The sequence below is a fragment of the Homo sapiens genome, chromosome 13 (assembly GCF_000001405.40).
Source record: "Homo sapiens chromosome 13, GRCh38.p14 Primary Assembly".
NCBI lineage: Eukaryota > Metazoa > Chordata > Mammalia > Primates > Hominidae > Homo > Homo sapiens.
Genome location: NC_000013.11, coordinates 36,835,884 through 37,124,241, shown reverse-complemented (window position 1 = coordinate 37,124,241; position 288,358 = coordinate 36,835,884). Strand labels below are relative to the sequence as shown.

At 39.3% G+C, this 288,358-nt stretch overlaps 5 protein-coding genes and 3 pseudogenes across 78 annotated transcripts, besides 11 other annotated features; 6 read left to right on the top strand and 2 right to left on the bottom strand.

The window, feature by feature from the left end:
* Positions 1 to 18,577: 18,577 nt before the first annotated feature.
* CSNK1A1L (casein kinase 1 alpha 1 like) lies at positions 18,578 to 20,983 on the top strand. Its single transcript, NM_145203.6, has one exon. It carries the CDS (start codon positions 18,986 to 18,988, stop codon positions 19,997 to 19,999), a length of 1,014 nt encoding a protein of 337 aa, NP_660204.2. The 5' UTR covers positions 18,578 to 18,985; the 3' UTR covers positions 20,000 to 20,983.
* Positions 64,383 to 64,642: a silencer, noted in NCBI's record as "silent region_5271". NCBI's record gives its function as "represses an Ori minimal core promoter by ATAC-STARR-seq in GM12878 lymphoblastoid cells {active_cell/tissue: GM12878}" and the evidence as "EXISTENCE:reporter gene assay evidence [ECO:0000049][PMID:35858748]".
* On the top strand, positions 64,554 to 114,930 carry SUPT20H (SPT20 homolog, SAGA complex component). Of its 52 annotated transcripts, none has more exons than XM_017020657.3 (26): positions 64,554 to 64,683; positions 72,659 to 72,754; positions 75,643 to 75,678; positions 76,306 to 76,364; positions 76,641 to 76,707; positions 78,869 to 78,995; positions 80,061 to 80,164; positions 83,550 to 83,666; positions 83,784 to 83,837; positions 90,654 to 90,793; positions 92,347 to 92,503; positions 92,619 to 92,675; positions 94,406 to 94,477; positions 95,937 to 96,094; positions 97,426 to 97,452; positions 98,006 to 98,038; positions 98,805 to 98,922; positions 99,800 to 99,902; positions 100,049 to 100,207; positions 102,162 to 102,231; positions 102,640 to 102,794; positions 104,845 to 104,900; positions 106,914 to 106,997; positions 111,945 to 112,050; positions 113,587 to 113,690; positions 114,433 to 114,930. In XM_017020657.3, exons 2-26 carry the CDS (start codon positions 72,752 to 72,754, stop codon positions 114,568 to 114,570), a joined length of 2,304 nt encoding a protein of 767 aa, XP_016876146.1. In that variant the 5' UTR covers positions 64,554 to 64,683; positions 72,659 to 72,751; the 3' UTR covers positions 114,571 to 114,930. The 52 variants fall into 52 exon arrangements, with proteins under 52 accessions (XP_016876146.1, NP_001014308.2, XP_016876142.1 ...); NM_001014286.3 differs by having other exon boundaries at positions 106,878 to 106,997; XM_017020653.3 differs by having other exon boundaries at positions 101,925 to 102,231.
* EXOSC8 (exosome component 8) lies at positions 114,628 to 123,456 on the bottom strand. The gene is made up of 11 exons (NM_181503.3): positions 123,420 to 123,456; positions 121,933 to 121,969; positions 121,691 to 121,754; positions 121,235 to 121,308; positions 119,681 to 119,726; positions 118,217 to 118,322; positions 118,082 to 118,127; positions 117,171 to 117,267; positions 116,065 to 116,185; positions 115,407 to 115,513; positions 114,628 to 115,058 (listed from the first exon to the last, which is right to left on the bottom strand). The coding sequence occupies exons 1-11, from the start codon at positions 123,434 to 123,436 to the stop codon at positions 114,943 to 114,945; spliced, it is 831 nt and encodes a 276-aa protein (NP_852480.1). The 5' UTR covers positions 123,437 to 123,456; the 3' UTR covers positions 114,628 to 114,942.
* Positions 122,887 to 122,946: an enhancer, noted in NCBI's record as "active region_7594". NCBI's record gives its function as "activates an Ori minimal core promoter by ATAC-STARR-seq in GM12878 lymphoblastoid cells {active_cell/tissue: GM12878}" and the evidence as "EXISTENCE:reporter gene assay evidence [ECO:0000049][PMID:35858748]".
* Positions 123,167 to 123,426: an enhancer, noted in NCBI's record as "active region_7593". NCBI's record gives its function as "activates an Ori minimal core promoter by ATAC-STARR-seq in GM12878 lymphoblastoid cells {active_cell/tissue: GM12878}" and the evidence as "EXISTENCE:reporter gene assay evidence [ECO:0000049][PMID:35858748]".
* Positions 123,627 to 123,716: an enhancer, noted in NCBI's record as "active region_7592". NCBI's record gives its function as "activates an Ori minimal core promoter by ATAC-STARR-seq in GM12878 lymphoblastoid cells {active_cell/tissue: GM12878}" and the evidence as "EXISTENCE:reporter gene assay evidence [ECO:0000049][PMID:35858748]".
* Positions 124,177 to 124,226: an enhancer, noted in NCBI's record as "active region_7591". NCBI's record gives its function as "activates an Ori minimal core promoter by ATAC-STARR-seq in GM12878 lymphoblastoid cells {active_cell/tissue: GM12878}" and the evidence as "EXISTENCE:reporter gene assay evidence [ECO:0000049][PMID:35858748]".
* Positions 124,687 to 124,986: a silencer, noted in NCBI's record as "silent region_5270". NCBI's record gives its function as "represses an Ori minimal core promoter by ATAC-STARR-seq in GM12878 lymphoblastoid cells {active_cell/tissue: GM12878}" and the evidence as "EXISTENCE:reporter gene assay evidence [ECO:0000049][PMID:35858748]".
* Positions 124,875 to 174,504, top strand: ALG5 (ALG5 dolichyl-phosphate beta-glucosyltransferase). 4 transcript variants are annotated; one of them, NM_013338.5, is made up of 10 exons: positions 124,902 to 125,007; positions 128,646 to 128,817; positions 129,207 to 129,253; positions 130,570 to 130,638; positions 134,666 to 134,758; positions 138,502 to 138,615; positions 152,206 to 152,265; positions 158,516 to 158,667; positions 171,643 to 171,728; positions 174,185 to 174,504. In NM_013338.5, exons 1-10 carry the CDS (start codon positions 124,942 to 124,944, stop codon positions 174,298 to 174,300), a joined length of 975 nt encoding a protein of 324 aa, NP_037470.1. In that variant the 5' UTR covers positions 124,902 to 124,941; the 3' UTR covers positions 174,301 to 174,504. The 4 variants fall into 4 exon arrangements, 3 of the variants coding, with proteins under 3 accessions (NP_001135836.1, NP_037470.1, XP_047286239.1); NM_001142364.1 differs by lacking the exon at positions 130,570 to 130,638 and having other exon boundaries at positions 124,875 to 125,007; positions 134,687 to 134,758; positions 174,185 to 174,472; XR_007063678.1 differs by lacking the exons at positions 171,643 to 171,728; positions 174,185 to 174,504 and adding an exon at positions 156,435 to 156,570.
* EIF4A1P5 (eukaryotic translation initiation factor 4A1 pseudogene 5) lies at positions 184,696 to 186,127 on the top strand (annotated as a pseudogene).
* Positions 197,412 to 197,923, top strand: RPL29P28 (ribosomal protein L29 pseudogene 28; annotated as a pseudogene).
* Positions 197,589 to 198,090: an enhancer, noted in NCBI's record as "H3K4me1 hESC enhancer chr13:37500289-37500790 (GRCh37/hg19 assembly coordinates)". NCBI's record gives its function as "activates a minimal SCP1, AML or CMV promoter by ChIP-STARR-seq in naive H9 embryonic stem cells {active_cell/tissue: H9 hESC(naive)}" and the evidence as "EXISTENCE:reporter gene assay evidence [ECO:0000049][PMID:30033119]".
* LAMTOR3P1 (late endosomal/lysosomal adaptor, MAPK and MTOR activator 3 pseudogene 1) lies at positions 200,552 to 201,799 on the bottom strand (annotated as a pseudogene).
* On the top strand, positions 203,388 to 279,411 carry SMAD9 (SMAD family member 9). Of its 20 annotated transcripts, XM_047430358.1 has the most exons (8): positions 204,206 to 207,463; positions 216,571 to 216,692; positions 244,367 to 244,964; positions 251,327 to 251,584; positions 256,859 to 256,969; positions 258,484 to 258,705; positions 270,567 to 270,823; positions 275,423 to 279,411. In XM_047430358.1, the coding sequence occupies exons 3-8, from the start codon at positions 244,553 to 244,555 to the stop codon at positions 275,564 to 275,566; spliced, it is 1,404 nt and encodes a 467-aa protein (XP_047286314.1). In that variant the 5' UTR covers positions 204,206 to 207,463; positions 216,571 to 216,692; positions 244,367 to 244,552; the 3' UTR covers positions 275,567 to 279,411. The 20 variants fall into 20 exon arrangements, with proteins under 20 accessions (XP_006719890.1, NP_001120689.1, XP_047286310.1 ...); XM_006719827.4 differs by lacking the exons at positions 204,206 to 207,463; positions 216,571 to 216,692 and adding an exon at positions 203,388 to 203,607 and having other exon boundaries at positions 271,725 to 279,411; NM_001127217.3 differs by lacking the exons at positions 204,206 to 207,463; positions 216,571 to 216,692 and adding an exon at positions 204,004 to 204,126.
* Positions 203,864 to 203,913: a silencer, noted in NCBI's record as "silent region_5269". NCBI's record gives its function as "represses an Ori minimal core promoter by ATAC-STARR-seq in GM12878 lymphoblastoid cells {active_cell/tissue: GM12878}" and the evidence as "EXISTENCE:reporter gene assay evidence [ECO:0000049][PMID:35858748]".
* Positions 204,024 to 204,093: a silencer, noted in NCBI's record as "silent region_5268". NCBI's record gives its function as "represses an Ori minimal core promoter by ATAC-STARR-seq in GM12878 lymphoblastoid cells {active_cell/tissue: GM12878}" and the evidence as "EXISTENCE:reporter gene assay evidence [ECO:0000049][PMID:35858748]".
* Positions 244,639 to 245,139: an enhancer, noted in NCBI's record as "H3K4me1 hESC enhancer chr13:37453240-37453740 (GRCh37/hg19 assembly coordinates)". NCBI's record gives its function as "activates a minimal SCP1, AML or CMV promoter by ChIP-STARR-seq in primed H9 embryonic stem cells {active_cell/tissue: H9 hESC(primed)}" and the evidence as "EXISTENCE:reporter gene assay evidence [ECO:0000049][PMID:30033119]".
* Positions 283,388 to 284,122: an enhancer, noted in NCBI's record as "H3K4me1 hESC enhancer chr13:37414257-37414991 (GRCh37/hg19 assembly coordinates)". NCBI's record gives its function as "activates a minimal SCP1, AML or CMV promoter by ChIP-STARR-seq in naive and primed H9 embryonic stem cells {active_cell/tissue: H9 hESC(naive and primed)}" and the evidence as "EXISTENCE:reporter gene assay evidence [ECO:0000049][PMID:30033119]".

The window sequence follows — 288,358 nt, the reverse complement described above, 5'->3', positions numbered from 1 at the left end:
ATATGCTGCTTTTCTTTTTCAGAATTCTTCTGGCCATTCTTTGTTTATTCATCTCAACAAACTTTAAAATCAAATTGGTTAGCTCATTTAAAAAAACGATATTTTTATTGGCACAGCATTGCATTTATAAACTAACTTAAAAATATTTGAATACGTGGCCAGGTGCGGTGGCTCATGCCTGTAATCCTAACACTTCGGGAGGCCGAGGTGGGCAGACTGCCTGAGCTCAGGAGTTGCACACCAGCCTGGGCAACACAGTGAAACCCTGTCTCTACTAAAATACAAAAAATTAGCCAGGCCTGGTAGCAGAGACCTGTAGTCCCAGCTACTCAGGAGGCTGAGGTGGAAGAATCGCTTGAACGTGGGAGGCAGAGGTTGCAGTGAGCTGAGATCGTGCCACTACACTCCAGAGTGGGCAACACAGCAAGACTCCAACTCAAAAAATATGTATATATATTTGAATATGTAACCTTTCTGAAATGATTATTTGAAAATGTGTGTCAAGAACCTAAATATTGGTACTTTTGACCTAGTAATTCCTCTTCTAGGAGTCTCTCACATAAGGCAGCAATGTGCAATTACAGACAAAAATATTATGTCCATTTCAAGTCATTTAAAGTCACATTTATGAAACATTCTTAACGGTTTGAGAAAATGGGTCTTGTGTAAACAAGATAAGGATGCCCACTCTCACCACTCCTATTCAACATAGTAGTGAAAGTCCTTGTCAGAGCAGTCATGCAAGAGAAAGAAATAAAAAGCATCCAAATAGGCTTAGAAGTCAAATGATCTCTCCTCACTGACAATATGATTCTATACCTAGGAAACCCTAAAGTCTCCACTAAGGCTCCTGCAACTGATAGATAGCTTCAGTAAAGTTCAAGATACAAAAATTAGTAGAATTTCTATACACCAATAATGTTCAAGCTGAGAGCCAAATCAAGAATGCCATCCCATTTAAAATAGTCACACACAAAAAAACAAAATACCTAGGAATACATCTAACCAAGGAAGTGAAAGATCTTTACAAGGAGAACTACAAAACACTGCTGAAAGAAATCGTAGATGAAATAAACAAATGGAAAAACATTCCACGTTCATGGACGGAAGAGTCAATATCGTTAAAATGGCCCTACTGCCCTAAACAATCTATAGATTCAAAACTATTTCTATCAAACTGCCAATGTCATTTTTCATAGAACTAAAAAAACTATTCTAAAATTCACATGGAATCAAAAAAGAGCCCAAAGAGCCTCAGCAAACCTAAGCAAAAAGAACAAAGCCAGAAGCATCACATTCCCCAACTTCAAACAATACTGTAAGGCTACAGTAACAAAAACACCACAGAACTGGTACAAAAACAGATACACAGACCAATGGAACAGAATAGAGAACGCAAAAATAAAAACACACACCCACAGCCATCTGATCTTCAACCAAGTCGACAAAAGTAAGCAATGGGGAAAGGACACCCTAGTAAATAAATGGTGCTGGGATAGCTGGCTAGCCAAATGCAGAAGAATAAAACTGGACCCCTACCTTTCACCATATATAAACATTAACTCAAGATGGATTAAAGATTTAAATATAAGACCTCAAACTACAAGAATCCTAGAAGAAAACCTAAGAAACGCCATTCTGAACATCAACCTTGAGAAAGGATTTATGACTAAGTCTTCAAAAGCAATTGCAACAAAAAATATTGACAAGTGGAACCTAATTAAACTAAAGAGCTTCTGAACAAAAAAAGAAACTGTCAACAGAGTAAACAGACAACCTACCAAATGAGAGAACACATTCACAAACCATGCATCCAACAAAGGTCTAATGTCCAGAATCTGTAAGGAACTTAAAAATTCAACAAGCAAAAACAAATAACTCCATTAAAAAGTGGGCAAAAGACAGACGCTTCTCAAAAGAGGACGTACGAGTGACCAACAAACATACGAAAAAATGCTCCACATCACTAATCATCAGAGACATGCAAATCAAAACCACAATGAGATACCATCTCACACCAGCCAGAATGGCTATTATTAAAAAGTCAAAAAATAGCAGATGCTGGTGAGGCTGTGGAGAAAAAGGGATGCTTATACACTGTTGGTGGGAATGTAAATTAGTTTAGCCAATGTAGAAAGCAGTTTGGAGATTTCTCAAAGAACTTAAAACAGAACTCACTCAACCCAGCAATCCTATTATTGGGTATATATGCAAAAGAAAAATAATCATTCTACCAAAGACACATGCACTCCTATATTCATTGAAGTACTTACTATTCACAATTTCAAAGACATGCTATCAATATAGGTGCCCATCAACCATGGATTGGATAAATAAAATACAGTACATATATATACCATGGATTACTACACAGCCATAAAAAGGAATGAAATCATATCATTTGCAGCCACATGGATGCAGCTAGAGGCCATAATCTAAGTAAATTAACACAGAAACAGAAAATCAAAGACATCATGTTCTCACTTACGAGAGCTAAACATTGGGTACTAGTGGACATAAAGATAGCAATAATAAACACTAAGGACTAATGGAGTGGGCAGAGAGGATAAGGAGAAAGGGTTGAAAAACTCACTATTGGGTACTATGCTCACCATCTGGGTGATGGGATTGTTCATATCCTAAACCTTACCATCACACAATATATCCATGTCACAAACCTGCTCATGTACCCCCAAATCTAAAATAAAAGTTGAAATTATTAAAAATAAATAAATGGGATTTAAAAATCATAGTTATCAGCATTATGTTAAGTGCACAGAGAAAAGATTAGAAGGAAATGTGATAAAATAGCTAAAGTTGGAAAAATGCATAGATGGCAGGGATCCCCAACCTACACCGGGAACAGGGTATTAGAGCTCAATTAGGGTGGGAAGCATGTGACAGCCAATATTGAGTGTTGGAGCCCATGAAGGCTGAGGAGGATGTCTCCGCATAAATGCTGGCTGTCCACACCTCCTCCACAGCTCCTCCACAAACAGGAGGTGTGAACAGCTGGTAAAGGATGTCGGATTCTGAGCAGAGAGGGAAAGAGGGCATCCACGTTGAGTAGCAGCCCAGCTCAGGGTGTTGGTGGCCTGAGATGGCAGAGGAGGGCATCCGAGAGGGGGAGGGGCAGCCATGGTACCAATGGGACACAGAAGCCAGCCAAATATGAGATAATTTGAGCATCAAATTAAATAATAATAGTAATGGATTGTAACCGATTGCATAAAAGAGGAAAACAAGAAGTCCAATCTGATATAAATATCAAAAAGGATAAATTGAAAGTTTTATAAAGAATGGGATATTTTAAGCTTCCAAATATTTATTAAATTCAAAAGGAAAAAGTAACTTTTCAGGAGAGAATTCTGCAGATACCATTTTAATCAGGTGAACAACTTGAGCATCATCAGTAATGGGACAAATTGAAACCTTGTGCCACCTAATAGAATGTAATGAGAAGAACACGCTTCTGTGATATTCCTGTCAAATTTGCATCACCTGAACCTAATCATGAAGAAACATCAGGAAATTCAACTGCAAGAACATTCTACAAAATAACTAGACAGTGATCTTCAAGAGTCAAAGTCCTCAAAGTCAACAAAAGACTGAGGAAATGTTCAAGACTGAAGCCAACTCAAGAGACCCGACAAGATGCAACACTTGATTCTGAACTGGATCTTTTGTTGCAAAAGATATCACTTGGGAAAACTGGCAAGACTCAAATGAGGTCTAAGGATTAGAAAGTACTAATAATTCAACGGTAATTCCCAGAATTTTAATATCATATTGTGCTTATATAAGAGAACGTCCTTGTTTGAAGGCTATTCGCATAAATTATTTGGGGGTTTGGGGGCATCATAGTGGAAACTGGTAAATAGTTCAAGGCAAAAAAAAAGGTCCTTACACTATATTTGCAACTGCTCTGTAAGTTTAAATCACATAAAAATAATTTTAAATGAATTTAAAATTTAAAGAAAAAAATTATAATTAAAAACATTTAAATGATTTTTAAAAGTCATGTACTTTGACCCAGAAATTTTGCTTCTGATAGTCTACTCAAGGAAATGATTCAAAATACATGCCCACCTCCAATACCCTGGCACATCTATTCACCCTTCAGGTTTTAGCTCAAGGTAATTTCCTCAGCAGAATCTTCCCTGACTTCACCAGCCCAGATCTGAAGCTTTTGTCAAACAATCTCACATCAACCTTTGTGGCCTTTATCATGGTTTGTAATTACCTATTTGTGCAAACATTAATTATTCCTCCCCCTCGAAGTCAAGGACCAGGTTTGCCATGCTCACCTTTATATCCTCAGTACCCAGCACACAGCAAGTACTCAATAAATATAAACAAACCTGTCATTAATGGATGAATAAATTAAGATAGATCAATGGACAGATGGATAAGTAGCAAGATGCATAGACATATAATAAGAAATGTTAAGAGCTCTCAGTTAATGGCTATAGCTGTCATTCAGATCTATCCCAGGGACCTAACATTAAAAAGGTCCTGTTAATCAGAAGAGATAAAGGACTGAGAAGAGCTGAGCAAAGAAACACATTTAATAATTAGTATAGAACCTACCTGGAATTACTGGAGCATGTGCATTCCAGCCAAAGGGGGATGTATTTTTTTATTTTTGTAGCCATAGTGTCTTATTTTCCTATTTTATGACCACCGAAGTATTCCCAGGCCCTCTCTTAAACCTAAGAATTCACATATTGGTGAGAATAGCTGGACATTCAAGATATTTTTGTGATTCCTTTTTTTAATCCTCTTTTGTACATGTAATAATGTTGAACAAACAATGAAATGTTGTTCCAACGATTTAATGAGGAAGGAGAAAGACCCTAACTTCTGGGCAGAGTTTTTCCCCTCTTTGTGGAAGGCCCTTATTGAAATGTAGATCAAGATTGTTACCCAAAATTTTGTCTCTGTTATTGCATCTGACTTTAGGATCAAAAAAAAAAAAAAATTTTCCAACTGATGCCTTTCCTTCTGGAATTGTAAGTGAACAAAATAATAGTACCTGTTTAAACATGAAGTGGATATTGTTACAGAGAACATACCAGTGGCTTTCTCAATGTTAAGCTAATAATGCCTCATGAATGTATGATCTATGGAGAAACCCCTGTAGTTGTACTTGCCAATGCTGTTTGTTGGAGAAAAAATTTTGAATGTTTTTTCCTCACAAACAAACAAAAAAAAAGCCATCTAAAGAGAGGGTGATACCTGTCTTTATTCTGGAGAGTTGGGGAGCAAAGTTAAGAATACATAGGGCAATGTTTTTAACTAAGGGTATATATTACAACCCTCTTTGGAACTTGTTAAAAATGCAGATGCTTGGAACAAACTTATGAAAATAGGGATTCAGTGAGTGAATCTGAAAATTCATATTTTATAATTCTGGAGGTGATCCTGATGACCTGCTGATTGAAGATTAATATAGGGATGGCTGGAGACAGTGCTGCGTGCTTATAGTTCCAGCTACTTGGGAGGCTGAGGCAGGAGGATCGCTTGAACTCAGGAACTGAAGACCAGCCTGGGTGATACAATGAGACCCCCTCTCACACACAACACACACAAAAAAATACTAAATAGAAAATGAAAATTTTTCTACTTGAATTATTTAATTCAACACTTCATGTCCTCATTTTGCTTTTAACTAAAAAAATCTTACCTGGCATGATATTTATTTATTATTTGAAAAGGAAGTCTGATATATAAGCATATCAGAGATAGAGTAAAAACTCTATCTCTGTTCTAGCCCCTAAACAGATATAGCTGACTCTAAGGAAAAAAGAACCATAAGCAATAAGAAAAAGCCACTTCTCTCAGAACACATGGGGACCTTAGATAATTAAGATCCCTCTAAAAGAAATTAACACAAAAGAGAGAGGCCGTCACTCTCTTCCCCGTCTCCACCCTAAATTATCACACCCTGGGGGAACTGGGCTGTGGAAAAAATTTAACTCTAGAGCACCTTCTGCCAAGAGTGAGATAAATTATCAGCAAGCCAGTAGGGTTTGGGCAGCAGCCCCAGAAGCTACCATAGCATGCCAAGGATAGAACAAAGCACCCGGTGGCATGGCACAAAGCAGTGAAATGTTGCTGAGCACTTGGCAAGCACTCTCTGGGGGCTATAGGAACACTGAGGAAAACTGTTGCTTTCCCTGAGCTGAGGGGTGCTAGAGTCAGAGTGATCCATGATATAGGTGTTCAACGAAAGAATCTGTGAAATGTTTCCAGGAAGAAAATCCATAATGTTTTTCCTATCACATATATAGGAAAACATTTTTTAAATCGTGTATTAGTGTCACATAATCTCTGTTTGCACTAGAATCATACAAAAATGCTTCATTTCGTTTTTGTCAAAGACGTTATTTATCTGAAAAATAAGTCAGACTTAAGACTTTACTTTTCAAATAATATGAAATTTCTCTCTCATGCCATGTGAGATTTTCTTCGTTAAAAGCAAAATGAGGTCATGAAGTGTTGGACTAAATAATTCAAGTAGAAAATTTTCAATCTTTTATTTAGTTACCCATTTCAATTTGAGCTGTACAATCTAAGTTTTCTACTACCCAAGTACTTTGGTCACGGTTGTTTTCAACAAAGCACTAACATCCTTGAATTTTCACTTCTCTTAACATTTCAGAAATAGTTCAAACCACTTAAAAGTGAGAGGGGATATTTAAAGCAATGTTATGTGAAAAATACCTCTATTTCTCTTCTTCCTATTGCCCTTCAACCCCCTCCCCCACCCCATTTCAACACAACCTAACTTCCCTCCAGCTAATCCCTATTTCTGTACTTACCTTCAAAGCTACACTTCTCATTGTGCACATTCTTTTCCTCATTTCCCCACCCCTCATTCACTCATCCCACTTCAATCTGGCTTCCATCCCCTTTGCTACACCGAAACCACTCTCCCTAAAGTCAATGAGCTCCATCTCCCAAAGGTATTACTTCTCTGAAGAATTTTATAGTGCTGGCCCGGAGCAGTGGCTCAGGCCTATAATCCCAGCACTTTGGGAGGCCGAAGCGGGTGGATCGCCTGAGGCCAGGAATTCGAAACCAGCCTGGCCAACATGGTGAAACCCTGTCTCTCTAAAAAAAAAAGTACAAAAAATTAGCTGGGCGTGGTGGTGGGCACCAGTAATCCCAGCTACTCGGGAGGCTGAGGCAGGAGAATTGCTTGAATCCAGAAGGCAGAGGTTGCAGTGAACCGAGATCGCGCCATTGCATTCCAGCCTGGGCAACAAGAGCAAAACTCTGCCTAAAAAAAAAAAAAATTGTATACTTCTAACCACTTCTCTCTCCCCTTGTACCTATGGGCTGCAGCCTCTTACATCTCTGGCCACGTCTCAGTGCCAGACTTCTCACCCACCAGTCTTTAAATATTGATGCTCTTTCAAACTATCGCAAGGACAGAAAACCAAACACCGCATGTTCTCACTCATACGTGGGAACTGAACAATGAGAACACTTGGACACAGGATGAGGAACATCACACACCGGGGCCTGTTGTGGGGTGGAGGGAGGGGGCAGGGATAGCATTAGGAGATATACCTAATGTAAATGAAGAGTTAATGGGTGCAGCACACCAACATGGCACATGTATACATATGTAACAAACTTGCGCGTTGTACACATGTACCCTAGAACTTAAAGTATAATAAAAAATAAAATAAAATAAAATAAATAAATATTGATGTTGTTTGTGTCTCAGCCACGGGTCCTCTCTCTCCCGACACTAAACTAGTGATTGCACACACCTCAGGGGGTGAAGCCCTCCACTGAAGGGAAAATCCAGTATCTAAAGGGGAAACCCAGCTCTGGGTCATTACTGGCATGCAGAAATAAAAAAATAAATGTTGCCTGATTTTTTAGTTTTTCAAGAGTAGCTTCAATCTGGATCATGTGGAACCTCCTGATTTTTAAATACTGGCAAATAAATGATTTTCTAATAATTGTAAAAGCCAATTTGCTAATCAAAGTAAACCCAACATGCCTACTAGAATGTTTCTTCTCTCTCTGCTCTACTCTTTATTCTCTTTTCATAATATCACCCATGACCCATAGTTCAATTACTATATAAACACCAACTTGTAATTACTTATCTGTACAGTAGACCCTTTTTGAAGCTCCAGGTAAATTCAAATGCCTGCCCAACATTTTTACTTGGATGTCTTAAAAGTGCTTCATATTCAATATGTCCAAAACAGAATCTCCTAATCTGATTCTCTTAGAAGAGCAGACTTATTTTATTATCTCCAATAAATGACATAATTATGGTCACTAACAGCTATGTGTCAGGTGTAGTTGGGCATATGTATATGCAAAGGTGTATAAATATATATTTGAGCCTTATATATGTGTGTGTAATATACGTTTGAGTATATGATATCTATGTGAGATATATATCTTATATATGTGATATAGATACATATATGTGTATCAGTATTACAGCACTAGTGTTGCCAGAATATAGTAAAGAATTATCTGTTAGAAAATAATGATAAGACTTGGAATTGACTCAGAAGAGAATAGCTTACATGAAAGTCACAGTGAGGAAGGTGTCAACTCAATATAAGGCAGAATGTCTTATCTGTAGGGCCTGCTGTGGTGGATGCCATAATTCACAGGGTCTCCTTGAGGAAGGAAGGACTTATTCCACTAGCTGCAGGAGGACTGCCAGAAGATGTGCCTCAGTTTTTAACCTTCCTTGGGGATGGCCTCAGCTGAAGAGAATTGCCTTGCCAAGATGGCACCTCCTTTTGTGGAAGCCAGCCTGCAATGACTGGTCATGATGGAGGTATAAAGGCCCGGCCCTCCAGCCCAAATTCATGATAACTCTGAGGGGCCACTGAAGGCCCAAGCTCACCATGGGTTCAGCTAAAGCCTTTGTCCTCTGCCCTATAGTATCTCCTTCTCTCCTTTCTCAGGGGTGATGCCAAGCCAACTCCCTAATAAATGCCCCGCACCTTAATTTTCCTAAGTCTGCTTCCTAAAGAGCCCAATTTAAGAAACTTGCCCAATGGCAAGTGGAATGCTTGCATCCTAAGTAGTCTGAATGCATTGCTGGTAATGACCAAACAGAGATAGCGTTGTTATTTTTGAATGTTATATTTTGAATGTTACATTTTGAATTTCAACAATGTTATTTTTGAAAGATGCATACATTGGATGTCTTCTAATGTTCATTTCAAATGTAAGATTTTATCACTCTCAGTTTTGAACATCGGAAATCATATGATTAACGTATTTTATTTACAGAGTACTTTACAGATTATACATATTATCTTACTCAAGCCTCCCCAAAACCAAACGAAGTAGGTAGATTATTAACCCCATCTTACAGAGGAGAAAACCAAGGCTCAGAACATTATTTGGTCCAAGATTACATATTTATTAAATAATGGATCTTGTGGTTAAACCAAGCTCTTCTCACATTTGAGCATATAACCAAAATTTCTTTCACCATATCAATTATGCGAAAGGACTAAGACTTTTTATAAAAATACTATATAATCAAAATGATATTAAACTTTTAATTTGCTTTGCTGTCACCAGTATTTTCAATGAGATTTTTTTAAATCATTGAAAATGCTGCTGTATTTCTATTCGCCAGGTCTAAGTAATTCCATCCAAGAATTTTGATGGGATCTTTGAGATTTACAGGATTTTTTTATTATTTCATTTGATTCTACATGAGAGTCTGCCTTTCTGCTCAGTTGTATGGAAATGTTCTATGATACATACCTGGCAGTACGTATTTCATTGCCTCCAGACTGCCAGGACCAAAGCCAGAGATCCCTTAGCAAACTGTTGCATGTTAACAAGAACATTACAATAGCAGATGAAGGAAGCTTTGTACAAAATATTTCTGAAATAAAACGTTAGCAGGTAGACTCTATTCTAGCAACCACCAAACCAGACAAAGGAAAGACTAGCCCTTCAGGTTACCGGAACTTGAGATTTTGTGGTAGAAAAACTTAAACAAAAACCAGACAAGTGCCCTGCTATCATCTTCAGAGTTACATTAGATTCTCAGAATGGGTGGAAGACAGAACTATACTCTGAAGAGAGACAAAAGCATCTTCCCCTGGCTCCCAATTATGTCCTTCAACACAATAGTATAATCCAAATTAACCTTACAAGAGCAACAAGAATCCAGAAGTCTTCATGGACTCTAACCAGACCATATTAGCCCTTCCATTAAAGACTATTTCATACTTGATTTTATGGAACCCCCTTGGAGGATCCTAGAAGGGAAGAGACTTTGTAGTTATGAAATCCAAGTGTACTTTGTTACCACTTTTCTTCTTTCAGGTAACAATGAGGGTTTAGTGTGCACCAGACCAAGTCAAGGGCTTTGTGTGCATTATTTCAATGAATCCTAGCTACAGTTTTGAGATTGCTAGTAATATGTCCTTTATGCAAATAAAAAAAGTGAAGCGCACTTTTCCTAGGACCGCTTGGCTTGTAAGTGGCAGAGCTAGTGTTTGGCTTTCTCTAGCATCTGAGCTCTTAACAGCTCCACACTGCCTTTTCTAAGTCCTTCAAAATGAAAAACATTTAGTCATCTAAATTTTCCACAAAATGTAGCACAAAATTGTAGATTGTGCTATGCAATCTGCAGATTATGTTAAAACTGAGTAAAATCCACCTAGTTCAGCAGCAAGAACTCTAGCTGAACAGAAAACAGGATCTTTACAACTCCACTGTGTATATGGCAACCTGGGCTATAGTGTAGACAGGGGATATTGTCAGGAATCCTACTCTGACCAGTGGGCTTGCCCACTCCAGATTTAAGGAGTCAAAGGAAATAGCTCTCATTTACATGATTTTGAGTTTTCTTGAAAAGCAAAAGACAATTAGTATTTTAAAGGGCCACAAATTACAGGAATAACCAAAATGCAGTTTCTAGCATTCTAGAGGCCAAAGAAAAGCAGAAAAATAGAGTAGTTTCTCTCAGGAGCCAGAGTTATTGGAAATACATTTGACAACAAGAATTTAAAGACTATTACAGAAACATATGGCATAAAACATCATATCCCATTCAAGGGATCTAAGGTTTCAAATAAAGAAGTTAAATCCTCTCTATAACACAAAATATTTCTGTAGGTGGCCTAAAAGAACAAAATATGATCATATTACTATTTCCTTCCAGTCCTGCAAACTACCATAGCTCTGTTGAATACTACTATGCCAAGTAATTGTGGACAAGATTCGGAGAACTGGTTCTCAGTTTCTCCACAAGTCACTGAAAACCATGACATGATTATTAGAAATCCAGGAAAGAACAATACTGATGCTTATAAAAGAGAAAATGTAATGAATAAAAGACCAAGCCAGATTATTAAGGCAGTGAAACTACTGTTTATGGTATTTTAATGGTAAGTACACATCACTGTACATTTGTCCAAACTCACAGAATGTATGACAAACACCAAGAGTGAACCCTAATGTAAACCATGGACTTTGAGTGATAATGAGGTATGAATGGTTCATCAATTGTAATAAACGTACCACTCTGGTGCCAAATGTTGATGGTGAGGGTGGCTATGCATGGCTGGCAGGGGGTAGGGAGGATATGGGAACTCTGTATTGTCTGCTTAATTTTGCTGTGAACCTAAAACTTCTCAGAAAAAAAAAAAAAAGTCTTTAAAAGAAGATGACTAGCCCGGGGTCACATGACAGAGGCTGGGAGACCCGTAGAGGTCCATAGGCAGCATCTTAAAGAAACAGAGGATGAGTAAACCAAATTCCACAGCTCTACCCTGCTACGTTCCAGTCATTTGCTCCATTATGCCAAATAGCCACAGAATATTTACAACCCTCTCCTCCTTGTACTCTTCATGTTGTTTGCACAGAGTTGTCTACTTTTAAAAACGTATTGTATCTATTTTATTCAATTTACTTATTTTTTAATTAATTTATTTTTGTAGAGATAGGGTCTCACTCTATTGCCCAGACTGGAGTGCACTGGTGCCATCATAGCTTACTGCAGTCTCAAACTCAAGCTCAAGTGATCCTCCTGCCTCAGCCTCTCAAAGTGTTAGGATTACAGGCATGAGCCACAGGGTCTGGCCTTAGTGTGCCTATTTTAAAAGGAAATACTCACAAAGTAATGAGTTAGTAAAATCCATTATTGAACATTTTAGTTGCAAAATTAACAGTTACTGATGCTCACTGTACAAAAAATTGGTCTATAATATTTCCTTTTTGCAGCAAAGTTTAGCATAGATAGCAGTAATTTTAGCACTTATAAAAAGTATTCAAAGCTGTGTGAAGGGTACATGAAGGATCATTACATTATTATCTACTTCTGTACCTGTTTGAAATTCTCTTTGATATGAAGGTTTTCTTTTAAAAAAACTGAAATATAAAACCTGCTTAATGTACCAATAACTCTACATAAGGTAATTTAATTGCTATCAGATTATGTTATTATAGTCATAGAAAAATATTCTGTATTCTATAGCACCATCATCTGAAAACATAGCATAGTATTTAAGGATCTGAGTTCAGGAATCAGACTGCCAAGGTGCATTCCACATACTTCACTTCTTAGCTGTTATAACCTTGGAAAAGTTATTTTGCTTAAGCTCCAATTTCCGCACCCAGAAAGGGAATAACATCACCATAAAGCCAGTATGAGAATTAAATGACATAAAATGTGTGTAAAGTCACAGCACAATGTCTGCCTTATAATAGGTGTTCAATAAATGTAAGCTACTATTAATATTGCAAGGTTCTCATAGATATTATTCCTCTAAAATTAAAAAAAGTAGTAAAGCCAATAAAGAGCTCTAATCTATAGATGGGGAATGAGCTCAGAGAGTCACAATTCAGAAATTAAAAAACATTTCCCCATTCTAGTGTATTCCTAAATTATTCCTAATTATTATGAAGGAATATATGTATTCCTTCATATTAGAATATATTCCAATAAATTAGAATATATTCCAATAAATTAGAATTTAAAATTTATGAAGAATTTACAAAAATAAAAGAAACTGTAAAATCCTTGCATAGTCTTTTAATACCAGTTAAATAATCCAAAGAAAGTTTTGCCATTGACTCACTCAATCAGTTGTCAAGTTGACTTTGGCTATTACTTCTCACCAGGCCTTCTGGTGGCACCTCCTCTGTGGCCTGTCTCACACTTAGCCAAAGATATGTGGCTTATTTGGATTCTCTCATAGTCTCCCCTGCATAGATACATGGAGAACTTAGCAAGGCCCTCCAAGGCTATCATTTCTCAGATCTCCCTGTTAACTTCCAGGCTTGTCTACGAGTCCATTGTTTGCCGCAACCAAGACTGTAACTTCAGACTACCTGAACAGCTAGTCTTTTCCTTTCATTTGCCACAAAGATCACTATTTCTACTGACAACACCACTGGGTGTGAAGTTTTTCCACACTGTGCGCCAAACCGAATGATCCCCCTTTGGCAGGGAAGCTGCTGGTTTTCATATTCAGCAGTGCTCTCATAAACTTCTCAACAGATCCACCTTGGGAATGGGGTACAGAAGACATGGATAGGAGAAGCCCCAGATAAGAATACCATAGACTCCCACTGCTCCTACTAACTTACATTCAGCATTTTTTTGTGAATAATTGCTTCTCAATTTGTTGTATGCCTTTGGTGAATTTCAAGAGCCCTGAAATGGTTGTTTTTCACAATATTGTCCAGTTTTGTTATTGTATAATATTTTATTAGAAAAAAATTAAAACATGCAATGTTTTACCACAAAGGTAAATAGTAAGACATGTTCTAAATTGTCTAACTGGTAGCCATTATTATTAGTATTTTGTTTTATAGACAACAATTATATGCAAAATAAAATGTTCATCCAATCTCAATGCAATATTGGCCCTTGTCTAGACACTGTTTTTATGAGGAGTTACATTATCTAATATTTAAATTATTCAAGTTCCTTAAAATGTAAGGATTCCAAAAGCTGGTACTAAACAATAATTCATTATTTAGAAACTCCTTTATCTCAAAAATATGTCTTTTCTGACAGATCATTAGGACTACTGTTTTTAAAAAAACAGGATGCTAGACATGTACTGTTAGAGTGTATGATGATTGGATAAAATTAAATATCTCTGTGAACATAATTATAAGGAACCAGGTTGAGACTTGAAAAATAAATATATTTGACTGCAGAACCCAGAGTTATAAAAAATATTTGTACTCTGCTGGAGATGCTCTCTCTTAGACAAAATTGTCAAAAAGGAACTTCACTGGGATTAAGTGCAAGCCTGTGTATGCACATTCAGGATGCACTAAACTGTAGTTCAGCCAATCCTTTTATTTTCCAATCCATTGTTCACCCTAATCACAGTCAAACTAATCACAAGATGAATCCATAAAATAATTAAAACAACCTAAATTAATGAATCATTTATACTTAGTCTCATTCATTTTGAACATCTGACATAATTACAACTTACAGCTTTTTCTTTGTATTAGAGTAGATAGCTGTTAGAACTTAAGCAAAATTCACTGAAAGGAACTGGAAGATGCAATAAGTGTGATGTCATGAACTGTTTTCATGTAATTTTTCTGATCTTTGAATAAAGTAACATAATTAATGAATGTGTTCACATAATGATCTGCCAACAATTTGAATGGTCTTAATAAGGTGACAACCTGCAAGAAAAAGTAAAAGAGGTTACACAACTCCTCACTGCTCTGGAAGGAAGTCCAGAAAGGTGCCAGAATTGCAATAACTTCATGGGAACCAAACAAAATAAGTAATGATTTTTAAGGCTGAAATTGAACCCTACATTCTCAATATAGTAAAATTGGTATTTAAGTGTTTTCTTTTTTTCAGATAAACATATTGCAAGTTTCAAAATGAGTGAACAGAAAGATGCAGAGCCATGGAGAAAATATTCTTTCATGAAGAAAGAAAAATCCAGCACATTACAATGACGCCCTCTGCTGTGATTTTTGATACTACACCAAATAACCTCATTTCCAATAGTGTCTCACTGTCTTTGCAGTGCCAATACTTCCAAAAAGCTTTGAGGAAAAAATGACTTAAATCCTTCTATAAAGTTAGTCATCTCCAGGATCTTTTAAAATTGAAGTGATTGATTCTGGGTAATGTTATTCTGAACATAGTGTTTGAGCCACATAAATGTCAGTAAATCCCTTAGTGACAGCATTATTTATTTAAGAACATATTTTGATTTATTTTGTATTCTATTTAAATAGTTCCAAAAGGAGATTATATTCATGCCAAATGGTTTCTGTAATGACAACTGCCGACCCAATTTGATAGCCAAAAATTTTTTTTTTTAACTAAGAAATTTTTGTGTCTCAAATGACCATTCTACTAAAGTGTCTCCATTTCCTGGGAAAAGATACCAAGAAGCCCAGAAAATTAACCCCAAAATTCATATGAGACTAAAACCAATGCCATTTGAGTATCATTTCTTAATTGCCAAAAGCAGACACGGACTTACAGGGAAGTGAATAAAGCCTCCTTTGCAAGGTCCCTTCTAAGTGTTAGGAGTGGACAGGAGTTGTGAAGTATTTCAGGTGGGGAGGAGAAGTCAGATTGCAATGTGGAAGCATTTCTATGTAAGAATTTCTGGTCAATTGCATCAAGATAGCTTAGGGGATAAAAAAAAAGACTTGACCCTCTAACACTCAGGTAAATTGCAATGATTTCTTTTCCTAAGTTAAATATTTCATGCCTGTTTGTTGTTGTTCTTGTTGTTGTTGTTGTTGTTGTTTTCTTAAAGAGGGCCACAAAAAAAATTGTATAAAGTTCAGGACTGACAAAACCCGAATTGGCTGTTAAACAGTACAATACTACCCAGTACAATCCTGCCCAGAATACGTTATTTTACTTTTACTGGGGTCATCTTATATTAATAGAAATTATTTTAGAGGCAATTTTGAAATCAAGGCTAAATCATAGCTTTAAAATGCATTGGTAAAATACTTTATACAATTAAAGAAAAGAAACAGAACTAATATATTCCCAACAGTGAAGCCACCCAGCGTTCAGGAGCCTCTGGCTGTTGATGTCTATGTAGGGGTTAAAAGTACTGGCTTTGGAGGCAGGCTATCCTGGATTTCCATTCTGAATCCATCATTACCTACCTATGCCACCTTTGGTGAGTCACTCATGCCTGCAAATAGGAGGCATTCAATAACTATTTGTTGAATGAATGAATAAATAAAGAATGCATCAACCCCACACACTGTCCACAAAACTTTATGAAATACAGTAGTTCAATTTACTTCCATTTTAAAAACTATTTGTTGCACATCTTTTATGGAAAAATTTTGGACAAAAGGGTAGGAGGGGATGCAAGAGTTTAAGCAAAGTGTTGTTTGGGTTTAAAAAGAGTATTTATATTTGGTTGAGGAGATTGGAAAAGGTTTCATGGAGCAAACAGCATTTAAGGAAGAGCCCTGAGATTATTAGGATTAGACCTGGGCGATGGGAAAGATAAAGCAGGCTGGAAGCATTTCAGGCTGAGGAAACAACACCATAAGCCAAGACCCAAAGATGAAAAAATGCAGGGAGTATGTGTTCGGGGAAAAATCCGCAGTCCCACCGGCTTGTGGTAAGAGAATTCATGGGAGACTGGATTGGAAGCTATTCAGGGTCATATCATCACTTCAGTTACTGATCCTCCCCATTCTGGAGATGCTCACAACTTCCCTGTAAGTGAAGGTTCACCCAACCACCATTATAAGTTACACTTGACCTTCTTTATAGACAGTGCCTTTATTTAACTGGTACAAAAAAGTATGGGACTTAGTAAACAATAAATAAACTATAATTAAACTATTCTAGTTCCAGAATTGAAAGGGGATTTTTTGATTCAAGCTTTTGTCCATGTATGGGTTATCTGTAACTTTTTTGAATAGTGACTTCTCTCACATAGAGATTATTTGAATTTCAAGGTTCGTGTTGAAGCCATTGACTGGAAGACTGAACGGGAAGGAAGCATAATGGGCAGTGGGTTAACAACATAAATTTTATTCTTGGTTATTAGAAAGGAAATTGTTCTCCAGGCAAATTTCAACAAAGTTGGATGAGTAAATGAAAGAAATGCCATTCTAGTTGGTACGGTATAAAAAGTAACTACCTTGGGTCAGAATTCAGTTTCAAATTGGCCTCTGACACTTGTCTGTAGTGTGGTCTTGGGCAATTCATCTAACCTCTCTATGCCTTGATTTCCACTTGTATAAAATGAGAAGTACAATCATAATAATAAAATATGCCAGCAGTATACTGTATTACTATCCACCTGAGGTAGGAGTATGTATTTTCACCCCACTGTCTTTGGACCTGGCCATGTGATGTGTTTTGCCCAGTGGAATGTAACATTTGCCACTCCTTTTATTATGAGAACAGCATGCTCCTAAGGAGGCTGCTCTTTCAGCCTGCATTCTAGAACAAAGAGGACACAGGAAGCAGAGATGCAGCTGATCTACAGCTTACATAAAACCTGAATGATAAATAAACTTTGTCATTGTAAGCCACTGAGATTTGCGAGTTGTTCCTGCTGCAAAGCCAAGTAATATACTGCGCTACCCACCTCACATATTTGTCTGAAGTGGACTTTAAAAATGTTTTAAAGCACTTTATAATGTTCTATGCCCGTCTATGTCTCAAACCAGCTCCTTCTCTCGCCATAGATTGATGCAGGTCAGAAAAGTTAACAGCACTAACTTATGTGAGACAGTAAAGTGAGAATACCTGCTTTCAAAGCTGCACCTCTCTCTCCTGCCTTTCTGCCATTGGCCCCCAAATTCGTTGCTACTGCCCCGTTAGGATTATACTCAGTTCCTATCCCATCTCCTCATAAAACAAAATAATCGCACGGGTTTTGTTATTTGTGATGTGAACTTTCATAAAAATATTGAAATGGTACCGCTTTTTCTGCTAGTGCTGGCCCCAGTTCTTCTGAGAAAATGCTCAGAACTGCCGGCTTCTGTTTCTTCTCCATATTTTGGTTAAATTTTACTTGAATCCTTCATTTAGTCAGTTTTGCCAGAACGTCTCTGTGGAATCCTATTTAAATTCAAAGCACTCTATGAAAAAATTTCAAAAGGATCGCTTTAAAAAAAAAAAAAAAGACATTTCAATTTAACTAGCAGTAAGTAACTCTTGTTGACTAAACTCATTAAAGAAGCAACCACTGAGATCACACAGAAAAACCTCAAGAGGTGGCACCCCGACTCGCATTAACCCAGGGAGACATGATGGCTAAGGAAGTAGATGGGACAATGACTGGGCCCGAAAACAAGAAAATCTTTGTTATAAAAGCCTCCCATTTCTGCACGATTAAGTTGAAAGAAGGTGAGCTTCGAGTTAAGCCTAGGCAGTTTTGAATTCCAGCTCGCCCACAATCTCTTGCAACCTTAGGCCGCTTACCTGAGACTCAGCCTTTCTTACCCAACAAATCAGGGAAAATAATAGCTACCTTACAAGACTAGCAAGTTTGTCTTAAATGGAGTGAGATGAGTGGAACACCTAACAGAGGTCTCAGACAATAACAGCTTCTCCAAAAATTCTCGATTTGTGGTTGGCTGAGGTGGAGGAACAAAATGGCGGCGCCGGCGGCGTGACCGGGCCCTCTGGCCCACAGCCGTTGGTAGCGGTGGCAGCAGTACTGCTGCCCCAACTCGCTGTGCCCCCTTTCTCAGCCCACGACATCGCCACGACAGCGAGGCAGCGACCGCCACCGAGAAAGAGGTGGTGGCCCAGCCTGGAACCTTGAGAAACCCTCGCAAACTGTGGCCTGGCGGAAATCCTGGTGTGCTGCAGGGATCAGGCTGACTCCACGCCCTGTAACACCGGGAAACGCCTCGGTGGCCATTTCCAGCAGCCCTCATCCTCAGCCTTGCGGGCCGGTGGGCCCCGGAGGCCTCCATCCTCCCCTAGAGGGGTCAGGGCTGAGCCCAGCCTCCATCTTTGCCTCTCAGGATGACAAACAACAGCGGCTCCAAAGCCGAACTCGTTGTGGGAGGGAAATACAAACTGGTGCGGAAGATCGGGTCTGGCTCCTTTGGAGACGTTTATCTGGGCATCACCACCACCAACGGCGAGGACGTAGCAGTGAAGCTGGAATCTCAGAAGGTCAAGCACCCCCAGTTGCTGTATGAGAGCAAACTCTACACGATTCTTCAAGGTGGGGTTGGCATCCCCCACATGCACTGGTATGGTCAGGAAAAAGACAACAATGTGCTAGTCATGGACCTTCTGGGACCCAGCCTCGAAGACCTCTTTAATTTCTGTTCAAGAAGGTTCACCATGAAAACTGTACTTATGTTAGCCGACCAGATGATCAGCAGAATTGAATACGTGCATACAAAGAATTTTCTACACCGAGACATTAAACCAGATAACTTCCTGATGGGTACTGGGCGTCACTGTAATAAGTTGTTCCTTATTGATTTTGGTTTGGCCAAAAAGTACAGAGACAACAGGACCAGGCAACACATACCGTACAGAGAAGATAAACACCTCATTGGCACTGTCCGATATGCCAGCATCAATGCACATCTTGGTATTGAGCAGAGCCGCCGAGATGACATGGAATCCTTAGGCTACGTTTTCATGTATTTTAATAGAACCAGCCTGCCGTGGCAAGGACTAAGGGCTATGACAAAAAAACAAAAATATGAAAAGATTAGTGAGAAGAAGATGTCCACCCCTGTTGAAGTTTTATGTAAGGGGTTTCCTGCAGAATTCGCCATGTACTTGAACTACTGTCGTGGGCTGCGCTTTGAGGAAGTCCCAGATTACATGTATCTGAGGCAGCTATTCCGCATTCTTTTCAGGACCCTGAACCACCAATATGACTACACATTTGATTGGACGATGTTAAAGCAGAAAGCAGCACAGCAGGCAGCCTCTTCCAGTGGGCAGGGTCAGCAGGCCCAAACCCAGACAGGCAAGCAAACTGAAAAAAACAAGAATAATGTGAAAGATAACTAAGCGTGAATGAGGAACAGAAGAAGCAGAGCAGATGATTCGAGCAGCATTTGTTTCTCCCCACATCTAGAAATTGTAGTTCATATGTACACCAGCTAGTGGCTGTGAACAACCATTTAGTTGGTGTAAAAAACTTTATTTCAATATAAACTGACTCTGGGGAGCGTTGGTGATGCTGTATCCCAAAGTGTAGCCTCTGTAATTGTGAATATTAACTGAGGTAGTGAAACGTGGTGTCTGGTTTTCTATTGCATTTATTCAAGTAGAAAAGTTAACTAAATGGTTGACACACACGAATTGGTGGAGACATTGTCCATATGCCAATTTTTTGTTAAAACCTTTTATTTTGAACTAGACTGCTTTGAGATATCATTTCAGAAGGACAGTATTCAGCCACAGCTGCAAAGGTTGTAAATGCTTATGATTGAGCATTTTTAGGGTTTCTCCATCCCTGGGGTTTGCAAATTGTTCACATAAAGAGCATTCTTAAAATGGTTGGCTTCTTGTCTGTAAGCCAGCTGATCTAGTAGTAACCAAAAATTCCAGTTTTGAGAATAGGAAAGATTCCGCCTGCTTACCTGTGAAGACATAAGAAAATCTTAGTAACTACCAGATTATCTTTAGAATTCCACATTAACTATATCATGTTCTCGGTATTTTAAAAACAACAACAACCATATTTGTCACAGAAATTTAGTTAACATCTTACAACTGAACATGTATGTACATGGCTTAGATAAATGTAATCACCGTAAACACCCATATGATCTGGGATTTTGTTCATATTTTGAAATGGGAGCTTTTATGTTTTACAAGTTCACTAAAATCTGAAAACTGTTTCTATAAGGAAATAATACTTTTTTAAACAACAACCAAAAAATGCCTTGCTGATTCACTAGGAAATAAAAATCTCCCCAATTTTTTGATAGTCAACTTCGAGCCATTTGTTACATGATATTCCCTTGCAAGTAAATTTTATTTCATTATATAACTTTTTTCAATGTTTTTATTCTAAAATAATCGTTTTGTATGAAGGGGAAATGTATTCTTTCATTTTTCTTTTTCTAATGACTTGTGGTAAAATATCTAGTACTGCACCTGCCAAAACTTGGTATTGTTACTTCTTCCACTGACTAATAGCTGGGCTGATTTCAAATAAGAATGCAAGCATTGAAGGGTTTGACTACAAAACATTGTTGTTTAAAATACTTGTGAAATGGCTATAAGCAGTTGACTTTTACCCTTGGAGAGCACACTGTGAGGTTCTGTGATCATTGACCCTCCCTAACCCCCGTCTGCTTCTCTGAATTATCTGTGTGTGCGTGCTCTTCCTCTCAATCTTTTTGCACGTTCTTTTCTTTTTCTCTGATGCAAGATAAAGGAAAACTCATTTTCCTTTTAATTCTTTAAATCGTGTAATTTATTCACTTATAGCATGTCAGGATAAATTAAAAGAACATTTGTCTGAAAATGCTGCCAGGAGCCTATTGTGTAAATGTAGGCATTTTGTAAAATAACCTTGAAATTGTAAATTGCCACGTTTGGTCAGATTGTGTCAGGTTTCATTTATTTTTTTCTCTTTTTCATTTGAAAACTACTTCAGCAATAATTAATTCCATGATTACCACATTCTGCCATTAAGGGATATATTAGTACTATAATGCTGAAGAAATCTTAACAAATCCAAATGTTGGGGGTAGGAAGCTTCTTTGTTTCTTTCTATCCACCCTTGTTAGTTAAGGTATTCGTTTCTTAGCTATTAAGCCCTTTCCAGAAATCAGTCTCATAAAGCTATTTTTGAGTATAGTTTATGTAAAAGAAAAATATTTAGCTTTGGTAGTAACTTTTCCAACCTGACCTCCCTCTAGCAAGATATTTTTCAGTGTTTTTATTCAGTATGCACTTATTCTGAAATATTTTTGCATTCTTGCCATTTGAAAAGGTTGTGGCATAGTTGGTCTATAATGAAGTTGCAGATTTAAAACTACTGTTAGCTTTGTAAAACAAAATATAGGTGTTTTTGTCCTAGTATATCATTATTCCATTTTTCTTCTAGATACCATTCATTGTCTTCACAGTTCACAAAAGAAGAATGTGAAATTCAGTGAATGCTGTTACTAGTCATGCCAAGAGATGAATCTCATTTCACAAAAATTAAATTATGTTTTTCCACTAAAAGGTGATATAAGTTGAAGACACGTCACTGTGATATTGGGAGACCTCACCACTTAAGGCTCCACAGTGGCTTACTCAGCTGAATTCTGAGTTACTGCTCTTTACTTTGTTCACCCATTGGAGAGTGCAGTTTTTTTAAATGTTGGGAGATGGCCATTCTAACTACTGTTCAATGTCTCTGTTTTGGGGAGGGTAAAACAAGAAAATAAAAAAAAAAAAAGAGTATACGTGTCCGGGCACAGTGGCTCATGCCTGTAATCCCAGCACTTTGGGAGGCTGAGGCGGATGGATCAACTGAAGTCAGGAGTTTGAGACAAGCCTGGGCAACATGGTGAAACCTCATCTCTACTAAAAAATACAAAAAGTAGCCAGGCATGGTGGTGGACACCTTGTAGTCCCAGCTACCCAGGAGGCTGAGGCAGGAGAATCGCTTGAACCCGGGAGACAAAGGTTGCAGTGAGCCGAGATTGCACAACTGCACTCCAGCCTGAGTGACAGAGCAAGACTGTCTGAAAAAAAAAAAAGAGTAGACGTGAAGGGAGACACTAGTTATCTCCTACCATATGGATGTGCTTATGCTTTGATGGTCTACAAATAGATATTTAGAGGTTTACCTTTACTATGATTTTTCCACCAACAAATATTTTTATTAAGAAATTTTCCTACTTCTGCTAATACTCACAAAGATTTATTAATGTTTCAAGCAGAGCACACTGAAATAATTATAAATTTAATTCCATTATAATAAAAATATCAAAAGAATTTTTTAAAAAATCTTCTTGGATTCTTTGTCATTAACCTTCTTACATTGGGAACTTACTGTAGAGTAACAAAAGGAACTATATTCTGCCACATGAAGACAATAACATTTTATATTTTAAAGCCAAAAGCTTAAAAGAAACAGCATGCACACATTTATATGTATGTACTTTTTTCCTTAACATATTTATAGCTCCTCATAGGTCACACACATTAAAAAGTAGCACACATCTGAAATGTGCAGAAGTAAGATCACACATTTTCCAAATAAAGTACATCATCAGTTCTGTATTTCTCTGTCCTCCAACTTTAAAATCCCTAGGAACTACAAAAAGAGGGAGAGAGAAAGAGAGCCCCCCACCTATCAAGAGGTCATATTGAATGATTCCAAGCAATAGTAGAAACCTGTACTGAATCCAAGTTTTTAACTGCCAAGTTTTAACTCCTGGCTGCAGTTCCCAACATATGACATAATTTAGAAACTTGGTTTAGGCACAGGAGAATCATAGGACTTAAAAACACTATGTCCCTCAGCATGTAAAATATTTATGGAAAATCCAGGCAAGTAATAAGTTGTAAAGAAACTAAAAGGAAAAAATTTTGAAAAATGGCAGCTATAGCTTTTTAAATCAAAAAGGGAAAAGAAGAAAGGATGGCCATTTTATTAATGTGTAAGTTGAGTGGATCCTCTTCGGGTCCTTCACAGCCTTTCTATTTTTCCTCCATCTTCTAACATCCATGATTCCTTAGGGCCATTATGAGACCCACCAGGAGGATGGAGCAGCTGAGGATGGTGCTACTTTTCCAATCAGAGATGATCACAGAAGTTTAGAAATAAGCGTTTTCACCCCAATCCAGCAATACCAGCACCACCACCCACAATGCATACAGACTTGCTCACATATACCCTGAAAAAAACTTCCAAGGCTTCCCACTGCATCTATTTGAATCTATCTTAATGGTCTAAGGTTTGACTCAGAAATTATAGATGAAATTAAGTTTTACCTACAAATCTCATCTTTACCTCTAAAATCTCATCTGGTCAATGTTTGTTATCCCTGTTACAGAAACAGAAGAGTGATAAACACAGAAAAAAAGTCACCAAATTATACAAAATGATTTTCATCTGTTCATATTGATGTTTAACCTTAGACATATTCTGATACCCAAGCACCCATCTGTGCATGGCTGTTGTTCTCCATGCTTAAGAGGCCATAGTTATGTTTCAGTACAGTTCATTCACATCTTCAGTTATTCATTTGTTTAGCACCTACTATAGGCCAAATATTGTTCTAGTTGCTGGGGCTGTATCACTGAATAAAATAGGTGAAAATCCCTACTGTCATGAAATTTACATTCTAGTGGGGGCAACCAATAAATGAAATAACTAAAATTACTCAGAAGATAACTGCTATGAAGAAAAATAACAGTGGAGGGAATAAGGAGTGTTGTGCCCAGCTAAAAACAAGGCAGTCAAAGAATCCCTCACTTAGAAAATGCCACTGAAGGAGCTTCTATAGCTGAACATGTGGAGGCTCCTGGAGGGTGGAAGCTCCATGCCCCTTCTCCCACACATCACCCTATGCATCTTTTCATGTGTATCCTTTGTGATAAGCCAGTATAAAGGTTTCATTGGGTATGCCTGCTATAATCTCTGTAATCTCATTGTCATACAATTAATTATTATTGTGGAATAAATTTTCCTTAAATGGAAACATTTGCACCACCTAGAGCTAATGACGCTGGAAAAGATGAAACTGACATATCTGTAGGGCCGGGCCTCACTTTCAGATCCCTGTTTACTCCCGCAAAGCCTCTGTCTTTGAGTCTGTAATGAGCATGTTCATTTCTGCCACTTTGAGAGATGTGCGGCTATAGGAAGCTGTGTTAGGTGTAGTCACGAGATCTGCTAGTCTGCAACACAGTGCCAGTGTATGACAGCCAGTGCACCATCATCTACCCCTGGGTATGGCTGCAAATGAGAAGAGGTCTTTTAAGGTGACCTCCCACACGCACAAACAACTACTCTTTGCCACCACCTTCCAACAGCGGGTTCAACTGGTTGTACAAGCACACTGACAACAAGATTGTTTTTTAGACTGTGTCACCTACTCAGGAGGTTTATAACCGCCTCTGAGTTGTTTAATGAGAGCTGATAACTGAAGGGAATAAGAATGTTGAACTTTATTAGAGGCCTGTCCTCCTGGAAAGCAGTAGTGGTTGAGAAATTCCCCACCCTTTATGTTCTGGGACATGACTAACTGCAAAGGACCACCGTGTGCTTGTAGATAGGACTCACTTCTACCCTTTGTCCTGACTCCCATATTCCTCTACCTCTGTAAAGTTGTAGGCCCCTTTCTCTTTTTTGAGATGTTCCTTATTTATGAACCTTCTCCCTATTGCAGTAATCTGAATAAAGTCATCTCCTTTAAAATAAAATGCTATTTGAGCAAAGACATGGAGTTGAGAGAGCACTTCAGCAAGGGCAAAGGCTCTGAAACAGGAACACACCTGGAGTATTTGAAAAATGGCAAGAGGACCAGCAAGGCTAAAGGAGGGAGAAGTAGGAGATGAAGTCAGAGGTGAAGGAGAGGAGACTTGGATTTTACCATAAATGACATGAATGAGATGATGGAAGCAGAAATGATGGAAACAGAGGTGATGGAAACTCTACCTCAATCATCTAGGTTCCCAGGTGCTTGTGGTTAGGACCAAGCTGGGGAAGGACAAGAAGTTGTTGAATTCTAGGTATATTTGAAAGGGAGAGTTAATAGGTTTTGTAAATATATATATGAAAAAACAAAAGGAGCCAAAGACGACTTCTTGATGTTTGGGCTGATTAACTGGAAGGAAGAAGTTACCATAAACTGAGATGGGGTAACAGTCTGTTTTGAGCAAGACAAAATGAGGAGTTCAGTTTTGCTCACGTTGAATTTCAGATGCTTATGAGATGTAGATGCCTCAATGAGGGATTGGGGGTATGCCTAACAGGCAGTGGCTGGAATTTGGCTGGCTTCTCCACCTTATCTACCTCCAACAGGTCCTTTCACGGTCCCCTTAGCCCTTCAGCCTACACTAAATTATTCCCCTTTCCTCGCTTGGGGGATTGAAATATCACAGATCCTTTCATTGCGGATTCCACCTCTGATTCAAGATGTCCCCCTGCTTTGCTTGGGTAGCTACTCAGCAATACTGTGAAAGCTAAAGTAAAAGGGGCAAGCAGAAAATTTTTAAAGGGACCGAAGTATCCTGGAAATAAGTTGGAATTCTTAAATTACATACAAAGAAGTTCTTGAAGTAAGTAAATTGGAAAAGCATCTGGGACTGAAACCTTGCCATCATTAAGACCACTATTTACTGTGAGAAATTTGCATAATTACTGTTTTATAACATCAGCCTGTTCCCTGTGTTTATGTTTATTATTAAACTAATACATTTCAGCTGCTATATCTTGTGGTTTACAAATCATCAGGAGCTTGGGACATTCGTGGTCATGTGAAGAACAAAAAAGATGTCATTCTCCGAATTACAAAACAGTCTTATCGGGAACAAACATAAACATGATGGGCAAAAAAGCAAGGCACTAAATGACCTTGCTTACAGACCTGTGAAGTTTCTACTAGGGCCCAATAAGGAGCAAAGGAAGAACACTCTGTTCTAAATTAGACAACAGTTCTAGTATATGTGTAGGTAAAGATGTGTTCTAATGTTCTGCACTTAAAGACACACTGTGAATCCTGCCTGCCAGTAGTGTACATTCAAAAAAAAGAGGAGCAAAAATACGTATGTGTTGGTGGAATTCTCGACCATTATCATTTCATTTCAAGATGAGCGGAAAAACTACCTGCCCCCATACCTTTCAACGCTCCTTGATAAGTGATAGGGAGCTACTTCTTTTCAGTTTCATGTAGGTTCCTGCAAGTCATTTGCTCCATTATTTGAAGAAACTTTCATTTGAACAAGATTACCCACTCTTTCCGTTGTGCAGTTACACCACTTAAGGCAGAACTAGTCACAGAATAATGCATGCAGTTTTTATAAGTCTTATGTCTGAAAATGCAAATTTTGGAATCTGGACAATTTGTTGCAGATTCCCAGACGATTATTATCTTCAGACAAACTGACTATTTGTGGTCAATGAGTTCATGTTTTATGTCCTTCAAAACGAATGAAAATTACTATCACTCTTTGAATGGCCCTAGAGTAGGGGAGAGGGGCTAAGTTCAGTCTCTGAGGTCAGAGCTCCATTCCAGGCCCAACTCTGCTTCTTTGAGCAGGGTTGACTTTGGCCACAGTTTCATTTCTGTAAACTGAGGTCAGCAATAGGACCTACCAATTATCTGTTGTGTAGATCAAATGATAAATGACACTCTGCATTGTGAATGGCAAACAATAAATGCTCATTAAAAAGTTTCACCCCAGGCCATGCAGGGTGGCTCACGCCTGTAACCCCAGCACTTTGGGAAGCCAAGGTGGACAGATCACTTGAGGTCAGGAGTTCAAATCCAGCCTGGACAACATGGCGAAACCGCATCTGTACTAAAAATACAAAAATTAGCCAGGCATGGTGGGGCATGCCTGTAATCCCAGTTACTCGAGAGGCTGAGGCAGGAGAATTGCTTGAACCCAGGAGGTGGAGGCTGCAGTAAGCTGAGATGGTGCCACTGCACTCCAGCCTGGGCTACAGAGCGAGACTCCATCTCAAAAAAATAAAAAGTTCACTCCTGATATGTGTGGAGCCTGGAGCAAGAATACAAATGAAGACTCATACAGCATAGATTTAAATATTTGAAAGGTAAAAAATCAAGTCAAACCATCAACTAAAATAGGTTCTATTTATTATTGTATCTATTATATAGCCTCATAATTACCTAGGATCCCTTGCAGTTCCACACCAGAATATGGTAGTTAGGAGGGAAGCAGAACTCTTCTTCTTAAGCAACAATTGCCTGTGCTACACTACCAGTGGTACAGACCATACTCAGGAGGATGGAGACTCAAAGGAGGCCCAAAGAGGTCCCAGATACAGCTTGAGAATGTTTGAGCAGAAATCCCAGAGATCTAGGCACCCACATGTCCTTTTGGCCTATGGACTCCTAACCCCACAGAATAAAGGGGTCTAGCAGGCCTCTGAAGCATGGTACCCTGACAAGGACTTCTCTTGACAAGGTCTAGAAGTTGTATGGTTTCTTATTTTTTTGTTTTGTTTTGTTTTGTTTTGTTTTGTTTTTTATTTTATTTTGAGATGAAGTCTCACTCTGTCGCCCAGGCTGGAGTGCAGTGGCCGATTTTGACTCACTGCAACCTCTGCCTCCCCAGTTCAAGTGATACTCCTGCCTCAGCCTCCCAAGTAACTGGGATTACAGGGGCCCACCACCACACCCAGCTAATTTTTTGTATTTTTAGTAGAGACGAGGTTCTGCCACAACTATGGCCTCTTAAGCATGGAGAACAACAGCCATGCACAGTCCTGGCCTCAAATGATCCACCCACCTCAGCCTCCCAAAGTGCTGGGATTACAGGTGTGAGGCACTGTGCCCAGCCTAGAAGTTGTATGTATTATTTTAAATGAATAAATTATTATTATCTGTTATAGAGTAATAAATTTGTTTTTAAAGCTCAAACAAAATAATCTGATAATATGAGATTGAATAAAAAGGGTCGGGCCTAGTGGCTCATGCCTGCAATCCCAGCACTTTGGGAGGCCAAGGAAGGCAGATCACTTGAAGTCAGGAGTTCAAGACCAACCTGGCCAACATGGTGAAACCCCATCTCCATGAAAAATACAAAAATTAACCAGGCGTGGTGGCACGTGCCTGTAATCCCAGGTACTTGGAAGGCTGAGGCAGGAGAATCACTTGAACCCAGAAGGTGGAGGTTGCAGTGAGCCAAGATCATGCCAGTGCACTCCAGCCTGGGCGACAGAGCGAGACTGCATCTCAAAAAAAAACTCTTCTACCACCCATTTATATTATTCTGTCCAAAACAGAAAGGTCCTCATCATGTTATTTTCAAAATGACTTTTTATATATGGGTTGGTAGGTGTGGATATTAAAATTCACACACCATATATTTATACATGCATATTATGGACTGAATTGTGTTCCCCAAAATTGTATGTTGACTTCTCAACCCCCAATGTGACTGTATTTGGAGATAAGGGACTTTAAAGGAGGTAATGAAGGTTCAATGAGGTTATAAGAGCAGGACTTTAATTAAGTATAACTAGTGTCTTTACAAAAAGAGGAAGAGACACCACGATGTGCACACAGAGAAAAGGCCATGTGAGGACGTAGCAAGAAGGCAGCCATCTGCGAGCCTCCAGAGAGGCCTCGAAAAACCAAACCTGCAGACAACTTGATCTTGGACTTCCAGCCTACAGAACTGTGAGAAAATAAAGCCTGTTGTTTAAACAACACAGACTGTGGTATTTTGTTGTGGCAGCCATAGTGAACTAATACACTTATTCTCACAGAAATCTGTGAAACCATTAGCTAGTTTCATTTTGTAGGTAAGAAAATTATCATTGAGATATTTTTGTTATTATAATTTATAAGAATCATTGTCTCTGCTTTCCAGAAAATCTGAGAACATTATCCTCTTAGAGGCAAAAAAAAAAAAAAAAAAGCAATTCAGTTCTATATCTCCCCCAAGATTCCTTATGAAGAAGGTGACCTAGAATTTATCCTCCAAACTGGAACACTTTTGAGAGTGAAAGGGGGTACTGTTAATAATTATGTTAGTATAAAGTTAAAAGTTGGTACTAGTCCACAGCTAGAACAATTGGTCACTATACTTAACAGAGTTTGTTTATTTTATTTATTTTTAGTAAACATTCATTGACAGGATACTAAGCACTAAAGTTACATAAATGAAAACCATGATCTCTGCACCCAAGGAACTCATAATCTATTTAGCAAAAACAGAAAGAATCTGTGTATGTTTTAATGACAACACTGTCATGAGCTCCATAGATACATATCCCAGGAGAAACAAGCTCAGATGAAGCACTAAATCAAGCTTTGAAATGCAGGGGAGAGGAAGGGTCAGGAAACGAAGCCTCGAGGAGCCAGCATTTGAGCAGAAAATACTGAGCCATGGGCTACGTGGCATTTAAGAGCTGAGTATTATAAACAGAGAAAAGTGCAAGTGTAACAGCAAAGTGGTGTATGAGAAAATATGATCCCCAAGTTCACAATCTCAATATAGTAAGCAATCAAGGGTTTAACAGGACCAAAATTACAAGCATTAATAAGGCTACATAGACTGATAAGGCTAAAGCCAATTCAGCCCTTTGAGAAACGCAGGGTCTTTTCGGAAATGTCATTAGCTGCCTGTGCTAGAATTAAGTGGCGTTATCTCCTCCCTTCTCGAAAAGCTGACCACCAAGTGGCATGTTACAATGAAAGCAAATCCCCAGTGAATACCTGGCTTTTATTACGGTTCAAAAGGACCGGTTTGTTATATCCTTCCTCTCTAGATTCAGAATCAATCAAGAAATATGAAAAAAGTCAAATAAGAATCTGAATATATCCCTTATTGTTGGAAAGAGTAGACTGGGACCTCATTTGGAAGTGTAAAAATGTGAGACTTGGTATTTTATTTTAAGTATACAATCAGCAAGAAGAAAAATCTAAACTAAGGGCTTGAGATAGTTTCCTATCTAAAGAGAATGCGCAGAGTTTAAATGTAGGTAAGGTCAATTTTAGTAAGATCAATGAAGTCATAGTCATGGGTTAATTATCAAAAGGTTGGTGCGTAAATTCAATTTCCTATGACAAATAAAATGTATAACTTTAGTGAGCTGACACAATTTCCTACAACAAACACTTGAATAAGACTTAAGGTTAACATAGTCTTAATATTATAGGTTATAACCTTGGGAGATTAAAAATAAAACTGTATTTAATCTTCCTTACCTGAAATGAAATAGTAAATACCAGCCTTACACTTTGAATTCTTAAAGCATTTGTGTCAACAATGTTTATTCAGACTCTATAGTTCTTTAATTTTAAACAACTTTGAACTTATCTGCTCAATTCAACAAAATAGCTGGATAATGCCCAGCTGAGAGAGAGAGAGAAAGAACTCTAGCAAACCATAGGCTAGGGTTATATAGTGAACCCTTTGTTCCAATCTCACCAAAAAGTTAAGTCACTCCCCCTCCTGGATATAAGATAGGTTAGAGATGTGGAGAAGGATGAAATATTACTCCTCCCAAATGGGTGCTTCTAAATGGGTGAAAGTGTTGGGGGTGTATGTTCCCATTTTATGACCAGCAGGGACTTGGGAGAGGGAAAAAAATGATTCCCCCAGAGATAAGATTGCTCAGGAAGCATATGAAGAGGAAGAAAAGGAGCCCCATTATGGATTCTTGAAGAAAACAAACAATAAAAGTGTAGTTAGGAAAAATAAAAGCCACCAAAAGAAAAAGGGGTAGCCAGAAAGATAGGAGAAGAAAAAAGGGTGTTGTCTCAGAAGCATCAAGTCAAGTAAATGTCTATTGGAAAGAGTTTCAGCAAGATAAATTGTTCAAGCTTACCAAAGACGACAATCTACAATCATCAAAATAAAGACCACGTGTTATAAGCCCCTGTATGTCAGGAGTATTGCTACATGTGTAGCTCAACCAATCCTCTAAATAGGAGGTATTATTCCCACTTCACGGAGAAGAAAACTGAGATTCAAATGATTCAAATAGTTTAAGCAACTTGACCCGATCACCTCAGACAGAGCTAAACTCATTTCTTTCTGACCACAGAGTATATTATCTTTCTACCATGCTGTGAGGCCTCTGAGAATGTGGGACTTGGCTGATACAGCACACAGGTCTTATGCACCTTGTCAGAGACTCTCAGGGCCAGCAGTAGGCTCTCAGGTGTTCGCCCCTTCCCCTGCAGCCACTCCTGCCACCACAGCCTTCCAACTCCACCGGGATCTCCTATTATCCTGTGCCTGCAGTTGATGAGTTGCTTGTATTAGTACAAACACAGGTAATATTAGTATTTGTATTAGTACTGCACAGATAGTAGCTTTTTTATCTCAGAGTATCTGTGGTCAGCAATCTGGGCTGTTTTCTCTGGCTTTGGGTCACTCATCAGGCTGCATTTAATGTGTCAGTTGGAACTACGTCATACAAGGCTAAACTGAGGAAGAGAGAAAGCTTATGCATATCACTGTTAACAGTATTCAGTTCCTCAGAGCTGTTAGCCAGAGGCCTCTCTTAGCTTCCTGCCACATGGGCTTCCCTGTAGAGCATCCCACAATGTGGCAGGTGGCTTCATCAGAGAAGCCAAAGGAGTATGTGTGCCAATGAGATGAAGTCACAGTCTTTTAAACCTAATCTCAGAAGGGACAGCCCATCACTTTTTCAGTATTGTCTTCATTAGTAGTATATCACTAGAACTAGCCCACACTGAAGAAGGGATCACACAAGGACATAAAGAACAGGAGATGAGGGCTGGGCTTGGTGGCTCATGCCTGTAATCCCAGCACTTTGGGAGGCCGGGGCAGGCAGATCACTTGAAGTCAGGAGTTCCAGACCAGCCTGGCCAACATGGTGAAACCCCGTCTCTACTAAAAATATGAAAATTAGCCTGTCACGGTGACACATGCCTGCAATCCCAGCTGCTCAGGGGGCTGAGGCAGGAGAATTCATTGAATCTGGGAGGCGGAGGTTGCAGTGAGCCGAGACAACAGAGTGAGACTCCATCTCAACAACAACAACAAAAACCCAGGAGGTGGGGACCACTGTGAACCATTTCAGATTTCAGAAGCTGCCTACTCCACCCAGAATCTTGCTTGGCTGTCTCTTCCCACCTTGAAGTTCTGGCTCCTTCTACCATTTCCAGACTTGGAAGAACCACCACAAAGCAAAGCGTAGCATTTTGCTTCCCTGGTAGCTCCTAAAAGTGCTGGCTGATGTTCCTCTGAAGTGAGCAGAGGTTAACTCCCAAGGGGCCAACTCTCACCAGTGGAATGTAAGAGAAAAGAAGGTAAGTTCCCTCTTCTTCCTTTTTCCCATGGTAAGCACAGTGTCTCTGTTCTGCTGCTACAGAGCAAATCAGCCACAAATACAGAGACTGGGATGACTGCCTGGCCCTGCCCCTGCTCAGAGCCCCAACCCTGCCTCCCCACCGCCTTCCCACCTCCACCTGTCTTACCTTGAGCTGACACATCAACACTTCTCCAGCACCTTCACTGGCTCCCTGTCCTTGACGTGGCAGGGGTGCATTTTGCAACTGGGTGCTGAAGTAATGTCCAGGAAGTAATGTGCCCTTTGATGAAGCAACCAATGTTAGCTGCTGCTCATTCCATTTGGCATCTGCAGGGACCATAGGTCATCCTTCACTTGCTTAGATGGGTCCTGAAGGAACTCTGGCCAGTGTTGCCTGGCTGGTGGTCACCACCAGAGGTGCTAGCAGTGCAGGTCCCACTCAACCACCCTGAGGACTGTGGGATTCACTATCTGGGAACACACCTGCTTCTCCTTCACAGCCCACCAGGATACCACAGTACATCAAGAAGAACAGGTGTTGGGGACCAGCCTCATCACCACCCATAGGGTATCCAAAGTCTGGTGGCAATGGAGGAATGAGAAGAGACAGGTTAAGAGTGCATAAAGAGTGGGGACCAGGGGGCCAATTGCAAAATGGAGGCTGTAAAAGGCCCCAAGCTCTGGTCTCCACGCTATTTATTGAATACAGTCACTTAGATCTAAGAAGCAGACATTCAGGGAACGGTGAAAGGGAGACAGTGCATCATACACATAATCTATAACAGTGGTGGTTTAAATTAATCTCCTTTGTGCTCAAACAGCATATCTTTAATTTATCGGAGAGTAGCTAGTGGGAGCAGGCTTAACTAGGATCCTGCACGTCTGGCCACATTCCAATGTTCAAAGGAGTGTCTTTCTCCTTGAACACAGTGTTTATGGATAAGAGAGCAAGTCTCGCTCAGAGCATGGGAACATAATGGCGATAAGAAGGCTTTCCTCCTCAGAGGCCTCTTGTGGCTTTCCACAACTTATTGTCCCATATTTTTATGGCCAGTTTATACAGGCACCCTGTAAGCCTTTCCCCCAACAAACAGGTGCCAGGGTGACATGACACATATACTACAGATCATTGGGTTTGGTCCTCAATTAAGTGGAGTTTCAGTAGAGCTGGGGACAGGCAGAGAATTAAGGACCTGAGGTTTAATCTTGATGCTGCAAAGCCTAATATTCAATCAGAATCGGAAATAATTAGTACATCAATAAATGCATTATTCAGGGTTTCCAGAGAAACAGAACTAACAGGAGATGTATATATATATATATATATATATATATATATATATAGAGAGAGAGAGAGAGAGAGAGAGAGAGAGAGAGAGAGAGAGAGAGAGAGACAGAGAGAGAGACAGAGAGACAGAGAGACAGAGAGAGATTGATTTAATTTTAAGGAATTGGCTCACATAATTGCAGAAGCTTTGCAAGTCCAAAATCTGGAGGGTAAACTTGCAGGCTGGAGACCCAAGGAAGAGCAGCAGTCTGATTCCAGAAGCCATCTGCTGGCAGAATTCCGTCTTGCTGAGGGGTGGGCATCTCTGTTCTGTTTAGGCCTTCAACTGATTGGATGAGGCCCGCCCACATTATGGAGGGTTATCTGCTTTACTCAAAGTTCAACAGTTAAAATGTTAATCTCATCCAAAAAACACCTTCACGGAAAGATCCAGAATAAATTTTGACCAACTGTATAGGCACCATGGCCCATACAAACTGACTCATAAAATTAACCATCACAATAGGATATCAAATATTCCTTTGTGTTGAAAGCCCAGATCCACCATTTTCTCCTTAAGGAGGAATAGCTTCAAATTGGCCCAGAATTTCACCAAACGGTTTCTCTTTGGTGCTTTGAGTCCCAAGATGAGAGTATTTTTTCTCTTGCGTTTTCGACTCCACATACTTTTTGTCCAGTAGCTGTATATAGCCTTCTTGTAAGAATCCAGCCCTCCAATTTATAAAACTAAAATAGGAAGTAATCTTTAGAAGCACTCTGCTAAACTTAATGCTGGAAATTCTGGAACTGTATTGGGATCTAGGGACTCAGAGAATAAATTACATAACTTTCCCTCCTGCCTTTGTATTTAATGAAATGTTTGTTCTCATGTGACAGAGGGGACAAAACTGGAAGGTGACCAGGGAATATATTGTAATAGCAGAGCTTATACAAAAATTAATACAAAAATTAGCCAGTCATGGTGGTGCACTTCTGTAATCCCAGCTACTCGGGAGGCTGAGGCAGGAGAATCCCTTGAACCAGGAGGCAGAGATTGCAATGAGCCGAAATCATGCTACTGTACTCCAGCCTGGGCCACAGAACAAGACTCAGTCTCAAAAAAAAAAAACTAAAAATTCAGATTTCTCATGTCCCTCCCCAGGTAGCTTGACTTGGTAAGTGGTTCTGGGAAGGGACCTGGAATCTGTTTGTGAAACTGTTGAGCAAGTTCAGAAACTCTGTGGCAATAAAGAACCGGCAGAGAGGGAGGAAGCAAATGACCCCTGCCTTGGGGCCAGGACTCACCCATATTCTTACTCTCTGACCCCTCAAAGCCATGGTACCTGTGACTGCAAGTTCTTTCCTCTCCTTCTAGAACTAAATGTGTGTCTACTAAAACATCTGCGGCATCACTATTACTTATTTGAACTGTCTCTTTACCTGCCTGTGCTACCCATACGTAACAAAGACAAAGTCCTCCTTGAAGATTAGCCAGATGCCTGTTTCTCTGAGGTAGGCTTAGGTCTTTTGGCTACAGATCAAAACTGTCAATAACTTTACTGTCACTCTGAACTGTTGGTCTATCGTGAGATTCCTGGGAATTGTCTAGAGAAATGATTGAAATAGACTTTTGCTTTCCTTCAGCTTTGGCTCAGTCCTTACAGATTTCCCAAATCCCTCTTGACTTGATGAACATTGATTAGATTCCTCTTCTTCCTCATCTCCCAGTTATCAATGTTATTTTGTTACTTTTGCTTTTCATGTTTCTACACTACCAATAACTTTAAGTACGCCAGTGCTTGATTTCAGCCTCACATCCTTCCTTTCAGGAGTCCTATTTTCTCTGTTCCATGCAATTCCAACCATCAGACCTCCCTACATTCACTGCTAAAGATTCAGCCTTGCCAGTCAGACCTCCCATTTCCCAGGTTTCAATGAGTGCTTGATTGGTTCAGAGTAAACTCATATCTCACGCAAGACTAATCAGAGTTATTTTTGTTTTTTGAGAGACTGATGCGGATGCAGAAATTGTAGAGAATACTTAAGAGTTAGAAGAAAAATTTAGGTCTGAATATACTTGGGACCCTCTTCCCTATCATTTGAAAAGACAGAGACATGAAGCCAGCAAAAACGCAAAGAGAGCCAAGAATAGAAAAAAAGAAGCAGATATTTGACAGCATTATCTGAGCACCTGGAGATAAACATGCTTAATGCTGTAAATCTTGGACTTGCCACTCATGTGAACTGATCATTTCTTTTCTTTTGCCTAAACTGGTTCAAGGTATGCTTCTGTCATTTGTAAAGAAAAGAGACCTGACCAATTTGCCTCCATTTCCACATAGCAACTCCTCAGTCACTTTTGGGGAAGGAAAAATATTTCGCCATCATTATATACTTTACACTTGCACAGAAACTGTGCTTCTCCTTTTTCCCTTTCTTTTCTTAACCTTGACTAACTAAATAACTGTGAAAGCATTCTCAACATTTAATGAGTCTATTTTTTTTTTAGTTACTTTAAATACTATACTGCCTACGAGTAATTTGTGGAGACACATGTGGCCACATAGGTGGGCAGAGTGACCAGCCTGGCCGCAATACAGTTAAGGCCACCTTGTGTTTGTCAACATCACTCATCTTGCTCTTTCATGGCTATGCTGCCCCAAAATCATTGCATTATTGTCAGCAGCCTGAAAATTATAAGAAGACAACATATCCTCTATCTCAACCAATAATTATTATTTGCAAATTCTCCTTTTCTATCAAAAAAAGTTTCTTTTTCTCTTTTGCCAGCTACTTTTGATCCATTTTCATGACCTCTTGCTTCTTTTTTACTGGCCCTTTTGGATCTGATGCTGTCTTTCTGTTTTCACAGTGTGATGGTTAATACTGAGTGTCAACTTGATTGGATTGAAGGATGCAAAGTATTGATCCTGGGTGTGTCTGTGAGGGTGTTGCCAAAAGAGATTAACATTTGAGTCAGTGGACGAGGAAAGGCAGACCCACCCTTAACCTGGGTGGGCACAGTCTAATCAGCTGCCAGCATAGCTAGAAAATAAGCAAGCAGAAAAACATGAAAAGAGAGACTGACCTAGCCTCCCAGCCTACATCTTTCTCCCATGATGGATGCTTCCTGACCTCGAATATCGGACTCCAAGTTCTTCAGTTTTGGAACTCGGACTGGCTCTCCTTGCTCCTCAGCCTGCAGACGGCCTATTGTGGGACCTTGGGATCCTACGAGTTAATACTTAATAAACTCCCCTTTACATATATGTATTCCATTAGTTCTGTCCCTGTAGAGAACCCTAATACACACAGTCATGGCCTTTTTCAGATCTGATTTAAGACAGCTCTCAGCTGCTCTTCGTTGTGTGGCTCGTGATAATGTGTTAAAATATGCTCACAAATCCACTGTCTACTGTATTCAATCCAGGCTCCTCCACCTTCTCACTTTATGCTATGGTCTTAATATCAGTGTCTTTCCAAAGTTCATATGTTGGAACCTGATACCCAATGTGAGAGTATTAAGAAGTGAGACCTTTAGGAGGTAATTAAGTCATGAAGCTTCATACTCATGAATGAGATTATTGCCCTTATAGAAGAGGGCTAGGAGAGCCCATTTGCCCCTTTTTCCCTGTGAGGACACATAGAAGTTGCCATCTACAAAGAATGAGCCCTCATCAGACACTGAATCTGCTACCACCTTGATCTTGGACTACCCAGCCTCCAGAACTATAGGCAACAAATTCCTGTTGTTTAAAAGTACCCAGTCTAAGCTATTTCGTTATAACAGCAAGAACAGACTAAGCCACCTTACCACTCAGTACTCCCTCCTCTTTCTCCTTCTCACCTACCACCTCCAATTTCTCTTCTCAATTCTCTCAGTTGATCTTCTTTTAAGCTGTTTTTTAAAAGTCCAGCTAGGTCACTATCCTTTTTGGGGTTCACTCCATCAAAGTTTATTTTTTTAAGTTAAAAAGAAAAATCATATTAAAAAAAAACTGATTTTCACAGCACAATTCCTGGGAGCAATTTTATGATAAAAGTGAAAAGGAGAAAACTGTGTGATTTGAAATTTTAACTTGATAAAAATGCTTTCTAGGTTTTATTGTTCCAATTGATTAGTTAAGTAACACACTAAATGTTTCCATATGTCAGTGACTTCATTATTATGAACAAATAAACTGACCTAAATACAAGCCAAAAGAGATTACTCAACGAAATCTGTGATTGTTGGATGAAAAAATATAATTAAACTCTAGCCAAGAAGAGTAAAGGGTTATAATAAAAAAAAAAATACTGCATACAGTTCTGGTCACATAGAAACACAGTCAATTTCTAAATCCTCTTTAAACACTTTTTAAAAAGAACAGCAACAGTGTGCTTCTAAGAGAGTCAATCGACTAAAAAGGTTTTTCTACATTTAGAAGCTTATTGTCATTTAAGCCTACTCTGTCTGAAGAGGTGGTTCGTATTGAACAGGAAGTCTTAAAAACTCTTGGCCGGGCGAGGTGGCTCATGCCTGTAATCGCAGGACTGTGGGAGGCCGAGGCGGGCAGATTACCTGAGGTCAGGAGTTCCAGACCAGCCTGGCCAACGTGGTGAAACCCAATCTCAACTAAAAATACAAAAATTAGCCAGGCATGGTGGCACACGCCTGCAATGCCAGCTACTCAGGAGGCTGAGGCAGGAGAATTGCTTGAGCCTGGGAGACGGAGGTTGCAGTGAGCGGAGATCGTGCCACTCCAGCCTGGCTGACAGGGCAAGACTCTGTCTCAAAAAAAAAAAAAAAAAACTGTTGCCAAAATTCTCACCAAAAATATCTAAGATATATTAATACAAACTACCCAATGTGCGTTAGTCAGACAAACTCTAAAAATTATGATTTTTTTTTTTTGAGATGGAGTCTCCCTCTGTCGCCCAGGCTGGAGTGCAGCGGCGCCATCTCAGCTCACTGCAACCTCCGCCTACGGAGTTCAAGCAATTCTCCTGCCTCAGCCTCCCGAGTAGCTGGGACTACAGGCACACGCCGCTACGCCCGGCTAATTTTTGTATTTTTAGTAGAGACAGGGTTTGACTATGTTGGCCAGGCTTGTCTCGAGCTCCTGACCTCGTGATCCACTCACCTCGGCCTCCCAAAGCGCTGGGATTAGAGGCCTGAGCCACCATGCCTGGCCTAAAAACTATGATTTTTAGCAGAATACTGAAATTATGATTTACAGTCTTCTTGCGACATTTGTATTAATACAGCATCTCTCCATAGAAACTAATTGAACGGCAAAGGCTAAATCTCATACTATGGCCAATTTACAAGGCCAACAATATGACATGTAGATTGATCATCAGGCAAATAATTTTATTTCATACTCTATGAAAGTCAAACTATCAAAATTCACTATCAATTAAAGCCTGATTTGAACTGACATTAGGGTATTTACAGTCTTTATTTATCCACTTACTGTGAAATATTAACAGGAAGTGCTACCCCAGGTCTTGTAGTGAATAGGAAAAATTCTGAATTCCAAAACAATTTGGCTCCCAGAGTTCTGGATAAGAGATGGGGATTATATCATTATTTTATAATATTAGAAATATTGATCCTGTCTCTCCATCATGTGCAGATTTTACATATCTGAGTTAACATTAGTTTCCTGAACAGAAGTTTCCATAAGTGGTCAGATTTGCCATTTTCTCATCGCTTTTATCACCAACTATTATTTATTAACGACCAGGTACTCTGAATAGAACACCGTGCTACATATCAGGCAATAAAGAGGGATAAGACATGGCCCCTCTCTTTGAGATGCTCACAAACTAGTTGGGTAGGCATGGGATATGCATGTTTTTTCAAAATATACCGACTCTGTAAATAAATGCTTTAGAATTTCCAACGAAAGAATGATCACTCAAGCCTTTAACCTCCTGGGGGCTCTATGAAGGAAGAGGAGCTTGCACTGGACCTGGAAACATGCACAAGACTTACACAAACACAGAAAAGTGTGCTCCAAAATAAGAGAAATGACATAAACATAAAAAATAGGAAGGCTTATGGTGAGTTCCTAGAAGAAAGGTGACCAATTTAGCTAGTATCAAAGAGGTAGGGGGGTTATTTATATTGATTGTCTACTTTTTGCAGGTGCTGAACTGGAAACTTGAAAAGCAACTGATTAATAAAAAATAGTTCTTGCCCATAGAGAACTGTAATCCGGTAAAGGGAAACAGGTACAGAAATAAAGAATTGTCCTAAAATGTATGTGCTGTGATAGTATGACATAAAGGAGATAGTGAAGACACAAAGGAAGAAATGGTCAAATCTTCTTCATGGATGAATAAGGAAAGACTTCTTAGAGAAAGTAATGATTGAGTTGGGTCATAGAAAGTAAATTAGGCAGCCCAGCGTGGTGGCTCATGCCTGTAATCCCAGCAATTTGGAAGGCCGAGGCAGGTGGATCACCTGAGGTCAGAAATTCAAGACCAGCCTAGCCAACATGGTGAAACCCCGTCTCTACTAAAAACACAAAAATTACCTGGGCATGGTGGGGGGCACCTGTAATCCCAGCTACTTGGGAGGCTGATGTAGGATAATCCCTTGAACCCAGGAGACAGAGGTTGCAGTGAGCTGAGATCGTGCCACTGCACTCCACAGCCTGGCGACAGAGTGAGACTCCATCTCAAAAAAAAAGTAAATTAGACTAATCACATGTGCAAAGCCAGAGGTTGTTATGAAATGTTATCTTAAGTGTATCTATATTGTAAGTTTAAAGCTCTTAAACCAAGAAAATCCTACAACCCCTTTTGATAAAACATTCTGGCATCCAACAACTTTTTACTCTTACAAAGTTCTTTTGTTGTTGTTGTTTGGGGTTTGGGTTTGGTTTTTGCTTTTTTTTTGAGACAGAGTTTTGCTCTTGTGGCCCAAGCTGGAGTGCAATGGCACAAACTTGGCTCACTGCAACCTCTGCCTCCCAGGTTCAAGCGATTCTCCTGCCTCAGCCTCCTGAGTAGCTAGGATTACAGGCGCCCGCCACCATGCCTGGCTATTTTTTGTATTTTTAGTATAGATGGGGTTTCACCACGTAGACCAGGCTGGTCTCGAACTCCTGACCTCAGGTGATGCCCCCTTCCTCGGCCTCTCAAAGTGCAGAGATTACAGGCATGAGCCACGAAGTTCTTTTTATTCGCCACATTAACTCCTCTCTTGTTACAAAATTCATCATACAGTATTTTATAACTTCCAATTTAGGTGTATCATATTCATATTAACAGTCTCTATGTATGAGACGATTAAAGGGGAAAGATATGTTGCTTAAATTCCAATACAGACAACTTTAGCTCTGTGTCTCTGATGCAAAAGAAGACTCGATTCAGGCTCAGTGTTGGCAGTCTGTCTTTGTTTGGCTTTCTTGGTTTCTGTGCTAATAAGGCGATCGTTACTGCTTTGGGAAACAGGATTAACTAAATTCCAGGTGCTCAATATATTCCCCATTTCAAATACAAACACGCCAGGGTGTTTATCCATCAGTCACTGCAAGGACTCCTTGCAGGCTATTTTACTTCCCACTTTGGTTTACTCTTTTTAATCCCTTCCCTCTAACATACTCAGGGACCCTATTAAATGATAGCAAAGATTTTCTTTTCTGGTATATGGAATCTCTTTTGCTCCTGGCAGAATACAAACATGCTCAAATCTCTTTCAATTTTAAGATAATCTTGTTATCTAGCAGCTAATCTCCCCTAACCTTCTTCTTAACAGACTTTGTATATATTTTTAATGCATGACCCATGAAAGACCCATGAGTCCCCATCTTTCCTAAGGCACGTTTCTGATTTTCATGTGCTCAGAGAGACGACCTTCTCATACTTTCCAAGGTAAATGTCTTCTCCTTTGTTCACATTACCCTTTATAGAGAGACCCATTCTATCAAATGTGGAATTATATCATAGTTGATCCATCAAGACAGAAGCCCCACTTTTCATCCTTGGGCTACAACATAATTGCTGGTTCAAAATAGTGCGTCTAAGTAGTTGTCGGGTGAATAAATTATAAAAAATAAAATTAATAGACATGATATTTAATACTACTTTAAACTAATTATGCAAATATTAAAATTTAAAACTCCATTGTTTTGTAAATTTCATATAGCCACTAACAATATGAACTATCTCTAAAATTTTGAGTTTTTCTGTGAAAAAGTTACCTGAAAGATAAAATATCTATCGACTTTTGCTTTCTGGTAACTAAGAATATGGCAGAATGGGAAAAAAAAAAAACCTTATCAAATGAGCACACACTGAAGTGTCATTGATTTGGTATCTCCCAACCTTAAATATTCCAGAAGCTGTTTTTATTTTAAAACAAAATTGTTTTTTCAACCAAAAAATTACTTACTATTGGGCCATCTGCCCATTATCAAGATATAGCAAAGAAGATATTGGGAGCAGAGCTGCTTTCCTAAGTTAGGACATCTAGCAACCTGTATCACTCCAGCTCCAGAAACCATGATATTTAAAGGAAACTTGGGGCAGCTTTGTGCCCTCCCTGGTCCTTTATAGCAGTAGAAATCAGCTCCAGAAATGTTATTTTCTTCCCAGCCTTTACAACTCCTGTACTGTCTCCACACCTCCTGCCTCAGGCTCATTTCATTATTTTCCCAAGAGTTAGATACACTTGGGTAGCTTTGGTCCTATCCTGGCCTCCTGAATTACTGCCTAGGATTAGTCAGTCACACCTGTTTCCCAGGTCCTGATCTGGGAGAACCATCTTAGATCTTGCCCTGGCTGAAACTCACCTGTGGGAATAGAATGTGAATTTAAGTCAGAGAAGAGAAGATCTCAGAACGATGGATTCCTTACAGAACCAACAACCAACAACAACAACATATTTCCTGAGAATTTCACTATTTACAAAGTACCATCCCATACATTATCTTATTTGCTCTTTCTAATCACCCTGTGAGGAAACTGATGGTGATGATGACGACAATGACGATGACAATTTCTCTTTCACAAGTGACAAAAGACAGACTGAAAATAAGCAAGGCCAAACAGCTGGCAAATACTGAAGATGAAATTCAAATCCAAGTCATATGGTTGGAAGTTCTGCATTTTTTTCCTACCCCATTGTAAATGTTCATAGATTGTTGCTCTAGGGACCTAGAAATCTGCTCATGTAGCATGGTATTTACTCCCTACTTCAAAAAATGTAAAGGAAATATTGTTTACCATAAGCTAAAATGAATCTACTTTATCTCAAAGTATCAATTTATTGTCTTTTCGTTTCCTACTATGAGGAGGTCAGCATTTCCAGTTTCTGTCAGTTCTTATTCCATATTTCTTTATTAACTCTGGTGTATCCTAACTCAGATCATAATTTTAAAAGTTCAGATAATTTTCTTCTCGAAGCACTCTTCTTGTGAACCATGTACTTGCATACTGTAAGAAATCTCTAAATCTCTCTATTCAGAATCACTAACATTTTCCTTTGTGAGCATTTGAACAAGGCATGTCACTGAGCTGGACTGATAATATGAAAAGAAATAAAATATATCAGTGACCTCAAAGAACTTGCTACCTACTAAGGATATTCAAATTTTAAATTTAAAAATTAATTTGAAAGTAAGATAGATCATTTCTATCATACCTTTTTTGGTTGCGGAAGAAGAGGGACCTAGTTCACCTGCCAGAAACACTTGAATGGCGAATTTAGTTAAGAAAATATAGGCCAGGTGCATTGGCTCACTCCTGTAATCCCAGCACTTTGGGAGGCTGAGGCAGGCGGATCACTTGAGGTCAGGAGTTCGAGAAAAGCCTGACTAACATGGTGAAACCCCGTCTCTACTAAAAATACAAAAATTAGCCAGGCATGGTGGTACATGCCTGTAATCCCAGCTACTCGGGAGGCTAAGGCAGGAGAATCACTTGAACCCAGCAGGCGGAGGTTGAAGTGAGCCGAGATCGCACCACTGCACTGTAGCCTGGGTGACAGAGTGAGACTCCATCTAAAAAAAAGAAGAAAAAAATATGAATCAGAATGGCTTCCATTGTACTTGGATACAGGTTTAACCAAATATGTGTTTGTTTGATTTTGTTTTTATTTGTCTGAATATTTAGCAGAACTGCCTTACCCCTCAGGCATGTCTGCTAAGCTTTTTAGAGTTTGGTCGTCCCTTGGTGTCCATTGGTTCCAGGAACCCCAAGGATACCAAAATCCATGGATGCTCAAGTCCCTTGTATAAAATAGCATAGTATTCGCATATAACCCTTGTACATCCTCTCAAATGCTTTAATCCATCACTAGAGTACTGATAATACCTAATACAATGTAAATGCCTTGTAAATAGTTGTTATACTGTACATATTATTTTATTTGTATTATTTTTATTGTTTTATTGTTATTTGGGGTGAGTTTTTTTCCAAATATTTTCAATCCATGGTTGATTGAATTCGCACATGTGGAACCCACAGATACGGAGGGCCAACTACACTGCATCTTCAAGCCTCCCACTCGCATATATTTAATTTCTTCTCATTAAAATAACCTTCAATCATTTTTCCTACAGTTAACACCATATGGCCTTAAGAATCAAAGTTAAGTATCGCCTCTCTGAGTTCTCCCTTACCCTCCCTACCTCTCTGTCTGATTTAGATTCTCTCTACACTGCTGACATAGCTTCTACACACAATATAATCATACTGAACTGGGACCATTAATTTGTTTTCTACTTCCTCACTAGACTGGAAGCTTCTTGAAAACATGGGCCATGTTTTATTTTAATTTTATTCATTCAACACAGATAGATGGATAGATGGACGGATAGGTAGATAGATAGACAGATAGAAGATAAAAACATAAATATCATTTGATATTTACAAGCAGGGATTTGAATTAAATTGAATGTGACTCCATGACTCCAAGAGCCATACTTTTTAAAATGTAATATGGTTTTTATCATATTCAATAAGTGAATAAATTCATGGATTGAATGGAATTAGTTATCCAATTAATTTATAAACTCTGTAATTGATTTTTTTCTACTTATTGAACATTAGAATCTCTTAATCTGATGCTGCTTTCTCAAAGCATAAAAACCACCTGTGTCGGCATCTTATAAATTTCTGGGCTTCTTACAAATTTCTTCCCCCAATCTATGTCTATACAATGAGAGTTTTGAAATATGAGCCCTAAGAATCTGCATTTTAGTGAAATCTCTGATGCTTTGTAGTAGTGATAAAGTATGAGAACACTGCCATAGCCTATGGATAGCCAATAAATACTGAAGGTGGAAACAGAAATTACTGGTAAGGCTTATATTTTCTCTACCCTCTTTAAGATTCTTAGAGGCTGAGATAGACCCAGAAGCAGAGGTATCCACACAAAGGCCCCAAAACACAGATGATACAACACCAAAACAGGTAACATCAAATGCAAAAATCTTTTCTACATCATTTGTTATCAAGATGGGCATGGTATATTTAGGGCAGGAGGAGGCGGCGAATTAGTGGTGTGCTGGAATTGGCTTTTATAGGCTTTTGAGAGCTTGCTGCTATTAATAAATTTTCAGGCCTGGCACGGTGGCTCACACCTTTAATCCCAGCACTTTGGGAGGCTGAAGGGGGCAGATTACTTGAGGTCAGGAGTTCGAGACCAGCCCGGCCAACACAGTGAAACCCCGTCTCTACTAAAATACAAAAATTGGCTGGCCGTCGTGGCGGGCATCTATAATCCCAGCTACTTGGGAGGCTAAGGCAGGAGAATTACCTGAACCTAGGAGGCAGAGGTTGCAGTGAGCCGAGATCATGACATTGCACTCCAGCCTAGGCGACAGAGTGAGACTCTCTCTCAAAAATAAATAAATAAATAAATAAATAAATTTTCAAAAATTTTACAATGCAGTTGTTAAACATAGCCATTATCAAAAATTAAATTATACAAACTTATAATTCATTAAATTATGTTAAAATAAAGGCAACAAATATTTAAAACTCATCACTGGCCGGGCACCATGGCTCATGCCTGTAATCCCAGAGCCTTGGGAGGCCGAGGCGGGCAGATAACTTGAGGCCAGGAGTTCGAGACAAGCCTGGCCAACATCGTAAAACCCTGTCTCTACTAAAATTTTAAAAAGTTAGTCGTGTTGGTGCATGCCTGTAATCCCAGCTACTTGGGAGACTGAGGCAGGAGAATCGCTCGAACCCAGGAGGTGGAGGTTGCAGTGAACCGAGATCACGCCACTGCTCTCCAGACTGGGTGACAGAGTGAGACTCCGTCTCAAAAAATAAATAACATCACTACCTAAATGTGGTAAGCTCTCTCTGTCTGTGAGTTCTGCATCCATGGACTCAACCAACCAAAGATTCAAAATATTAGAAAGAAAAAATCATTAAAAATATCAATACAACAATAGGAAATAATATAAATAAAAATAATATAGTATAACTATTTACATAACATTTACATTATACTAGGTATTATAAGTACTCTAGAGATGATTTAAAGTACACAACAGGATGTGTGTAGGTTACATGCAAATACCATGCTATTTTATATAAGGGACTTGAGCATCTACAGATTTTGACACCATCACGTTCCTGAAACCAATCCCCCACAAACACCAAGGGATACCATGGATACCAAGGGTTTACTGTGTTACATAATTTCTTACATTTTTCTTACTTTATTGCTATATTACTTTATTACATTTTCTATTATCTTTGCTTTTGAGGTTATTTATTTCTATTGTATCTTTATGGTGCAAATACTATATACTGGGGTGCCACTGTGCATTTCTTCCCAGTTCTGTGTTCAGCAATGTCATGCTAATAGCTTGAAATCAATCACGATGAGAGTATTTATACCATGGAAATTGGCAAACACTATAAATCAGAAATTGAAAAATATTTCAATTTAATAAATATAATTTATATAGGGTGAGAAATCATTTAACAGTAGATCATATATTGAATTTAGTGACAATAAGTTTGTTGGGAGAAAGACTAATTGGATTGGGATGTAACTCAATTTGTCAAGTCATGGTTGAATGGCAACTATAGGTTGGCTATGGATACAAGAATTTAGCAAAAATCAATGAAAGCATTTGCGATAAGTGACATATGATACTTGCAATTCAGAGTACATTTTATTATTATTTGTAAATTGCATGCTACACTTCCTTTTAAGCAGTAAAATCTGTAATAACTTATGTACACCCAGACACACATACACTTTTTTTCAGAAAATTGGTTGTTAAACATTTATCTGCACACCAAGAGGTTGTGGGAGTCATGTGATAGTTCACCTAAATCTGAAGATCTTATCAGTACTTTCCAAGACAAAAGCTGGAGGTGCCAGCTTTAAAACTCTTAGAAAAAAATTAAATGTACATCTTCATGACCTTGTATTAGGCAACAGTTTCTTAGGTATGACACTGAAAGTACAAGTAACAAAAGAAAAAAATAAATGAACTCAACATCATCAAAATTAAACATTTTTATGTTTCAAATGACTATTAAGAAAATAAAAACGCAACCCTCAAAATGAGTGAAAATATTTACAAATCACATATCTGATAAGGGATGGTATCCAGAAGAGAAAACTCTTACAACTCAACACTAGAAAGACAAATTATCCAGTTTTAAAATGGGCAATAGATCTGAATAGATAATTCTGCAAAGATATACAAGTGGCCAATAAGCACATGAAAAGATGCTCAACATCATTAGCTGTCAAGGAAATGTGAACCAAAACCACAATGAGATAGCACTTCACAACTACTAGGATGGCTATAATACAAAAAGATACATAACAACAAATATTGGCAGGATATGAAGGAATTGAAACCACTTCATTCATTGCTAGTGGGAATATAAAATGGTGCAGCCTCTTTGGAAAACGGCCTGCCATTTCTTCCAAAGGCTAAACATAGGGTTATCATGTGATCTAGCAATCTCACTCCCAGGTATATACCCAAGACAAGTGAAAACCTGTGCACACAAAAACTTGTACATAAATGTTCATAAAAGCATTAATTAAAATAACCAAAAAAATGAAAACAAACCAAAGTCTGTCCACTGATGAGTATATAAAATACGATATATCTGTACAATGGAATATTATTCAGCAATAAAAGCAAAATGAGGTTGGGACTATGCACAGGACCCAGCAAGGGAGACTAAATAGAAGCAGCCGATGAGATAAGGAGAAAACCCAATCCTTGCAACCTCCCTGGAAGCTCTAGGTTTTGTTGGTCCCATTTTACATGCATCTAAACAGAAGCTCAAAGTGGTCATGTTACAAGATGCCTCAGTAAGACAGGGTCAGAATCTAAACCACCGATTATCTGAGTTTAGTTCAGGTTTTTCTACACTTCTAAGATTATAACTGAAGAAAAGATAAGATTCTAAAAATGTGTGTATTGTCACTATAATTGTACTCATCTATAGTTTTAGCATTAGGTTTTTGGCCAGTAATTTACCATAAGAGTTACATCACTAAGTTAAATTTGTCCCACTTCTGCAAAACAAGAAAAACACACATCTACCTTGACTATCATCCCTACTCAAACTTCTCAATATGGTTAAATTGAAGAACACCTTTGGACTCACAGCGCTGATCAGCCAAGACCGAGGTATGTTTCACACAAAGCTCTGGATACAGCTGTGGGAGATGGGCCTGAAGACAGTCCCAGATAAGAAGCATTGCTTGCCTCCTGCTGCAACTACAGTTTTGTGAATTCACCTGACTTCCTCCTCTCCTTGGCTGCTCAGTCCTTTTTTCCATGTTTGGTTTAACCAGTATTTTTCTCACTGTCCTAGCTTTCCTATTTTACCATTTTAACTAGGGTATTGTATATAGTTAAAGCAGCTTATAAACTGACTTAAATGCCTGGGATACAGTAGTATTTAAATCTAGGAAACAGAAATTTAGAGTATTGATAATGGCTAACGATGGAAAAACTATTTTGGAAAAACTGTATTTGACCTTTAAAGCAATGAACATTTGTATATTTAAGAACCAAAAAAGTTTTAGGCAGAAATTCCTAGTAATGACATCTCATTAATAATAAAGAATTTTCTACTCCTTTACAGATCAAAAGTTGTCTAGATCTTTCATCAAGTTTAGTACAGTATTTATTTTTAAATCAAGCCCTGACCTCTAGTGGCTAAACTGAATTAATTAAATACCTCAACCTACTGAACAATCGTAATGGCACAAAAAAAGAAAAGAGCCCAACATTATAACCTTCCTAATATAATGCAATAGGCAAAATCCAGTTCCACCTATGAAATATTTCTGCAAAAAACAAAAATCAGTCCAGAATCTTATCTAGTGTCTAGGTCCAACAAGCAGTTTAGAGGAAATAAAAAGGCAGGTAAACATGTTAGACACCACTAATCTAGAATGTGGAAAGTTCTACTGCACAAAAGAACATAAGAAATGTGCTAGAAGAGAAAATTATTATAGATGAAAACAATTAAAAGTTTTATTGTTATAGATTTAAAGTGTCCTAAGATACTTATAGATTAAAAGTATCATATTAAGCTAATGCTATCTGTGGACCTTGTTTTGATGCTGATTTGAACAGTTTTTTTAAATCGTGAAAAATAGGGAAATGCAAACTGACTGGATATTATATGATACGACAGAACTATAGTTCACTTTTAAGGTATGATATAATATGATTGCTTCTTAAAATTATCTCTTAGATATATATAGTGAACTATTTATGACTGGAATTTTAAAAATTACAGATGCAAAGGCCCTGTTTTTAGGAACAGGAAAAGAGGCCAGTGTGGAGTGAATGAGGGACACAGAGGAAATGAGCTCAGAAAGGCAGTGGGGGTGTGGGATAATTAGGGGATGATAGGACTTTTAATGAGATAGGACATCATCAGAGTGTCATAAAACCCCAAATTCAGGCTCGTGTACCCGACGTGCAGTTGACGCCAAATACTGACACACAGGTGCTCAGAGATAGAGGAAGATTTGATATGGCCAAAGCAAGAAGGCAGGAGAGCAAGATTTTTCAAATCCATCTTAACAAAAGAAGCGGGGGCTGGGCGCAGTGGCTCACGCCTGTAATCCCAGCATGTTGGGATGCCAAGGCAGGTGGATCACTTGAGGTCAGGAGTTCGAGACCAGCCTGGCCAACATGGCAAAACCCCATCTCTACTAAAAATACAAAAATTAGCCAGGTGTGGTGGCGGGCAGCTGTAATCCCAGCTACTCAGGAGGCTGAGGCAGGAGAATCGCTTGAACCTGGGGGGCAGAGGTTGCAGTGAGCCCAGAGCACTTCACTCCAGCCTAGGCAAAAGAGTGAAACTCTATCTCAAAAAAAAAGGAAGAAGCAGAAGCAGGGAGTTTTTATGCAGCCAAAGGGTAAGGGAGTGGGAGTTTCAGGGAATGAAGGGGGAAAGTCTGTTTCTTCAGTCTCAGATAACACCTTGGGCAACCAGACATCTGGGCATCGGCAGCTGTTCGTGAAGTCCTTAGAAGTATTTATTTCACCTTTGTTAACTCACTGTTGAACCCACTGGTCTCCTCACTGTTTCTGAATGTGGTTTCTCCCATCTCTCCTGCTGCTCTCCCCATCGTTTCACTTGTTGACCCCTCTCTCACCTCCTTCAGATTTTTTTTGCTTACAGGTTAATTAGCCTTCACTAACTGTTTTTAAGTCGACATCATTCCTGCCTCTCTCCATCCAGCACTCCCTATATGCCTTTCCCTGCTTTCTTTTTCTTCTTCATGGCACTTATTATCATCTGATAAAGAGAAAGCCCCTGCCATCAGGCAATTGGCCTGATGCTCACAGCTTGGCCCCATTCTCCTGCTGTACATAAACAATTTCATAGACCATCAACAACAGACAAGGACACTCTCAGATTTTGATAAAGTGAGATAAAAACAAGGCCACTGTGCAACCCACAAATTACCAAACACCTCTTTTCTTTTGGCTAAAATTAATGACTGCTGCTTCTTTACCAAGTACAACTTTAGCCTCAATCTAGTCTGTCCTCTCTACACATAAGATTTATTAAGATACCAAATCAGAATTTCCCCTACTTCCTGACAACTTTAAATCCAGAGCAAAGCTCTACTCTTTGAGAACCTGCCCCAAGTTGCCAGCTAAAGCCCAAATCCTATAATAGATTACATTCTTTTTCTGAGCCCCCTATGAGTCCCTATGGTGACTGTTGTCCCTCTCTGCAAAAAATAACAAACCCTAGTTATTCAACCACAGGTGTGTGGCTGGCGGCCTTTTCCTGAAGGACACAGACACATAATGTACTATGTGTTCTCATTTATTCATTTCTCCCTCTAGGAAGTATCTCTCTGAGGGCCTACATGTTTATCCCTTTGGACACTGCTAATGTTCCCAGCAGTTAGAAGCATACCTAGTATATTAGAGGCTCTCAGGAAATAGTTATTAATGAATGAATATTGAGCACCAAGATTGGAGTAGGCATTAGAGATGTGTTAAAATAACTAAATGGGAGGCCATTAGACTGAAGTGGCTCTGACACCCTGGATTCCTACATAAGCAAACTGAAACCTAACGGAATTTTAAACTTTATCTCAGCAAATCACAAATGGCCAATTGGGCATTATTTATATTGTCTTGAATCTTTCACTGAAATAGTCCAAATAAGGCAATTGCTCAAACTTTAACCAGACAAATAATTTCTTTGCTTTCACATTCACCTTATAAAAGTTTTTCCTTCAACCTCTTCCAGGAGCCTCTATTTCTGTGTGAGCCCCTAGCCATTCCCTGCCTGTTTCATGGTCACAGTCTGCTCAAATAAACTCTTAGTTTTTAATGTGCCAAAGGTTATGTTTTAATAGATGCAAACGTGAATCAGAGCAAATCCTGGCGATGTTCTGCAGGCAGTGGCCCAGTTATACGAATGCCTGTTCAATAAGTTTGCCTGGATAAAGGAAGAAAGGGGCAAGAAATGAATCAAATTCTACAGTGGGGACCACTACGTTTCTCTGCTTTCAATGCCTGCTTTATTATTCTTTTCTTTTTCTCTCTTTCTTTATCAGGGTCACCCTCAGGAAAAAGTCAGACACACTCCCCTGAAACCACTGCTGGCTGGAGGAAACAGGTTTAGCATATGTCAATGAGAACCACACATGCTATGGAATTTCATGCCAAAGCTATCAAGCTTCCCTTTGACAGCCTCACTGAGAAAACAAGTCAATAGAGATTCATTAATTGGAATTTAGAAACCTTACTTATTTAAAAAAAAAAGGCTGAAAATTATTATACATTACAGAACAATGATTCTCACACTCCAGGGCACTTAAGAATCCCCTGAGGTGTTAAGAAAAAGAGACTTTTTAATTGAAATAAGTTTCTGAATTTATAATAAAATTAGCATTTTGAGATTAAAGTCTTAAGAAATCTAAATTTATAAACTCATAATTTTAATAAATTGAATATTCACTAAAACACCAGCAACTCCAGGTATTTTTTCAAGCCCCAAATCTTCCCTTGTCGAAACAAGGGAATTAGCAATGCACCTGACATTTATCAGGCATCTTTGTAAGTTCTGTTGCCTTTATTATATAAGGGCTCTCTTGCCTTTATAGCCTACCCACCTTCTTCTTTTCCTTGGATTCAGCTATTATCTTTCTGCTAATTATCAATAAATTAATAATTTTGATTAGGGAAATCTCTTTCAAGTTTGGTAATGTTATGGGATCTTTGAGGTGTCCTTCTCCTGGCTGGAAACCTGTGGCTGGTGGAGGCCTTGCCCAAGTTTTGCTCAGCCCACTGGGCTCGTTCTGCCCACTTGGCCTAGCAGGCTGTACTCAGCTCATGCTACTGGCCTGGATCCCACACCTCCAAGGGAGACAGTGAGTCAAGCATGGAGCAGCAAGAGTTGTGTGTGTGAGCACGGGGTCTGGCCACTGCGCAGTCAGACATGCAGCTGCTGCCATGGGGCGGGCAGCTCCAGATGCCAGCATAGGCGCCGGCTCTCAGTGAGGCTGCAGCTGGACAGGGCGCACCACAAGGAGCTTCCCTGGCTGGCACCAGGGAAAGCAGTGGTGCCTGGAAGCTTGGAGATGCCAGGAACCACAGGGCCTCAAAGAAGGAGTCACAGCCCTGGCTCAGGGAGCTCCCAGGTCTAGACTCCCCAAAGGGCCACAGCTCTCCTTCTCTCTGCCTGTAACGTGGGGAGCAAGGGGCATGTTTCAGCCCTGTTTGTATTACAGTTCTCTTAGCCTTGCCATTTAGTGGGTCCCAAGTTCTTGTCTTGTGACCAGGAAGAATGAGGTACGCATGCAAGTGAAGGGTGAGCAAGATGATGAAGAGCTTTATTGAGCGATAGAACAGCTCAGTCTCCCACAAGGGGCAGCTCCTTTCCTCAGCCAGGATGTCCCGTCAAGTGTTCAGCTCCTAACTGAGAGCTGGTAGCTCCTCTCTGCAGGCAAGTCGTCCCAACAAGTGTTCACTCTTGGCAGGGAGAGTGGCTCCTCTCTGCAGCTGTTCCTCCCATGGTCCAGCTACCAGCAGAGAGGGTAGCTCCTCTCTGCAGCTGGTCATCCCGTCATCTGTTCAGCTCTGGCTGAGTCCTGGGCTTTTATGGCCTCAGAAGTGCCCGCTGATTGGTCTATGAGAGGCCATGGCGGGTGGCCAGAAAAGCCACCACCTCCCACTCCTATCAACTGGATGGGCAGTCAGCCCCAAGCCTTCAGGCCTTCCCTGGCCTAACCAGGGACCTGCCCCCTTCTACCCTCTTAACAGCCTGTCTGCCTCCTGCAGCTGTCCATGGAGCCCAGAATGCTCGAGTCAAGGGGCACCTGTAGGCCAGCACCAAGCTGCTCTCAGCCACCCCTCGGCTTCCCCTGTACTCCTCAGTGCCCAAAGTCCGGAGGGGGTCTAGGCAGCAGGGGGCTGGCGTGTCAGCACTGCCCTGAGCTTGGCCCCAACCCAGCTCCAAGATCAAAGCAGTGCAGGGAACAGGGAGAGGCCAGGCAGGAGCAGGCTTCCCCGAGCCTGTGGGGACAGGGGGGCCTTCCTGACCTCAAGGGTACAGATCCCACAGACGGCCTGGGTCCTGCACCTGGGAAGGTGGGGCTCCTGCCTGCTCTGTGGAATGTGCAGGCAGCCCGGGCCATGCCTCCTCACAGCCTGGGGCGGGGGCTCCAGGTCCTTGCTGGGTGCCTCTCTGCCCACTCCTCTGTGCCCAATCGCGTGGCTCCATCACTCCCCCTCTGGGCTGGGCGACTTGGCCTGGCCTCATAGCGGCGGCCCCCAAGGGGCTGCGGGGCGGCTCCTGCTTGTCCTTGGCTCCCGCTGGTTCCGTGAAGCGTGAAGCGTGGCACAGCCCCGGGCCCAGCTCCGCCTCCTCCCCACGCCCTCCCCACAGCAGCAGTGCGTGGGTGAGAGCAGCAGTGTGGGGCCAGAGTCCCGAGTGATGAAAGCTCCGGGCCTAGGGTCGGGTCCCACCTGGCTGCATGAGTTTGGGGGCAGCACAGGAGGTTGCTTCCGGGACGTGGGGCACAGGGGACCCACCACCGCCACTGCTGCTCCCACAGCCGTTCCTGCTGCCACCCCTCGCACCTCCCCACTGCAGCCGGTGGGGTGGCAGTGGCCTCTCCGGACCACCCGCTGCCACAATCAATAAGTTACCAGACCTGATCCAGCCACAAATTGTCCCTGGTAGGGTCTACCCAAGTGGACGAAACCATAATTAAGAAATACCACTAACTGGTTGCCCTCTGACTGTAACAATGCTTATTTTAGGCAAGCTTTAAAATAGATATGTAGGATCTGGATCTCTAAAAAGAGCATTATTTGTTCAAAGAAAACATTAATACAGTACTGACTATTCCATTTGGTGCCACAAGATGTCACTTATATACAAGCAAACTCTGTATATAAAATAGAAATAATTTTGTTTCAGAATTTTTTGGGTCCTAATTTGTAAGGACACCTGGTCATCCATCCTGGATGATAAAAATATGACTACAAAATGCTTCCTGACCTCAAAAGGCTTAAAAGCTTACAAAGAAGCAGATGTGTGCTCAAGTAGCTGAACACAATTCACAGTATGTTCAATGCAATGCCAGAAATGCACACTGTCTAAGCAAAAATTGGCCTGGACAAAGTTACATAGTCAAGGAAGACTTACTTTAAGGCTATTGCAATAGGTGAGAGAGACCAGAATATAGCATGAACTCAACTCCACTGAAACAAAGGGGAAGATAATTGGGTTTGGGTTTTTTTTTTTTAATATTTGTGTTATGGTAAATATACATAAGATAAAATTTCCCATTTTAGCAATTTTTCAATGTACAATTTAGTGGTACTGAGTATATTCACAGTGTTGTACAAACATCACCACTATCCATTTCTAGAACTTTTCCATCACCCTAAATAGAAACTCTATGTCCATTAAATAATAACTTCCAATTCCTCCTTCCCATATCCCCTAGTAAACCATTCATCTTTTTGTGTCTCATGAATTTGACTAGTCTAGATACCTCATATAAGTGGAATCATGTAATATTTGTGCTTTTGTTTCTGGCTTATTTTACTTAGCCTGTTTTCAAGGTTCATCCATAATGTAGCATGTATCAGAATTCCATTCCTTTTTCAGGCTAATACTCCATTGCATGTATTAACCACATTTTATTGATACATTTATCTGTCGGTGGGCATTTGGAGTGTTTCCACCTTTTGGCTATTGTGAATAAAGCTACTATAAATGTTGGTGTGCAAATATCTGTTCAAGTCCCAGCTTTCAATTCCTTTGAGTATATACCTAGAAGTAGAATTGCTGGATCACATGGTAATTCTGTGTTGAACTTTCTGAAGAACAACCACACGGTTTTCTACAGCAGCTACACAATTTTATATTCTCACTAGCAAGGTACAAATATCCAGATTTCTCCACATTCTTGACGACACTTGTTATTTTCTGTTCTTCTGATAATTATCCTAATGAATATGAAGTGGTATTTCATTGTAGTTTTGATTTTCACTTCCCTAATGATGAGTGAGGCTAAGCACCTGTTCATGTGCTTATTGGCCATTTGTACCTCTTCTTTGGAGAAATGTCTATTCAAATTATTTTCCCATTCTTAAATTGGGTTATTTGGTTTTTCTGTTGTTGAGCTGTAGACATTCTTTACATATTCTTTATTTATACATATATCAAATATGTTATTTGTAATATATTTGTCTCATTCTGTTGGTTGCCTTTTCACTCTACTGATGTACAGAAGTTTAGCAGGAGAGGTTTTAAGAGCTGGAGTAGGGGGTAGTAGGCCATCTGTGTTAACTGTCCTTACCTAAAGAAAACACAAACTTTACTGTATCTTCGTGATAGGAGGTACTGTTATAACTTGGAGCTAAGCACCCTCTCAAGTTGGTTACTGCCCTCCTACAGAAACTGGAGACACGGGCTCTATCTTCCTTGATTATTACATTTCAAGGAGATGGCCCTCCTTAAGAAAGACATTCCAGGGTTGTAGAATTGGTAACAGGCATTTTTTAAAAGTTATATATCAAAGGAGCAAAAAAACAGCCTAAAAGTTTTTTTATAGTAAATGATCTAAGAAAAGGGAGGTCAGTGGCCTAGAGTTGGTAAGAAATCCTATCTAAAGTTAGGAGAACTAAGAGAAATATTAATGAGACTTTATTTTGGCCACCTTGGTTAAAATAAAACATTTGGAGGCCGGGCATGGTGGCTCATGCCTGTAATCCCAGCACTTTGGGAGGCCAAGGCTGGCGGATCACCTAAAGTCAGGAGTTCAAGACCAGCCTGGCTAACATGATGAAACCCCATCTCTACTAAAAGTACAAAAATTAGCCGGGCATGGTAGCGCCCACTACTAGTAATCCCAGCTACTCGGGAGGCTGAGACAAGAGAATTGCTTGAACCCAGGAGTTGGAGGTTGCAGTGAGCCAAAATCATGCCACTGCACTCCAGCCTGGGTGACAGAGTGAGACTCTGTCTCAAATAAATAAATACATACATACATACATACATACATACATACATACATACATACATACATACAAAAGAATTAGCCGGGCCTGATGGCAGGAGCCTGTAATCCCAGCTACTAGGTAGGCTGAGGCAGGAGAATCGCTTGAACCCAGGAGGTGGAGGTTGCAGTGAAACAAGAATGTGCCATCACACTTCTGCGTGGGCCACAAGAGCAAAACTCCATCTCAAAGAAAAAAAAAGCATTTGGGGCCATTACAGATGAGAAAAACTAATTCCAACTGGAAGAAATTCCAGCAAGTATCTCAGAGGTATTAACATTTATGTAGTCAAGCAGGCTGGTATAAGATTCAATGGGCAAATTTATTAAAAAAGAAAATGCCAGATAAAGAAAAATCATTCGTTAAAAAAAAATAGAGAAATAAAAGTTTATAACAAGATAGACAATGCAGCCAGCAAGACAGCAGGATGTAAAGGAGTTATCATGGAAGACTCTGTCTGGGAACATGGATAGCCTTGGACCATGGAGGGCCTAAATGTCATATTAGGAATTCAGACTTCATTTTAAGGACACTAGGGGCTCAAAAAAATGTAACAGGGGGCATATGACATGATCTGGGTATTGGAAGTGTGGAAAGCAGCTGGAGAGAGGGAGTCAGGCGGGAGAGAAGGCTTTGTCTTTCCGTTGTCACGGCTGTGGCTGGCACACCTGGCAGAACAACTGTCCACAAGCCAGCAGGTAGGGCCTCCTCACACACTGCTGCAACCACCCTTTCTCTGTCTTCACTTGCACCTGCCCTGTCCTGGGAGGAGTGACTTGAGCCAGAAAAGAAGCTGTGACATCAGTAGCAATGGTACCAGAGTGGCGAGCATTAGGGAAGGAGGAACAGAGTGATACTCATAAGAAAATAATTTCTTTCAGAGCACAGCCAGGCAGCCAAGCTTTCAACTCTAAAATCGAGGACCCACTAACGTAGGGGGAGCTCAAGGTAACAGCCCTGACAGCACCAGAGGAGGAAAGCAAGGCTCCTCATGAGTTATTTGCATCACAAGTACCCAACACAGCCAGACTTGGGTGGGTCTCCTCCACCACCACTGTTGGTCACTGAAAGATCACTTAACATGTTACTCTGTGCCTCTTTTTTTCAAGTAAACTGGCAGTTAGATCTAGAGGCTTGATTAAATTCAGATTTAGGATTTTGTAAAAAAAAAATTTCATAAACAGTAATACTATAAAGTACTATTTATATAGTATAGTACATAGCACATAAATAGCACATACATAAAGTGGATCACTATTAAGTTTCCTTTCAACCTTCTACCCATTTGGTTATTTGGTAACCATTAGTAATTATTCCCTAGAAGTATTATTTTCTCACAGGTTGCAAAATGGTGATATTCTATCACTTTTTTATTTATTCACTGGAATTCTTCTATTAAAAAATTTTCCCAGACTGGGCGCAGTGGCTCACGCCTGTAATCTCAGCACTTTGGGAGGCTGAGGCGGGTTAATCGTCTGAGGTCAGGAGTTCAAGACCAGCCTGGACAACATGGTGAAACCCTGTCTCTACTAAAAATACAAAATTAGCTGGGCGTAGTGGTGCATGCCTGTAATCCCAGCTACTCAGGGGGCTGAGGCAGGGGAATACTTAAACCCAGGAGGTAGAGTTTGCAGTGAGCCGAGATTGCACCACCGCACTCCAGCCTGGGCAACAAGAGTGAAACTACGTCTCAAAAAAATAAATAAATAAAAAATAAAGTTTTCCCCTATCAACTCTTTGGTTACTCTGAATTTCAGTTTGTGTAGGAAAGCAAAAAATTTGGTTTAAAAACTTTTTAAAAGCAATTTCAGAATAATGAGTTAGTGCCCTAGCAATCCTCAATGTGACCAGTGAGAGGTTTAATAAAAGCATTGAAATTTATGTATTTTGAAATTTTTGATATATTTCAAACTACTTCAGTCAAAAAAATCTTTCTGATTCTCCTTGATGCTCCAAGTGTCCCTTCTTTTGCCAGTAGGAGCTCTTTCAAATTGGACTCTGTATCATTGCTTACAAACACACACACACACACACACACACACACACACACACATACACACACACACACACAGTCAGAGGATTCAGAACACACATGTCTTCTGCTTCTCTCTAAGACCCCATCTAGTTATCCTCAACTGCTAGTGGATCTGTTCATATTCCAATGGCCAAAATGAGTCACATAGCCACATGCAAAATCACCATGAGGAAGTATACTGTGCCCACACTGAAGCCATGGGAAGGAGAGTGAGAAATAAAAATGTTTTAAAATCCTGTGAACTAACACTACTATCTACCACATTGAATGTGATGGTTAATTTTACATGTCAATTTTTCTAGGCTACAGTACACAATCAAACATTAATCTAGGTCTTGCTGTGAAGGTATTTTGAAGATACATTTAATATCTATAATCAGTTGACTTTAGGTAAAGGAGACTAATCTTGATAATGTGGGTGGAACTTATTCAATTAGCTGAAGGCTGTAAGAGCAAAATCTGAGATTACTCAGAGAAAAAGAAATTCTGCCTCAAGACTGCAGCATCAACTCTTGCCTGAGATTCCAGCCTACTCAGCTGCCCAACAGATTTCAGACTTGCCAGCTTCCATAATCACGTGAGCAAAATATTTAAAATGAAGGGATGGCTCTGGTCAGAGCAATTAACCAAGGAAAAGAAATGAAAGTGTTCAAATTGGGAGAAAAAAAGTATAACTATCTCAGTTCACAGATTACATGATTCTATATATAGAAATCCTAAAGAATATACACATGTAGGCACACATACAAAATTAATAGAGCTAATAAGTAAATGTTCAGAGTACAAGGCCAACACTTGCTATGGTTTGAATATATCCCCCCAAAGGACGTGCTAGAAACTTAACCCATAATGCAACAATGTTGGGTGGTAAGGCCTAATGTAAGTTGTTTAGGTCATGAGGTCTCACCCTCATGAATAGATTAATGCCAATTGTAAAAGAACTTGAGGCTTCAAGTTTGATCCCTTGCTCTCTAGCCCTCTCTTTGTCCTTCCACCATGGGATAACATACATACCAAGTAGGCTCTCACCAGATGCTAGCCCTTCAATCTTAGAATCTTCAGCATCCAGAACCGTGAGCCAATAAACTTCTGTTTATTATATGTTACCCAGTCTGTAGTATTCTGTTACAGCAGCAGAAAATAGACTAAGAGAATACCCCAAAATCAATTGTGTTTCTATACATCAGCAATCACCAATCTGGAAAATTAAAAACAATTTCATTTATAATAGCATTTGCTAAGAACTAAATATGTCCCCTCAAAATTCACATATTGAAGCTCAAACCCCCAGTGTCACTGTATTTGGAGATGGGACCTATATAAGAAGGTAACTGAGGTTAAATTGATCACAAGAGTGGAGTTCTGATGCTATAGATTAGTATCTTTATAAAAAAAAAAAACAACAAAAACGACCAGATATCTTTCTCTGTGTGTTTCTCTGTCTGTTTCCCTTTCCTTCTCCCGCTTCCTTTATCATATGAGAATGCAGAAAGAAGGTGGCTATCTACTCGCCAGTAAAAGAGCCCTCACCAGAAACCAAATTGGCAAGCACCTTGATCTTGGACTGCACAGCCTCTAGAACTATGAGAAATAAATTTCTGTCGCTTAGGCCATTCAGTTTATGGTATTTTGTTATGGCGGCTTGAGCAAACTAAGATAGATTTTGCTACCAAGAAGTTGCATGTTGCTTTAATAAAACCTAAACATGTGAAAGTGGTTTTGGAACTAGGTAATGGGTAGAGGCTGAAAGAATTCTGAGGTGCATGCTAGAAAAAGCCTAGATTTCCATGCTAGAAATATGGATGTTAAAGGCAATTCTGGTAAGAACTCAGAAATACAGTTGAAGAGAAAGCCTCCATCTTCTTAGAGAAAACATAATCATGAACACAATTTTGGTAAATATATGTTTGTTAAAGGCCATTCTTGTGAGGTCTCAGATGGAAATGAAGAATGGGTCACTGGAAGACAGAAGAAAGGCAGTCCTTGTTATAAAGTAGCAAATAACTTGGCTGACTTGTTTTCTAGTGTTTTCTGGCAGACAGAATTTGTGAATGATAAAATTGAATATTTAACTGAGATTTTTAAGCAAAATGCTGAAAGTGCGACCTGGATCTTCCTGAATGCTTATAGTAAAATGCAAGAAGAGATGAATGAAAGAAGAAATTATTAAGCAAAAAGGAACCAAGACTCAAATATTTGGAAAATTATCTGCCTGTCATGTTGCAGAAAATGAGAAAGTACATTCTAAAGAAAACACCAAAGGTATGGTTAGACTATCATTTGATAAATAAATGATGAGATTATATGAGCAGAAACACTGCCTGTTTCAACTGAAGGGGATGCAGACAAGACAAAAATGACAGAAGGCTTTTACATGTCCTAGATTCTACAGGACAGGACAATAGAGCTATCCAGCTGCTAACTTTGTACTATTCCTTTTTTTTTTTTTTTTTGAGACAGATTCTCACTCCATTGCCCAGGCTAGAGTGCAATGGCGGGATCTCAGCTCACTGCAACTTTCACCTCCCAGGTTCAAGTGATTCTCCTTCCTCAGCCTCCCAAGTAGCTGAGATTATAGGCATGCACCACCAGGCCAGGCTAATTTTTGTATATTTAGTAGAGATGGGGTTTCACTATGTTGTCCAGGCTGGTCTCAAACTCCTGACCTCGTGATCTGCCCACCTTGGCCTCCCAAAGTGTTGGGAGTACAGGCGTGAGCCACCGCACCTGGCCAAACTTGTGCTATTCTTTAAGAAAAGGGGAGAATGACCTCAAAGCAATTCAGATGTTATCAAGGCCATTACCTAGCAAAACTTTTGGGATGAGACTCTGCCTGGAAGAGCATGCCTGGCAGAGTGTGGGGAGAGGTATAGCATCCACCTAGGGTCCAGAAGGCAGGGCCACCACCCTTGTAGGTCTGGAAGGCAGGGCACTGAATCAAAATGGATTATTCTTGAGCCTTAAAATCTACTAGAATTTGCCTTGCTAGATTTTTGGACTTGCTTGGGACCTGTCATCCCTTCCTTTTTGCCTATTTCTTTTATTTCCTTCCTTTCTTGCTCCTATTTTTGTTTGTTTGTTTGTTTGGAATGCCTATTCTATGCCTGTTCTGCCATTGTATTTTGGAAGCAAACAACTTCCCTGGTTTTACAGTTTCATAGCTGGGGAGAAAATTTGCATCAGGATGAATCATATCTCAAGTCTCACCCTTATCTGTTTTAGGTGATATTTAGAAGAGACTTCGGACTTCAGATTTTAGAGTTGATGCTTTTGAGACTGTTGAAGTGGTATGAATGTATTTTGTATTCAATAAGGACATGAATTGCAGGGGTACAGAAGTCTGTTGACCAAATTATATCTCCACAAAATTCATATATGTAACCCCAAACCCCAATGTCACTGTATTGGAGATAAGATCTATAAGGAGGTAATTAAGGTTTAAGAAGATCATAAAGGTGGGGCCCTTATCCAATAGAATTAGTTACTCATAAGAAGAGACATGAAAGCTAGTGTGCTTGCACAATGGATTCTTGGTGATGACACCAAAAGCACAAGTAACAAAATAGATAAATTAGATTTCATCAAAATTAAAAAGGTTTGTACACTGAAGGATATTACAAAGAAAGTGAAAAGACAACCTACAGAATGGGAGAAAGTATCCACCAATGATATATCTCATAAGGGTCTAATATCCAGAATATATGACTACACATAACTAACAACAAAAACACAAACAACTCAATTTAAAAATGGGGAAATACCTGAATAGAGAGTTCTCCAAAGAAGATATACAAATGGCTAACAAGGGCATGAAAAGATGCTCAAGATAACTAGCCATTAGGGAATGCAAATCAAACCCACAATAAAATACCACTTTATACCCTTTGGGATGGTTACTATCAAAGGAATAGAAAATTATGGTGTTAGTGAGGATGTGGAGAAATTGGAATCCCCCGACAATGCTCTTGGTATGTAAAATGAATGGTTCAGCTGCTGTAGAAACATTTGTTTATGGGTTCCTCAAATATTTTCACGTAGAATTACTATAAGACCCAGAAGTTCCACTATGTTTATACCCAAAAGAATTGAAAACAGGGACTCGAACAAATACTTGTATACAAATGTTCATATCATTGCTATTCACAATAGCCCGAAAGTGGAAACAACCCAAATGTCCATCAGTGGATGGACAGGTAAAACTGTGGCATCTAGGTACAGTGGAATAGTAGCCATAAAGAGACATGAAGTACCGATACATGCAACAAGGTGTACAAGGTGAACCTGCAAAAGATTATGCTACGAAGACAGACCAAAAGGTCACACATTCCATTTATATGAAATATCCGTAATAGGTACCACAGTTTGAAAGCTGATTGGCATTTGCCAGGGGCTGAGAGAGGGAGGAATGGGAGTAACCACTTAATGTGTTCGGATTTTATTTTGGAGTGTACTTTAATACACTTATAATGTGTGCAACCACTAACTCTAATTCCAAGACACTTTCATTCATTATGACCCTTGGCATTGTGAACGGCAAATAATAAATGCTCATTAAAAAGATTCACCCCAGGCCGTGCATGATGGCTCACGCCTGTAATCCCAGCACTTTGGGAGGCCAAGGCGGGTGGATCACTTGAGATGAGGAGTTCAAGAGCAGCCTGCCCAACATAGTGAAACAGTCTCTACTAAAAATACAAAAATTAGCCGGGTGTGGTGGTGCACGCCTATAATCCCAGCTACTCCGGAGACTGAGGCAGGGAGAATCGCTTGAACCCAGGAGGCAAAGGTTGCAGTTAGCTGAGATTTCTCCACTCCACTCCAGCCTGGGCGACAGAGCGAGACTCTGTCTGAAAAACAAACGAACAAACAAAACAAAACAGACCTTACAATGTGTGCTAGTAATGCGGTTTCTGAATTTTTAGAACCCTTCTCTGGGGTGGTTTTTTTAAAAACATAAACTCATTGGCAGTTGATATACTACAGAAGGTTGTACGCATTGGACTAGTAAATGTAGGTAACGGTGTCGCTGTTTTTCCATTTGTATGTGCTAAGCAAAGAGAAAAGCTAGTTCTATGTTTCTTCCACTCTAGAAATTCAACAGGGTCGTTTTTCCCCAAATTCACATCTACACCCTCCCTCCCACTTTGCGGACTCGGACTCCAGGATTGAGCAGAGATCCTGGGCCCCGCCTCCCGCCCGGACGCAAGTCTCTGCGGGCCTCACCGGCGTCCTGCGCGGAACGCAGCGCTCCAGGCTCCTGGCAGCGGCCCCGCCCTCCCGGCTCCTCCCCTTCCGCCCGCCTTCCCCGCCCCTCGGCCCAGCCTGCCAATCGGAAGTGCGGCCGCCGGAACTGGCTGTTGGTGGGGGTGCAGCACTGAGCCGCCGACGGGGCGGGTGGGCTTTGCTGCCGAGCAGGCGGCGCCGTCTTGGGGCCTAGCGGCGAGGCGACCCGCACAGGTGGGCGGTGGCGGTAGGTGGGTGGCCAGCGACTGGCAACGCGGTGGCTTAGACGCGCGAGATCCGGCCAGGGTCAGAGGTGAGCGGGCCGCATCCCAGAGCCCGCTGGAGGAAGACGGGGTCCCCAGAGACCCGGCAGGCCGGGGCGGAGGTTGAGGCAGCTAAACTCCAGGTGGACGCCTACATCGCCTTTCGCGGTGTTGCTAAGCCGAACTTTTAATTTTAGTTTGACTTTTGGGTTCCAGAGACGGGTATTTCCGGACACTGGCAAGAATTTTGCCTTGCGTGTCTTCGAAGGCGGTTTTCTTGGTGTCCATATTGCATAAAGGCTTGTCGCTCCTCTGTGGAGATGACGGTTGTACAGGTAAAGCCTAAGTTGTGACAAAAGCTCCTGCAATGGGAAGACTCTGGTCGATCAGGGAAATCAGTAGAATTGATAGCAACGCGTAGAATTGATAGCAACGCTTAGAATTGGATTAATTACTGGCCATGGTTACCCGGCGCTCAGAAATGAACTTGGAGAACAGTTGCCCTGGAAGCCATCTCCCGTAGCCACTGCGTAGTGGGGGCCGCGTCTTCTTGAGTGCAATTCATCAAAGTCTCTAGTAGGACTCAAAATATAAAGTGACGAGCAGGATTTTCGGAGTCGAGTACAGTGTACTTGGGTTGATCACCATGTTATAAAGTTAGATCCAAATTAAGAAATACATATTCGTCTCTGAGCAGAATTGGGTCCTTTTTTTAATTGCTTTGCTTTTTTTAAAGAAATGTAAAAACAGATGCCGGTTTGATTAGTTTGCAGGTTGTAATATTGGAAGGGACCTAAGATTGGACACAGAGTTCTGAATTCTGATCTAGGTCTGTGATGTTAGGAAAGTCAGTTGTTCTGATTGCCTTATTCTGTAAAACGGAAATGATAATGATTACAGTTTCCTCACAGGTTCTAGTAAATTCTGTGTATAGACAGAATGTTTGCTTTGTGAGAGATATGAAGTTATTAGTTTTTGTCTGAAGTACTTAAATAATTTAAAGTTAGTAAGCCCCCATCCCCAATTTAGTGACAAGAAATCTTAAAGTCATCACATTTTGTCCGAAAAGTACATAGTGTATCTTCATCTTCAAATTCAGTGGTCAGAAAATTTTCACGTTCACCTAAATTCAACTTAAACCTCCTACGAGCTTTTCAAGGGTAGGAGTAATATCTTACTCATTGTAAATGATCGTAAATCATTTACAGTTGTATGGTGCTTGTGTTTGTGTTGTATTAGGAGGTTAGTCCATTTTTTAAAGTTTCAGACGGAGTTTCACTCTTGTTGTCCAGGCTGGAGTGCAATGGGGCGATCCTGGCTCACTGCAACCTCTGCCTCCCAGTTCAAGCCATTCTCCTGCCTCAGCCTCCGGAGTAGCTGGGATTACAGGTGTGTGCCAACACACCCGGCTAATTTTTAATTTTTTTAGTAGAGACTGGGTTTCACCATTGTTGGTCAGGCTGGTCTCGAATTCCTGACCTCAAGTGACCCACCCGCTTCTGCCTCTTACAGGCCTGAGCCACCGCCCCAGCCAACTTTTTTTTTTTTTTTTTTTTGAGACGGAGTCTCTCTATGTCGTCCAGGCTGCAGTGCAGTGGCGCGATCTTCGCTCACTGCAGCCTCCACCTCCCAGGTTCAAGTGATTCTCTTGCCTCAGCCTCCTGAGTAGCTGGGATTTCAGGTGTACGCCACCACACCCGGCTGATTTTTGTGTTTTTAGTAGAGACGGGGTTTCGCCATGTTGTCCAGGCTGGTCTCGAACTCCAGGGCTGAAGCAATCCACCTGCCTTGGCCTCCCAAAGTGCTGGGATTATAGGTGTGAGCCACTGCACCCGGCCTTCTGTATTTTTTTGTAGAGACACTTTCCCCATGTTGCTCAGGCAGGTCTGGAACTACTGCTCCTGGGCTCAGGCCATCTGGCAGCCTCTGCCTCCCAAAGTGCTGGGATTACTGGCGTGAGCCACACCCCACCTGGCCCTTTCCTTTTTTTTTTTTTTTTTTTTTTAATGGCTTGGCAAAAAACAAAGCTTTGGGGTTCACCAAAAATCAAAGCAAAACTGTTTTACCTGGAAAATCTTGTTTTCTGTCATCAGAAGTTGTGCTTTAGTTCAGCTGTGTAGACACCCAGTAGTGGTTACATGAAGTTAGGTGAATAGATTAAAAATAATTTTTATTTGTCATCAGTCTCAGAGCAAATGTTTTCTATTTATTTTTATTTCTAACTTTTTTTTTTTTGAGACAGGGTCTTGCTCTTTTACCCAGGCTGGAGTACAGTGGTGTGATCATGGCTCACTGCAGCCTCTATTTCCCAAGCTTAAGTGATCCTCCTGCCTCAGCCTACCGAGTAGCTGGGACCTGTGCCACCATGCTGGACTAATTTTTTTTTCTTCCCTTAGTAGTGACAAGTCTCACTATGTTGCCCAGGCTGGTCTCAAACTCCTCAGCTCAGATGATCCTCTCACCTGGGCCTCCCAAAGTCCTGGGGTTACAGGTGTGAACCACCATGCCCAGTCTTATCTCAGAGCAAATGTTACGCACCATCCTTTGCTAGGCAGAGTGAGCTTCAACCCTGGCAGCACGTTTGACTCGTCTGGGGAGCTCCAAAAATGGGGACTGTGCCTCACTCTAGACCACTTAATCAGTCTCAAGCAGGTGGGTCACAGGCATCCCACAGTTTGAAGCTCTGCAAGTTACTCTTGTGCAGCCAGGATAAGAACTCCTGTAGTTATAGAAAAGAAGATTTTCTTTTTTTTTTTTTCTTTTTATTATACTTTAAGTTTTAGGGTACATGTGCACAACGTGCAGGTTTGTTACATATGTATACATGTGCCATGTTGGTGTGCTGCACCCATTAACTTGTCATTTAACATTAGGTATATCTCCTCATGCTATCCCTCCCCCCTCCTCCCACCCCAAAACAGGCCCTGGTGTGTGAAGTTCCCCTTCCTGTGTCCATGAGTTCTCATTGCTCAATTCTCACCTATGAGTGAGAACATGCAGTGTTTGGTTTTTTGTCCTTGCGATAGTTTGCTGAGAATGATGGTTTCCAGCTTCATCCATGTCACTGCAAAGGACATGAACTCATCATTTTTTATGGCTGCATAGTATTCCATGGTGTATATGTGCCACATTTTCTTAATCCAGTCTATCATTGTTGGACATTTGGGTTGGTTCCAAGTCTTTGCTACTGTAAATAGTGCTGCAATAAACATACGTGTGCATGTGTCTTTATAGCAACATGTTTTATAATCCTTTGGGTATATACCCAGTAATGGGATGGCTGGGTCAAATGGTATTTCTACTTCTAGATCCTTGAGGAATCGCCACACTGACTTCCACAATGGTTGAGCTAGTTTACAGTCCCACCAACAATGTAAAAGTGTTCCTATTTCTCCACATCCTCTCCAGCACCTGTTGTTTCCTGACTTTTTAATGATCGCTATTCTAACTGGTGTGAGATGGTATCTCATTGTGGTTTTGATTTGCATTTCTCTGATGGCCAGTGATGAGCATTTTTTCATGTGTCTTTTGGCTGTATAAATGTCTTCTTTTCAGAAGTGTCTGTTCATATCCTTCGCCCACTGATTGATGGGGTTGTTTGTTTTTTCCTTGGAAGTTTGTTTGAGTTCATTGTAGATTCTGGATATTAGCCCTTTGTCAGATGAGTAGATTGCAAACATTTTCTCCCATTCTGTAGGTTGCCTGTTCACTCTGATGGTAGTTTCTTTTGCTGTGCAGAAGCTCTTTAGTTTAATTAGATCCCATTTGTCAATTTTGGCTTTTGTTGCTATTGCTTTTGGTGTTTTAGACATGAAGTCCTTGCCCTCGCCTATGTCCTGAATGGTATTGCCTAGGTTTTCTTCTAGGGTTTTTATGGTTTTAGGTCTAACATTTAAGTCTTTAATCCATCTTGAATTAATTTTTGTGTAAGGGCTAAGGAAGGGATCCAGTTTCAGCTTTCTACATATGGCTAGCCAGTTTTCCCAGCACCATTTATTAAATAGGGAATCCTTTCCCCATTGCTTGTTTTGGTCAGGTTTGTCAAAGATCAGATGGTTGTAGATATGTGGCATTATTTCTGAGGGCTCTGTTCTGTTCCATTGGTCTATATCTCTGTTTTGGTACAAGTACCATGCTGTTTTGGTTAATGTAGCCTTGTAGTATAGTTTGAAGTCAGGTAGCGTGATGCCTCCAGCTTTGTCTTTTGGCTTAGGATTGACTTGGCAATGTGGGCTCTTTTTTGGTTCCATATGAACTTTAAAGTAGTTTTTTCCAATTCTGTGAAGAAAGTCATTGGTAGCTTGATGGGGATGGCGTTGAATCTATAAATTACCTTGAGCAATATGGCGATTTTCACGATATTGATTCTTCCTACTCATAAGCATGGAATGTTCTTCCATTTGTTTGTATCCTCTTTTATTTCCTTGAGCAGTGGTTTGTAGTTCTCCTTGAAGAGGTCCTTCACATCCCTTGTAAGTTGTATTCCTAGGTATTTTATTCTCTTTGAAGCAATTGTGAATGGGAATTCACTCATGATTTGGCTCTGTGTTTGTCTGTTATTGGTGTATAAGAATGCTTGTGATTTTTGCACATTGATTTTGTATCCTGAGACTTTGCTGAAGTTGCCTATCAGCTTAAGGAGTTTTTGGTCTGAGACAATGGGGTTTTCTAGATATACAATCATGTCATCTGCAAACAGGGACAATTTGACTTCCTCTTTTCCTAATTGAATACCCTTTATTTCCTTCTCCTGCCTAATTGCCCTGGCCAGAACTTCCAACACTATGTTGAATAGGAGTAGTGAGAGAGGTCATCCCTGTCTTGTGCCAGTTTTCAAAGGGAATGCTTCCAGTTTTTGCCCATTCAGTATGATATTGGCTGTGGGTTTGTCATAAATAGCTCTTATTATTTTGAGATACGTCCCATCAATACCTAATTTATTGAGAGTTTTTAGCATGAAGCGTTGTTGAATTTCGTCAAAGGCCTTTTCTGCATCTATTGAGATAATCGTGGTTTTTGTCATGGGTTCTGTTCATATGCTGGATTACGTTTATTGATTTGCGTATGTTGAACCAGCCTTGCATCCCATGGATGAAGCCCACTTGATCATGGTGGATAAGCTTTTTGATGTGCTGCTGGATTCGATTTGCCATTATTTTATTGAGGATTTTTGCATCGATGTTCATCAGGGATATTGGTCTAAAATTCTCTTTTTTTGTTGTGTCTCTGCCAGGCTTTGGTATCAGGATGATGCTGGCCTCATAAAATGAGTTAGGGAGGATTCCCTCTTTTTCCATTGATTGGAATAGTTTCAGAAGGAATGGTACCACCTCCTCCTTGTACCTCTGGTAGAATTCGGCTGTGAATCCATCTGGTCCTGGACTTTTTTTGGTTGGTAAGCTATTAATTATTGCCTCAATTTCACAGCCTGTTATTGGTCTATTCAGAGATTCAACTTCTTCCTGGTTTAGTCTTGGGAGGGTGTATGTGTCGAGGAATTTATCCATTTCTTCTAGATTTTCAAGTTTATTTGCGTAGAGGTGTTTATAGTATTCTCTGATGGTAGTTTGTATTTCTGTGGGATCGGTGGTTATATCCCCTTTATCATTTTTTATTGCGTCTATTTGATTCTTCTCTCTTTTCTTCTTTATTAGTCTTGCTAGCAGTCTATCAATTTTGTTGATCTTTCAAAAAACCAGCTCCTGGATTCATTGAGTTTTTGAATGAATCTTTCCACCAAATATTAGAAACATATGTACCCAAGGAGTGAGGTTTCGTTTTGTTTTTGTTTTTGTTTTTTGTATCAAATAGGCTAGATAATGTATCTTTTTTTTTTTTAATTTTAGTTTAAGTTCTGGAATACATGTGGTGAATGTACAGGTTTGTTACATAGGTATACATGTGCCATGGTGGTTTGCTGTACCTATCAACCCGTCATCTAGGTTTTAAGCCCCGCATGTGTTAGGTATTTGTCCTAATGCTCTCCATCCCCTTTCCCCCAACCCCCCAACAGGCCCCAGCGTGTGATGTTCCCCTCCCTGTGTCCATGTGGTCTCACTGTTCAGCTCCCACTTATGAGTGAAAGCATGTGATGTGTGGTTTTCTGTTCCTGTGTTAGTTTGCTGAGGATGATGGTTTCCAGAATCATTAATGTCACTGCAAAGGACATGAATTCATTCTTTTTTATGGCTGCATAGTATTCCATGGTGTATATGTGCCACCCTTTCTTTATCCAGTCTATCATTGGTGGGCATTTGGGTTGGTTCCAAGTCTTCATTATTGTAAATAGTGCTCCAGTAAACATACGTTACGTGTGTATGTGTCTTTATAGTAGAATGATTTATAATCCTTTGGTATATACCCAGTAATGGGATTGCTGGGTCAAACAGTATTTCTGGTTCTAGATCCTTGAGGAATTGCCACACCGTCTTCCACAATGGTTGAACTAATTTACACTACCACCAACAGTGTAAAAGTGTTCCTGTTTCTCTGCAGCCTCACCAACATCTGTTTCCAGACTTTTTAATGACTGCCATTCTAACTGGTGTGAGATGGTATTTCATTGTGGTTTTGATTTGCATTTCTCTAATGACCAGTGATAATGAGCTTTTTTTCATATGTTGGCCGCATAAATGTCTTCTTTTGAGAAGTGTCCGTTCATATCCTTCACCCACTTTTTGATGGGGTTGTTTTTTTCTTCTAAATTTAAGTTCTTTGTAGATTCTGGGTATTAGACCTTTGTCAGAAGGATAGATTGCAAAAAATTATCGCCCATTCTGTAGGTTGCCTGTTCACTCTGATGATAGTTTCTTTTGCTGAGCAGAAGCTCTTTAGTTTAATTAGATCCCATTTGTCAATTTTGGCTTTTGTTGCAATTGCTTTTGGTGCTTTAGTCATGAAGTCTTTGCCCATGCCTATGTCCTGAATGGTATTGCCTAGGTTTTCTTCTAGGGTTTTTATGGTTTATGGTTTTATGGTTTTATGTTGTAAGTCTTTATTCCATCTTGAGTTAATTTTTGTTAAGGTGTAAGAAAGGGGTCCAATTTCTGTTTTCTGCATGTGGCTAGCCAGTCTTCCCAGGGCCATTTATTAGATAGGGAATCCTCTCCCCATTGCTTGTTTTTGTCAGGTTTGTCAAAGATTAGATGGTTGTAGATGTGTGGTGTTATTTCTGAGGCCTCTGTTCTGTTGGTCTGTATATCTGTTTTGGTACCAGTAGCATGCTGTTTTGGTTACTGTAGCATTGTATAGTTTGAAGTCAGACAGCATGATGCCTCCAGCTTTGTTCTTTTTGCTTAGGATTGTCTTGGCTATACAGGCTCTTTTTTGGTTCCACATGAAATTTAAAGTAGTATTTCCTAGTTTTGTGAAGAAAGTTAATGGTAGCTTGATGGTAATAGCATTGAATCTACGAGTACTTAGGGCAATATGGCCATTTTCACAATATTGATTCTTCCTATCCATGAGCATGGATTTTTTTTCTATTTGTTTGTGTCCTCTCTTATTAATAAGAGGATTTTTTATCAGCAGACATGATTATATCTGTGATTTGTAAAGTGAACTGGATAGTGATCAAGCCCAGTGGGCAAGCTATTAAAATAATTCAAAGGAAAAATGAGAATAGCAACAGTAGTGATAGAGAAGAGATTTTAAAAAATGTATTTTTTTTCTCTCTGGAGATGTTAAGTATTTTTGAGAAAAGGAGTAATAATTGTAACTTGGCAAGTGTGTTTTGCCTTTCCTAGTTGAAACTACTTTTCAGCAGTGAGTGGATAGGTTGTGGTACATGAATTTTATTGTTACTCATTATTAAAAAGTGTCTTAAAAATATGTATGTCTTAAAAATATAAGTAATTTTCCTTGTTAATTATGAAATATGTAATCTCTTTTTTTTTCTCTTAATAGCCTTATGTTAATATTGGGGTTTTATTGTTTTTGCTTTTCAGTACTGTAAGATTGATGTTAAAGGCATGGTGTTCACCCCACTTCATCAGCGTACATAAGTTATCTCTTCTTTTGGACCCTTATTTTATGCCATAATGGTAAGCTTCAGCTCAGTATGTTCAAATTTGTGTTTTAGAATGTTCTCTTCCTTCATCTTCATAAAGATATTTGTATGGTAGATATAGAAATACTCTTGTAAGCTGTACAGGTTATCCCAACTGGGAAATTACTTAGCAATCCCATTGCAAAGTCTTCTCTATAAAGTATATTGCTCACTAATCAGTGTTACAGTGATCACATTCATCCATCTATCTGTGCTTGTATTTATGAAGTATTAAAAATATTTACCTATATCTACTTTGCCATATTCCAAATCGTTGGCAAGGAGGATGGGTATAAATACAAATAGTTTTGGGGAGTATAGATTTCTCGTATTTTAAAGCTTTTCTTTAGATTTTATTAAAATTTAAAAACAAATGTAACCTGCTAACTGCATATAACGTATTTCAGGCAGCATCAGTGCTAATCTTCTAATGGCACATTTCTGTTCACTGACTTACAGTCACTAAACATAGTTAGGAGTAGGCATTTAACTTTTGCCATTAAGAAATGACAGACTAAGGGAGAAAAACACTTTTTAATGTTTTAAAGAAGCAGCAGCATTTGACAGAGAATAAATGAACATTGACCACCATGTTATTTATTTAGATAACCCCTATTCTGCGTCACAAACTTCAGAAAACATCTGTCTTCCTTCTCCTCTTGGTTCTTGCCTATCTACTCCTCCCCTATTAGAGAAAAGTAGAAGTATCACAGTGGGGTTCTGACAACACCTTGTATTTTGCATCTATATTACCTAATCATTTTCCTCTTAAGTTTTTGAAGGAGATAATGAATGAATGATGCTTTTATTTATGTATGTATGCATGTCTCACTAGACCCTTTGAAGTTTTAATTTCAGAAGATGAAATATTTACTTGAGATGACTGGCTGTTTAAAATTGTCCTAGACTATATATATTTGATTTTGTTTATTATAATTTTTTGATACAAACAAATTTTATGGGCAAAATTTAAAAGAACCTTCTGTATTTGTGAAGTGTATATGTACAGAATTATGTTTTCATGGTGGAACATGGGATCAGGGAAAATGGGAGTCAGGAATCTTAACTTGAATCCTGGGAACCAGTTTCATTGGGAATCCGCTTCTTATAAGTTTTTTTTTTTTTTTTTTTTTTTGGTAGTGACAGAATCTCACTATATTGTCCAGGCTGGTCTTGAACTCCTGATTTCCCACCTTGGCCTCCCAAAGCTTTGGAATTACAGGCATGTGCCACAGTGCCTGGCCAAGATTTTTTAACAAAGCAAATTAGTGTAGATTTATTATAACTGAACGTTTTGAAAAGATGGCAGATTTCAGACTTTGTTCACTTATCATATTTAGATATTTGATAATGTGGGTTTTTTATTGAACAGTGCAAGAAGGCCCACTATTTTTGGAATTATACAAATTCTCCATCCTTAGGACTAGGTGGTCACTTAAAAGTTCCCATGATTTCCAAAGGGTGGCAGTATTTGTTTTTCCCCCTTACCCTCCTGGGACTTTGGTGGGTGGTAGGAGTTTTTACCCACATGCAATTTGGTAGGTTGAGGTATTGGAATCTGCAAAATAAGACAGAAGAATTTAAGTCCTTTTAAATAAAAACTGAAAGTTCTGTGCCTCTTAATAAAATTTAAAAATGACTATCATTATGAATGAAAAAGACTATAAAACAGAAAACTAGAAAGAAAACCACTGGTGGTATATTTGGGTTTTGTTTTATTTGTTTGTTGTTTTTGTTTTTTTTGAGATGGAGTTTTGCCCTTTTTGCCCAGACTGTAGTACAATAGCACGATCTGGGCTCACTGCAACCTCTGCCTCCCGGGTTCAAGTGATTCTCCTTCCTCAGCCTCCTGAGTAGCTGGGACTACAGGCGCGTGCTACCACGCCCAGCTAATTTTGTATTTTTAGTAGAGATAGGGTTTCACCATGTTGGCCAGGCTGATCTTGAACTCCTTACCTCAGGTGATCCTCCCGCCTCAGCCTCTCAAAGTGCTGGGATTACAGGCATGAGCCACCATGCCTGGCCATGTTTAATTTTGTTTAGAACCTAGTACTTTTATTCATATGTGTCTTTAGAAATGATGGCTTTACAAATGAAGACATAGCATAGCTTCACCATGTTTTTTCCTCGTCTCTAAAAAATGAACGGATAGGGATCTACTAGTAGATCTCAAACCTTACATGTAGTAACAGTAATATATTTCATCAATTCTGAGGTTCATTTTCTTTTATATTTTAATATTACTGAATTGATGATGAGTTGATACTCAAGAATATCTTAGAATTGATAGCATATTTTTTTCTGTCTTAATGTTATGCAGAATAATGATGCATGCTTTCAATGGCATCTTGAATTCATTGAAACATGGCAATGATAGCCATCATTTATTCTTTCTAGGCACTGAGCTAGAGATGTTGTAGGTTTTTTTCATTAATATATTAGCAATTTCTAAGTTAATGTTAAGTGCCAGTACAACCGCACTCTCAATTTTCAAGATTTTTAGCAGATGAGGAGAGTTTAGCCTTTGGTTCATTTTGATTGTATACTTTATGGCCAGTATATTTTTTTGAATGGTGCTCTTAAAAATTAATGTCTATGAAGTGATGATAGCTGCCATATCCAAACCTCCCCTATATTAGCCTCACAAACACTGACCAGAGAGACCGTGTAAGCATTCTTATTTAGTTTGTTGTTAGTAATCAGGTGCCCAAGACTCATATTTTTTCTTTGTTATATATATATTGATCATAGAGTGGAGTGGAGGAGACAAATAAAGGAAAATATATTAGACCTGTTTTAGAAAACATTAGAAATGTTAAATGTATATTAAATTTTTTTGTGGAAATAACTAATATTACCAAATATACTATTTACTTTTTACAGCAACAAGCTTTAGAACTAGCTTTGGATCGTGCAGAGGTGAGGTGTGACTAAGTTACATATTGAAATAGTGTTGTCTTTAATTGACAAAAGCTCAGTTTTAAGAGATTTTTGTATGTGATTTTTAAAGGAGCACATTACTATTTTAGGACAAGTATGCATATCATTTTGCTGTAAATATATAAAAATACCAGGTGATATTTGGATCACCTGTTACTTGGAATCCTCAAGATAATAATGTTACAGAATAAAACTTACTTGAAGAAGGATATAGAATTTCTAAAATTGTATTTTCCTGTTTTGACAAGTTTTCTAATTACTCAAAGGAAAAAATAGCTAAGGTATACAGTATACAATTTTTCATACAGTAAGCATATTTTGAACAACCATAAAATATATTGATAATATTTCTGACCTGTGAAGTCATGGTTGTGAAACTATGATTTTGCTTATGGCAATGAAATACTCTGCTAAATCGTGGTGCAGTTCAAATTTCATTTGTTTGAAACTTATCTTTAGATGTTAAGTAGTTTTTCCTACAAGATGTAATTCAGAGAGTTAAGTGAATAGCCTTTTTAGCCTTACGTATGTTTTAGATATACTCAATACAGTTGTTCATAGTCAAAAGCAAAAAGCAAGCTGTTCTCATAAACTTTTGTTTTTTAGTATGTCATTGAAAGTGCCCGACAGAGACCTCCTAAAAGGAAATACCTATCAAGTGGAAGGTATGAATAATTAATTGGTAACATCTTAGATTCATTGAAATATGATGATAGCTACCTTTTATTGCATTCCTCGTAGGGACTGAGCTAGAAATTTTATAGGTTCTTTGCATGTATTAGGAATTTCTAAGTTGATGTTAGCTACTATATTCAGCTCCACCCCAGTTTTTGGGAAATTGAGGCAAAAATGTGAAAATTTAGGAAAAAATTAAATAACATTCATGTCATGATGATTACTCTGTTAACATTTTATATATTTGTTTCATTAAATTTTTTTAGAAAATCTGTATTTCAAAAACTTTATGACTTGTATATTGAAGAATGTGAAAAAGAACCTGAAGTTAAGGTAAGTATACATTTTTATTATGTTGTAGCTTTTGAAATGTAGAAGAGAGGAATTTGGAGGAGTTACATTTGGAGTATTATTTTTGTGTGTGTGAGTGAACTAACATCTTTTTTAACCTGACCCTAGTCAATTCTGTAGCTGACTCAGAGCTCTGGCTAATCTGGCACCAGGCAGAGATCACCTGCTGAGGTAGGAGTGAAGGAACAGTTATATTGAGTATCAGACTGTCTCACTAGGAAGTCATAAGCAAAGCCACAGTATATATTATCTTTTGCTTCTTCTTCCCCCGAGAAGTGATTTATGAGTTTATAGCACTTCCTCCTGAGAAGTTATTTACAGATTTATAGCAGTAACCTGTTTTCTCATGATGATTTAAACTGGAAAGCCAGAGCTATTACAGAGCATGTATGAAATTCAAGTACAGTAATAAAAAGTGAGCTTGGTCATAAACCGAGTTCATGGCCAATTTAACTTAATTCATTTTTATTTGGCATAAAGATATGGGTAGTAGACATGTAACAGAAGTCGATTTATTGATGTCTTGGAGCCCTCGGGTTGGAAGGGTCTAAACGTCTCTATGAGCTTTTGTTGTCTGTCTTTAAAAATGAATACAGTTTTACTATTTAGGCCAAAAACAGTGGAATTCCAGTAGTGTCTAACTTTAAAATCTTTACATTAGGAAAAAAATTATTTTTAAACTTATAAGTAAATCTTACAGTATGTTTTTCATAAGTTCTACTGATACATACTTGACATACAATAAATTGTACATGTTTATAGATTTTTTAAGTTTTGACATGTGCATTATAGAAACACCTCATGAAACCATCACTACAAGCAATAGAATGTACATATTCATCATGTCAGTGACAGAACTAAAATAAGAGAGCTACATATATGAAGATTCTAAATTGGAATTGGCAAGCCACTCTCCACCAGCTAAATGTGGCCTACTGCATGTTTTTATAAATGAATTTTTATTGGAACCCATCACACCTGTTGGTTTGTATGTTGTCTAGGCCTGCCTCACAGGTACAAAGACACATTGAGTATTGCAGCACAAACTATTTGGCCCACAAGCGTAAAATACTATCTGGCCCATTAAGAAAGAAAATTTGCAACCTCTAGTCTAAATGGGATCAACTCTGTGGTAGCTAATTTGTTTTGTTGAAGAGGTACACATACTGTAAAAATTTATCTAATTCTGTCTTAAGTCAAATTATGAGGGTTTTCTCTACACTGAAAAGACTAACATTTTAAGTCTCTCTTTACTAGTTTAACATCAAAGTGGTTAAAAGTTGTTTGCCTTTTTAAAAAATGTTCAGATTGCTTAGTGTTTTGATTCTATGGTGATGACAGATTAAGAATTTATCACTTCTTTCTGTATGTGTGTATGATATATGTTTAATATATATTTACTAAATATAAGATATTCAAAACACTTTGATTTTTGAGATTCTAAAAAAATTTACTGTTATTTTTGCTAAATAAGATTTGATGACATGATTTGTTAAATCTGTAAGTAGGTAGGTTTTATTTTAAATTATAAGCATTTTTAAAATCATGGACTTTGTTGTGGTTTTTAAGGAGCTGTTGAATTGGATTTATAGAAAATGTCCAAATTGCTTACTTCGTCTTACCAATTAGATATTTTTAGGTTCAACATTTCAGCTTAGAGCTGTTGAACTTGTTTGTATCTTATTTAGCCTATAAAATATTTAAGAAATGTGCACTTCTTAGATACAACCAAAGAGAATGCCCCAAATTCTTTAGGTTAGACTTCTACTTAGTGGAAACTGTATGCTTCTGTGTTTTATATATTTGCATTTAATGGTTTTATATACTACTTATTTAAATATTTTTATTTCTTAAGTATTCAAAAGTACTTGTTTTATATTTAAGTGCTTTTATTGTGTTATAGGTCACCCATTTTTAAAATATGAATTAATTTGCATAAAACATAGTAGTAAATAAAAATTAAGTTTACATAGCTGTCCCATACGTAGTGGCTATAGTTTTGTGAGCCTTCTCCATTTATTCAGAATCATAATGCAGAAAGAGCACCAAAAGGTTAATTCAAGCCTGATTTTGTTAAATCATAGCATTATTTGTTAAGGTTATACTGGATTATTTTCATGAGCTCTGCCTCTTTTTAAAGCAGAAATTAAGAAGAAATGTGAACTTGTTAGAGAAGCTTGTTATGCAAGAGACTTTGTCATGTTTAGTGGTCAATCTATACCCAGGAAATGAGGGATATTCTCTGATGCTCAGGGGAAAAAACGGATCAGGTAAGACCCTCTAGAGCACAGCTGCCACAAAATACTTTTGCTAGGCAGGATGTGCGGTTTTTTTAAAGTAGTTTTTTAACCTGCTAAAGCATTTGTCCTTCAGATAGTGATGACCTAGTGATAAAAACAGATTTTGATCCCAGTTTTCTTCCTTATGATATGTTTTGGTAGAATATTAGAAATTATCTCTCTTACAATTATCTTTCCTGAATGTGCATTTTAGAAGTATTCTAATTGATATGTCTTTCAAGTCCAATTATAAAAGCATCTCAGAACCAAAGGAAAGGTTAAAAAAAAAAGGAAAATTATAGAGGCATAACTTACAGATGATTAAAATAGAATTTCCTTTCATTCTATTGCTATTTATATTTTAAGATAGCATACCGTGTTTAAAGGTAGGTAGTCCTGCAGTTTGAACATGAGTCTGAAATCTTCAAAATTAAGCAGACTCACTGCCTTTTGAGTAATTTTCACATATTAAAATATTTCTATTAATACTGAATATGAACATTTCTGTTAATGGTGAATATGAAAATAATTTAAAAATAGAAACACTTCAGTTTCATTAAAGAGGTGTAAAAATTTAATATGATGATAATGTGAATTCTACAAGGAACTCACATAGCTGGAATTTTGTGTGTGTGTTGGTAATTAATTGTAAAGTGTAACACCAAGAGAATTTTGTTCTAAAAGTGACCACTTTTCAGATAAGGCACCAAATTGTCCCTCTGATTTCCAGATTAGATTAATTGGTCTTCAGTGAACTTTCAGTTACTTTGACATTGGAATTTTATCATATTCTGATTATTTTGCTTTGGGCTGTGGTTCAGATTGTGACGTTATGCCAGATGTTTTTTCATAATGTGTTAGGTTTTTTTTTTCCCCCTTAAGAAGGACATTAGGAGGGCCTTTTGGTTTTGTTTTTTATTTTTATTTTTTTTGATCCTTGCTTGGTTGAAATGCCTTTTGGTTTTATTATATATAGTTCTTTGAAAAGCCATTTGAATTATACAGCTAAGCTTTCAGTGAGCATGATCATTTTCAAACTTCATGTTTTAAATTAAGATTCCGAGACCATTCGACTGCCCTATGAAGAAGGAGAGTTGCTTGAATATTTGGATGCAGAAGAATTACCTCCTATTTTGGTTGATCTCCTAGAAAAATCTCAGGTACAAAATTTTTGTCTTTAAAATGTCTTTATATTTGTTATATGTATATGATATATATATGTCACATTTTTATGTATGTATACATATATGTATATAAACGACTACATGATGTTTCATGACAGATGATATTTAATTTCTATCACTGTTCCCAACAGCCTTTAGAACATGAAATCAGGCTGGGCTTTGGTGGCTCATGATGCCTGTAATCCCAGCACTTTGGGAGGCTAAGGCAGGAGGATCACTTGAGCCCAGGAGTTTGAGCTCACTACAGTCTCAAACCCCTGGGCTCAAGTGATCCTCCTGTACCACTGCAGGATTAGAGAAGGAAGGATTAGAGAAGGAAGAGGAAAACCAGAATTGCAGTGATTGCACCACTGCACTCCAGCGTGGGTGATAGAGCAAGACCCTGTCTCTAAAACTAATAATAATAGAAGATGAAATGAGACATATATAGCTATCTGGAAATGGGCTTATTGTCGGATATTTAACCTTTAGGGTATACTGAAACGTAGAGACGTAGTTCTTCTAAAATAGTTAGAACAATTAGCTCATCAATTGGAAATCTCCCTATAGTTACAATCAAGAAATTATGAAAGAAACTACTTTGAATATTTATGAAGTTTTTCACTTGGGGGCCAGAAACTGGCCTTTACATCTGTACTTCTGTTCATAGCTTGCCTAGGTAAGCACTCCCTTGCCCTGTTCTACTTTCTTCTTACTGCCTTAACTTAACCCCAGCCATACTGTGTACTCTACTGAGGAAAAAGAAGACATCACATGAGAACTCTCGTTTCCTCCTAGCACCAGTCGACTAGCATCCCTACCTCTCTCTTCATATCTGCCTGCCTTCCCGTTAAAATAGTTGATGTATACTGTTTATAGACATCCATCCCCTCCACTTGTTTTCTGGATCCTCCCCTTCCTTCTCAAGGACTTAAAATTATAACCTCTCTTTTTTTCTATTTCTCTTTCTCTATTAAATGCAGAATGCAAGCATACTGTGTTACAGGTTGAGCATCTCAAATCTGAAAATTTGAAATCCACAGTGTTCCAAAATCTGAGCACTGACTGACACTTAAAAGAAATGCTAATTGGAACATTTCCGATTTCAGGTTTTTTGATTAGGGCTGCTTAACCTAAGTATAATGCAAATATTTCCAACTCTGAAATGCTTCTGGTCTGAAGCACTTCAGATAAAGGATTCTTAACCTGTATGTCTCAAATTTTAAAAAAATCCTCCCTTGACCTCATATCCTTCTCCAACTACTGCTCTTGTTACTCTTGACAGCCACGCTACTCAAAGAATTTATAGTCATTTCCTCTTTTGCAGATCCCATTCTTTCCACCACCTATCTCATTTGGCATCATGACATCGTTCTGCAGAGGCTGCATTTGTCAGAGTTACCAGTGATCTTCATATACTGAATAATTGGTCACTTTTCTGTTCTCTTCTTAATTGGCCTCTTAGCAAAGATCAGTGGATATAACTGCGTCCTGCTTGAAATGCCTTTCTGTTGACTTCTGAGACATCATTTTCCTGGTTTTCCTCTGCTTTCTCTAATCCTTCGGTCTTTTTTACTATAATCCCTGTTCCATCCATAAACATGTGTGTTTTCAGGTTCAGTCCTTGGCTCTCTGTTTTTCTTTAGTAATATTCTCCCTGAATGATTTCAGCCAGTTTCATGGGTTTTTAAAATGTTACTTAGTCTATTGCTTATATGCCTCACCATGGCCATTCCACCAAGCTCCTAACTTACATATTTTCTTGGATATATAATAGGTTCCTCAAATTTAACATGACAAAAACAGAGCTTTATTTTACCTCCCAAACCAGTTTTATCACCAGTCTCTTCAGTCTAACAGATGACTCTGTCCTTACCTTCCACATTCAGTCCATCAGCAAATGCCAGTCTCTCTTTAAGATACATGATCGTGCCCAGTGCTCTGAACAAAACCTTTGCTTTCCTGTTTGTCTTCATCTTCTAGATCTCATCCTCACTCGCTGCATTCCATCCATCCTTGTCTCATTTCCACAATAAAACACTCCAAGCTTGTTCCTACAGTAAGAACTTCTCATATGTTATTCCCTCTGTCTGGAATGATCTGTCCCTGAAGTGTCTGGCCGTTTCTTGTGATTCAGATCTTAGGTAAAACCTAAGGTTTCTATCTGCACATACAATCCAGATTAGCCCTTCCCTATTTGATTTCCTTTATAGAATTCATCACTATCTAAAATTACTTTGTTCTGTTTACATGTTTATTGCCTGTCTTCCCACAACTGAGAGCAAATGTTGTCTGACTACTGTATCTGTGAAGCTGTACCTGGATAGTGCCTAGCACATAGTAGGCATTGTAGTTGCTCAGTAAATATTTATTTAAAAGAATGACAATAAGAATGACAAAACATGGAGACCACAGTACCCACTAAAAGTTCTGAATGGGTGAAAAACATACTATGAGTGACCATGGCAAGTCATAACTAGCAAGACTTCGATGATAATAGTTCTTACATTTGAGCATAGAAAGGACTGAAAAACTATTTTTCTTTTTTTTTTTTTTTGAGGTGGAGTCTCGTTCTGTCACCCAGGCTGGAATGCAGTGGCCCAATCTCGGCTCACTGCAAGCCCCACCGCCTGGGTTCATGCCATTCTCCTGCCTCAGCCTCCTGAGTAGCTGGGACTACAGGCGCTCGCCACCACACCCAGCTAATTTTTTTGTATTTTTAGTAGAGACGCAGTTTCACCATGTTAGCCAGGATGGTCTCGATCTCCTGACCTTGTGATCCACCCGCCTCGGCCTCCCAAAGCTGGGATTACAGGCATGAGCTACTGCACCCAGCCTGAAAAACTATTTTTCATTTGAATTTTATATTTAGCTTCCCTCTTATTAATAAAGGCTAAGGGCAAAATTATATTTCTGAAAATTTTAGCAGAGCAAATATAGAAGTTATATCTAGAAGCTAAAACACTGGCAAGGTTGGTTGGCAATTTATAACAATGATAAACTTTATAGTAATGACAAAGTTAGTGAAATGTAACAGTAAGCCTGTGAGCTGCAGAAGAACAGCAGTTCCAAGGATCTGTAACATAATAGTATGTAAATGCCAAAAGTCAAACTGTTGACTTGGTAGATGCCAAAGTCAATCTATAATTAGAAACTATTAAATAGTTTTAAATTGCTTCTTGTGTCATAGTGATGAACATGAAATACTTCCTCTGAAAAGGTTTACATAGTGTTAAATCTACCAAGGAAATCTACTGAAGAGTACATACATGAGTGGCCAGAAATGTTGCATGAATGTAAAGAATGCGAAATGTTTGATATAAACCCACTTATTTAGGCTTTTGGAAAAAAAAATGACGTTTACGTATTTTTGCCCAAACAGGTTAATATTTTTCATTGCGGATGTGTCATAGCAGAAATACGTGACTACAGGCAGTCCAGTAACATGAAATCTCCTGGTTACCAAAGTCGGCACATTCTCTTACGTCCAACAATGCAGGTAAGGATGTTTAATTAAGAAATACTATTTTAGATTTTAGTTGGGAGTTTTATTTATCGAATTCTTCATATGTTTGTGCATAGATTAATAAGTTTTTTAAATTTTTATTTCTTCTAGACTTTAATTTGTGATGTACATTCAATAACAAGTGATAACCACAAATGGACCCAGGTTAGTTGTTTTGTTTTTTAATCTCAAACAGGCAAAATATAGGATGAAAAAAAATTATCATTAAGCAAAAGTGATTTTCTGCTTATTTTTATTCAATAATTAAGTTTGATGCTTTATGTGAAAAGCTGGTATTCCTTTATAAGATCTAGAAGTTAAGGGTCTCTTTATATGTGTAGTAATCCCTCAAGTTGCCTAAGATCATTTTAAGGTCAAGCTGGCCTAATATATTCAATGAGATAAAACTTAGTTCTTTATCTCCTCTCAAACAGAAGAAAAATGTTTTGTTTTTACCATGGTTACAAATAGATACTGGTTTTTTTTTTCAAATAATTCAAGTTTCTAAACCCTAGCCTAGCCTATCTTTCTTTGCCATTTATACTGGTTGCCTTGAAATGAGGGGAACTCTCTTACCCCTGAGAATAACCAGTTAACCCCTCCAGTTCTGGCTCAGTGTTATATGAGGGGACTTCAGAAAGTTTGTGGAAAACTGGAATTAAAAGATAATAATAAAAAATATAAACTTTTCTTCTCAATATAAGCTCCATCAAGTTCAAGATGCTTGTAAATGATATCAACCATTTATTTAGTCCACCCCTGAAGAACTGAGGGTCCTGGGAACTGAACCATATCAATGCAATCTTTTCTACATTATTAACTGAAGAAAAATGGGTACTTTTTAAACTTTTTTTTTTTAAGATTAGGAAACAAAAAGAAGTCAGAAGGAGCCAAATCTGGACTGTAAGGTGCATACCTAATGGTTTCCCATCAAAACTCTTACAAAATTTCTCTTTTTTGATGAGAGGAATGAGTAGAGGCATTGTGGTGCAGAAGTCTCTAGTGAAGCTTTCCCAGGCATTTTTCTGCCGAAGCTTTGGCTAACTTTCTCAAAACACTCATAATAAGCACGTTATCATTCTTTGTTCCTTCAGAAAGTCAACAAGCAAAATGTCTTGAGCATCCCAGAAAACTGTTTCCATGATCTTTGCTCTTCATCTGTCTGCTTTTGCTTTGACTGAATCACTTCTGCCTCTTGGTGGCCATTGCCTTAATTGTGCTTTACTATCTTCAGGATTATACTGGAAAGAATGCTTTAGTATCTTGGTCCTACTTGTTGAAAATTTCTATTGAAAGCTCTGCTTTTGCAGCTGATCGGGATGCAGTGGTTTTGGTACCCATCGAGTGGAAAGTTTACTCAACTTTAATTTTTCAGTCAAAATTATTCAGGCTGAACCAGTTGAGAGGCCTATAGTGTTGGCAATTGTTTCTGCTGTTAATCATTGGTCCTCTTCAGTTAGGTTACAAACAAAATGAATTTTTTTCCTCGTAAATTGATGTGGAAGATCTGCTGCTGCAGGCTTCGTCTTCAACATAGTCTTGTCCCTTCTTAAAACAAGTTACCCATTTGTAAACTGCTGCTTTCTTTGAGGCATTCTTCTCATAAACTTTTCAAAAAGCATCAGTGATTTCACAATTCTTCCACTCAAGCTTCACCATCAATTTGATGTTTGTTCTTGCTTCAGTTTTAGCAGAATTCCTGTTGCTCTGGTAAAGGCTGTTTTCAAACTGATGTCTTATCCTTCTTAGTGTTTCAAACTAGGTTCTGTTCAGACATGTTATAACAGCTTAGTACATGTTTATTTTGGTGCAAAAAGTTTTGAAACCTATGTATAGTTTTTTCTTAATACTCATTTTTCATAAACTTTTTAAAGACCCCTTGTATATGAGATGTCCACTCACAAAAGTGTTCAGTTGCCTGACTATAGTGAGGAATAATTACTAAGTCAAAAGAAAATATCAGTAATGGTAGTTATCCTTTCTGTGACATGTGATTATAAACTAAGCTTCAGTTCATCAGTAACTACCAAGTATTGTGTTTTGGTTTGGGCTATAATGTTGTCATCTACAAAAAGATTAAAAGCTATTAAAAGAATATTAGAAAACAGAAAAACTCATTGGTTACCATCAGAGTTTGCTAGGGCATCAGATTCTTACTCTGAAGATTGATAAAGGAGAGAATATAATATTTATCCTGCCCTTCTTGTTATGAACTGTATTTTAGGCAGCCAAGTAACTGAGGGAAAATTCTTAGGAAAATTTCCAGCTAATAGGTGCAAAAGAAATGATAGACTTTTAAAAAATAAAAGTTTGAAAGTCTTAATGAAGTAGTGAATCTAGACAGCAGTATTTCTTGGATGTGAAAACCATTAGATGATAGGTTAATGGGAAATTTTATAATGTAGAAATCTGATCAAACCCACTGATTGAAGATGAGACAGTCAATTATTGTGTACCTCCTGGTTTGATGCAAGAGACAGTACACAACAGTAGTAATAGTACCAATAAAGAACTCTTGTCCAAAAAAAAAAAAAAGAGCCCATATTAAATCAAGCCACTAGTTGTAACTAGCAGTTTATAGGAATTCAGTGAATAAAATAAACTCTTAAGTGACACAATGAGGAAGAAACCAGCCAGATCTAGTTAATGGACATGAGAAAGCAACTGGTTAATTCTAACAAATTCTTATTTAGCAATATTATTAATTGATTCACTTTTTTAAAAAAAATAGCCTTAGTTATCAAGATATTTCAGAGGTTAAGCAAAATAATAGGATTCAGTAAAATATGTTATGTGATAATAGTAAAGAGCCTGTATGTTTGGAATTGGGTATATAGAGTTCACACAATATTAGCAGAGTCATTTTTATTCTTGTAATGTAGTTGAGTTGAGTATAGGATAGGACTGTTACTTCACAGTTACTGAAAAATGCCATAACCCTTTATGACCCTATAGGTTTTGTGAGAGCAGAGGGTTTTGTTTTGCTCACTACCTTATCCCCAGTTCCTGGAAAGGTGCCTAACACATCATAGGTGCTCAGATAGTTTCTTGAATTAATGAGTAGCCACTCTTACAACCTGACCATTCCGTGCTCTACAAATTATAGTCATACCTCGGAGTTACTGTGGGTTTGATTCCAGAGCACTGCCGTAAAGCAAATACTGCAATAAAGCAAGTCACATGAACTTTTTGGTTTCCTAGTCTATAAAAAGGTTACATTTACACTATATAGTTGACCTTGAACAACACAGAGGTTAGGGGCAGTGGCCCTTGTGCAGTCAAAAACCCATGTATAACTTCTGACTCCTCTAATACTTAACTACTAATACCTACTGTTGGCTGGGAAGCCTTACTGGATTTTTTTTTTTTTTTTTTGAGGCAGAGTCAGGTTGCAACTCAGGTTGCAGTGCATTGGCACAATCTCAGCTCACTGCAATCTCTGCCTCCTAGGCTCAAGTGATCCTCCCACCTCGGCCTCCTGAGTAGCTGGGACTATAGGTGCATGCCACCATGCCCAGCTAATTTTTTTTTATTTTTGGTAGAGACAGGATTTCACTGTGTTGCCCAGGCTGATCTCGAACTCCTGAGCTCAAGCGTTCTGCCCGCCTCGGACTCCCAAAGTACTGGGATTACAGATGTGAGCCACCATGCCTGGCGATTAACATGTATTTTGTATGTTATGTGTATTGTGCTCTGTATTCTTAGAATTAACTGTTAGAAAGAAAAGAAAACATTATTAAGAAAATCCTAAGAGAAAATATGTTTACTATTCAGTAAGTATATCATATTAAAGGTCTTCATCCTCATCATCTTCACATTGAGTAGGCCAAGGAGGAGGAAGAGGAAAAGTTCATCTTGCTGTCTCAGGGGTGCAAAGAGATAAAGAAGATGGAAGGGGAGGCAGAAGAGGCATGCACACTCAGTGTAACTTGTATTGAAAAAAATCTCCTAGCTGGTCGCAGTGGCTCACACCTGTAATTCCAGCACTTTGGGAGGCTGAGGCGGGTGGATCATGAGGGCAGGAGATCGAGACCATCCCGGCCAACATGGTGAAACCCCGTCTCTAAAAATACAGAAATTAGCTGGACATGGTGGCGTGCGCTTGTAGTCCCAGCTACTCAGGAAGCTGAGGCAGGAGAACTGTTTGAACCTAGGAGGTGGAGGTTGCGGTGAGCTGAGATCGCACCACTGCACTCCAACCTGGCGACAGAGCAAGACTCCGTCTCAAAGAAAAAAAAAAAACTCCAGTTTAAGTGGACCTGCATAGTTCAAATCCATGTTGTTCAGGAGTCAACTGTACTGTAGTCTATTAAGGGTGCCATAGCATTATGTTTAAAAAAAAATCTATATACATTAATTCAAAAATACTTTATTGCTAAAAAATGCTAATGATCATCTGAACCTTTAGGGAGTCATAATCTTTTTGCTTCTGGAAGGTATTGCCTGGATATTAATGACTGCTGACAGATCAGGATCTGACAGATTGAGATGGCAGTGGCAGTTTTTTGAAAGACAACAGTGAAGTTTGCCCCATTGATTGTTTCTTTCATGAAAGAGTTCTCTATAGCATGTGATACAGTTTTACCCTACAGTAGAACTTCTTTCAGAATTGGAGTTAGTCCTCTAAAACCCTGTTGCTGCTGCATTATCAACTAAGTTTATGTAGTAGTATAAATATTACGTTGTCATTTCAACAATGTTCACAGCCAAGAATAGAGTCTATCTCAAGAAACCACTTTTGCCAGGTGCCATGGCTTGTGCCTGTAATCCCAGCACTTTTGGGAGGCCGAAGCAGGCGGATCACAAGGTCAGCAGTTCGAGACCAGCCTGGCCAATACGGTGAAACCCTGTCTCTACTAAAAATACAAAAATTAGCTGGGCATGGTGGCAGTTGCCTGTAATCCCAGCTACTCGGGAGGCTTAGGCCGAGTAGCAATTCAAGAATTGCTTGAACCCAGGAGGTGAAGGTTGCAGTGAGCCTGGATCACGCCATTGCACTCTAGCCTGGGCGACAGAGGGAGACTCTGACTCAAAAAAAAAAAAAACACTGTATATGGTCATCCATAAGAAGCAACTCATCCATTCAAGTTTGATCATGAGATTATAGTGGTTCAGTCACATCTTCAGGCTCTCTACTTCTAATTGTAGTTCTCTTGCTATCACCACATCTGCAGTGATTTCTTGTCCTGAAGTCTTGAACCCCTTGGAGTCATCCATGAAGGTTGGAATCAACTTCTCCCAAACTCATATTAATGTTTCTATTTTGACCTCCTCCCATGAATCATGCATGTTCTTAGTGTCATCTACAATGGCACATCCTTTCCAGAAAGTTTTTAATTTACTTTGCCCAGATCCATCAGAGGAATCACTATCTATGGCAGCTAAAGCCTTACAAAATACATTTTTTAAATATTAAGACTTGAAAGTCAAAATTAGTCCTTGATCCATAGGCTGCAGAGTGGATATTGTGTTGGCAGCTATGAAAACATTAATCCCCTTGTACATCTCCATCAGAGCTCTTGGGTGACAAGGCCATTGTTAATGAGCAGTAATATTTTTGAAAGAATCTTTTTTTTCTGAGCAGTAGGTCTCTACAGTGGCCTTAAAATATTCAGTAAAACATGCAGTAAACAGATGTGCTGTCATCCAGGCTTTGTTGTTTCATTTATAGAGCACTGATAGAGTAGTAATTCTTAAGGATTGTAGGATTTTCAGAATGGTCAAATAAGCATTGGCTTCAGCATCAAGTCATCAGCTGCATTAACCCCCAACAAGAGAGTCAGCCTGTTCTTTGAAGCTTTGAAGCCAGACATTGACTTCTCTCTAGCTATGAAAGTTCTGGATGGCATATTCTTCTAATATAAGGCTGTCTTGTTTAATTTGAAAATCTGTTGTTTAAGGTAACCACCTTCATCAGTTATCTTAGATCTTCTGCATAACTTGTTGCAGTTTGTATATCAGTACTTGGCTGCCTCACCTTGCACTTTTGTGTTATGGAGACAGCTTCTACTCTTAACCCTCATGAACCAGTTTTCTGCTTCAAACTTTTCTTCTGCAGCTTCCTCACGTCTCTCACATCATAGAATTGAAAAGAGTTGGAATTTGCTCTGGATTAGGCTTTGGCTTAAGGAAATGTTGCAACTAGTTTGATCTTCTATCCAGACCATTAAAACTTCCTCTGTATCAGCAATAAGGCTGTTTTGCATTTTTATCTGTTATGGATATTCACTGGAGTAGCACTTTTAATTTCCTTTATGAACTTTTCCTTTACATTCACCACTTAGCTAACTGTCTGGTACCATAGGCCTAGCTTTTGGCCTGTTGTAGCTGTTTATAGGCCTTTCTCACTAAGCTTAATCATTTCTAGCTTTGGATTTAAAATGAGAGATGTGTGACTCTTCCTTTCAGTTGAACACTAAGAGGCCATTTTTTGCCTAATTTAAATATTATAATGTTTCTAGAAGTAAGAAGTCCTGAGAAGAAGGAGAAAGATAGGGGAGATCCCACACTGGGGAGTGGTGGATCGGTGAAGCTGTCAGAGAACATACATCATTTCTTGATTTAGTACACATTGAATATCACAGATCACCATAATAGATTTAATAATAATGAAAAAGTTTGAGATACAAAAAAAATTACCAAAATGTGACACAGACACAAAATAAGTGTGTGCTGTTGGGAAAATGATGCTGATAGCCTTGCTTAGTGCAAAATTGCCACAGATCTTCAATATGTAAAAAGTGCAATATTTGCGAACCACAATAAAATGAGGTATACCTGCATTGAATTTCCATTAGAAGTTTCTTTATGCTGTCTGGTTTCTAAAAGTTTACATGCACACTAACATTGGAACTTGAAATACCATATTTTACTGTAGTCCTTAGCAGAATTCCAGGGAATATTTCTAGATTAAGTGCAATATATGATTACATATTTGAAAATCTTAAATCTGGTATTGACATATGCTCTTACACATTTCAGGAAGACAAACTTTTGCTTGAGAGCCAGCTCATCCTAGCTACAGCTGAACCACTCTGTCTTGATCCTTCTATAGCAGTCACCTGCACTGCAAACAGACTGCTCTATAACAAGCAAAAGATGAACACTCGCCCAATGAAACGGTAATTGCCTTTGTGGAAGGGTGAACCAAAAGACACAAGTAGCTATAAATTTTGCTATTTATAGTATCTTTTCCCTCCAGGGTATGGTTGCTCCGATTTTGGTGGGGAAGGGTAGAGATGAGGTCTCTCTTTGTTGCCCAGGCTAGTCTCAAACTCTTGGCCTCAAGTGATCCTCCCACTTTGGCTTCCCAAACAGCTGGGAATATAAGCATGACCAACTGCACCAGCCTCTGATTTTTTTTTTTCTTTTTGAAAATAGGATTCTTAATGGTCTCATATTATATATTTTTATATAGTATTATTATTTTTTTAAATGCTCTATGCTTTAGATTGAACTGTTGCATTTTCTGCAGTCTTTTAAAGAATAAACTTTTTCTAAGTTTATAGTCTGTTTGCCAAAAAGGTAAAGAGGCTGAGATCAAATATGAACAGAAAGAATAATTTTTTCATTATTTTCCTACTAATGAATGACTGATTTAATTGTTGTTAATCCTACTTTAAGGAAAGAATTTGTAATTTTGAGATTTGAGAAAATATGATCATAGTTTTTAGAAGTCAGTTATAAACTGAATCCAGGCACACCTACCTTTTGTTTTTGAAACAAACCAAGCTTATTCCTCCCTCGGCATCTTTTAAAAATGTCCCTTCAAATAGTCATTCCCTGATCTTTCAGAATATTTTCTTTTCCCCACCCTCCATGGGAAACATGAGGGGATTTTTCCCCGGTAGTCACTGTGAGAACCTCTTTGAGCTCCTGGAGATAAAACCCCCAAAAGTCTGGGGGCTCCCAGTGACTAGGTCCCCTTGGAGTTTTGAATCTCTCAGACATGTCCACAGTAGGCCTCCAGCAATTCATCAGTTATACTTGAGGTTCCCTACCCTGGCACTGGTTCCTGAGGAGGTTTCTGCTAATGGGTTTCTGCTTCAGCAAGGCATGATGGTCTGCATTTGCCTATTGGTTTCTCCAAGTTTGGGGCAGTGGTTTGTCTTGTGACCACATCTCTTTGATGGATCTAAGAAGAATCGTTGATTTTTCTGTTTATTCAGCTTTTTACCTGTTAGGATGAGGTGGCAACTTCCGGAGTCTTACATGCCTGTACCCAAAACTGGAAGTTATCCCCTTCACTCCCATCTTTCCATAGCTAATTCCTTCTCATCATTCCTATCTCAGCTCACATGTCATTTTTTCAGACTCTTTTCCTCCCCTCCCTCTCCCCATTCCTTCCCTAATGTTGCCCTCCTTATCCCATACTCTCCACAGTACTCTTTTGCTTCTCTTACTGCTTCTTGGTGTCTGAAATCTGAAATTATTTTATCTGTTTACTTGTGAATGTCTCCTCCCCCTCTGGACTTGATAGCTCTGTGGTGATGGGAATTTTGTTTGTCCTATTCATTTTTATTTCACCTAGTCCTAGTTCCTAGGACTGTGCTTGGCATGTGGCAGTGTTCTATAAACACGATTTGTACATATTCAGCACTGACTAGTTTCAACTCACATATATTATGAGTTTCTTTTATTAGTGCCGTTTAGTTCAAATTTCTTAATATTTCAGGTGTTTCAAGAGGTATTCCAGATCCTCTCTGAATCGGCAGCAAGATCTATCTCATTGTCCACCTCCTCCTCAGCTGAGGTTACTTGATTTCTTACAAAAAAGAAAGGAAAGAAAAGCAGGTCAGCATTATGACCTCAAAATTTCTAAGGCAGGAAATGTAAGTATATATATTTTAAATGAAGCTTATTATGCCCAAAAGCCTGTCTTATTTAGCATTTTCAGTATATTTATATTGTTTTTAATTTTTCAGTATATTGTTTTTAATTTTTCAGTGTGTAGATATGTGGAAACGGAGTCCCTGTAATTTGGCCATACCTTCTGAAGTAGATGTAAGTCAGTTCATGAATTACTTTTTTTCATATAAAGTTTCTCAGTTTTACTATTCGGTTGCTTATACCTTGAGAAAACAAAAAAAAAACTTACTTTAAAAACAAAGTGATTTAGATCATACTCTAAACAAGTTTTTTAAAAACAATATGATTTATTTCAAAAAACATCGAAAAATGATTTTTAGAAGCTGTGTATTGTTCTTTTTTCACATTAAGTTGAAAGAACATAACCCCTTAATATAGTTTTTTGGAGCAGGAATAGTAAAACAATTTTAAAATTGGAAAAATACAGTGTATATTACATAATCACGTGAAATCTCTCTTTTTTTGATAATATTTCATCAAAATTTCCTAATAGTGCTTGTTTACTCAAACTGGTTAAATTTGAAGATTAATAATATTATTTGACATAAAATAAAATAAAGATTAATAATACTAGAGAAGTAACCAAGATTAGGAACATTGGGTTGTATTCTTTATTGATCCATAATATACATGAACTATAAATGGTTGAAGACAAAAAAGGGATATTTTGATGAGTGATCCTATGTTTTTCTTTCTCCTCTGTTGTTTTTTATATTCACTCAACTCTTTATTTTCAGATTTGTTCTTCTGTTGCACCCTTTCCATGCTAGCACATGCATTATTCTTACTATTTCTGATTTAAAAAAAAGAAATTACGCAAAGCACAAAGCCAGAAGCAGCAGTAGACTGTATATACAGCTCAAGGAAGTAAGCCATATTATCTTTTGGTAGCTTATGTGCAGTTCTTCAAGGAACATGGCCTGATAATAGAATTTCAGTGTAAATACTGAAGGGTGGAATTTAGCTTTGGAGGACAAGCTGGAGTACTTCCCAAACTTTAATGTCCTTACGAATCAGCTGGAGAGCTTGTTAAATTGTAGGTTGCTACTCAGCAAGTCTGAGGTGCTAAGATGCATTTCTCACAAGCTCCTAGGTTATGTGATGCTGGGGTCCATGGACCACACATTGAGTAGCAGTTGCCCTCAAAGCTTCTCAGTCTAGCTCAATCAGAAGAATCACCTAGGATATCAGTTAAACATAGAGATTTCAAGCCCTACTCAAAATCTACTTACTTAGGATTTCTAAGGGACAGACATGAAAATCTGTATTTTTAATAGGTGCTCCAGGTAAGTCTAAATTACTCTTAAGATCGTGGTTGCCTGTAAGATAATAACATTTGACTCACACAGATGCCTAGGACATGTACAGAATATATGGTCAAGTCTGACTAGAAAGTGGAAAACGTTCAAAAAATTTGATCAGCTTTAATATTTTACCTTCCCTAGTCTCCCTCAGTTTTGTCCCCACTGTTACATGACCGCTTTTATTTCAAGAAAAGCCTGCCAAAAGGAAAAGATCTTTATCCTTATCTCTCTGACATTCCAATTTTCCTGAAGGAAAAGCTCTAAAGGAAAAACATATCAGCTTATGGACAAAAAAATGAAGAGGCACTGTCTAGAAAAGCAGCTGTGTTTATTAACACTTATTTATTTGGTTTGGTTTTATTAAAGTTGTTTTATACACATCAGAAGACTTTTAAACTGCTTAAGCATAAGTAGTTGATACCGGTAATTTAAGAATTCTTGCGCTAACAAGTATATTGTATTGTCGAGTTACTTAGTTTCTTCTCTTTGATCAGAATACTGATTCCATTTTATCTGATATGGATTCTATTTTATGTGGTATTTCTTGATTTGATTGTTTAGGTGGAGAAATATGCTAAAGTGGAAAAGTCTATCAAATCTGATGACTCACAGCCAACAGTCTGGCCAGCCCATGTAAGAAATCATTGCCTGTCTCTGTTTCTAATTATGCCATTTCTAATCTGGCCTCTGAATTTATTAAACATAAAGTGCAATTGCCATTAGTTTGGGACCTTTTTTCTTTTTTAAATTAGTTTCTGCGAGTTCAGTTTATTACAAGAAGAAACAACTATTTTGTTTATCAGAGTATGCTTTGCATTTTAAACAGCAATTTTTTATTTTTATTTTTTATTTTTATTTTATTTTAATTTTTTGAGATGGAGTTTGGCTCTTATCGCCCAGGCTGGAGGTGGGATCTTGGCTCACTGCAACCTCTTCCACTTCCCAGGTCCAAGCAATTCTCCTGCCTCAGCCTCCTGAGTAGCTAGGATTACAGGCACCTGCCACCACACCTGGCTAATTTTTGTATTTTTAGTAGAGACAGGGTTTCGCCATGTTGGCCAGGCTGGTCTCGAACTCCCGATCTCAGGTGATCCGCCCACCTTGGCCTCCCAAAGTACTGGGATTACAGGCATGAGCCACTGCGCCCAGCCTTAAAGAGCAATTTTAATGAAGAACTTCATTTTTACTTTTGGTTTGCGTATTGGTAGTTCTGATTTGTTTTGTTTCTAATTAATAAATTCTTCTAAGGCTGGCTTTTAACAGAAGTGTTCTTTATAAGTTTTCCTAATTGCAATAATAACGTCTTAAAAAGAGAGGAATAGGTGTAATATTTAAATTAGGTGAACTCTGGGAGTGAAATGATGACAGATGTTTTTTGTGTGTGATAGCAAAAGCAGACAAATGATAAATAGATCTGCTTTTGAAAGTTTTATCCTTTTAATATTATTTAATATTTGCAATTCATATATCTAGTATGAAATTCTGCCATATTAAGCTTGATTAAACATGCCATTTAAACTCTCATTCCCAGAGTACCATGTAAAAAAGAATCCTGTACTGCCCTCCTGAGCATAAACAGGCACGGCAGCATGAGGATCAGGGGTGCAAGCTTAGGGACAGACTGCTAACTCCCTGTGTGACCCTAGGCAATTCATTTAACCTCTCTTTGCTTAATTCCCTGACTTCTAATACGGAGGTAATAACAGTGCCAACCATGAAAATATGGTGGAGCTTTCAGTCCCTGTAGAGTGCTGAGAACAGTGTTTGATTAATGTTCATTGTTATTATATGTATATCAATATGTCTAATAATGTATTTAATGATGTATTAATATTGTTACATATGTGTTCATACTTCATAGTATATGTTAATGCTTTACTAAATGCATGCTGAGTGCCCATATAGTTTTTAGGAAAAGAACCGTGCTGTGCTTTATTCTCATAGGCAGACTTAAATATCTTTGTAGCCTAAGTGCTGTGTGTCTTCCTATCGTCAGATACATGTTACTGTATCATTTATTCCTGATTTTTACTAATTCTTATTGCCTGCCTACTTGTGAAGGTATTTATTTGAGGTGCTATGCATTTTTCAGGATGTAAAAGATGATTATGTATTTGAATGTGAAGCTGGTACTCAGTATCAGAAAACAAAGCTGACCATCTTGCAGTCGCTTGGAGATCCACTTTACTATGGTAAAATACAGCCATGTAAAGCAGATGAAGAAAGTGACAGCCAGATGTCTCCATCACAGTGAGTTCTGTTAAATACAAGTAACTGGAAAAAAAAAAATAAGGCACCAAGAATTTATCTAGTAACTACTGATGAACCATTAATGAATAAAAATTTCTCTTTGGGAACTCACTTATTAGTTAAATATAACAATTAGATTTGGCGGTAGACCTAAGTAAACTTAAGTCGTAGTTACCATGTTGCTCAAGAGTTATTAAAAATAAAAAAACCTATGGTATAATTATTTTTATGCTTGTTTTGAAGGCTATTCCTGTGATATCCTTCTTTATATGTTTATGGCACTTAGGACTTTAACCTTTGAACATGAAGTGTTTGGGCAATAGTGTGTTTAAATAGGAAGCAAGTTTACTATAAATGTGAAAAGATGCTTGGTATTTTGGCACTGCATGTAAGGACACAGACTCAATGCTTATTGTAGTTATTGGCCCTACATATTAATACATAAAAATATAGATGATCTTCCAAAATGTATGAACTACATATATTTGGTACTGTCAGTATTTAGTTTTATTTTGTTTTACTATTTATTTGGTTTTTTTAATCAAATTGATTTGAAAAATAAGTTTTCTGTTTTGAAAACAAAAAAGAAGCTCAGCAGAAAAGGATGGGGGCGAGGTCTATGTTAATTGTAAAGCCTTTACTTACACAAAATACTAATTGAAACTACAGTAGAAAGGTGGATTTTAAAGAGCAACCCCACCAATATTTAGGTAAAAGTCAATGAAAGGAAATAACAGGGAATCCTCAGCTTGTTTTTTCACATGACCAGTTTTTATTATTGTAAAAGGATCAGATATTTTGATAACATACATTTTCTTCTTTTTTTTTTAAGTTATAGACATCACAACAGTTTATTTCTGAATCCTCAGCATGCATTTCTAAGGAAGCCATTTTTTTTCTTTATTTTTATTTTAGATATAGGGGTATGTGTGCAGGTTTGTTACAGGGGTATATTTATGATGCTAAGGTGTGGGTGTCTGCTGATCCCATCACCCAGGTAGTGAATATAGTACCCAATATTGATTACTTATATTTAAAAAAATCTTTTCACTTAAAGACAACATACATTGGCCATTTTTAATTTATTAACTTATTTTTGTAGAACACAAGGGTGATACATGTTCTTTTGTGAAAAAATTGGTCTATAGAGCCAAATGACTAATTTGTTTGACAGGAAGAGAATTGAATTTTTTACCTTTGCATCAGAGTAGCTGCATGATTTATTATCTTCCAGTCATTCTTCCATATTCATAAAATACTTTATTTAATAAACTATGAAGTTAAAGTTTGAGCTGCATTAACTAAGCTTTTTTTTACATTTTATATTTCAGCTCGTCCACAGATGATCATTCAAATTGGTAATTAAAAAATAAACTATTTTAATCTGTTAAGAAATTACATAAATATCAAACTCTTTAAAAAGACTTGCTAAATATACTTTATTTGAATCAGTGATAAATATGTATACTTTGTTTGAAATATATTCTAAGGATCTGTTATGTAGACATTAATAGTAACTTCTAAAATTGCAGGTTAAAGTGAGAGGAAGGCCAAAGACCTTTGCACATGTTAGTTCAGTGATTTTGCTTTAGGATCAATAGTTGTAAGGGTATATAGCACTTGGTAACTTTCAGCCCAGATTATGTTTTAATAAATAAATTTTGTGCCAAAAGAAATATCACTTAATTAAATCAACCAAATTATTCACATTGTTTCATAATGCATGCAAAACTTAGTCATTGTTTCATATGTTTAAATGCATTAAAAAAATTTTTTTCATATCTTGGTAGATTTAATACCAGTTTATATTACTGTGACTAAAACATGGAAGATTCAAAAGTAATCCCAAGCCTTCTTAAGACAACTCTTACCTAATACTTTTCTCTCCTTTTTTTTCCTTAAACATTTTAGGTTCATTATTGGATCAAAGACCGATGCTGAGAGGTAAAAATATTTGCATCTCTTATTTTGGTCAGGATGGATATGAAAAATTTTTCACCCTTATAGGATAGAGAATACTAGGAGTTAAAAACTTTGATTTTGGTTATGCTGTTAACCATATTTACACTGTTTAATATTTATGGGTCTCTGTTGTAAAATTAGGGCATTGGACAATAAAACCTCTAAGGTCCTTTCCAACTTTAAAATCTTACTGATTCTAGAAAAATATCTGTAAGCTTGTGATACACCAAACTACTAAGAATGGTTCTTTTCATGGGATGAGATTTTTGGGGGACTTAAATGCATTTTTCCAAAGTTTATAATACCTAGGTTTTTTTTCATAGAATTAAGAAAACAAAAGAAATGTTTAAAATATAGTTTTGTTTTAAATAAGAAAACTTAGACATATCTACTGTAGCTAAGGAAGATGATTTCTAGATAGTACTTTAATCAGAATCTAAGAAAGGAATTGAGTATTTTCTTTGGCTGCTTATTACTTAAGTAATCCCTGTAATTTCTGTATTAGAAATAAGATATTGAAAGTATATCTTTAGATTGTTATTTAGCACAATGTTTTGGACAATTTGTCATTGAACAGTTTAAAAATATGTACTTTTAATACAAAGATAAATTGCCTAATTTTTAATATTTATGTTAATTTTGATAGAACTTTCTTTTTGCCATTAATAGTCATTATTCTTTCCTATAAAATAAATTTGTGTTTAAAACAGGTTTTCTAATCTTTACCTGTTTTCTCCTGATATTTTAGGGTAGTCAATCAGTACCAAGAATTAGTCCAGAATGAAGCCAAATGTCCGGTCAAGATGTCACACAGCTCCAGTGGCTCAGCCAGTCTGAGTCAGGTTTCTCCAGGGAAAGAAACAGATGTGTGTTTCATTAATGTTACTTCTTTGTGCCCAGTTGTTTCACAAGTAATCTGAGAAATGTTAAGAATCATTTTTGGAGGCTAGGCACAGTGGCTCATGCCTGTAATCCCAACACTTTGGGAGGCCAAGGTGGGTGGATCACCTGAGGTCGGGAGTTCGAGACCAGCCTGACCAATAGTGTGAAACCCCATCTCTACTAAAAACACAAAAATTAGCTGGGCATGGTGGCACACACCTGTAATCCCAGCCACTCGGGAGGCTGAGACAGGAGAATCTCTTGAACCCCGGAGGTGGAGGTTTCAGTGAGCCGAGATAGCGCCACTGCACTCCAGCCTGGGCAACAGAGCAAGACTCCATCTCAAAAAAAAAAAAGAATCATTTTTTGAGGAGCGGGGGTACAGTTTAGTTTTGTTTCTACTTTTACCTTTTTTTAAAATTATTTAACTCTTTATAACATGATTTTTAAATGTACACAAAGATAAAAGGAAAATTACAGTGAACACCTGTGTTCTAGTCATTTGGCTTCAACAGCTGTTATTTTCCTTTAATAGATAAGTATGGAAGAGTGGAAGCTTGCTTTCATCTTACTCCTCTGCCTTTCTCCCTAAAACTCTCTCTTCCCACCCTATTACTCAGAAATCTTTTCCTCATTCTTTATGTGTACTGTAATATATTTCATGAATCTCATGTGAAATTTTCTCTGTAATACATATAGTATTCAATCTGTAACCACTAAGAGCACTTTGCAGAGTTAAAAATCTGGGATTTATAGCAGTATTAATTTTATTTAATAAACTATGAAGTTAAATATAAATATCATCTGGGGTTTATAGCAGTATTAATTTTAACAAGTAAGCTTAATGTCATTGTCTTTTAGCAAACTGAAACCGTGTCAGTTCAGTCTTCGGTATTGGGGAAGGGTGTAAAACATCGACCCCCACCAATCAAACTTCCCTCAAGCTCAGGAAATAGTTCCTCAGGTATTACATTTCTTAGTTTTTTGCAGTCTAGAATAACAAATATTATATAATCATAATCTCTTTTTAAAACTTTGCCCCATTTTGATTTCTACAGTTCACAGAAGTTTGAATTATAAATTTAGGAAATAACTTTTATGTTCTTCTAGGTAACTATTTTACACCACAACAGACAAGCAGCTTTCTCAAATCTCCAACTCCTCCTCCTTCTTCTAAGCCATCAAGTATTCCTCGGAAATCATCTGTGGATCTCAATCAAGTTAGCATGCTTTCTCCAGCTGCCCTATCACCTGCCAGCTCATCACAAAGTGAGTCATAACTTAAATTCTTCATTAAATCTTCATAAGCTTTTGCATTAGTGTTTCTTAAGACAGCTTTTTTCAACCTGTGAAGTAGTGATATCTGAATGTACTGTGTACCCAAAATGTATAAGTTGCTAGAAGCTTCAGGCAGAGCTCTTGTTGATTGTATGTATTATGTCTCTATTGTAATTGTACTTGTTTTTCTGTATCTGTGTATACATTCTGCGTGTACCTTTCTTATAGGCTTACAACCTACACATCTCCTTAAAAAAATAACCTGGTAGTTACATGTGGCAATAAGATTTCAAAATATTTTTTATTCCAGTGTACCCTAGGATCATTTTGCATATTTATGTAAATTGTGTGGCTGATATGAAAAAAATGTCATAAGAGTTGTTGCTGCAGGTCCTATCTTTGTGTATATGTAAGAAGTCAACTAGTTCCAAGGTGGTGATACAATAAACTGAAAAACAATATTTCAAAAACACTCCTACACTCTTTTATAAATTGTTGTCAGTTACTAAAATGTGATGATAATCATAAAGCATTATTCTGAAGATACTGAAATGTAATTTTTACTACTGAATACTTTTTTTTAACATCAAGAAGAGTTATACAAGAATGCTAGCATTAGTTTGGGAGAATTTCTTCAAATTAGTAAATATCTGAAAGTACCAATTTGGGGAAAAAAGTCATTCCAGTTTTTTAGATTTTTTATAGATAGCTAATATATGCTGAAAGTTTTAGTACACTGCACAGTGATAGGGTGGTCTTCGCATTAGATATAAACATCTTCATCTCGATAGCTCAAAAGGTGTAATTTTTCTGCCTTCTTGTTTTGCACAAAGAAAAATATATAAATTTTCTGAAAGTCTTATTCACACTTCTTATGTTGTGGGTATGGATTATGGTAATCTACTGCACACAGTTGTTACTTTAAGTAAGGGTTGAGTGACAGCTTCTGGACATTCACATTTCTTTCCTTTCTTTCTGCAGGACATGAAAGCTAAAAAAGAAAACACCTCAAGAGCTTTTGGTTTTACTTTTTTGGTTTTTGTTTTTTGTTTTTGTTTTTTAAAAAATTGATAAACTGTGCATACTTCATTCACAACAGATTTTCTATACATTCTACATTTAAACAGAAGTACACAGTTACTGTTAAAGATGCAGTATTATCTCTCAGATATTTGCTTTATTACTGTTTTTTGTAAATTTGTTTGTCAGGATAAACTTGATGTGTTAGGAATTAAACATGTATATTTAGGTGCCAAATATGATTGTTAACCATATGTAACTTATTAAATATGTTTACAGTTTATCTCAGACTTTTACACTAAATAAGCAATATTTTTAAATGAAGTCTTGAATTAGTGAAATCGTAAATAACAAATTAATTTGAATTCGTTTTGAACTTTTTAGGCCAAAGGCAGCATGTAGGAAACTAACTTTTAAATGGGTATTGTGGTAGAATATAACTGTATATTTTTACTGTTACTGCAATAGCATCTTTAATGGGATTTTTAGGTGATATACTGCATCCTTAATTGTAATTGAGTGTAGCAACACTCATGTATCATGTGTAGAAATTAACACTTGCAGTTAACTGCTAAAAAAAAAAAAACTAGAACAAATTGTCAGTGCTAAGTAAGATTCCATTAACCTTATTTTAAAAGGACTGGCCATTTATAACAAACTAGCAATTTTTATTTTTCTCAATGAGCAGGATCTGGAACTCCTAAGCCATCTACTCCTACACCAACCCCTTCATCGACCCCACACCCTCCTGATGCTCAGAGCTCAACTCCTAGTACCCCTTCAGCCACCCCTACTCCCCAAGATTCAGGCTTCACCCCTCAGCCCACTTTGTTAACTCAGTTTGCTCAGCAGCAAAGGTCTCTGAGCCAGGCAATGCCTGTAACAACCATTCCTCTTTCCACCATGGTAACATCTATAACTCCAGGAACCACGGCCACCCAGGTCATGGCAAACTCTGCTGGACTTAACTTCATCAATGTAGTGGGCTCTGTTTGGTAAGTTTGCATTGATGTTCGGATTTTTTTTTTATAAAGATAGTTTCACCAATCTAAATAAATTCTTAATGTGTGAAATTAAGAACAAACCGCATATTACTCAGACTGAAAAGGAATAGTTTAGATATGGACAGAAGCTGCCTGACCATGTATGTTTTAATTTTAAATAATACATCTGTTAACTGCACTAAGATGATATCTCATCTTATCGTTTTTGTTTTTTGATACTTCATCTTGACAGCAGCTTAGAATTTCCTATTTATCTTCTGCATTACTTTCTTTGATATTTAAGACAGATAAATAACTAGTTGTGTTTGCTTAGTAGTTTTGTTTTTTAATCTGAGGAATTGTGTGGCTGATTTTTTCCTTTTACAGTGAAGTTTAATGCTTTGTCTTATTCTCCTGCAGTGGGGCCCAGGCTTTGATGAGTGGTTCAAACCCCATGCTGGGCTGTAACACTGGTGCCATAACTCCTGCAGGAATAAACCTGAGCGGCCTTCTACCCTCAGGAGGTCTGCTACCAAATGCACTGCCCAGTGCAATGCAGGCAGCTTCTCAAGCAGGTCAGAATGTTGGAAATAATAACCTCTAAAAAAAATTAAAGTATATGCTAAAGTAAAAATGTAATTTTAAGAGTAATGCTAAAGGCATTTAATGTCATTATTTCATGAAGTGTTGTATCACATATATTTCACTTAAAAAGCCTTTAAAAGTTCTGGCATTTGAATTAAAAGTCTTCTAGCAGTCAACTTCTGTGGAAAACTTGGTAAGCCTGTGAGTCTGTGCAAATCTTTCTTCTGCTTTCCAAATAACAAAATTAATTTTGGTAGCCTTATTGTCATTGTAGTTATATTCCAGGGAAAATAAGTGTATTTTGAAAATATACATTGTGTACAAGAGGCAACTGCATCGCAGTTAAGAGCCTGGATTCTGGAGCCAGACTACCTCAGCTTGAATCCCAGTTGTACAGCTTACCATTTGTGTCATCTTGAGAAAGTTACCTTTGTGTTTAATTTTCCTCATAAATAAAATGGGAATAGCAATAAAAACTTACCTCATAGTCGTGAGGATTAAATGAAATATAATACAAATTATGTGTTTAAACTGTGCCTGAGACATGATAAGCATTCTTTTATTTAGGAGTAGTTATTACCTATACAGGAAAACAGTTATAATAACTTGTGCTTATTTTTTTGATGCTCTTTAAAATAATGTATTATAATATCTTGAAACGATTCAGTTTCACTTGAAGAAAAATGTAATAGGAAAAACAATCTAGAAAAATTTATTAAAAACTTTCTTAGTTATGAGAAAGAGAACCTAGAGAATATAATTAAACATGCTAACATGTTGCTGTAATTTCCTAATTCTAGCTAGTGTTCTTATTTTAATAAGCATAAGTGTGCCTTAGTGCGAGAAGTCCTGGAAATGGACTTCACATCTTGAACTTAGGATATTTACATGTAACTACTAGTTGTACCAGTTACATGTGGCTTCAGTTGCTAAACTGGGGTTCTACAGAAGTCACTAAATTTTTCCCCCTTATCCTCAGTTCAGTTTGCTCTAAAGTGGGAATAAAAATATCTCCAGTTGGTACTTAAGAGAACTAAATGAAGTATGAAAGTGCCTTTGGTAAGCTAGAAAGCATTATACAGATGTCATCCACTTTTAAAAGGGGGTTAAGCCATTTTCTTAAATGAGAATTTTTCCAGAAAGGGATATTTTTGCCAAATTTCAGTTTCTTATACAAGGCTTCGCTAGTGTTACATGTGCATTTCTTCCCTTAAATCTTTAAAAAAAAAAAATGATATGATAGAGAACTAGATACATTTTTAAATAGTGTTCAAATTAGTATATTTTGTTAGCAAAATATATACATACCTTGAGACCAGGATCAACAAACTACAGCACACAGCCTAAGCTAGAAATGGTTACTACATTTTTATAGGATTATGAAAAGAAAATGCAGCAGAGGCCATTTGTGCTCACAAAGCCCACATGATGGCCCTTTATTGAAAACGTTTGTCACCCCCAGCTTTAAGATATGCTCTGTGTTAATGTAACAGATTTTTTAGGAATAAGTTTAAATTAACAGAGCACTGTTTCCTGACTCTGTTTTGATCTTTATACACAAATTGCAACATTCTTTAGCATTCTGATTAACATTTTTAGTTAAAAAAAAATAGCATAAAGCACACCGGTTCTTAGAGATATGATTATTATAGTATACTATGTAGCATTGAGAAATGTAAATAGATGCCAATACCTGGAATGTATTTGCACAGCAGTGATAGTTTTGTTATATTCATGGTGTTCACATAATTCTTGATTACTCTTTGTTCAGCCAACAGTCAGAAGAATGAAAAAGAAGTCCCAGTTTCTGAAATATAGAATATAATGTGCATCTGGTGCTTCACAACTTTGAATAAAATCTCAGTATTGATAAATATTGAAGACAATCTTTTGTTTTTAAGATATTTTTGAAGTATGGAAAATAAGCACATCTATGCAGAGAATACATAAAATTATTGTACTTATATATACTAAAGTATAAATTATTTTCATGTGTAATAAACTTTCAATTCTGTTATAACCATGAGTTTTATTTAACAGGTGTTCCATTTGGTTTAAAAAATACTTCAAGTCTCAGGCCCTTAAATCTACTCCAGGTAAACCTGAAATACTGCTTTTGATTAAATTTTTTGTACATTGACTTTTTTTCTAAACAATGTATATCTATATGTATCAGCACTTGAAATTCTGAGGTCTGTTTAGATTCTTCTAAGGGTGTGGTTATTATTGCTACCTTTGTATGATCAAGCGGATAAAGAGAAAGAATCAGTATCCTATATACCACACTTTGGCTCCAGTAGCCCTGCCTAATTAAGAACTAGCTGTGCTAGTGGGGAGAATTTGCACCTACCAAGGAGGATACTTCCCTACAATAATAATAGTGGATGTATTTAGAAAATAATTGCTTTCCCAACAGATGTTTTATGTATACATATATGTAATACTGGTTTTTTTTTGTGCTTGAAGGAGATTTAAAAAATAGGTATGTGGGCCGTACATGGTTGCTCACACCTAGAATCCCACCACTTTGGGAGACCCAGGTGGGTGGATTGCTTGAGCTCAGGAGTTCGAGACCAGCCTGAGCAATATGGTAAAACCCCATCACTACAAAAAGTTAGCCAAGCGTGGTAGCATGCACCTGTAATCCCTGCTACTCAAGAGGCTGAGGTCGGAGGATCACTTGAGCCCAGGAAGTCGAGGCTGCAGTGAGCTGACATTGTGCCACTGCATTCCAGCCTAGGCAACAGAGTAAGATCCTGCCTCAAAAGAAAAACAAGGGGGGTGAATTTACAACATTCCTCGTGTTATGCTAGGTCCTCTAATTTAAAGAAGGAGTAAGCTTTAAGCTAGTAGTTTGGAAAATGGATAGACGTGACTATAAAGATCTGGATATGTAACATAGTAGAGCTATGGATTGATGGGAAATAACAATAACAGATCAGCCACCCTGGTATTCAGGATTAACAAATCGGGAAATTCTCATTAGAGCTAAAATTTAAAACTTGTTTCCTATATACGATGCAGTATGTTTACAGACTAATTGCAGAACAATATACTTATAATATGGGCAAGCCCACAAATTGCATTTGTTTATTTAGCCTACCTTCCGGCATATTGCTTTTGAAATTTTCTTAGGGATCAGTCTCAGTGTTAACAGGAATGGAAATCCTTTAGTTTGTTATATTTTTCTACATTTACTGTATACTGATTGAGGAAGGAACATTTGATCTGTGCTGTGTCTAGATTTACCTAATGATGAGCTGTGATGGATATAGATAGATACTTTGACCCAAGGATTTTTTATTTTTTTTTTATTATTATTTTTTTGACTATACAGACCTAAGAGTTCTGTATTTGGTATTGTCTTGGACATTCTCCTAAGGACCTCAAAGTGGTCCGTATATAAACCCCTATAGCTTAAAATGGAAAAACTGTTTGTTTTTTGGTGCATTTGAAAAGCATTGTTTTCCCTTTTAACCTGGAGTTTTCTGAGTGCTTCTTTAAAAATTGTTTTTTAATTTGGATTAAATTCAAATTAGATTTGAATGAAAGAGAAAGTAGTGGTCTACAGAATAAATATGGACATCTAAATGCACTTTCTTTTCAGCTTTGAAATTCCTCACTGTGTTATACAAAAGATCTTGTATAATATTTGTGTTTTTGGCAAAACTAGAACAAATTTATGAGGGGTGGCTTTTCGTAGTATACATTTCTGATTCATAAGCTGCTTGTTTGTACTTTCTAATGTATTTAGTGCTCTTTTGTATTGATGTATAAAAAGAGTGAAATGAAAAATAGCATGTGAATTGGAATAGCTAACTACTAGCTTGAAGCAGAAAAATTTATGTTTAAGAGTATTAGCATACTTGGGAGCCCAAAGTAATAGGACTTAAAAACAGTTTCTAAATAGGTCTTTTTTTTAAGGGCAGCCAACTTGTTTTTTCTTTACCTGTTTCTTCAATAACTAGAAGAGTGACACATAGCAAATGATCCAAAAATATTTGTAGAATAAATTTAAATATTTGATATAAAATCATGTGAAATTGGTTAATTTTTGTTTAAATTCTTAATAGCTTCCAGGTGGTTCACTTATTTTTAACACTCTGCAGCAGCAGCAACAGCAGCTCTCCCAGTTTACACCACAACAACCTCAGCAGCCCACAACTTGTAGTCCTCAACAGCCAGGGGAGCAGGTATGGATTTTCTAGCCTTCCATATGCTTTTACATCGAATTTATAACATTTTTTGGTATATTCCAAGCATACTTCATTTGCTTTGTTAGTGTAAACATTTCCTGTACTGTTTTTATTAACAATAGTAGCAATCAGCTATTGGGTGTGTATTCCTAATAAAACAGTCATACCATACTGAATAGATGGTATCACCTGCATCTTGCATAGATGATTGAGATCCAGATAAATGGCTTGCTCTTAGCCATACAGTGAGTGGCAGAGCCAGAGATTCAAACCTAGGTCTTTGTGCCCCTATCACTCATGTATTTTCTACCCCATCATTATCTTTCTGTTTTTAGGATTTTGTTGCTATTGGAATAAAGATATCCCTATTATCATAAAATGTAGGGCAGTGGGAACACAGACAAAAACAAATGTGTACACTGCCAAAGGGAAAGAAATTGAATAAGAATTGCAATAAATGACAGTAGAAGAAGGAAGTACAAGTGTTTCTAAACTTTGGGTACACTGGAGTCATCTGGGAAATTAAAAAAATATTGATTCCTGAGTCCCAAATCCAGAGTTTCTCTATCTCACAAATTATATGAAATATTCACCATTAGTCCTTTTGCCCAGTTTCCCCCAGTCAGGTCTTGGTTGGATAAAGCTCATCCTCTAATAGAGTCCTCAGGAAGGGCACATTAAAAACTTACTGTTTTTTCATTCTAAACACATTAAAGATTGCTTGGCTAGATATAAAATCTTTGATTTTCTTTTAAAAAAATTAATTTTAAGGTACACATAAAATTTACCATTTTAACTTTTTTTTTTTTTTTGAGACAGAGTCTCGCGCTGTTGCCCAGGCTGGAGTGCAATGGCACAATCTTGGCTCACTGCAACCTCCACCTCCTGGGTTGAAGCGATTCTCCTGCCTCAGCCTCCCGAGTAGCTGTCGCTACAGACATGTGCCACCACGCCCGACTAATTTTTTTTTTGTATTTTTAGTAGAGACGGAGTTTCACCATGTTAGGATAGTCTTGATCTCCTGACCTCGTGATCCGCCCACCTCAGCCTCCCAGACTGCTGGGATTACAGGCATGAGCCACCGTGCCTGGCCAAAACTTACCATTTTAACTTCTTAAGTGTGCAATTCAGCAGTGTTAAGTGTATTCACATTGTTATGCAACAGATTTCTATTATAGAACTTTTTCATCTTGCAAAACTGAAACTATATCTGGTAAATAACAACTCCTCCCCTCGGCCACTATTCTACTTTATGTTAGTATGAGTTTGACTATTCAAGATACCTCATATAAGTGCAGTTATATAGTTATTTGTCCTTTTGTGTTTGACTTATGTCACTTGGCATAAAGTCTTCAAGGGTCATTCATTTTATAGCATGTGTCAGAATCACCTTCCTTTTTCATGGTGAATAATACTTGTATATACCATATTTTGTTTATCCATTCATCCACTGATGGATACTTGGGTATCTTCCACCTTTCGGCTATTGTAAATAATGCTAGTGTGAGTGTGAGTGTACAATTATCTCTTTGAGACCCTGTCTTCAACTCTTCTGGATATATACCCAGAAGTTGGATTGCTGGTTCATGTGGTAATTTTTAATTTTTTAAGAAGCATCATACTGTTTTCCATAGTGGCTGTACCATTTTACCTAATTCCCATCAACAACATACAGAGATCTCGATTTGTCCAAATCCTCGCCAACTCTTGTTATTTTCTGGTGGTGGTTGGGTCTTTAGGGAATTTTTTTTTTTTTTTTTTAAGCAGCCTTCCTAATGGGTGTGAGGTGATAATCCCATTGTGGTTTTGATTGGCATTTCCTTAATGACTAGTGGTGTGGAGCATCTTTTCATATGCATGTTGGCCATTTGTGTACCATCTTTGGAGAAAAGTCTGTTTGGGTCCCTTGCCCATTTTTTTTTTTTCAGATTAATTTTTGTTGTTGAATTGTAGGAGTTCTTCATTCTTCATATACACATATATCAGATGTTTGATTTCCAGATATTTTCTCCCATTTGTTGTCTTTTCACTCTTGATTGCATCCATTGCACAGAAGTTTTTTTTTTTTTTATTTTAATGTAGTTCATTTTCTCTTTTTACTTTTCTTGCCTGTGCTTTTGGTATCATATTGAAGATCATTGCCAAATCCAATGTCCTGAAGCATTTTCACTTGTTTTCTTATAAATGTTCTCTAGTTTTAGGTCTCCTTTAAATTTATTAAGAACTCTTCCTACTGTTGACTTGCTTTATATGTTTTTGAGAAATCTGATGCCAGTCTAATTATCTTGCTCTTGTAAGTTTATTTAAGCAGTTTGCCTAGAGGCCCTGAATGCTTGTCTAATATTTTCACTGGTGTGTGTGTCAGAATTGATTTTTCCATGTTTTTCCTGTGGATCCTTTTAATGTGTAGAGTCACTTCTTTATTTCTGGAATGTTTTCTTGGATGATAGTTTGTAGTTTCGTAAGTGGAAGCTTAGATTATTGTGTTGAGGTCATTCTTTTCTAAAATAAACAATTAATGTTACACATTTCCTTCTCAGTACTGCTTAAGCCACTTTCCACAAATTTTGATATGCTGTGCCTTCATTTTGTTCCACAGAATTTTCTTATGGATTCCTCTTAAATCAGTTATTTAGATATGTTTGATTTCCAAATACTTGGGAATTTTCCAAATATCTTTCTGCAGTTGATTTCTAGTTTAAATCCACTGTGATCTGAAAACATATTTTTGGTTCTTTTAAGTTTGTTGAGGTTTGTTTAATGCTTGAGAACGTGATCTGTCTTGATGAATACTCCATATATGGCTGAAAAAATGTATATTCTGCTGTTAGGAGTGTTCCATATTAGATCAAGGTATTTGATGGCATCATTCAGGTCTTCTATATCCTTTTCTTTCTGTATGTTTTATCAGTTACTGAGAGAAGTGTTGAAGTCTTCAACCAAAACTGAAAATTTCTATTTTTCCTTTTGCTAAAGGTTGTTTTTTGAGCCCATATTGTTAGGTGCATATACATTTAGGATTGTTATTTCCTTGATTAATTTACCCCTTATCATTAATAAATGACCTTCTTTATCTCTGGTAATATTTCTTGTTTCTTTCTTTTGATTAACGTTAGCTTAGTACGTCTTTTTTCATCCTTTTAGTTTTAGCCTGAGTCCTTTTATTTCTTAGTATTTGTTTTCTTCTTCAAGATGTTTGTTTAATCATTATTCCTCCTTGTTTGAATATTCCATTTGTGGTGGTGGCTTATAGTCTACATTAGGTTTGTGGAGTGCTTTGGGGGGAAATTGATATCACCTGTAGTTTTTTTGCATTTTGAGTTTTTTTGTTTGTTTTATCATAGCTCCGTTATGGTGGTGATGTGGTCTGCCTTATTCTGTTGTTCATTTCATGAACTGGGTTCCAAATTCAATAATGTGTCCTCCTTTCAGCTCTGTGCTCTTTTGTCCAATCTTTTATATCCAGGGAGATCCCCTCAAGATAAATGTAACTTTTGAAATGTTTGGCTTGCAATTATATACTGAAATGTTACTTCAGACACTATTTTAGGTGGTACCAAAGGATGTCTTTTGCAGAGCAAAAGTTTTTAATTTTGCTGAAGTCCAAGTTAACAGTATCTTTTCTTTATGGAATATCCTCTAGTTTTCATGTCTCGGAACTCTTTACCTAGCTCTAGGTCCCAAAGATTTTCTCCTGTGTTTTTTTTCTAACAGTTTTATAGTTTCTTATTTTGAATCCATGATCCATTTTCAGTTAATTTTTGTACAAGATGTGCAACTTAGGTCCGTGTTTTGTTTTTGTTTGTTTTTGTTTTCCTATCAGTATCCAATTGTTTCAATACCATTTGTTGAAAAAAAAGAAAACAACAACAAAGAAAAAAAACAGCTATTCTTTCTGAATTGAATTACTTCTGCACATTTGTTAAAAGTCAGTTGGGTCTATTTGAGTGGGTCTATTTCTAGGTTCCCTGTTCTGTTTCATTAATCTATGTGTCTCTCCTTCAGCCAATACCACACTGTCTTGTTCATTGTAGTGTCTTAAAATTGGGCAGTGTTTTCTCCCATACCATTTTTCAAAATTGTTGTAGCTAATGTAGGTTCTCTACCTTTCCATATACATTTTAAAGTCATCTTGTCTATATCTACAAAAACCTTGCCAGCATTTCTAAAAGAATTGAGTTAAACTTGTTGATCAGTTTGGGGGAAGAACTGCCATCTTTATGATGTGAGTCTTCCAGTACATGAACATAGTATATGTCCTTATCTAGACCAAAGTCAATGTTTTGTAGTTTTTGGTATACAAGCCCTGTATATGTTTTCTTAGACTTAAGATTAATACCTAAGCTTTTCTCTTTTTTTTTGAGTAATTGTGAATGGTATTTTTTTTATTTCAGTTTTCACATGTTCATTACTAGTATATATAGTGTTGATTTTTGTATATTGGTCTTGTTTTGTGCCCTCTTACTGGACTTACTACTTCTAGGAGCTGTTTTGGAGATTGCTTAGGGTTTTCTACCATATAGACAGTTGTGCCATTTGAAAATAAGGACAATTTTATTTTTTCCTATAAAATCTATATACCTTTTATTTCCTTTTCTTGACTTAGTCTGCTGACTAAAAGTTCCAGCACTATGTTTATGTTACAAAGGGTGTTTTAAGCTTTAAAAAATTGTTTCAGTGAAGCTTTATAAAAGCCTTAGGCGTTATCTAGGTAGCATTAAACAATAAATACAGATGCACTGAAAAATGAAGTTTTCTTTGTTCAAATACCATAAATTTATTCTTGCTTATTCTAAATACCTTTGAAGTATTTTCCTTGTTATTCTTTTTACAAGACTAGTCTAATACTGCTTTCTTTCATATAGGAAAAAATACTGATTTCTTTTCACCAGCTCAAATTTGTTTTTCTTTCTTGTACAAGTCATTTATTATTTTTTTATTCAGGGTTCTGAGCAAGGTTCAACCAGTCAAGAACAGGCCTTATCTGCTCAGCAAGCTGCTGTTATTAACCTTACTGGAGTAGGAAGTTTTATGCAGTCACAGGCAGCTGGTAGGTATCTTCATAACTTTATATGCTGAATTTACTAAACATATCTAATCTATTTGGGATCTCACCGCTTAAATTATTTTCTTTTCCTTCCCTTGCAACCAGTAAACAGGAAAAAGTAAAGCTATAATGTGTAAACTATTAAATTGATTGATGGCTGAGATTTTTTTTCATTGATAGTGGATTAAGAGCTTTGACTTAACATAATTACCACAGTTGTGTTTCCTTGTTACAGTTTACTGGCAAAATAATTATCCACTTTACTAGGTTACCAGAGCTGTTTTCAGTGTTTGCCAATAGTTATCTTAATTAATAACTTTTTTGTTTTCCTGGGTTAAGACTGAATTTTTCTAGATTGCATAATCTTTTGTCTCGTTCTGGTAACTTGTAGTTGCATAAATGACTTAAGTCTTAATGGTCAATAGCATAACTTCTGTAAGTCACTTTTATCATTTAAAAAAAAAGATTAAATTACTTCTCAACACTTCCAGCAGTAAATGGTGAACTAAAGATTACTCTTAATGATTATCCTGTCAGTTGAAGACGATAATTCTAACTTCCTGTCAGTTGAAGACGATAATTCTAACTTCCTGTCAGTTGAAGACGATAATTCTAACTTCACACTTAATTAAAAGAGTAAGCCATATGTATAAGAAAACTATGATAGGAGTTTGAGGATTGAATGAGTGACTGTGTTGTCAGCATCTTATCACTGTGGGCTTACTATGATGCCTTTAGAAGTCTTTTAGAATGATAATCTTTATTTTGGAAGTCAGTTATCCTTACATATAAAGTTCCAATTTAGAGGTAGTGAATTTCCAAATAGAAGTTTATATAATCATATACCTTTATCAGACCAATTGTGAATTTCCGAAAATAGCTGTAGTATAATTTAGTGGAAACAACTCTAGTCTGAAAAAAATCATGAGAATGTTCTTAGCCACAGACTGCCATACTTAACTTTGAGTCTGAGTCACTTAAATCATGTTGGCCTTCAAACTTCCCCATATGTAAAATGAGTGTTGAACTGATTACTGTGGTCCCATTCAGCTAAAAAAATAACAAACAATGCTTAGTCTCAGTTCACCACCTTTATTGTTAGTAGAGTAGTCTGATATTCATTGCAGCATCTTTTGTTTAAAGCAATTGTCTGTCTACCAGCTTTGTTGTTACAATAGTTTGGATTTCTTCCATCTCCCTTCTCCTACTTTGTTGGTTTTATTTCAAAAATAATATACTCTTCTAAACAAAATAGCATCAATATCAAATTTTATACAGATGCAAGAGAAGAGAGGTTCAGTGCTTTGATACATAATGCACTCCCTTCTCTTTTTGTGTCCAGAAAGTTCCATTATCAGTGGTACCCCCAACTAACAGGAGACCATATACTAAATTTATTCTGAAATGTCTATGATTTGATACTTAAGATTAATCATACTGCTAACTTTTCTATTATTTCATTTTCTATGTTGTCCTTTTCTAACCCTGGTAGCCTTCAAACTTTTTGACTGGCCTGCTTTCCCCTTCTCCTCTCTGTAGTGTTGTCTCAGCTTGGCTCTGCCGAGAACAGACCTGAGCAAAGCCTTCCTCAGCAGAGATTCCAGCTCTCCTCTGCCTTTCAACAGCAGCAGCAACAGATACAAGTAATCCAGCAACTTCACTCTGATTACATTTTTAAAGATACTCAGCTCCAAAAGTACCTCAAAATAACTTGCTTTAGTTTTATTTTACTGTCTTTTAAGACTGTACAGTAATTGGTAAATAATTTAGCAAATTTTAAAGTCTGACATTTTAGCCAGTCAACTTGGAGCACTGAATATATTTTGTATATTTAAGCCATACTCTATAAAATTTTTCATGAAGTGCTGGTGGCACATTAACATACATTTTTCTAGTATGCAGTATATTTTGAAAGACAGTTGTAAGTGCCAATTGTTAACTTTCTAATATTTTACTGCAGAAAAGTGTTCCTATTAGTAAATGTCATACCTGTTTATTTAGAAAAATGTTATACCATAATTTTAGGAAGGAAAGTCAGCATATTATAGTTGACTATCTTGATATTCAGGGTTGTTTTATATTGCTATAAACCATCATTATACAACAAAATGGTAACTGAAGTTGCTGAGTTACTACAATATAGACTGGCAGGGCAAAGTAACAAATAATTTTGAAGTTTGCCAAGAATCATTTTTAAAGCCCTTAGCAGGCTTCTGTGCCACTGGTGCTGTTTGACTGTGCATTGTCTCAATGTGGTATAGTCCCTTTTTGTTATCTTGGTGCTTTCTCCCTTTTTCAGTTGTGTTGTTTCGTCACTCAGGAAAAGCACCTTTCTACACCTGCCTGCATTTAACATAACTCGATTTTTTTCCCTCCCTTTTGCAGCAGTTGCGATTCTTGCAGCATCAAATGGCTATGGCAGCAGCAGCAGCACAAACAGCTCAGCTACATCATCATCGGCATACAGGCAGCCAGTCAAAAAGTAAAATGAAGAGAGGCACGCCAACCACTCCAAAATTTTGAGTCTTGCATTACTTTTTGTTCCTTTTTTAAAAACACAAGAGCACTGAATCAAAAGAATTGAGTTTCTACTTTTTGTTTTTTTTAATGTGTCAGTATTTTACATTGCTAGATGTACAAACTTTATACAGAAGCACAACCTTATCATTTTTAAATAAAAACAGGGAAATGGTTTAACAAACTAGGGTTGGTTTGCCTAAGTCATTGCTTTTTAAAAATGGTTTCACTATACATAATATATATGGAAGTGACCTAAGAAATAATAGAAACATCTTTCAGAAGAATGTAGTTTGATATTTATTTAGTATAAAACGTTTGTGCACAGTGTTAACAAATACAATTTTTACAAATCTGTTTTGAAAATGTGGTGGCTGTTTATTTGGGTTTCATACTCTTAATTACTTCATCCATCAGTTTTTTAACTTCTTTGTGTCTTGTAACTGCTCGGCTCATACAGTCCTGAAGTTTAGCTCCAGTTAGCCCACTTCCACCTGAAAAATTATTTTGCCAATACTTTTAATCTCAGTTATCATTCCTTTTCAAAAAACATTAATGTCATGTCAAATTATAAAACAAAAAAATTGGATAATGTAAATCAGGGTACAGTCTCAAGATCTACAAGTTAGTTTCACAAGACCTCCAAGTGATTCTAATGTATGTCTTAAGTTTAAGAACCACTGACATATACCATTAAGATGGAAGAACATTTTAGGTAGCTAAGAAACTATACTAAAATTAGGTAAATAAAATATCCCATATTCTATTTGGCCCTCCCTAATTTAAGGCTCACACTGAGTTTTCATCTACATATGTTTAGGACTGAAGTGGCGGGAACATGCCTGGTTTGTGAAGACAACAGAGTTTGCCTTCCTCATCCATTACTATTGTTAAGGTTCCTGTTGCCAGATGTTCCTCCTCTCCAGTAGGGTCAACTATAAGCAAAGTGCTATAAAAAGAAAAAAATATAAGTTATCAATCCATGGAACAAATTTTACTTTAAAATACTAAACATACTATCAGCCTCCCAAGTAGCTGGAATTAACAGGCACACGCCATCACACCCAGCTAATTTTTGTGTTTTTAGTAGAGACAGGGTTTCAACATGTTGGCCAGGCTGGTCTTGAATTCTTGACCTCAGGTGATCCCCTGCCTCAGCCTCCCAAAGTGCTGGGATTACAGGCATGAGCCACCATGCCCGGCCCTGCTCTTCTATTTCTGAACGTGCTAAAATCCTTGGAAAATATTGAAGATAGCTTCAGATAAATCTTATAGTGAAAGAATTGGAAATTAACATTACACAGGTATAAGTAAACCAAGGAACAGGTAATAATTGTGCAGTGACTAGAAATAATTGTGCAGGGACAAGTAGAAACTCAAGTGTCCAGGGAAAACTAGGATGTAGGGTCACCATAGCACTTCCTAAAGAGTTAGAATGCTGAACATCAATTACCCTAATCTTAAATATAGAAAATTTTAAAGTAAGTTTGATTAACTTACTCATCAAACACAGCAAAGGAAGTTGCAACTGGATGAGTTCTAATATTCAAATAACTTTTCTTCTTTAAATTAACTTCTGCTAAAGCAGTTTCTTCATTTATAGTAACTTCAGGCAACTGTACTAAGAAAAGGCAAATTTGTAAAGTAAGTAAGTCTCTAAGAAACAAATGATTTCTAAGCTTTTTTTTTTTTAATTCACCTTTCCCTCTATTTAACTTGCCCAGAACATTTCTTTTTAAAAAGCACCTTACAGCCACTAAGGTAAATATAGAGGATATACATTGCTTTTCACAACATCTGACATTCCTACCTAGTGCTTATTGCATAATTTTTTTTTAAGTTTAAGAAGTCAATGATTTTTTTTTAAATTTATATCTGCCAGGTACTGTTTTAAGCATTTTCATATTTTCATTGTATTCACCTAATCAATACTCTTACAAAGTAAGTACTATTATCCCTATTTTATTATAGATAAGGAAACTTCAGCACAGAGTGAGAGAGCCAGGAATCTACTTTAACCAGTCTATTATAATATTTTGCTGACTTCATTTTCTACCTCCAATTCACTTAACCACTCTACTATAATATTGCTGTGCTAACTTTATATTCCACCTCCAATTATTTGTTCCTACCAATTCATCATTCATCAATGATAGGGAATATGCACAAGTTATTGAAATCTGTAACTAATCAGTCAACCTAGACTCCTTGCTAAGAAACTTCCCTATTACTATGGCCTCACAGTAAAAACAACAGAATCCATTCTACTTCTTTTGGCAATATCACATAAAGAACTATGAGGATACTGGCAGATCTTCACCAATCACCTAGCCAGAAGTTACAACTCTTGTCTCCTTCTCCCACCAATATTAACACTATTTTGGAAAGGACTGAAGTCCTAACTTAAGTAGATGGGTACAGTCAAAGCAGCACTCTAAAGAGCATTCAGTTAGAGAATATACAACTATCAACTATATTTGGAAAGTCATGTCAGCATTACATTCATTAATTTGGAAGCATACGAAAGCAAATGTACATTAAAAGTTTCACAAAACAACATTCTAACCCATGAGTGGGAATATTGCCTTTTTTGTAAGGCTGCTTACCATTTTTTAAAGCCGCTAGCAAAGCAAATGTGCAGGCATCCAAAATGTTTCCATCGTAGTCGAGGCAAATGAGATCACAGTATAGAACCCAGACAAGCTAAAATAGAATTAAACACAAAAGGAAATTAAAGTCTTCTAATGGGTAGAACATGCTATTAGCTTAGACTTAAGAACCACAGAACCCTTGGTTAAACAAGCAAGATAACTTTCAAGGCTCAAAAACCTTAAGAAAATGCTTCACCTTTTTAAAGTTCTATAGAAAACCAGAAGAAAGTGGACAGGTTTTGTGAAAGCTGGCTTTTGATTGCCAGGCTGACAAATGACAAACATGTCCATTTCCCTTAATGGAGCTACAGATGTAGAAGGAATTTCCATTCTCATTGGGAGGTTACAGATAAGGGAGATGGTTTTGAAAGCCCTAGCTAAAATTCAAAATGCACGTTCTCATAATACATGAAATGTTTAAGTTTTACAGTGCTAATGTATCAGTTTATATGATCTAGTAGGAAAGCCTCTCTAGGTTCTAATCAACCTAGTTTTACATTTTCAAATAGACTTTGGAATCTACTGTGTGGATTCACCATAAACATATGTTAACATGATTAATGTTATAATCTGCTATAAGGAATAAAAAATGATTGAACTTTAAAAGTTAAGGGGGAAAAAAATTACTTCAGTTTAAAAGGTAGCTCCCAGACAGGCAGTAAGTTAGTCAAACTTGTTTTTTTATAAACAATATGGTTCATTTAGAGAATTATAGAGTAAGAAATTACTGAATCTCTAAAATCTGTAAGACATCCATATTTAAAGCTACTTTGATTGGTGGTTTTAATTTCCTTGTTCACTTTCCCCCACAAAAAAAAAATCCCTTCAGAATTAATAAGAACTTATAGCTTCTCTATTCCTCTTACCTTTCCTGGAGAAATGCATAAGTCCTCTTTCTGAATTATCTGTGAACTTGATTTAATGACAAAGAGCAAAGTAAATGAAAAGCCCAAAACTATCTGAAAATGAATTGTAATAAAATTTTATCATGGTGCTCTTACTTTTCAATGACATCTGCAATGAACTGGCTAGCCACTTGGGCCTCTTCTCCAGGAGGTCCAGACCGGAATCTCGATGAACACAGGGGTGGTAGATCCACATTAGGAACTGAAAGAAACACTCTGCAGCTATGAACTAAACCTTTTTTTTTTTTTTTTTTTTTTTGAGATGGAGTCTTGCTCTGTTGCCAGGCTGGAGTGCATTGGTGCGATCTCAGCTTACTGCAACCTCTACCTCCCAGGTTCAAGAGATTTCCTTGCCTCAGCCTCCCAAGTAGCTGAGATTACAGGCACACGCCACCACGCCCGGCTAATTTTTTGTATTTTAGTAGACAGGGTTTTACCATATTGGCCAAGATGGTCTCGATCGCCTGACCTCGTGATCCGCCCGCCTCAGCCTCGCAAAGTGCTGAGGTTACAGGTGTGAGCCACCATGCCCGGCCTAAACTTTTCAATTTATGGATTACTGAAGTGTTAAAGGTATTATCAATCCACAGTAAAGGCAACTGTGGCCATGGACAGGCTCTTCTGAGTAGAATACATTGTAACATTATAGTTATATTCTGTTTGGTCTCTCTAAGACTCCCAGCCATGAAATTTCTATTTTTCTGACATTTTTCCCCCATATGCCTTTTTAAAAAATCTATTTTAGACCTCAATTCTAAATCCTTTACGAGTTTTCCTGGTATCTTTCAAAATACCTCAATCTGTAACTGAAGTATATATAGCCCCTCTGCTAACATCCAACTGTTTTTCTCATTTAAAAAAAATGTTGGTTCCTACCATAAAGAACAGATGGTTCCAAGGCAAGAAAAAAATAGCAGTTGTATAAAGCAAAGAATCTTTATGGAAACAAAAGGTGTGCAATGACAGTTCTTTGACTTAAAAAAATTCCATTCTATTTTTTTTTTCTTTTGAAACAGGGTTTCACTCTGTCACTCAGGCTTGAATGCAGTGACACAATTATAGTTCATTGTAGCCTCAACCTCCCAGGCTCAAGCAATCCTCCTGCTTCAGCCTCCCAAGTAGCTGGGACACAGGTGTGCACTGGCACACCCAGCTAACTTGATTTTTTTTGTAGATACGGGGTCTCCTTTGTTTCCCAGGCTGGTCTTGAACTGCTGGGCTGAAGCGATCCTGCTGTCTTGGCCTCCCAAAATCCTGGTATTATAGGTGTGAGTCACCACACCCAGCCAAAATTCTATTTTCTTGGTTAGTAACTTATGAATGTATAAACAAAAATTGAGCAAACAAGTTTGATAAAGGTTAAATTTATGAAATTCTATATCCTGCTATTATGCTATCTTTTACTAACACACGGAAAACTTTTGAGGAATTTGTTTTATTCATAAATATTTCCGAATATTAGGAATAATTTTCTTTACATCAACTTAACTAGGACTTAACTAAAAATTATTAAATGTGTTAAAAGTATTTGTATTAAAATTACAAAACCATTTAACTTACCAACGTATCCTTTATCAGGGGCATCTGTTGATGGTGCTGCAAATTCCTATAGTAGCAAAGAAATGTTTCCTATTGAAAGAAGCTACTGAAAAATTATGAAGACAATTTAGCAATCAGTTATGGAAGGCTCTATCAAATATCAGCTTAGGGAATTGTGTCAGGGCCTCTACGGACATTGGTGCTGATCCTCACAATAGCTCTACAAGATAAGAAGGCACTACAGTACAGTGGACTACACTACAGTGCTGCTCGGCAAGATTACCTGGAGATCTTTTAAAAAATAGTAACTGGGTTTGTGCCCCCAACTACTAGCCAAGAATCTTAATTTGTTCTCCAGATGATAGAGCAAGATTTAGGAACTGCTGCTTTAGTGGTAAAGAGCAAAAGCTCAGCTGGGCGCGGTGGCTCACACCGGTAATCCCAGCACTTTGGGACACAGAGGCGGGCGGATCACCTGAGGTCAGGAGTTTGAGACCAGCCTGGCCAAGATGGCAAAACCCCGTCTCTACTAAAAATACAAAAATTAGCCAGGCATGGTGGCGGGCGCCTGTAATCCCAGCTACTTGGGAGGCTGAGGCAGGAGAATCACTTCAACCCAGGAGACGGAACTTGCAGTGAGCTGACATCGTGCCACTGCACTCCAGCCTGGGCGACAGAGCAAGACTCCGTCTCAAAAAAAAAAAAAAAAGCAAATGCTCTGCAATTACTAAGCCAGTTCAAATGTCAGAGCCATACTTACTGGCTGAGAGACTTCAGGCAAGTTATTTAACCTCTTACCTTAAACTCCTCATCTTGTCAAATGGGAAGAAAATAGTGTCTACTCCTAGGGACTGTTAATAAGGGCCAAATGAGATAGACCTGTTAAATCCCAGGCATAAAACCTGACAAGGAGCAAGTTCTCAAATCTTACTGTTATACATCACTCCAGGTTTACGAAAGAAGAATCTCAACTGAGGTTAAATAACACAGGGTATACTGTAGTCAAAGAAGCACAGGCTTTGGAGTCAGATTTATGTCTAAGTTTTACTTATGAGTCTTATGTACCTGGACAGGTTACTGAAAGTCATCTGTAAAACAGGAGGTGAAGACAAGTAACAAATGATTGTTATAGGCATTAAAGTGGATAATTCTGTAAAGCACCTAAAAAGGTGTCTGGAACATAGCAAGTACTCAGTAAATGGTAGCCAGTATTCCCTCAAATTTTTCTTTTCAACAATTTCAATTTTCTACACATTTACACAGATTACATGTCATCACTGGCTAAAAGGATGTCACCAAAAATCTGTTAATGTCTCAAATGATATAACAATTTTTTTAAAATGGTGACTCAGATTTTAAAAGTTGTTTCATTTTGCTACATTTGACAATTGTTCACTTAGTCATTAAACTTGGGTCATATTATCTAACACTCATAGTGAAAGCTCTTGGGAAATTAAACATTAAAAATTGACACCCAACTACCAAATCAAGAGTAGAATTACAGGTGTATATTACAATCTAATAAATAAAGCTAACTTTGTAACTCAAATCTCAATAGGACATATTTAGACTTACTGCTTTAACTCCACAGATTACTGTAGTATTTCCCAACTTCACTAAAGCAGAACCATCTGCGGTACTAATTGAACCTGAAAAGATAAGCAAAATGAAAGGTTCATAAAAGGAAAACAGCTACAAAATTATCCACATAATAATTAAAATTAAGTGTTTTAGTTTGCTGTGTACGATTATCTTGCTACCCCTCTCAGTTGCTTATGAATATTTCAAGTTAGAATAATTGATTTTTACATAACTATTTTAAATTAGTGTTTAAATAATTATTCACCTGTCCTTGAATTTGTGTTAATCATTTTTCATTTAGTTACAGGGCTTTTGTACGGATAAAAATCTCTTGACAAAAAAAATCATCAAATCCTTTAGACAAAGAATTTGGGTGAAAAACTGTTTGGCTGGTTCATAGACTAAAACTTGGGAATATCATACAGTTGAAAGTGGAAAATACATCCTTACCGATGTTGACAGTTGTGGTTCTGAATTCACCAAGTTCTCTTCCATCAGGACGGCAGTTCTCTTTCTAAATAAATATGTTTATATAAAAATAGATTATACCTATTACATATTTTACACATCTATCACAAGTTTTACACACACATTAAATGTTACTTCAAATGGATTAATTTAAATTACTTGAAATTCATCTTTAAAAGCAGCTCGTTATCAAAACGCATAACATGTACATAACCTTTACTCACCAGAAATCTCCTGTAATACTCCAGAGGTTCCACGGTTCTGAAACACGTGTTAAAAATATATCTGAGATAAACTGATGAATCTTAACATAAATCCAGAAATTGGCAAAGATCTTAAGTGTGGTGATGCAGCATAAATCTCCACAACTTTTTAACTAAAAGTAATTCTAGAAAGTAAAAATCCTTGTAGTAGCAATCACATTCAATTGCTGTCCTTAACTCTGCCATAAACGATTAGAAGATTGGCGTCTAAAAGCCCTTTGAGTGAGCTCTTTAAAAGCTCAATCTGTGTCAAAAGAATCATGTCGTTCTTGCTCTGAAACAAGGATTCAGAGTGATCTAGTGATCATGAAAAAAGATTATTTTAATAATCTAGTGATCATGAATAGTTAACCTCTTACTAGATAACTCAGGAAACAAAAAGGTACATCTTTATTTTCACTGTAAGTGAAATTTAGCATATTCTTCAATTATGACTGTAAGCAATAAGCCATAGTAACATTAGCAGTACCTGCAACTTTAACAACCACGGAGACCACAGATGTTTTCGTTTGCACCCTTTAGCTGTGTAAGGTATGTTCAGGCTCACCGTTACTTTGAAATCCCAGGAGTTACTACTAGTCTCGCCACTAGATCTTGTTTACGAAGGTTAATTTTAAACCAAGTATATATACTACTATATCGTGTCTTCGGAGTTTATACTCATAGATAACTATTTCAACATAATGGATTTCCTTTGGAATCCTATTTATTTTATCCATTTTTTAAAAACTTTAAGAAAGTCCACTGGCTTCACACACACAAAAACCTTCCAAACGAGGCATGATCCTTTTAGAAATAAATTACGGGAGAGGGAGAAGCAGGCGGTATGTGGTTCTGATGCAACAATCTTGATTGATTGATTCTGACAGAGTCTCACTCTGTCGCCCAGGCTGGAGTGCAGTGGCGCGATCTCGGCTCACTACAACCTCTGCCTCCCGGGTTCAAGCGATTCTCCTGCCTCAGCCTCCTGAGTAGCTGGGACTACAGGCGCCCGCCACCACGCCCGGCTAATTTTTATATTTTTATTAGAGACAGTGTTTCACCATGTACACCAGGCTGGTCTCGAACTCCTGACGTCAGGTGATCCGCCCGCCTCGTCCTCCAAAGTGCTGGGATTACAGGCGTGAACCGCCGCGCCCGGCCACAATCTTTAAAAGATTACAACTATGTCTCCTGGGACTGCACGTTCACTACACACCACGCTCACGAGCGCTCGCAGCGGGTATGGAACTCTACAGAGTCCTTTCATCTCCCGTCTCACTGAGGAAGAAGCCCTTTCTTTTCACTGTGACAACCTCCAGGTCCTCCCGCCCATCGTCTGCCTCGACGAGGAAGGAAATGGCACCCCAACGGGGTCGGCCTCCAGGTGAGAGAATCCCAGCTAAGAGTTAAAGGAAGCTGCCGTCCGCCAGGGTACAGAACTCTACCCGCCACCCGCCAACACTCACTTGAACCCAGCCGCCATCTTCCCGCCCGCGCGTCTGCGCCTGCGCCGCTCCTCTCCTGCGCGCCTGTTCCGCCGCCGCACTTTCGACACGGATGCCGGGGCCGCTCACGCCACGGGAAATGCCAAGGTGGGGACGCGACGAAAGGTCCCTGGCCCGCCCTCGCATCGACTTTCCCCTGCCCAGACGCCTTTCTAGGTTTCCTTGCCTTGGACGTATTTTGACGAATCTGCTGTTAAAGAAGGAGCGGGTCTCCCTCTTTATAAAAGAGCTGGTGCTGTGACTCAGAATAACACCAACAGTTCGGAGATAACAGGGTTTCTAGCGCAGAATCAAGCAGTGCGTGTGGAGCGTTATTCCAATGTTTCTGCGTCTTTTTTCTGCCTGTGACTTAGGCTCAGCCCTGGCCTTGCCTCTTCACTGGTCAAGGGCTCCGTGCTCCAACACATGAGAAACCTGAACTTTTTTTTTTTTTTTTTTTGAGACAGAGTCTCGCTCTGTCGTCCAGGCTGGAGTGCAGTGGCGCGATCTCGGCTCACTGCAAGCTCCGCCTCCCGGGTTCACGCCATTCTCCTGCCTCAGCCTCCCGAGTAGCTGGAACTACAGACGCCCGCCACCGCGCCCCGCTAATTTTTTGTATTTTTAGTACAGACGGGGTTTCACCGTGTTAGCCAGGATGGTCTCGATCTCCTGACCTTGTGATCCGCCCGCCTCGTCCTCCCAAAGTGCTGGGATTACAGGCGTGAGCCACGGCGCTCGGCCGAGAAACCTGAACTTTCTGTGCGCTCATTGTCCGCACCACGTTCTGCTCTGCAGGTCCCGGAGCTGAGGGCTCCTAAGCATCACCTTGTGTTGTAGACTGTGTCGTGCTCAAGGCTGCCATCTCCCTCCTAGGTGGGGTTACCAGATAAAATACAGGATACCACGTTAAATTTGAATGTCTGATAAACACAGCGTGGTTTTTTTGTTTTTTGTTTTTGTTTTTTTGTGGGTTTTTTTTTTTTTAAAGCATGAGTATGCCCCAAATAGAGCATGCAATTAGTTGTTGCCAGAACCTGGAGGGAGCTGGGAAGGCTTTACAGATAGATAGTGGTGATGGTTGCACAGTATGTATGTAATTAATGCCACTCACTATTGTAAACTTAAAATGATTAAAATGGCAACTTTTTATTTTACCACAGTTTATAAAAACTAATGTAATAAACCAGAAACCTGTAACTGGATGAGTCGTATGGTATGTGGCTATCTTAATAAGGCTGTTAAAAACATGATTAGTTTTTTAATCTGAAATTCAAATTAAGTAGACGTCTTGCATACTTGATAAACCTGGCGCCCCGCTGTGGAACCTAGCGCTCCTCTCCACCGACTGGGCGCCGAGGGCACGAGAGCGGCGTTTTCTCCGCCTCGCCACGCGGGGGCGCTGCGGCCAGCGGGCGCGACCTCTCTGGCGGCGGGGCCGGGTCGCGCGGGCGCGCTTCCGCCTGTGTGGAGGTGCGGGATTGGGCGGGCTGCCACGGCATGGAGAATGGCTCCGCTTCTGTTGCAGCTGGCGGTGCTCGGCGCGGCGCTGGCGGCCGCAGCCCTCGTACTGGTGAGAACAGGGATGGGAACCCGCGCAGGCCGGGGCTTACCGCTCTCCTGGAGACTGCGGCTCCTCAGGCGTCCCCTCCTCCGCGCTACCAGTTCTCGGAGAAGTCCCTTTTCCCCTAGATTCCCCCAAATTCCTGACCTCGGAGTTTCCTGGAGTTTCACTCTCCTTTTCTTCGGTTCTTTAATTTTCCCTTGGAATCTTATCTCTTTGTGTGCTCAGAGACTTGTAAGTTTTTTCACACTGGAGCGCACCCACCCGGCCTGGCATCATCGCCGCTTCCATCGCCCCTGGCGCCCGCGCCCCCTACCCACCTCCTCTGTCAACCTCGACCTCTCCCAGACTCTCCGGGACCTGCAGCCGCTGCAGTTCTGCTCCACCCAGGGAGGTCTCGAGCCCCCAGAAGGGGTGTGCTCCCTAGCCTGCTCCCTTGGCTGATGTGGTTAAGCAAATAGGGGTGACGGAGCCTTGACGGCAGCCATCTGTTACAAATGGGAATAAATGCGTGGATCGATGAGACCCACTAGGGACGCAGGGTGAGCGAGAGAGACAGGCCTCAGGCGCCTTGTCCGGGGTCGCATTGTGTCCCAGAATTAAGCACCCTAAATATACTGCCCCTAAACAAGGCAGGACGATAGAATGCAAACTCGATTGTCTTTGCCCTTGCTCTCGAAACACAAAAACATTGTAAACACTTGCTGATTGTTAAGTGGTAGAAAATTGGCGAACTCTCTCCCGCACACCTTGGAATGAGCCTGCCCTCTAGTTAGTAAGTGGAGAGGATTTCAGCTTCCTTGACATTCAGATTAGCCACCTAGACAGCACTGCCAGGAAGGCCACTCTGCCATCTTTCCAGAGGTTGTATAAATTTACAGTTTAGATAAAATGTAATGCATCCTTACTTCTTTGTTGATAGTATCTGGGTGAGAGAGGAGTCCTCTCTTGCCCTAACTAGTAGAGATTTCAGGGTTTAGGGCTTTTTTGTTTTTTCAAGTTTTTGAGCAAACCAGGATTGATTGATTGATTGATTGATTTTTGGCGGGGTGCGGGCGGGGAGTGGATTCACACATTCTTAGATTGAAGCTGCCTTACTTTGGGTCTTTTGCACAGATTTTATGGGATTGTACTGACGGTATTTGTTCCCACTAGCTTGAAGTGATAAGAGCTACCATTTATTGATTGTAGTACTTACTATATGTTGTGTTGCACTTGGTTTAATAGGAGTTATTAAATCTTTAACACTGTGACATATATGTTATCATTAGCATTATTTTACTGGTGAGGAAACATGTTGGAGAAATGAGCTCGTGTACTCAAATGTTGCACAACTAGTGAAACTTAGGTTTTTTAAATGCCAGAGCAAGAAATCATTAAAAAAATAATTTTTCAAAACCTCATCCTGTCTTCATATGTATCCACTCTCCATTACTCACAGTCTCACCTCCTTTCTGAATTATTTTAAAACAACTCGAAGACATTTTATCTTTAAATCCTCAGCATTTATTTCTAACAGATAAGGTCCTTCTTTTTAAAATACCACAATAAAGTGGTCACAGATTTAAATTTATTCTGTGATTTCAAATGCCCCCTCAGTTCACTTGCCCTCACTTGTCTCATATATGTCTCAGTATATATGTCTGTTTGTTCCAATCAGGATCCAAACAAGTGCCACACATTGTACTCTGTTGATGTCTTGAGTCTCTTAATCAGTTGACAGTTTCTCCTCCCCCTTTTTTTCTTTTCCTTGTCTTTTTTTTTTTTTTTTTTTTTTGAGACGGAGTCTGGCTCTTGTCACCCAGGCTGGAGTGCAGTGGTGTGATCTTGGCTCACTGCAACCTCTGCCCTCAAGCAATTCTCCTGCCTCAGCCTCCTGAGTAGCTGGGATTACAGGCGCCTACCACCACTCCCGGTTAATTTTTGTACTTTTAATAGAGATGGGGTTTCGCCATGTTGGCCAGGCTGGTCTCGAACTCCTGAACTCAGGTGATCCACCCTCCTCGGCCTCCCAAACTTCTGGGATTACAGACATGAGCCACCGCGCCCGGCCTTTTTCCTTGTCTTTAATATGATCATTTGTCCTGTAGAACTTCTCACAATTTGGATTTCTTTGATTGCATCCCCTTAATGCCTTTTAACATCTTCTATCTCAAATTTTCTATAAACTGGTAGTTAGGATGGAGAGACCTGATCACATACATACTCGATGTGTTTTTTAATCAAGAAAAAATTGTGAGTGATGCTTCTTCCTTTCTCTTGTGTCTCATCAGGAGTCATGTAATGGCCATTTGTCTCTGGTGTTAAGATGGATCTGTGGTTTCAAATGTTGCCAGCCAGACCCACCAGTTTATAAAGTTTGTCATCAGCCTAATGGTTTTAGTAGTCATTGAGGATCATTACCTAAATGCTTTATTTCATTGCGGGTTGCAAAGTGAAATATTCTCATTGTATCCTTCATTTATTACCTAGAGTTTTGTAATGAAAGAAATCTCATCCTCAGCTATTCATTTACCCTAAAATACCTTTCATACATATAAAACGCAAAAGGCAAATTTTTGAAATGAGATCCTTCCTGCATCTTACCCAGTTTTTGTCTTTAGTATCATTGCAAATTTATGATTTACAGTATTTTTCATGGTTTGATCCATTGCAGTAATTTTTTTTGGCAGGGGGGAAGTGGGAGGACGATCAGATTCTTGCATCATAGGCCACTGAGAGCCCATTCAGGTTGACTACTTTGTCCTTTCAGCACAGCCCTTATAATCTTTGATAATCTTTGATTATAATCTTATAATCTCTGAAGTGATAGTAGTTGATGATGGCAGTAAAGATCAGACCTCAAAGATCAAACCTCAGGAGCTGATGACAATGACAATTTGATAATGTCTTCAAATTGATCATTAAATTACAAATGAATAGCATTCCAAAAATTTAAAGACTGTTTTGAAAGCAGAAAGTGTACCAATAGAAACAATGTAAAAACAATGGTTATTTCCAAAGCTTAGCTCCCAAGTGCATATGGAAGGGAGCCTGTAAGTTAGATACTTCAGTAAATGCTGTATTCTGAATTCAAATTCGAGTTAAGTGTCAAAAACATATTCTTAAACATTGTTGGTCCCTACTTGGTAGTCTGGGGAATCTTCCTTTTATATCTTGGGTCTGTCTGGTCCTGGATGGAAAGTGTGCCCTCACCCCGCATGTTCCAACTGCAAAATGGACTTGTCCTGTCACATATAGATTCCAAGTAGCGATAGGACCTTACTATATGTGTGTGTGTCTCTATGCATGTAGACACGCTAAGGATCAGGGTTTTAGGGCACCTGAGAGTAGACTGGTCTTCCTGTAGTGACTGACCTTTATTGTAGCTGGGATGGTGGAGGCCTGGCGAATGATGACTGGGAAGAGACAGAGCCTCCTAAGGCATCAGCACCTTACTGATGGAAAAAAGGACAGTAATTCGTTCATAAGTAGGGGACTCACTATTGTCTAATTTTGGAGTCACCTCTAGACCATTGTTAATGAACTAAAACCTGAGAGTGAGTATTCAACTAAAAGAAAAGTAGATGATGTATTCTAACATAAATACAGAAAAGTCAGCAAAACATAATTTCTGTTTTGTAAAAGACATGTATGTCTGCTTTTAGATTTCCATCGTTGCATTTACAACTGCTACAAAAATGCCAGCACTCCATCGACATGAAGAAGAGAAATTCTTCTTAAATGCCAAAGGCCAGAAAGAAACTTTACCCAGCATATGGGACTCACCTACCAAACAACTTTCTGTCGTTGTGCCTTCATACAATGAAGAAAAACGGTGTAAGCCCTGTTTTGATTTTTTTGGTAAAGGGTAGTTTGGAAAAGAAAAGGAAATTTAAAGTATTTGACTTCACTGTCTTTGCCAAAACATTAATAGATGTGGGCTGTGTTGAGCACACAGTTGATAATTGTTGTAGTTCGGCAGAGAGGGAAGTGAATATTTGCTCTCATGAATAGGAGCAGCATCATGAGGCAGCGGGACTGGAATGTTCTAGAGAGGTAATAAGCACATTGTGGACAGAAGGCAGGATTTCAGATGGGAATGACCATTGGGAAAGTACCAGAGGGGCTTGTTAGATTATTGGGACTTTTTTCTGTATGTAAGCTGAATGTGCCGGGCTTGGAAAATCATTTTCAAAAGTGATTTTTAATATATTTTTTTCTTCAAGTGCCTGTGATGATGGATGAAGCTCTGAGCTATCTAGAGAAGAGACAGGTATCATGTTTTCTCTTTTAATATGATATCTCCAATTAAAACTAGACCAGGTCACCAATTGTGGACCCCAAGCCAGATGCACTGTGAGAGGCAGTCCTGGCAGCACCCCGATCGCTGGGCCACCTGCTGCTTGCTTGTTGCTATCCATAAGCCCGGCACGTAGCATGCTACCTCCAGAGGCAGGTCGTTGACCCAGGACAAACCAGGAAGCGAAAATTTCTGTTTCTGTACCCTCCTACCCATTTTAATCCTGTCTTGCTTGATGATATATTTAAAATTGAGTGACAGTGTATGTCTGCAGACTTTGTATGATGCCACAATGCTGTTTTTACTTTTGTGACTTGTAAGAAAAGGTGTATTGTTGCTGTTTTTGCTGTTAACTTTTATTCTCTTCTCTCTTTTTTTATTTTTTGGTTAACTGGGTTTGAATAAACAGAAAAACTAAGTCTGAATGAACAGAAAAAAGATATTTTTAAAAGACACACTTACATTGAAATTATTTTGTATTTCTTCAATATTCTCAAGAGTCTCCCCTCACATTTTCTTCCTGTTTTCCCTACATAAGGAGAAGAGAAGTAATACACAACCTTCTTTTGTAACATTAGCTGCCATTGGAATCCCCTTGGAGGGATTAAGAATTAAGTGAGTTCTTTTTAAAAAAAAATTGTTTTGATTTACTTTGCTTTTAGATTTTTTGTATAAAGGGGAAATAGAAGATTCACTGAAAGAGAAAGGGCTGTATTACCTTATTACCAACTTCAAACATTCAATTTAGAGAAAAGAAGAAAGGAATTGAGCCTTTAATATGTATGAGGCTTCTACCTCTTCAATTACGTGTAATCTTCACACCAGCCACATAGAGTAGGTTTTTCTGTTCTCTTTTTTTAATCAGAAAATAGGCCCAAAAAGTTAAGTTGCCCAAGGTCATTAGGCTAAGAAATGCTGCAGCCAAGCTGGAATCTGCCCTCTCTGACTTCAAACCTCAGGAGCTTTTTTCTTACACACCTGTACCCTCTCAAATGTGCTATAGCACCACAAGTACCTGGCTTCTTCCACCACCAAGGTACAGGGCAGACTGGGGAACAGCAAGGTGACATGGAGAGATTGAGTCAATATTCACTCTCCACCTCTACCCAGGATCTCTCTCTCTCTTTTTACTTAGCCTTTTTATTTTATGCGGTTTGTGCACTAATATTTATATTCAAATTTATATGTATCAACACTAAAGCAGTTGTTTTTTAAATTACTGGTGATTTGATTAGAATACTTTATGGCAGTTATGCCAAATTGTATTACTTTATTTTTGTTTCTTGCAGAAACGAGATCCTGCGTTCACTTATGAAGTGATAGTAGTTGATGATGGCAGTAAAGATCAGACCTCAAAGGTAAATACACTTGCTTTTAGAATTGACAATAGTTAGAAAATAGAGAATAATTTTGCACATGTGAAATCTCACTTTCATTCACCAGGGGACCCTAAAGCTGTGCCTAACACTCTCCATTGTTATAGTCTAGATAGCAGAAAAAACAGATTTCATTTATGGAACTTCTCCATAAGACCAGGGAAGCTTTGAAGATCGCCAGATAGGGAAGAAACATGCCCGCGCACAGTTCCTCCTGGCCTTTAGGGTAGGAACCTTCGTTGCCTACCAATTTGTGCTTCCTTTTTCCCTAAGCACAGTTTCTTTATGCTCCATCTTGCCTTATAATTTCTAAAGCAGTCACGCCAATAGAAAGCTGCTTTCGTACCAGCCCCTGGGAAGCAGGTGTGTCCTTTCACATGCACAGAGAGCATTGGCAGGATCTGGCTTAGGAAGGGTAAGTGCTGCACTTTGAATAGTATGATGTGAAAGTTATGAACACAAGCCATCTCAGCAGTTTAGTGATACATGAAGGGAATGGCATGGAAAGCCACATTGGACACTTGCTGTTGAGATTATAGAGGTAGCCTAGACCCAGCTGAGGCTGTGCATCTTCTCCTGAGGAGCACTTTTTTGGTGGCCCTTGACCTGTGAGTGGCCAGCTGCTCTGCTGGAAGGATCAGGGATGCCCTCCCAGGGAGGACAAGCAAGGGAGGGGTTAGCAATTGGCCCCACTGCTCCCAAGGTTGGGAGGAAGTAGAAAGTTGAAATTATATTTAGTAGAAGTTTTTATTTAAAACAAACCAGTTTTCGCTAAGTTAAGTATTTATAGATTCCCTGTTAATGTCTTACAGTCTGAGGGGTGTGAGGAAAATTTTAGATACGGCTCTTGTTCTTGAGGCGTTTCAGACCAAGGGGGCACAAGGTATAGTACAAGAGAATACTGCAGTTGTACAGTGATGTTTATTATATCCTCAAACAACATACCAAAAAGGCGAGTAGGCACTCAGTAGGAACTCAGTTCACAAATGGTGGCCGAGTGACAGCTGCTGCCCTGTATACTAAAGGCCATGCTGTAAAGCTTCATTGTGCATCCATTCCAAACAGTTGTGGCTTTAACAATGTTATATTCCTTGAAGCTAGATACCATACTCTAGAGGGAGCTTTTCATCCTAACATAGTAAAGTCTTATTAGTTCACTTAGCTACTTATATAATGACTTTATCTTCTTGGTTTTGCAGTCTCAAGTATTGTGCCATTCCAGAGTAAACATCTACAGCACAAATAACTGTTCTTTGAACACATTTCTTCAGCTGTTAAGCAGAAGTCGAGAGTTCTGACTGGCACTAAAATACAAAGATGTAAAGACCACTTTCTACCTTGAAGGAGTTCACATCTATTAATAATACTGGAAATATGCATCAAATAATTAGAGCACTATGTGTTAGACATTTTTATCAATTAGGAACTATATCATAGAGTGGCTTAGATAATAAAGACGTTTAATTATCTCATCTGCCAGGAAGTCTAGAAATAGTTGATTCCAGAGTTGGCTTAGCATTTAAACAGGATCAGGTTGCTAGATCCATATCATTTTCAGTCTCACGCATTCCTTCATCACAAAATGGCCACAGCTGCAAATATTACATGTCCTGGAGTAGTAAGGGACAGCCAGGACTTTAAGAATCATCTCTGGGCTGGGCATGGTGGTTCATGCCCGTAATCCCAACACTTTGGGAGGCCAAGGTGGGAGGGTGGGAGGACTGCTTGAGCGCAAGAGTTCAAGGTTACAGTGAGCTGTGATCGCACGACTGAACTCCAGCCTGGGTAGCAGAGCAAGACCCTGTGTCAAAAAAAAAGAATCATCTCTGCGTGCATCTCTCCTTTTTAACTAGGAACGAAAATCTTTATCAGAAGTCCTCACCCCTCCCTCTACTAAAGCCCACACCCAAAGTTCACAAGCTAGAACTTAGTGACATGACCACCAAAGCCTGCAGGGAGGCTGCAAAAGTACTCAGCAAAGAGGAGTTAGACCAATCATGGTTCATCCCCTAGGGCTTCACAGTTGTCACTGCATTATTGGGGCCATAACAGCAAAGAAGGAGGCACTGTTTGCTGGTTTGGCAGCTAGTTAACAGTGCTACAACAGGACCATGGCTGCATTTGCTGGTTGAAACTGATAGATTTCAGCTATGTGCCAGATACCAGAAATAAAAATCTTTGCCTTTAAGTAGCTGACATTTACAGTTGCATTGTGATGAGTAAAGTAATAGTTGAATGAGAAAATGCTTCAGTAGTACACATTGCTATTAGAATTATACTTTTCTTTTTCCCGGGGGAAGGTGGGGATGGGCATGGAGGCTAGAAAAGAGAAATGGTGTTTGGCTGAGTCTTAAGCTGGCCTGACAGGTGAGGAAGCTGGAAGACAGTGTTCTGAGAAAAGGCATACAAGTGTAAGACCGTGGTATGGTCTGGAAATCTCAAATACTGCTAATGTTCACGGTACTAATGGGGCAGCCTCAGAAGCTGGCTAAAAAGGTGAAGGCTGAATCACAAAGGATCTCCTATGCTATGATAAGGAACTCATATGTGATGCTTAGAAGCCATAAGTCATCACTGAGGGTGTTTGAACAGGGCTTATGTGAACTGATTTCCATATTAGAAAGGCTACTCGTATAACTTTAGGAATGAATTAGGGAGTCAGGGTAGAGATGTGGGGACTTTAGGGGATAAGGCCCTGAACTAGGTCAGGAAGGTGTGAGGATAGCATGGATTTGAGAGGGATTTTACAAATCAGTCAGTGAGTTATAGTAGCCAGTGAATTGTAATGGGTGATAGAAATGGAAGATGATTCTCAGGTTTTCAATTTGAGCAACTTAGTAGATGATGATGCCATTTGCTGCAGCAAGGAATGTAGACTGAGCAGAAGTTGGGAGGAGGAGATGAATGAAATTCTGGAGTTTTTATTTATCCAATATATAACTAGGTGACACAGGAGAGAAGAGTCTGGGCTCTAAACAGACGTGAGATTCATAAATATAAGCTATAATTAAGCCCATGCAGTGACTCCCAGTGAGCTTTTATGTTGAGAAGAGAAGATGGCCAGGGGTTTCCCATTAGCTGTATGTACAGTGTAGAGTCAGTCCTTGTGTGGATTATCAGCATTTAAGGAGCAAGCCAAGCAAAAGGAGTTATTGGTGAAAACTTGGGAACAGTAGAGGAGGGCAAAGGCCAGATGAGAGCAACTTTACAGCTGCCTGTAGAGATGGTTGTCAAAGGAGAGGGTACCTGATGGGCTAAGGTTACAAGGAAACGGGATGTGGAAGAGCAAAGGGCATGAGCCCTACTACAGTGGACCGAAAAATAAATGGGTGATGAAATGCAGGTGGCAAATATAGATCACTATCTCACGACTTTGATTATAAAGCAGAGTAATGGCCGTAGCTTGAGAAAATAGTGAAGTCAAAGGAAAGTTTTTAGGATGCTGGCAGCTTGAGCAAGTCTGAGGCTGTGGAGCCAGCAGAGAGGAAGAGATTGAAGATTTAGAAGAGAATTTACTGCTGAGAGAGAGGAATTTGAGTGAAAAGATTCGGGAGAAATGGTCAGGATACAAACAGCCTCTCTGGGGAATAAGAGCGATTGCAGACCAGAACAAATACAAAAGTCATTAACCAGTGTTAAGGGCCCAATCATAAGTTTGTACCAGTCAGATAGCACATGGCTTTTGTGGGGTTTTTTTGTTGTTTTTTGTTGTTGTTGTTGTTTGTTTTTTAGCAGCTCAGTAGCTTAGGTAGAGGAGTCAAGAAAAGAAGGTCATTGCCCACTGTGGTGGTTCCTCTGCAGGAAACTGAACTATGATTTCAACCTAGTAGGTCAATGGCACCAAGATTTCTACAGCTCCTCCAGGTCATCAGAATGTACAGTGGGTGTAACCTAGTCACAAGAAGGGATAAACTGCAATAGCAGTGTTTGAGCCAAAGCAAGAAACACAGCTTATATAATTCTCTTTAATCCAAATTAATTTTATTCTGATTTTTATATAATTTCATAGGTAGCTTTTAAATATTGCCAGAAATATGGAAGTGACAAAGTACGTGTGATAACCCTGGTGAAGAATCGTGGAAAAGGTGGAGCGATTAGAATGGTAATACATATTTTCAACATTTTTATCTAAAATATGAAGGTATCTTGAATAATGTCTTTTGCAGACTTGTATGTTTGCCCACTGCTTGAATACCAGCATTTCAAGTTAGTGATAACATAATTTTAATAATAACTTCATGTTTTTAGTCAAATTTTAAGATGTGTCATATCTATAATATAGTGGGTGATTTAAAAATAGATTTATGTATTTATGTTTATCTTAAAGTTTAAAATGTTACCATCTACCTCTGTATCTTTGATAGAGTTAGCAGATAGCTTATGTGGTTTTTTGCAGTTTAAAAAATGTTTTTTGTATTAAGTTTTACCTTGATGAAGGTATGCTGTTATGCATGGTAGCATGAACTAAGATGAATTTGACTTGGGTCTGTCCTGATGAAATGTGCAGTCTAATAGGAAAGGTAAGCATTTGCATAAGTAAAAAAGAAGATTATAATTATGAGAGACATGCAGATAAAGTGCTAAGAAATTTCAAAAAAGAGGTTACTGTCAGCTGAGGCATATCAGCTATGAATCAAGCTGGAAGTTTAAAAATCAAGATATGTGAAAGAAAACCTAAATAATTGACTTTGAGGTCCATTTATTTATTTTTCCCTCATAAAAAGAAGTCTAAAGGTGGGCAGTCCAGGGCTTGTTCAACTCCACAGTCATCAGAAGTCCAGGCTTCTGCCGTTTCACTCCTTCTTCCTCATGCACACAGGGTGACTCCTGGAGCACTAGCCATCACGTCCACATTCAACAGGAAGGAGAAGGGAAATGGTCAGGATACAAATCATCACATGTTGCCCTCTTCACAGTGTCTTATGAGTTGGGTAATATTAGTTTGATTATTATATAGTTGAGGAAAGTGAGTAAAGAAGGTAAAGTAAATTACCCAGTGTTATCAGATGATAAGAGGTAGAGTCAAGATTTGGATGCAGTTAGTTTCACTCTGAAAGCCATGCTTTTAACCTCTCTGATAACTCTATAGAGAAAAGACTTGAGAAAACAGCACGCCATTTAGTAAAGCCAGAAAAGACAGAAGTAGGAACTCTTTGGATATGTACTAGAAACAGTGATTCACTTTGGCTGGGTCACAGGATATATGAAACAGAAAGAAAGTAGGATTGATGCAGTGTCATGATGGGCTTTAAATCTATCCATTTGTTTCTTTATTCAGCCAATGTTGTATTTTCATTAGAGACACTGAGATGAAAGACACCTATTCTGTCCTTAAGGACATCACAGTTTAGTAGGGAGACAGACCATTGCCATACAGTGTTGTAAATGCTATAATAGAAGTACATGCAAAAAGTTGGTGCCACCATCTTTTGAGGGCAGCAGCACAGATGTCCCAGAGGAGGCAAATTCTCGGCGGGGTCTTTAAGGAGGATTAGGACTTAACCACCTCCAAGTTGGGAGGGCAGGGAGCCTAGACGGGGAACATGAACAAAGGCACAGCAATGTGAAAGAACATGCCACAATAAAGGACCCACTCATGGTACCCACGTCTTGACTGGAGATAAGGCTGGAGCGGTGGGTGAGTTAAGGTCACAAACTGTAGACGAGGGGCTTTTACATTTTTTACCATTGACAGAGTGACACTTTAATCAGCCAGCATCAAGTGTAGCAATATTGGGCAAGGTATGATGAATATTTATTTGGATTATGATAGTGACAGAAGAGAAGAAAATGAGGGGATAAATGTGAGAGCTATTAAAATGACATAGCATTGGGTCTGGGATCAGAGAGAAGAATGACATGCTAAGCCATTCTTACATTGCTATAAAGAAATACCTGAGACTGGATAACATATAAAGAAAAGAGATGTGATTGATTGACGGTTCTGCATGCTGTACACGGAGCATGGTGCCAGCATTTGCCTCTAGTGAAGGCCTCAGGAAGCTTCCACTCATGATAGAAAGCGAAGTGGAAGCAGGAGCATCGTATGACGAGAACAGGAGCAAGTTAGCGGGCACGGTGGTGCCACACACTTTTAGACAACCAGATCTCATGAAAACTTGCTCACTATTGCAAGGACAGCACCAAGCTGTTCATGAGGGATCCACCCCCATGACCCAAACACCTCCCACTGGGCCCCACCTCCAACATTGGGGATCACATTGCAATATGAAATTTGGAGGGGACACAGATCCAAACTATGTCAAATGAGTACCACTGGCCTTGGGTAACAGGGAGGATGACGATGCCATTAATAGAAGGAATGAAACACTGGAGGAGGAGCTGGTATAAGAGGCAGTTATGTTGAGTTTGAGCCATGTTAAGTTTGAAACAACATGCAGTGGTATCCAGAATAGCCTAGGAGAGAGGATGTGAGTGAGTCATCCACATATGTCAGATGATAGTTGAACCTGAAGCCATTAAACTGGCAAAGAGGAGGTTACAGAGAAAAGGAGAATCAGGAAATCTTAAGGCAGTGAGGCACATGAGAAATAATGGGTATAAAATATGACTGAGGAAACACAAATGGGAGTTGCTATGGTAGACTGCCTTTTCAAGGAGCTGCAGCAAAGTGAAGGCCATAGACGGTAGAACAGGAAAGTAGGCTTAAACAAGTTTGATCACGCATCATTGAAATTAGTCACTTACTGGTTTTTTGCCCCATTTCAGACTAATAGCTCCAGTTTTTTTACCACCTCAGCCTCCCAAGTAGCTGGGACTACAGGCATGTGCCACTATATCAGGCTAATTTTTTAAATTTTTTTGTAGAGATGGAGTCTCACTGTATTGCCCAGACTGGTCTCAAACTCCTGAGCTCAAGCAATCCTTCCACCTCAGCTTCCCAAAGTGCTAGGATTGTAGTAGGTGTGAGTCATCTCACCTAGCCTTTTGCATTTGTTCTAATGGGTGTGATTAAAAAGACATCACAGATACTAACTAGTTAGCTTATTATACCATAGAATAAATGATCTGATTTCTCTCTACATTTGTATATGTCTTACCTATAGTCACACTATGTTGTGTTATCAAAGCAATTTTACTATATCAAACCATAAATATATTTGCACGTAAGAAATAAGGAATTCACTCAAATACATCAGAGAAATTAAAAGTTGATGTGCAGTTTATTTCTGTATGAAATATGCACTCATGGAGCCATAATTTGCACAAAAGACCAGCCAATTCAGAATTGAATGGCATAATTTTGCTGTTTCAAATACCGCAAATGGCATAACATAACATTTGGATTTATGCATAATTCTTAAAGTTTATTGACACTTTTTATTTCTTTAATTAATTTAGTAAACTTTAGATCCTATAATAAATGATACTAAAGACCTGTGCATTTCACAGCATATCTATATATTAGAATGTTTAATCTGTCTATAAACATGTTCTTTATATGTGGTTCTAAGTAGCCCGTAATTCATTTTAAGCATCATGACACGATAAACATATAATATGTATGATACGTACTGTCCGTTTTTTATTCTTTGTGATGCAGAATATCTTTAATTTGTCCAAACCTATTTTATTATCTTGGTATTTTCCAAGATATTTGTAGTATGACTTCACAAAGTTTTTAAAATAATGAAGATAGGCAATAGGTTCATTTGAGAAGATCTTAATATACAGGTAATTTGTTTTCAGTGAACTCTGGCCTCCTTCAGCCATCTCATACCTCATCTTTCACTCTTAGGTATTTTAAGTAGAACAGACTGAAGTGTCATTGAATTTAACCTGAGTTTTAACCAATTTTCTTTGACTTGAAATTTTAAAATACAGGGTATATTCAGTTCTCGAGGAGAAAAGATCCTTATGGCAGATGCTGATGGAGCCACAAAGTTTCCAGATGTTGAGAAATTAGAAAAGGGGCTAAATGATCTACAGCCTTGGCCTGTGAGTATAAGAATGTAGTTTAAATAACATTCAGTCAAGAATGCAGGAGAGCTAAAGTAAAGTTAAAGGAGAGTTTACCTATCAGTTTAAAAACTGAGTGTTTTTGGTATGAAATCCTTATACAAATGGTACAGCCCCATAGAGGAACTGATCATTTTGTTACAAATATTGTCTGATTTTATGAGATTCACTTGACAATTACTTATTTAATATTGTGACCATTTCTCTCTCTTGGTTTCTGATTGCTTCTACCCAAGTTTTAATATTTATTGTGCATATTCAATTAAGACTTTTATTTAAAAGTATAGCCTGAATTCCAGGTAAAGATGTGAAATGAAGCTGGATCACAGAATCCAGTTTTTGATGAAACAAACAAAATCACAAGCAGCAATCACTCAAAAAGGATTATTTGAAACTTCACACCATAACTTCAAAAAGTGGAGGTTGAGGAAAGAAATAAAATCCTAGTACCATTCCTACCTTTTAAAAGCCATTTAGAGAAATAAGATGAATTTGGCAAACGCTCAGGATCCTGAGCGTTTGCCAAATACTTCCCAATCTGGAAAAAATGAATAAGAGAATGAAAAAGCACCCTTGGACAACATCAAACAATATACCTACCATCACACAATATGTCAAACAATATACCTACCACCACACAATACGTCAGAATTTCAGCAGAAGCAAGAAAACTTGCTGAGGTCTGCCATTTTTCAGGACTGTAAGCTGAATTGGGGACACAGATCCATGTGACTAGATCCTTTCCTGGATGGAGTGTACCTTGTTCAAGACACTCGACAAAATCTCACAAGACCAGGGAACCCAAGTAACCAACAAAGCCACGTAGAGCTCCAGGGGAGGGTCCCTCCTCCCTGCCTTCCCACCGTCTACCCTCAAGTCCAGATATAATACTCAGGCCTTGAAATTCTAGTTTAGAGGGGGAAGAGATACAGGTACATCAAGGAGAATGTTCATTTACTGTAGGAGAGCTGCCCATGTTAATCATGACAAAATAAAAGAAAGAAATGGCAATCACACCAACATATAATTACACAAAAAAGAATTAAAGTTGCATACAAAAGATTTAAGACAGTGTAATCCAAGGAAAAGGACAAAATTACATGCAAGTATTCTGGCTAAAGAAATAAAACAATGAAAATAAGAATTTAGCAACACAGGTCTTCAAAGGTAAGATGACAAAACAACAAAATGGTATTAAAAGAAAAATTACAGGCCAGGTTTACATGCCTGTAATTCCAGCACTGTGGGAGGCCAGGGCAGGAAGATCACTTGAGGCCAGGAGTTTGAGCCCAGCCTGGGCAACATAACAAGACCCCATCTCTGTAAAAATAAGAGAAAAATTAACAGGGTGTGGTGGTGTATGCGTCTAGTCCCAGCTACTTAGGAGGCTGAGGCAGGAGGATCATTTGAGCCCAGCAGTTTGAGGTTATAGTGAGCTGTGATTGCCCCACCGCACTCCAGCCTCAGTGACAAAGCAAGAGCCTGTCTCAAAAAAAAAAAAAAAATTACAGAACTAAGGAAACAAATTGAGACCAAAATAAGATGAATATGTAAAACTATCTATGAATGAAATAGACCTAGTTTAGAACTGAATATTATTACATATTTATTAAGATCCTGTTATAGCAAAAACCAAACCAAACAACACAAAAAGGTAAACATATAAGGCCCCCCCAAATTTAATAATAATTACAGAAAAACTCACTGCATATCCTTCTAGAAATAAATATTTATTTAATTCCACACTTTGTGAAGTATATTTCTCCCCCACCATCATCCATCCCCATCCCTTGTATTTCTAGCTGTTTTTTTTGTTTTTTTCTAGGTGTTTTTTGTTTTTTTAAGATTCTAAGTGAATCAACTAATATAATTCTTAAGAGAATTAGCTGTAAAGATATTCATACCATTGCTCTTCAGACAAGTAGCACTAGCTGCATGTGTCTATTTAAATTTAAATAAAATGAAAATTTAGTTCCTCAGTTTCATTGGCCACATTTAAATTACTTGTTGCTAAAAGCTACCTTTTTTTTTTTTAAAGGAGATAAGGTCTTACTGTGTTGCCCAGGCTGGACTCAAACTCCATCCTCCTGCCTCAGCTTCCTGAATAGCTGGGACTACAGAAGTGAGCCACCATGCCCCGCTTGTTGTATAGCATTTCCATCATCACAAAAAGTTCTCTGGCTTATAACATGATATGAATTTATTGTTGGATATGTTGTAGTTCACTCTTACTAAAAAAGTATTTCATGTCCAACATCTTAGTAAATCATGATAGGCTAAAAGGAAAATCTCATTCATAAAGTTACTTGGTGTGATTTCCTGATTTTCTCCAGAGGACCCCAAGAGAAACTTGATAAATATTTCCCTTGCATTATCTTTCTAGAGGGAGTCACTCAGTGGGAGGGAGGGCATAAGGCATCAGATTTTTAGCAGCTGATTTTGTCATTCAGCAGTAGGGCAAAGATAATTTAAATGATTTTGCTGATGTTAGGGAGTGAACCAAACAATAAAACAAAAATCTGAACTTTATTCTTATAAATCTAGTTCCTTTATACTACTCTGTAAAGAAAAGGAGTTCTGATGCCATATTTTTTCCTTATCATAATCCCATTTACTACACTGTTACTAGAAATGTTAAGTTTTAAAGAATTAAAGCATGTGATTATCATTAAGCTATTAATTCGTAGCCTTGGTTTTACAGCACCTTAAAGTATCCCTAATTATTTAAGTGTCCCAGCTCAATTGAATTAATTTGAATTAAATTTAGTAAGTTTTATTAATATGCATCATGTAATACTCTTTGCAGGAGGTGGAAAGGAGGCAAATAAATGATAGGTGGTTAAAGTTACAAAATTCATAGTTTTTGGATCCACCCAGTGAAAAATATGGTTCTGACAAAGCTTATAAACAGCCAGTCATTGCTCTCAGAAAACTTACATTCTGAAGTTGACATGCATAGAGAAATTAGAAGAAATCTTCTTACTTATGTAATTCAGGTGTTAGAGAACTTTTTCTGTAAAGGACCATATAGTAAATATTTCAGCTTTAAAGCCAGTCAGCCTCTGTGGCAGCTGCTCAACGCTCTATTGTAGCATGAAAGTAGACATAGATAAAATACATCCTTTATTTACACAAATAAGCAGCAGATCAGATTTGGGCTACAGGCTATAGTTTGCTGACTCTTAAATCTAATTTAATCATTTATCCAATATTGGAAAGTTTTTACAACTACCTAGTGATCTTTCAGCCTCTACTGCATAGCTCTAGTGATGCTTAAGCAGCTCATTCTGTCTCAGCTCAGCTGTGAAGTTCCTCTAGACACCAAATGCAAATATGTCTCCTTTTAATCACCCCCTTCCATTGTTTCTGTCTTCTGTAGCTACACAAAATTATCTACTCCACTTCTTTGTGACAGCCCTTCAGAGAGTCAAAGCTGTTTTCCATGTGTATTCTCTGTTTTAGGCTGTCAGTTCTTACGGTTTTTGTTGTTGTTGTTTGTTTGTTTGTTTGTTTTTGAGACAGAGTCTCGCTTTGTCATCCAGGCTGGAGTGCAGTGGCGCAATCTCAGCTTACTGCAAGCTCCGCCTCCCGGGTTCACACCATTCTCCTGCCTCAGCCTCCCCAGTAGCTGGGACTACAGGCGCCTGCCACCATGCCCGGCTAATTTTTTTTTGTATTTTTAGTAGAGACAGGGTTTCACCGTGTTAGCCAGGATGGTCTCTATCTCCTGACTTCGTGATCCACCAGCCACGGCCTCCCAAAAGTGCTGGGATTACAGGCATGAACCACTGCGCCTGGCCCAGTTCTTACAGTTTTTAAACATAGCATATTTTTTTCTTATAATTTTCCACTGAAGATGTGTCTGTTCGTGTGGATTTGGTTTCCACATTACATTGTTACTTCGTACAGGTATTGCCAACTCTTTTTCCTGTTCATTGCCTTTGAACTTTGTCTCTCCATCTCTATACTGGTGTGGATTTCTTTCTGTGTTCTTTTGCTTTGTTTTCAGGAATGGAATTGTGGCTAGTTATCTCAACTTCAACTTGTTAGATTTCTGTGTCTAAAAGTGTAGGTTCTTGTTCTATCTTAGGGCAATAGCTGTTTTCTCAATTCATTTAAGCCACAAATTTGATAAGCATGCCTTGCATGTATTTCCCTAAGCCCTAATAAAAATAGCGACTGAAATAGTTCAGAAAATAATGAAACAGGAACGTGGGTTTTGTAGTCAAGTCCTATAATTACGTGACTGTCTCACTAGATGGCAGTCATTAGCTTAAATATCTTTTACAATATTGCTTTGACCATTTAAGTCATTTCTTTAGTACGTTTTACAGTGGTTTCTAATGTCTTCTTTCTTAGCTGATTTTTTTTTAATGACTACAAAAAGAAATTTATTACTACTTGCTTGTATTTCCTCTTAGAGTAACCAGGTTACATGTTCTGGTTCTGATGATTCTTATACAAAGTCATCTTACAAAAGTTGCCTACAATTTCTTTTCTGATAATAAGTGCTCCTGTAAGGTTTTAAACTACATGTATATAATTTAAGTAGAGCTTTGTATAATACATACAAATAAAATAGGGCATTTACATTTTCATACTAAAAATTTTATTTTATTTTATTTTATTTTTGAGACAGGGTCTCCCTGTGTCACCTGGGTTGGAGTGCAGTGGCTCAATCTCAGCTCACTGCAACCTCTGCCTCTTGGGCTTAAGCGATTCTCGTGCCTCAGCCTCCCGAGTAGCTGGAATTACAGGCACGCACCACCACGCCAGGCTATTTTTTGTGTTTTTTGGTAGAGATGGGGTTTCACTGTGTTGGCCAGGCTGGTCTCAAACTCCTGGCCTCAAGTGATCTGCCTGCCTCGGCCTCCCAAATTGTGGGGATTAGGAGCATGGGCCACCACGCTCAGCCAAAACTTTCATTTATATTTTACTTGTATTTTCTTTTCCCACATCTTTGTTTTTTAATATGCAAAGCTTTCCTCTCAGATTTTCAGTTTCCTAACTGGTAGTTAGTCTACCTCTTTTTAAAAATATGCTTGTTTTTTAGTAATTTTTCTAAGCAAAGTATATGCTGGCCAGGCACAGTGGCTCACATCTGTAATCCCAGCGCTTTGAGAGGCCATGGTGGGAGGATCGTTTGAGGCCAGGAGTATGAGACCAGCCTGGCCAACATAGCGAAATCCCGTCTCTACTAAAAATTAGCCAGGTGTCGTAGCGCACACCTGTAAGCCCAGCTACTCGGGAAGCTGAGGCATGAGAATCACTAGAACCTGGGAGGCAGAGGTTGCAGTGAGTCGGGACTGCGCCACTGCACTCCACCTTGGTCAACAGAGAGAGACTCTGTCTCAAAAAATAATAAAAAATTTTTTCAAAAAATAATCCCAAAGTATATGATGATCACTTGTTCAGTTGCTTAACTTTTCTAAATAGAATCAAAAATCCCTAACAGGCAAAATAAATGCTAAAAAGTGTGTATTTCATGATCATAGAGTCATTTCTCAGGCTGTGACTTAGGTTTTAAATTATTTTATTTATTTTTTATTATTATTTTTTGAGACAAGGTCTCATTCTGTCACCCAGCCTGGAGTGCAGTGATGCGATCTTGGCTCACTGCAACCTCTGCTTCCAGGGTTCAAGCAAATCTCATGTGTCAACCTCCCGAGTAGCTGAGAGTGCATGTGCAAACCACCATGCCTGGTTAATTGTTTGGTATTTTTAGCAGATGAGGTTTCACCATGTTGCCGAGGCTGGTCTTGAACTCCTGACCTCAAGCAGTCAGCCCTCCTTGGCCCCCAAAGTGCTGGGATTACAGGCTGAGTCACCACGCCTGGCCCTTAAATTCTGATTTAGACATAGCTCTAACAAGCTGAGTTTTTAGTTTTTTAAGCCCACAGATGACTAGAATTAATGGATATGAAAAAGATACGGAGAAAAATTACATTAAGAAGAACCATAGGAAGCAGATCTTAACTACACGCACAACTCAGTCTGGAGTGCTGGGTTGCTTACTAATGACCCTGAATGCTCTTCTATCTCTAATATAGTAATCCTTGGCCAGTTCTAGTTTTGTATACCAATGATTCATATCTGCGTGCATGGTTTGGTTCCTTAAAAGAATGTGACAGTTAGTCCTTCTCCCTTTTTTTGTGGACCATGTGAGCAAGTCTAAGAAGCTGGTATGTTTGTTTCACCCTCTCAATATATGGGTAGAAAAGCAGGCTTCCAAAAGAGAACTCAACCTCCAAAGTCATTTGTTTTAGACACCATAACTCTGAGGTAGTGATTAAAATGAGGAAATGTGGCCGGGCACAGTGGCTCATCCCTGTAATACCAGCACTTTGGGAACCTGAGGACAGGCGTTTGAGACCAGCCTGGCCAACATGGTAAAACCCCATCTCTACTAAAAATACAAAAACTTAGCCATGCATGGTGGCACACACCTGTAGTCCCAGCTACTCAGGAGGCCGAAGCAGGAGAATAACTTGAGCCCAAGAGGTGGAGGTTGCAGCGAGCCAAGATCGTGCCACTGCACTCCAGCCTGAGCTACAGAGCAAGACTCCATAATTAATAAATAAATAAGGAAATGTATGTCAGGTGTTTAGCATGTGTTCAGCACTCAACCAGTACCTGTAATTATTAACATTCATCTTTTTTTCTTTTTTTTTCCTTTTTTTTTTTTTAATTGAGACCAAATCTCACTCTGTCACCCAGGCTGGAGTGCAGTGGCACAATCTCAGCTCACTGCAGCCTCTGCCTCCTGGGTTCAAGTGATTCTCCTGCCTCAGCCTCCCAAACAGCTGGGATTACAGGCATCCACCACCAGGCCCGGCTAACTTTTTTTGTATTTTTAGTAGAGGTGGGGTCTCACCATGGTGGCCAGGGCTGGTCTTGAACTCCTGACCTCAAGTGATCCTCTCACCTGGGCCTCCCAAAATGCTGGGATTACAGGCGTGAGCCACCACGCCCGGCTAACATTCATCTTTGTGCTTGATATTTTTTCATCAGATCCAATTCTGTTACTGTTTATGATTGTTAATATAAATTAGCTATATCTCTATCTATTCCTTTTCTCCAGTAAATTGTGTGAAAATATTTAACTTAAAAAGTACTGAGGACCGGGCACAGTGGCTCACGCCTGTAATCCCAGCATTTCAGGAGACTGAGGCATGCGGATCACCCGAGGTCAGGAGTTTGAGACCAGCCTGGCCAACGTGGCAGAACCCCATCTCTACTGAAAATATAAAAATTAGCTGGGTGTGGTGGCACGTGCCCATAATCCCAGCTACTTGGGAGCTGAGATAGGAGAATCTCTTGAAGCCAGAAGGCGGAGGTTGCAGTGAGCTGAGATTGTGCCACTGCACTCCAGCCTGGGTGACGGAGTGAGATTCCGTCTCAAAAAAAAAAAAAAAACAAAGGTGGGGCGCAGTGACTCATGCCTATAATCCCAGCACTTTGGGAGGCCGAGGCGGGTGGATCATGAGGTCAGGAGATGGAGACCATCCTGGCTAACATGGTGAAACCCCGTCTCTACTAAAAATACAAAAAATTAGCCGGGCATGGTGCCACGTGCCTGTAATCGCAGCTACTCGGGAGGCTGAGGCAAGAGAATCGCTTGAACCCAGGAAGTGGTTGTTGCAATGAGCCGAGATCTTGCCACTGTACTCCAGCCTGGGCAACAGAGTGAGATTCCATTAAAAAAAAAAAAAAATACTGAGAAAGATTTTGATTGATTTAGCATTTCTTGCTAGAAGATAATATATACTTTACTTCTTACCACCGTTTTTGTTTTTTTTTTTTTTTTTTTTTTTTGGAGACAGTCTCACTCTGTCGCCCAGGCTAGAGTGCAGTAGCATGATCTCAGCTCACTGCAACCTACACTTCCCGAGTTCAAGCAATTCTCATGCCTTAGCCTCCCAAGTAGCTGGGAATACAGGTGTGTGCCACCATGCCTGGCTGATTTTTGTATTTTTAGTAGAGACGGGGTTTCACCATGTTGGCCAGGCTGGTCTTGAACTCATGGCCTCAAGCGATTCCCCTGCCTCAGCCTCCCAAAGTGCTGGGAGTATAGGCATGAGCCACTGCACCTATTTTTTTGTTTTTTTAAATGAGTTGGGATCTCCTTCTGTTGCCCAGGCTGGGGTGCAATGGTGCCATCATGACTCAGCCACAATCCTCTTACCTCAGCCTCCCTAGTGGCTAGGACTACAGGCACATGCCACCACACCTGCCTCACTTATTAAAAGCCAACTGTCATAGTAACTTAAATACTCATTTTAAAAAACCATGGGAAATTCAGTTATACTCCAAAAGAGGTTTAAAAGAAAGAGACTCCATGTCTACAGACATTTTCTAACATGGGCAGTTTTTAAAACAAAGATATCTTTCATTTCTGAAGAACAGCTAACTTTTTGAAAAAATGTTTAGATTAATTCTACCTGATAGTGAGATTGGTATCAGGGATTCAGCTCTTACATCAGAATTCTTCAGATACACAAAACTCTTAAAAGCTCTTGGGGACTTATGCTGAGATAAAAACGAGATTTGTAAAAGAAAGTTTTTTGGATTTTGATTTGTTTTTAGTTAAATTACATGGTATTTTAACTCTACTCATGAATCTTTGAAATGGAGAAGTATGTTCTTTTTTATGTATTACTCAATAGTGTTGTTGCTCTTTTCAAGTTTAAAGTTAAAACTGATTTGCCATATGCTATTTGAACTTTTAACATGCTTCCTCTCTAAGAAAATCATTCTCTCCCTTTCTGCACAAAGTACCTCTACCAGAAAAACAAGGGAATAAATTATTTTACTACTAAATAGTAGGCAAAGTATATAACACAATTTTTTTTTTTCCTGAGACAGAGTCTCGGTCTGTTGCCCAGGCTGGAGTGCAGTGGTGCGATCTCGGCTCACCGCAACCTCTGCCTCCCAGGTTCAAGCGATTCTCCTGCCTCAGCCTCCCAAGTAGCTGGGACTACAGGCGCTTGCAACCACAGCCGGCTAATTTATGTATTTTTAGTAGAAATGAGGTTTTGCCATGTTGGCCAGGCTAGTCTTGAACTCCTGACCTCAGGAGATCTGCCTGCCTTGGCCTCCCAAAGTGCTGGGATTATAGCCATGAACCACCGTGCCCAGCTAAGAAAATTCTTTTCTTTTTTTTTTTTTTTTTTTTTTTTTGAGACAGAGTCTTGCTCTGTCACTGAAGATGGAGTGCAATGGCGCAATCTTGTCTCACTGCAACCTCCACCTCCCAGATTCAAGCAGTTTCCTGCCTCAGCCTCCTGAGTAGCTGGGATTACAGGCATGCACCACCACTCCTGGCTAGTTTTTGTATTTTTAGTAGAAATGGTTTCACCATGTTGGCCAGACGGGTCTTGAACTCCTGACCTCAGGTGATCTGCCCACCTCAGCCTCCCAAAGTGCTAGGATTACAGGCATAAGCTACCGTGCCCAGCCTAGAAAATTCTTTAAAGAAAATATGGATAGCTAAAACATCCCCCAAACGTTTTATTTTTTTATTAATAATAAAGATAGAATAACCAGAACTGACAAGAATTTGATTTAATAGTCAATATCATACCAGTTAATGGGAATGTAAGTAACATGTTTTGTTTTGTTTTTTTTTTTTTGAGACAAGTTACTGCTCTGTTGCCCAGGCTGGAGTGCAGTGGTTCCTGCCTTGGCCTCCCGAGTAGCTGGGACTACAGGGGCACGCTACCATGCCTGGCCAATTTTTGTATTTTTAATAGAGATGGGGTTTCGCTATGTTGCCAAGGTTGGTCTCAAACGCCTGGTCTCAAGTGATGTGCCCACTTCGGCCTCCCAAAGTACTTGGATTACAGGTAAAGAACCTTTTAAAGGAAAATTTGGCCCATATGCATTAAAAAACATTCAGACTTTTAACTTAGTATTCTACATCTATGACTCCAAAGAAGGAAATCTAAAATACAGATAAGAGTTTTATATTCAAAGATGTTCTTTCAGTTGCCTTTCTATAACATAAAATTAGAAAGGACAACAAATAGGCAAATAGTCAAAGTAATGGTAAATCTGTACATTAAAATATTGTATAGCCCTTACAATTGACAAGAAAAAGAAAAACTACCATGCAGCACTATTATGACAAATTCTTGAAAGGTAGTCAAACTTGAATCTTATCAAGCCTCTGAATCTAACTACCAGTTTAGAGGAAGTACAGGGGACAGGAGAACATGTTAAATGTCACCATGGGGGTGCAATCAGCAACATCTAAAACCTAGGAAACTGTAGAGCAAACAATGTGGTTTCTTCAGGTTACAAGAAAAAAATTTAAAGAGGTCGGGAGAACCCACAGATAAAAGAAATACCAACTGATTTGTATGGATTTTTTTGGTGGTGGTGGTTTGTTTTTTTAGACAGAGTTTTACTCTTGTTGCCCAGGCTGGGATGCAATGGTGCAATCTTGGCTCACTGCACCCTCCGCCTCCTGAGTTCAAGCAATTCTCCTGCCGCAACCTCCCAAGTGGCTGGGACTACAGGCGCATGCCACCACGCCCAGCTAATTTTTGTATTTTTAGTAGAGACAGGGTTTCACCATGTAGGCCAGGATGATCTGGATATCTTGATCTTGTGATGTGCCTGCCTCGGCCACCCAAAGTGCTGGGATTACAGGCGTGAGCCACTGCGCCTGGCCCTGTATGGATTTTATTTGGCCATTCATTCAAACAAACTGAAAACATTTAAGAGAGAATTGGGCAAATTTGAAATATGTATGTCTGATGGTATTAAGGAATTATTGGTGTTTTAGGTGTCATAGTGGTACTATGATTGACATTATATGAATTTGTAACATATGATATCTAGAATTTTTTTCAAAATAATCCCAGGTTGGGTGGGATGGTGGTGGGGGGGCTTTACATAGAACAAGATTGGCAATGTGTTGCTAATTATTGAAGCTAGGTAGTAGGTATGTGGTGCTTCATTTTCCCCTTGTTTCTAGTTTTGCGTATGTTTGAAAATACCCATAATAAAAAGTATAAAAACAATAAACTTTAACATGAATAAATTTTTGTTGAAAAAGAACATGACATACATGAGTAAATTTGAGCTATGTTTTTTTGTAATGTAGAGAAAAAAAGAATACAAAGAAATATACACAGTTTAAAACAGTGGCTGCTTTTAGGTAGTAAGATAATTCATGAGTTTTCTCTTTAATTATCATTTATATATGTAAATTTATATACTTGCAAATTTTTTATAATGAGCACTTTTAAATTTATTTTTGTTAGTCATTCAAAATTCAAATGGTATAAGAAAGATATACAGTGAAACTAGCTCTACTTTTCATCTCTCAGTTACCCTCAGATATAACTAGTGTTACTCATTTCTTTTATTGGGAAGATGCATACTGTGTATGTATTCTTTTTTAAATTGCAAAGTGTGGTACTATACAGTGTTCTCTTGTTTCTACTTAACAATGTGTCTTGGAGATTGCACTATATTTATGCATAAAGACCTTCCTCATTCTTTCACATCTTCATAGCCAGTCCCTTCGGATGGAGATGCAGGTTTGCTACTTCAAATACTGAAATGATTAAACTCTATGAAAGTCATTTTACACATATGCAAGTATATTTGTCGGAAGAATTGTTGGAATTGCTGGGTCAGGTTATATGTATATTTGTAATTTTGATAACGTTTCAAATTGCTGTTGCTAGAGAGTGTGCGGGCACAGTATGGTAAAAAATTATAGGTTTTATTCGCATTACTCTTGGAATAAGTGTAATTGAGGATCTTTTCAGTTGTTCAAGAGCTATTTTCACTTCCTCTTTTGTGTACTCTGTTTCAAGTCTGCTGCTTTTCCAACTGTATTTTTGGGTACTTTTTAAAATAGTAAATGCACTTTATGCTTTTTGGAAATTAACCTTTTGTCTGTAGTATAAATTGCCAATATTTTCCCCCAGTTTTTTTGTCTTTTAGTTTTGAATATGGTTGGATTTTTTGTTATTTTATCATACAATTCTTTAAAATGTTACTAACAAATGGATCAGTCTTCTGGTTTTTTGTACTTGTACCTTCCTTCAGATTATTTACAAAATGATTTCTGATGTTTTACATTTAAATATTTGATGTATCTGGACTATGTCCCATTATTCAGTTAAGAAGCTCAAGTCCAACTTAATTTGGTTTCCAAGTGGCTACCACGATGTCCCACACCATTTGTCAGTTCGTCTTTTTCCCACTGATTTAAAAGGTCATCTTTATCATATTCTAAGTACTCATATGGCTTTGTGTATGTGTTTCCTGGCCTTTTCATTCTGTCCATGGAATTGTCCATGGATTTGTCTATTCACATTCCAGCACCTTAGTTTGAATTATTGTAGCTTTATCATATATTTTTTAAATTTTTGTGATGAGTCATCCTTTACTCTTGAATTTTCCTGGCTTTTTTCTTGATTATTTTTGCTTCTCTTTTAAAAATTTTTTTATTTTCTCACCACTATACTAACAAGGACCTTTTTTTTTTTTTTTGATGGAAAGTCTAAAATCAGCTTGTCCAGTTCAGTGAAAAATCATTTTGGCATTTTTATTGGTTTTAAGTTAGGAAGCATTGATTTTTTTTTTTTTTTTTTGAGACGGAGTCTTGCTCTGTCTCCCAGGCTGGAGCACAGTGGTGTGATCTCGGCTCACTGCAAGCTCTGCCTCCTGGGTTCACGCCATTCTCCTGCCTCAGCCTCCCGAGTAGCTGGGATTACAGGCGCCCGCCACCACGCCCAGCTAATTTTGTGAATTTTTAGTAGAGACGGGGTTTCGCTGTGTTAGCCAGGATGATCTCGATCTCCTGACCTCGTGATCTGCCCTCCTTGGCCTCCCAAAGTGCTGCGATTACAGGCGTGAGCCACCACGCCCGGCCAGAAGCATTGACTTTTTAATGCTGTTACTATATCCTCTCATATATCATGACAAGACCTTCTGTGTGTTTAAATCTTTTGTTTTCCTTGTTAGCATTTACATGTTTCCTTTATTTAGATCTTGTCTAAACTTTCTACCTTTCTTATAAACTTTATTTCTAGATTTTTCATTTTTATTGGTGTTATAAATGCTTCGATTATATCTTGTGATTATTGTTCGTACATGTGACATCTAAAGTTTTGTATATATATTCATTTTGTGACTACTCATCTTTTAAAATTCTTTGTTTCTAATGTAGTTTTTCAGTTGCTATTCTTTGATTTTCAAGGTATATAATTATGTCATCTACAGATAACCCTTTTCTTTCTCATACCACTAATTTTTCTCTCAAATAATATAGTATTTTCACACAGAAAATATCATTTAAAGTTACGAATTTTAACATAACGCATGCCCCTTATATTTAGCTCTATTTAAGCAAAATTTAGTGTCCTCTTAGTATGATTAGGCTTCTCAAAGTTGTACATATTCTGAACTTTTCAATAAACCTTTAAAAGATTTTTAATGTCAACTTTTTTAAAATCAGTTTCTAAAAATGAGATATTCTCATTGAAAATAAATATTTTTATTAGTGATATTTAAATATTGAAAAACTATCTCTGCTTTTTCCCTCAGAATCAAATGGCTATAGCATGTGGATCTCGAGCTCATTTAGAAAAAGAATCAATTGCTCAGGTGAGACTTCATTAATTGGCATGGGACAGCCAATTAATTGGCTTTTATTTCTTTTTTTATATATATATCTGGCAAGAAACTGGCTTTTATGTCTAATCTCTTAAACATGAGGTTCCTTTCAAAAGAAATTAATGTTTTAATTGTGGAAAGGTTATGAAGGATTGGCACATTTTAGAATTGATTTTTTTTTAAGCATATACAAGAAGATGTGGACTTCGCTTTGCCTTAGGATGGAAGCAGTTCTTTTTAATATATTTTTAAGATAAAGAGAATCTGTTCAGTAATAAAACAAACTTTAAATTACGCTTTTTTTTTTTTTTTTTTTTTGGAGACGGAGTCTCCCTCTGTTGCCCAGGCTGGAGTGCAGTGGTGCGATCTTGGCTCACTGGGCAACCTCCACTTCCTGGGTTCAAGCAGTTCTCCTGCCTCAGCCTCACAAGTAGCTGGGACTACAGGCGCACACCGCCACACCTGGCTATGATTTTGTATTTTGGTAGAGACAGGGTTTCACTGTGTTGCCCAGCCTGGTCTTGAACTCCTGAGCTCAGGTAATCCGCCTGCCTCAGCCTCCCAAAGTACTAGGATTAAAGGTGTGAGCTACTGCGCCCAGCCTAAATGATGCATTTTTTAACCAATCAACTTGCCTTTATTTTTTTCTAACATTGGCACAGTTAAGTGCTTTATTTTGAATTTTATTCAGTTAAAAATTTTTTTTTAACCTCATTCCTCTTAGAAAAACACTATCACTATACCTTAAAATTTCACAAGTTTGCAACTGCCCTTTTAGGGTGTAAAAATGTCACTAAAGATGTTCAATTCTTCATTTTGTAGGTTATGCTAGAAAAACTAGAGTAACAATTTCCCAGGTCCCTCTTACGCACATGAGGCTTTGAGAACCAGTAGAATAAAAGGTTGAACCTTTCCCCCAATGATTCGGAAGAGAGATATGTAGAAATTTTAATTTTTAAAAAAGGTATATTGATGACAGAGTGACAAAAACCTTTTAAGGATTATATTGAAGTACAAAAACCCAGACTCTCTTTTTATTTTTTGTTTATTTATTTTTGAGACAGAGTCTCGCTCTGTCACCCAGGATGCAGTGCAGTGGCGCAATCTTGGCTCACTGCAACCTCTGCCTCCCGGGTTCAAGCAATTCTTCTGCCTCAGTCTCCCAAGAAGCTGAGATTACAGGTACACGCCATCATGCCTGGCTAATTTTTGTAGTTTTAGTAGAAGAGGTTTCACCATGTTGGCCAAGCTGGTCTCAAACTCCTGACCTTAGGTGATCCACCTGCCTTGGCCTCCCAAAGTGCTGGGATTACAGGCATGAGCCACCACGCCCGGCCTTCTTTTTTTGTTTGTTTTTTTTGTTTTTATGAGACAGAGTCTAACTCTGTCACCCAAGTTGGAGTGCAGTGGCGCAATCTCGGCTTACTGCAACCTCTGCCTCCCGGATTCAAGCGATTCTCCTGCCTCAGCTTCCCGAGTAGCTGGGATTACAGGCGTGCGCCACCACACCCAGCTAATTTTTGTATTTTTAGTAGAGGCAGTTTCACCATTTGGTCTCGAACTCCTGACCTCATCATCTGCCCTCCTTGGCCTCCCAAAGTGCTGGGATTACAGGTGTCAGCCACCACGCCTGGCCTCTTCTCTTTTTTTTAGAAGTAATTATTTTACTAGCACCTAGTCTAGTATTCTATGTATCCTAGAGATTCTCACTGATGTTTGAAAAAGGTTAATCTGTTAACCATAGAGAATAGCACACTCCTAGATATTTAAAATGGGAAGAGAGCTTAGAATTAATCCTGCTTCATCAGTTTAACAACGCACGGGGGATAAGAAAAGGAAAAGTATGTGTCTAAGATCTTCAGCACATTTTATATATATGTGTGTATAATTATAAAATAGTATATATATGTATAATTATAAAATAGTATATATATAAAATTGTAGTAGAAACTATTAAATACTAAATTCCCACAATAGGAAATACAGCTATAGCCCTAGATGAAATGTGCAGCCAGTAAAGCTGATGATAATGGAGACTATTTAATAACATGGGATAAAACCTGAAATATTAGGTTGTTTGTAAAAAATAGTATGATATTATAAATACAGTTATCTGTGTTGAAATAACAAATAGGCTGGACACAGTGGCTCACACCTGTAATCCCAGCACTTTGAGAGGCCGAGGCAGGCGGATCACCTGAGGTCAGGAGTTCAAGACCAGCCTGGCCAACATGGTGAAACCTCATCTCTACTAAAAATACAAAAACTAGCTGGGTGTGGTGGCGCCCACCTGTAATCCCAGCTACTTGGGAGACTGAGGCAGGAGAATCACGTGAACCCGGGAGGCAGAGGTTGCAGGTGAGCTGAGATCAGGCCACTGCACTCCAGCCTGGGCGACAGAGTAAGACACCTCCTCCTCAAAAAAATAAATAAATAAATAAATAAAATAAATAAAAATTTGTTTTTGCACACTAAAACAGCTAATGAAAATAGATCAATACTAATTTAATGGTTTTTTAAGTACTTTTTTTCTTTCTTTTTTTTTTTAAAATATATTAATGAGATGAGAAAGGATAATCTACTTGGTGAAGGAAAAAAGATAGTTTGGAAAAATAGCCAAATACACTTAGGAGCCAGTGAGTAATATAGGCAAGAGATAGTTCTTGTATTTGTTGGTGGTGGCTGTAGAAAGGAGCCATGTGTTTTGGTTTTGTTTTTCATGGTGTAAATTCTTTTCACTTAGAACTTGCATTGGTTGAAAACTCTGAATTTTTCCTAGAAATACACTAGTATTTAAATGAGACTTATGCTATGGTCTAAATCTTTTACCTAGTACTGCTCTTAGCCAGGTATCAAGGGATCAATCGCAGGAACCACATATTTATAATTCATCTTGTCTCCATCCATCCATTCTTTCAGCTCTAAAACCAAGTGTTTGGTTTAGTGTTCTTGATTCCCACAGAATTGGCTGCCATTCTATAGAAAGAAGGGATAACCTTTGATACTCACTAGAGATCATTGGTTGTCCGCTGCAGATGCTATGACAACTACTGCTCAGTAGGCTTGTTCAAGTCCAGCTTATTCTTATAGAATCATAGCTGTCTCACAAAAGGTTGTCTCCAAGAAGGCACAAGACATGCATCCGCCTCATGTCTAGAAAACTGCAGCATGGCTTTCCATTTCCCTTCGTGTGCTGTCAGTAATAAACCCCTGCATGGTGATCAATCTGTGGACAATGAGAAAATTATAAAAGAACTAATCAAGATAGCAAATGACAACTTCGGTAGCTTATTGCCTAATGTTCAGAAACATCTTTCCTTGATATTTTTCTACATTTCTCAATTATTCTACCACCTCTTTTACTGCTCCCTTGGAAGACAAACATGACACTGCCCTGATAGAGTCTTGTATCATCCTTAAAAGTGCTTACATTCCCATGTGTTCTGTATAACGGTAATGTTTATATATGGTCTGGCTATTCTTGAATTTATCATTTTAAAAGGATTCAAAAATAGAATCCATTAGTGGTTACTTAATGTTTTTAGTTTTTGTTTAAAGAGTCTTTGCTTAAGTCCTGGGACTTCTTTGAACTTCTTATTTTAAGTTAATGAAATTAGAAGTCACCTTTAAATTTCACCTGAATTAATTTCTTGTTTACATTTTATAAACATTGAAGATACTAGCGTTAACACTGAAACAGTGAAAATTGTTTTCCTTAATGTTTTAAATGGCCATTTCAGAAGATCATATAAGCCTTCTCTCTTTTAGTAGCTTCACTTAACTAAATAAGTCTATCCTATATTTTAGGTATCTTCTAAATTTTAAGATATTTTGCAAAGTTCTAAAAACAAAAACAAGATTATCTTGTTTGTGACTAACCTTGTTAAGCTTTTAAATATGTTAGAAATCAAATAACTTAAGGTCTTCATGTGAACTCTACATTTTTCTGCTTTTTAAAAAATAGCCATTATCCTAAAGCAAACAAAAATCCTGTTATTAACATCCAAGCCAGAGCAGTCATGAATAGTTTTATTTGCGAACAAATAAGCTCACTCAAATCACATTAAAAATCACTCAAGGAGAATAATTTATAGGTATTGTTTTTCTACCTTTAATTTTTATTTTTCTATCTTTCAATTTCTATTTGTTCCTTTCCTAAGCATAAGTGCTCTTTTGGAGGTTTAATCAGTCAACCAGTATTTATTGGAAGTATTTTGTATGGAAGGCACTGAGCAAGCTGTTGTGAGATTCCTAAAGTATTTTAAGATGAGGTTTCTGCCCTATCTACTTAGAGAGGTAAGACATATTTACATCAACCCATAACTAATGATTCTAGATGATAAATGAGAAGTGCTAGATCATTTTTAAAAGTTTGTTTTACATACCATATAGATAAGTATTTTATTCTTCCTTTCCTTCCTGCCCTATTTAATACATAAGTAAAATTGTGGTCAGGAGAGTAAAGTAAGCTTTCAAGCTTTCTTCCTGTATGAAGAACATTATTGAGTTCCTGTTATTTTCTGTGCCAAACACTTCGCTATATTCTTTAAAATAATCTCATTTAATCCTTATAATAACTTTGTGAGGTAGGCATTATTCTCATTTTATCAGGAAATGGACTTAGAGGGCTGAAGTAACTTGTTGAAGGTCACCCTGCTAATTAGTAACGGAGCCAGGATTCCAATATAGGCCTCCTAGTTTGGTGCTTTTTCTTTTCTTTTCTTTTTTTCTTTTTTTTTTTTTTTGAGTTGGAGTCTCACTCTGTCACCCAGGCTGGGGTACAGTGGCGCCATCTCGGCTCATTGCAACCTGTGCCTCCCAAGTTCAAGCGATTCTTCTGCCTCAGCCTCCTAAGTAGCTGGGACTACAGGCGTGTGCCACCATGCCTGGCTAATTTTTGTATTTTTAGTAGAGATGGGGTTTCGCCATGTTGGGCAGGCTGGTCTTGAACCCCTGACCTCAAGCAATCCACCTGCCTCGGCCTCCCAGAGTGCTGGGATTACAGGTGTGAGCCACCGCACCTCGCCTGATTTGGTGCTTTTTCTTTGTTACTCTGTTCCACTGTGGTTCTGTTTGGTGTTGATGGAAAAAGCCATGCAAAGGAAGAACGATACTAAAAATTATAATTTTGAAAAGCAAAAGCCAAAAGGAGGAAGGGACCTTTATCCCATAGTATGAGATATTAAATGTTCTAATAGACTCTTAATAGGTTGCTTATGTATGTAAGTAACGCATCATTACTTGAGTCTATTGCCTTAACTAAGGAACATTTTAAAAGATCGTGTCTTAAAGAAGCTGGGTATAGTGGCACACGCCTGTGATCCCAGCTGCTCTGTAGGTTGAGGCAGAAGGATCACTTGATCCCAGGAATTTGAGGCTGCAGTGAACCATGACCACACCACTGGACTCTAGCCTGGACAACAGAAGGCGTCTCTGTCTCTAAAAAAAATTTTGTTATTTTATTTTTTAGAAAGATCCTATCTTTTACTAAATCTTAAATGTGAAAGTCTGGAATCCAGTGATAATAATCTTATGTTCTTATGTTTTAAAATGTGCTATGTTTTATGAATAATGGAATATTCTGTTACTACTAATAAAATTAATCATCAGTAACAGTAGTGAAACTTCAGATGGGATTAAAACCTACTTAATCTTAATATCCAAAGTATTAAAGAACTCAATATTTTAAATGTATTTAATTAGATCTCTGGCATGCTTAGAAAGACCAGGTGTTTGTTTCAAACTCCTTTCTAGTCCATAACCTTCATGATACTCTGCTATACATCTTCTGTCAATATTCTCATTAGTTAAGTATCAACTGCAGGCTTATATCTGTGCTTTGTTTTGTCAATACATCCTGGAAACTGACAGCTTTTTTGAAACTGAAATACATGTGGGGCAAAGCAGCATAAAATATGTAAGTAAACAAGACGTTCTCCTTGCTCACAGCAGCAGCCCCAAACCTGTTTCTCCTGGTAGGCTAAAGCCCTGGCCGCTTGTCTGACTCAACCTCCAGGAAATGAGTAACTGCTTCCTAGTGCCTCTACTCTGCTCCAAGCAGTAGGCATTCTTGCTGTTTCTTTAATATACTTTGTTGGTGAAGCTCATGGAACAGTGGTGTTCTTATGTAAGATCTACCAGTCAATTAAATATTAAAATACAGTTGTCTACAGCCAGGTGTTTTCAGTGTCTCCTTTACAGATGAATGGAAAAGTCATTTATATTTTGTCTTTGTTTTCAGCGTTCTTACTTCCGTACTCTTCTCATGTATGGGTTCCACTTTCTGGTGTGGTTCCTTTGTGTCAAAGGAATCAGGGACACACAGTGTGGGTTCAAATTATTTACTCGAGAAGCAGCTTCACGGACGTTTTCATCTCTACACGTTGAACGATGGTAGGTTTCTGACTGGAATGTATCCAGTCTGTCTTATGACCCAGCCATCTTCTAGGTAATGAGAAACAGCCCTGTATATTTATAATGAACATGTAGATTTAAACAAAATTGACAATAATGTATGTAAACTTGATCTTGCCTTTATACTTTTCCTGAGTTGGATCTTATTTTGAAAATACACAAACCCAACAATATGGTATAAAGTTATGTGTGTTCACCTTAATTGTAGACAGTAGAAATTGAGTGGCCTGAAAACATTTTTTTTCCTTTGAAGAAAAAAGAAAAAGCTCAGAAACATCAAAACAGAATAGGGCACCCATTTTCTCTTTTCTTCCTTCTACGGAAGATAAGGTGTCTTTCCTAAGACCGATCTTTTGACCTCTACATCTCCTTCCACCTTGTCAAAACCTAATCCTGTCCATGTATTTCATCTCTTGTGTATTCAGCCTTTTCCCTTCCATCACATCTTTCCCAGAACCCTTTCCATTGACCCTGCTGTGCCCTTCCAGCTCTAGCCCTGTCTCCTTCACAAGCAACCTTCTCTTGAAAAAGTGTTTTATATTCACTGGCTTTGTTTTCTTGCTTCCCACTCACTCCTCACCCCACCTTCTTCATATGGATTTTCTTCCATGCCTCATCATTTTTTTTTTTTTTTGAGTTTCGCTCTTGTTGCCCAGGATGGAGTACAATGGCAGGATTTCAGCTCACTGCAACCTCCGCCTCCCGCGTTCAAGTGATTCTCCTGCCTCAGCCTCCCAAGTAGCTGGGATTACAGGTGGGCGCTACCACACCCAGCTAGTTTTTGTATTTTTAGTAGAGATGAGGTTTCACCATGTTGGCCAGGCTGGTCTTGAACTCCTGACCTCAGGTGATCCACCCAAAGTGCTGCGATTACAGACGTGAGCCACTGCACCCAGTCTACTTCATCTTAACATCTAGCCACCTCTATGTCATTGAAGCCAGTGGTCATGTTAAATGACCACTTGTCACACTTAACCCATCAGCAGCATTTGATACTCCTGAGCTCTCTTTTGAAATATACTGGAGATACAGGTGGCTAGCACTGTTGTACAGAAGCTGAAACCCTGACATCAGCCCTGACATTCTCCACATGCATATATCCAATCCATGACAGGGCCTGTTGATTTTAGCTTTTGTGTTCCTCCATTTCTCTCCATCTCTACCACCGCCATCCAGAACACCATCCTTCTCCATACTACCATGCTGTAGCCCACAAGGTCTTTGCAAACTTAAGTGTGATCAATCATATGCACCTCTTCTGCTTATATTCCTTCATGGGCTTCCCATGGTCTTTAGTCTGGCCCCACCTGTGTCTCCACATGCGGACTCTTTTCTTTTCTAACCACGCCCCTTCTCACCTTCTCCTTCAGATCTTCCTTAGGGTAGCCTGCCCTCACTCTCTAAAGATAATATAATTAGCTCGGGTGCCCCTAATTATATCCTGTTGCAGTGCCATGTGCTGTATTCATAGCACCTATGACATTTGTAGTTTTTTCTTATATTTGTGTAATTACTTAATGTTTCTTTTTCTCGATTAAAGCATAATCTTTCTCCATGAGAGCAAGAGTCACATTTAATTTTACTTATTAGTATATCCCACTATCTAATATCATGCCCAGCACATAGTAGGTACCCAGTAAATACTGTTGAAAGAACTAATACTTAGTCATGGGTTCTGTGTGAATCCTGTTCATGTTGGGTATCTGCATGATTATGCCAGTATATGTCCATTTTTATACTCTCTACAATTTTTGTGCATCTGTTTTCAAAGACCTGTTGTCTTCCTAGAAATATATGCCATATAACCCCCAAAATACTACTTTAAAAAATGTATTTTCAGAATTATCATTCAGACTTTTTAAAATCTTGTTTTTCTAGATTAAAACATTTTAAGTAGTCTACATTAGTTGTCAAATTTAGATATGTGTTTTTATTATGTTGAAAAATAAAATAAACTCATAGTTAATAGACTTCGAAATCAGAAAATCTAATTTAAGAAACGACTCTAGAAGTAAAGCCCTCTGTCTGCATTAGCTATTTTTCAGTCAGCTATTGCTCCAGAACTAGGGTCAGAGATGCAGGTTCTTTGTGGTTTGAAAGGAAGAATTTAGAAATTGAGAATACTATTTTTCGTTGTTGAGGATCTTTCATTTTTGTTGAAATATAAAAGGTTAGGATTGATAACTTAAAAATCATGAAGCTTCCCTGTCAGGATTGTTCTAGGGCAGCATTGTTTAATAGAAATATGAGACAAGAGGCAAGGCATATATGTAATTTCAAATTTTCTATTAGCCACATTTAAAAAGTAAAAAGATGGCTCATGCCTGTAATCCCAGTTCTTTGGGAGGCCAAGGTGGGGAGGATCACTTGAGGCCGGGAGTTAAAGACCACCCTGGAAAACATAGCAAGACCCTGTCTCCAGAAAAAAAAATTTTTTTAATTAGCTTGGTGTGGTGGTGTGCACGCCTGTAGTCCCAGCCACTCAGGATACTGAGGCAGGAGGATCTCATAAGCCCAGTTTAGGCTGCAGTGAGCTATGATTGCACCACTGTACTTTAGCCTGGGCAACAGGGTAAATCCTGTCTCTTAAAAAAAGTAAAAAGCTGATCAGATTTACTTGTTATCCAATATATTTCCAAGATATTGTCATATCACCATGCAATCAGTATGAAAAAAGTTGAACTATTTTACATTATTTTCTTTGTACTATATATTCAAATTTACAGCACATCTCAATTCAGACTAGCCACATTTCAAGTGCTCAGTATCCTCATGTGCTGAGGGGCTGTTGTATTAGACAGCAGTTCTTGTGGGGTTAAGTTAAAGAACATTAATGGGGTTTTTTTCTTTTTTTAGTGTTAATGTTACATGCAAGCCTTTTATTTATTTTGTGTTAATTGACATAAGATTGACCTCACTTAGTGGCTGGGGATGGTGGCTTACAGTGGTCATCCTAGCACTTTGGGAGGCTGAGGCAGGTGGATTGCTTGAGTCCAGGAATTTGAAACCAGCATGGGCAACAATGGTGAAACCTGTCTCGGTTTGTTTTTTGTTTTAATTTTATTAGGGAAAAAACAAGATTCACCTCACTTAAAATTTTAACTGCTCACATTTTTCTTTAGGGTACATTATGTTTATTTGGTGCCTCTAAAGGAGAACCACCAAGTATACATGTATCAGCTTAATGAGCAGTATACCCTTCACCACAATAATACGTCATCAGTGGTTTTTATTTAAACATCTTTGTTCCTGCACTTTAAATCAAGACTAAAGAACAATATAAGTTACAGAAACCAAGTTGTATATCTATGCCTTATTTCCAAATGTCACCTTTGACATTTGACTATTTTTTCTTAAGGATTCATTGAAATTTTTCTCAGAACTTTCAAGAAATCGAAATCAAATAGAGTTTCTAGGTACTAGAAATCTGTAAAGGAGTATACCTAAAATTAAGACTTTTGGTATCGGCTGGGCGTAGTGGCTCACGCCTGTAATCCCAGCACTTTGGGAGGCCGAAGCGGGTGGATCACTTGAGGTCAGGAGTTCAAGACCAGCCTGGCCAAAATGGTGAAACCTCGTCTTTACTAAAAATACATTTTTAAAAATTAGCCAAGCGTGGTGGTAGGCACCTGTAATCCCAGCTACTTGGGAGGCCGAGGCAGGAGAATTGCTTGAACCCAGGAGGCAGAGGTTGCAGTGAGCCGAGATCACGCCACTGCACTCCAGTCTGGGTGACAGAGTGAAACTCTGTCTCAAAAAAAGACTCTCAGTATCTCTTTGGATTCAGAACTGCAGAGTTGAGTATAGGTATGTTAAGTATATATATTCAAATATTAATATAAATTAAATGGGTATGTTAAAAACAAAAATAGATTAAAAAATTTTAAGTAATGTAAATTTGGCCTTCAAATTCAGATACATATATATACAGTTGTCTCTTGGTATCCACAGTAAATGAATTCTAGGAACATCACCCACAGATACCAAAATCTGTACAGATGCTCAAGTCTTTGCTATAAAATGGTGTACTCTTTGCATATAACCTATGCACATACTCTCATATACTTTAAATCATCTCTAGGTTACTTATACCTCATACAAGGTAAGTGCTATGTAAATAGTATGTGTTTGTTTTTTGTTGTTAGTGTTTTGGAGACAGGGTCTCATGTCACTCAGGCTGGAGTGAACATGGCTCACTGCAGCCTCTGCCTTCTGGCCTTAGGCGATCCTCCCACCTCAGCCTGCTGAGTAGCTGGGACTACAGGTGCATGCCATCACGCCCAGCTAATTTGTGTATTTTTTTGTAGAGACAGAGTTTGCCACATTGCCAGGCTGGTCCCAAAATCCTGAGCTCACGTGATCCTCCCACCTCAGCCTCCCAAAGTGCTGAGATTACAGGCATGAGCCACCGCACTCTGCTTGTATATTTTATTTGTATTATTTTTTATTGTGGTTTTCTACTGTTTATTTTTTAATATTTTCAGTCCATGATTGGTTGAATTTGCGAATGTGGAACCCATGGATATGGAGAACCAACTATGTATATAGCTTCATCTTCAGAGCTGTACTTCACCTAAATTCTTTCCATTTATGGAAGTTAAAATACTTGGGCCAGGTGTAGTGGTTCACACCTATAATCCTAGCTCTTTGGGAGGCTGAGTTGGGCAGATCATTTGGGCCCAGGAGTTCAAGACAAGCCTGGGCAACATGGCAGAACCCTATCACTACAAAAAAAAATACAAAAATTAACTGGGCATGGTGGTGGGCACCTGTAATCCTAGCTACTCAGGGCACTGAGGCAGAAGAATCACTTGAACCCGGGAGGTGGAGATTGCAGGCAAGACTCCATCTAAAAAAAAAAAAAAAGCAAATTATTAGCTAGGCGTGGTGGCACATGCCCATAGTCCCACCTACTCAGGAGGCTGAGGCAGGAGGATAGCTTGAGCCCTGAGGTCAAGGCTGCAGTGAGCACTTGATTGCACCACTGCACTCCAGCCTGGGTGATAGAACGAGACCCTGTCTCAATAATAATATATATATGTTTTTTTCTTTGAAATGAACTTTGCTTCAATGAATACTTTTTATTTTTAATCAGTGTTATAATTTTATATATTAAATAGTTAGTTTGATAGGCTTAGAATAGTAATTCCTTGCCCCAATTTCCACTCCATAGCTGTGGCCACTTTCAACTGTTTTTTGCTATTTCTTTGTGGTATTTGCATTTGTGTTCAAAATAATGGGTCTGCATAGCTATTTCTCAGTTGTTCAGTTTTAGATATTAATTTCCAAAAGAGGAAATCGATGCTAAGAACTAAAGTTCTCTTAAAGTTCTGTATACCCTCCACACGTAAACTCCAAATACAGTTTTAAAATAATTATTTTTTGTCAGTATTGATAGTCATAGCTGTGTGAAAATAATTCACATTTGAGTGCAGCATGATTATATTACCTTTCTTGTACTACTTTTTGTTTTCCCGAAGGTAATAAATGTTTGGGGTTTTTGTTTGCTTGACTTTACTATGGATCTGTTACTTACTCATGTTCAGGCTCTCAAGAGTATAATTATCCCTTACTGTGTTTAAACACAGATTCTGCATTTCTTCATTTTTGCTGGAGACATCTCAGTCAGCTCATGTCTTTCTGCTTGCTCTCTGGCCTGTGATACAGCTTGCTCCATCCTCTATCTCCATTTCCTTATTTATACCCCCATGTTAGTAAAGCACATTCCTCTATTAACTTTCTAAAAATATGAGAAAGAAACTTTTTGATTCCTTGCATGTGAAAAAAAAATTGATTCTACCCTCACATTTGTTTTATAGTTAGGTAGAGAAAGGATTATAGTCATTCAAAATGGAAATTTTTCCTCAGAATTCTGGAAACATTCCTGTATTGTCTTTGGCACTCCATACTTCTGTGAAGGAGTCCAATTCTGAATCTTGACTCTTCGCATGTTGTTTCCACCCCCTTTTGGAAGCTTTTTCTCCACAGTGTTTTGAAATATTATAATTCTAGGCCTTAATGTAGTTCTTTTTCATGCATTTTGTTGAGTATTCAGTAGGTCCTTCTAATTTTTTGTAAATTGACAAATTATAGTTGCATATGTTTAGGATACAAAGTGATATTATGATTTATGAATACAATGTAGCATAATTAAATCAAGCTAATTAATGTACATCCTTTTTTTGTGGTGGGAACATTTGAAATTTACTATCTTAGCAATTTTGAAATGTACAACACATTATTATTAACTATAATCACTACATTGTATAATAGATCTCCAAAAAAAAACCTTATTCCCCCTGTCTGAGGCTTTGTACCCTTTGACCATCATCTCCCCATCTCCCCACCCAGCCTCAGGAAACCACCATTCTACTCTCTGCCTCTATGTGTTTGATGGTTTTAGATTCCACATAAAAGTGAGAGGATATGCAACATTTGTCTTTCTGGATCTGATGCTTATTTCACTTGGCATAACTTAGCATAATATTCTCCAATTCCATCCATGTCACAAATGACAGAATTTCTTTTTTAAGGCTGAATAATATTTCTTTTTTTTTTTATTTTATTTTGTTTGCAGTTGCAAGATTTAATAGAGTGAAAACAGAGCTCCCATACAATGGGAGGGGACCCAAAGGGGGTTGCCACTTCCTGCTCGAATGCCTGGGTTTATAATCCCGATCATTGTCCCTCCCCCTGTGCTCTCAGGCGATATATGATTTGACTATTTCTTTACCTCCTGCTTTAGCCTAATTTGTATTTCAGTGAGCCCTCTTTACAACCTGATTGGTTGGGTGTGAGCTGAGTTACAAGCCCCATGTTTAAAGGTAGATGCGGTCACCTTTCCCAGCTAGGCTAAGGAATTCTTAGTCGGCCTAGGAAATCCAGCTAGTCCTGTCTCTCAGTTCCCACTCTCAACAGGAAAACCCAAGTGCTGCTGGGGAGACCACCGCTCTAACCGCTTCCTGCTGAATTGGGGCGTAGTAGGGGTCATGCAGTTGAGATTTCCTCTGGAGGGGTGCCTTCGATGCCATCAACATCGGAGCATGGGCTAGCAGGCCAGTCCAGGGGTCCATGGTAGATCTTAGTCATGCACTGCATCTGGGGCTCCATTTGAAGAACCACTTGTAGTTTTACAGCTTCAATTCTGGAAGAGACAAACTTAACAAGGAGGTTAAAAATACAGGGATTGAAATGTATGGCCTGAAGTGCAGGGGCATATGGGTGTGGGCAGTGAAAGTGGGGTTTCCTTTAGAAAAACTCCTATACATTGGGGCATCAGTATTTCCAGGAAGCCACATTCTCCATAGAAGCTCTTGGTAAGGAGAGCTAGTGGTGGTACAGCGGCATGGAGGGGGTGCGGTGAGAGTGAAAGGGGGTAAGAGAACAGTAAGGAGGAAAATATGACAAGGGAAGGCCATGGGGATTGGGGATCTGCGATTCTAGTTACTTTCCTCACGGTTGTCGCTTAAAGAGCAGGCACAGATCCTCTAGAGGTTCACAGGAATAGCTAGCGTTGTCTCCTGGATTTTCGGTTTCCTTTGGCAGTATCCAGGGTTTGACTCAAGTGTGATGTATCCAAGACTCCACACCAGCCACTTTAAACGCGGTTGGGGTAGATAAAAGGACTGGATAGAGTCCTTCCCAGGATGTATCTAGGGATGCGGAATTAGAGGGAAGGGACTTGACTAATACCATGTCTCCAGGGTGGAATAGTTCCTTTCCCTCTTCTCGGGGACAGGCTTCCTGTAATGTTTTAAGAACTTGTTGATATTTGGCTAAGGAGGTGATGTCTGCAACTAACTTGGCCGTCTCTTGGTCAAGCACAAGGTCATTGGTTAGGAGTGGCTGTCTATACAGCATTTCATATGGGCTAAGTCCCGCTTTTTGGGGAGAGTTTCGGATTCCTAGTAAGGCTGTAGGCAACAGAGCAGGCCATGCAAGATGGGTTTCTTGGGTTAGCTTTTTTAGATGTCATTTGAGTGTTTCGTTCATTTTCTCGACTCTTCCTGAGGATTGTGGCCTCCAGGCGCAGTGTAAGTGATATTGTATGCCTAACGCCTGGGATACTTCCTGGGTTACCGCAGCCTTGAAAGCGGGGCCATTGTCACTCTGTAAGCCTCAGGGAAGTCCGAATCTGGGAATTATTTCATGAATTAGTGCCTTTATTGCCTCTTGGGCCTTTTCTGTCCTACAAGGGAAGGCCTCCGCCCAACCAGTGAGAGTATCTACCCAGACTAGTAGATACTGAAATCCCTGAGATTTGGGCATGTGGGTAAAATCTAGTTGCCAGTGTTCTCCTGGTAATGGCCTGTTCTTTGTTCTCCTGAAGGAGCTTGGCGATAAGGCAGGGGATTATTTCTTTGGCACACTTCACAGGCCCTGACTATCTGCTTGATAGTTTTGAAAAGTCCTGGTCCAGTAAATAACGATTTGGCCATCTGATGGGTGCTATCAATGCCTAAGTGAAAGGTCTGGTGAAGGGTTTTAAGTAATTTCCATTGGTTAGCTGCAGGCAAAAGTATTTTTCCTTCTTCGGTGGCTAGCCATCCTGAGGGGAGGAAACTATGTCCTCATGAGGTGCCTCATTCTATTTCTTCTGCTTAGTACTGGGGCTTCGTTTCCTGGAGGAGATTACCCCATACTAGGGGTCCTTCTATAAGCATTTCTAATGGAGGGTCCCGCCTTGTAGCTCTTTTGGCTTTTTTGGCTTCAATATCTGCTGGGCGGTTCCCTTCTATTTCTCTTTTCTTTCCTTTCTGATGATCCCAGCAGTGTAAGACTGCCACCTCTTAAAGCTCAGCTCGAGCCGTAACAAACACGGACCAGAGGAGTGTGCAGTTGCAAGATGTATTAGAGTGAAAACAGAGTTCCCATACAAGGGGAGGGGACCCAAAGGAGGTTGCCCAAGGCTGAATAATATTTCATTGTGTACATATACCACATTTTCCTTCCCAGTTTTTCTGTTGACAGACCCTTAGGTTGATTGGATAACTTGGCTGTTGTGAACAGCGCTGCAGTGAACATGAGAGTGCAGTTATCTCCTCAACATACTGATTTCAAATCTTTTGGATAAATACTCAAAAGTGAGATTTCTGGACCATATGGTAATTCTGTTTTTAGTTTTTTGAGGGACCTCCATACACTTTCCCATAATCACTATACTAATTTACATTCTCACCAACAGTGTACAAGGTTTCCCACTTCTCCACCTCCTCACCAGTGCTTGTTGTGTCATCTTTTTTATAATGGCCATTCTGACAGGGGCTTTAATTTGCATTTCCTTAATGATTAGTGATGCTGAGCATTTTTTCATATATCTCTTGGCCATCTGTATGTCATCTTTTGAGAAATGTCTATTCAGGTCCCTTGCCCATTTTTTAATCAAATTAATTGTTTTCTTTCTATGGAGTTGAGTTCCTTGTATATTTGTGATGTTAGCCCCTTATCAGATATATGGCCTACAGATATTTTCTCCCAATCCATAGGTTGTCTGTACAGTCTGTTAGTATTTCTTTTGTTGTGCAGAAGCTTTTTAGTTTGATGTAATCCCATTTGTCTGTTTTTGCTTTTATTGCCTATGCTTTTGGGATCCAATCTAATAAAAAACACATGGCCCAGACCAGTGTCATTTAGTTTTTTCCATATGTTTTCTTCTAGTAGTTTTACAGTTTCAGGTCTTACGTGTAAGTGTGTAAGTCTTTAATCCATGTTGAGGTTTGTTTTTGTTTTAGTTTTTTGATATAAGGGTCCAGTTTCGTCCTTCTGCATAGGGATATCCAGTTTTCCCAACACCATCTATTGAAAAGTCATGTCCTTTAGTTCTGAGAAATGTTTCTTAATCTTTTTTTTTTTTTTTTTTTTTTTTTTCACAATCTCTGTTCATTTTCTCTGCTCTCTTACAAACAGATGTGGAACCTCCTTACTAGTCCTGTAATTTTATCTTCTCTCTTCTTTTCTAGTTTTGATCTTTTGAGATTTCCTCAATTTTATTATCCAATCTTCTTTTTGAATTTTTATCTCTGCTATCAAAATTGTAATTTCCTAGAACTCTTTTTTTTTGTTTTTCAGTATTAACTTTTTAAAAAACCTATTCTTGTTGCATGACTACAGTGTCTTCCACTACCTCTGAATATCTTATTTAAAACTTTGTCATTTTCTTTACCTGCATTGTTTCTGTTGCCTCTGATTTTGTGTTTCTTTTTAACACTCATTCTTCACATGTCTATAGTATGGCACTAAAACACTCAGTAGAAGCTGTGTCCATGCGCAGAGCCTCTGATTGGTAAATTTCGCTACAGGTTAAACCAGCAGAGCTACGTGTGAGAAAGTCCCAACTGGCATTGTCTTTTGGACAGGTCATTTTCATGAAAGTAGAGTCCTTCAATCTCCTGCCTAGGAGCTGTGAGCCTGGCTGTTAGCATTCACAGAACCAACAGAGAAAAGGCATGAAGGGAAGGAAAATCTTAGATGTTCAGTGAGTCCTACTTGCAGCCCCACCTGTGTCTTCACCTGAAGACATCAGTTGAGGCCTTCAATGCCTGAGCCTCTGGGGTGCTCTGTGGCACCCTTCTCCCACTGTCCTGTCCATGTTCCCTACAACTTCCAAGGTTTTTTTTATTTTTATTATCATTTCCTCCCATCTTTGTTCTTATATGTTTATTCCATATTGTTGTGTTAATTTTGATAGGGCTGCAGGAGGCAGCAGTGGGGTTCATGTCCATCTGGTGGGTTTAACAGGGTCTCAGCATATTTTTTGTCCTTTAGGAATCTGTTAGTGAGATAACAGCTGTACCAGGAACTGAGTAAGAAAAGAAAACACAGTGGCTCAGCCCAACCCATATTTGCATAAACAAATGAAGGCATCTTAGTTGGAGAATAACCCTTATACTGTTTCCCCCTAATAACATAAGGCTCTGTATAGAAGTACTTGGTATTTTAGTTAAAATGTTTGCTTAGGTAACAGACTGGGCACTTATAATATGATGATATGAGCTGCATTTTTTTGTATGTGTAATAAATGTCTTCTAAAATGTTTAAGAGGAGAAAGACATAATTTAATTTTGGGTCAGACACAGTGGCTCAAGCCTGTAATCTCAGGACTTTGGGAGGTCAAGCCAGGCGGATCATTTAAGCCCAGGAGTTCAAGACCTGGGATACATAATGAAACCTCTTCTCTACAAAAAATACAAAAATTAACCAGGCATGGTGGCACAGAGATGAAAATTCAAAAAGAGGGCTAGATAATAAAATTGAGGAAATCTCAAAAGAACAAAACTAGAAAAGAAGAAGATAAAATTATAGGACTAGTAAGGAATATCTGGGCCTATGCTCCCAGATGTTCAGGAGGCAAAGGTGGGAGGATCACCTGAGTCCAGGGAGGTTGAGGCTGCAGTGAGCCCTGATTGCGCCACTGCATTCCAGCCTGGATGACAGAGTAAGACCCTGTTTAAAACAAACCGAAAAACCCTTTTGGTCTAGGATTTTTTTTTTAATATAAGGTGATTTCAGTTAACCACCCCACTCTTTTTTACTCAATTGTTTTGTGTATTTGATAAGTCACTAGCTATATACTGATATCCTTAGAAATAATATATAATAATCTTTTTCAGGTTATCAAGTATCATTAGAACTAACTCAGCCCACTAGCTAATATTTTGTTTTTGTGTTAAAAGGAAAGTTAAGGGTAAAGCACCAGGCTTAATATTGAAATTATTTCTTTTTTCATAAGTATCACAATTCTAGGGGACGAAAGTTTTAAAATACAACCCACTTTTGTAAGTGGTTTTATCATAATACTTGGAATTTAAACTATTTACCTAATGGATGATTATGGTATTGTGGCAAAAAACCAAAAAATCTCCCAAATTCAAGTTGTCTGGGATTGGAGAAATCAAATATAAGTGGACTTTAGGCATTTTCTTGTCTGTATTAATAATGTTTTACACCAGGCCCTAGAAGTTTGAACTGTGCTCTGTGCAGCCTAGAAAGTGGGGACTGACTCATGGATGAAGGCAAAACAGTCAAGGACTTTAGACAGTTTCAATGACGATGAAGAAGATTTAACAGGTAGTAGTGCTTTTCTTCCTGAGCTTTAATACCAGTGAGAGAAGCAACTAGTTCAGAGAAATTTTGTAAGCAGAATCCAGGAAAACTTATGAGTCAGGATTCAGAACCTTTAAGGAAAGCAGGTTTGACCTAAGCCAAGGCACTGACTGAAAAGAGGCTTTAAGAAAGACCTTTCGTAAGTGGAAGGAAGGATACACTGGAGATTTAGACTGGAAATGGTTTTAACAGTATATATTAGGACAAGTAAGACAATATATCAGATTCCTATGTATGTATTAATTATACCCAAAGAGTATTTCAGACTAGTCCAAAGTAGCTTTTTACTTTCAATAGTTGCCAGTATTATATTGTGCAGGACACCACAGGGAAGGGGAACAGAAAAGACAAGGAAGGCCCTGGGGACACTATTAGAAAAGTAATCTGGATCCTCTGATGGTAGAAGAAAATAGGCAACCAACTCTAAAGTAATGTAAAACAGTCTCAACTAGAGCATCTCAGAGTTTTGTTTTATCAGCTGTCTGAATCAGTTGAAAATGTCAGTTCTTTACCTTGAGCTAGTCCAGTTAAGGTTAGGATTGAAAACCATCAATCTTGAAATTTTCCAGGATTAAATTTTTTCTTGGAACCCATGAGGCTAGTTTTACCTCTGTGAGTTTCTGAGTTGTAATAGAGATACAATATTATGCAATGATATTCTAAATTATTATTTGACTTGAAACTTCTGAACTACTCAGCTTTGAATTATTTGATTTCTGTGAATCTGATCTTCAGATTTATGGTATAAGCTTTATATCTGCCATGTAAGCTTCTTTAAAACATGCCAAGGTAGAGATGTAGTTGTGTTCTATTTGTCTTTAAAAATAAATATCAATATATTTTCTATTTTAGGGCATTTGATGTAGAACTACTGTACATAGCACAGTTCTTTAAAATTCCAATAGCAGAAATTGCTGTCAACTGGACAGAAATTGAAGGTGAGTATATTGTTTATTGTATGATTGTCTTGAGTCAGATAATACAGTTGTTTAGTAAAGTCAGCTGGCTTTAATGTTCTCCTTGCTCCCCTCATCAAGCCCTTCTCAGCTGTCTTGACTCAAAGATCCAGTTCCAAGGAGAATAGTACCTACTAATACCTTCCATCTGGCTTGCTGCCTTTTATATTTTTTGTCTGTTCATGGGGCCTTCAGTAGGCCTACTACCTTGTCGAAGAAACTTCAATAAAACTTCCTACAATAGACAAAGTCATGGTGATCTGAAATTAGAAGGTTGATAGTCTTTTGAGATAGATAAATTTATTTTTTGCATCACCATTTCCTATATTTTTTTTATCACTAGGTGGATATTAATTAGGTACCTGCAAACCACTATGCAAAGCTAAATAAGAAATAAAAATTTTTTTTATGGCCGAGCACCATGCCTCATGCCTGTAATCCCAGCACTTTCGGAGACCGAGGGGGTGGATCACCTAAGGTCAGGAGTTCAAGACCAGTCTGGCCAACAGGGTGAAACCCCGTCTTTACTAAAAAATACAAAAAGATGGCCGGGCGTGGTGTCAGGCACCTGTAATCCCAGCTAGTCAGGAGTCTGAGGCAGAAGAATTGCTTGAACCCGAGAGGCAAAGGTTGCGGTGAGCCAAGATTGCACCATTGCACTCCCGCCTGGGCAACGAGTGAAACTCCATCTGAAAAAATAAATAACTAAAAGTGTTTTTACTCCAAATGTCCACAGTCAATCCAGAGCCATTTAAAAACTATATCTGTACATATATCCAAAAGTATAAAGATCCCAACTCTATAATAACTTGAAATCTATCATAAATCTTAATAATTCCTATTTTAAAAGGCTTAGACAGCTCTGGCTGTATAGAATTTTAAACATATTCTAGTTTTCTCCTTACCTTAGAATGAACCTAAATTAATTCACAGTGTGGGAGCAGTTAACATAATCAACTGGAGACTTTTTCGAAGTCCAGCTCTTCTGGTGAGAGTCCTTGTTGCAGTAAACCATTATTGCTCTGTAACCTCAGATGTTTAGGGACAGAAAAAGGTTAAGAACCAATCTCGAGATTATACAAACTGTATAGTCTAGGATGAATTCAAACCTCTTTACATCTTGCTGAATCAAACTGAGTTTACAAAATCTTAGCTCATCTCCACAGTAGCTGCCTAGAATCAAAGGGGATTGGGAAGCAGGTCAAAGGATCACTCAGGGGTATCATGATCAACTTTGTTGATTTGTGTTGATCTTTGGCCAACCTAGACTCTATGGGAAGATGAGGTGGGGAAAAGTAAAAGTCCATTTTATGTTTAGTCATTTGCTTATTTGCATTACAGAGATAGTTGTCTTGTAATATGAATTGTAGGTACCTCAACTTCCTCATTTGTGGGATGAAGATAATTTTTGGCCCTGATAAACGATAATGTCTCTACAGTGCTTTGGTGGTAATGTTTTCAGAAGAAAGCTGTCATATAAATTCAGAGCAGTGAAAAAGGTCTTCTTTAAATATAAAGTATAATTAAAATGATAATGAAATGTTAAACCTTCCTCCTGATACTTTATCTGCACGTATATACTATAAGTAATGGTTATAAGAATCTGCTGTGGCTGGGTGCAGTCACTCATGCCTGTAATCCCAGCACTTTGGGAGCCTAAGTTGGGAGGATCACTTGAGCCTAGGAGTTTGAGACCAGCCTGGGCAACACAGTGAGACCTCATCTCTATAAAAAAATTGTAAAATTAGGCAGGTGTGGTGCGTGCCTCCTGTACTCCCAGCTACTGGGGAGGCTGAGGTAGGAGGACTGGATCGTTTGAGCCCGGGAGGTCAAGGTTACAGTGAGCCATAATCGTGTCACTGCACTACAGCCTGGGTGACAGAGCAAGATCTTGTTTAAAAAAAAAACAAAAAAAGAATCTGCTGTGATATGTGGATCAGATATTTAATTAGGCTGGTGTTCTTGTGTAGCCCGAGACAAAGAGGTCTGGACAAAATTATCTTAAGTCTGATCATAGGCTTTATTTTTTATCATTAAGATTGGATTTATGTAGAAATAATCATATTTATCTGTTGTGCTGTATCTTTAGTTGTTTCATATGTAATTATTTTCAGTAATGAGCACTCAGTGAGTAGTTTTTTTATTAGACTTCTAGAGCCCTCACCATATGTAGTCCTTCCTTTCTATAGTAGGGCCGTATGAAATTTTCACTATTTAGATCCTCTCAAGTTTCATTTCACTTCAAGATGTTCTGTTTTTGTTTTTAGAGAAAACCACTCCACTCACTTCAGCTTTGAAATTGTTTAACTTTTTGGTCCATGATTTAAAAAATTAAGGTGCTAAAGGCTCACAACGATCATGTAGACTGACTTTAAACTGATACGTTTTCTGCTGAGTTTATTTAAGCTAATTTGTTTTTAATTATTTTTAAATCACAGGTTCTAAATTAGTTCCATTCTGGAGCTGGCTACAAATGGGTAAAGACCTACTTTTTATACGACTTCGATATTTGACTGGTGCCTGGAGGCTTGAGCAAACTCGGAAAATGAATTAGGTTGTTTGCAGTCTTCAGTTGTGTTCTTATGCTTCAGTGTCACATTTCATTTCATTTGAAACTAAAATTTTAAGTAAAGCTGAAATAAACTTCTTGTCATTGTCTGCCTTTTGATAATTTTAAAGAAATAACTTTCCATAAGTAAAAAATTATATATCTCTTTGGATATAAATGATTTTTAAAAGATGTTTATTTAAAAAGTCAGATTTTCTTTTGTTTGTTTAGCTTCATTATCATTATAATTCTGAGAAACATAATTTTTGTAGACAGAAGCTATTCTTACCCTAAAGTGCCTGCATAACTCTCATGAACTTAACTATAAACTACAATCATGTAACAGTTTTCAGAGATTTAAAAATAAAGCTAGGGTATAAGTTTAAATGTACATAAATTTATCCAAATCAAAGAAACCTATTTCAGCCTATGAAACTTTAGGAAATTATATGTTAAAGGCAAGAATACAGACTTAGTCACAAAGGTGTTCATTTCCTTATAGTCTTACTCATCTCTAGCACTGGAGGCCAAGGTGGGAGGATCACCTGAGCCCAGAAGTTCAAGGTTACAGTGAGCTATGATCGTGCCACTGCACTCTAGCATGGATGATGGAGGGAGTTCCTGTCAATCAATTTTATAATATTAATATATTTACATAGTAACATCAGAAGCCTCTTTGAGATACTGCAAGAACTAATAGCAATTACAAAATAATGAACCCCCAAAATCAGAATTAGATTGTTTCTGCCATCTTAGAGAAACAAACTAGTAACAGTTTGACATTTATTAAGTGTTTACTGTATGCCACCCACTGTTCTAAGCACTTGATATATAATGACTCACAACAGAAGAGGAAACTGAAGCACAAAACGGTGACCTGCCCAAGGTCACATATTTAGGAAAGAGTGGAGTCATGATTGTAACCTGCATAGTCTGGATCCCAAGCCCACACTCGTTAATGACGGCTATAGTCTTCAGTTTCTGAAGGTATGAAAACTGGGGATCATATAAGTAGAAAGTTTTGGCAGTACATTGAATAAAACATTTTTGAGTAGAAAAGTAAGCTAAAAATAACTCCAGTAGTTTGAACAACAGCGATAATATCACATCTGCAGTAGACAATAAGCTTCTTGAAAATAGAAGGCTTGCCGGGCACGGTGGCTCATGCCTGTAATTCCAGCACTTTGGGAGGCCGAGGCAGGCAGATCACCTGAGATCGGGAGTTCAAGACCAGCCTGACCAACATGGAGAAACCCCGTCTCTACTAAAAATACAAAATTAGCTGGGGTGGTGGTGCATGCCTGTAATCCCATCTACTTGGGAGGCTGAGGCAGGAGAATCGCCTGAAGTCGCGAGGCAGAGGTTGCGGTGAGCCGAGATTGCGCCATTGCACTCCGGCCTAGGCAATAAGAGTGAAACTCTGTCTCAAAAAAAAAAAAAACAGAAGGCATGTCTTACTACAATTAGTATCTCCAGCACAGGGCTTAGCATATAGTAAACACTTAATAATGATGAGATGAATAAACTTTATTTACTACCAGATTTTGTGAGCATTAAAGTCACTTAAATGGATAAATCAAGAATAATAGAAAGCAAAGAGAAGAAAAGACCATGCTCATAAGAATTTTTAAGAATAAGCCTTGAGCCAAAAATAAGATCCTTAATGAAATTATAAAAAGGCAATGAAATAATTTGTTATTGCTCTTTATAAACGAGATAGAAATGCATATTTGAAGCATAATAGGAATATTGAAGGAAAGTCACGATACTTTTTATGTACTTTGTCTGTGAACACTGTAGGGAAAAGTCTGATATCATTGATGCCAGCTTACCTTTCTAAGCACAGATTTACCTAAGAGGAATATGGGACAGAATCTGAGGCAATCAGAGAGAAAAGGTAGTTTAACCTGTTAACTTACAGAATCTGCTAACAAAAACTACATGCAGCAATAGCAGAGTGAAATAGCAAAATAACAGCTACTATGTTTTTTGTTTTTTTTTTTTTTTGAGATGAAGTCTTGCTCTTGTCCCCCAGGCTGGAGTGCAATGGCACGATCTCAGCTCACTGCAACCGCCGCCTCCTGGGTTAAAGCGATTCTCCTGCTTCAGCCTCCCGAGTAGCTGGGATTACAGGTGCCTGCCACCATGCCCGGCTAATTTTTTGTATTTTTAGTAGAGATGGGGTTTCACCATGTTGGCCAGGCTGGTCTCGAACTCCTGACCTCAGATGATCCCCCTGCTTTGGCCTCCCAAAGTGTTGGGATTACAGGTGTGAGCCACTGCACCCGGCCACCAGCTACTATCCTTATAGTATGTACAAGGAAGAGTAATGAACATTTTGCATGCATTATGTGGTTTGATCAAACAACTCTATCATGCAGGTATAATTACCCGCATTTCACAGAACGAAGTAGCCAAATAATTTGCCCAGGGTTACACAAGTAGCCATTATTCATGCTTCTACTGAAATAAAAAATAGGAAACAAAGGAACATGGAGCATGATTAAAACAGTATAACCTGAGGATCCTCAGACAACTTGGCCATGTCTATGTCAAGTCTTCTCACTTGTTCTTATAGAATAAGATATATATGAAACTTATTTGACTTGAGGGTCACATATGGACAATAATGTCTCTTGACATCTGTAATCCTCTATCTCCATATAGTTATGTATGGTTGACCCTTGAATAACACAGGTTTGAACTGCACAGATCCACTTATACATGGATTGTTTTCAAAAAGTGTATTGAAAAAGTTTTTGGGGATCTGTGAAAATTTGAAATAGCAACAGGAGGTTGCTGTAAAATTATAGTAGTAAATGATAGACTAATATCTACATGTATTTTATGCATTAATGACATAACCTTTTAATATCTTTCATACTATCAAAGACTTTGATATTAGTCTATAATTTACTATATAAAATACACGTGAATCTATTCAGAGATTTATCAAAATTTATGCATACGTAGACCATACATATCCAGTTGAGAAATTTAAACAAAGATGCAGTATTAGGCTGTGCGCGGTGGCTCACACCTGTAATCCCATCACTTTGAGAGGCCAAGGTGGGTGGATCACCTGAGGTCAGGAGTTCGAAACCAGCCTGGCCAACATGGTGAAACCCCATCTCTACTAAAAATACAAAAATTAGCTGGGCATGGTGGCAGGTGCCTGTAATCCCAGCTACTTGGGAGGCTGAGGCAGGAAAATCACTTGGGGAGGTGGAGGTTGCAGTGAGCCAAGATCACGCCACTGCACTCCAGCCTGGGTGACATGAGTGAGACTCCGTCTCAAAAAAAAAAAATGCAGTATTAAATCATAACTGCATAAAATTAATAATTTCGTAGCCACCTCCTGTTGCTATTGCATGAGCTCAGGTGTTGTAAATATCCACTTATATGCTGTGTGACACTAACCATCTCCATATGAGCAGTTCATCTCTCCAGTAAATTGCATATAACAGTAGAAATTGAGCTCTTGGAGTTCTCATGTGTTTTTCATGTTTAGTGCAATACTGTAAACCTTGAATAACACCATGGGACCGATATGAAGTACCATTAGTAATGCTGGAAATACTCCCAAGAAGCAGAGAAAAGTCATGACATTACAAGAAAAAGTTGAATTGCTTGATATGTACCATAGATGAGGGCTGCAGCTGAGGTTGCTCACCATTTCAAGATAAATGAATCCAAGCCAGGCATGGTAGCTCATGCCTATAATCCCAGCACTTTGGGAGGCCGAGGCAGGCGGATCACCTGAGGTAGTTCAAGACCAGCTTGGCCATCATTGTGAAACCCCATCTCTACTAAAAATACAAGAATTCGCCAGGCGTGGTGGCGGGTGCCTGTAATCCCAGCTACTTGGGAGACTGAGGCACAAGACTCACTTGAACCCGGAAGAGGGAGGTTGCAGCAAACCGAGATTGCACCACTGCACTCCAACCTAGGTGACAGAGCGAGACTGTCTCAAAAAAATAAATAAATAGTGTAAGGACTATTGGGGAAAAAAAAAAGAAAATTTGTGAATCCATTGCCACTACTACATCTGCAGGTACAAAAATCTTGCAATTTTTGCAAAATACCTTTTCTCTCATATTGAAAATGCAGCTTTTAAGTGGGTACAGGATTGCTATAAGAAAGACATACCTATAGACTCTAATATGATTCACAAAAAGGCAAAGTCATCATATGACAAGTTAAAGGAAGGTGAAGGATCTAAAGCTGGGGAATTTAATGCCAGAAATGAATGGTTCATTTTAGAGGTTTGGCTTTTAAAAAAAAAGTCAAGATAAGGGAGAAGCAGCTTCTGCTGATCCAGGAGGTAACACACGAGTTCCCAAACACCATTAAGAAAATCATTGAGGAGAAAGGATATCTGCCTAAACAGGTTTTTAATGCAGACGAAAGTGCCCTAATCTGGGGGGTGGGGGGGTGGAATGCCACAAAGGACATTTATTAGGAAGAGAAGCAAGCACCAGGATTTAAGGCAGGAAGAAACAGGCTAACTGCTGTTTTGTACAAATGCAATCGGGTTTATGATCAGGACTGCCCTTATCTGTAAAGCTGCTAAATCCTGAAAGGAAATGATAAACATCAGCTCCCAGTCTTCTGGTTGTACAAGGAGGCCTGGACAATGATACCCCTTTCTCTGGATTGCCTGCATTGATGTTCTGTCCCTGAAGTCAAAAAGTACCCTGCCAGTGAGAAATTGCCTTTTAAGGTTCTTTTGACATTGGACAATGCCCCTGATCACCCAGAACGTCATGAGTTCAACACGGAAGGCTTAGCAGTTGTCTACTTGCCCCCAAACACAATGTCTCTAATTCAGCCTTTACATCAGGGAGTCATAGGACCTTGAAGGCTCATTACACACAGTTCTCTATAGAAAGGATTGTCAATGCTAGAACAAAAGCCCAACAGGACATGAAAGGCTGGAAGGGGTTGGGGTCTGGTGGCTCACGTCTGTAATCCCAGCACTTTGGGAGGCCGAGGTGGGAGGATCACTTGAGGTCAGGAGTTCAATACCAGCCTGGGCAACATAACAAGATCCCATCTCTACAAAAAAATTAAAAAATTAGCTGGGCATGGTGGTTGGTGCAGCCAGTAGTCCTCACTACTCGGGAGGCTGAGGATGGAGGACTGCCTGAGCCCAGGAGTTTGGGGCTGTGGTGAGCTGTCATCACACCACTGCACTCCAGCCTGGGGAACAGAGCAAGACCCTGTCTCTCAAAAAAAAAAAAAAAAAGTCTGAAAGAATTATACCATTGAAGATGCAAGCCATCGTTATAGAAAAATAAAAGCTGTGAAAGTCACCAAGTATGAAACAATAATTCCTGCAGAAAACTGTGTCCAGATGTTGTGCATGACTTCACAGGATTTATGACAGAGCCAATCAAAGAAATCATGAAAGAGATTGTGGATAGGGCAAAAAAAAAAAGATGGCAGGTGAACAGTTTTGAGATATGGATGTTGGAGAAATTCAACAGGTAATAGAGACAACACCAGTGGAGTTAGCAGAAGATGACTTGATGAAGATGAGTGCTTCTGAACCAGTGCCAGATGATGCAGAAGAAGACATACAAGAAGCAGGACTCCAATTATTGAAGTCTGCTTGTGACTTCTTTTACAACTTGGACCCTTCCACAATATGGGCACTGAAACTAAAGCAAATGGTAGAAGAAGGATTGGTACTGTAGAGAAACATTTTTAGAGAAATGAAAAAAAATCAGACCAGAATTATGATATATTAATATTTCCATGAAGTCACACCAAGGGTGCCTGCCTCTCCTGCCTCCCCTTCCACCTCCTCCACCTCTTCTGCCTCTGTCACCTGGGAGACAGCAAGACCAACCCCTCCTCTTACTCCTCAGCCAACTCAATGTGAAGACAAGAATGAAGGCCTTTATGACGACTCACTTCCACTTAATGAATGTTAAATATATTTTCTCTTACTTATGGTTTTCTTAATAACATTTTCTTTTCTCTAGCATACTTTATTGTAAGAACGCAATATATAATACATATAATTTAGGAAATATGTGTTAATACACTATGTTATCGGTAAAGTTTCCAGTCAATAGCAGGCTATTAGTAGTTAAGTTTTGAGGGAGTCAAAGTTAATGGATTATCAACTACACAGGGGTTAGCACTCCAAACCCCTGCATCGTTCAGGGGTGCACTGTACTTCTACTCGTAGTTGATTCTCCAGTTCTATGTTCCACCTTCTTTATTCAGTTATTTTATTAGTCCTTTCTCAGATTGCTATAAAGAACTACCTGAGACTGAGTAATTTATTTAAAAAAAAAAAAAGAGGTTTAATTGACTCATAGTTCCACAGGTGTACAGGAAGCATAACTGAGGAGGCCTCAGGAAACTTACAATCATGGCAGAAGGTGAAGGGCCTCAGGAAACTTACAATCATGGCAGAAGGTGAAGGGCCTCAGGAAACTTACAATCATGTCTGGAGAAGGAGGAAAAGAGCAAACGGAGAGGCGCCATACACTTTTAAACATCCATGTCTCTTGAGAATTCACTCACTATCATGAGAACAGCAAGGGGAAAATCTACCACTAAGATCCAATCATCTGCCACCAGGTCCCTCCTCCAACACTAGGGATTACAATTTGACATGAGATTTGGGTGGGGACACAAAACTAAACCATATCAGTTATAATTTCCTTAAGAGCAGAAACTTTGCCTTTATTTTATTTGTTTGTCTCTACAGCATCCTAAATTGTGATTGTTCAATAAAGGAAATGGTTAGATAATGCTACCATTTCAATTCACTCATCGAAAAAATAATTCTATGAACGAGATTATCCATTTTATTGACAATTAAATCCCCTGAAGAAGAAGTCTAGAGGACTGCTTTGTTTTTGTTTTTGTGCAGTCTCAAAAATGCTTTGATTGTGTTTTTGTGCAGTTTTTTGTTTGTTTTTGTGCAGTCTCAAAAGTGCCAAATCCACAAATTGATAAATTTATTTTGTTAATCCAATAATAGACTCTAATAAGTGATATCTTTTTGATTCGCTGATTTTGAAGTAAAACTCCAGTTAGTATTTTGATGGTCACAAAACATAATACTTTACCTAGATTTGATCCTGTCTAAATTCTGATAGTACTGAGAAAGGACAAAGGGGAACAAAAGAGGTCCTTACCTGAGCAGTATCACAATGCACCTCAAAAATACTGCTGGGGCCAGGCGCGGTGGCTCACGCCTATAATCCCAGCATTTTGGGAGGCAGAGGCGGGTAAATCACTTGAGGTCAAGAGTTTGAGACCAGCCTGGTCAACATGGCAAAACCCTGTCTCTACTAAAAATACAAAAATTAGCCGGGCCTGGTGGTGGGCACCTGTAATCTCAGCTACTCGGGATGCTGACGCAGGAAAATCACTTGAACCCGGGGGATGAAGGTTGCAGTGAGCCAAGATCATGCCACTTCACTCCAACCTGGGTGAAAGAGCGAAACTCCATCTCAAAAAAAAAAAAAAAAAAAAAAAGACCAAAAATACTGCTGGGGAAAACAAAGTCATAAGGTCTATATCTCTGACCCATTAATATTACAGTAACAACATGTACCTCTGTGCAGGGTAGATGAATGTCACTGCAGCTTTTTCTATCATCGCAGAAATAGTAAAACCTAGGGCCCCAAAGCTATAGTAATTGCAAAACATGTCCCAACTCTCCAGTGGTGTGAATTTATTTAAATCTTTTGAAATAAAATTGTAAGGAAAATAAAAGTCCTTAACATCGCACTATATACACTATGAAGTGTAAGTCCTTCCATCATCCACTCAATGATTGAATGCCTAGCAGTTCTACTTTAAAAAAATGTCTATTCTCGAGGGATCTACTTAGAAAGAAAGGAATATGTTAAACATTTAAATTGCAATGCAAATAATATGAGATCAAGAAGCCAGATATGTTCTGAGGAAGGATGAATCTTTGCAGTCTAAAATTAGGAAAATTTCCCCTAAATTGTTGCATCTCTATGGGACTCCGCATGCACAATGCACAACTACAATGTAAGTAAAATCACCTCCATCTGGGAAGATAGTTTATATACTGTCAGTTCCTTTTGATCTTTGTCATTCTTTTTCGTTTTTTGCCTTTTTTTTTTTTTTTGAGACGGAGCCTTGCTCTGTCTCCCCTGCTAGAGTGCAGTGGTGTGATCTCAGCTCACTGCAATCTCCTGGGTTCAAGCGGTTCTCCTGCCTCAGCCTCCCAAGTAGCTGGAACTACAGGCACGTGCCACCATGCCTGGCTAATTTTTGTATTTTTAGTAGAGACGGGGTTTCATCATGTTGGTCAGGCTGGTCTCAAACTCCTGACCTCAGATGATCCGCCCATCTTGGCCTCCCAAAGTGCTGGGATTACAGGCGTGAGCCACCATGCCCAGCCTGATCTTTGTCAATCTTCTGAAACAGGATAGCAATCCTACACATTTATATTTTACATTGTATTTTTTGAGATCTATAGAAATGTTTTCTTATGAATTTTAGTGAAAGGGCCAGTTGAATCATGATAATTATATGATGAGGAAAAAAACAAGTAAAGTAAGGAATTCCACTTTTGTGAAGACAGAGTAGTAGATGTAATTTCCCCTATTCCTCCTACTAAGTACAACTAAAAACACTGGACATTATATATACAACAAACATAATTATACTCTGAAAGGTGAAAAGAAGAAGGCAAACTGGCTAGGGAACTTGAGGCCCAAGGAATGACATAAAGGTGAGTTCCTTGTTTTTTGTTTGTTTGTTTTTGTTTTTTGTTTGTTTTGTTTGTTTGTTTGTCTCTTATATCCCAGACTTGAAGCTGAAGCTGGCAACCTGGAAATGCCAATGGACATGGACAAAAAGAAAAAGACCCAATAAATGCCTCTCTTGCCAAAAGACCGAGAAAGGGGCAGGCTTACAAGACAAAAAAACATTTAGACAAGAACTATTCTACTCCAACCAATACTACAGAAAAGTGGTGGCCACTCCCCAACTGATACCAGCAAAGACTGAGCGGGGAGACAACTCAAATTCTAATGAGGCTGTAATTAGTCACCAAACACCCCACTGGGGTGATGTCAGAGAAGACAAGTAGGGTGCAGGACTTTTATCCCTGCTAGCCTGTAATGAGTCCTCCACTCCTATGATACCAGTGGAGACCATCAGGGAGGTGTGGTCTTCACCCCTACCCGGCAGTAACAAGTGTTTATTGGGGTGGTGTCAGAGGAGGCCAAGCAGAGAGTTAGTCATGTGTCAGAGTAGGTTTTGTTTCTCTCGTGGCCCAGTGGTGATGAGGCTGCCCCCATCACAGTGACAGTGAAGACCTTGTAGTAAGCCAGACCTCTCACCCCTGCCCAACACCAGTAGTAGTCCTCCTCTCTGGTGTCAGTAGAGACCTAGTGGGGCATCTGTACTTACACCTCTACCTGGCAATGGAGTGGTATCAGGAAAAGCCAGCTAAAACAAAAGGTTCAAATAAGACCCAGAGTCTCCAAACATTTAGAAATCCAGATTTAAAAGGAAATCACTTATCAAACCAAGAACCAAGTAAACTCACTTGAATAAAAAAGGATAATCAATAGATGCCAATAATAAGATTATAGAGATAATAGAATTATCTGGCCAAGATTTTTTTAAAGCAGCCATGACAAAACAGTTTCAATGTAATTGCAAACGTTCTTAAAGCAAATGAAGAAAATAGAAAGCCTCAGCAAATAAATAGAAGTATAAAGAAGAACCAAGTGGAAATTTTAGAACTTAAAAATAGAATAACTGAAATGAAAAGCTCAGTGAATGAACTTGATAGTGGAATGAAGGGGACAGAGGAAACAATCAGTAAACTAGAAGATAGAACAATCTGATCAAAAGAGAGAAAATTGAACAAAAAATACAGAACCTCAAAAACTTGTGAGACTATATATAAAAAAGATCTAGCATTTGTGTCATTAGAATCCCTGAAAGGCTGAAAAAATACTTGAAGAAATATTGACTGAAAACTTCCCAAACTTGACAATAGATGAAAACCTACAGGTTCAGCTGTTAATAGGATCAACCCAAAGATATCCACACCAAAACACATCATACTTAAACTGCTGAAAACCAATGACACTTTATTTATCAGAAGAAAACCATTAGAATGACAGATAATTAATTTATCATCAGAAATCATGGTGATCAGAAGGACATGTCATAATATTTTTCCATTGCTAAAAGAAAGAAACTATTAACGGAGAATCCTATACTTAGCAAAAAAAATAATAATTCAAGAATGAAAGGGAAATCAAAACATTCTCAGAGGAAAGAAAGTTAACGGAATTTAATACCCACAGACCTACTGTGAAAGAATGGCTAAGCAAAATTCTCTAAATAGAAAGGAGACAATAAAAAAGGGAACCTTGGCTAGTTTCTAAGGATCATGAGCGAGTCAGGATTCCTGATCCAGAGACAATGGCCCTGATGGGATGGAGCCTGAGGGCATCATCGAGAGTAACTGGAATGAGATTGTTGACAGCTTTGATGACATGAGCTTCTCGGAGTCCCTCCTCTGTGGCACCTATGCCCATGGTTTTGGGAAGCCCTCTGACATCCAGCAGTGAGCCATTCTACCTTGACCAAGGGTTATGATGTGATCGCTCAAGCCCAATCTGGGACTGCGAAAATGGCCACATTTGCCATATTGATTCTGCAGCAGATTGAATTAGATCTAAAGGCCACCCAGGCCTTGGTCCTAGCACCTACTCGAGAATTGGCTTAGCAGATACAGAAGGTGATCACGGCACTGGGAGACTACATGGGTGTCTCCTGTCATGCCTGTATTAGGTGCATCAACATGTGTGCTAAGGTACAGAAACTGCAGATGGAAGCTCCCCATATCATCATGGGTACCCCTGGCCGTGTGTCTGACATGCTTAACTGGAGATATCTGTCTCCTAAATACATCAAGATGTTTGTACTGGACGAAGCTGACGAAATGTTAAGCCATAGATTCAAGGACCAGATCTGTGACATATTCCAAATGCTCAATAGCAACACCCAGGTAGTTTTGCTGTCAGCTACAATTCCTTCTGATGTACTTGAGGTGACCAAGAAGTTCATGAGGGACCCCATTCGGATTCTTGTCAAGAAGGAAGAGTTAACCCTGAAGGGTATCCACCAATTATACATCAACGTGGAACAAAAGGAGTGGAAGCTGGACACAACTGTGTGACTTGAATGAAACCCTGACCATCACCCAGGCAGTCATCTTCATCAACACCTGAAGGAAGGAGGACTGGCTAACCCAGAAGATGCATGCCCAAGATTTTACTGTCTCTGCCATGCATGGAGATATGGACCAAAAGGAACGAGATGTGGTCATGAGGGAGTATCGTTCTGGCTCTAGCAGAGTTTTGATTACCACTGACCTGCTGCCCAGAGGCATTGATGTGCAGCAGCTTTCTTTAGTCATCAACTACGACCCTCCCACGAACAGGGAAAACTATATCCACAGAATCGGTCGAGGTGGACAGTTTGGCCATAAAGGTGTGGCTATTAACATGGTGGCAGAAGACAAGAGGACTCTTTGAGACATTGAGATCTTCTACAACACCTCCATTGAGGAAATGCCCCTCAATGTTGCTGACCTCACCTAAGGGGTTGTCCTGCTTCCCAGCCCCAGCCAGGGTTCAGTCTCGAGGGGCTGAGGAGCAGCAGGGGTGGGGAGGGAAGGGGAGCCAAGGGATGGACATCTTGTCATTTTTTTTCTTTGAATAAATGTCACTTTTTGAGGCAAAAGAAGGAAACGTGAACATTTTAGACACCCTTTTCTTTGGGGTAGGCCCTTGCCCCAGGCACCAGCCCTTCTCCCAAAAATCACTAATCCATTTCCCCAATCTAGTAACCTCCAGATCCCAGAGAGAGCACACTCCTCACCTCAGCTGACCTCCTTTGAAAGTGATTCGAGGGACTATGTCACTCAACCTCATTTTCTGGACCAAATCTGGAGGGAGAACCCCTAAAACTCCTGAGTAAGGTTGCCAGGGGATTGTCCCCAGGTAGGGGGAAGCAGGGAACAGAAAATGGTAGCCATGTTTACATTGTGTTGTATAGCATTTATTGATTCAGGAAACAAATGCAAAATTCTAAATAAAATGTCTTAGAAACTGCCAAAAAACCAAAAAGGGAACCTTGAAACATCAGGGAGAAAGAAGGCATATGGTAAACTAAAATAAATAAATAAACTTTCCTTCTCCTTTTGAGTTTTAAAAATTGATTGTGGAAGCAAAAATTGTAACACTGATGTAGTTTTAAACGTATGCAGAGGACGTATATTAGATTGTTATAAATGAGGGAAGGTAAAGGGAGAAAAACAGATATGTTTCTATACTTCTCTCCAACTGGTAAAATAACACCAGTAAAATGTGATGAGTTATGTATAATGTAATACCTAGAGAAATCACGAAAAAGCTATATAAATAGATATACTCAAAAACACTATGAATAAACAAAAATTGAATTCTAAAAATTGTTCATCTAACCACAGGATGGCAGAAAAAGAAAACAGAAATATAAAACAAAACAGAAGGCCAGACATGATGGCTTATGTGTGTAATCCCAGCACTTCAGAAGGCTGTGGCTGGAGGATTGCTTGAGACTAGGAGTTTGAGACTAGCCTGATCAACATAGTGACACCCCATCTCAATAAAAATAAATAAATAAATAAAATAGCCAGGCTTGGTGGCATGCACCTGTAGCCCCAGCTACTTGGGAGGCTGAGGCAAGAAGATGACTTCAGCCCAGGAGTTGAGGTGCAGTGAGCCATGATTGCACCACTGCACTCCAGCTTGGGTGACAGAGTAAGACCCTATTTCAAAAAAAGAAAAGACAAACAAAACCCAGACATAAAACAAGCAAAAGTAATGACAGATTTAAGCCTTAAGCATATCAAGAATATATTACATTAAATATAACTAATCTAAATTCAAGTAAAAGAGATTAGCAGAGAGTATTTAAAAACATGACCTAACTCTATGCTGTCTACAAGAAACTCACTACAAATATAAGAATATAAGCAGGTTGAAAGTATAAAATGGAAAAAGATATCATACAAACTTTAATCAAAGGAAAGCAGGAGTGGCTATTATAATATCAGATAAAAGACTTTATATCAAACAAATTACTAGACTCAGAGTGGGATATTATGTAGTAAAAAAGATTCAATCCACCAAGAAAACATAGAAATCAAGTGTGCGTGTCCCAAACAACAGATCTGCAAAATGCATGAGGCAAAACGGACACAAGTGCAAGGAAAAACAGATGAATTATAGTTGGAGATTTCAATACTTCTCTCTCAGACAGTTTTACAGGAAAATTTTACCAATCATTTAAAGAAAAAGAATTAACACCAGTTCTACATACTCTCTTCCAGAAAATAGAACAGATACCAAAAACCAGAACAAGAGAACAAGAAAACAAAACTACAGACCAGTATCTCTCATGAATACAGGCATGAAAATCCTTAATAAAATATTATCAAAGAGAATTTGGGAATATTTTAAAAGATTTACCCATCACGACCAAGTGTGACTTATTATACATCTGCAAAGCTAGCTCATTATTTGAAAAACAATCAACATAATTCATTATATTAACAGGCTGAGGAAGAAAATTATATGATTATATCAGTTGATTCCCACAAAAACCATTTGACAAAGTTCAACATCCATTCACAATAAAACCCTCAGAAAACTAGAAATAGAGGGGAACTTCCTCAACTTGATAAAATGTAAGCACATAAAACCTACATAAAACATTATACTTAATGGTGAAAAACTGAGTATTTTCCTCTTAGGGCAGGAACAAGGCAAGGATGTCTACTCTTACCACATTCTTATTCAATATAGTATTGGAAGTTTTAGTCAATAAAGGGGAATAAAAGACATACAGACCAGAAAGGAAGAAATAAAAACTCTGTATTTGTAGATCACATGATTGTCTACATAGAAAATTCTAAGGAACCTATCAAAAAAAATCCACCTAGAACTAATAAGTGAATTCATTAAAGTCACAGAGGCTGGGCACAGTGGCTCATGCCTGTAATCCCAACACTTTGGGAAGCCGAGGCAGGTGGATCACCTGAGGTCGGGAGTTTGAGACCAGCCTGACCAACATGGAGAAACCCCATCTCTACTAACAATGCAAAATTATCCAGTTATGGTGGCACGCGCCTGTAATCCGGAGGCTGAAGCAGGAGAATCGCTTGAACCCCGGAGGCAGAGGTTGCAGTGAGTCAAGATTGCGCTATTGCACTGCAACCTGGGCAACAAGAGCGAAACTCTGTCTCAAAAAATAAAAAATAAAAAAATGAAGTCACAGAATACAAGATAAACATACAAAAATTTATTGTATTTATATATACTAGCAATGAACACATGGACACTGAAATTATACATGCAATATCATTTATAATCAACCAAAAAAAGAGGAAATAGGTGTAAATCATGTATACACAAAACTCTACAATGCTGATAAAGAAATCAAAGAAGATCTAAGTAAATGGAGAGACATATACCATATTCCTAAATTGGAAGACTCAACATAGTAAAGATGTCAATTCTCCCAAAATTGATGTACAGGCTTAATACAATTTCTATCAAAATCTCAGCAAGAATTTTAGTAGATGTAGACAAGATTATTCTAAAATTTATATGAAAAGATAAAGGAACTAGAATAACTACAACAATTTTGAAAAAGGAGGAAGAATCAACCTTTTTGACTTCAAAACTTATTAGATAGCTACAGTAATCAAGATTGACACTATTGGTGGATAGATAGATACAGATCAATCAACAGAACAGAATAGAGAACCCAGAAATAGGCCCATATGAACATGCCCAACTGATTTTTTAAAAACATTTAGTAGAGACAGGATCTCTCAATGTTGCCTAGGCTGGTCTCAAACTCCCGGCCTCAAGCAATCCTCCCACCTTGGCTTCCCAAAATGCTGAAATTACAAGTGAGCTGCTATACCTGGACCCAACTGATTTTCAATGAAGGTACAATTGCACTTTAGTGAAGGACACAATCTTTTGAACAATTGGTACTGGGAAAACTGGACATTTATAGGCAAAAATTGAATAACCTAAGTCTCACACCTTACACAAAACTTAACTCAAAATGGGTCATAGCTTAAATGTAAAATGTCAGACTTTTGGAAAGAAAAACACAGGAGAAAATCTTTGGGATCTAGAACTAGACAAAGAGATCTTATACTTTATACCTAAGTCACAATCAATAAAAGGAAAAATTAAATTGGACTTCATCAAAATTAAAACCTCTTGCTCTATGAAACACCCTGTTAAGAGGATGAAAAGACAAGTTAGAGAGTGGAAGAAAATACCCCAAATCCACATATCCAACAAAGAACTAGTATCTTAAATATATTAAGATATCTTAAAACTCAACAGTAAAAAAGTAAATAAATAAACAATTCAATTTAAAAGTGGTCAAAAGTACGAAGAGATGTCTACCAAAGAAAGATATACAGGTAACAAATAAGCACATGAAACCATACTCAACATCATTAGCCATTACCAAAACACAAATTAATACCACAATGAGATATCTACTATACCCCTAGCAGAATGGTTAAAACAAAAAATAATGACAATGATAAATGCTGACAAGGATGCAGAGAAACTAGATGATGCATATATTGCCGGTGGGCATGTAAAATGGTATGGCCACTTTGGTAAGTATTTTGGCAATTTCTTTAAAAACAACACATGCAACTATTACACGACCCAGCAATTGTGCTCTTGTGCATTTATCTCAAAGAAATGAAGATTTATGTTCACACAAAAACTTTACATAAATGTTTATAGCAGCTTTACTCATAATAGCCACAAACTGGAAATATCCCAGAAGTCCTCCTACAGATGAATGGTTAAACAAACTGGAGTGTATCCGTACCATGCTATACTACTCAGCAACCAAAAGGGACAATTATTGATATACTCAATAGCCTTAATTAATCTCCAGATTATTATGCTGAGTGGAAAAAAAGCATACATACCGTATGATTCTATTTATAAAACATTATTGAAAGGACAGATTTATAGAAATAGAGAATGAATTAATGATTAGTGAAAGTGTTGGAGTAGGAAAGAAGTGGATGTGGCTATAAAGAAGCAGCAGGAGGGATCCTGTGGTGATGGAAATGTCCTGTATCTTAATTGTATCAGTGTAAATATCCTGGTTTTGGTCTTATACCATAGTTTTGCAGGATGCTACCACTGGGGGAAACTGGGCAAAGAACACTGAGATCTTTCTGTATAATTTCTTAAAATTGCATTTTGTCATTGTTCAGGCTGCTATAACAGAACACTATATACTGGGGTGGCTTAAACAACATACATTTATTTCTCACATTTCTGGAGGTTGGGAAGTCCAAGGTCAAGGTGCCCACAGATCCATGGTCTGGTGAAGGACTCTTCCTCATTTGCAGTAAGCTGTGTTCTCATGGTGCTCTAATTTGGCAGAGAGGGAGAGTGGGTTCTCTATTATAAGGACACTAATCCTATTCATGAAGGCTCTACTCTCATGACCTAATTACCTCTCGAAGGCCCACCTCCTAATACAATCATATTGGGGGTTAGGATTTCAACATAAGAATTTTAGAGAGACACAAACATTCAGTCCATAACCCATGTAAATCTTCAGGTATCTCAAAATGAAAACTCTAATTTTGTTGTTGTTGTTGTTATTTGTTTGTTGAGATAGAGCCTCACTCTGTCAGCCAGGCTGGAGTGCAGTGGCACGATCTCAGCTCACTGCAGCCTCCACCTCCCAGGCTCCAGCGATCCTCCCACTTCAGCCTCCCGAGTACCTAGGACTACAGGTGTGTGCCACCAGGCCCGGCTAATTTTTTTTTTTTTTTTTTTTTTTTTAGAGAAGGGGTTTTGCCATATTGCCCAGGCTGGTCTCAAACTACTGGCTTCAAGCGATCTGCCCGCCTTGGCCTGCCAAATTGCTGGGATTACAGGTGTAAGCCACCATGCCCAGCCTAAAAAGTTTAATTTTGAAAACTAAAATAGGCATTTAACTTTTTCCCCCAGTCCTGTTATTACTGTTACCACCACTACCAGCTACTACTGCCACAACTACTGGTTTTATTATTTTTTAAAAATGCACAGATATTCTTTTAATTTAAAATGTAAAAGTTCTGGTCTTTTTATAGCATAACAGAACATTGGAAGAGGTCTTGTGATTCCACAGGCAATCTTCTGGCATCACAAATGGGGAGCTATGACCCCACTGCAGGATAATCAATAAGCTATGCATGCAAACTAGTGTCTAACTTGTCCTTTTTAAAATAAAAGGAGTATTGGCCAGGCGCAGTGGCTCACACCTGTAATCCCAGCACTTTGGGAGGCCGAGGCGGGTGGATCACCTGATATCAGGAGTTCAAAACCAGCCTTGACCAACATGGTGAAACCCCATCTCTACTAAAAATAAAAAAATTAGCTGCGCATTGTGGCATCTGCCTGTAATCCCAGCTAATAGGGAGACTGAGGCAGAAGAATCGCTTGAACCTGGGAGACGGAGGTTGCAGTGAGCCGAGATTGCGCAATTGCACTCCAGCCTGGGCAACAGAGGGAAACTCCGTCTCAAAAAAAAAAAAATAAATAAAAATAAAATAAAAGAAGCATTAGAAGAACCTATCAAATACAAGCCCTAATCAGAAGAGGACAGATTATCATACCACTCCAGATGTAGGTAGGATGAGATTTGGGCCCACTAATGTTTTCAACTATGGTTACTTTTCTCTTCCCACAGGCTGATTATGTAAAGAGAAAAACAAATGGAGGTTTTAATTTTAAAACCCTCAGTTTAATCAAGTCCCATATAATGTTTTACCCTCTTTAACATCTGCCACCTGCAATTCACCTTTCTGATTATTAATAGTAAATGTATTATAGCTGAGCTTTAGTGGCAACCATATCACATTCACTTTTTTACATTCACTTCATTAAAATTATTCTAATGAAAACAGAAACTTATTTATATTTCACGTAAGAAATATATGCTGGAAAATTTAATCTCATTAAAAATGTGGTTTCTTGGGCATCATATTTTCCTCTAGACAGGCATTGGTTTGGGGGATAGATACTGATTCGCGAGTATGTGACTTTTTCCAGTGAGGTAAGCTGTGTGCATGTCAGTTTTCTTATCTATGACATGGTATCTATGATATGATGTGGGTTGCTTCCCCACAGGGTTATAGTGGTAACCAAATTAAATAACATGAGCGTCAGCTTACAAACTAAAACTTTATGAAAATGTACAGTAACACACATGTACATATCAGAAAGAATATTTTGGTATTTTGTAAATACAGAATATTATCTCATATTTTATTTATGTGTTTATGACCTACCTTATTCTATAGGCAACTTTATTTTAAAAGACTTTATTTCAGGCCGAGCATGGTGGCTCATGCCTGTAATCCCAGCACTTTGGGAGGCCGAAGCTGGTGGATGCAGTGAGCTGAAATCGAGTGATTGCACTCCAGCCTGGGTGACAAGAGTGAAACTCTGTCTCAAAAAAATAAAAAAGACTTTATTTCTCCACTCAAACTTCTCACTCTAAGAGTAATGCAAAAACTAATGAACAGGCCGGGCGCAGTGGCTCGCGCCTGTAATCCCAGTACTTTGGGAGGCCGAGGCCGGTGGATCACGAGGTCAGGCGATCGAGACCATCCTGGCTAACACGGTGAAACCCCGTCTTTACGAAAAACACAAACAAAAAATTAGCTGGGTGTGGTGGCGGGCGCCTGTAGTCTCAGCTACTCGGGAGGCTGAGGCAGGAGAATGGCATGAACCCGGGAGGCAGAGCTTGCAGTGAGCTGAGATCGTGCCACTGCACTCTAGCCTGGGTGACAGAGCAAGACTCTGTCTCAAAAAAAAAAAAAAAAAAAACAACGAATGAACAAATAAGTATCAGGGTTTGTTTCCTTCTATGTCTATTTAAAAATTTATTCATTTTAATTGATAAAAATTGTATATATTTATGGTATAAAACATGATGTTTTGAAATATGCATGCATTGTGTAATGGCTAAATTAAGCTAATTAACATATGCATCACCTCACACACTCATCATTTATTTGTGATATATATAGTTAAAATCTACTCTCTTAGCAATTTTCAAGTATACAATGCATTGTTATTAACTATAGTCACCAGTCACCATGTTGTATAATAGTTTTCCTGATCGTATTCCTCCTGTAAATGAAATTTTCTATCCCTAAATTTTTTTTTTTTTTTTTTTTTTTTTTGAGACTGGGCCTTGCTCTGTCACCCAGCCTGGAGTGCAGTGGTGGGATCTCGGCTCTCTGCAACATCCATCTCCTGGGGCTCAAGTGATCCTTCCACCTCAGCCTCCCGAGTAGCTAGGACTACAAGCACATGTCACCAAGCCCAGATAATTTTTGTATTTTTTTTGTAGAGACAGGGTTTCACCATGTTGCTCAGGCTGGTCTCGAACTCCTGTGCTCAAGTGATCTGCCTCCTAAAGTGTTGGGATTGCAGGCACGAGCCACTGCACCTGGCTCCTAACTATTGTCAACAGAGGGCTAAAAAATAGACCTAAGACTCATTAAATGATATGTGAACCAATAGAAAAGACATGGAATCAACCCAAATGCCCATGAACAAGACTGGATAAAGAAAATGTGGTATATATATGCCATGGAATACTATGCAGCCATAAAAAGGAATGAGATCATGTCCTTTGCAGTGACATGGATGAAGTTGGAAGCCATTATCCTCAGCAAACACACACAGGAACAGAAAACCAAATATTGCATGTTCTCACTTATGAGTGGGAGCTAAACAATGAGAACACATGGACACAGGGAGGGGAACAACACACATTGAAGCCTGTTGGGAAGGGAGGGTGGGGAGAGGGAGAGGATCAGGACAAATAGCTAATGGATGCTGGTCTTAATACCTAGGTGATGGGTTGATAGGTGCAGCAAACCACCATGGCACACATTTACCTATGTAACGAACCTGTACATCCTGCGCTTGTACCCCAGAACTAAAATTAAAAATTTTAAAAATGATATGTGAACATAGAAATACATCATCAAGGAAGAAAAGTGATTAGGTCAAATGTTTAAGATTCTGTGTGCACATGAAACATTTTATGTGTACAGAAAATGCTTTTAGAGATATTCTTTTATTAGCATTTAAAGTATTTTGAATATCTCTTTAATTTCTCCTAGGGTTCTATAAATTAAAGTTAAATGAAAGAGCAATGTGTGGATCGAAGAGCATAAGATTTATTAGCCATTATAAAGATGATAATACCATGAAAATGGCAAAAAGGCAACGTGTTAATCACTTCACAGTTATGAGGAAAAAAATTAGCACATTTCAGACAGGCAGCACACAGACAGGGGTCTTGCTGGTCTCATGGCTTCAGCCTGTCCTTTAAAGGAAAGGAGAGACATTTTCTAGCCAATTTGAGGCCAAAACTTGGCTTTAAACTAAGGGTTTGTTTTCCCGTTATTAGCGGTAAACCCCAACTATTATTCTGAGCTTCCCTAGGTTGTTGCTTTTATTTCAGAAAGTATTACACAGCTTCCAAATCAAAATTAAATTTATCTTTAACTTAAATAGCTGCTATTCAAAAAGAATGGGGCCCATTTAGTTCTATGGGGATCAGGTGTCACAAAATCAAACACCCCCATCACAAACTACAAAAATATATAAAAATGAAATAAATAAATAAAATTTAAATGTAAAAAAGCCCTTATAATGGGATTAGAGTCTGTGCCACATATACCGTCAAATAATTAAATCCCACGTAAAAATAAGAATAAGCCTTAGTTTTACCCTTACAGTGGAAGTTTTGTGGATCATACTCTGTCTCTTCAGCCCCTTTAACATGCCTGCCACTTCTCTATGAACATGCATCACCACCCAGTCCACCCTCACTACACACACACACACACACACATACACACACACACTACTGTTAGTCTTCCAAAAAAGAGTCCAGGGGCAGGCATTGTTTTCTCCTTCATTGCTCTGCACTTGGGATATCAAAAACTCAAGCCCAAGCCCAGGATCCATTATCCTATTCTCTTCTTCTACTCATAGTAAATCTTCCTACATTTCATAAGTATTTAATGAGCATTTACTATGTGCCAGACACAGTTTTAGCTGTGAGAAATGAGAGCAAAATCAGACACACTCTTCATTCTTTTTGATGTTATAATTAATTAAAGGGGACTGATATTAATCAAATAGTTAAATTATATATCAATGTGGAACAACAGTGTTGATTATGAATGAGAAAGATATAGGCCACATGAGATGACAAAACAGAGGATCTAAGTCAGAGAAGACCAAGAAGGCTTCTCTAGGATGTGACACTTAAACTGGGATGCAGAGGAAGGGAAGTCACTAATGAGGCAAGGAGGGGAAGAAGGAGCACTCTACAAGGAAGCCCAGGTGAAATTTCAACTGGGAGCTGATGGTTGAGTAAGTCCTGCCACTTAATTAAGTAGAAGGCTTTCTGTTCTTTTTTATTTATGGCATATTCATTCATTTATTGATTTAATTTATTAAAATCTTTGTGGGTTTGTTAAGGGCAGCAGAGGTATCAAGAACGAGAAGCAAATATGCCATCAAAAGCACAAGCAATAAAAGCAAAAATAGACAAATGGGACAACATCGAACTTAAAAAACGTCTGTGCATCAAAAGAAACATTCAACAGAATAAAAAAATCAACCTACAGAACGGGAGAATATATTTGCAAATCACATATCTGATAAGGGTTCATCTTCAGATTACATAAGAAACTCCTACAACTGGACATCAACAACAACCACAATTACAACCAGAATAAAACATTGGCAAAGGACTTGAACAGACATTTCTCTAAAGAAGGTATACAAATGCCAACAGGCATGCGAAAAGATGTTCAACAGCACTATTCATAAGAGAAATGCAAATCAAAGCCACAACGAGCCATCTTCTCGCACCCTGTAGGATGGTCACTGTCAAAAGAACACAAAATAACAAGAGTTGGCAAGGATGTAGAGAAATTGGAACCCTTGTGCACTGTTGGTGGGCGTGTAAAATGTGGCAGCCATTGTGGACAACAATACAGCGTTTTCTCAAAAAATTAAAAACAGAATTACTGTTTGCTCCAACAATCCACTTCTGGATATATATCCAAAGAATTCAAAGCAGAATCTCAAAGAGATACTTGCACACCCATGTTCATTTTTTCACACCAGCCACAAGGCAGAAGCAACTCAAATGTTCACTGATGAATGGATAAAGAAAATATGGTATATACACGCAATAACAGAATGTTATACAGCCTTAAAAAAATAAAGAAATCCTGTCACATGCTACAGCATGGATAAACCTCCAGGACATTATGCTAAGTGAAATAAGCCGGTCACAAAAAGACAAATACTGTACGACTCTACTCATATGAAGTATCCAAATCAGTCAAAAATCACAGAGACAGAAAGTAGAAAGGTAGTTTCTAACCGGGGGAGAGGGCATTAGTGATTAATAGGCATTGAGTTTCAATTTTGCAAGATAAAAAAGTTCTAGAGATCTGTTGCTGCAAGACAATAGTTAAGACTACTGAACTATACATTTAAAAAAATTAAAGACATTAGCTTCCACTTCCAGGAAGCCACGGCTTACGATGCAGACATGTCTAAGTCCAAGAACCACACACACAACCAGTCCCAAAAACTGCACAGAAATGGCATCAAGAAACTCTGATCACAAAGATATGAATCTCTCTCTTTTATTTTTTTGAGACGGAGGCTTGCTCTATTGCCCAGGCTGGAGTGCAGTGGCTGGATCTTGCCTCACTGCAACCTCCGCCTCCCGGGTTCAGGCAATTCTCCTGCCTCAGCCTCCCGAGTAGCTGGAAGTACAGGTGCCCGCCACCACGCCTGGCTAATTTTTTGTATTTTTAGTGGAGATGGGGGTCTCACTGTGTTAGCCAGGATGGTCTCGATCTCCTGACCTCATGATCCACCTGCCTCGGTCTCCCAAAGTGTTGGGATTACAGGCCTGAGCCACTGCGCCCAGCCGATATGAATCTCTTAAGGGGGATGGGCCCTGAGTTCCTGAGGAACATGTGCTTTGCCAAGAAGCACAACAAGAAGGGCCCAAAGAAGATGCAGGCCAACAGTGCCAAGGCCATGAGTGCACGTGCCAAGGCTATCGAGGCCCTCGTAAAGCCCAAGGAGGTTAAGCCCAAGATCCCAAAGGGAGTCAGCTGCAAGCTTGATCGACTTGCCTATATTGCCCTACCCCAAGCTTGGGAAGTATGCTAGTGCCCTCATTGCCCAGGGGCTCAGGCTGTGCTGGCCAAAGGCCAAGGCCAAGGCCAAGGAATAAATCAAGACCCAGACTGCAGCTCCAGCTCCAGTTCCAGCTCAGGCTTCCTAGGTGCCCAGCCTCCCACAAAGGCTTCAGAGTAGAGATCTTTGTCTTTGTCTGCCAACGTGAGGACAGAGGACTAGCGCGACACCCCCGGGCTGCCGTGTACATGGGGTTGGTGTTCTCCTGTGCTATTTGTACAAATAAATCTGAGGCAGGAAAAAAAAAATCAGACATTAAAAAAAAGTCAGTCTCATCTAGTCCCTAAAATGGTTCCAAATAACATATTACTAAGCACATTTTTAAATAAATGAATAAATCTGATTAACTCCAATAGTAACATGAATTTAACTGAAATAATAAAGGTGCGTTTCAAAATTTTTTTAAAAAGAATGATAGTCAACAAAACACTGAATTAATGATTAAAAGGTCACCGGTGACCTCTAAGAATATTAGAACAGCACTGAAATCAAACAGTGCACAGCGGAAGACAAAAGCCAGATTTGGTGAAATTAGGAAGGGTGGGGTGGCAAGGAAGAAGAAACAAATATCAGCCCTCCTTGTGAAGTCTGACAGTGGAAGAAAGGCCAAATATTGTGTCGGTTTGAGAAAGGGTTTGTTCTCTCCCAGGACGAAAAGCTCTAATTTGATTGATTTCATGACCTTGGTTATTGTTTCTCTCTCATAGAACAAAAAGAGAGATGCCAAATGGACTTAAGAGAAGTGAAACCCAGAGGCTGCAAATTGTTAGCCAAACTTGGTTCACCATAAAACCCAGGTGGGTTGCAAAATATTTTAAGTTGTGGTTGGGCACAGTGGCTCCTGCCTGTAATCCCAGCACTTCGGGAGGCCGAGACGGGCGGATCACCTGGAGATAAGGAGTTCGAGACCAGCCTGATCAACACAGTGAAACCCCATCTCCACTAAAAATACAAAAATTAGCTGGGCATGGGGGCATGCACCTGTAGTCCCAGCTACTCGGGAGGCTGAGGCAGGAGAATTGCTTGGACCCACGAGACGGAGGTTGCAGTGAATCTAGATCACACCACTGCACTCCAGCCTGGGCAACAGAAAAAAACTATTTTAAGTTGTAAGATTTTCCATAAAATTCTGGATGTCTGTTATCTCTTGAAAGGATATTCTTATTCTCACACGGCCACAGCTGGCTGGAGCTGCATAGCAATCGCTCCCTTTAGAATGGCAAAGCCACATCTGTCTTCTAATTACTTTCCGAATATTTTTCACCACATACTAAACATTTCATTCATTCGACCAATATTTATTGAGCACCTACTATGTGCCAGGCATTGTTCCAGGCTGTGGGGATACAAGTAGTGAGCAAGACCAGCCTTCTAACAGAGGAGCCAGTCAAAACAAACATATACATAGTTTATATAATTTCATGTAGTGATGCTGCTCTGAGGTGGAAAAAGGTAAATACATTTTAGGAACAATTGTGGGAAGAGGAGGGTGATTTTCTTTTATCTTTTTTCCCCAAAGCATAGTTTCCTGCTTCATAGTACTTATTAACCAATTTCTTCTAAAGGTAGCATTTCCTCCCGTCTTCGGTCCTTGATTCCTCCAGTTTTTTTTTTTTGCCAAAGTTTATTGATTATCTCTTCAAAGTGTCCATAAATACATCTCCTCCTCACTTTTCTAGAATCCCACAGACGCCCATCACCTCATGCCTAGAATGTTGCAATGGCTTCCTAATTGGTCTCCTTACCTCTTCTCTCTACAAACTTTTCTCCCTCAGCCCCTTCCACCTTCTAGCCTGTGTAGATTATTCTTCCTGGGATGTCACTGCCCATGTTCATCACTTTTCAACTCCACTTCAAGTTCCAGGACAACAATGAGGTGTAAAAACCTGGGCGTTGGAGAAAGGCAGCCTGGAGGGGATAGTCTGTGTGTCCCTCAGGTTCCTCAACGTAAAATGCAGATGATAATTCTCCCGTGAGAGGTCATGAGAGGGAAATGAGAGGAGGTGTGGGAAGCGCCAGTCCAGTTCCCGGTTGGGGGACTCTCACAATGGAGGCAGCATCTGATCCTCACTGCTGAGTCAAGATGGTCCATTGCTCTCTTGTCTCAATCCTTTAGAATGTATTTGGTGATGAACTGCTGTGTTAACATTGTTTTTCTTATCTATCCAACTAGTTTGACAATTCTCTTAGGAAAACTGAGGCTTTTCTACTCAAAGCCTCAGGGAATTCTGCACATAGTAGGCATTCTGCCTTCATGATTGAACAAGTTGGGCCTGCATTAGAGTGTCAGGCCAGGGTGGCAAGTGGGCTGAAGTGCAGCCTGCACTCTGCTGTGAGGCTGACACCTGCAGGGCTGCACCCACTCAGGCAGGGTGGAGGCCCAGGGGGGTGCAGGACAGTAAGTGTTCATGCTCTCAAGTTGGAGCTAAAATTTCGACCCTGTGAAGACCTCCCTGACACCTCCCTGTGCCCACTCCCCTACGGTGACACACAAAGTTGTGTGATAATCGTTGGTAGATGTATCTCTCTCTTAGGCTGCCTTTACTAAGGGCCAGTGCTCTGTGTTCATATAGTTAATTCGGGTGCCTGGTACTTAGGAAAGCATTCAATAGTGATTATGGAATGAAAGATGACTTTCAAGGAAAGTCCGAATGGGAGGCAGAAAAACTGCAGCATCAGGACAGAGTTACAGATAAAATTTAGAAAGGAGACTTGAGGTGGGAGGAGTGTGGAGGCTATGATTCCTAGTTATTACTCTGAGTGGAACCATTATCATGCTAGCTCAAACTTAAGGTACAAGAGACGTACAAAGCAGAATCTTTGCATCCATGGATGACTACAGACTTTGTTACAATCTGTTATTTTTTTATTTTTTAATACTATTTTATGTATACTCACATGAAAAAATGGTTATACTATCATGTTTACATAATACTAATATTGGAAACAGAATTCAGTAACCAATTACATTTAAATTTTATAAAGAACACACAAACATTAAAACACTGATTAGTTATAGAAAGCAGAGTTTGAGGAAAAACCATTAGCTATAATTTTTATTTTCATTAAAGAGCAGCACCCTCTGAGAAGAATCAAACCAATCAGTAATATTCATCTATATCATAAAGTAATAAGTACAAAGGAAAGCTAGTGACTGTACTGATTTTATTGCTTTTACTAAGCCATTTTATGTTCCTCACACTCAATGAGAAGAAATAAAACATAATCTGAAGAAAAATATCTCATTATTATTCGCAATAAAAAATCTGCTTCATTCTGCAGGCCTGGGCAGATTGTACAATAGAGAGCACTTAATGGCTCAAATGGATCAATGTACCAGTTTGATTCTGATCCACGGAATAGAATCTCATCCATATTTGGTGGCTGGACTAACTCCATGGGTGCTGTGACAGACTGAACTATTTTTGTGGTATCCCCAGATCTCACTAAATAAGAAAAGACCCTACACCAGAAAATATAACAATCAATCCGTCCATAAATTTTATCTATATGCTTGCTCTTCAGTATAAGTTGGAAAAAGAGGCCCTTTCTTGAGGACATGGATAAAAGTATTATGGTCTAAAGATTGCTGGATCGATATTGTGTTGTTATAATAAAGATAAGGTACACATTGAAACCACTGTCTGATTAAGAAACTTCCACAACTTGTCTCAATTCTTCAAATAATGGAGTAAGTTTCTTTTCTAGGCTGACAATTAGTTCTGTATTGGCATTGCTGCTGGCTATGAAACTCACCACCAAAGGTAAATGATTTAACTGAATCACCAGGTAGGTGTAACAGTAACAGATGATACTTTTATTTTTTGAAAGTCCAAGTTTGCTCCCGTGGTCTGTTGCAAGGGCAAAAGTAGGTAAGAAACCAGGTCTCAAAGCATGCTCTGGAGCATTATCAATGGCCACTTTAATAACAGGTACTCCAACTCTGACACAACAATAGCATGGAGCCCTTCAACACTTTGTAACATTTGATACATGAATCGCTTTAGGTCATCCGCCATGATGAACCCCCTTCTCTTGCAGGATCAATCTCCTTGCCTGGGGTTTCTGGGCTGCCCGGTTCTCTCCACTGTCACTTCAGGAACAGCTTCAAAGACCACAGTCTGGTTTTATGCTGGGTATATGGCAAATGCAAAGAATTGGCTCTCTCTTGGGGTAAGGAAGCTGCCCTTCCTACCACTGTTTTATAGCCTGAGGGAGTTCGTGTTAGGCCAAGACCTTATCATCTTTCAGAAAACAGATTTCAGTTTTGCCGTGGTTTTGAGGTCCTGAACCAAAATTTCACTGGCGGTTCTACCAAATCACAACCTCTGAGTCTCTCCTTTCATATGATTCCCATAACAGAATGTTTTGGTGGAAGTTCTATTAAGCAGTAAAACCACAGCCAATCAAGAAATCACTGGGAAAGATAAAGCGAAGTCTAGCTTTCCATTAACCAGGACAGTCAGCTTCTGTAAAATGGAGTGTCAACACTGCGCCTTCTGTCTTAGGCCAAGCATTTTCTCCTTCTTGGAACTCACCAGATCTTATTGTTCTTGAGCGTAATGGATTAACTTTCTATACTAGCCTTGAGGAATACATGATAGGAATTATATCAGTGACAGACTAATGTTTAGGCAGGAAAAAGTCATCATCGTGCAGAAATATCCTGGTATGTAAATGAGAACGTACAGAAAAGAGCAGACTAGACATACTCTAAATCAAAGGCCTGCCAAGAGTCAAGAGAATTCTGCGAACTGAGAAAGACTCCATGCCAGAAGCATGAGCCAGCGCTGCAGAGGTTATAATTTCTTTCTCTGCATCTTGTCCTCTGCATTATGCTCATATACGAGAAGGAAACTGAGATAGTGATTGGGCCATTTCTTTTCTTAATTTAATTTTTAAAAACTTGAGCCACAAGGTATCAATTCTGAGGACCTAATTAGTTTACTGGCAATAAAGTCCACATCCAGCCTAATCCTTAATATATAATCTGTAGCCCTTACCGGTCCCGCTGTTTCCTGGTGTTTCTCACCCAGGACAATCTCAAACCCAACACATAGCCGGGTGCAGAGGTATCTGGGCCAGTGTAGAAAGAAGACTTTGAGGTTAAGGCATGGTATTTAAGGTTCTGCTGCAAATGTTGTTTTAAACAAATCACCGTTCAACTACAACGGTATAATAATGCAAAAATAGCATCTGCCATGAAGAAAGTGCAGTGCTTTGAGAACTAGAAAAAGCAGTTAAATTTAAGGCCTTGCTTTACATTTCGGAGCCGCCATCGGGGCCAACTGGAGGTATGACTTTCCTGCACACAGGAGCAAGCTGAAAACTGCCCTGTGGCTTTATTCCACGTTCACCCCTGCAGCAAATGCCTTTTCTGTGAGGAACTACGGGCTGATGGGGAATCAGAGGTGGTTCTTCCTAAGTGGCGTTTCTGAGTGGGTTCCAGGAGTCCACAGTGACTTTAAGAGGCAGGCTACCTGGGGGACAGCCAGGCCGTGAGACGAGAAAGTTGTACAGTAACATTGCTGTGTGCCCATAAGTTTGTATCTTTTATTAGATTAGATAATATATCTCACATGCTGGGTTGTTAAGCAAATAAATATGTGTAAGGAAATTACAATCCACATAATTACATGAGTCGTTTTAACCACCACTCACCCCCAGAGTGATTAGATTTTCTTCTGCCTATGCCATTGCGGCCCAGTTGCTCTGTCACTGTCCATGGGGACAGGATCCCCTTACTCCGAAAAGCAAATCAGGAACAAACAGGGCAAGTGAGAGTCACTATCAGGGCCCAGAAACATGTGAGGAACAGCAGCTCAGAAGGGTCTCCAGACTGATGGGCCGGTGATCCTATATTCTTGTTGGGCTGACAACTCTTCTGGTTTCGGGCTCCAGGTGCTGGCAAGAAATCTCAGAGGTGGGGTGGGAGAGAGAGACGCGAGGCGACCCACGCAGACAAAGGGCTCCCACCCCACCCCCGGGCCACCCCGGCAGGCCGGGCAGGGGCCGAGCCTGGGGTCGCGCAGGGGGACCGAGAGGGCAGCGCGGGGCTGGGGGTGGGGAAGAGGCGGGAACCGAGCCGCAGGCCGCTGCGAGGAGTACTACCCCGCCACCCCCGCGCCGCGAGTTTCCGCGCACGTGGCCGTGGGGCCGGTCTCGCTCCCGCCCCCCGCCGGGCCCGCGCAGCCCCCTCCTCTGCGGCTCCCGGAGCGGCCAGAGCGCGCGGCGGCGGGCGGGGGCGGGCCGCAAGCAGGGCTCCCTGGCCGCTTTCCAGGTCGGCGCACTAATACGGGCGATGAGGCTTCGCGGCTCCAGTCTGACTGACGCCGGCTGGGGCCGCCGCCGCCGCCGCCGCCGCCGCCGCTGCTGCAGCCGCTGTCTCGGTCCCCGCCGCCGCCGCCGGGCCCTGCAGGCGCTGGGCGCGCGCAGCCAGGCAGTGAGTGCGCGGCGCTCGGAGCGGGCGGCCGGGGGACCACGGCGGGGGCGGGGTTGGGGGCGCCGGACCTGGGTGGGGGAGGGATGAGTGGCACGGCGGGGACAGGTAAGACGTGCCCTCCTCGGCCGCGCGCTGCTTGTGTGCGTGCGTGTGAGCGCATTGAGTGGAGGGCGAAGTTGTTCGTCCTCGGGGCAGCCTGGGAGGCTCCTCGGCGTGAGGCTTGGCTTTTGGCGGTCGTTGTTCCCGGGTTTTTTGGTGGAGCCTGTCTGGGGTGGAGTGGGGTGGGGTGGGGTGGGCGCGGGGCCGGAGGGGACTGCTCTGGGGAGTTGGCCGCGGCGCAGCTCGCCTTCCTCGCGCCTGCATCCGCCCGCGCCGCGGGCCCCGGGACCTGTCAGGGGATGTTCGACCCGCGGCGGGGGCGGCGGTCGGGTCGGGGCTGGGGCCCGGGGCGTGGGCAGGGACCAGGATAGGCGCCTGAGGGGTCGCTTGCTGTAGCTGGAGATAGGGGACAGCGGACAGAGGGGGCGGCGGGGGTCGTCATTGTGACTCTTTGGGGGCCACTTTTAAACTCGCCAGCGCCGAATTGGCCTCACTTGCCTTCTGTTTCGTAGGCTTTTTGCTTTGTTTACCTTTGAGGCATGCGAACTGAGAAAAAAAGTTAGGAATGTTGTTGAAGTGTCTCCGGGCTCGCGCTTGGACTGTGTCGGAGCCGGGGTGTTTGTCTTTTCCTTGGCCCGCCCCTCGGTGCCAGCTCTCCGCAGAGGGGAGGGGGCGAGGTGGGAAGCAGATACAGGAGACTGCCTGACGCCAGCTTTGTGATCGGAAGGAGGAGCGCTGGGAGAACATTTTTATGGATGGCTAATCGCTGACAAGTTTTCCCGTTACTATTCCTTCCTCCTCCTGCCCTTGACCGTGGACATTTGAAGTGATAGTTTGGAAATACTACGTTGACTTATTTCTGGGCTGGAGTGGGTACTCCTGAGAACTAACCTACAAAGGATACAAATCGAGTTTGGAGATAAAATTGTATGTAAATTCTTTACCCAGTAGTTTACAGTGAGAAACACACCCACAGGGCACTGTGGAGTGCTTTGGATGGATCCAGTTTACTAGTACCATTTCGGTGGCTTGCCAGATTTCTCGGATGATCTTTTGGAAATGTAGGTTAGCAAGAAGCATGGAGGCTGACCGTTAAGTCGTGAGGCATTTAATAATGCTGCCTCCTAAGCAGTAACTGAGCGGAACGTTTGTGGCACCCGTCTGGGAAAGTGAAATGTGACTACTACAAGCATGTCTCCTGCCTTAGCATTCCTCCAAGTGTGAGGGAATGCCTTTGGATGTTTACATTTTAAAAATAGTGATCTATATTTAAGAAGGCATTTAAAATAAAAGCCAAAGACATTCTCAACTCCAAATAGACAAAGATTCAATATAAGAGTTTCCCTGTGCTTGTAGGAAAGCATCAGCACAATTTTAGACTGCTTTTAGGTTTGTGGTTATCCAAGAAGGAGGCTTCAGATAAGAAAAGGATGTGACGCTTTATAAATAAGGAGCATTTTAAATACAAGATGACAGCAATTTCAAGTACTGTATCCGAAAAACAACTTTTAGTGGTAATAGTCACCTTCAGTGATGGCAAGACAGCTGTCTGCCAGACAGCCTTCGGCCTCTTAATGTATTCTGACACAACCAACTCCCATTTTTATGCTTGACTGGTTATCTTTGTCAGAGCTGTTTTATGCTTGAGCTCTCTGGTTTCAAACTATGCTTAAGAGAATGCCAACATACTCTTGATCTGAACAAACTCATGTTTATCAGTGCAGTGTTTACTAAAAATCAAAGACGTAAACAAATTTTGGGTTAAACCTCTAAGTACTTTAGAATTGCCACATCATTGTCATCAGTCTTTCAAAGTCAACATGAACTATTTGGCTTTTCTCCTTTAAAAAATTTTTTTAACTTATATATTCCTAGTTAGTAAGTAATCAGAAAATATTCACAGATGTCAACTCTTGCATCTGTGATTGCCCAAGACATGGATGAGAAAGAAGAGTTTTGTTTTGTTTTTTAAATGAAACATTACTAAAGATATCCATAAGTAATAAACAAGTGGTACACTATCTTTACTAATCATGTGGTCAGTTGGAGGGAAAAAAGTCTGTCCAGAAATTGTTTCATAAAGATGAAAATATTCAATGTCAATATGAAAATACTCAATATGTTTTCCAAATAGTTTAATTCTGATTAATGAGAGTGCACTATGCATTGCCAAACTGGAGGGATGGTGTTTCGTAAGTGAGCACCGTAGGATTAAGGTAACTACTTTATATCTGACATTCCCTCTGTAATAAATAGGACAGCAGTTTCATCATGTTCTGCTTTAATATGTGGGAAATAATCCTTATCCACAGGATGTACTCTGATTTTAGGGAAGGTAAAGGTTATGACAAATATGTGGTTTTTCTGATTTGCCAGACATACTATGCTAAATTTTAAAGCTTTAACGAAGCTTAGTGCAGACTTTCTGTATATTGTTTTGGACACTTAGAGAGGAGTTAAAGAAACGGGAAACTGTCCAGAATGAAACAGTAAATATAGCAGTACGTTGAAACCATGAATCTTCTCAAATAGTTGTAATTCTAGGCTGTTGGATTTATATTTCCTTGGTTACTGTTGCTAGTGGGTTGAAAAGTTATTCTAAAGCAAAAAAAAAAAATGCAAACAGTAAATGCATAAGTACTTAACAATACTGTGAGCATTTTCACAATGTTTCATGTTATCCTGGTGAATGTCCATGTCCTAAGTAAGGACATTAAAAAAATAAACAATTATCCCTTGGTAATAAACTAACCTTTTAAAATAAATATTCCGGTAAATTTTGTCTCTTAAGAAACTTGTGTCAACTAAAGTTGTTAGGATTTCAAGATATCTGTTAGCATTAGGAGTCATTATACCCATGAAAACTGGATGTTCTTCTTGCTTGGTGGTCTTCATCCTGACACTTCCTACCCCAAAACCATGACGGACACCTCGGCCGCACTTGCCTGACTTGTATTCTGCTCTCCTTTGGTGTCGGCTTCCTTTTGTGTTAGGCTGACCCAAGACCACTTTTCCAGGCTTATCTTCCCGGTCTTTCCCTATTTTATGCTGCAGTTAAAATAGCAAATGCTAGTTTCCATGCATACCCTGGCTTTCCTCTCCTGTGCACCTTTACCCCACGCTGAGGCCTTCCCAGCTTCCCCACCTCCCACAGGATCCTCAAATATGACTTCTTCATCTTGTATGCCCTGTTCAGGCGCTGCCTTCACGGGACTTTCTGTGATGACCCTGGTCCCAGGTATGTCCTCCTTCGAGCTCCTGTGGCTCTTCGCCTTTTCAACTCTTACCTGTTTTGTATTAAGTTACTCATAGACTAATTTATTTCTTCCCCTCAGACCATCCTTACAAGATCCAGGAAGGAAGGGACTGTTTCATCTACCTTTTTTATTCTCTGAATGCTGACCACAGTGCCCTTTATAGTACTCTATCAATAAATAACAAATACATGACACATTTTTTCACTGAACCCATGGTCCCTCCTGAAATAAAGTCTGTAAAAGCATTTCACCCATAGGATAAAGTCCATCTTTCAAGAAGCTGGTGTTGAATCTGAGCTGAGGACTAGTTCAGAGGCCTGAAATCCCCTCAGCCCAGTTGAGAGCCTCCTTCTCCTGAACATTGTGGCTGAGCATTACAGTCAGGAAAAGCTTCTATGATACTCTTATTGCATTAGCAGTTTTCCATATCAGATTCACTAAATACACAATGGAAGCCATTTAGTAGAAAAACAGATTTTAATGTGATACGGCTACCACAATGAAACACTAATGTGATTCCACAGAAAATTGCTAACACGATATGCTGATTCCTCCCCCCACCATAGCCGCATAAAAATTGATACTGTTTTTAATGTATGTGTTTCAAACTATGCTCACAAAAGAAAAGCAGACTGCTACTGAGATGAGCTGCTGCTTTGTTCACGTTGGATGTGTAAAGGGTCTTGTTATCAGCCTCGTCAGGCAGAATCTGCCTTCTGTGCCTTGGTCATTCTATTATCGAACAATACTAACTCTCATTTTAAAATATATCATGTTCTGTGTAACAATCCAGTATTAAAGTTAATATGATGTGAAAAAATAGAATTTGCTTATAAATGTCATGCCCATATAATATATTCAGTTGTACCGTTTTAATTGGGAAGCTCTAATCAGCTCAAAACGCATTTTTCAAGAATCAAAACGACTCCCAATATAAAATTTAAATTCAGAATTTAAAATAAAAGGCATAAATATTAAGGTGGATTGTATATGTGTGTGCACACGGTTGTAACACTTTAGAAGTCATAAGCACTGAAGAGATTATGGTTCTTCCCCCTCATTCCCAGCCCACATTTAATTCAAAGAAAAAAGTTTAACCCAAAGAATAATTGTAAAGGAGACCTATGTAGTTCTGATTTTTTCCTATAATGACAATTTCCAATTCCTCTTTTTTAGATATTAAATATCAAAATCTTCTCTCTCTCTCTCTCTCTTTGTCTCATTCTTTGGTACTCTGATTAGCTGATTCACTGGTGGGGATTATTTTTATGTGAATTTCCCCTTGGGGAAATTTAATACTTAATATCTGATCACTTCCTTTTCTTTTTCATATTTAATTCTGAGGGACTATAAATAGAAAACATGTACTCCTCAGTCCCGAGGAGAGTTTGGTGCTGCAGTTGCGAAAAGCAATCTTCAGTTTACAAGCACTAGGAGTGCCAGGGATGCCCATTCATTCTAGGACTCCAGTTGCCAGTTTTCTATCACTGAACAAAGGAATCTGGATAGCATACATGTGGTCTTGCGGCCATTCAAACGTGTTGGTGACATTGGGGATTCTGAGTTGAGGATTCTGACGACTTAGAGTTTGCAAGTAGTAGAAGTGTGAACACTGTGAGGTAGCCACATCCTGAACTCACTGACCCCAGGAGCACATCCCTAGATACACTGGGCCATTTGCCTTAAATGACTGCTTTAATCTATGGAATATCTTCTTCCATACAGCCTGTTTTTTACTTTTCATCTGTTAAAGTGCTTAGAAGCCTATCAAATACAGATTTACTTTGGTTACTGTGTATTTTGATTTGTTTTCACAAAACGCAATAATTGTGCAATGGTTAATGTCATTCTAAAGGATTTTGTCCTACGTACTTGTGGGCTATGGAAAGCTTACAGCAGATTTGCAGGTCTTTTTTAAGAAGCATTTGATGGATGGTAGCGTTCAACTGAAGTGCCAGGAGTTGCTTTCTGAATTCTTGTATCTAAATTTAACTGACTTGGTAGTACCACATTTCAGGAGTTAATGGTAACGCAGAAAGGGATTCACAGATTCCATCAGTTTCCCACTTTGTGGCAGAATATTTGACATCTCTTATCAGTACACTTCATCATAAGTTCATGAATTCATCTTGCTCCTTTCTTTGCTGAGAATCACAGTGAGAGAATTGGAGTTTGGCTGAGAGGAGGAGTGAGGAAGGAAGAAGGAAGAGTAAGTTTTTTTTTGTTTTGTTTTTGTTTTTTGAGATGGAGTCTCTCTCTGTCGCCCAGGCTGGAGTGCAGTGGCACCATCTCGGCTCACTGCAAGCTCCACCTCCCGGGTTCATGCCATTCTCCCGCTTCAGCCTCCCAAGTAGCTGGGACTACAGGCACCTGCCACCACGCCCGGCTAATTTTTTGTATTTTTAGTAGAGACAGGGTTTCACCATGTTAGCCAGGATGGTCTCGATCTCCTGACCTCATGATCCGCCGGCCTCGGCCTCCCAAAGTGCTGGGTTTACAGGCGTGATCCACCGCGCCTGGCCCGAGAGTAAGTCATTTTAAGGCTTGGGCAGTAGCACTGTTGAGAAGTTTGAGGCACCTAAGTGTGGAAAGAGGGTGTTACAGAAAGCAGATTGGCAGATGCCAAAGGTAGACATCACATATTTGAATTAGTGTTAGTAGTATGAAAGGCACCTGCGTTGTGAGTTGAGAGGATCCTAGTGAGCTGGCCAGGGAAGTACATTAGCACTCATGACATTGTTCTAGGGGAAGGTGAATTCCAGTTTCCAAATAACTATGCAGGATTGAACACCATTTGTTCATAAAGCAAGACCACCAGTGATTGATGATATGGGTGATTATTATTAATGACATAAGTGATTATTAGAAGCCAAGAATGGTGGTAATGAATGTGGAAGATGAAAAATGTGTTAAGCTAAAAAGATTTTAGGTCTCATGTGGTTTTCTTTGTCTTGTTTATGCATTTAGTCATTCTTTGTTTTCTAGTGGAAGTAGAATTTTATTTTTAGGAATAGGAGTTGAATAAAATATTTGTCAAAGACAAACATTTATGGACATGAATGCTTCCCTTTCAGCTTATTGACTATATGTTTACACAAAGCAGTCATTAGGTGTTGGCTGTGTTTGCAAATAATGACAAGTTGGTATTATTTCAAAGGAGTGGCAGTTTTACTTGCTTTCTGTTGTCATTGCATCTAATTTTATTACAAGATATTCTAAATACACTTTATTTTTTTAAAGTTGTATTGATTATATCTTGGGGTTTTAAAGTGTTGCAATTTTGTGGGTGTAGCAATCACTTTAGAAGGTGGAACTTGTAAATTTATGGGGCTTGTATAGGATATTCATTCAACCATTATTTACTCTGTGTCTATTGTGTCTACCCTGCCTATGAGGCCCCAGAACAGGCCCTGGGGACTACACAACGAAATGAAGTGACAAAAATAAAATCCTAGTCTCCAGGATTTCATAGTGTAGTTAGCGTGAAAGAGATCAAGAAAGCAAATATTAAAATATTTCTCCAATAGTAAGATGTCTTACTTCCCCAAACTGTAATCTATTTGGGTTTATTTCTCTATTCAGCTGGCCCTGTGAGTCAGCAGTTTCTGCATCAACAGATTCAACCAACCACAAATGAAAAATATTGGAGAAAAAATTAAAAATAACACAAATAAAAAATAAGATATAAAAACCATTTACATAGCATTTACAGTATAGTAGGTATTATAAGTAAGCTAAGATGATTTAAAGTATAAGGGAGGATGTGGTAGGTTATATGCAAATATACCATTTTATACGAGGGACTTGAGCATCCTTGGATTTTGGTGTCTGTGGGGATTCTGGACTGAATCCCCCATAGATACCTGGGGATGACTGTATTTTTCCTGATTAGACTTCCGTATTTTCTGTGTGTGAATTTTTAGTTAGTCTTGTCAAGGATAATGAGAATGATCTCATTTGGGATTTGGGAGGTAAACTAGAAGGTAGAGGTAAAATAGAAGACATAAACAGGAAGAGATTCTTTCAGTAAGTCCTTATGAGAACTTAGAGATGCTGAGAACATCCCTAGGCCATGGAATTTCACTACTTCCTGAGTCTGTCAGGAGGAGGATCCAGCCTTTGTACAGTTTCCTCCTGTTTTTCCCTGCTACCCTTTACTGGTTCAAGGGTGAGTGAGTTTGCATGGCTGGTCCTATAGGAAACCCCACCCAACCCTTTTAGCCAGCCAGGGGCCTCCAGACCACTTTGAATACACTCTTCTAGTAACTGTTGTAATAGTGCACCTATTACTTGCCTGATAATAATATGTTTAGATTGCTGTCTCAATAGTAGTATAGAGGAAAGGGACCATGTCTTATCTTGAAATATTCAGCTGCTAGGGTAGTGTCCACTTCATTGTTGATACTTGAACCACTCCACCTTTCACTTCCCTAAATATGTTGGGTTTTCAACGATCCCACCTTTCTCTTCCCTAAATAGGTTGGTTTTTGTAGGGTAAGGTGGAAGGAAGGGCAAGGAATTTGGATTTAATCTGTAGGCAAAGGAGAACTATTCAATTTTAACCCGTAGTCATGATAACTATTAAATGGTTTGAACAGAAGAATCACATAATCAAAGGGGTATTTGGAAGAGTGAAGACAAATTCAAGTGGTTTGCATGCTTTTAAATGGCCACAACTCCTAGCTAAGCAGTTGACACACCATCTCCACTGCTTCATGCTTCTCTTTAGCAAATAAAAATCTGAGCTTCCCCGACTGGGTGCGGTGGCTCACACCTGCAATCCCAGCACTTCGGGAGGCTGAGGTGGGCGGATAACCTGAGGTTGGGAGTTCAAGACCAGCCTGACCAACATGGAGAAACCCCATCTCTACTAAAAATACAAAATTAGCTGGGTGTGGTGGCACATGCCTGTAATCCCAGCTACTGGGGAGGCTGAGGCAGGAGAATCGCTTGAACCCAGGAGGCAGAGGTTGCAGTGAGCTGAGATTGTGCCATTGTACTCCGTCCTGGGAAACAAGAGCAAAACTCTGTCTCAAAAAATAAAAAATAAAAAATAAATTGAGCTTCCCCGAACAGCAGTTCATAACACGGCTTATTTGTGATTCTTTATCAGTTTATGAACTCCACCCGCCCCCCCCCCCCCCAGGCAGCCTTTGGCCGGGAAACAGCCTTCCTCGAGACACACATCTATAAAATTTTAAAAATTGCCCACACATCATTAAAAATATATATATTAAACAGATGATTTATAGTCATTTAATACTTTACAAGTATTCAGACAGATTATGCTCTATATAATATTACCTTAAGTAGATAGACTATGCATAGGAAGTAGGGAATGCATTATATAATTCTGTCTTTCAAAGAAATTTATTGTATTGCGTTAGTAAAGCAATGGGCTTTAGGTTAGAACTTCAATTAATTACATGGGGCTTAATGATACAATAGTTGGCCAGGTGCAATGGTTCATGCCTGTAATCCCAGCACTTTGGGAGACCAAGGGGGGCAGATTGCTTGAGCCCAGGAGTTTGAGACCAGCCTGGACAACATGGTGAAAACCCTTCTATGAGAAAAATATTTTAAAAATTTAGCTGGTCTTGGTGGGGCGTGCCTGTAGCCCCAGATACTCAGGAGGCTGCAGGGGGAGGATCTATTGAGCCTGGCAGGTTGAGGCTGCGGTGAGCCATGATCACGCCACTGCACTCCATCCTGGGTGACAGAGCAAGACCCTTTTTCAAAATAGTAATAATAATATTAATAATACAATAGTTAATGGTATTGATAAAACTGGATTTTACTTTCATTCATTCAACATTTATTGATGGCCTCCTGCATGCTAGGTAGGTAGTACAGACCACAATGTGGCTTGGCTTGTGGCCTGATAGAAGGCTAGGCATCTCTGGAGAAAACACTTACCAAATCTGGGGATTCAAGTGTGGTAAGTGCTGTTGTGAGTGACTAGCACATGTTAGGTGCTGTGGAAGCCCAGAGGAGCAGCAGAGAGCTGATCAGTGCTGTTGCCTGGGGGCCTCCAGGGAAGGTTTCCAGGAAGTTGGCTTCCAGCTCTGTTTTGAAGAAGGAGCAGGAAAGATAGAGCTGCACAGGGGCCTTCTGGGCAGGGAGGGAAGGAGTGATGGGCAAAGGGAGTGAAAAGAGATGAGGCTGGGAATGTAGTCTGGGGAGGCCAGATTGCGAACAGCCTTATTTGAAATTGATGTTACAGGCGTCAACTCACAACCCCCACCTCATGATATTTAGTGGGCTTTTAAGTGTAAAATGTATGGATACAGACTCAGAGTAGAAATTTGGGAGATTCACTCTTGGTGGTGTACATTCTGTGGGTTTGGACAAGTGTATCATGACGTGTATCCACCATGGTAGTATCAGGCAGAGTCGTCTCATTGCCCTGCAAATTCTCTGTGGTCTGTGTTTTCATCCCTCCCTCTTCTCATATTCACTATGGTTCCATCTCTACATTTGAACATAGTGTATTTGAGGATCCTGGAGTCAATGGTGGTTAAATTTTAGTTTAAAGAGCTTGTTTTTAATTTTTTTTTTTTTTTGAGACGGAGTCTCGCTGTGTCCCCCACGCCGGAGTACAGTGGCGCGATCTCGGCTCACTGCAAGCTCTGCCTCCCCGGTTCATGCCATTCTCCTGCCTCAGCCTCCTGAGTAGCTGGGACTACAGGCGCCCGCCACCACGCCCGGATAATTTTTTGTATTTTTAGTAGAGATGGGGTTTCACCGTGTTAGCCAGGATGGTCTCGATCTCCTGACCTCGTGATCCACCCGCCTCGGCCTCCCAAAATGCTGGGATTACAGGCGTGAGCCACTGCGCCCAGCCGGTTGTTTTTAATTTTTGGGGCACCTCTTAACTCCCACAGTGAAGCCTACAGGAGGAATAAACAGAAGTATACCTCCATGTTGGTAATATACAATATTATCTTAGTTTACAGTTTTCAAACTGCTTTCTCTCACATCCCCTCAGTACTTCTGCACAAAAGGTAGTGACTATTGTTTCCATTTTACAGAGGAGGAAACAATATGGAAGTGACTAATTACTTGAAGATGACAGTGATGGTACTAGCACTCAGACTGGAGTCTTCTTCCTCCATTCTTGTGTTTTATTCATTATATCATGTTGCCTCTTGCTTCTGGAAGCATTAAATTGTGGGCCCTTCCAAACTTAAATAATAAAATAACACATTTGTGGGGTGGCATACAGTGTTTCCAAGAATATGCTGACTATATGTGTGTGTAAATTATATACAGTTTATTACGTATGTGTAAAGAATGTAGGTTGCAATACTAGAAACTTACACCATGATCTCTACAAGGTAGTGCTGGCCTTCTCTTGTATCACTGTTATGTTGGCTTATCACTGAAATGTTTAAATATGATCTTAATATTCAGACTATTACATGGAAAAATATAGAACATTCTAAACCTACCTTAAGTGACCCAAACTATTGGGCATGACCTTTAGACTCCTGTCTTTGCTGCTTTAATGCCCATTCTACTTCCCTTTCACTACATAGCAAACAGGCAATGGAATAGTGGTTCTGTCTTCCAAAGAAGTGATAATGAGCAACAATAAAAACTGTATCTAGTTTCTTTAATTTAAAAAATAATTCAAAATCTCCGTTGAAACTTTAAAAATGATATCCAATCAATAGTAACATTCTAGCCAAAAAAACTGTACGAGTGGCCAAGAGAACTGTATTTTAGGGATGTAAGTAAATGTAGACCAAGGCTTCCCAAGTGGCTTATTAAGTATAAATTCCAGTGACATCTGCTTACCATAGTACTTCATTGCCATGAGCACAAGGCTGCCTGGTAAACCAAGAGTCTTCATTTGGGCCACATATATCCCTTGTAGTCATGGCCTTCAGTTTCATGTGAAATTCAGTGTGAATATAAAAAATCCAGCCGTTATTGGAGAGTCTCTGATTTTACAGTGAGATTGTGTGTGTTCTTTCTCCTCCCACCATAATTAGTTGTTTAGTTGCTAATTTGTTTTTATTTTCACTTCTTTTTTTTCCTTTTGACTATTTTATCAGATGCGATTATTATGTCACTTCCTCTGGGCCACAGTATACCCAAATTCAGGAGTGATGATGATGTATTTTTAAAATGAACTTCAAATATTCTCATATTTAGTTGTGTATTGTAAGGTAAATTCACTTAACCCAATAATATTTTTATGTAGTAGATTCTATTCTGTTATATTCCTATTCCAGGAGGGATCCTAAAGTCAGTTTTATGAAAGAATGAATTTTGAATTTTGTGAACTTTTCAATTGATTTGAAGTCATGGAGACTCTGGGGTATTAGTAAAATTTAGCATAACAGAAATTTGTATTTCTGTCTTCTTTCAGAATGCTCACAGTTGTTGAATCTAGGAATGTTTGTTGTATTTAATTATTTGTTTTGACTGAAGAAATTTTATAGTTTGCATTACAAGAATAACTTGTTCTGAGAAAATCAAGCTGAATAATACTGATTCATGGCATGTAACATTGCTGTTGGATGGTTGTGAAACAGAAAACAGATCTCATTAAAAAAGGTTTCTCTAGAGATTGTTCCATATTTTCTCCCCTTTTTAGTATAGAAGCAACTGTTATTTTAAAAACAGTACTTTCTTCTCCCCCTCAAAACCACCACCATCAGAGAAAATGGATATGTTTACATTAATTGGCACTAAGTAGAAGAAAGGATCTGAAAGGCAGGCAGCCTGCTGGGGATCTCATGGGACTGGCTGTCCTTCAGAGAGGGTGGGCTGCTGAAAGGAGATTAACCTATGTAACTGGGCCTGGGCGAGTGTGAAGATTTCCCAGCATTTTACCTTATCAGGGATTCTGTTTTCTTCCAAGGCTTCCAGGTACCGATGGCACATTATTTTCTACCTGAAAATTAGAGTTTATTAAAATACCTCTAATTTGGCAGAGGGAGAAACTCCATTTGTAAAATCCCTTGAAGGTAGTGATGAAGCAAATTACTATAACATTTGGATAGGATTTTCCTTTATTGTGATAAAATATAAATAGTAATGCAATTTACCGTTTTAACATTTATTTATTTATTTTTAGAGTCAGGGTCTTGCTGTCACCCAGGCTGGAGTGCAGTGGTGCAATCATAGCTCATTGCATCCTCAGACTCCTGTGCTCAAGCCATCCTCTTGCCTCAGCCTCCTGAGTAGCTGGGATTACAGGTGGGTGCCACCACGCCTGGCTAATCAAAAACAACAACCACTTTTGTAGAGATGGGGTCTCGCTCTGTTGCCCAAGCTAGTCTTGTACTTCTGGCCTCAAGCAATCTTTCCACCTGGCCTCCCAAAGCCCTGGGATCACAGTCATGAACCACCGCACATGGCCTCATTTTCAGCATTTTTAGTCATATAGTTCAGTGGCATTAAGCACATTCCGGTTTTATGTACAACTACCACCCTATCCATTGCCAGAACTTTTTCATCTTCCCAAACTGAAACTCTGTACCATTTAAACAATAGTCCCCATTTTCCCCTTCTCTTAGCACCTGGTAACCTTCATTCTACTTTCTTCTCTATGAATTTCCCTATTCTAGATATTTCATATAAGTAAGTGGAATCATGCATCATTTGTCCTTCTGTGTCTGGCTTATTGCACTCAGCATAATCTTTTGAAGGTTCATCCACATTGTAGCAAGTGTCAAAATTTCATTCCTTTTTAATGGTTGTGTAGTATTTTATTGTATATATATAACAATTTGTTCATTCATTCATTTGTTGATGGATGTTTAGGTTGTTTTCACTTTTTGGCTATTGTAAATAATGCTATGAACATTGAGTACCTATTTTCTTGTTTTTGGTGTATAATTAGGAGTGCAGTTACTGGCTCACATGGTAATTCTACGTTTACTTTTTTGAGGCTCTCCCAGACTCTCTCCCACACCTGCTAAGCCATTTTACATTCTCATCAACAATGTGCAAATTTTTGCACATCCTTGATTTTTACACATTGTTGCTGACACTTGTTATTTTCTGTTTTGTTAACAAGAGCCATCCTAGTGGGTATGAAGTGGTACCTTGTGATTTTGGTTTGCACTCATTCCCCTAGTAACTAATGATGTTGAACCTCCTTTTATGTGCTTATTTGCCATTTGTATATCTTCTTTGGAGAAGTGTCTATTCTAGTGCTTTGCCTCTTTTGAATTGGGTGGTTTGTTTTTTGTTGTTGTTGAGTTTTAAGAATTTTTAAATATATTCTGTTAACTTTTTTCTTTTTTGTCTCAATTTCCTGGTGATGAGATATATTCTGGATGTGTATCCCTTATCAGAAGTATGATTTGCATAGAATATGGTTTTTAGTGAGGTATTTCTCGAGAAACTGCATTTTTTTCCATTTATTTATGTAAGTGTCTTTTCACATCTAAGATACTTACGTGGAATTCCATAACATACGGTCATATAAATAAAAGGAATAAAACATTTTTTAAAATTTCCTGTTTTTAAAAACCCACCAATTTTTGTTCACATTAATTTTAAATAAATCATGGTTAGAATAAAAGATACCTAGCCAGCATAAGAGATAACAGTCCAGTGTGTGATATAACATTCAATGACACAGCATTTATTCTTCAAATGAAATTTGAAGGGCCATTTGGCCTTTGTGGCTGTAGAAATTTGATCAGTGAAGAAAAATTAGCTGCCATTCCTTAGAGTCTTTGTTATTTTTCCCTTGGTGTTCTCCTTATTTAAAACTTTCGTTTGATTTAAGAGTTGTAAAGCATGTAGATTAGAAATAAGAATTTTCGTCCAGGCGCAGTGGCTCATACTTGTAATACTAGCACTTTGGGAGGCTGAAGCGGGAGGATTGCTTGAGACATAGCAAGAAAATATAGCGAGACCCTATCTTTATTTTCAAAACAATAAACAAAACTTTTAAAAAAATATAACAAAGGATATAAGTTTTTTTTTTTTTTTTTTTTTTTTTTTTTTTTTTTTTTTTTGAGACAGGGTCTTGCCCTTTTATCTAGGCTGGAGTGCAGTTGTACAATCTCGGCTCACAGGAGTCTCGAACTCCCCAGCCTCAAGTGATCCTCCCACCTCAGCCTTCCTAGTAGCTGAGACTATAGGCCTGCAGAGCCACACCTGGCTAATTTTTGTTTTTTTGTTTTTCGTTTTTGTTTTTGTAGAGATGGGGTTTGGCTATGTTGCCCAGGCTGGTCTCTTACTCCTGGGCTCAAGCCATCTGCCCGCCTTGGCATCCCAAAGTGCTGGGATTACAGGTGTGAGCCACCGTGTCTGGCCGGAAGTAATAATTTTTAAAACGGCTCCAGTTCTGCCTTTTCATATTGATATATTGATTAGTATTACTGAAAATCTGGCAGTAACTGTAACTAACAAAAGAAGATACTCAAAAGAAGTGTAAGACCTTTTGAACAGGATAAGAATGATTAAGATTTTCAGGAAGAGTGAATTACAACAGAGAAAGAATGGGAGTGGGGTAAAACAACCAAGTCGATTTCAAGTAATTAAAGTCTAGATGAGGGTTTCTCAACCTCCACTCTGTTGGTATTGGGAGCCCGATCATTCTCAGGACTGTCCTCCAACTTGTAGGATGTTTAACAGTATCCCTGACCTCTGCCCACTAGAGGCCAGTGGCACCTCCCTCCCCCAGTTACAACAACCAAAAATTTCTGTAGGCATTGCCAGATGTCCCGTGGGGGGCAAAATCATCTCCGTCTTCCCTCAGTGCTCAGTGTGATAATAGCCTGAGCTGAGTTCTGATGGCAGAATGGTGATAAAAGGATGAAAACAAGTGAAATCTCAAGTAAAGGAAAAGAAGAAAACTATCAATAATTAATATGTATTAAGCATCTACTATATCCTAGGCACCACTGGGTGCTATGCTATGGTCATTTAACATAAATAACAATAAGAATTTATTGAACACCTCTTTTATGGGAGAGATTGGAGCTACAGAAATGAGTAAAATACTTGCTGCCTTTAAAGGCTTTGTTGTTCAATAAAGAGACAAATGGACAATAAATTGTAGTTCCAAGTGAAAATAGAAATATGTACAAGGTACTGACTGAGAAGATAATTTTATTTGGGGGAGTCACAGAGTCCTGGGATGTCTGAGCTGTGGTTGAAGGATGAGTAGCAGTGTTGCCCCTTGGAGTGGGTTTTGCAGATGAGGTAATAAATTGCCTGAGGCAATGTATTTGCCCATGGCCTTTTAGTGGCTGAATTGAAGACCAAGCAGGTGGCAAAGCTCTCTCCAGACTGTCACTGCCGTCCAGGGAATAAAAGGCCCAGACCATAATTAAAGCTGGGATGATTGCATAGGGCAATTATACATTTTCCCTGAGGCTTGGATAGAGCGATTCGCACCTGGCAAATCCCAGCGCCGTGCAATTTTAGTGACAGTTTATACACTTCACATATTGTTGTAAATCATTATCCAGGCAAGGAAGATCAAGAGTCGCATATCTAACTCCCACCAGGTATCAGACTGCCTGCCAAGTTACATTGACGACACATTGTTGATTTTGAAAAAATCAAATAAGAGGTACACTTGCATCCTCTGCTTAACAATTTCTTTATTAACCAGCAGTAGGTGTGGTGTAATGGAACCTAGAAACAGATGGGACCATATGGCTTGATTTGTGGAGCGGCAATATATTGCTTAATCTCTTACATAGCAGTATTTGCTATGTAAGACAAATAGTTATTCAGTGGCAGTTTACATAATATATATTAACAGTAGGGTGCTCTTTGGATTTCCATAATTATTTATATTTTAAATATTTTACATTGGAAAAGTAAATAGTATGCATCAAAGAAAATTACTAATGAGTTTCTTAAGCTTTATCACGTGTGCCCTGTAATTCTGCTTTTTCTTCACTGCCTTCTGTTCCATTAGCAACAGTAATGTTCAGACTTGCTGATGTGGCTGCCAGGTTATTTAATTTGACTAAAAGTGATGTGTGATAATTGTGTTTATTTAAGATTTTGTTCAGAATGTTTTTAAAAAGGTCACTATGTTACTTTTGCATTATATATAGTATGACTGTAAAATTAACTTATCTAGAAGAATTACTTGTATACACTAAAAGTTTTGGAGACTTTTGAGATTAGATGCAAAAGCTATTTTCTCTCTCAGTTCAAAGAAAACAATTCATTGTTATTCATTCCATTTCATCTTACCTGATGTTTTATTTTTGAAAAAAATGTTTAATGTGATAGTTACTGATTTTTAGTTTTGGTACATTTGAAATACTAAAGACTGACTTGCACACAATAGCTGCTGCTGTTTGCTCACTCTGCCATTGAAGCCTGGAAATGGCCCCTCCAGGCCGGGTGTGGTGGCTGACGACTGTAATCCCAGCACTTTGGGAGGCCGAGGCAGGTGGTTCACGAGGTCAGGAGTTCAAGACCAGCCTGACCAACGTGGTGAAACCCTGTCTCTACAAAAAATACAAAAATTTGCCTGGTGTGGTGGCGCGTGCCCGTAATCCCAGCTATGCAGGAGCCTGAGGCAGGAGAATGTCTTGAATCCGGGAGGAGGAGGTTGCAGTGAGCTAAGATGGCGTCACTGCTCTCCAGCCTGGGTGATAGAGCAAGACTCTGTCTCAAAAAAAAAAAAAAAAAACCAAAAGAAAAAAAAAGAAAGAGCCCCTCGGCACTAGAGCCCAAGGTCTAGGCCTCCCCTCCTCCCTGCCATGTAAACTCCTCTTTGACAGAAATTACTTAGCCATGGTATTTTCTTCCACGCTTCTTATACTCCCATCCTCACGCTTATTTCAGCTGTGGATGACTTTATCTTTTCAGGAGCCCACTCATTCATTTAGCAAACATCAAACACATAATATGTGTCAGGCTCTATTCTAGGTGCTAGGGTACAGTGGTGAACAAAATGGACAAACGTCCATATCCTAATTGAGGCCGTATTGTGCTAGGGAAAGAAACAATAAATAATTTTTAAAAAGTAAAATACAACACAACATTGAAAAAGAAGAGCAAGGCTGGGTGCGGTGGCTCACGCCTGTAATCCCAACACTTTGGGAGGCCGAGATGAGCGGATCACGAGGTCAGGAGTTTGAGACCAGCCTGGCCAACATGGTGAAACCCAGTCTCTACTAAAAATACAAAAAAAAATTAGATGGGCGTGGTGGCGGGCACCTATAGTCTCAGCTACTTGGGAGGCTGAGGCAGGAGAATCGCTTGAACCCGGGAGGCAGAGGTTGCTGTGAGCTGAGATTGTGCCACTGCACTCCAGCCTGGGTGACACAGTAAGACTCCATCTCAAAAAAAAAAAAGAAGAACAAAGTTGAAGGACTCGCATTTCCTAATTTTAAAACTTAACTACAAATATACAGTAATCAAAATAGTGTGGTATTGATGTAAGAATAGACATAGAGATCAATGGAATAGAATTGAAAGTCCAGAAATAAACCCGAACATCTGTGGCCAATTGATTTTTGACAAGGATTTCAAGACCATTCAATGGAAAACAGTCCAGTTCTTTATTCAGTGGAGAACAATGTCTTCAACAAATGGTGCTGGGGCAACTACACAGCCAAATGCAAAATAATAAAGTTAGATCCCTACCTCACACTAGATATAAAAGTTGACTGAAAATGATCAATAACCTAAACATAAGAGCTAAAACCATAAACTTTTAGAAGAAAACATTGGTAAATATTTATAACCTTGAATTTGGCAATAGATTCTTAGGATACCAGAAACATGAATAACAAAAGAAAAAGATTTCATCAAAATTAAAAACTTGCATGCATCAAATGACATAATGAAAATAAAAAGACAACATACAGAAAAGGAAAGAATATTTGCAAATCATGTATCTCAGGGTCTATATATCCACAATATGTAAGGAACTTTTAACAATGCAACAACAAAAATACACACAACCCAATTTTAAAGTGGGCAAGGGACTTGAATAGATATTTTTCCAAAGAAGACATACAAATGGACAGCAAATTTGCTCAGTATCATGAGGCATTAGAGAAATGCAAATCAAAACCACAGTGGACCGGGCACAGTGGCTCATGCCTGTAATCCCAGCACTTTGGGAGGCCGAGGCAGGGAGATCATTTGAGGCTAGGAGTTCAAGACCAGCCTGGCCAACATGGCAAAACCTCGTCTGTACTAAAAATACAAAAATTAGCGGAGCATGGTGGCACGTGCCTGTAGTCTCAGCTACTTGGGAGGCTGAGGCAGGAGAATCACTTGAACCTGGGAGGCGGAGGTTGCAGTGAGCTGAGATCGCACCATTGCACTCCAGCCTGGGTGACAGAGCAAGACTCTGTCTCAAAAAAAAAAAAAAGGCCCAAAAAACAAAAAAGAAGCCAAACCCACAGTGATATATCACTACATATCTACTAAGATGCTATAATAAAAACAGAAACAGTGAAAAATAACAAGTGTCAGTGAGGATGTAGAGAAATTGGAATTTTCATACGTTTCTGATGGGAATGTGAAGTGGTTCAGATGATGTGGAAAATAGTGTGGCAGTCTCTCAAAAAGTTAAAAGTAAAATTACTGTATGACCCAGCAATTCCACTCCTAGGTATATGCTCGAAAGAACTGAAAACAGCTACTCAAACAGATACTTTTGCACAAATGTTTATAGCAGCACTATTCACAATAACCTAAAGGTGGAATATGGACTATATCTATCAATTGTTTATACACACACAAACACACACATATATGATTCATCACACATAGTTTATGGTTTCATTTATGTGAACAATTCAGAATAGGTAAATCTATAAAGACAGAATGCAGATTGGTGGTTGCCAGGGTCGATGGGGAGGGAAGAATAGGAAAAAACTGCTGAATGTGTATAGGGTTCTATTTTGGAGTGATCAAAATGTTTTGGAACTAGGTAAAGGTGATGGTTACATAACACTGTGATTGTGAACATATTAAATGCCACTGAATTGTTCATTTTAAAATGGGTGATTTTATGTTACGTGCATTTCACTTTAATAATTTTTTTAAAATAAGTAAAATAATTTACATTTATGTGTGTGTGTGTGTGTGTGTGTGTGTGTGTGTGTGTGTGTGTAGTCATAATGATAGTTTTAGTGGTAAGTCCTTTCGGGAAAAATAAATCAGGAAAGGTTGATAGTAAGGTAGGGGTGGTGGGGGTTTGCAGTTTAAAATAAGATAGTCGGCCAAGCGGGTGGCTCATGCCTGTAATCCCAGCGTTTTGAGAAGCTGAGGTGGGTGGATCACGAGGTCAGGAGTTCAAGACCAGCCTGACCAACATGGTGAAACCCCATCTCTACTAAAAATACAAAAATTAGCTGGGTGTGGTGGCATGCGCCTGTAATCCCAGCTACTCAGGAGGCTGAGGCAGGAGAATCACTTGAACCTGGGAGGTGGAGGTTGCAGTGAGCAGAGATCACGCCACGGCACTCCAGCCTGGATGACAGAGTAAGACTCCATCTCACAAAATAAAAATAAAAATAAAATAAGATAGGGAAGGCTTCACTAAGATATTTGAGTAAAGTCCCAAAGCAGATGAGGGCAGCAGCCATGTGTATACTAACATGAAGAACGTTGGAAAAACAGTAAGTGCTTTGAAATAGTTGCATACTTGGTATGTTTGAGGGAAAGTAAGGAGGCATTTGTGGCAGGAGTAGAGAGAGCAAGGGGGAGAGTAGAAGGAAAAGAAGGCAGGAAGGTAACGGATTCATGCTCAAGCAGGATCATTCTAATATGCCACCAGTACTGAGAAGTAGTGGTGTAGGACCTTGCAGGCCATTGTAAGGCTTCTGGCTTTTACTTAGAGTGAATCAAACCTTTGGAGAGATTGGAGCAGGGAAAGATTGTGACCTGACTTATGTTTTAATTGGGCCAACATGGCTGTGGTGTTATGAATAGAGGGACTAGTGTAAAGCAGGGAGACTATAGAAGGCTACTTTAATAATTCAATGAAATGTTCTGCTTCTGCTTTTCACATACTACACAATCTCATCCAAACTAGTTTCCTTTTCCCCTCATATGCTGATAAATTTAGGATTCCATCCTTCAGTTCAGCCTCTTCTTTGAGCTCCAGACCCTGAACCCACCTACCAACTGAATTCCATTTTGATATTGTGCTTCCCCCAACTCTCTATCCAGCTCACTACCTCAGACTCAGTAAATCCAAGATGGATGTCTTTGCATCTGTGTTACCCCCGACTTCATTTAGTTCCTCCTGAATTTGTCATTTTCATGAATGGCATGCTCAGGTGCCCAAGAAATCTGGACTCTTCCTACTTTATTGATTCCTAGTCAATAGTCAAGATTTTGCCATATTCTACATACTTTTTCATGTAAATTTTAAAATCACCCTATCAACATATACAAAAAAGTACTGCTAGGAATTTGGTCAAAATGGCATGGAATCTGTAGATTGATTTGGGGAGAACTGAAATCCTAACATTATTGATTTTGCACATCCATGAACATGGTATATTTCTTCATTTAATTTCTTTCTGCAGTGTTTTGCAGCTGTCATTTTCGAGTTCTCCCTCCACCGCCCCACCTTTTTTTGGTTAAATTTATTTCTAAGTGTTTTATGGTTTTTGAGCTATTGTAAATGTTTTCACTTTTTAATTTTCCATTTGTTTTCTGCTGGTAAATAGGAATGTAATTGTTTTTGTACATTTATCTTGTATCCTGCAATTGCTAAATTCACTAATTAGTTTCAACAGTTTTTTCAATTTTTTTTTGGTAGATTTCTTTAGGATTTCCTTACTTTGTTCTTTCTGTTGCCTGTGAATACAGAAAATTTTTCATTTCTAATCTTTATGCTTGTATTTGGTTTTGTTTGTTTGCTTTATCGCACTGGCTAGGACATCCATACAATCATGAATAGCAGTGGTGAGAGTAGATTTCTGTACTTTGTTTCTAGTCTTAGGAGAAGTATTCAGTATTTCACCACTAATTATTATGTTAGCTATAGGTTGTAGTTACCCTGTACAGATTGTGGAAGTTTCCTTCTATTTCTAGTTTGGTGAGAATTAATAATTTTTTAAAACTCATGAATGGGTATTGAATAGTGTCAAATGTTTTTTTCTGCATCTATTAACATGATAGTATGGCATTTCTCCTTTATTTTGTTAGTATGGTGAAACATGCTAATTTATTTTCAAATTTAATACCAGTTTTGCATTTCTGTGATAAACTTCATTTGGTCAAGATGTGTGTTAGTCCTTTCTATACTGCTGGGTGTGATTTGCTAATATTTTGTTAAGGATGTGTACATCTGTTTTTCTGAATACTATTTGTGTTTTCTTTTTTTTTCTAATATCTTATAAGATTTTTGCATCAGGGTCATGCTAGCTTCATAAAATTATTTGGGAACTGTTTGCTCCTTTGTATTCTTAAGAGTAGGTGTATAATTTCTTCTTTAAATGTTTGATAGAGCTCTCCAGTGAAACCATGTGGGCCTGGTGATTTTTCCTGGGAAAGTTTTAAATTGTGAATTCAATTTCTTTAATATATTTAAAGCAGTTCAAATTTTCATCTTTCTGTGTAGACCAACTATGTTACCTACCCCTAATAAGGGTAACCCACACCCTTATTAAGACATAGGACATTTCGGCCGGGTGCAGTGGCTCACTCCTGTAATCCCAGCACTTTGGGAGGCCGAGGCGGGCGGATCACGAGGTCAGGAGGTTGAGACCATCCTGGCTAACACGGTGAAACCCTGTCTCTAATAAAAATACAAAAAAAATTAGCTGGGTGTGGTGGCGGGCGCCTGTAGTCCTAGCTACTCGGGAGGCTGAGGCAGGAGAATGGCGTGAACCTGGGAGGCAGAGCTTGCAGTGAGCCAAGATCGCACCATTGCACTCCAGCCTGGGCAACAGAGCGAGACTCTGTCTCAAAAAAAAAAAAAAAAAAAAAAAAAGACACAGGACATTTCTGTTACCTTGGAATGTTTCCACTAATGAACTTTGGGTAAATAGCTCCTTGTAAGTCATGAACTGCATGAATTGAGCAATTATAACTGAAAATGCAAATGCATTATACCTTTTTTACCCAATCAAGTAAGAGTTTTCATTAGCAGTTTTCAAAAAAAATAGGAATTTTTCTACATTTTGTTTTTATGAAAAGCAGGTTATCAAATTCTGCATTATTATTTTTTATTTAGGAAGATGTTAACTTTCTAATTTCTTCTGAAGATATCCCACATTTTGTCAGTTGATGCCAGTTTTCAAATAGACAGTCATGAATATATTGTAGATTTCATGTACTGTGGGAGAGTCTCTTGTATAGCAGGTTGAGCTTAAGCAGAAAGGGCTTTGCCACAGTATGGAACACTATGAAGCAGGTACCAAGAATGAAGTAGATTTATGTCCTGGTAACAGAAAATATCCTCAAGCAAGTTGCAGAATGCTTGAATCTCTTTAAAAATTCAAACTAATGCTATATTTTTTGTAAGGACTTTAATATGTAAAGATATGCAGAGTAAAATATCTATAAATAAGTCCAAGCTAATTTGAGTAGTCACATCAAAGAGTGCATAAGGGTTTGGGAACTGTGGGTGATGGTCAGATGAGATTTAACCTGATTATAGAAGTTTGAATTTTCATAATAATAGCACATTACCATAGAACTTATGTAATTAGAACTGTGAAGGCCTGTAGCAGATTTACTGATGACTAGAGGGAAAATGCCTCCAGATTTTGTTTTTGTTTTTGTTTTAGCAGTTACTTTGAAGCTGTTGAAAACCAGCTCATAAAATCTACACATAGAGTGTTCTAAATCTGTTTTTTTTTTCAAATTATGGCATAAGAAAGTATTGCAAGTAAAGTTCAAATGCAACTTAGGATTCAAATAAAAGTTGGATATTACTCTTGCTACCTCAAAACTTTAAAAACATTAAGTACTTAATAACATGAAAATGCTTGGAGTATACCATTCATTGAAATAGGCAGAATATAAGATATATTTATAAATGAATTATTTAAAAAAGTTTATTTAGAAAAAATACACAAAAATGTTGGTAGTGATTGGTTTCTCTGGGTGGATAAACAGTGGTTATTTGAGCCGCCTTTTTTAGGAACTTTTCCATATTTTTCTATTTTTTTTGGCTTGTTTTTCATTCACACAAATTTCCGAGAAGGGAAGAGAAGAAAGAAAATTCTTAGCATTTACAAGCATGCTACAGGGAATTCTGGTGCTTTTTAACAGGAGAATGGTAGGATCAGATATGCATTGTAGAAGTCTGGCAATTTGTAGAAGAGATTTGGGAGGTCTGGAGGGAGATCAAGAAGATGGAGAGGAAGAGTTGTTTTTGAAGGATGTTTAGTAAATAAAAAATCGGCCGGGTCTGGTGTCTCGCACCTGTAAGCCCAACACTTTGGGAGGCTGAGGTGGGTGGATTGCTTGAGCCAAGGAGTTCGAAACCAGCCTAGGAAACATAAAGAGACCTTGTCTCTACAATAAATCCAAAAATTAGCTGGGCATGGTGGCATGTGCCTATAGTCCTAGCTACTCGGGAGGCTGAGGTGGGAGGACTGCTTGAGCCCGGGAGGCAGAGGTTGCAGTGAGCCGAGATCGTGCCACTGCACTTCAGCCTGGGCAAAAGAGTGAGACCCTGTCTCAAATAAATAAATAAATAAATAAATAAATAAATAAATAAATACTCAACAGGATTGGCAACAGGGTGGGTGGGAGTAGAATGAAAGAATAAGGGAGAGGTTAATTTTCCGCCTTTTACATTTGTCATTTTAAAACTAAGTCTTTTCAAATCTATTTTGTAACTGCACATTACTTCTGATTTAGGTAACATAAATAGGAAACTGCAGTTCTTCTCTTTCTGTGACAATAACTTAAGTCTCTGCTTAGGTGGAAATCCCAATTTCAGGCTGACTTGGAAAATACTATTTATTTCAAGTAGATTAATATCTGAATATAAAAACTATGATGCAAATCCTTCTAATGTCTTCAACCTGAGTAACTTCACTGGGTAACAGTCCCTAGGCCAACTTAAAAAAAAAGCACTGAATTTCCTATGCCTAGGATTCAAAACTTAATCTGTGTGCAGCCATTAGCAAAGCAATTTCTCTCCAAATATTGAAATTCACATTGAACACATCTTTCTCTGAAATTCTGCTTAATTTCTATTTAACAATTACCCAAATCTAAAAGATCTTGTGATTATTGAGCAGAATCAGGATTTATGCTATATCAGTGGTTCTCTACAGAGGGTGACAGGAGATATTTGACAATGTCTGGAGACATTTTTGGTTGTCATCACAATTTGATGGGAATGTGTGCTACTGGCATCTATAGGTGGAGGCCAAGGATGCTGCTAAACACCCTGTAACGCACAGGACAGCCCCTCCACACAAATCTAGCCTCAGATGTCAGTAGTTGAGAAACCTATGCTAGTTGAGGTTGAGAAACCTATGCTAGATCTTTAGATCGATACAGAGATGCAAGTGAGCTCATGTTTTAGTAAGAGACTAAGGGGTTTCCTCTTAGTCATGTCTAAGAGGTTAGGTATATCCACATCACAGCGTTGTTTACAGTTAAGGAAATCATTGGTACATATGGGTATAGAAATTTGGGACTCATTAGAAAAGGGGTGACCTGGGAACACTGAGGAAGATGTAGATTTGAGGATTTAGGGTTGATGGAGTGGTGGAGGAATCTAACTGGTTAATCTAACCTAAAGCTGACAGGTGCTGGCTGGAACTGACTGCCGGAGATTGAGGTGAGTGCTAAGTAAATAGGCAGTTTGGAGCCCCTCACTACCAAACAATTCGGGAAAACTGATAGCCCTCCTTGCCATGGAAGCGAAGGAGAGTGTGACATAAGGGAATTTGTCATAAATCATGGCCAAGTAGTGTTCTTGGGGTGTGAGATGTTTCTACAAGGGCTAGTTCACTGCTGTCTTTTTCATGGCATCATTTGCATTTCTCAATGAGATGTCACTTGGGGGCTAAAGGAACCACAGGCTCCAGGGGAGGTGGGGTTCTCCACTGGGACCTCAATCAGCATGATGCCACACAGGATAAGTGACATATGATAAGTACAAAGCATCGGGCAGGGGATCAGGAGGACTCCATGGAGGTGACTGGACCTAAAAGAGGGGAGAGGAAGAGGTCAGGAAGCAGAAAGACAGGAATGAAGATACGGAGCCAGGAAAGAGTTTCTAGTCTATAACGAATAATTTCATTCTTGGGCTACTCATTAATTGTTCCATGTGTTAGTTTTGTAACTTTATGAGTTGTTGTATTAGTCTGTTCTCACACTGCTGGTAAAGACATACCAGAGACTGAGTAATTTATAAAGAAAAAGAGGCTTAATGGACTCGTAGTTCTGCATGGCTGAAGAGGCCTCACAATCATGGTGGAAGGCAAAATGCATGTCTTTCATGGCGGCAGACAAGAGAGAATGAGAGCCAAGCGAAAGAGGAAACCCCTTAGAAAACCGTCAGATCTCATGAGACTCACTACCAAGAGAACAGTATGGGGGAAACTGCCCTCATGATTCAATTATCTCTCACCAGGTCCCTCTCACAACATGTGGGAATTATGGGAGCTCCAATTCAAGATGAGATTTGGGTGGGGATGCAGCCAAACCGTATCAAACCATAGTGGTTGCCCAATAAATACTGTTCTTAACATTCTTATTCATTGTTCTAATGCTATTCTAGTTATGGATTAAAATTCTTATTTTTTCTTAATCTTTGAACTTTTGTTGAACTTATATCTGATAAGAAATATTGTTAACAGCAGGGACCATGTTATATAAAATTGTCTAGGATTTTGTTTTAAATTAAAATATTTTATTTTGTAATATTTGATACATTCAAAAGAATATGTAGCACACTTATAAAAATTATGGAATATTATAATAATACAACATATAATATAATATGACAGTATAACATACTAATGCCACATCTTCTTGTTGGGCTACTCCCCTGCCTTCTGCTCAGAAGCATTAATTTCTGAATTCTGTGTTTTTATTGTCTTGATTTTTAAAATGAAATTTAATCACATATGTATCTCTAGGATATTTAGTTTTTATTTCTTTTTAAACTAAATGATTTCATACTCTATGTCATCTTCTAGGCTCTGCTGTTTTTCACTAAATGTTATATTTCTAAGATTAATCTTTGTGGATATCATTAATATGTTTTTATTACTATATGAAATTCAATTGTAAGATTATTTCGTCATTTATTCATCCTCTAGTCGATGGATATTTGGGTTATTTCCAGATTTTTGCTTTTTTGAGTAATACTGCTATGAATATTCTAGTATGTGCAGTGGTTTCTTTATGTGTATATATATATATATTTATATTTATATTTATATATATATCTGTGAAGGGGGAAATATATATATATATGTACAATAGTTTCTTTAGGGAAGTGGCTTTCAATTTTTTTAAAAAAACTATGATCCAGTAGGACATATACACAAATACCTCTATTCATCTCTTCAAAAACTTCAAGAAGTAGAATTTTTCCCCACTATCAACAATGACTGATAAAATCTAGTCCATTTTTTAAAATGCTGGTTGAGATCCAATGAATTGGTTTCATTAATCATTTCTACCTGATGTTTGGAAACTAGCCTAGGTTATATACTTTGTTGTGGAATTGCTATGTCTTATAATATACAAATTTCAACTTTACAAGATAATGGCAAATTATTTCCACAGTTCTTGAACCAACTATTTCTATAAATTCTTATTATTCACATTCTTATCAACACTTGCCAATCCAGACCAAATTTAAGTTTTCTACAAGAAGTCTATTAAGTTAGTAAATTATATGAAGATATTTTAATGATTTTTACCTATGTTCTAATTTTATAACTAAACATTTCTGGCCCAAAAAAGTGCCAGTGTTTCTAGAAGACTGGAGAATGCTGAGTTGTCCTTCATTCTGTTTGAGATTTTGCATAGAATGTCTTCACATTTTCTCTTCTTAAAAGTACTTCTTGCTTGTTATTGTCTTTGCTTTGCTGCTCAAGATTACAGCTATTGATCTATCTCAGTTGTGGCTTTGTGCTGGATTATTTTAAAGTTAAGCATCACTGATAAGTTATCTACTTAGTAAAACTTAAACCTACTGAGAAAACAGCTCCGTCGTTCCTGATGTAGTCCGATCCATTTCACTCTCAGAAGACTGGAATGTTTATGGACAGTTGGTGATGTCAACTTTAAAGGACAAATGATGGTTAAATTTATACAAGCAGATGGTTTAGTGGAAAATTTTGGTTGAGTTTGTCAAAATGTGGTTTTTAATATCTGAAGCGACACAGGAAGAACTTAGTGTAGTTAGTTTGTGGGCTTTGCCATAATTTTTAAGGTTGAGAATGTCTTTCCTGATACTTTCTTTGCACTTGCTAGGGTGGTGCTTTGATAGGCTGGTGTATCCTCTTTTGGCTTTTGCTGTGTTTCATGACTCCTTAGCACATAAAAATCTACTTGTTCATCTACATTCAGTGACTAAATTGACATAGGAAGAATTTTTGCTCTGCACGATGACCAACTTCATTATTCATGGGATATGTATCCTCCGTGACTTTGTAAGGTTCTTTCCTTAATCTGTCTGACCTGAGTGGCTCCAGTTTAAGTTTTCAAGTCAGTGGTACAATGAAGCCTAGTCACCCATTAATACCATTTTATGTACATTTCAACAATACTACCATCGTCATTGACAAAAATATTTCAACATGGTCTTGTACTCTGTCATTTTCTGTGTGTTTTTCTGGCTTGAGAAGGTACAGAGCTCATTACAATGGATGAGCTCACCCTTACTCCAGGACAGATTCAGTTTTTGGTTTTGTTTTGTTTTTAATTTCTGAAATTCTTTCCCAACCTTAAGAATCTAAACTGCAAATCTAAAGAAGTGCTTGTTTGTGTGGTGGGACTGTAGCATTTAACAGATGCCAGATGGAAGGAGCAGACGAATGATAGTGCAGCAGGATTAGGGCCTAATTGTTGTCATTTCCTCAGTTACACCATAACTGCATTTTCAGACTTCCACCTGGAGAAAAATATAGCAAGTTGGATTAGCTTGAGCTTATGCCCTAGGATCCATCCAGCTCTGACCTAGGGAACCGGGAAGCTGTCCTGTGGGTGCCAGTTACAGATTCTGGGGCTTACCAGGCCGGGTGTAATGAAGAAAATACATTACTTCTGGCCTGGCCCAGAGTTTTAGACTCTCTACAATGAGATCACTCTGTTGCCACCTATGTTTAAATAAAAACAATATAAAACAAAGCAACACATCTCCCCCTTCACCTAGTAAACCATTTAGTAAGGCCAGAAATAGCACCTCCCCAATATTTTATTACATGTTTAAGACTCTGAATATTTGAAGCAGGCTAATGGCATCATGACTTAGAGTTCTTATTCCTTAGGCAATGGAGATTTTGAATCTGGGAAAGTATAGCTCATGCCACAGCACCCAGTGCATGATAGAGTCTCAATAAATACTTGTTGACTGAATCAAAGAATGAATGAAAGTGTTGAGAAGTATATCAGGATAGCTTCCGCAAGGAGGTTTTAAAGGGCTTTTTAGAAATAATCTCTACTCCTAAGCACAAGGAAAGATAGTAACATGTTTTTAGTAGGACTAGGCAAAATGGCCATTCATTCTTCTTAGGATTTGTATTTCTCAGAGGACCAAAGCGGGAAGGAGGAAAAGTGAAAGGTCATTTGTTGGGTTTACCACCATGAACTACAGGCTGGAGTGAAGTTAATACATTTTCTAATAAGCCCCATAAAAGTGGCTTGTGAGTTAGCATATGAGAGATTCTGAATGAAAAATAGGGAACGTTTTGAAGAACATGCTCTGTAGTCTGTGTGGTGTGTCTGTGATGCACTGTTCCTGCTCTGCCACCAGCTCACATTCCTCCTGTTTTGGCTGAACTGCATTGATTTTGAGAGAGATGGGGTCATGGGGGTGTGGAGAGGGGAGAGTGGGGGGTGAGAGAAAGGGAGAGAGGGTACGAGTGCATACATGTGTGGTTGGAGGGGAGCTCATTTCTCTGGTTCCCAAGCAGGCATCAGAGTTTAAAAAGGGCATCCAGACTCTCCTGAGGTGACTTTACAACAATGAGAAGAAAGTTGAATGTGCCTAGTTACCTGCAAAACCAGTTTTAAACACCTACTTTAAACAAAGAGAAATATCTCTTCCAAATTCAAGCTAAGCTGTTCCACCTGGGTATTGTCTGATATTTAGAAAAATACAATTTATCTGTTTTCTGAAGGACATGCTGGGAACATTGAAAAAAACTGGTTCATTGACTACGTCAATAAAATATTACTTGCTGCATTGTTTACCAAAAAGCTGGAACAGTTGTATAATTCTTAAAGTTTTAAGGATGCTTGGTGTTTTGATGGGCAAAGAGTTATAAAGCGTCCTCAAAACTAATTTGATTTGTTTTACAGTTTGCTTAACAGTGATATTCTTCAGTGCCCTTCCAGAACATGTAGATGAAAAGATAAGCACAATGCATTTTAAAAGTTAGAGTTATATTTTGGAAGTAGAAATGTATATTGAGATCTCTTAATTTTACTAAAGGGTATAGATTTTTTCTGACCAAAAAATTGAATATGCCTTTAGAAAACAAAAAAGAAAGAAAAAAAATTAGATATGCCTTTCGAAGTAAAATTAGCAGTTACACAGCAAGAGCTTGGTGTAAATGTTCATTGAATAAAAGGATATTTATTCCTGAAAAAGCTGTCTGTGAATCAGATTTTTGTAAATTGAATCATATTTTTACATGTATTATGACTTATTTCATAAGACAAATAATCTTTCCTAAGTTTATATTTTTGATAAACTTAGATTTTCATGGGTCAGAATTGCTGGAGTAAGGACACCTTTTGATGTTGCATAAGATCTGGGGTATTCTTTTTGAGGTTGCCAAAGTATAAGAGGTTTGGTTCTTTTTAAGGGCAATCATTATTTACCAGATGATAAACAATTCAATAAAAATAGATTTCTAAGGATCTACATTTTGTAATTGATAATCATTCATGCTAAAATAGTTGGCCTTGATTCTGTTCTCCTTGAGAATGTGGGATGTTTTATAAACACATTAAGAGTTACAAATAGAGTAGGGCAGGAAGAATTGATTTCATTGTCAGTAATGTAATGATATAATTTTGTGTATACATAAAATTTCAATCAAAGCAGTCTAATAAAAATAAAAAAGCCTGTTAGAGGGAGATCTATATTAAGAATTGCCTTTAAGTAACATGGGCTGCTTTGTTCTATGAGTTAATGGCCCATTTTGCTTCTGTTTTCTCATTTGTCTGCTGAGTTCTTGCGATTTAAGTAGAGTTTTAGGACAAGTAGGAGCTCGTGATGAATGGATTGTCCCTGTTAGAAAGGTGGTCACTACCTGCTGTCTAACTGGAAAGTGCAAGACTTATCTTGAGCATGAAAGAAACATGGAGCCACATTTTAAAGTAAATAGCACACAACTTTCTGATGAATACAGGAAACCCAGTGTTCCTGTGGTCTTAACAAGAGCTGGACCAGAATATGTGGGCACCCCAGAGACACTAATCATATTATACTGCTTCAAAGCGTTTTGAGGAAGGGTGGGAAAAAATGAATCTTTGCTAATAAAACGTTTATTCAGAAATAAATTCAATTATGATATTTCTTCTGAAGCAGAATCAGTGTTTGGAAAGACAGTGGGCAACCTGTTTCCCACTCTTCTGCAGTCCTCTTCTCAATTTCCTATTGTGATTTTTCTGACTTGGGAGGCATTTTTCAGTTGATATAAAATGCAAACTGAAATGTCTTCCACCCTTCTTCTCCTCTGGCCATGTTCCCTTTCCAAAGGCAACAAATGTGGTCAGTTTCATGTGCGTCCTCTCTGGCACATGAAAGTGTTTTCCCTTCCTCTCTAAGCTATTATATTAAAAGGGTTCAAAGGACGATCAAGTTAATCACATCCTTTAGTAAAGCACACAAACACTCTGTATTCCCATTTCAGAATGTCTCCCCACTTCCTCACTTCCAGGTGCCAAGTGTCATGCACATCACAAAACATATTTAGGAGTGTTGTTTTTTCCCACTTGAGAGCACCGCCTACTTCCATCATAACATGATCAGTGTATGATTTGGGAGTTGATTGCAGTGATATTTTTGCATCTGTTATACATAAGTGCCCAAATACTTGCCTGGCTCTTCTGCCTCTTTATCCAGCTCTGGTCACCTTCTGTATCATAAAGGTGAAAAGAGCCCAGCAGTAAGCTGTATTAGTCCATTCTCACACTGCTATAAAGAAACAGCCTGAGACTGGGTACTTTATAAACAAAAGAGGTTTAATTGACTTCCAGTTTCACATAGCTGGGGAGCCTCGAAAGGGAAATTTACAATCATCGCAGAAGGTGAAGGGGAAGCAAGGCACATGTTACATGGCAGCAGGAGGGAAAGAGAGAAGGGGGAAGTGCGAGACACTTACCAAACAAGCAGATCTCATGAGAACTCATTATCACGAGAACAGCAAGAGGGGAATCTTCCCCCATGATCTAATCACCTCCCACCAGATCCCTCCCTCGACAAGTGGGGACTACAGTTCAAGATGAGATTTGGGCGGGGGCACAGAGCCAAACCATAACCGTAACCAACTCTGGTTGCAGGGTGAACACCCTGAAACAGCAGTGCTCATTTATTCTGAGAGTGGAGCTCCTTTTTCTGAAACTCCTCAGAGTGGGACCCTTGCAGTGGCTTTGTTGTCAGCCCTTCTGGCAGACGGGCCCCTGTTGGAGTTTGCCTTTTGTTTTCTATGCAGAACACACCTCTGCTTCCCCACACTGTGGCTACTTCCTACCTTTTCCTTGCTCCTCAAATCTGTCACCCCTCCTGCTGCCTGTCTCACTAACTTCTCTGCAACCTTGGAGTTTTCAGAGGGAACACCCTCATCATCCTGTGACCAGATAGACAAACCTGCCTGTATCTGCTCCCGTTTACTCCTCTTCCCTTCTGTTGTCCCACTTCTATCTTTTGCCACATGCATCTCTCCTTTTTATGGATAATCAGTAAAATGAGTAAGATTCTCTCCAGAAGCCTCATCTTTAAACAAAACACACCACACTGACCTTACCTTCCTAGTAACTACCACCTCTGCCAGGTCTCCCAGCTCTCTCATCTGTCCTTCTACATTGTTTTCTACTTGCTCCCCCATCTGATCTGTTCTCCATATAAGCAGCTAGGACGATCACTTAAAAATGATCAAGTCGGCCAGGCGCAATGGCTCACACCTGTAATCCCAGCACTTTGGGAGGCCGAAGCGAGCGGACCACCTGAGGTCAGGAGTTCGAGACCAGCCTAGCTAACTTGACGAAACCCCATCTCTACTAAAAATACAAAAATTATCTGGGTGTGGTGGTGTACACCTGTAATCCCAGCTACTCAGGACACTGAGGCAGGAGCATCACTTGAACCCAGGAAGTGGAGGTTGCAATGAGCTGAGATCGCGCCACTGCACTCCAGCCTGGGAGACAGAGGAAGACTCCATCTCAAAAAAAAAAAAAAAAAAAAAAAAAAGATCTAGTCAGATCATTTAACTTCTTTGCTTTTCAAACCCATTCAAACTGGACATGGTGGCTCATGCCTATAATCCCAGCACTTTGAGAGGCTGAGGCAGGAAGATCACTTGAGTCCAGGAGTTCAAGACCAGCCTGGACCTCGTCTCTACAAAAAAAAAAAAAAAAAAAAAAACCCATTCAAAGGCTCCCCTTTGCACTTTAGATAAAACCCATTTTCCATATGCTGCTTTCCAGCTCCAGCAGGACACTCGTGTCTTCTCTTGCCTCACTTCCAGCCACTCACACCCTTGCCCACTCTTCCTTGGCCACAGTTTTTCCTCCAGTTACCCAAATGCATGGAATTCTCTCCACCCCTGTGCCACCCTCTTGGCATTTTTCTCTGGAGGTCTCACTCTACAGCCCCTGGAGTGGCCGCACTTTCTCGTCCTCTTGATCTCATTGTCACCTCCTCAAGGGGTCTTCACCAGAAGTCCAAGCAGGTCCCTGGCCCCACAATCATGTTTGTTCCTGCATAAGATTTCATGGCTTGTTAATATTTACATGTTTCATATCCAGACAGTTTCTAAGCCCTGTAAGGGCAAGGGCCATGTCTGCTTTGCTCCCCACTGGGCAGGGCCTGACACATGATAGGCATTCATATCAGGGCCATTTGCTGAGATATGTGAATGAGTGAATGGAGGCTGACATGCAGCTCAGCTCGGATTTGTCCTTTCCTTTAGGAGACAGAGCCAACCTCTCTGTTGTGCTTCATGCCCCTTTAGAGCCACAACGTTTTGGAGATTGAGGAGATCTTGGAGGGCTTCTCTCTCACATATCCGCCATTTGGGCTCCATCTCCCATCCTCCTGCATTTCAGTACAGCTCAGGCCCAGCCTTGGATTCAGGGGGTCTTTTGCTGTCCGTCTCGCCTTGTCAGGGGACGCACCCATGTGGCTTTCCTCCCATGTCCTTTGGGAGCGGGATTATGGTGCAGTGGTTTAGGATGTATGGAGCCAAACTGCAGGGGTCTGAATCCTGGCTTACTAGTGGTGTGACCTTTACAAGATACTTAATCTCTGTGTTCCTTGGTTTCCTCACATGTCAAGTGGGGTTAATGAGCACATGCAGCTGTGACAGTGATTCGGTGAGTAAATGTACTTAAGGCACTTATCATGAAGATAGTCAATATGCGTTGGCCATCTGCCTCTCTCCCCTCTACGTTCTTCTTATGATCTCCATGCACTGTAATCCTTCCAGGCTCTTCCCAGTACCCGCATAGTGAGAACAGTCAGCTACTCTCTACAGTCTCTTTAGCTTAGTCCTCTTCTTACTCTTACTTTCTCCTTTTCCCCCTTTTTCTAATTCAGTGTTGTTGTTTTTTTAACCTTTTTGGGGTCACAGGCTCTTTTGAGAATTTAAAGAAGAATACCTATGGACTGTTGCCTTAGAAAAACTCAGTATTTGTGCAATCACCCAAAATGAGCATACAATTCAAATGTCCACAGATGCCTTGGAATCTCTCTACGGCCCCCTAGATAGAGCTCCCCTGTCTCTGTTGTCTTCTTTGGTGCTGTGGACCAAAGGTATTCCACCCAGAAAACTAGAACTGACCCTTCATGGATATTTAGGAAACCTCAGAATACAGCTAGAAAAGTCTCCTTCCAGAAGGTGAAATTATGATACCATTTCTATGTGTATCCAACTGCATGGTACTAAACGGGTATATGCATAAAGTGATTATGTCTTATAATACAGCTTATGATTGCTACTCATTTGGGACATATGGGAATGCCAGGCTACTTTAAGTGAGGACAAATTTGAATTAAATATACGTGTGTGTGTGTGTGTGTGTTTTAAGCCCAGTTTCTTCTCAAGTTGTACGGTAATAAGACATGATATATGTGTGCCAATGGTGATAATAACAGCCAGCTGTTTTCTAGATAGAAGTCCTTTTGGACATAGTTTTATACTTGTGTGTAAAGTATAAATAAGTTATTATAAAGTAAAATAAGCATTTATTATGGCTGTATTAATTACCAGTGTACAAAAAGTGCTGCAGAAATAGTCTAGATAACAATATGTTTCTTGGAGGGGATTAAATGTTCCTTCAGCAAATGTGTTCACTTTCTAAATTGGTTAGTAAACTGTCTTATAGATACCAAGGTATACTTAATGCTGGTCATGGATTAGCGGGTCAAAATTGATAAGTTTGAAAAATTAAAAGACAAAAACAAATAAGGAAATCATGATGTTTTATCGGGGTGATTGTTTCTGGACTAGGCCCTCGCAGAACAAACAAGTGCTCCCTGACCCCCTGGGCTGAGCGCATTGTGCACCCTGGTAGGTGATGGAGGCCTTGGCCACATTGACCCAAAAGCAGTGCCCGTGAAGGATTGCTCAAAGGTTCCATGTGCCCAGGGCTTAGGAATGCTCCATCTCAAACGGTGTTTTTAAAATTGTATTTTCTTCAGGATTAAAATCACCAACTGAACCTTCCAAGGAGACCAACTGAGTGGAAATCATCTTCAGTAACTGCTAATGGGAGCTGGATTTAAAACCGTCAACTTAAAGTAAAAAAGCTTATGTCTCCTGTACTGTTACCCAGCCGGGTAAATTGTTTTTTAGTGTGGAATCATGTACACTTAAATCATGGTGTATGCATGTGGTCAGCGCTGCTTTTCTTTTAAGTGGGCTTGTTTATTTAAGAGACTCGAAAATGAGAAGTTGTTTTCTTACTCAGTTGGGGTTTATTGTAAAACTCAATGCCAGAAAAAGAAAAAAGTACTGTTTTTATGCTGCAAGTGTGTGAAGTGTGTCCTTTCCAAAGAAAGGACAGTCATGGTGTTTTTTCTCTCTGCCCAAAGAAGGAAAGCTGTAAGGGCCAGCAGGAGGCTTTGTGGGGGATCTGGGCTTATGAACGCTAATCACGCACTGACCAATGGTTTCAAACACAGGAACGCCCAGTATATGCTTTTACTCTTATTCCTTTGCAGAAATTAATACTAAAATGAAACAAGTAGCTGGAGAGCAAAGTGGGAATTGGTTCATGTTGGTAGATGATATTTGTTATTAACAGGGCCAGTTTGATAGCGGTGTCAGAGTTGTTGTTTTGCCCTGCTCTGTGCTGTGAAGTGTCATGAGTGAAGGTCGCGCTCAGACTACTACAAGTAGTCCCAGTAGCATCAAAACAGCTGAGCAAGTCTTGAGATCCCATGTGACACATCCAGCCAACAGCCATGGAGTCCTGGACCCATCGCTCAGAAACACCCTTCCCTGGAGACTGAGCCTTGTCTTGATCTGCAAATGAGGAGGGGGTGAAGTCCAGAGAGACAGCATGACGTGCCTAAGAGCACACAGTTGATCTGTGACAGGGATACACGATTTTCTTACAAAAGTGAGACTATACCACACCAAAAAATCTTGGAAAATTATCCTAATCCACCACAGTTTATATTTTTATTTTTTGTTATTTTTATTATTTTTTGAGACAGGGTCTCTCTCTGTTGCCCAGGCTGGAGTGCAGTGGCACAATCATGACTCACTGCAACTTCCGATTCACAGGCTCAAGCCGTCCTCCTACCTCAGCCTTTCAAGAAGCTGGGACTACATGTACCCGCCACCACGCCCAATTAACTTTTGTATTTTTTGTAGAGATGGTGTTTCACCATGTTGTCCAGGCTGGTCTCAAATTCCTGAGCTCAAGCCATCTGCCTGCCAAAGCCTCCCAAAGTGCTGGGATTACAGGCGAGAGCCACTGTGCCTGGCCAGTTTATTTATTTATTTTTAACTGTGATTTAAATCCTTTTAAGTGCAGCCCAGTTATCCTCTCAGGAATCTTTCCAGACTTTCCGCCCCCTCAGGTTGGGCTCACTTATTGTTTGTTTCATTCTTCTTTGCACTTTTTGGAAATGTAGTAACTGAGAGAAATATTAATCGCCCCTCCTGTTTTTGCAACCAGTTTTTTTTTCAGTGAATGCTCTGAGGGTGCTCTGTTTTGTTATGGTGAACCTGGGCCGTGGAGTTATCAGGAGATGAGAGTAGGTTAGAGCTTAGAGTCTGTGGGCATTTCAGTTCTCTGACAATGGAAAGCTGTTCGGAGCCAGGTTGACACAACTGAATAAACTTACACTGTTAATGTCAGGGCGATGACCACCTGGAGACAAACAGGGAGGCCCTTTGTTCTACTAGTGGCTAAAACATTATAGGAATGAGAATGAATAACCTTTATGAACCCTAAAGTGCACTGCCTGGACAAATAGAAACAACCTAGACAAGGAAATGGGGTCTCTGCCATCCAGGCCGTAGTGTAGTGGTGCAGTCATAGCTCACTGCAGAGTCAAACCTCTGGGCTCAAGTGATCCTCCCACCTCAGCCTCCTGAGTAGCTGGAACCCAGGCTGTAAGCCACCACACCTGGCATGATTCATTTTTTACAATTAATTTTTCTATTAAAAATATGCCAAGCATACAAACAAGCATAGAAAATAATATTTTGAACATCTGTATACCCACCAGTCAGCCTAATTAAAATCTTTTCGATCTATTTCTAGCCTACCTGGAGGCCACTGTTATGAATTGGGTGTTTATCACTCTTGAAGTTCTAAGTTTAACTCTTTGGGGCCTCCCTCAATGCAAGGGCCTGTGTTTAATGGGACAGGAGTGGTATCTTGCAGCAGTAAAATCACAGTTTTGGAACTGTCGTGAGACCACTGTAATGATTTGAAATGTGTCAGTGAGATCGGTCTGCAGAGACCCGAGATGTTTCAGACCCTAGATTCATGACTAGTTGGGAATTCCCCAAGGGATGAGAAAGTGTGGTGGCCACTGAAGGTCACTCATCAAGGGAAACCTCAGACAGACAGTTTGAAGAAAAATGTATGGTTTAGGAGTAGTGCTTTTCAAACTTTTTTATTGTAACCCAACTTAACAAGTAAATTTTCCATTGTAACCCTGGACACATACACCGCACACACATACACACACACACACACACACACACACACACACAGCACATACCTGTGAATGAAAATTTTTCATGAAATGATTATTATTATACTTATTTTTCGTCAGCTGCTCTGCAATAAAGTCTGTTTTGTTTTGTTGTTTGTGCAAAAGCTGTTTTGTTCCAATTCATTGATTTCACATGCCATTGGTAAATAGAAACCCACAGTTTAAAAAAACGAACCAAACAAAACCTGGTTTAGGGAACTGTTGTTTCATGGAGCAAAAGTTTCTAAAAGGTGTATTTGGTTTAACTCGCTGAGTGTTTTTATAAAAAGCTTTTCTCTATGACTGACCTCAGCTTAAAGATCTATACCACAACTTACTAATAATGAGTTCCATGTAAAACTAAGCAGAATTCACAACTCTTTTGGGGTTCAGGTTATTCTATCATGAGACTTCTCCTTAAAGCTTCTAACCCTCTTCAGCCATTGCTTTAAGGCAGCCTGACTAGATTAAGTAAACAGAACTTGAACACAATGACTTAACTATACTTTATAAATTCATGATTGTTAAGCCACAAAATCAACCTTTCCAAATAAAACTGAGTGTAAGTCAAACTGCCAAGCGAAAAGAGCAGCTATGGAGCTCTCAACTCTCCCTTTTGTCATAGTTTATCTCTGTACAATGCCAGATAAAGCCCAGATGAGGAATAAAGTGATGTGACTATTGCTTTATACTTATTAAATCTCATCCGTTATTGTGGGACCATGCTGCCATCCTCCTCACCTGAGGTGCCCGATAATGATCACCCTAGCGGGGGGTTATAAGGCACCTTTGTTCGAAAGAAGTTTATAGAATTGGACTCAGAAAGGTACAGCTTGCCCTCCAGGGAAGCAAAGGAGAAAATTATATTTAATGCATATTAAACAAACAATTGTTGGAGATTATAAGCTACATCGATTCCAAGATCCCAAAATACTTGAGTCAGCTTACTCCAAAATGTTACCAGCCAGCCACTTTAAACATTAATGAGGTAGCTGGTTTCTAAAATCTGGAAGGAGGAGGAGGTTTTGTTTAAGCCAACTATTTCACAGAAGAGGAAATACAGTTCGACCTCAGGAAATTTAAATGAGACTGCTGAATAACTGGGAAAGAACATCTCCTGTGGATGACAGGGCAAAGAAGAATTAAGCTGATTTTAGGCCAAATAACAAATGTGACAGCTGTGCTTTTTTGTGTATGTATTGGTGTGTGATAGTGTATAATTTCTAGAAAAGCAGTTCTCATGCATTTGGGTCTTGAAAATTTCCACTTTTAAAAATTATTGAGAACTCCAAAGAACTCTTGCTTCTGTAGGCTGTATCTATCAATTTTTACCATTTTAAAAATTGAAACTAAGAAATTAAAAAAATATTGATTGAATCATTAAAAAAACTGTATTAACATAAAATATTTTTATTTAAAACATTGTTTTCAAAAAAGTTATTGAGAAGAGTATTATTGTTTTATATTACTGCAAATCTATTTAATACTTGGCTTAATAAATGGCACCTAGATTGTCATCTTTTCTCCATATACTCTATTGTGTTATGTTGTTTTGGTTGAAGTATGTGAAGCGAAGTTAGTTCACACAAATAAGTAATTGGAAAAGAGAGAACCTCATAGTCCCCTTAAAAGGATCTCAGGGGACTCCCAGGGATCCTTGGGGCACACTTTGAGAGCCACTGTCCTGAAAAGTAGTTTGGAAGACTATGTTAAGAATGGCTGTCCAGGAGTGGTGAGATTATTCACGATTCTTTTTTTCTTTTCTTTTCATTAGTATTTATTTTCTACAAGAAGATGGATTGCTTGTGCAAACTAAAAATGAGAAAGAAAGAACATACTCATGTTGAGGGCAGATTATGGAGGCCCTGGAAAAACCCAGGCAGAGGAGTTTACACTTGGGAGACCAAGGAGCCACTGTCATTTCTTAAATGGGAAAATGATAAGAGCTGTGTTTGGGAGTAAGTGAATTCGAATTGAAAGAGAGAAAGAGAGATGCTACTTCAGAGAAGTGGTGTGGTGAGTCAGACCTCAGGTGTTGGCAGAAATGGAGAGAAAGGACAAACTCCAAAGACTTTGAGGGCAGAATGACCTGAGACCTGGATATAGGAAATACAGGAGAGGGCAGAGTCAAAGACAACAGTTTTAAAATTAAAACATTTGAAGAATGTTTTTTCCCTTCTATCCAACTTTGGGGCCTGGTTCTGTTGCTCAGGCTGGAGTGCAGTGGCGCAGCCTTGACCTCCTGGGCTCGAGCCATTCACCCACTTGAGTAGCTGGGACTGTAGGTGTAGATTGCCTCTTTCTATCCAACTTCAACTTTTTCTGAATGTTACTCCGATTAAGCTAATTGAAGTCTTGTCGTGTTTTCCAGAGTTGGCCACCCTGTTCAAGGGCTTAGGAGAAAGTCAACACACTTCGCAACTTGAATTGGTCCCAGCTGCTCCCAGAAGAACGGGCGGGTTGGTCCCTATGCCACCCCTGGAGAGCTACTCGCCGCCCACTTTGCCGTGAAGGGCTGTGCGGTTCCCGTGCGCGCCGGAGCCTGCTGTGGCCTCTTATGCACTCCACCACCCCCATCAGCTCCCTCTTCTCCTTCACCAGCCCCGCAGTGAAGAGACTGCTAGGCTGGAAGCAAGGAGATGAAGAGGAAAAGTGGGCAGAGAAGGCAGTGGACTCTCTAGTGAAGAAGTTAAAGAAGAAGAAGGGAGCCATGGACGAGCTGGAGAGGGCTCTCAGCTGCCCGGGGCAGCCCAGCAAATGCGTCACGATTCCCCGCTCCCTGGACGGGCGGCTGCAGGTGTCCCACCGCAAGGGCCTGCCCCATGTGATTTACTGTCGCGTGTGGCGCTGGCCGGATCTGCAGTCCCACCACGAGCTGAAGCCGCTGGAGTGCTGTGAGTTCCCATTTGGCTCCAAGCAGAAAGAAGTGTGCATTAACCCTTACCACTACCGCCGGGTGGAGACTCCAGGTGGGTCGTCTTTACGACGTCAAGGTTTATTTTCAGAGTGAAGGTCGTGTGCCCCATTGATGGAGAATGATGGGGCACCAGCAGACAGGGACCTCTCCCAAAAGAGAGAGAGAGAAGAGAGGAGAGGGAGGTTCAGTTTTGAGGGACTCGTCCAAAATTTTGTTTCCCGGAATGAGGCAGCTGTCCAATCAAAGAAAGTTCCCATGAAAACGATATTCCTGCCTGGAATGCCACAGGAACACTCAATCCAAAGAGAATCGCAGTAAAACCCTGTTATAGCCAGTGTGAAGGAATGAAGATAAACTAGTCAGGAAAATCTAGAAAGAAGATATTTTCATTTGATTTCATTATGCTGGTAAGCTTTGTGTGATTTTGAAAATGAGGCAGATGGCTAATCGGAGAAAACTGCCATAAAAGTTTTATTTTGAGGTATCTGGGACAAGTCAACATAATCTTTTACCAGTTCTTGGGGTCCTGAAAGGTTTTAAAATGGCCTTGATAATGATGAGCTGTAAAAATTAAACATCCTCCTCCCCCCGCCCCAAACAACTGAACTGAACTGTACTAAACTGAACTAAGGCAGGGTTTTTGGCTGCTACTTTGTTCAAGTTCAGGTAAGTAGAAGATATCTCATGTCTAGGTCTGAAAACAGCCAATGAAAGAGTTGCTGGAAATCATTCCAGGCAGTTATTTTTAAAAATGGTTTTAAGTACAGACAGGTATCACTTAATGATGGAAATACATTCTGAGAAATGCATCAGTAAGTAATTTCTTCCTTGTGTGAACACCCTGGAGTGTACTTACACAAACCATGAGCCTGCTACACCGTTAGGCTATATGGTGTAGCCTATTGCTCCTAGGCTACTAACCTGCACAGCATGCTACTGTACTAAATACTGTAGGCAATCCTAACCACAATGGTATTGAATGTATATGAACAGATCTAAACATAGAAGAGGTACAGCAAAAGTACAGTATCATAATCTTGGGGGACCACTGTCTTATATTGGTCCCTCAAGCAAAACATGATTACACAGTGCATGATTGTATAGGAAAGTATCTTTCTAAAACCCTTCACACCCCTGTGTGTGTGTGTGTGTGTATGTATATTATATATATGTGTGTAAGAAATATGTATATATTTCCTCCTCCTCTTGGAGAAGCCTGGTGTTTGTCTTTGTTCCTTCACACTGGCTATAACAGGGTTTCACTGTGATTCTCTTAGATTGAGTGTTTCTGTGGCATTTCACACAAGAACACAGTTTTAGGAGAGCTTTCTCTCTTTGGCCATCTGCCTCATCCCAGGAAACCAAAGCGCTGGCACATTAGCTCAGGGAAATTGCCCATGTCCAGTGAAGAGATGGTCCTGTCTACGTAGGCAGGTTCACTTAACCTTAAAACAGTATCCAATAAGTGATTTATGCCCAGCCTACCTCAGTCTTAGCTAAGTGATCCTTCAAGCTCCCAGAACTTAACATCTACCTGTGTGTGGATGCCTCCCACAGCCCATTCAGGGACTGAGGCCCTGGCTGAGAAGGTATTAGAAGGTTCCACATGCTTGGCAAATCTGATGCGTTTCCCCTAAATCCTGGAGCGAGTTGCTTTCCACCCTTCTTCCCTGGTTCATTTTGACTCTTTTCGCTTACTTAAAAAAAAAAGTCAATAATGTCTAAGCTTATAACAAAAATGACTGGATTCCATTTTGTGTTTCAAAGATTTGAATTACATTAAGCATCCAAAATATATCCAAATGGAAAAATGTTCATTAATAAATCATTTCTGTCTTCCTGAATAATGTAGTTGTAAAATTTAACAACTTGTAAGAAATATCTTGTAAAATGTACCTGGTTTTCCTTTTGAATATTCAAAAGCCTAATTTTAAAGAACTATTTGACATTTTAGTTTTTCATGTCTTTTGTTTTTTTGTCTTGCTCTGTTGGCAGGCCGGTGTGCAGTGGCGCAGTCTCTGCTCACTGCAACCGTCACCTCCCCAGTTCAAGCGATTCTCCTGCCTCAGCCTCCTGAGTAGCTGGGACTACAGGCACGTGCCACCATGCCCAGCTACTTTTTGTATTTTTAGTAGAGACGGGGTTTCACCATGTTGGCCAGGATGGTCTCGATCTCTTGACCTCATGATCCACCTGCCTCGTCCTCCCAAAGTGCTGGGATTACAGGCATGAGCCACCATACCTGGCCTTTAGTTTTTCATGTTCTGTAAGATTCTTTTAGGAATGATAGTGTGAGTGTTTTACATATGGTAAATATATTTCATTTTATCATAATTTAGGTGTGAATTTCCAGAAGGAAAGATGGGTAACGATTATATTAATTTAAGGTAATATTTAAGTTACAGAGGTTTTTCTTACTTGTGTTTTTTTAATAGAAAAAGTAGATTTTATATCTAGTTAGCTATCCATATTTAAAGTAAATATTTTAGGAATAATAAAAATGTTAATGTTAAACAAGTTTGCTGAGTTCCTATTTATCATAAAGCTTAAGTTTTGCCTTTGAAATCTCATTTTTTAGCCATCCATTTTAGATACATTGAAGGCTGCATTCCCATTTTCTTTTCATTCACACATCCACTTCAATAATTGACTTCAGTGCTTTCCAAGTTATGTGTGGTGAGGGATCAGTTTTTATTTTTTTAATTTCCAGTCCTTCAAACGAACACTTTTATAGTACAGACAAATTACTAGGCAAATGAAATTTTAAAAAGACTTAGAAAATATAAGCCCAATTTTAAAAATTATTTAAACAAGTGTAAACTAGAAACTCTGTCAAATTGCTGTGAAAAGTTTCTAAGTACTAATTTCTTCACAGACTCGTACCCAACAGTTGGTGAAGGGTCCCCAGTCCTCAGACACACTTTACCTGGCACAGTTCTGGTGGAAGCCATGCAAGACTGTTGTTGTGGTACATGATGATTTTACTCCATTTGGCTGGAGGTTATTTCAGGAGTGTAATTTCTTTTTTATATAAAATATTCATATTATATCAAAACCACATGACTTTTTTTAAAAAGACAGAAGTGTTTTTTTTCCAGCTCTGCTTTGCATGCCCATGTGCCCTGTAACTCCTTCCGCTGTCTCCCCCCGTGTGACACTGAGATGTAAAGATAGCATGGTGTTTAAAAGTGGCATAAGATAGGCATGAGTGTCTGTAAGCGCACTGTCATATTTACAAGCAGCAGTTGAGATGTGGAAGTGGAATTAAGTAATTAGGGATAGCTGTGTTGTGAGTGAAAGTATTTAAAAATATGATCAGTGCACATTTAAGGCAACGGAGCCAGTCAGGTCAAATAACAACTAGGATGAAACTATCAGTTTTCTTTGCAAACATCCACTGGCTTTGATTTTACCCAGATGGTAAAAATATATTATCAAGATAGTTGTTATGATAAAGGGAAATGTATCCTTTCTTTTCTCTTGGTGCCTCAGATCTACAGGCCATGAAGAAATAGAAGTCTCTACATTCAGATGGATAGGAGGCATTATATTTTTATCAGTGTTAGGAATATACCGTAGATATTTTACATTAAAACTGAAGTCACAGAGATGATTCAAATTCTTCTTCATAAAGAAGTGAGTGTTTACTTGAACATCGTTAACATTTTGATGAAGGGTCATTGACAAAGAAGCCATACACATTCGCTGTGTCAACTCCTCACTTCAGACTATTCATGAGGCACATAATCTTTTTTTTTCCTGCATAGTTGTGGAATATGAATACATTAAGGGGAATTTAATGGTTTATGATCCATGTCACTGTTTGATGGTGATGTTGAATGTTTGTTCTCTGGTGTCATAAGGCAGCATACGTATACAATAGCTTAGAAAAGGGGAAGAAATTATTTGTTTCTCTGCCACCCTCACCTGTAGCAGTTTTAGTTTAAAACCTTTTATTTACCCTTCTTAGTTTATTTTCTGTCCATATAACTGAAAATTATTGTTTGTTAAGAAAGAGATAGATGTATGGTGTCAAAGGCAGATGGCAGACTTCGGGGTTAATGTCATTGTTATTGTAATTGTCTGTTTATTCCAAAACATTTACCTTTTTTTAAGACTTTATTTTTTAGAGCAGTTTTAGAACATTTACTTTTTATGAGTTTTTATTAATACTTGCCTGTGGTTGACAAATCAGTGGTGTGATTAGAACCAAGATCTGTCCTATTTATACCCGGAGACAAACTCTTCTAAATAATTCTTGCTTAGTTCTTTCATATTTCTCTCTATTATTACTAAGAATTATGACAGTAACTCTAGATAATATATAATATGCTTACATATCTATTTCCAAATTTATCACCTTTTAGATAATGTCATTGACTCTCTACCATAAAAGATGAGGATTTCACTCACATACATACATACATACATATACATATATATATATGTATTTTTTTTTTTTTTTTTTTTTTTTTGGGACGGAGTCTTGCTCTGCCCAGGCTGGAGTGCAGTGGTGCGATCTTGGCTCACTGCAAGCTCCGCCTCCTGGGTTCACGCCATTCTCCTACCTCAGCCCCCCCAAGTAGCTGGGACTACAGGCACCCGCAACCACGCCCGGCTAATTTTTTGTATTTTTAGTAGAGACGGGGTTTCACTGTGTTAGCCAGGATGGTCTCGATCTCCTGACCTCGTGATCCACCTGCCTTGGCCTTCCAAAGTGCTGGGATTACAGGTGTGAGCCACCATGCCCAGCCTCACTCACTTATGTTTTCATCTTCTTCCTTCCTCCTCTTCTCATCCTTGATATCTATATTTTAGTTCATAGTTTGTATTTGTTTTTGGTTATTCCAGTGGTTTCCATTGTGGAATTCGGGGGTAAGAATTATTTGTCCTCAGAAGGGCATTGGTCTGTTGACTTCTAGTAGCCAGGGTTAGAGTGGGAAGTTGAGGTCGGTTGATTCTCATTTCTTTGTAGGTGACTTTGCGGTGATCCTCTAGGAGCTTTTGGAATATTCCAGTTATCCCGCAGTGTTTGAAATTCAAGATGGAAAGACTAGGTCTGGATCTTTTCTTCATTAATTGAGCTCTGCACACTCTGTGGCTCTTTTCAACATGAAGACGTAGGTCCTTTGTAGCTCTTTGAGGTTTTCCTTTGTTATTTCTTAGACCACTTCCCCCTTGTATTTTCTTTGCTTCCCTGTCTGGAACTTATGTTGGTCACAGATGGCTCTTCAACAACAGTTTTGGAGTAGCTACTTTATGCCAGGCATTGTAACCTTCTAGGAGTCGGTAGGACGTGAGGGCCTGGGCAAAGCTTGCCCTTAAGAATTTGAATTTATTCTGAAATTTTGTGTATAATCAGAATCAAGAACAGTAACATTCTTTTTAAAAAATGAAACCCAGAAAAGCATAGTAAATGAACAAACATCATTTATGTTTTGTTATTGCTGCTTATTTTATTTTTTTGAGACAGAGTTTCACTCTTGTCACCCAGGCTGGAGTGCAATGGTATGATCTCGGCTCACTGCAACTTCCACCTCCCAGATTCAAGCGATTCTCCTGCCTCAGCCTCCTGAATAGCTGGGATTACAGGTGCCCGCCACCACACCCGGCTAATTGTTGTATTTTTAATAGAGACGGGGTTTCACCACGTTGGCTAGGCTGGTCTCAAACTCCTGATCTCAGGTGATCTGGCTGCCTCGGCCTCTCAAAGTGCTGGTATTACAGGCGTGAGCCACTGTGCCCTGCTGCTGCTCATCTTTTACTTAGTCACTTTTATTATTATTCACCGTTTGTGTTTTACTTAATAACTTTTAATTACTCACCTTGAAATCTTTCCATTAAGGACACATAGAATGTTTTTATTTCAGTGGCACTACTGAACCTGAAATTGAGTCTGGTCATCTAAATAATTCAACATGATCTCTGAAGGAAAAATATTCTGGGGATCACTTAGGGTTTCATTGCAAGCAAGAGAAACTGATTTTGCCTTGGGGGAAAAAAAGACTTATTTGGCAGAATTAAAGAAAGACGTAACAATCAGGTTGCCAGAAGGCCAGGTATTAGGACAGCTCTGGTCATTTCCAAGGTAGGAATAAAGAGCAGGTCTCTTTAGAGTGCTGACACTAGAAAGATCCTTCTCCAAATGCTTTTGTGAATTATGACATTCTGCTTAAGATTCCGGTTACAAGGAGAAGACTGTTACCTTAGCTTACTCACATGCTTGCTTCTTAGGTGGAGATGGGGACTTAATCGACAGTTTTATGATGAGCACAAAGACTAATGGGAGTAGTTCCCAAGGGGAAAAACAGCTCTATCATAAACAAAAAATAGATAAGAACAGCAAGTATCCACTCTGTTGTGTACTGATGAGCAATGTTCAATTCTAACTGCCTTGTTCCTTTCTGATCCTAGTACTGCCTCCTGTGCTCGTGCCAAGACACAGTGAATATAACCCCCAGCTCAGCCTCCTGGCCAAGTTCCGCAGCGCCTCCCTGCACAGTGAGCCACTCATGCCACACAACGCCACCTATCCTGACTCTTTCCAGCAGCCTCCGTGCTCTGCACTCCCTCCCTCACCCAGCCACGCGTTCTCCCAGTCCCCGTGCACGGCCAGCTACCCTCACTCCCCAGGAAGTCCTTCTGAGCCAGAGAGTCCCTATCAACACTCAGGTCAGTAAGAACTATGGTCTGTGGGGAAATACGGGAAAATAAGCCCAACATCATGATTTATGATGAACAGTCACAATGACAGTCATTGTAACTGTCATTCATATAGTATAAACAGTTTACAAAGCAATCAGCCTTAAAATGATTAGGACTATACCTATTTTGAAGCAGTTACCCTGGAGATAGAACATGTTTTTCCTCTAGTTTTAGTTCTAATGCTCTGGAAGCTCTCAGAAACTAAATGGATTTGAATAGTATCCCTGGGAATTTCCAAGGATTTTTTTTTTTAAGGCAGTAGAAATAAGATGAAAAGACTTCTGTAATCCAAGCAGAAGACTTGGCCTGAGGACAAGCAACATGGAAGATCAATGCTAGGCCTTTACCTTGGTTGCCTCTTTCAACAATCAAAGGAAGCCCTTGCCTAAAACATATGCCTGCATCCTTTGAGTGAGGCAGAAAGTGAAGCCCCAGCTCCAGCCAGTGCATTATCCCTTTCTGCCATGTGAAGCCAGGACAGCATCTTAAATATAGAGCTCTTCAGTTTGCTGAATTGAGAAAGCATATGGAAGGGAAAGGGAGCCTCTAGCATGCTGTCATAATTGCTCTTGCTACCATACCTGTAAAGTGGATCTAAGTTGAGATAATGAATAAAAGATACATATGCACTTTGTGAGTGTGAGATAAATACTGTGCGGAGCTGACAAGTTCCTAAAGGCATGCATAAATACATTTGGTGCCAGATGTTACAATCTGCCTCATTCATTTATTCCTATAATCATTTATTTAATGGATATTTATTAAACTCTTACTATATGCAAGCATTGCCTTAGGATTGCTGAAAGGGGAATTAAAAGGTTAATAAAAATTGTCCCTACGATGTGGGAAGATAAAGAGGGAATTGCCTCTTCACCTCTCAGTTACTTAGTTCCTTTTGCTCCTCAGCAAGTTACATAAGCATCTATTATATTTGTTGCACTATATTATATAATTCCTGTGTGTCTATTTTCCCCATTGAACAGCGAGCCTTCTTTTTTCTATGTCTAGCACAGAGCCTGAAATGCAGTGGTTGCTCATCAGTTGCTTATTGAATAAATAAATTACTACACAGGCGTTTATTTATTTTTATTTTTTATTTTTTATTTTGAGACGGAGTCTTGCTCTGTCACCCAGGTTGGAGTGCAGTGGCATGATCCTGGCTTACTGCAGTCTCTGCCTCCCAGGTTCAAGCAATTCTCCCACCTCAGTCTCCCAAATAGCTGGGATTGCAGGGGTGTACCACCATGCCCAGCTAGTTTTTGCATTTTTAGTAGAGACGGGGTTTCACCATGTTGGCCAGGCTGGTCTCGAACTCCTGACCTCAGGTGATCTGCCCACCTCGGCCTCCCAAAGTGCTGAGATTACAGGCAGGAGCCACTGCACCCAGCCCACACAGGCATTAGAACATGGACATGGAGCTCCAGACCATAGGCACAGGTTTTATTGACTCAGTAAGTGATGACTGAGCACCTGCTAAGTGTCTGGCACTGGGCCAGTGCTAGAGGTGCAGTGATGATTAAGACGGTGTAGTTGTCCCCCCTTATCTGAGGTTTCAGCTACCAGAGGTCAGTTGCAGCCTGAAAATACTGGATGGAAAATTCCAGAAATAAACAGTTCATAAATTTTAAATTGTATGTGGGGATGAAACTTCGTGCCATCCTATCCAGGTTCTGAATCATTCCATTGCCCAGCGCATCCACGTTGTAGATGCTATCCACCTGTGAGTCAATTAGTAGCTGTCTCTGTGATCAGATCTACTGTTGAGGTCACTCTGATTTAATAGTGACCACAGAGTGCAAGAGTAGTGATGCTGGCATATTGTTCTAGTTGTTTTACTTTATTATTAGTTACTGTTCCTAATCTCTTACTGTGTTTAATTTATAAATTAAACTTTATCACAGGTATGTATAGGAAAAAAAACATAGTATATGTGGTATTCTGTACTAGCCACAACTTCAGGTAGCCACTGGGGGTCTCGGACTGTATCTCTGGTGGAGAAGGGGGGACTACTGTGGTCTCTGACCTTCAGGAGTCAGTAGCTATTGAGAGCCATCACATACAGGTAGCCTGTAGCAGTCCAGGCAAGTGATTATAAGGAGTTGAACTAAAACAGGGATATGGGGTTGGAAAGAGGGCAGTGAATTGGGGGAGGGAGGTCCAACAGGACTTACTGTAGGGTGAAGGCAGAGATGCTGGAGGGTAGCTTGAGAGTCATTAACTCAGTGTAGGAGCAGATGGTTGAAGTTTTGCAAGTGGCTGAGTTCACTGAGAAAGAAGAAATACAACAGAAAGAGAAGTCATTTGAGGACAGAACCTTGGTTAAGGAACAGGAGGATAATAGTGTTGCAAAATATATATTTACCTAACACACCTCTATGCTACAAAGACTTCCTGTGCTGACTTTGAATTCCTGCCCTGGTTACTCTGACAGGTTGATGTTCTTTTTACTCTTCCCACCCAAGCAGGACAGACACCAACAGTGATGCAGAAGCTGGTTAGTTTCTCACAGAAGGCATAGCCCTTTTCACTTCAAAGAAAATAATTCTTGTCTGAATGATTAACAGCAAAATGCCAACCTGAGTAACAGACCTGTAGATAAACAAGAGTAAAAGGAACCTTTGCGATTTACTGGTTCAGCCTCTAAATTTTTTAAAAAGCTCTATTGAGGTATAATTCACATACCATACAACCACCCATTTCAAATGTACAATTCAGTGGTTTCTCATATGTTAATTTTTTTCAAGTAGTGGTGAAATATATCTAACACAAAATTTGTTTAACCATTTTTTTTTTTTGAGATGGAGTTTTGCTCTTGTTGCCCAGGCTGGAGTGCAATGGCACAATCTCGGCTCACTGCAACCTCCACCTCCCAGGTACAAGCCATTCTCCTGCCTCAGCCTTCCAAGTACCTCGGATTACAGACATGTGCCACCACACCCGGCTAATTTTTTTGTATTTAGTAGAGACGGGGTTTCACCATGTTAGGCTGGTCATGAACTCCTGACCTCAGGTGATCCACCCGCCTCGGCCTCCGAAAGTGCTGGGATTATAGGCATGCTCCACTGCACCCAGCCCATTTTAACCATTTTTAAGAGTACAGTCTAGCCGGGTGCAGTGGCTCCCGCCTGTAATCCCAGCACTTTGGGAGGCTTAGGCAGGCGGATCACTTGAGGTCAGCAGTTTGAGACCAGCCTGGCCAACATGGTGAAACCCTGTCTCTACTAAAAATACAAAAGTTAGCTGGGCGTGGTGGTGCATGTCTGTAATTCAGCTACTCCGGAGACTGAGGCACGAGAATCGCTTGAATCCAGGAGTCGGAGGCTGCAGTGAGCTGAGATTGTGCCACTGCACTCTAGCCTGGTGAGGACTATTAAAAAAAAAAAAAAGTACAATCTGATGGCATTAGGTGCATTCATAATGTTGTGCAACCATCACCATATCTATTTTCAAAAATTTTTTCATCACCCCAAACGGAAACTCCGTACTGATTTAACAATAGCTCCGTATTTCCCTACTTTGCCAGCCCCTGGTAAGCTCTATCTACTTTCTGTCTCTCTGAATTTGCCTATTGCAAGTACCTCATATACTAGATTCATGCAATATTTGCCCCTTTGTGTATGTTTTATTTCACTTAGCCAAGTATTTTCACAGTTTGTGTTGTGGCATATATCGGTAGTTCATCTTTGTGACTGAACGATATCTCATTGTATGGCTATACCACATTTTAAAAAATCAATTCATTAGCTGTTGGATATTTGGATTGTTCCCACCTTTTGGCTCTAGTAAATAACACCCTGCTTTCAATTCCTTTGGGTATATACCTAGGAGTGGAAGTGCTACATTATATGGTAATTCTATTTTCAGTCCCCCTTTTTTTAATTTTAATTTTTTAGAGACAGGGCCTTGTTTTGTTACCCAGGCTGGAGTATGGGGGCACAGTCATAGCTCACTGTAACTTCAAACTCCTGGGTTCAAGTGATCCTCCTCAGCCTCTGAGTAGCTAGGATTACAGGTGTACACCACCATGCCCAGCTAATTTTTAATTTTTGGTAGGATGGGGTCTCATCATGTTGCCCAGGCTGGCCTCAAACCCCTGGACTCAGGTGATCCTCCCACTTCAGCCTTCCAAAATGCTAAGATTACAGGTGTGAGCCACTGTGCTCAGCCTGTTCTGCTTCTTGAGTAAATAGACATATTTAGTCAAAGACCTACAAAAAGGTCATCTTGCCTTATAACTTTTTCACCAAAGTCATAGGAGTCATAGTCCATTTTCTCACAAGGAAATACCTTACCCATGGTTTCCTAGTATGGTCCACGAACCCTGCATTAGAATTGCCATTGGGGCATGTTAAAATGTACATGGCTACATTCAACCACTGACCTATTGAATCGGAATTGCTAAGGATGGGGCCAGGAATCTGCATTTTTAGCAAGCTCCACTGGCAATTTTTGTGTACACTTAAGTGTGAGAACTACTTGTGTGGACAATTCGATACAACAAAGGCAGATTGATCCAACCTTTTACGCTGTTGTATTCCACCACGCATGTTAACAAGACCATTCTGAACTAACATTAGACATGCATACTGAAGGAATTGGTTGTTTTGTGCTGAGGTCCTCCATAAAGAGTTTTTCCTGTGCCTCATGAGTTTTTACTGTGTTATGAATTATTATCCACGGAATGCATCCCATTTGCCTAACCATGATCACTGTCCAGTCACAGGACTGTCATTTGGGTAGAAGGGCCCTTCTCAGCGTGCCTTGGGTACAAGGTTATAATTACGTTTCAGGTATCTTGAAGTATCTCAGGGATAGAGCGTCCCCGTGGCCATTGTACAATTTGTGACAACATAGAAGCTGAAAATTAAGCTCACTTCAAAGAAGGTTTAGCTTTCTCTGTGTTTTGCAAGCCAGATCACAGACTATTCTGCTATGAGAAAAGCTAGGAGAACAGGTTCTGCATTTGAAAGTCTTGCCCTGAAGTCATTAGAACTCAATGATAACTCAAAAGTCGGAGGGAAAATGAATTGACCCTTTACTGAGGCTCTCAGAACAACCAGTTTCTTCTGTAGGGTACTCACAGTGTCACTTCAGAAGAGCCTTGTTACATTAATATGGTCTCTCTGTAGGAGTAGCACTGTCCACCAAGCTCAGGAGTTTAATGGCAAAAGATGTCGGATCCAACTGTCTTTGTGTGGTTTATCGATTTGACAATTCCTTTGTTCTACTGCTTTCTTTTAGTTGACACACCACCCCTGCCTTATCATGCCACAGAAGCCTCTGAGACCCAGAGTGGCCAACCTGTAGATGCCACAGCTGATAGACATGTAGTGCTATCGATACCAAATGGAGGTAAATTGCAGATGAACAGTGAAATGTAGCTATTTTCCAAAAGTATTTCCTATTACCCCCAAACAAAGCAACTCAAAAAAGAAAACCAGAAATGTACTGGCCTGCTGTTTTGCATGTGTTTTAAGAGGCAAATGGGATGGCTTTGCATTTTAACTTTGACATTCCTCAGTACAATAGAATTAATGTTTTGTTTATCATCATTACTAGAACAAGTTAACTTTTTATTTTAACTCAGCATTTAGAAGTTTGTAGTTCTTGATGTTAAGTATGGAGTTGGGAACTCAAGAAGTTAGGGATTTTATTCTATTTGTGTTTTTACTATATGTTTATAGTGGTGTCTTTCAGTTGGCCAGAGAGGTACTCTTAGAAATATACATAAATGAGGTTTTTACAAAATTTTATTTGCATCTTATAATAGTCTAGATAAGTGTTGCTCGACCTTAATGTTCATATAAACCACGTTGTGATCTTGCATAAATGAAGATTTTTATTCTGTAGATCTTACGGTGGGGTCCAAGAATCTACATTGTTAAGCTTCCTTGTAATGCGGAGGCTACTGTTCCATGAGCCAGATCTTGAGTAGAGAGGTTCTAAAGAAGTGTACCATTTGAAATACTCCAAGTGAATATTTTATAAGCTAAGATCCTTTTGTAAGAGAAATAATAACCCCCAAATTTATCTGTTTCATAAATTTATATTTAATGCATATAGGAACACACTCTAGATGCAAGAATGACAAGGATGTTCAAGGAAGAGAAAGGTAATACAATCACTAGAAAGGCAGAGAAAGGGTGTGAGTGGCAAAGAAAGAAGGAACTCTGAACTTTGGTTAGTTACAGGAAAGTGACTTAACTTTATGTTGGGTGTGAAAACATCCATGGGTTTCCTGATGAAATATCCAGCTCTCTTTAAATGTTTTTTTTTTTCCATGCATAACTAGATATCCACAAAGCAGAATGTGAGCCCCTCTATGTGGAAGCTTTTTTTTTCCTTAAATAATTTAATGTCCTATTCAGCATTATTGATTTGCTTTTTATCATAGTCAAACTATTGTTTTCCATCTCTAGTTTGTTAGAAAATGATACTTTTTGCCACAAGGATTCAAGTGGGCACAGTAACAGCAACATGCCATCTTTCACATGTTTCTGAAAGAAGAGGTGACCTGCCAGCTTCCTTTGAGCTGTGCTTGCTTTAGGGCCGACAGTTTTTTTATGTTCATCTGTTCATGTCATGTTTTCCCTGGCCCCTTCATGACCAATACACATTTATAAATGCTCTAGCCATGGAAGATGAACAAGGACCATGGGCTCTACATCTCAGGTGTGCTAGTGAAATGAGCCGGCCCCAAACAGCTCCCATGAGAGCTACAGGTTCTAAAAGATTGCAGAGCGGCATGCTTGGTCTTGCAGCCGACTTTCTGGTGAAAAGCATTAACTAAGTTTCCTGGTGGAATCATGAACTACACAGCCCAGGTATGACAGTAGCCATGTGTTCTCTGGTTTGTTTTCTTCCAGACTTTCGACCAGTTTGTTACGAGGAGCCCCAGCACTGGTGCTCGGTCGCCTACTATGAACTGAACAACCGAGTTGGGGAGACATTCCAGGCTTCCTCCCGAAGTGTGCTCATAGATGGGTTCACCGACCCTTCAAATAACAGGAACAGATTCTGTCTTGGACTTCTTTCTAATGTAAACAGAAACTCAACGATAGAAAATACCAGGAGACATATAGGAAAGGGTAAGAGCAAAGATGTTATTCCTTTAGTCATCTAGCCGAAATGTAGATGGTCATGTGTGTAGAAGTGCACGTGACCACCCTCACATGTTGGTCATGTGCCCCTGTGGAAGGACCCCAGGGCTGGTGAGCTCTGAGATAGCTCTGACATTACCACTGGGGAAAGCACATAGGTTGTCAGGATCTTAGTCCCTCTTCCTCTAATGTCATCATGCCACTTTCTAGGGGTGGCATGGAGTGGGGATTGTGAAGACAAGCAAGATGATAAATATGAAGAAAGCCGGATGAAATTATTAAATAGAAGTGTTATGCATTATTTTTCATTTCCCTAAAACTTACAAACTAGGATCATTTCTGAAGAACAGGAATTCTGACTAGATGATTATTTGTATCAGGTGAAGTTCCCTTTGGAGACTTAGCAGCTAGGTAGTTAGAAAGAATGACTGATTTATGTCTGGAAGCCTTTGGCATGTGATTGGGGCTCTCCTGTGTGCAGGCTGATTGGGTACAAGTCATACTGGTCTCTTTTCTGACCAGTGATGCTTTTGAAGCCCATCTCATTGGTCTGAGTGATGGTAGCAAATCCCAGCTGAGTGTGTGGTCTGGCTGAGGATCTTTAAATTATTTTCTTTTCTATTGGAATAGTTGGTATCTTCGATTGATACCATGGAGTCATAGATGTGAAGAACCTTCAGTCATTTGACCTTTTCTCTCTCCATCCAGCACTTAAGCCACCTCGGGAAGGGAGCCTGAGCCTTTTCTTTCAAATTTCCAGGGGAGATTCATTGTTCCATTTGGTGATGCATTCTAATATTCTTCCTAACATACCTTCAAAATGTCTCCTGTTGGAGTAAACCTAAAAGCCATTGTTTAGAAACAGGTTGAAATCATTCATTGATGTTGACTCTTAATGGAGACAGTTACTTTATGTTTATTTATATTCTGTCTCCATAGTGGCTTTGAGGCCACTTACGAGAAACCATTGCAGTGAAATGATAAATGAAAAATAGAAAATCAGAAACGGGTCGAGGGGAGGGGAGAAGAATCCAGATATGTCATCCATAAGGGTTAGCATTGTTAACCAAACTAAGCAGGGTCGGGCCTGGTTAGTACTTGGATGAGAGAATGCCTGACCTCCTGGGAATGCAGCCCTGTAGGTCTCAACCTTATTTTACCTAACCCCTATTCAAGATGGAGTTGCTCTGGTTCAAACGTCTCTGACACAGAGAGCTGGAGAAGATGGTGGTGATTTTACTCTAGGTTTCCTGACAAGGAGGGAAGAAATGAAAAACTCACTCTGGAATGTAATTTTTATCCCAAAGGGGGAAAATAGCCATTCCTCAAAGGAAATAATCTTTGAATTAATTCCTAAACAAGTTTCTTGAGCATGGCTTTACTTTCAAATGATTTTTAGAAGAACCTTCAGTGAACTCTCAAGGCAAAACATTAACACATAATGTTGTGAAGCAGTTTGCTGAGGAGCTTTGCAGATTGGTCTGCATGTTCAATTTCTGCTGGTGCCAGTGGATCCAAAGACAGGATTAAAGTATTAAAGGAGTGCTGAATGTGTTCTAGGAACCTGTCTGCAAGTCGCTTCTTCAAGGTGCTCCTGCTGAGGACATGGAGAGTGTGTGGTAGTCTGTTTCACTGCTATAAAGGAATACCTGAGACTGGGTAATTTATTAAAAAAAGAGGTTTATTTGGCCCATGGGTCTGCAGGCTGTACTGGCATGTGCTTCTGGTGAGGGCTTTAGGAAGCTTCTGAAAATCACTGTGTAAGGCAAAGGAGAGCCTGTGTGTCACCTGGGAAGAGACAGAAAGAGAAGGGAGGGAGGTGCTGGTCTCTTTTTAACAAACTGATCTGGCAGGAACTAATAGAGTGAGAATCCACTCATTACCTCAAGGAGGGCACCAAGCAGATCATGAGAGATCCTTCTGTGTGACCCAGATACCTCCCACCAAGCCCCACCTCCAATATTGAGAATCAGATTTCGATATGAGATTTGGAGGAGTCAAATATCCCAATTATATCAGTAGCTCCTGTGTTGTTGACTGAGAGCTCGTCTTTAGGGTTAAGAAGCCACATGAGCAAGAGCTGGGACTGATGACCTGTTCTGCAAACTGGAGCACCTAATAGTGCTCCCCTCGATGCAAGGGTACTCACTGTCACATGGTCCGAAGACAAAGTTACAGTTTTCTCAGAGCTGCTTAGAAATTACTCCAATGTGGAAAAAAATTTTTTTTTGGACATGCCACAAGCCTTGCCATAAAGCGTGTGGGTGGAAAAAAGTGTTGGCTTGGGAGATTTTAAAGCAAGGGCAGTCAGTCTTCTGTGAGATCACAGGATTCTCTCTCAGATGCTGCCATGGGTTATCTGGTTCTGAGCAGCATGGCTTCCAGGAGCACCAGCCTGAGTAAGTTATCTGCAAAATGCATTCCTCGGCTAGCAAATGAGTTAACTTGCTCTGTGGAGTTAGTTAACAGACATTAGGTTTTAGTAATATGCATTCATCTCACGAGTACTTACTGAGCATCGCCTCTCAGCCAGACTGGACACGAGGGATGCAACAGTGGAAGAAAGACCATGAGCAGGCTTCCTGGATTGCTTGCTGCTGGGGAAAGACAGACACGAAATACAACATACAGTATGTCCAATAGAGAAACACAAAGCAGGGGAAGAGAATGGAGACTTTAAACCAGCGTAACCAGGGAAGGCCTTCCTGGAAAAGTGACATTTGAGAAGATGTTACCAGAAAGGTGTCCCGATTCAGACCCCAAGAGAAGATTCTTGGAACTCACACAAGAAAGAATTTGGGGTGAGTCCATAGAGTAAACTGAAAGCAAGTTTATTAGAGAGGTAAAGAAACAAAAGAATGGCTACTCCACAGGCAGAGCAGCAGCATGGGCTGTTCGACTGATAATGTAGTTATTTCTTGATTATATGCTAAACAAAGGGTGGACTTTTTCCTTTTTCATGAGTTTTCTGGGAAAGGGGTGGAGATTTCCTGGAGCTGAGGGTTCATTTCCTTTTTAGACTATATAGGGTAACCTGGGCACGGCCATGGAATCTGTAAACTGTCATGGTGCTAGTGGGAGTGTCTTTTAGCATGCTGATGCATTATAATTAGCATATAATGAGCAGTGAGGATGACTAGAGGTCACTTTAATGCCATCTTGGTTTGGGTGGGTTTTGGCTGGCTTCTTTATGGCACTCTGTTTTACCAGCAGGGTCTTTGTGACCTGTATCTCGTGCCAACCTCCTATGTCATCCTGTGACTAAGAATTCCTAGCATCCTGGGAATGCAGCCCAGTAGGTCTCCACCTTATTTTACTCAGCCCCTATTCAAGATGGAGTTGCTCTGGTTCAAATGGCTGTGACACAGAGAGCAAGGAAGTCAGTGTTCGTGGAGCCTGAACCAGTCTGTCAGGTTAAATTTTAGAGCTCCCTGGCTGAGGAGAGGGGGTCCATTCAAATTGTTGCGGGGCCTTCCAGTTTTATTTTTGGTTTACAATATGATCTGACTTTACACTTTCGAAAAGATTGCCTGGCTGTTCTATTGAGATTAATTAGACGGTGATGGGCAAGGATGGAAGATTTTTTTTTTTTTTTGAGACGGGAGTCTTGCTCTGTCACCCAGGCTGGAGTACAATGAAACGATCTCAGCTTACTGCAACCTCTGCCTCCAGGGTTCAAGCGATTCTCCTGTCTCAGCCTCCTGAGTAGCTGAGATTACAGGCGCACACCACCACACCCAGCTAATTTTTGTATTTTTAGTAGAGAAAGGGTTTCTTCATGTTGGCCAGGCTGGTCTCGAACTCCTGACCTCGGGTGATCCCCTGCCTTGGCCTCCCAAAGTGCTGGGATTACAGGTGTAAGCCACCCCACCTGGCCTGAATATATCATTTTTAAAAATTCTTTTTAGTGACCAGACGCAGTGGCTCATGCCTGTAATCCCAGCAATTTGGGAGGCCAAGGCAGGCAGGTCACCTGAGGTCGGGAGTTCGAGACCAGCCTGGCCAACATAGTGAAACTCTGTCTCTACTAAAAATACAAAAAATTAGCCGGGTGTGGTGGCGGGTGCCTGTAATACCAGCTACGCAGGAGGCTGAGGCAGGAGAATCACTTGAACCCAGGAGGTGGAGGTTGCAGTGAGCCAAGACTGTGCCATTGCACTCCAGCCTGGGCAATAGTGCAAGGCTCCATCTCAAAAAAAAAAAATTCTTTTTATTATAGTTAATGATGAGCCATTCCCCTACCCAGTAGATATCAATTAGCCTTCACACCATTTCTGGCTTTTATTCCTTGTGACTTAAATTAGCTAAATGGCTGGCCCTGCTAAAGGAAGGTCATGTTGCCACCCTGTCAGCACTGCGTGCATTTTGAGTTTTGTTTTCTCTAGTGGTGATGATGGGTCCTCATTTACCCCACTTACCATCTAGTGGGTATGTCCCTGAGGTAGAGGGGCTGGTAGAAAGCATTTATTTGTAGCCATGCAGCAGTTAACTGGTACAAAGGGACTGAACTTATGACTTTGACCTCACTAGCAAGATGCTTTAAATAGCTACTAACAGTTAGCACTAGCACACCAAAAGCTACCACTTAAATGTCAAAGGCAATACCTTGGGCAGCCTGGAACATCTCATTCCAGTGTGGGATCTATCCATATTCTTCCTTAGAAACTAGGCAGACCACTTGAACTCTCTACAATGACATATCAAATAATAATAATATGATGATGATGATAGCTACCCCCACTGATTACCTAATATCTAAGAGACACGCTGGTGGCCGGGCGTGGTGGCTCATGCCTGTAATCCCAGCACTTTGGGAGGACGAGGCGGGTGGATCATGAGGTCAGGAGATCGAGACCCTCCTGGCTAACACACTGAAACCCCGTCTCTACTAAAAAATACAAAAAAAAATTAGCCGGGCGTGGTGGCAGGCACCTGTAGTCCCAGCTACTCGGGAGGCTGAGGCAGAAGAGTGGCGTGAACCCAGGAGGCAGAGCTTGCAGTGAGCCGAGTTGGTGCCACTGCACTCCAGCCTGGGCGACAGAGCGAGACTCCATCTCAAAAAAAAAAAAAAAAGGTAAAAAAATTTCTCCCTTTGTGGGAGAAAATAAGTGATAACCATTAACCCTGGTTATTGAACTTTCTGAGATAGATCAAGCGTATCCTGAAAATAATTATCACATATTCCAAATCATTGCATTGTTTTTGGAATTGGGCTTTTTTTAAACCATTTTATGAATCTTTATTTTCTTGTATATCTCAAGTTCTGTATAATTCTAGTAATTCTTCTTGTTTTATGAAAGGAATTATCTTGACATAAGGATTTCACCAGTCAGCTCCTTGCAGAGATGTTACCGGAAAGCGGTCCTGACCCAGACCCCAAAAGAAGGTTCTTAGATCTCTCACAAGAAAGAATTTAAGGCAAATCCATAGAGTAAAGTGAGGGCAAGTTTATTAAGAAAGGAAAGGAATAAAGAATGGCTGCTCCATGGACAAAGCAGCCACCAGGGCTACTGGTTGCCTATTTTTATGGTTATTTCTTTTTTTTCTTTTTTCTTTTTTTTTTTGAGATGGAGTTTCGCTCTTGTTGCCCAGGCTGGAGTGCAATGGCACAATCTCGGCTCGCCTCAACCTCTGCCTCCCGGGTTCAAGCGATTCTCCTGCCTCAGCCTCCTGAGTAGCTGAGATTACAGGCATGTGCCACCATGCCCTCCTAATTTTGTATTTTTAGTAGAGATGGGGTTTCTCCACATTGCTCAGGCTGGTCTCAAACTCCCGACCTCCGGCAATCCACCCGCCTCGGCTTCCCAAAGTGCTGGGATTTCAGGCGTGAGCCACCGTGCCTGGCTGGTTATTTCCTGATTATATGCTAAACAGTGGGTAGATTATTCATGCCTCCCCTTTTTAGACCATATAGGGTAACTTCCTGATGTTACCATGTTCGCCATGGCATTTGTAAATTGTCATGGCACTGGTGGGAGTGTAGTAGTGAGAATGACCAGAGGTTACTCTCATCGCCATCTTGGTTTTGGCCAGCTTCTTTATTGCAGCCTGTTTCATCAGCAAGGTGTTTATGACCTGTATCTTGTGCCAACCTATCTCATCCTATGACTTAGAATGCCTACCCGTCTGGGAATGCAGCCCAGTAGGTCTTAGCCTTATTTTACCCAGCTTCTACTCAAGACGGAGTCACTCTGTTTCAAACTCCTTGGGCAGAGGGTCTGCATGTCCAGGTGGTATTTGGGTTGCTTCCTTTCCCAATGGATTTCACTTCCCTGTCTCAAAATAGTCCTTTTGTTCTGCCTCTGAACACATGTAAGGCTTCTCATCTTAAAAAAAGCAAATCCTAAAAAATATTTTAACATAGGATGCAATGTCACACTGTTACAGTCATTAAACTTGATGTTGCAGAATACTTAATATCCTGAGAAAATGTTCACAAGATATTATTAACTGAAAACAAGTTTTAAAACATCCTGTAGAGTATGATCCCAATTTTCTTCTTAAAAATGCACATGGCTGAGCATGGTGGCTCACACCTGTAATCCCAGCACTTTGGGAGGTCGAGGTGGGTGGATTGCTTGAGCGTAGGAGTTCATGACCAGGTGGGCAACATGGTGAGACCCTGTCACTACAAAAAATACCAAAAAGTTAGCTGAGTATGGCGGCGTGCATCTGTAGCCCCAACTAGGCAGGAGACTGTCTCAAAAACACATAAAAAAGACTGAAAAATGTTAATAGCTAATAACTAATAGATGTTAGCTTTGATTATTTCTGGGCTGTGGATTTGTGGCTGATTTTTCTTTTCTGTCTGTATTTTCTAAATTTTCTATAGTGGGCTTTCTTGATCCTGTGAGGATGGGGTGGGCATGGTGTGTAAGGGTGCTCTGGAAGGCAGCAGCAGTGGTAAGGGAGACACCTCACAGTGCAGCCCAGGCAGAGTGGCTGCGTGTTTGAGTGACAGTATGGGACATGCCGTGTAGTACAGTTGGACCCAAACAAGCTTGTTTATCATGTTGTCCTGAGAAACTTGGTCATCAGGGGCAGTCTTGGAGGACCAGCCTTGCTATCAGCCCAGAGGTGACTTTGTGTGAGTTAGGAAAAGGTGCCTCTTCCTCAAGAGAAATTACTGCCATCTGCTGGGAAAGGATTGTAATAATTACACAAAGCTCTGAAGACTAGGAGGCAAACCCTGGTTTGCAGTGGTTGTGCAGTGCACAACGGTAGGCACAGTCCTCTGGAAGACCTGCCTCCATCCTCTGACCTAGGCCCTGGTGTGGATCTGGAAAAATGTATTTTTATATTATTAGTATTTTTTTTTACCACCCATTAAAACTTTTTTATTGTGGGAAATTTCAAATAGGAAAACAGAGAGGGGAATATAATGAGTCTTCATCTTAGTATCTCCGGCTTCAATAAAGATTCACATTCTGTGCCGTTCTTTTTCATCTATCGCTCTACAGTATTTTTGCTAGAATATTTTAGAGCAAATCTCATGCTTCATATCCTTTTTCCCATCTATTGGAGTTTATATCTAACTATATAAGAAATAATACCATTATTACACTCAGAAATATATATATTTTCTTAAAGCTTCTAAAATAGCTGTGCAGAAGAAAAGGCAACAAAGGCAAGGGGAAGATTAATTACAAACTCGAGAGGAGGCGTTGTGCTTGTGTTGGGACGTTTAGGTTTTGTCCTAAGAGGAGTGGAGAGGCTTCTGCATCTTCTGTGCAGGACACTCTGCCTTTTATGGTGATCTTTTTGCCTCCCTCCCAGTAAGGAGGGTATCCCTGCACCTTCCTTCTACTTTGGGACACTGACTTCTTCCTCTGTTAGTAGGTTCCAGAGATTGGCACACTCTCACCAGCCTGCCCAACCTGCCCTCTTCCCAGTCATTTCCTGTCATTCAAGGCAAAAGAAGAGGATTGAAAGGGGACACACTATTGTAGTTCCACCCAGCAAACCCAAATTAAACCCAAGGTTCTTCTAGTCCTCATTAACCACAACACAGGACTCCACACTCCATGATCTCATAAAAAGTGGGTGGCAGTCACACACAAATGGAAAGTTCAGATAAAGAAAGACACAGCCCAAGCAGATACAGAGCCCAAGATGTGGGTGGAACTTGCTTGAGGGCTGCATTGCCAGTGTTCTCTTTATGATCTCAGGCAGTACTTCCTTTGGGGCATTTATTCCTTATTGCTAGGAGTTAGAACAGGCTGCAGGATTGTAACACTAGCTTTTCCTTCCACTTCTAATGCTACTAAATTACAATAATGAACATATTAATGGCATATTTGATTGCAACTAACAGGTGTGATGTCTCTTTTAAGCATTTCATACAGAACTGTCAGAATGTAGGCTGCAGTAAAATCTGCACATGTTCATGCTTTTCCTGTACCGTTTTAAAGGAATATCACTGGCTAGGCATGGTGGCTCATGCCTGTAATCTCAGCACTTTGGGAGGCCGAGGCAGGTGGATCACCTGAGGTCAGGAGTTCGAGACCAGCCTGCCCAACATGGCAAAACACCATCTCTACTAAAAAGACAAAAAATTAGCCAGGTGTGGTGGCAGGCGCCTGTAATCCCAGCTACTCGGGAGGCTGATGCAGGAGAATCGCTTGAACCCGGGAGGCAGAGGTTGCAGTGAGCCGAGATCGCGCCACCCCATCTCCAGCCTGGGTGACAAGAGGGTAACTCCATCTCAAAAAAAAAAAAAAAAAAAAGTGCAGGTCACCCGGCCTCACCCTGGACCTGCTGAAGTAGTGATCTGTTTTAATAAGCCCTGCAAGTGGTCTTAGTGCAAGCTAAGGTTTAAGAACCACTGCTCTACTCTGTGGTGATCTTGAATCTGACACTGGCGTTTAAAGCTACTATTCTGGCCTACCAAATGGATGCAAATAACATTGTTGGCCTACTTGACTCCTCCTCAGATGCTGGTGTCTCTAGCCAGAATCTGGCCTCCCTCACCCTGAGGCTGGGTTCCACCCTTTTCTGGTGTTTCTGGGCGGGCTCCGCATGCTGGTCCCATTGGCTCTGCTCTTCTCTCTCTGGATGCTGGACGACTGCCTACCTGCCCAGGCTCTTCTCTGCATTGGTAGCTTTGCCAAAGTGGACTGTGGTTGCAGATGACCTGAACAGGATTGAAAACCAACCCCTGAAGATAGATAACAGACTCAGATAACAAAAAAATCGTATTTATCTTATGTAATAGGTTTTGAGAGGATTACATATTTGAAGGTCATTCAATTCACATACCGACTAAATCCTTAGCAGCTCCACTCTGGCCCCTTCACCTGCTTTCCCTCTTGAAAAAACCTCCGCCCACCCTCACAAGGCAGGTCTTTCCCCTTTGGAGCCCACAGGGGTTGTTGTAAGAGGCGGTGTTTGCATTTTGCCCTGGCCTGGGGTTCTCTTTATGATCGTGAGGGTCCAGCCAAGTAACTCTCCCAGCCAGTTAGGACCATCCTTCTGCCCCCTGGCACCACCACCTAGGCCCTGGGGTTAGGGCCCAAGGCCATTCAGGAGAGTGGGTAACAGCGATGAGATAGAGGAGGGAGAGGAAGGCTGAGGGAAGCGGAGAAGGGGAGCCAGTCTCTGACTGAGGAAGAGGAGAGGCAGTGACAGGACAGTCGTGGACTGGATATCCAGGGCTGTGCTTTAGCTGTGCGACCCTGGCTCAGTTTCTTCAGAGTGATGTGGTTGGGATACATACTACTCAAAATTGTTCTTTTCTAAAATTTTATTAAGGGAAAAGGAAACAATAAATATGGTGGGATGTAATCACATATAATGCAGAACTGCCTCAAGTGCTACTTAGGACCTGACAAAGAAACTCCCAGCAGCTATGTCAGTAACGTTTCCTAGATTCAGAGTCATGCACACGAGGCCCTGAGCAGCCCTGGAAGCTGTGAGTTCTGTTCTTTAAAAGTTTCACAATTAGACCCCAAATATATAAGTATATTCTGGATTGTTTCTACAAACACCTTATAACTGCATAGTGATCATATGTATAATCACATTGACTTCTAGTGCTGGAGACTTTTTTTTCCCCATCAAAAGTGGGAGTAAAATTGTTCTGATATTTAATATTCACTAGACTAGAATTTCTTCATTTTTTTCTAACATCAGTCCCTCGCTATACATTTATATTAAATCTCAAACCCAGACATTTAGAGGGAAAGGATCAACTAAAATTTAATTTGGAATGGAAATTAGCATGAGCAGCAACATTCTCAGGATGCTTTTCTTTTTTTTTTTTTTTTTTTTTTTTGAGATGGACTCTCACTCAGTCGCCCAGTCTGGAGTGCAGTAGTGGCGTGATCTTCGCTCACTGCAGCCTCCGCCTCCCAAGTAGCTGGGATTACAAGCGTGTGTCCCCATGTCCACTTAATTTTTGTATTTTTTAGTAGAGACAGGGTTTCACCATGTTGGCCAGGCCAGACTTGAGCTCCTGATCTCAAGTGATTCACCTACCTTGACCTCCTAAAGTGCTGGGATTGCAGGTGTGAGCACCCAGCCTCAAGATGCTCTTTTGAACTTTAATTCCAAGAATATTAGATAAAGTGATGTAGGCTATATTTTGCTTATGAGTTTTTATATTACTGTATCTGAAAATGTAGAAATTTCACTTCACAAATCAAAATAGACATTATTTATATGATTTATATTAGTGGATGACAAATTTAATTGAAATAGATCTCTGAGGTATTTGTTAAGAGAAACAGATTTATAAGTATTGGTAAATTTTTTAAGTGTCTTTTATTGTTTCCTCTGAGGTAGGTTTAATATGTGCACTTAAGTTACATTTTCATGATATTAACTGTGTCCAGTTTTAAATTTTAAAATTTGTGGGCTGGGTGCAGTGGCTCATGCCTGTAATCCCAGCACTTTGGGAGGCCGAGGCGGGTGGATTACTTGAGGTTGGGAGTTTGAGACTAGCCTGGCCTGGCCAACATGGTGAAACCCCGTCTCTACTAAAAAACAAAAATTAGCCAGCTGTGTTGGCGGGCACCTGTAATCCTAGCTACTCAGGAGGCTGAGACAGGAGAATCACCTGAGCCCGGGAGGCAGAGGTTGCAGTGAGCTGAAATCGTGCCACTGCACTCCAGCCTAGGCGACAGAGCGAGACTCCGTCTCAAAAAAAAAAAAATAAAATTTGTGTATGTACAATGAAGGATTACTTGATTTTTTTGTGTGATATATTCACTTCATTTCTAATATTATAAAACCTTATTTTTGGAACAAATAAACAGGAATGATGGGAGGAATAGTATATGAGACCTTACTGACTGGTTCTTGGGAGTGATTGTTAACATGGGTTGCAATCCACTTTTATTTTTTTATTTTTATTTATTTATTTTTTTGAGATGACATCTTGCTCTGTCACCCAGGCTGGAGTTCAGTGGCGCTACCTTGGCTCACTGCAACCTCTGCCTCCCAGGTTCAAGCAATTCTCCTGCCTGAGCCTCCCGAGTAGCTGGGATTACAGGTGCCCACCACCATGCCTGGTTAATTTTTGTATTTTTAGTAGAGAAGGGGTTTCACTGTGTTGGCCAGGCTAGTCTTGAACTCCCGACCTCAAATGATCTGCCCACGTCGGGCTTCCAAAGTGCTGGGATTACAGGCGTGAGCCACCGCACCCAGCTGCGATCCACTTTTAAATGGATTTGTGGAAAAAGCACAGATTATCATTAAACTAAGCGGCATTTAGGTCACACATCTCATTCATCTGATCAGTGATCTGACAACCTGATGGGAGAGTCACATCTCCTAGGGTTTCAGGAATCAGTGGGAGAGGCACGCTATGAAAGGGCATGTGAAGGAAGGCTGTGTTTTTGTGTCTGCAGGTGTGCACTTGTACTACGTCGGGGGAGAGGTGTATGCCGAGTGCGTGAGTGACAGCAGCATCTTTGTGCAGAGCCGGAACTGCAACTATCAACACGGCTTCCACCCAGCTACCGTCTGCAAGATCCCCAGCGGCTGCAGCCTCAAGGTCTTCAACAACCAGCTCTTCGCTCAGCTCCTGGCCCAGTCAGTTCACCACGGCTTTGAAGTCGTGTATGAACTGACCAAGATGTGTACTATCCGGATGAGTTTTGTTAAGGTAAGGAGTGCTTGCTATCACGTTATAAAATGTTCAGTGAAAAACAAAACAAAAAAGCACCCTGACTGATGTGGCAGGCAGTTGTGCGGTCAATTCTGATAGACAAAACCAATTTATTATTATTATTATTTTTTGAGACGGAGTTTCACTCTGTCACACAGGCTGGAGTGCAGTGGCATGATCTTGGCTCACTGCAACCTCTGCCTCCCGGGTTCAAGCGATTTTCCTACCTCAGCCTCCCGGGTAGCTGGGACTACAGGCACGCACCACCACGCTTGGCTGATTTCTGTATTTTTAGTAGAGACAGGGTTTCACCATATTGGCCAGAGTGGTCTTGAACTCCTGACCTTGTGATCCTCCCATCTTGGCCTCCCAAAGTGCTGGGATTACAGGCGTGAGCCACCGCGCCCAGCCCAAAACCAATTTTTTTGAATTCTATTGTTTTTAGGAGGAGTTCCTCTTTGAGTATAAACTGTCTTGTTTAGCAATTATATGAAAATTGTTACACATTACTTTTGAGGAAAAACAAGGTGGCTATTTGATTGTTTTTAATGCAGATGATAAAGTAACAACAGTAATTTTACAGGACTAGTGCAACAGAGATTTTTTCCATCCTTCCAATTGCCAAGCACTGTTATCACTCAGTGAATGTTGGTGAATTTATCTGAATTCAGTAAGATACTCTCCTTACTCTTAGAAAGCATACAGGCACATGGAGGAGATAATATTTATGAATAAGCTACAAAAATAGGCAGGGTTGGTTCTAATACAAGATAATAAACTAAGTAGTGTTATAAAGGTATAAACAATTTGGAATAGAAACGGGTGTGATTAATTCAGAGAGCAGTATATGTTCTGTTGATGAATATTTGTTGAATTTCTCATATCGAATCTTATTAAGGTTGCTATGAAGGCTGGAGAACCAAGGAAGTTTCTTAGTGGGAAGGAAAGACAACTGGGTTTGTATATGGAAGTGAAAGCCTTCAGTTTCATCACCTGCTATTTTGTCTGTTGCAAAGTACTCGCAAATGAGTCTAGTATTTCAAAATATGGGCTTATCAAAGTATCGGGGTATGTGTGACAGTTTTCTTACTGCCATGATTCCATCCAGGGAATCAGCATGGCTTGTTCCAGGCATTTTTTTCAAAGTAAATTTTATTAGCACTTTAAAATTACCATGACAAATAATTTTTCTATACTCAAATTATGTTTTTATTATCACTTTAGTAATTATTTAAAAAGTAAGAACAATATAGTTTCCAATTTTAAAAAACAGCTGCTTGAAATTATTTCTCTTTCATGGTGACAAAGCAGTTTCATTCAAATTTAGTGTTTTGAAAGCATATATTATAAAGTTATATTAACAAATAACTTCGAAATCTTTTCAAATGTTCTGTTGCTTTAGAAACGGCAGAGGGCATCATTTGAATCATACAGTTTTTTTTTTTTCCGGGTCTGTGTTTTTAAAATTAGGATGAAATGCCAATATCTCATAGGTAATTATTTCACTCTGATTAAATATAAGCTTATATAGAAATCTGATTTTCCTAATAACTAGATACATTTCTCAGATAGGCAGCATTTACATTCATAAAGCTACACAATTGACACAGAAGACAAACTGTTCCTAATACTGCAGGAACTTTTAAAATAAATACATAGTAAATATAACTATAGATCATTTTTTTTTAACATTTGAGATGAGCAGCTGTAGCTACCACTGGGCTGATGGATCAGATCTCTTTAAGGTTTCTTTCAGCTCTGATTTTTACTGATTCTAGGACTTAGTCAGTCAACAAATGTTTATTGAGCACCTGCCATGTGCAGGCCAGGCACGTGGGACATGCCAATGTTTACTCACAGATCTCTGACCTCAGGGAACCAATATTCTAGGAAGGAGAGATGGATAATAAACAACAGCCAAAACACAGAAGAAGGATGGAAAGAGAAAGTCTGGGGGCAGGGTGAAGGGAATTGGAGCACGGGGGCAGTGGAGTCATCTGCACATGAGGGTGGGCCTCATTGAAAAGGTGACAGGTCAGCAGAGACTGGAAGGAGACATGGAGCTAGGCCCAGGGACCCCTGGAGGAAGAGCAGAAGAAGAGGGAAGAGCAAGGCAACAGCATACACCTGGAAACTCTGAAGAGCAGGCAGGCCAGTGTGGCTGGGGCCTAATGAGCAGGGGAAGTGAGATGAGAGCAGCCGCAGGGAACCATAGCAAGGCCTCCTGAACCTCTGCTACGAGTTCAGCGGTGACTGTAAGGAGGTGGCGAGCTTTTGCAGGGATCAGAGCAGAGCATTTTCATGATCTAACTTCTATTCTTAAAGGATCGCCCTGCCTGCTGTGTGGAGGATAGATATTATACAGGCAAGGTTGCAAGTAGGGAAACCACTTAGGAGGCTATAGTAATAGTCAGGTGAGAGTCGCCCCCACCTGGAGGGATCCAGTACAGCTGTGAGAAGTGGAAGGATTCTGAATTGTGAAGGCGGATCAGGCGTGGGAGAAAAAGAGGAAGATGAAGTTAGTTGCCTTCAATCAAGATGGAGAAGACGCAGGTGTAATTGAGATGTCCGTTGCATTCAAGTGGAGTTGCTGAGTAGCCAGTTCGATATAAGAGTCTGGATTCGGGGAGAGAGGTTTGGGCTTGAAATACAAATTTGGGAATTGTCTGCAAAGGGACCGTATTTAACTCCCTAAGTGTGGATGAGAACACCAAAGGTTTGAGTTTAAACTGAGAAGAGCCGGGCGTGGTGGCTCATGCCTGTAATCCCAGCACTTTGGGAGGCTAAGGTGGGTGGATTGCTTGAGGTCAGGAGTTCAAGACTAGCCTGGCCAACATGGCAAAACCCCATCTCTACTAAAAATACAAAAATTAGCCAGGCGTGGTGGCGCGTGCCTGTAATCTCAGCACTTGGGAGGCTTAGGCAGGAGAATCGCTTGAACCTCGGAGGCAGAGGTTGCAGTGAGCTGAGATCGCACCATTGCACTCCAGCCTGGGTGACAGAGCCAGACTCCATCTCAAAAAAATTAAAATAAATAAATAAGAAAGGGGGCTCTAGGACTGAGCCCTGGGACACTTCAACATTTAAAGATGGGACAGAAGGGACAGAATCAGCAAAGAAAACTGAGAAAGACCAACCAGTGAGGTAGTAATAAGACCAAGAAGTGTGGTGCTTTGGAAGCCGAGAAAAGACAGTGCATTGATGAGAGGATGTGATGAACTAAATCAAATGCTGCCCACATAACACAAAGGCTGAGAGCTGATCATTCATTTTAACAATATGAAGGCCTTTTTTGATCTTGACAAGAAAAGTTTTGTTGGCGGCTGGGGTGAGATGATGATCAGAATGGATTTAAGAGAGAATGGAAGGAGACAAATTGAGATGGCTAGTATGGATGACTCTTCTGAGGGTTTTTGCCAGAAATGGGATAAAAACATAGGGCAGTAGCTGGTGGGGGGTGGAGAAGTATCTTGAAGGTGGAAGACATTTCAGTGTGTTCATATGTTGACGGGAATGATATAGTAGACGCAAAAGATTGCAGGAGAGAAGGGGAAGATTTGCTGGAATGATGTCTCTGGGAAGGCAGGTCTGAGAGTGCATTAATGGGTGGACCAGCTTATTTGGAAACACAAATAATTAATCTGTGGTAAGAGGTAGAAAGGCCAAGTATGTGGATGCAGGTCCTGTGGAAACTTATTTCTGATGTATTCATTTTTCTCATTAAAATACAAAATAAATATCAGTTGCAGGTATGGACAGGGAAAAAGGGGTTGCAGGTTTTAGTGGGGAGGAGCGATCACCTAGGAGGGGGACATGAGAGAAGGGACTGGGGGGTGGGTTGTGACTGCCGGGGACATCACAGGTCCACTTGAGGTTCTCAGTCATGAAAGTAAAATGTGATCAGGCAGCATGGTTGTGTTGAAATCCAAGTTTTAAAAAACTCTACAGAGAATCACTGCTCCCAGTCACAGAACTGATTTACTTGGCTGTGATCTCCCTTCATTTTTAAATATCCTTTCATTGATATATAACATATAGAGAAAAATATGCAAATTAAAAAAAAAAATTTTAACTGTCTCTCCTTTGAATGGTGATAAAAGGGAAATTGCCAGTTGAACTAGAGAGAGAGAGAGAGAGAGAATAAGCAAGCTTTGATAATGAGCCCTGAAAAACCAAGAGCGCCTTCCAGTTCTGTCTTTACCACTTTCAGGTCCAGTCACTGGTCTGCAGTAACCATTTTGTGCAAGACACTGTCCTGGGCATGAAGGGGTGAACAAAAGGTCAAGTTTCTTCCTTTGTGGAAGGGAAAATGATTTTTCAGTGCTTCCCGTGTGACTGGAGTGCCAGAACCTCTCTAGATCCGAGTATTCAGTTGTGAACCCTGAGGGAATGCACTGATTTGGATTCATCTGAAGGCATCTGGTTGGTGTGAGAGTTGACCTGTGTTTACAGGAAGGTAGAGGCCATGTTCTCTCCCTCTCAGGTCTCAGGAGCTACGCTGGGGTGTGGGCTCTGTGCCCCGCTGAGCTCTGCCTGGGGCTCTGGAGGCTGAGTGTAAGTGTGGCACCATCACTCAGCTCCTTTCTTGTTTTTCAGGGTTGGGGTGCTGAGTATCATCGCCAGGATGTCACCAGCACCCCCTGCTGGATTGAGATTCATCTTCATGGGCCACTGCAGTGGCTGGACAAAGTTCTGACTCAGATGGGCTCTCCACATAACCCCATTTCTTCAGTGTCTTAACAGTCATGTCTTAAGCTGCATTTCCATAGGATAGAGGCTATTGCAGGGAGTGGCTTGTATCATTTCAGATTTGCAACTGAAGTTTCTAAAAACATGTGTAAATACATAGAATGTATACTGTTCTTATTTTTTTTAATCACCGTTTGTTTTGTGCTTTCTAGTTAACCTGATGCCAGTACAGTGCAATTGGAAAAGCAGGACTTTGGTGCCTGTGCTATAAGCAGCAGATTTTGTGGGAGGAAACACTTGAGAGGCGATATTGTCAACAGTATTTGAAGGGTGTTAGCAGAATAAAAGACAGCTTTAGTCAGCCGTGTCATTATAAAGCATGTTGTGTGGCCTCACAGAAACATTGAAACTGTTTATACAGCAAAAGTCAGGTATTAGCAGCACTAAAGCAAATATCACTCAGATGAAACAAAGCAGTGAAACCCCTACAGTTTAAATGATGTCACTTTTAGTGCTGTTGGCAAGAAAAAAAAAACAACAAACTTGTACAATGAATTAATGAGATAGGCCATAGAAACTTTATTTCTAAGGTTGACATACCTATAGCTGGGCTCCTGTGCTCATATTCAGTGGTACATTTTAAACAAACTGTGATCGGAAAAGAAAAAAAACTGTGAAGCCAAAAGTCATGTTCCCTCAGTCTACCACTGTAAAAACAGAGTCTAATATGGGAAAATAAATATGAAAATAGCATGAAATGCTGTTTCCCAGATTGCAAGATAAGACCAGAACTTGGTCCAAGAGCCAGCCACCCAGGGAGACTCCTGCTTTCCACAGAGGAGACCAGGTTCCTGTCGTGCTGGTTGTTCGTGTCAGGCAGTCCTGCAAACTTTGAGTCTGCGCAGCGTGCCAGAATAGCTTGTGTTTCAGTCCTGTGTCAAGAAGCAGGTGAAACCAAAGGTTGGAGAAAAGCATCACACGTCGACTTACACTTTCTCATTTCCCACGTTCCAGTCTCCTGGGAAGGGCACTCTTTCGCCACGTTTTCCTGCCTCTTGGCAAATATTAACTCTTTGCAGATCACTAAAGCAACAGTAAAGACTTTGAGAAAATCTAGACACATTATTGGATCAATGAGTTATTTAACCTAGTGTCTAGTGATTATCTAACCTGGAAATAAATTCCCAAGGAAAGTGATAATAATTTCATAATCATCTGCAATTTCTGGGGAACAGTGGTACTGAATAATAAGACATCTTTTAAAAATATACACAATATTAAAAACCTGTTCTTATTTTACTTTAGATGAGGGAGGAAAATCCCCCAAATTTCTAGGTACTTTCATATATATACTTGCCATGCACTAAACACTGCATTGCTTGGAAAAATATTTCACACCCTCTTTAAAAATGTACAATTTAAGATGGCAGTTATGCTTGTAACAGACAGCACTTCAGTAATCCAAGAAGTTTCTTCATTTATACATTTTATCTCAACTCTTTCTAGCATTAGTGCACATGGTAGTTTTTCTAATTAAATTGTATTCAAGGTAGAAATGATCATGTGAGAAAGATATATGATTGAGCTACTACTGTCACCTCTTACAGTTACTAGTGTTAGCTAATAGAAACTTTCATATATACACATAGAAAAGAATTATTACATTTTACATTGAAAAATGTAATATATGGCCCATGTAGTGTATAGAAAAATCTGTAGTTTATTGGTTCATCAACTATGTATTGTGCACCTACCTATGGGTGTCAGGTACAATGTTAGGTACTGTAGAATCAAATGTAAATAAGAGACAGTCCCAGCCCTCAGGGAGCCGAGAACCTAATAGTGAATCTGTTTGTACAGACATCTTCATGTTTCAGAACTTTTAAAACAAAACAAAATAATGTAATCTATCATCTTTTGCTTGAAAGAATGTGATTGATTTCTTATCTCTGTTTTGAAATTATTTCCTTACTCTTCTGCAAAGTCAGGTAATGGATTCCTTGTATAAATGCTACTTTTCTTCCATGTCTCAAAGTTGTTTTTTTTCCTCCCCTTTCTTCCCTGTTTTCCAATAATTCTCCATGTCCCCTTTTCTTAGAAAAGGCATTAATATGGTGAATCTTGTATGGGAACCATTCCATGGGAGAACTTCAACACAGTTTTTGCTCCAGAGATCAAACATAGCTTTCGTGATCTCTCTACCAGCTATCTAACTTATCCTCTGGTAATCTTTTTTTTTTTTTTTTTTTTTTTGAGATGGAGTCTCGCTGTGTCACCAGGCCAGAGTGCAGTGGCGTGATCTTGGCTCACTGCAACCTCTGCCTCCCGGGTTCGAGTGATTCTCCTGCCTCAGCCTCCCAAGTAGTTGGGACTACAGGCTACCACGCCCAGCTAATTTTTATATTTTTAGTAGAGACGGGGTTTCACCATGGTAGCCAGAATGGTCTCTATCTCTTGACCTTGTGATCCGCCCGCCTCAGCCTCCCAAAGTGCTGGGATTACAGGCGTGAGCCACTGCGCCCGGCTTCCTCTGGTAATCTTACACCTTTACAGAATTAATCTAAACTGGTGGCTCATAAATGACATTAAAAACAAAAAAAAAATCTGGATGCAGTGGCTCATTCCTATAGTCCCAGCACTTTGGGAGGCCAAGGCGGGAGGATCATCTGAGCCCAGGAGTTTGGGGCTGTAGTGAACTATGATCATACAACTTCATTCTAGCCTGGGTGACAAAGTGACACCCTGTCTCTAAACAAAAATCAAGAAACAAAAAACTTGTATTTCCCTGCAGCTTTGGGAAGCCAGAACACAATATTGCAGTGAATCTGAATTTTCTGTGACAAATAAATTATTAAATTGGCACATATGATCATCACCAGTCATGTCTCATCAAAAGCCTTTATTATGATGCTTGTACATTTTGAAGAATTTAGAATTAATGAGAAGTTAACCCTTTAGTCATTGTAACACAATCATATTTTAATCAGCTTTTTCTTTTGCTACCAAGAGTTTCAAAAAATAAATGCAGTATTTGATTTCAGGCTGCTAAATGGGCTCATTTAGCATTCATTCCTTGATGTAGACATTAAAAAAAAAACTGAATAGCATTCTTTCCAGGATAACTAATAAAGCAGACATGCTAAGCCTATAAATACATCAGCACTGCAGCACACGTTTAAGGTTGCCACGGACAAGGATCACACAATAGAGAACACTGTAGTAACATTTCGGTCTGCTCACAAGACCCAGAACATTGATCAGTTTTTGTTGTTGGTTTATTATTTTTCTGTTAAAAAATTGTGAAAAGTTTGTTTTAGCTAGATGATATTTTAATAGCTGCGAGTGCTTTGGAACTATAAAGATGTCACTACTTAACACATATACCTTATGTTTTGTTTTGTTTTGTTTTACACTCAGTATAAATCAGGAGAAGTTAGCCAACCATCTAGCATTTAGAATCCTCTTTTTTATTGTCTTCTAAGGATATGGATGTTCCCATAACAGCAACAAAACAGCAACAAAAACATTTCATAAATATCACTTGATAGACTGTAAGCACCTGCTTAACTTTGTGTCCCAAATATTTAGTGTGTATATATATATATATATATACACACACACACACATATATATTCAACAAATAAAGCAAAATATAACATGCATTTCACATTTTGTCTTTCCCTGTTACGATTTTAATAGCAGAACTGTATGACAAGTTTAGGTGATCCTAGCATATGTTAAATTCAAATTAATGTAAAACAGATTAACAACAACAAAGAAACTGTCTATTTGAGTGAAGTCATGCTTTCTATTATAATAACTTGGCTTCGGTTATCCATCAAATGCACACTTATACTGTTATCTGATTGTTTATAATAAAGAATACTGTACTTATATGTCTTTTGGCTCATTTTTCCTGTAAACCTCATAGAAGATTCACTGTATGTGGGTCTGCAGCTCCTTAAGTCAATTAATTTTAAACCATTCTATTTTGAAAATGGGATGTTAAATTCCACATGCTATAGAGAAATTAGGTAGTGGTTTTGAATTAAACACCTTAGAATAACCGTCATGAAGTATAGTTCTTGAAGATACTTCACAGTAACTTTAGAAAGGATATATGTAGAACCTTTTTCTGGATAGTAGCAAATACGTGATATTGCAGTATATAGGAAAGAATGAGCACTTTCATTATTGTAAACATCTGTACATTGCTACAGATTGCCTATTAGAAAGGTGCTAAAAGGCAACTGGTGAGGGAAAACTAAGATGAAATCCAAAGAAATATGAACACATCATCTAAAAATGTAAATTCTCAATTCCTTTCATCTAAATTTCCTTCTAATCTTAAAAAGGAAGGGGAAACTCTATTACCTATAAGCAGCTTTCTTATTTACTTGATCAGAGTTGTCAATTTTTTTAACGAAATGGAGCTCTGTATTCAAAAAAAGTGTTTTGTGGAACTCCAAAATAAAAACACATGAAAGATATGCCTGTTTAGATCCTGGTGGGGACCGTGAAGCCTCCAGTTTACACTGTAAGTTTCTGGAGAGCAGTGATTGTGTCTTGTTTGTCTCCCATGGTTCCCGACCCTGTGCTTGCATCTAATATTTGGTATTGGCATTTCAAACACGAATACACATTCTTTAAACATATCATGGTACAGACATAAAATACTGTCTTTAAACATCAGCCCGTCTTAGAGAAGAAGTATTTTCATCATCCTAGACTCCTTATATTTACTTGTCAGATAGTTCTTATGCATCAGCAGGCACTGTAGATACAATGACAAAGTTTCTACTTTTAAGGAGCTTACCATTTTGTGGAGAAAGGTGAACAAGTAAACCAATAATAAGCAGTGTGCTGTCAGCTGTGACAAGCTGCTGGGACCACCGAGTGACATCTACATCAGGCCCTGGGTGAGTACCAGGGAAGGCTTCTGGGCCGATCCAAGTTGCCATCCTTCACGGCAGTTCTCTTAGTAAATCATCCCAGGCATTCCTAAAGCAGGTTAGTGCCTGCTGTCTGTGTTCCCATAATACTTTGTGCCCATCAATGGTCAGTATCAGTTCCTGCACCCCACTGTTGTTTACTTATCCATCTTTCTGCCAGGCTGGGATGTCTTTAAGGACAGGGATTCCATTTATTCATTTTCAGCATTTTCCAGCTACTGTTTGTTTAGAAAGGCTTTTGGGGATCACATTGTAAAGGCAGAAATGGTAGTTATTTTTAGCTCTTTCTTTAAAAATATCCGAAAGTATTTAGCTTCTCCTTTCAAAATAAAAAGCATTGCCAGTCCGCAGTCCGGCCTGGGCGACAGAGCGAGACTCCGTCTCAAAAAAAAAAAAAAAAAAAAAAAAGCATTGCAGGCCTCCAACTGCATATCACGTAACCATGCACAGCAGATAGGGATCAGAAAAGCGTGCTTGTGATTTATTTTGGAAATAGTTATCCAGCTGCATAGCAGTAGCAAGGAAAAGTAGTTTTAGCAATTAAACAGTTAAAATTGCTTTTATTCTAAGTATTTATTTTCACAATGTGAATTTGAGTATGAGAAGCATAAAGAATTTTGATGTTATAACACCAAGTTAACAGACACTAATTCTGAAAGTTTACCTCCGCATGATCACTGATGGTTCCATTATTTGCATACATCTAATAAAAATGTTAGGCAAGGCCTCAGAATGACTCTTAATCTAAATGCCAATGTTAAATGGAGTAAATATAAGGAAAATTATATTCAGTTTGGTTTTTAAGCCAAAGAGAATTCACACCTGCAACGTGTTCTTTGAAGAGAACGCTTGCAAGTGGCAGGCTAACTTCTCTCTAGTCTCATCATTTAGGAAGGAAAAATTATCAAAACAGGCCAGGAGCGGTGGTGGCTCACGCCTGTAATCCCAGCACTTTGGGAGGCTGAGGCGGGTGGATCACCTGAGGTCAGGAGTTCGAGACCAGCCTGGCCAACATGGTGAAACCCCGTCTCTACTAAAAATACAAAAATTAGCTGGGCGTAGTGGAAGGTGCCTGTAATCCCAGCTACTCAGGAGGCTGAGGCAGGAGAATCGTTTGAACCCAGGAGGCGGAGGTTGTGGTGAGCCGAGACCGTGCCATTGCACTCCAGCCTGGGCGACAGAGCGAGACTCTGTCTCAAAAAAATAAAAAATTAAAAATAAATAAAAATCATCAAAATAATCCATTGATATTTAAGCATAATTTCAAATATTCTGAACATCATGCTGTAAAAGTGTTTTGTCTTTTTTGATGCCATAACAGCATATACTTTCTTATACATTCGGTCTTCAAGCTAAATACAATACCATTTTACAATTCATTTGTTAACACACTTGCTTTTCTTGACCCAATTATTTTAAAACAAATTAAATATAGCCCATCACTAAATGAATGTGGAAAGTGAAATTTGTCTTAATAAATACTGAAGGGTATACTGAAATGATTATAGTACAATGTTTGAAACATGTTGATATGCAATAAAATATTTTAAACAAAATCATTTCTTTCATACACCATGAAAAAATGTTAAATTGATTTTTTTCTAAGGGAGTTTGTGAGATTATAGATTACCGTGAAAGGGGTTTGCAAACAAAAGTTGGCAGAGTTCCTATTTGTTTCTCCTGGTTTGGCATAAAAAGGAAATACAAAGCTCAGTGCTGAAGGACAAGAGAGGGCTCTTCAACTTGCTGAAGGAGTGGAAAAGAACTAAAAGGAATGGAAAGAACTTTTGTGAAACAATGATCCATTGGCATTATACCATATAAATCATGATGGCTTGACATAAAGGAGAGAGGCAGAAATAGGCAGGAGCTTGGAGGTAAAGGGTTTTGCATACTAAACTGAGACATTTGAACTACAGGTTCTTAAATCTACAATGACAATTTAAAGCATTGCTACTAGTTACTTTAAAAAGCAACAGTCTATGATAGACCCTCCTTGGGGCCCCCTGAATCATGATCCCCCCATCCTTGCTCCAGACATGCTACAGATTGCTTTGGAAAATCATGTTGGAAGACATCTGAGAATTTGGGAGTTTAAGGCTCCAAATTGTCCCACTGCTTATAAGCTTTATCTCTACGAGTTTGGTTGAGGTTTAGAAAGCTTTGGGTAAGCACCAGAGGGCACTCAATGTACAATAAATATTGCATATTCTAACTTGAGGGAAATGGTTTTTTGATTCAGAGTATGCAATTGGCTGGGTGTGGTGGCTCATGCCTGTAATCCCAGCACTTTGCGAGGCTGAGGCGGGTGGATCACCTGAGGTCGGGAGTTCGAGACTAGTCTGGCCAAAATGGCAAAACCCTGTCTCTACTAAAAATACAAAAGTTAGCTGGGTGTGGTGGTGTGTGCCTGTAGTCCCAGCTACTTGGGAGACTGAGGCACGAGAAGAGCTTGAAACCGGGAGGTGGAGGTTGCAGTGAGCCAAGATTGTGCCACTGCACTCTAGCCTGGGCAACAGAGTGAGGCTCTGTCTCAAACAAGAAAACAAAGAGTATGCAATCATTTTTCTTACAAGTATTATAGCATACAATCTAATTGGCCACTATTGTGTATACTAGCTAAATTTATCTTTTAAATAAGCAAGATACTAAGCAATGCTTGCCTTAGAAACGTAATGAGATTCACCCCCTACCACTGGAAGACTTTTATTAATTTCCTGTTGCTGCTGTAAAAAAGTGCCACAAATTTTGTGGCTTAGAACAGCATAAATTTATTTTACAGTTCTTACCCTTACAGTTCTTGAGGCCACAAGTTTGAAATCTGTCTCACTGGGATAACGACAATGTGGTGGCATGGCTAGTTCTTTCAGGAAGCTCTAGGGGGAATCGTTCTCTTGCTTTTCTTTTTTCTTTTCTTTTTTTTTTTTTTTTTTTTTTTTTAGCTTCTGGAGGCTGCCTGCATTCCCTTGGCTGGCTATGCTTTTCTTGAATCTCTCTAACCTGTTGCTTCCATCATCACATCTCTTGTTCTTCTGTAAGCAAGGGTTCCTCTTATAAGGACACGTGTGATTACATTTAGAGCCCATCCAGATAATTCAGGTTGATCTCTCCATCTCAGAATCCTCAACTTAAGCACCTCTGCAAAGTTCCTTTTGCCACATAAGACAACATCAACAAGTCCTGGAATTAGTACATGGATATCTTGTGGGGGCATTATCCAGCCTATCACAAGACTCTACTACTGATACTAGAGGGAGGCAGGGAAGTGCTGGGTAGAGAAGGGTGGGGTCCCCAGGCGAGGGCTCCACGCTCGGGCCTGTGCCCACAGACCTAAGTGAGAACAGGGATTCCTGTTTTCGCACCCAAATGTTGCACTTCCCAAGACCACTATGGCCTGCCATGCCCCCATCCCATGGCCCTAGAAACCTGAGACCTTAGCAGGCACAGACACAAGTGGCTGGACATTGAGAGGAGCAGAGAAAGAGAGTGGCAGAGAGTGACAAAGAGCGGGAGTGGCAGGGCGGCATGGCAGAGAAGGAAGGAGGCGTCCGTCTACCGAGAACAGCAGGACTCCAGGGGAAGATCACGTTCCCACTCCATCCCCCACTTCCGGTTCCGCATCCATCTCGCTGAGAGCCTCCACCACTCAATAAAACCTTGCACTCATCCTTCAAGCCCACGTGTCATCCGATTCTTCTTGTACACTGGGCAAGAACTTGGGATACAGAAAGCTGTTAAACTGGCCACTGCCCTTGCAATAAGGCAGAGGGTCTATCGAGCTGATTAACATAATCCTTCTGCAGACGGCAAAGCTGAAAGAGCACACTGTAAGAGACGCCCACTAGGGATTCGGGAGTCACAGACAGCCATCCCTAGACGCTGCCGTGAGGTCAGAGCCCAGAAGCGCTCCCCACGGCCTCTGCACCTGCCCGTCTGCATGCTCCTCCTAGGGGTTTGAGCAACAGGGAAACCAAAAGAGTGAGCCATACCCATGTCGCATGCCCCGCAAGGGGGATAAGGGAATTCTCGTTTCACTAGTTATCTTGCGCTCTAATCAGAACCATTATCAATGGAAGTTAATGGTTAAAAACCATTATCTATTGTTAATGTTATTAGATTGTATCCATTTCCTTTAACATAGGGTCCTTCTTAACAGCTGTCAGCTGTCCAATAAACCAAGAATTTGACTGACTTACTGTGTAACTACGGTAGGTTTCACTTCAGTGACCTCCAACGAGCCACACACATCCCAGTGTTGATGGCCACCCACATGACTTTGGGTTAGCTATGTGACCTAATTTGGCCAAAGGCATGTTAGCAAGCATTATGCGAGCAGAGGTTTGAATGAGTACTTGCACAATGGGGCATGTCTTCCTGGAACAGTACTCTTGGGAGCAAGCCCCCATGCTAGACTACTGAATGAAGAGATGTCTGTGGGTCAGGTGCAGTGGCTCATGCCTGTAATCCTAGCACTTTGGGAGGCCAAGGCAGGTGGATCACCTGAGGTCAGGAGTTTGAGACCAGTCTGGCCAACATGGTGAAACCCAGTCTCTTAAAAATACAAAAAAAAAAAAAAAAAAAAAAAATTAGCCAGGTGTGGTGGCACATGCCTCTAATCCTAGCTACTCAGGAGGCTGAGGTAGGAGAATTTCTTGAATCCAAGAGGCAGAGTTTGCAGTGAGCCAAGATCGCACCATTGTACTCCAGCCTGGGCGACAAGAGCAAAACTCTGTCTCAAAAAAAAAAAAAAAAAAAAAAGAGATGACTATGGACAGAGGCTCTGGAGAAGGGGCCAGCAGAATCTCTAAAGGCCCAGATAGTAAATATTTTTGGCTTTGTGGGCCATGTGGTTTCTGTGATTGTCACAACCACTCAGTGCTACCACTGTAGTGCAAAAGCAGCTGTAAATAATACATAAGTGAATAAGCTTGGTCATGATTATGTTCCAATAAAACTTTGTGGACAATGAAATTTGAATTTCATATAATTTTCACATATCACAAAATATTTTTGTTTTGAATTCTTTTTCAACTATTAAAAAATGTAAAAGCGGTTTAATTACTGCAAATGTAAAAATTACTGCTCATGGCAGTACAAAAACTGAGCATGGGTTGGATTTGCACAGGGGCCTTTGGTTTGAAGCCTCCAGCTCTGGAGGATGGGAGGTCATCTTGACTGTCCAGTCACAGCCACACTCCCATCTGAATGCGGCCTCATGAGATACCCCAAGCAAGACTACCAGAAGAAACTCTCAGCTAAGTTCAGCCGACCCACAACATTGTGAGGAAAAAGAAAAAAAAAAAGGTTGTTATTTGAGCCACTGTGCTTTGGGGCTTTTTGGTTATCTAACACATGGAAACAGTAGCCAAACCTGTAGTTGTGCCTATCATTCAGGTGTTTGGAATGTTGATAAACTTTGCCTGCTGTTCATCAAGAGGTCTCAGGTAAGCAGCTTATCACAAAATACAGGCAGTACCTGCAGTTTATTATATGGTTGCTACTCTGGTTCTGATCAATATCTTGTTCAACTTGCTATGCCTGTATGTCAGCTATTTAAGAGATTTCTGTTCAAAATTCTTACTTCCTTTTCCAAGATCATGTGAGAAGGCTTGCCATTTTGGTTGCTAGAAATAAACCCATCAATTCCTGCCTCCTATTGATAGAGGCATGAGAGAGCCAAATGCCTAGGCAGACAGGGAAGGGTCCCCAGAGAACCTCTGACCCATCCAGGTCATTGTGCACAGGGGGCTTGCCTAAACACGCCCACGGTGAAAAATTCTGTCCCTTAACAGGTGCACAATATCGGAAATAAATCAATATGGAATGGCTCAGACTAAGGGCTCATATGCACACTGAGGGAATGGGGTGGAGCCACCAGGAATTCATGCCTTATGCAGGGGAGGAGCCTGGTCTCTTCAGCTTGTTTGTGGTGACCTGGTATTCAATTTGTGAGGTGGGAGCCTACTGGTGGCCCCCCCCCCCCTTTTTTGGTGAGGGTTTTCTTTTCACTTAATAAATTCTGCCCTCTTCACCTTTCAATGTGCCCTTGTGCCTAACTTTTCCTGGCTGTGAGACAAGAACCCAGATTTAGCTGAACTAAGGAGCAAAAAATCCTGCAGCACTATTATTAACACTAGGGATGAGCTATTACATTTCCCAGCAAGGGCACAGTGTAGGCAGTCAGGCAGCACTGGCCTCTGAGGACACTGCCGATCCTGCCACTGCTGCACTTGGCATAGTCACCACAGTGGTCCCAGCATCTGACCTTCAGCACATAGCCAGAGAGACACTCAGGGACTGGTGATCTGCTGCTCAGAAAGCATTCAGCACTCAGCCTTCCTCTCCAAACTGGGCACCTGAGATTTGCTCTGAATGTCTCAGTTCTAAGTTGTTCTTGCCCTTCAGAATGGGCAGTCCCTGGCCTGGGCAGGGGCTAGAGTGACTTTCAATTGCTAACAAAGCAGGACATATTGAGGAAAGTGAGATACGGGGTGGACTTTATAACTCATTAAAGGTAGCAAATGTCTGAGACTAATTGCAAAAGGCAAGTGATTCTTTGTTGTTGGCATTAAAGAGGTGAAGAAGAAATAGAGGAGACACAGTAATGTATCATTTGGGCATGTTACCCAGAGAAGGGCACCCAGATAAGAGAGCAATGCTTGTTTTTTCTTGGACAAGCATTTCCCTGGCCAAAAGCGTTCACCTAACTACCCCAAGAGGCAGGGTGTACATGTCATGATGGATAGTTTAAAAAGAAAAGGCCAGCTCTGCAAGTATAAGAGGAACTCAAAAATAAGAGTCTCAGCACACCCTGCTATGAAGCAAACTTGAGTTTCCATACTAGCAGACAATTTTAGGTTTTCTTAGAAAAATATTGATCTCTGTAACACTCAGTTTCCCTCATTTTTTTTGTTTTGTTTATGGAGACAGGGTCTTGCTGTATCACCCAGGCTGGAGTGCAGTGGCAGGATCAGGGCTCACTGCAGCCTCAACCTCCTGGGTTCAAGCGATCCTCCCACCTCAGCCTCCTGAAAAGCTGGGGTCACAGGTGTGCACCACCATGCCCAGATAATTTTTGTATTTTTTGTAGAGACAGCATTTCACCATGTTACCCAGGGTGGTCTCAAACTCTTGGGCTCAAGTGATCTGCCTGCCTTGGCCTCCTAAAGTGCTGGGATTACAGGTATGAGCCACCACACTGGCTGGTTTCCTTCATTTTCTGAAAAGGATTGCTGTCACAATTACCCTCACTATGCCCCCCACAAGTTTCTGCAGATGCTTCTAATCAGCATGATGGTGAAGTGCAGGTATGCATGTATAGTTTAATGATATAACCATATTACCATAATAAACACTAACAATTTTAACGCTAATATTTAATGTTAATTAATATATTACTATTAACATATCCTGCTGCTTATTAGATTTTCAAAGGCAACCGGTATAAAATCTTATTAGTGCTGACTGTGGTCTCCAATTTAAGAAGAGTAAATCATTCAAGGTGCAATTATAGGAGGAACACAAACAGAAAATCCCACTAGTCATAACTTATCTTCCAGTTGTCTTCCTCAGCTTTCCGTTTTTGTTTTCATGCTGCACCTACTCTTGGAACCTCTAAAGCCCAAGCTACAAATAGCTCATAAAAATCAGCATCTGTGCTTATGGAATACATCTTAAGGCAGGCTACATCCTTTTCTGCTACGAGGGTAAAGCTCTGAAGAGGAAAGATTTATTTTGCTGCAGTAGATGATTTTTTAGAAAGTTCATCTCCAATGCTTTAGAATAATCCAAACAACTATTTGGAGGATGGAGTACTACACGTTAGGCGTAATGGGGGAAACAGCTCATCTTTTGATTAAAAGGTGAGATCAACTCACCTAATTATTAAACA

What these genes read in the sequence shown, in the direction of transcription:
- CSNK1A1L (NM_145203.6), top strand. Translation starts at nt 18,986, where the DNA reads ATGACAAACAACAGCGGCTCCAAAGCCGAACTCGTTGTGGGAGGGAAA.
- SUPT20H (XM_005266447.3), top strand. An exon ending in TCAAAGACCGATGCTGAGAG is followed by an intron (nt 98,039 to 98,804) that starts GTAAAAATATTT and finishes CTGATATTTTAG; the next exon opens with GGTAGTCAATCAGTACCAAG. An exon ending in GCAGGCAGCTTCTCAAGCAG is followed by an intron (nt 102,795 to 104,844) that starts GTCAGAATGTTG and finishes TTTATTTAACAG; the next exon opens with GTGTTCCATTTGGTTTAAAA.
- EXOSC8 (NM_181503.3), bottom strand. An exon ending in TAATCTGTGGAGTTAAAGCA is followed by an intron (nt 119,727 to 121,234) that starts GTAAGTCTAAAT and finishes TTGCTACTATAG; the next exon opens with GAATTTGCAGCACCATCAAC. An exon ending in TATGCATTTCTCCAGGAAAG is followed by an intron (nt 117,268 to 118,081) that starts GTAAGAGGAATA and finishes ATTCTATTTTAG; the next exon opens with CTTGTCTGGGTTCTATACTG.
- ALG5 (NM_013338.5), top strand. Translation starts at nt 124,942, where the DNA reads ATGGCTCCGCTTCTGTTGCAGCTGGCGGTGCTCGGCGCGGCGCTGGCG. An exon ending in CGGCCGCAGCCCTCGTACTG is followed by an intron (nt 125,008 to 128,645) that starts GTGAGAACAGGG and finishes GTCTGCTTTTAG; the next exon opens with ATTTCCATCGTTGCATTTAC. An exon ending in AAAAAGAATCAATTGCTCAG is followed by an intron (nt 152,266 to 158,515) that starts GTGAGACTTCAT and finishes CTTTGTTTTCAG; the next exon opens with CGTTCTTACTTCCGTACTCT.
- SMAD9 (XM_006719827.4), top strand. Translation starts at nt 244,553, where the DNA reads ATGCACTCCACCACCCCCATCAGCTCCCTCTTCTCCTTCACCAGCCCC. An exon ending in GAGTCCCTATCAACACTCAG is followed by an intron (nt 251,585 to 256,858) that starts GTCAGTAAGAAC and finishes GCTTTCTTTTAG; the next exon opens with TTGACACACCACCCCTGCCT. An exon ending in GCTATCGATACCAAATGGAG is followed by an intron (nt 256,970 to 258,483) that starts GTAAATTGCAGA and finishes GTTTTCTTCCAG; the next exon opens with ACTTTCGACCAGTTTGTTAC.